General features: G+C 39.9%; 1 protein-coding gene across 2 annotated transcripts; it reads right to left on the bottom strand.

Moving 5' to 3' along the window:
• Window positions 1-84,705: 84,705 nt before the first annotated feature.
• On the bottom strand, window positions 84,706-224,758 carry LOC124776520 (serine/threonine-protein kinase Pak). Of its 2 annotated transcripts, none has more exons than XM_047251548.1 (10): window positions 224,331-224,758; window positions 224,035-224,233; window positions 161,523-161,682; window positions 150,370-150,602; window positions 125,222-125,505; window positions 124,686-124,872; window positions 119,596-119,788; window positions 117,376-117,572; window positions 103,599-103,736; window positions 84,706-85,925 (listed from the first exon to the last, which is right to left on the bottom strand). In XM_047251548.1, the coding sequence occupies exons 1-10, from the start codon at window positions 224,384-224,386 to the stop codon at window positions 85,842-85,844; spliced, it is 1,731 nt and encodes a 576-aa protein (XP_047107504.1). In that variant the 5' UTR covers window positions 224,387-224,758; the 3' UTR covers window positions 84,706-85,841. The 2 variants fall into 2 exon arrangements, with proteins under 2 accessions (XP_047107504.1, XP_047107505.1); XM_047251549.1 differs by having other exon boundaries at window positions 150,370-150,596.
• Between the last annotated feature and the right edge of the window lie 63,600 nt (window positions 224,759-288,358).

Raw genomic sequence — 288,358 nt, 5'->3', positions numbered from 1 at the left:
AATTTTTTAATATTTCTTGTACGTGGGGACCAACGATCCTTATATAATTCGAAAGGTACTTTGCCGTAAATGTGTAAGAAAAAAAAGAAAATGTGTGTATGTAGCCGTTAAGTGTGCTTAAACGAAGTGGAAGTATTCACATTCATAACACTGATGTTTCATTGTCTATCACGGATTGATATCTCCAATATCTGAATATCGAAAATTGAAGAGTTACCAACATCTGCGCTGCGCACTGATCAGGTGCTATGGCAGAAATGACACACGAAAGTAACAACATTTCGTCAAATCCCTTTCTAGGGGCTTTTATGTGTACATGGTTTATTTGCAGTAAAACATGCATACCAAGCAGCTACAATGCGATAACTGCTAGGTCGATAATGTTGTCAGCAGTGAAAATCAACATGTAGAAACGAAGTCTGTAAATATTGTTGTATATTGGCATCGTTATTTCGCTTAGTTTTCTGCCGTTACCAGAAAATCTGAAATAAGTCCCTAATTTTTAATTTCTTCATTTTGAATAACTGCGACTTCCGTCTTCCCATATTATGCGGAAACTATATTTATTTTAGGCTATGCCCAGAAGGAGAACGCTAACGGGTCGTAGTGGAAGACGCAGAGCTACACATAGACAATTTCTGCGTAGAGAAAGTAACAGTAGTATGGATATTCATAATGATAATTCACCTGTTGTACTTAACTATCATAATACAAATATACAAAAAAAGTTTTGCATCACCCCGGTTCGCCGGCCAAGGCAGCCGAGCAGTTCTAGGCGCTACAGTCTGGAACCGCGCGGCCGCTACGGTCGTAGGTTCGAATCCTGCCTCGGGCATGGATGTGTGTGATGTCCTTAGGTTAGTTAGGTTTAAGTAGTTCTAAGTTCTAGGGGATTGATGCTCTCAGAAGTCCCATAGTGCTCAGAGCCATTTGAACCATTTTTCAGCCCGGTTCCCAGAGATCCTGATGATAGACGTTGACTATGGATATTGTATCACAGACACAGTCCCTTTGACTGTTCAGCGATGTCACTAAATCCGCCCAAAGATGTGAACAACCATGCATGAGCAGCGCCTGTAGTCGGAGGGGGTCCGACAGCCGATCGATTCCAGTCATTCCACCAGGAAGAAAATACACGGCTCGTGTTGTCTGTAGTTCAACCATGCCTAGACGTTCAATACCGTGGTTTGATCGCGTCCACGTCGTTACTTTGTGCCAGGAAGGGCTCTCAACAAGGCAAGTGTCCAGGCGCGTCTCGGAGTGAACCAAAGTGATGTTGTTCGGATATGGAAGAGATACAGAGAGACAGGAACGGTTGATGACATGCCTCGCTCAGGCCGCCCAAGGGCTACTACTGCAGCCGATGACCGCTACCTAAACATTATGGCTAGGAGGAACCCTAACAGTAACGCCACCATATTGAATAATGCTTTTCGTGCAGCAACAGAACGTCGTGTTACGACTCAAACTGTGCTAAATAAGCTGCGTGGTTCGCAACTTCACTCCCGACGTCCACGTCGAGGTCCACCTTTGCAACCACGACACCAGGCAGCGCGGTACTGATGGGCCCAACAACATGCCGAATGGATCGCTCAGGATTGGCATCACGTTCTCTTCACCGATGAATGTAGCATATCCCTTCAACCGGACAATCGCCGGAGACGTGTTTGGAGGCAACACGGTCAGGCTGAACGCCTGAGACACGCTGTCCAGCGAGTGCAGCAAGGTGGAGGTTCCCTGCTGTTTTCGGGTGGCATTATATGGGACCGACGTATGCCGCTGGTGGTCATGGAAGGCGCCGTAACGGCTGTACGATACGTTAATGCCATCCTCCGACTGATAGTACAACCGTACCGGCAGCATAATGTCGAGGCATTCGACTTCGTGGACGACAATTCGCGCCCCTATCGTGCACATCTTGTGAATGACTTCCTTCGGGATAACGACATCGCTCGATTAGAGTGGCCAGCATGTTCTCCAGATATGAACCCTATCGAACATGCCTGGGATAGATTGAAAAGGGCTGTTTATGGACGACGTGACCCACCAGCCACCCTGAGGGATGGATCTACGCCGCAACGCTGTTGAGGAGTGGGACAATCTGGACCAACAGTGCCTTGATGAACTTGTGGACAGTATGTCACGACGAATACAGGCATGCATCAATGCAAGAGGATGTGGCACCGGGTATTAGAGATACTTGAGTGTAAAGCAATTTGGACCAGCACCTCTGAAGGTCTTGCTTTATGGTGGTACAACATGCAATGTGTGGTTTTCATGAATAATAAAAAGGGCGGAAATGATGTTTATGTTGATCTCTACTCCAATTTTCTGTGCAGGTTCTAGAACTCTAGGAATCGAGGTGATCCAAAACTTTTTTTGATGTGTGTATTAGTACGTTAGCAACGAAAACTGAAGTACTAGTTTCTAAAATTAATTGTACAAGGAGACCAATGAAGACACATAGTTCCAACGGAACTTTGTCGTACACGTACACAAAAAAAAGTCATGTGTATACACAGCAATCAGAGAGCTAAAATGAAGTGAAAAGGTTATCTTTGTCTCTGACATTGCTACCAACTTCCACTACGCTAACTATTATATGCTATGGCAGAAACGACACACGGAAGTAACAACGTTTCGTGAAGTTGCATTCTAGGGATGTTCTTTTTTAAATGTTTCAGATAGTGCACTTGCAGTAATACACGCAAACCGGACAGCTACAGTGCCGCAACTGCTACGACAGTGGAAAACGAAAGGTATAACGAAGCCTTCGAGAACAGAAAACATTGTTTATTGGAGTCGTTTTTCACTTGATTTGGTCTAAAAATCGACAGTACTAATATTGTGTTTGTTTGCCGCCGTCACCACAAAATGTAGAGCTTACCTTCTTTCAGTATCTTTATTTTGAGTCGCTACAGCGTCACGTATAATAAGGAAACTATATTTGTTTTAGGCTATGCCTCGAAGGAGAATGTTAACGGGTCGGACTGAAAGAAGAACTAGAGAGACACAATTTTTTCACAGAGAAAGAAACAGGAATAATGTAGATGTTGATGACGATAATTCTGTTGTCACTCTGAACTACTGTATACACAAAAGCGCCAAAGAAACGGGCATAGGCATGCGTATTCAAATACAGAGGTATGTAAACAGGCAGAATATGGCGCTGCGGTCGGCAACGCCTATATAAGACGATAAGTGAGTGGTGCTGTTGTTAGATCGGTTACTGCTCCTACAAGGCAGGTTATCAAGATTTAAGTGAGTGTGAACGTGGTATTTCAGTCGGCGCACGAGCGATGAGACACAGCATCTCCGAGGTAGCTCTGAAGTGGGGCTTTTCCCGTACGACTATTTCTACCGTGAATATCAGGAATCCGGTAAAACATCAAATCTCTAACATCACTGCGACAGGAAAAAGAGCCTGCAAGAACGGGACCAACGATGACTTCAGAGAATCGTTCAACGTGACAGAAGTGCAACTCTTACGCAAATTGCTGTAGATTTCAGTGCTGGGCCATCAACAAGTGTCAGCGTGTGAACCATTCAACGAAACATCATAGATATGGGCTTTCGGAGCCAAAGGCTCACTCGTGCACCATTGATGACTGCACGAAACAAAGCTTTACGCCTCGCCTGGGTCGGTCTACACTGGCATTGGGCTGTTGACGACTGGAAACATGTTGCCTGGTCAGATGAGTCTCGTTTCAAATTGTATCGCGCGGATAGACGTGTATGGGTATGGAGAAAACCTGATGAATCCGTGTACCCTGCACGTCAGCAGAGGACACTCCAAGCTGGTGGATGCTCCTTAATGGTGTGGGCCGAGTGCAATTGGAGTGACATAGGACTCCTGGTACGTCTAGATACGACTCTGACAGGGGATATGTACGTAAGCGTCCTGTCTGATAACCTGCATCCATTCGTGTCCACTGTGCATTCCGACGGAACTGGGCAATTCCAGCAGGACAATGCGACACTCTACACGTCCAAAATTGCTACAGAGTGGCTCCAGGAACATTCTTCTGAGTGTAAACACTTCCGCTGGCCACCAAACTCCACTGACATGAACATTATTGAGCATATCTGGGATGCTTTGCAATGTGCTGTTCAGAAGAGATCTCTTCACCCTAGTACTCTTACGGATTTATGGACAGCCCTGCCGGATTCATGGTGCCAATTCCTTACCGCACTACCTCGACATTATTCGAGTCCAAGGCACTTGTGGCGTGCTCGCGGGAGCCCTACACGATATTAGGCAGATATACCAGTTTCTTTGGCTCTTCAGTGTACATTTAAATGTGCATTGAACATAATTATAAATGATTTTGAGAAATTTAATTGTGGTTTGGTGAGTTTACAGGCCTTTTTCGCATGGTGACTTTACGCGATCAACTGCATTCACATTGTGTTGTCATAAGGTTAAAGTTAATTTGCAGCCAGTAACACAAAATTTATTTTTCAACGCAGTGTATCAAAAACTCCCTTCAAATGACTGAACAATTACAGAGAAATAAAAGAATTATTTCAAGAAGACACGTGGCTGCAATCCAGTATTTACCACGGATCAGTTCTGCGGCTAAAATTTCAGACACTGTAAGATACGAGTACATGACATTTGCCATGACAGATCAGGTCCACTGATGCAATTGATCGAATTTCGACCACAGGCGATATTAGTTGTTATTACTACATGTGATGTTTAGAGTCAGAATACAAACAGTACTCGTAAGGGATTAATTTATGAAAGGCACATAATCGGGAATGAATTTGACTTCTGAGGCGAAGGAAGTACTTTCCACCTTGTATCGCCCTTCGTTTCCTCCTGTATCGTCAGAAGGTCCTTACTTGGAAATGTCACAAGCAAGGAATTTGATAAAAATCGCAATTTTGCGCTTTATGAAGATTGATACTGTACCAGCGCCATTTCCCGCGCCCTATGGTACAGGTAATCTGTAGTACATCACTAGGTGAAGAGGATGGCGGAGGAAGGCCACGTCAACCGTCGTCGTTGCCCTCAACCTCCACGGGCTACCTCGGAGGATCAAGACAACAGAATACGCCACTGCTGTGATGAAGACCCCCTTCAGGACTAGCACAGAAATTACGATCATCCTTCAGATAAGTTTTATCAGGTCGACCATTCGTCGTCGTCTCAACGAGATAAGAAGATATGGACGAACATCAGCGGTTAAGGAAATGTTGAAGTAGGAACATACGGCTGCCAGATTAAACCGTTTCCGTATTGCGACAGATTATATTTACGATCGAGCAGGTGTTTTCCACTGCACCAAATACTTCAGTCCATGTTATCGATCTAGTGGAGCGAGATTCTATAGCAAATATTCCCATTAGAGGCAAAAGTGTGGCAGAACTGCTGTCACAATTTGGGGATGGATATCAGCCAGTGGTTGAGGTGTTCTGTGGCAACTGGACCATCCGTTTTTTAATCTTTACTACTGTGAAATACTGGAAAACGGAATGTTTCCTTCCGTTCGTCTGAGATTTTCGGGAGGCAGAATAATCTTCCAACATGACCTACCCCTATTCACACAGCGGACCTTGCAAAACATTGGTTTCAAATTAATGGAGAAGTAGAGCTGTTGGTCCGGCCTCTCACAGGTGCTGATCATAGAACACGTGTGGGCAGAGATGGAAAAAAATTATTAGGTGTAGAAGACCCTCACCGACAACCAAGCCAGCGCTGTCCGAAGCAGTTCATGAAGCATGAGAAGAGTTGTCACAGTATAACAGATTCATCCACAAACTTGTAGCCTCAATTCTCCGACGGCTAAAATCAGTTGTAGAGGAGGACGGAAACTGGACACTGCACTGAATTATGTGTTGTTAGAGAGAAAATTTTGTGTATGAAAAATGAACTCATGTCAGATGCCGCACAACGTTAATGCCAATGAGGGCATCAAACAGAAAGTATTTAGTTTTTTTTTACTCGAAAAAAACTATCATATTACTCTGGTTTCTTTTTTCAGAAGCAGGCAGAACGCCGATACCGACGAAAGGCAAGGAGATATCATTTTCTTTTAACACTAAGCGGAAATCACGATAAATAAGAGAAAAAGTCGTTCAGAACCGACGGTGTAGACGTAGTCGAGCGTTTGAGTCCACTTCATCCTCAGTTTTATACTTATGAATTCTGTAAAATTATGAACACTTAATAGCTCTCGTTGTCCTCCTAAAGTAATAGCTCTTGCCATGAATTAAAATCCGTGGAAGAGACTTGATTCAGACTCCCTAACTGAAGATAATAAACTGACTACCTTAACCATTACACATCTCTACCAATCACGGGCGTTGCACCTACGGAATGGTATGATATGGTCTGTGATGTCACACATTTTCATGAAAAAGAAGTGATACACCAAATGAAAGCGACGCAATGCATCTTCGGTGGAAATGCAGACAGTCCATCTGACTTTTATTTCCATTATCGGAGTTATGAAAAATATAAGCAAACTGAAAGTGACACAGCAGATATCCTGCTAAGTTTCATCAGATCTACTTGTTTTGGAGATGCCGTGTGTGTGATACCGTGGGGCCTCAATATCTGTTAACGCAAGTGTCATAAAATTTCAACACAGAGATAGCAAAGTTACTCATGTGGTAATATCTCATCCAGGAGCACATATTCTATCACCATAACTGAAATGTATCAGAAAATGCGGTTGAATTACGTACTTATCATATATATCGTAAGGCGAAAGTGTGATGTAAGGATAGAAAGCTCAGTGTTTGAGTCACAGTTCAGGGAGTTGGTACCATATCTGCACCTAATTCCCGTGAATTCCCGTGATGGGGACGACGAGCTCTGACGCCACGTTCAGTCACGTCCCAGATGTTCAAATGCTTCAAATGGCTCTGAGCAGTATGGAACTTAACATCGGTGGTCATCAGTCCCCTAGAACTTAGAACTACTTAAACCTAACTAACCTAAGGACATCACACACATCCATGCCCGAGGCAGGATTCGAACCTGCGACCGTAGCAGTCGCGCGGTTCCGGACAGAAGCGCCTAGAACCGCTCGGCCACCGCGGCCGGCGTCCCAGATGTGTTCGATTGGGTTCAGATATGCCGAGATGAGGGGCCAACACATCAACTGGTAGTCGCCAGTATGTTCCTCGAACCACTCCATGACCCTCCTGGCCTTGTAACAGGGCGCGTTACATTGTTCAAAAATGACACTGCCGACGGGAAACATGATCGTCATGAAGAAGTGTACGTGGTCTGCAACGAGTGTACGACCATCTGTGGCCGTCTTGGTGCCTCGCGCGACCTCCACTGGACCCATGGATGTCCACAGGAACGTTTTCCAGAGCATAATGAAGTCGCCGCCGGCTTGTTTCCGTCCCACAGTACAGGTGTCAAGGAGCTGTTCCCCTGGAAGACGACGGACTCGTGCGCATCCGTCGGCACGATCAAGAAGGTATCGGGATTCATCACGTCCCATTTCAGTACCAGTTGCCGATGTCGTGATGGTAACATTGGCACATGCATGGGTCGTCAGCTGCAGAGGCCTATCGGTGGGAGTGTTCGTTCCACTGTGTGTTCACACATACTTCTAGTCTGCCCGGCATTAAAGTCTGATCTTAGTTACGCCACAGTTCGCCGCCTGTCCTGTTTTACCAGTCTGACCAGTCTACGGCGTCCGACCTTGTGATGAGGATTGCCCGCCCAACCAGACGACGACCGGACGTGGTTTCATCTTGGTTCGCCACATGCTAAGGAAACTCACCACAGAACTCCTCGAACGCTCGACAAATCGCGCAGTTTTCGAAATCCTCGGCCGAGCCTCTGGATCATCACAATCCGCTCTCGGTCAAACTTTGATATATCGGGCGCCTTCCCCATTCTGCACACGAACAGGACCTCAAGTGCTACTATATGCACCGTGTGTTTGTGTCTGATTAGCAGTCATTCCTCGTAGGTGATGCTGCTATCGCCTGGACGGATTTAGATCGATAAGTAGGTCGGTGGTCATAATGTTCTGACTGATTACTGTAAAAACACCTCAATTTGAGGTTGAACTCAGCCTTGTTAACCGTTTTGTAATTTTAGCAGTACCATACCCTTAGATATTAAACTCGATTTCGACTAATGACTTCCACAGCTACAGGAACACATCACCTGATACCTCTTAGTTAGGCAAACTGTAATGCAGTGCCATCGACCTGGCTCAGAAAGTAAAGACTTCGTTTTTAAACCTTTTCCTACCTGGACAATAAGTTCTTCTTATTCGGTAACTTTGTGAAAGTTGCTTCTTAAGATGTTTTACGACTAAACTAAATTCCTTCACCTACGACTAAGTTAAAACAACAGCAGTAAACAGCGGTTTGTGAGGCGATAACTGGCCGCATTTTGAACTGAAACCTCCCTTGTTGGTAGATCATGTGACTTTTAGTTGTTACAAAATCAAGTGAAACTATCAATGAAGTTGGTAGTATGAGCTCACTGTTGTTGTCCGTATGACGTTACAGTACCCGTGGCGGCTAAGTGAATCACAGCCAGTTTACGTCAGGATTATACGGCACTATTAAATTCTGCAATTCGTATGCACTGCTTGCACACGAAATTACTGTTGCAGTATGGTTACAGAGGCCAATAAGTCATATGCATCCAGAATGAGATTTTCACTCTGCAGCGGAGTGTGCGCTGATATGAAACTTCCTGGCAGATTAAAACTATGTGCCCGACCGAGACTCGAACTCGGGACCTTTGCCTTTCGCGGGCAAGTGCTCTACCAACTGAGCTACCGAAGCACGACTCACGCCCGGTACCCACAGCTTTACTTCTGCCAGTACCTCGTCTCCTACCTTCCAAACTTTACAGAAGCTCTCCTGCGAACCTTGCAGAACTAGCACTCCTGAAAGAAAGGATACTGCGGAGACATGGCTTAGCCACAGCCGGGGGGATGTTTCCAGAATGAGATTTTCACTCTGCAGCGGAGTGTGCGCTGATATGAAACTTCCTGGCAGAGCACTTGCCCGCGAAAGGCAAAGGTCCCGAGTTCGAGTCTCGGTCGGGCACACAGTTTTAATCTGCCAGGAAGTTTCAAGTCATATGCATATTTTTCGGTGAGAAAGAGCTGTGGTAAATAGTCTTCGCTACGTCGGTTTACTGGAACTGGTATTCCACAGAGTTAGAATTTCTGGTTGGCGACTAAGTGTAAGGCCTCTGAGTCGTACGTCACTTTTGCAACATTGAAATATTTTTCTACATTGTGGAAGTGGATACAACAGTTAGAGTAATTCCGCGAAAATGTGAACTTTATTTTATTTAATGAGCCAATGATCGCTTCAGGTCACAGGGCTCTTATTTTCATTGATCTTGTGACGTTGAAAAATTTGGTGCCGGACTGGGATTCGATTTCGGATCTCCTCTTTCGTGGTATCTGACCCATACGGAATAATGTGGTTCGATCTTTTCATTGTTTTCCTCAAGAGAGCAAACTCATCTAGGTCTCCACGAAAGGCATATGTGTGGGTTCCATTCCCGGCCAGCATAAAAATGTTCATGGTTTCATTTGAAGCCCTAGCATATGCACAGCGAACTATTAATGATAAATAATTTTCATTTTCAATGTCTCTTCGTGTGTCGTCAACAACAGCGATAGGTGCCGTTGTTTCTAGTCATACGCGCACACATCTCACTACTGATGAGTAAACAATTCATGGACAGGAAATGGCGGCGGTAAGTCAGCCAAAACAATTGTATCCACATTTCATATTCAGACATCTTACTACCACTGAAAAAATTCGATATGTAATATCTGATTTTACTTATTTAACAACCTGATTACGTGCTGGGTTCGCGTCCCCATCACAAAATTTAACATGTGCAAAAGTTGTTACTTGTAATTATATTCAACGTTTTCCTTCGTTAGTTATTAGGGAGATAAGGGTCTTGACAGGATTCCAGACAGTGCAAAAGAATTTTCAAGTTCAGATTTGCTAACTGATACTGGTGAAAACTTTGAAATTTCAAGATTCTTTATGCCTAGTCATCAATGACGAACGTTGCTGTGCTGGAGTCTCGGTCAGGCACAAAAGCTTGCTTCGCTACAACGGCTATAGGTGCTTAGTTTCAATCCAGATCCAGAACAAGAAAGTTCGTCGTTTAAAGTTCAGACATGTGGACACATAATTGCTCACTCACGAGTATAGAGAAATTACAGGTGATTCGATGTCAATTTTGAAGTTTCCAAAGAGCACTTGCCGCTTTTAACTGGTTAGTTCAACATCCAGTTTATGACAAATCGCTCGTATCAGAAACGACGTTTCACAGATGTGGGAATCACTTACTGTAATAAAATTGAGGACTTTCTCATCTCTAATGACACGTTTCCTAATATTTGCAACATCGTGGGTTTGACTTATATGTGGACTGATTACCTTAAGAAACAGTATTGTCTAGACGTCTCTTGTTGTACCCGTTTTGTATAGTCAACTGACTGTAATGCAAAGAGCTTAGCCGGCCGGAGTGGCCGAGCGGTTCTAAGCGCTGCAGTCTGGAACCGCGCGCCCGCTACGGTCGCAGGTTCGAATCCTGCCTCGGGTATGGGTGTGTGTGTTGTCTTTAGGTTAGTTAGGTTTAAGTAGTTCTAAGTTCTAGGGGACTCATGACCTCAGTAGTTAAGTCCCATAGTGCTCTGAGTCATTTGAACCATTTTGCAAAGAGCTTAGAGGATCTGCAAGACAGCTACGTTATGTGGGCTGCATGCAAATCAGCCGAAACGCGATTCAGGTCGTTACATACTTTAGGGGATGACAGTACATAGTTTCTAAACGTAATATTTCTTTTACGGTGTTAAAGCTTCAACATAAAATTATACCTGTTAATAAGTGCATCATGAGAGAATTTTAAATTTTTAAATTCGATCAATAAGTACATGAAATATTGTAAATCAAATTTTTGTTGACCTGGATGCCGTTAGCTAGGCAACCTGAAACCGAGACTGTACAGCATAAGCTTTGAACCAGGTTAGCTTTTTAGTACTATAAATAGTACATACAAGTCTAACTTTTCACTTAACCCACTTCTGAGTACCCGGGAAGAGCTGAAACATAACCATTAGCCCAGTCCAATCTTCATAACCACAGTATCAGTAAAGTATCTCTCTTTCTTCATCACATGATTGGCAACAATCTAGTACTTTCAGTTAATCTAATGCGAAATGGTAAACCTATGTTAACATCCAAAAACAAAAACGAATGAACAAGAAATGAGACCATTCCAGAGCAAAATGAAAAAGTTGGTAGCCAGGCACACAAATGTCGTTAATCAAGATACAGTTTTCTTTTTGTTATGCTGGTACATATTGCATAATAATGTAAAAGAAGCTGCTAGAAGTGAGGTCAGTTCTTCTCCGTATTCGATATACAGGATGTATCATAACTATTAACAAAAACTGACGCAGTTGAAAATGTGCGATAATAGAACCAAAAACATTCTAGTAAACATGGGCCCGCATGTGTTTAAGAGCTGCCACTGACGAAAGAATGAAATATTGATCTAATTAGTACAAACGTGTTTGAAATGTATGCCTTCCTCTTAATATTGACCTAATTAGTACAAACGTGTTTGAAATGTATATCTTCCTCTCAAGTCCTTATCTAAGTGACTTTAAATTTCTCCCACAGCTGTAATATATTGCTCCTTCCTTGGTTGCGTTACATTTCTTTCAACTTATTTTCGTGGTTTTATGCAGCGTTTTTATCTTTACTTTCTCTGCAGGTATCTTTCCTATCGATTAGACACTCACTCGAGCAGTTTTGTCTCTGCTGCCGTCTCACTTTCAGTTGTCTTGAAATAAATGAAAAATGCAGATACAGATGTAACTTATCTTTTCCTGGCGGACGCAGAAGGACATACGTTCAGATTTTTGTAACAGATTTGCTTAAATAAATAATGAGTTTCAAAACATTTTGGTGTGGATTACTTTAACTGGTAACCTCATCCACTGATTTTATCTTTATGTTGTCATAAAGACAGGAGTAAGACAGGGATGTAGTCTTTCGCCCCTACTGTTCAATCTATACATCGAAGAAGCAATGACAGAAAGAAAAGAAAGGTTCAGAAGTAGAATTAAAATTCAAGGTGAAAGGATTTTAATGACAAGATTCGCTGATGACATTGATATCCTCAGGAAAGTGAAGAAGAATTACCTGTTCTGCTGAATGGAATGAACAATATAAAGAGTGCAGAATATGGACTGGGCGTAAATAGAAGAAAGACGAAAGTAATGAGAAATAGCGGAAATGAGAACAGCGAGAGACTTGATCATCATCAAGCTTGATGATCACGAAGTAGATGGAGTTAAGGAGGTCTATTACCATGGGCAGCAAAATAACCAATGATGGGCGGAGCACGGCGGACATCAAAATCCGATTAACACTGGCAAAAACGGCACTCCTGACCAAATGAAGTCTACTAGTATCTAATATGGGACTTAATCTGAGGAATAAATTGCTGAGAATGTATGTTGGGAGCACAGCATAGTGTGGTAGTGAAATATGGACTGCGGGAAAATCAGAGCAGAAGAGAATGGAATCATCTGTGATGTGGGACTACAGACGAATGTTGAAACTTAGTTGTACTTATACGGTAAGGAATGAGGAGCTTCTACACAGAATCGGTGAGGAAAGGAATATGTGGAAAACACTGAAAAGAAGAAGGGACAGGATGACATGACATGTGTTAAGGTATCAGTGATTAACTTGCATCTTACTAGAAGGTAAAAACCGTAGAGGAAGACAGAGACTGGAATGTGTCCAACAAATAACTGAGGACGTAGGTTGCAAGTGCTATTCCGAAAAAAATGGTTCAAATGTCTCTAAACACTACAGGACTTAACTTCTGAGGTCATCAGTCCCCTAGAACTTAGAACTACTTAAACCTAACTAACCTAAGGACATCACACATATCCATGCCCGAGGCAGGATTCGGACCTGCGACCGTAGCACTATGTTCGATACCTCATCCAGAAACGCACCCTCTCGAAACCAGGACAGCAAGCTACACCGCGATGCAGCGCGCCTCTCTTGCAGAGTCTGCCACTTGAGTTTGCTAAACATCTCCGTAACGCTATCACGCTTACCAAATAACCCTGTGACGAAACGCGTCGCTCTTCTTTGGATCTTCTCTATCTCCTCTGTCAACCCGACCTGGTACGGATCCCACACTAATGAGCAATACTCAAGTATAGGTCGAACGAGTGTTTTGTAAGCCACCTTCTTTGTTGATGGACTACATTTTCTAAGGACTCTCCCAATGAATCTCACTTCAAATCGTTCCGTACGCATACTCCCAGATATTTTACAGAAGTAACTGCTACGAGTGTTTGTTCCGCTATCATATAGTCATACAATAAAGGATCCTTCTTTCTATGTATTCGCAATACATTACATTTGTCTATGTTAAGGGTCAGTTGCTACTCCCTGCACCAAGTGCCTATCCGCTGTAGATCTTCCTGCATTTCGCTGCAATTTTCTGATGCTGCAACTTCTCAGTATACTATAGCATCATCCGCGAAAAGCCGCATGGAACTTCCGACACTATCTGCTTGGTCTTATATATATTGTGAAAAGCAATGGTCCCATAACACTCCCCTGTGGCACGCCAGATGTTACTAAATGTCGAGTTACATCAGCCGCGAAGTGTGCCAGTACAACACCATGAATCTACCACATTCCCCTATTATGAGACATGGCTGAAATTCGAGCCCAATTGGATGAGGACTTTATCGGAAAGTTTCCATTTCAAATATGTTTGCACTACCTACGACAATATTTCATGCTGAGCTCAGTGGTGGCAAGGTAACCACACAAACACAATTATCCAGCACACAGCTTGCATGTGGATCCATGTTTACTTCAACCTTTATGCATATAAACATTTTCGATACCGTGTATGCTTTCGTATGATACACTCTGTAGGGTCTAAAGTACACCCTCCCGGATCCTACAGTGTTTCCTGTATCGAGAGACTTCACTTGAAGGCACAATCGAGAGTAACAGCTTCATTGTGATCTTCGATGCAGTAATATTAAAGGCGTAATTTGGCATATTAGCCTTCATTCTACAATCTTCTGGTGTTGGTGCCATAACGGTCAACGAGCAAATAGACAAATTACATTACACTTACAGACGTTACGTAAGATCAAAGCTTTTTAGGTTGTTTTCACATATCAGAAGGTAAGATTTTGTTGTTGTATGTACTGAACGCTACTCGCATAGCTGTCATTCTTTCTTGACTTCGTTATGATTCTGTTTTTCAGAAAAGTGCAATTCCGTTCTAATTTTCCGTGTTGTTCTCTTTTCACAGCAGCCTTGTAACATTGCCACAGAATCGCCGTAGATCTTTCCGATCCCAAACTACCTTCCATCTTAGAAATTTGTCTAGCATGTGGACAAAAAATTTCTCATGAGATTTTCAGTTTTTCCTTCCATGTTAAGCAGGTATCCTTATATTTCAAGTCATTTTTTTCGCGAGTTCCATATCTTTGTTTGTCAGTCAAATTACATTCCAGAGACGCTTGCACGCGTAGTTCAAACATTGCTGCAGTAATTTTCGTTCTACTCGCTGACTACTATAAAATATAAAAGACATAAACGCCATTTAAAGACACCCCCTTCTCTCGATAGATTTTGCTTAGGCATTACTTTAGCATTAAATCTTATTGATTCGATCAGATAAAATAAGTCTTGAGAATTGCTTCATGGCAAATGTTTAATTCATCACTGTGCACGTAGCTATGCAGAATGCAGCCTTAGGTAACGTAAGTTTGCAGTAAACAAAAACCATAGATAATTGTGAATTATTTGAGAAAGGAAAATAATTATAATTTAAAGCAGTTATTAACTTAAGATACAAAGTGCAAGTTTTCGTAACTGTCCCTGAGGAGCTAGAATTTCAGAGTTGATATTCAGACTACTTAATTTTGTTGTTCGATGAACCTGCTGGAATCGTCAGTTTTAAAGATTCAATTTAAAGCTACAGTAAACAGAAAGTTTATACAATGTCAACAGCCACCAGATAAAAGATAGGTGTTATTATCATACATGTCAGCACTCGAAACTGAAGTACAATCAACGCTACTTTTGTAGTAGTCATACATTTATAATAATTCCTGGCAAGCACTATTAAACAGATACATTTCTCTACCTTCCTCAGCTTTTCTTTGAACGCCAGTGATTAAAGTTCCCATTATATTCTGGATTAGATAAGCTCTTGTAACTGTACTCCTATTAAGGGTACCGATATCCGGAACAAAAGCGATAAACCATTGTCTGCACTTTTCTTTGGGGCAATTTCCATTGATGCTTCCAAAGGGCTTGTTGTTCCCTCAATAATACCATGTCGTAGTTGTTGGTTAAAAAATTCTTCCACTGGTTGTGGGTGATGTGGTATATGACACTGCTAATGATACAATGCTTGTTCCTTACTAGCTGGGATTATATGCTGTGTCTCTGGGTAAGACCCACGAGAATTAAATAGATCCTCATATTCTAACTATTGTCGATTGTTATCTTTTCTGCTCTTCCCAAGTGCACTATCCTCTCCCGTAATGCACTTAAACTGACGGCTTCCTTTAGTTTAGTGTACACTGTCGCACAAATTGATCCTTGTAGCAATGCAGAAATATCGCTAGTTTACCCCACATGGAACGACGTCCCATCAAAGTCTACCATGCAGTGATCAAGGCCAATTCTAGAGTGATATTCAAGCAAGAAATCTAACCCTAAGATTGTGCAATAATCATTGCTTGTATGAGGCAAAACTTCCACACAAACCCGGAAATTTTTTGGTATAATCCGAAAATTCAAGTCCCCTGAACCCAGAAAATGCACATCGTTTCGACCACATTGTGATGGGCCCAGACTCCTATTCCCTATGAGGTCCAAACTTGCCACGGATATCTGTGGACCAGTGTCCAATAAAAACTTTTGTTTCCTACTACTCGCTAAGTTTTCTGGGCCAATTTCCGCCACTGCGCGCGTTTCAGCTGTGTTTGTATTTAATGGACACGACGCAAAGTGGTTCAGGGGTCCCAAAGCCATTTTACCATGAGCTGCTAGCCCTACCCCGCCTTCCACCTGCCATGACCTCTGTTACACTTTTGGCTGAAATCCCGAACTGGATGCCCTATTCGCCTTCATTTCTCGCAATGCAGTTCACAACATTCAAACCATGTGGGATCCAGTCGTCTACACATACAACTCCTGCAGCAAACATTCCCTTTTTATTCCAAACCCAGGTCACCATTTCGTTGATGGGAGGTTCCTCAGAAAACCCGAAAATAACAGCAAAAAATTGCTCAAATTTTAACAATATATTCTCTATGCATTTATTTAGAAGTGACATCTTCCAGTTTTCAAACATCTTTAGCTGTTATGGAGAAGCACCCCAAAATCGTGGCTTTTGGGTACCAAAACCGTGCCGCAAATTCTAAGACGACTATCACACCAAATGGCTGAAATGTTTCCGATATACTCCTAAGATCTCGATCCCCTACAACCTTGAAAATTTATTGATATCCTTATCCGTTTCCGAGATGTAGAGGTTCAGATTTACCCTGCTTGTACACGTAAAATAAGCACGGAAAATCCGGTATGAGCCGTAAACGTAGTTTATAAAGTGACGTAGCACAACCATCTGGGGAACCCCATTTTGTAGTACTGAAACACATCTAAAATTTCTGTGCACATAAAATCCAATTTGAGCTGTAAAATTGCTTTTGCGTTATTTAAATTTCACTTGAATTATCCATCAAAATTTTACTGGTGCAGCAGGAAAAAAAAGGTAACTAGCAGAAAAATACTCCTATCGGAGCACAAGAAAGACAAATATTTTCTTGTTCAAAACACTCTAACTGAAAAATTGGGGGGTGGGGGCAGCTGTCTCATTCTACCTTCCATAACCTACTTTAAAATTTATCCCAAAAATTTTGGCATGTAAACATATTCGTGCTTTTTTATGCTGGAAGAGAAGGAGACAGAGTCAGTGGGAAGGAGACGGAAAAGTAATAAATTCTGGATGTAGTAGTGGTTGTGGTATAGAAAGAGTGAAGGAAACAATACCAGGGTGTGAGACAGAGAGGGACACAGTGGCAGTGGAACACAGTTCACAGTGACAGAACAGTGCTAGGAAAAAGAGTGAAAGAGACAGTGCCAGTGGCAGAGGAACAAAGAGGAGGAGACAGTGGAAGCAGATGAGAGCAAGTGATAATGAGACAGAGTGTCTATGACAGTGGCAGGAAGAGAGAGATAGTAACAGTGAGAAAGACAGCAGCAATGGAGAGGAATTAATGAGATAGTGGCAGTAAAAGAGAGCAAGAGGGAGAGAGTGAGTGGTAGTTAGAGGAGACATTAGTAGTAGGATAGACCGAATTGAAATGTGGCTGTGAGACAGGATATAGTTATGCTTAGAGAGACACAAAAATATAATGACAATGAGTTGAGCTGAATGAGTGAGAGAGATTAGGCAAGTGAGAGTGGATGGGTATGAGAGACTTACAGCGACAGACCAGTGGTGGGTGTGAGCGAGTTACATTTAGGGGAGCTTGTGGGCTTGAGAGGTGAAATGCACGTTAGAAAGAGAACGAATTTTCGAGAGAATTTTTAAAGGTGCTGAGGAGGGTGGAATGAGGTACCTGGTACCCCACTTTTTAACCAGAGTCTTTTATAAAGGGTCACATTCGCCTTTTTGTGCTACTATAGGAGCATTTTTCCGTTGGTTTTTAACGTGAACGAATACACTCTTGAGCAACATTGTTGCGTTTTCCGTAGGGGCACGTGCATTCCTCGCTCTTGCTTTCATTAAAGGAGTGAACTGTTGTGTCGTAAAAAGACATTAAACACAAACGATGAAAAAATGAAGTAGTCTTAAAAAGATATCATCCTTGCAAAATCAAACGTAGTACAGTAATTATATAACGACAAATGCAGTATTCAATTTACGTTTCTATAGCTAGAATACTCGAAATTTTAGTACTCAGCAGTTCATAAGGAAAGAAAGGTTGCATGTCAACGAACTCCGTCATAAGCTACAAAAAAATGAAATGAAGCTACCGATCGACTGAGTGATAAAACTACTACTTGTCTATGCGGTCCCATTAAAATGAGTAGTCACCGTGAGGTGCCGTCAAGGTAACGTTGCCTTTCTAGGTAGGGCTGCCATAGGTCCGGTGTTCCCTGGATCTGTCCTAGTTTTGAGGGAGTCCGGTAACGACCTGGAATGGTTTTTGTAGAACTTTCTGGCGTAAACCCGGATCTTCTTTATATATGGAGAAATTAGATTGACTGGATATAAATAGATTTAAGTAAATCTTCGTTAAAATTCACCAAATAAGGACTGACGAGTAGAGGGTTTGTTTCGTTTTATACAGGACCACTATAAATGATTCATTCGTTTTCTGAGTTCTACAGGGTGAGTCACGAGGTTTTCCCCCGGTTTCTGGAGGTTATTCCTTAGATTATTTGGAACAAAAAATGTAAATATAGTAATGTGATCAGATTCATAATTAAGGAGCTACAACAGAGTTCCGAAACATGCCACGGTGCATGGAGCGCTACACTTGTGTTCACAGGACACACCATCAGGCTTACGTAGACAAGTGCAACGAGTGGCACGTTTACATAACAACCACGTGGTTTTTACTGCAGTCACTGTTAACAGTTATTGTCTCCTGTATACATTACATTTTGCGATACCATACATGTTTTCATCGCAGGAGTATAGAGAGATGGTATACATTTTGGGCTTCTGTCATGGTAATGCGAAAGCTGCTGTTGCCAAATAACACCGTCGGTATCCTGATCGTAGGATTCAGAGTGCCAAAACATTTAGTGGAACATATCGAACATTGCTAGAAACTGGTACTCTTCCCAGTATTCGTATTCACTCTGAAAGAGATCGTGACGTTCAAGAAGAGGGAAACATTCTTAATTCAGTAGAGCGCAGACCTCGTTCAAGCACAAGACGCCTAGCTACCCGATTGAACGTTTCACAATCTAAGGTATGTAGGATTCTTTTCATGTGCAGAAAGTTCACCATTTAGAGCCACAAGATTGTCCCAACCGTTTCCACTCTTGTAACTTTTGTTAAATGGAAATCGGCAGCTCTGTCTCTTCATAATGTTCAGTGGTGAAGCAACCTTTACAAGAGATGGCATCAACAACATGCATAACATGCATATCTGGGCACACGAAAATCCCCATGCCAAAGTAGTATCTCAATTTCAACGAAGATTCAGTGTCAATATCTGGTGTGGTGTTGTGTGTGACCAGTTACTGGGGCCGTTTATTCTCCAGGGAATTCTAAATGGTCAGATGTACGGTAACTTTTTGCGAGGAGACTTACAACAGCTTCTTGAAGACGTTCCTCCGGAAACAAGACGCCACATGTATGTCCAACATGACGGGGCAGCTGCACACTTCCATCATGTGGGAACAGCTTATCTTAATCCTATCCTACACTGCATGAATTTATTTTTAGTTATTAAATTGTGGTAAAATAATTATTTCAGTAATTTTGAGCAAAAAAATGAATTATAACTTTTAATATTCCTTAAATTTTCATCCTTTATTGCATTATGGGTACAAAACGAAAAATGTGCGGAAACGCTACATCATTCAGTGAGACTAATATTTGATATTGTGCAAAAAATGCTACATCATGCAGTGTGACATGAAATGTGTTAGATAAGCACCATTTAACAATTTGTACAATCAATATTTCATAGCTTCTAAGACGTAATTCAGCACAATATAGAAAAATAGTCGTATTTTTGCAAAACTGTCAGTCACCATGAAATATTTAGAAACAAACACTGTAAAAAATGACCTTTATTCAATGTGATAAATTTTGAAGCAGCAGTGTTCTTCTTCACACACAGAGATACTCCACACTTTTCACACTGGACTACCGTAAATGCCTTGCAGCTGGCACGCTTACAACATCGACCCATTTCCATCACTTTTGGCCATTGATCAACACCATCTCTCCGTACATCAATTGTTGGCTGAGCTGCAACACGAGTCCTTTTCACTTCATTCTGAGGACTGGATGTTGGTATGCCTTGCTTTCCTTGTGTTCCTCCTACTTAGCAGAGACTTCACCCAACGTCTATGCGAAATTCAGACAATTTCATTGTTTTTAAACCCGCGTTTTGCTTTGAAACAAGCTTGTAGAGAATCCGGGTATTGATGGTATCAACATCTATTAGTTGATAATATAGTCTAAAGCACCATTTTTGGCTCCTCATTACAATTTTGTAGTGTCCAAGTAGACTGTCATGAAGGTCCACACCCCCCATATGTTTGTTACATTCCTGTATCACATAAGGAACACTTATCACTTCCCTCTGTTTCTTCTTGCGATTTTACCTTTCGGCTACACATCTCGGTAGTTCCCCTGCATATGTTGACATTAATGTTGCACATTTATTGTCTTTCCATACTACAGAGGATACATATGTTCCACTTATGTGTGTCACATACTCCACAGATGTTCCCCTTGACTCCTTTCGCAAATCAACATCCATAGGAAGTTTACAGTCTGGAATTCAGGTTCTCCTAACAGTTCCCAGAGACAAAATTCCTTGAGAAGCCAAGTATGTCATTAGAGGTAAAGATGTGTAGTAGTTGTCAAAGTACAACTTATGACCCACATGCTTTGGAATAGATCGTGCTAATCTGACAACCACATTGTTACTGGCACCCAAATCCGGTTCATTTCGCAAGCGATGTGCTGGAAGATTTTCCTGCCCACTGTAAATTTCAAAATCATAAGCCAGATATACCACACAACATGAAAATTTTGTAGCCCCATTTGTGTGGCTTATCAGGCATGTATTGCTTTACATGGTGCCTTGATTTTGTTGCACACATCTGCTCATCTGCTGCAATATTCTCTTCAAGTGGTATTGTGAAAAACTGCTTCTTTAGTGACTATGACTGGACGAATTTTATATAGCTTATCACAATTTGGCAGATCATAAGGAATTTCCTTGGTGTTGTCATTGAAATGCCAAAACTGCCTCAATTTCTCAAATTTATTCACTGACATTGTTTCATGTATCACAGATAACCCCACGGCTGGGTTCCAATACAGCCTAGCGTTTCTTGCAGGCATGACTGATGATAAGATACAGATTCCTATGAATTTTGAAAGACCTTCAGAGTTCGTATTATAAGGCTTTGTTGGATCTTTTTGAACACTGTATAATATTGTTTGTTCCGCAATGTGATTCAGTAACCCATCTGTAAACATATATTTCAAGAATTGAAATGGTGTTTGCAAAGCACAAACTTCATCTGATAGATGTAGGTTCTCCTTGAATATTTTTTTATCAGCTGGAAAATCAAAACTACCCAGCTTCCATGTTACATGATCTCTTCTCAGCTTTTTCCTTGATGACTCAGATTTATCATTCATATTAGGCATATGAGGCAAGGAATTTGGCGCTGGAACTACGGAGATGTGTGAAGTTTCATTATTACAGTTGTCAGATTCAGAGTCTGTTGGACAATACTCCTCAATATTATAAATAATTGTGTCTATGTTTACAATTGGGTCAGCAATTCAGTCATCAGATAAGAAATCATCTTCACTTCCAAAACGCATCTCAAGGATAGCAAGAATATCATCCTCCTCTTCCTTTTCCGACCTTTGTCGTCAATGAATTGTACGTCCATACCTCTAAAATAGAAATAATTTACATCAATTACTACTTCCATTAGCAACGAAAACTTTTATTTAGCTTCAAATAGCGATTTTCTATGTAAGAAACAACTACAAATAAATGAATCTGGCAATTACTGTACAGAGTAAAAAATACCTTTGTTGCATGTTGTAGCAAAAACGCTACACTTACATTTTGTCGTATTTTCCCCACTTGAACCAAAAGAAAACACTGATTCAACATTGATATCTATAATTCCAAACCTTTTCTGTAGAAAAATGATTTTTGAAGACTTCAAAATTCCGTATTTGCTTCGTAAATGTAGACACTAATTCATTATCAGTAGACAGCTGCCATTACAGACCACAGAACACGTTTGTCAAAGATACAACAAACAATACAACGGAGATTTAAGAGATTTGAGAAACAACAATGTTACACATAAGCTCACAGAACTCAAGGAGACACTCTGACATAAGCGCTGCTGCCATCTGTTAGAATTCTACAGATTTACAGGCAAATAACTTACATGTAGCAAAAGTGCTACATTATGCAGTGTAGGGTTATCGGCAATTCCCACATCGATGGATAGGCCGCGGGGGCTCTATCAACTGGCCTGCCAGATCCCCAGATTTGACACCCCTAGATTACTGCATCTGGGGGTGGATGAAAGACATCGTGTACGAAGTTAAGGGGGAAACATGAGAAGAATTGATGCAACGCATTTTTGATGCCGCAATGTCAATAAGGAACGAGCATGTGAAGTTACGAAATGCTACTCGCGCGGTTCACTCCCGTGCGAATCTTTGCCTTCAAATGCAGGGAGGAAATTTTGAACCCTTGCTTTAAACCCACTCTGAATGCAAGAGACTGCTACAAAATTGTTAAAATTAATTATTACGTGCATTTTTATGGTTAAATCCTACAATAAAAGTCTTTTTTCTGGCATTGTCCTGAGTTTTTCAATTACTGTAGCTCCTTAATTATGGATCTGATCCCATTAGTTTATTTACTTTTTGTTCCAAATAGCCTCAGTAGTATCCTCCAGAAACCGGGAGAAATCCTTGTGACTCATTATGTATTTCTTACAAAGTATTGCGTGTACAATGTTACCGACTCGTGAGATCACACGGTTTCCAAACAATTCTCGCACATATGCCATTGATTGCCGTGCGGTGTGTGATGTCGCTCCGTCCTGTTGAAACCGAGCTTCTTAAACGTCTGGAAAGTTGTTCAATGCAGGTGTAACGAAAGTTCGTAACATCTCCACGTAACGACCGGCATTGACAATTATGGTGTTCATTTGCGAAAAAATACGGTCCGATAATCCCATGCGTAGAAACACCACACCATATTGTCACTTTACTAGCGTGTAACGGGGGCTCTGAACGTCATTAGGATTTGTGTTTGCCCAGTAACAGCAGCTCTGTTTATTCACATAACCTGAGAGATGAAAATGTGCCTCATCTGATACCCACGACTTGTTTAGAAATTCATGGGTATTGTTTATTTTTGTTATCATTTGTTGAAAGAATCCAAAGCGTAACCGGTAATCGTTGTCCTTCAATTGTTGCGCCATCTGTGGTTTGTAAAGATGAAATTTTAAATCAAAATGAAAAATTCTGCGAACACTCTCTCGGAACTTTCCAACCGCTGCTACTTGCTTACGAATTGAACGCCGTGGGCTCCCCCTAAGACGGACTCGCGCACAACATCAATGTTCCCTGGAGAACGCACACTTCTTGGTCATCCTGTTGGTTTCTTCTTGAGGGTAGCTCCAATCTCTTCAAAGTTTTTAATCCGACATTTTACCGCGCGTTTCGACGGAACGGCATCAAGATGACCTGTTGTTGTTGTTGTGGTCTTCAGTCCTGAGACTGGTTTGATGCAGCTCTCCATGCTACTCTACCCTGTGCAAGCTTCTTCATCTCCCAGTACCTACTGCAACCTACATACTTCTTTATCTGCTTAGTGTATTGATCTCTTGGTCTCCCTCTACGATTTTTACCCTCCACGCTACCCTCCAATGCTAAATTTGTGATTCCTTGATGCCTCAAAACATGTCCTACCTACCGATCCCTTCTTCTAGTCAAGTTGTGGCACAAACTTCTCTTCTCCCCAATCCTATTCAATAGCTCCTCATTAGTTATGTGATCTTCCCACCTTATCTTCAGCATTCTTCTGTAGCACCACATTTCGAAAGCTTCTATTCTCTTCTTGTCCAAACTGGTTATCGTCCATGTTTCACTTCCATACATGGCTACACTCCATACAAATACTTTCAGAAACGGCTTCCTGACAATTAAATCTATACTCGATGTTAACAAATTTCTCTTCTTCAGAAACGATTTCCTTGCCATTGCCAGTCTACATTTTATATCCTCTCTACTTCGACCATCATCAGTTATTTTACTCCCTAAATAGCAAAACTCCTTTATTACTTTAAGTGTCTCATTTCCTAATCTAATCCCCTCAGCATCACCCGATTTAATTTGACTACATTCCATTATCCTCGCTTTGCTTTTGTTGATGTTCATCTTATATCCTCCTTTCAAGACACTGTCCATTCCGTTCAACTGCTCTTCCAAGTCCTTTGCTGTCTCTGACAGAATTACAATGTCATTGGTGAACCTCAAAGTTTTTATTTCTTCTCCATGGATTTTAATACCTACTCCGAATTTTTCTTTTGTTTCCTTCACTGCTTGCTCAATATACAGATTGAATAACACCGGGGAGAGGCTACAACCCTGTCTCACTCCTTTCCCAACCACTGCTTCCCTTTCATGCCTCTCGACTCTTATAACTGCCATCTGGTTTCTGTACAAATTGTAAATAGCCTTTCACTCCCCGTATTTTACCCCTGCCACCTTCAGAATTTGAAAGAGAGTATTCCAGTTAACGTTGTCAAAAGCTTTCTCTAAGTCTACAAATGCAAGAAACGTAGGTTTTCCATTTCTTAAACTTTCTTCTAAGGTAAGTCGTAAGGTTAGTATTGCCTCACGTGTTCCAACATTTCTACGGAATCCTCTTCCATTTCCATAATATTGTCCTCAAGTACATCGCCCTTGTATAAACCCTCTATATACTACTTCCACCTTTCTGCCTTCCCTTCTTTGCTTAGAACTGGGTTGCCATCTGAGCTCTTGATATTCATACAAGTGGTTCTCTTCTCTCCAAAGGTCTCTCTAATTTTCCTGTAGGCAGTATCTATCTTACCCCTAGTGAGACAAGCCTCTACATCCCTACATTTGTCCTCTAGACATCCCTGCTTAGCCATTTTCCACTTCCTGTCGCTCTCATTTTTGAGACGTTTGTATTCCTTTTTGCCTGCTTCATTTACTGCATTTTTATATTTTCTCCTTTCATCAATTAAATTCAATATTTCTTCTGTTACCCAAGGATTTCTATTAGCCCTCGTCTTTTTACCTACTTGATCCTCTGCTGCCTTCACTACTTCATCCCTCAGAGCTACCCATTCTTCTTCTACTGTATTTCTTTCCCCCATTCCTGTCAATTGTTTCCTTATGCTCTCCCTGAAACTCTGTACAACCTCTGGTTCTTTCAGTTTATCCAGGTCCCATCTCCTTAAATTCCCGCCTTTTTGCAGTTTCTTCAGTTTTATTCTACAGTTCATAACCAATAGATTGTGGTCAGAGTCCACATCTGCCCCTGGAAATGTCTTACAATTTAAAACCTGGTTCCTAAATCTCTATCTTACCATTATATAATCTATCTGATGCCTTTTAGTATCTCCAGGATTCTTCCAGGTATACAACCTTCTTTCATGATTCTTGAACCAAGTGTTAGCTATGATTAAGTTATGCTCTGTGCAAAATTCTACAAGGCGGCTTCCTCTTTCATTTCTTCCCACCAATCCATATTCACCTACTATGTTTCCTTCTATCCCTTTTCCTACTGACGAATTCCAGTCACCCATGACTATTAAATTTTCGTCTCGCTTCACTACCTGAATAATTTCTTTTATCTCGTCATACATTTCATCAATTTCTTCATCATCTGCAGAGCTAGTTGGCATATAAACTTGTACTACTGTAGTAGGCATGGGCTTTGTGTCTATCTTGGCCACAATAATGCGTTCACTATGCTGTTTGTAGTAGCTAACCCGCATTCCTATTTTTTTTATTCATTATTAAACCTACTCCTGCATTACCCCTATTTGATTTTGTATTTATAACCCTGTAATCACCTGACCAAAAGTCTTGTTCCTCCTGCCACCGAACTTCACTAATTCCCACTATATCTAACTTTAACCTATCCATTTCCCTTTTTAAATTTTCTAACCTACCTGCCCAATTAAGGGATCTGACATTCCACGCTCCGATCCGTAGAATGCCAGTTTTCTTTCTCCTGATAACGACGTCCTCTTGAGTAGTCCCCGCCCGGAGATCCGAATGGGGGACTATTTTACCTCCGGAATATTTTACCCAAGAGGACGCCATCATCATTTAATCATACAGTAAAGCTGCATGTCCTCGGGAAAAATTACGGCTGTAGTTTCCCCTTGCTTTCAGCCGTTCGCAGTATCAGCACAGCAAGGCCGTTTTGGTTGATGTTACAAGGCCATATCAGTCAATCATCCAGACTGTTGCCCCTGCAACTACTGAAAAGGCTGCTGCCCCTCTTCAGGAACCACATGTTTGTCTGGCCTCTCAACAGATACCCCTCCGTTGTGGTTGCACCTACAGTTCGGCCATCTGTATCGCTGAGGCACGCAAGCCTCCCCACCAACGGCAAGGTTTGGCTAACGCATGCTGCGTCCGTTCCAATAATCCATGATTATTGAAATGGCGGACTGCTTACTCGCTGTCACAAACTTGCAATGCTGCCACCTACCCATGGCTGCCACTACTCATTTCAGATATTCCCGTTATTCTGTGTCACCCTGTACTACATCTGATTCAGAATCTCACAAAATAGGTTTTTCTATCATACCTATAACATATACTGATATCTGGTCTAATTTACTATACAGTGAGTAAATTGGCATATCTGTGGAGTGTGCTACCACCTAGAGGGATTTATGCCGAGCGAACGTGATAATAGTATGCTACAGTGTGCTATCAACTGCTGGCATTGACGTAAACTTGTAGTTGAGTGGTAAAGGCTAACAGTGCACGTCGTGAACCGCACACATTGTTTATCAAATCCATATGTATTTGACCCATACGGCAATTACATCACGCCAGTTGTGGATGCGCAGACGCTCCTTAAAATGTGCATAAGTGAAGGTGTGTGTGGGACCTTGATGTCAAGTTTCACCGAGACTGGAGTAGCAATGTAGCACAGTGCGGCAGATTTAGGGCCGAGTATTTCAGATTACCGCATCTACGTTGCGTTTAACAGCACTCAAAGATAAATAACCAATAAATATGCAAGGTGTCAAAAGTTAGGATGTTCACGTGCTCTTGTCCTCTTACACAAGAGCCGCCACTGGTAGTCACAACCATTCTATAATTTCGTTCAGGCTATCATATTATACAGGGTGAAAAAAATTAGCGCACTCGGACTTCGTAGCGCGATTCCTCACATAATATACAAAAATCTCTGTCACAAAATTTCGTCCTGCGCGTACTTTCGGCACTAAAGGGACGTTAAAAGTCATCAATATGGCAACACTGTAATCGCATGTATGATAACTACCTCTATCAGCATACAGGAGTAATGCTATGCGGTTGGTTCAGTGGGTAGCTTTCTGGGTTAGTGTGCATGTAAGAAGGGCAGATCGTCTTCTAAACTGGAGGTATGTAAACTGACCTCGTCATCTGACATAAATTAATTAGAAACCTTCCAAAATAATGAATCAGAACTTCGATGACTATTATATGAAACAAGAATTACCATGAATTCAGTTTATTCTGTTAAACTTACTCGTAAAAGGCTTGACAAGTAACATTAATATCAAAGTAAAACCATGGCACATCTGACAAAAGGATCTGTGGTAAGTTTCTATTAATTGCGTAAATGAAACAACTGCAGCTGTGAAGTTGCAACGTGATGGTCGTAATGTCAGTATAAATCACAAATAGTATTAAAGAAGGGAATGTGTTGCATCTGTGTCCAGAGTTCAAAGCAAACTGATCATTTGAATCTGAATGCAAGTTTCTAACTGAAGCTTGAAATTATAGAAACTATAAAAATGACTTTACTGTGACCACATATCATCTTGTGGTCGTGGCTTGATCTCGCCATATCAAACTGTAGGTGGAGGCTGAAGCAGCGGCAGAATCAGTCGTTGATGGCGCACCCATGACAATCGTCTGCAGCTAAGTCAAATCAGACCGAAAACTTTCTAAGCCCGTCAGCTCATTAGCACTGTAATATAGGCTCCTGGATATCAAGCGATGAAGGGAGGTTCTCAGCGATCAAGACTTGAGGACTCCCAGTGAAGAAGTAATTTTGTATCGAATGCTTACTCAAAGGAAAACTCGTGTTTCTGCATTTTGCACTATTTACTCTGTTCGATTGTCTAGGCTACAGACCTTCAAAGTGTCGACGAATAAAAATATTCCTGAGAAAATGCTGGTCCCCTTCCCTAACTTTTTTCGGGTGGTTAACCAGTCATGCATGTCTAACCATTTAGCGAAGGAAGGCGTCGTCTCACACTCTTCCTACCTCTTCCTTTGGCCAGTGAGGTGAGTCCACATCGACACAGTTGAGTTTCTCTCATAAGCTACAGTTTATTTACATTAGCCAATTCTTGTGTGCATGAACATTTAGTTTTTGTGAAGTCAACGTTCAGTGGCATCTCATGCTTTCAAGGGCACCCCACACTATGGGTTCATTTTCTATAAGTTACCTCAAGCGATCGAACGAAACACAGCTTTCTACGTTTTGTGTGCAGTAATACATTCCTGGACGTCGCTAAAAACAGAGCTCCTTCTCTTTCCATTTATGGGCCCTGAAACAGTCGCTACTTCGGGCTTTACGTCAGATGAGATCGTATCTTTGTTGCCTGCTGTGGGTCCGATACTTAGGCACGATACTAAAAAAGAGAGTCTGGTGGACTGCATGGCACTGACCTGCAGCCTTCCCACCAAGTCCTTCAGAAAACTGCTTTGAGGGTAGTTCCTCTGTTTGCCAAATGACTCTGCTGCTCGCCTAGCACTGTCACCTCATCCAAATGTGCTTTCAACGTCCTCGTACATAAAGCATGCAAATTCGAGTAAAATGTCCATTACGACAACTGATCGCCGACAGTCACTAGCACTTTCGATGCCGATTAATTAAATAGTGTATATACGTATTCTGATTGTATATACCTTACAGAACAGTTTTGGAAAAAAAAACAGTCACTTAGCATGCGGTATAAATCTTTGATATGGTGCCTCATGAATCACCGAACTCTTGATTATGGAAGCACTCACCATACGAACACCAACAATTTGCCCACATTCTAATTCACTAGGCTCATAATGCACACTGCATAATGCAACTACACACAACATTGTCCTGACAGCCACTGACACTTGCAACGCACTGAAGACACTGGGCAATTGCCGTTCGTCATGAAGTAGAACAGTGTAGGTTTGGCTAGCATGTCCAAGCATGCATTTTTCGCAGTGTTTACATAATTTCGTCCAACCCCTGTACATGCTGTCGACGATAACTTAGCCGATAAAAATAAGCCCCTCACGAGTTAAAAAATACCAACGAATTTAAATGAAACAAACTTGTGCTGCACTGTAGTATTGAGGTATTACATCTGCGGCACGGACTTGTGGACTGTGCATATGGCGGGCATGGCAGCGGCGGCGGCGGCGGCGGCGGCGGCGGCGCGGTGCATGTGATCATCAATGTCGGCGCTTCTCATCGTTTTCACTAAAGAAGTAGGGAAAATTTGTGTATAGGAGAGAGTGTAAGCTTGCTTGCTCCTGCTTTTAAAATAAAGGGCTACTATCAACGATTCATTGGTTCTTAAAGCTGTGTATTTTCCCGAGTACTCGTATTATGTGATTGACACATGAATAGAAGCGTAAACTCACCAAGTTAGCATTTTGCACTTTACAGCTGTTCTGAGTGGCGCCAGTGCTTTTTGTAGCGCCTATAATACCTAGGACCGTAGTGTCCAGACAGGCAAAGCCCAGTATACAGGTTTTAATCACTCGTCACATTGTATCTAAGTCATGTTATGAACAGCTTACTATGTGTAAATTCCCGAATGAGATTTTCCCTCTGCAGCGGAGTGTGCGCTGATATGAAACTTCCTGGCAGGTTGAAACTGTGTGCTGGACGGAGACTCGAGCTCGGGACCTTTGCCTTTCGAGGGCAAGTGCTCTACCAACTGAGCTACCCAAGCACGACTTACGCCCCGTCCTCGCAGCTTTACTTCCGCCAGTACCTCGTCTCCTACCTTCCGGAAGTAAAGCTGCGAGGACGGGGCGTTAAGTCGTGCCTGGGTAGCTCAGTTGGTTAGCCAGCACGGTAGCTCAGCGTGTTCGGTCAGAGGGTTAGCTGCCCTCTGTAATAAAAAAAACTGAGTGAATGGATCAACAACGAACTTCAACAAGTCTCATGAAACGTCCGCCCCAAACAAATAAATAATTTTAAAAAAAGTTGGTAGAGCACTTGTCCGCGAAAGACAAAGGTCCCGAGTTCGAGTATCGGTCCAGCACACGGTTTTAATCTGCCAGGAAGTTTTGTGTGTAAATTCCTGACTTCCATATATAAATAAGGTTGAATTATAATATTTAGTTTTGTATGGCGCTAATATGGATAATGCTTTTGCTTCAGATGTTTTTACTCTGTAATTTACGTACTTTATAGCAGGTATAGTATGTATAGTATGCATAGCATGTATAGTATGTTAAGTAAGTGTTTGCGAAAGTATGCTTTGCATGAGTATTTGATTAGCAGTAATAGTAAAGTTGTATTGTAGTATCAATGAGTGGTTATACGGTGGGACTGTGTGTGCACTGCTTGGACAGCGCTATCTAGTGGCCGGTTGTGAACCAGTAGAATCGGAACAGGTAAACCTGCGCGGAACAGGGCATCAGTCATGTACCAGATAGTTTTATCTTGTGGCTTCGGTTTTACATATACACTCCTGGAAATTGAAATCAGAACACCGTGAATTCATTGTCCCAGGAAGGGGAAACTTTATTGACACATTCCTGGGGTCAGATACATCACATGATCACACTGACAGAACCACAGGCACATAGACACAGGCAACAGAGCATGCACAATGTCGGCACTAGTACAGTGTATATCCACCTTTCGCAGCAATGCAGGCTGCTATTCTCCCATGGACACGATCGTAGAGATGCTGGATGTAGTCCTGTGGAACGGCTTGCCATGCCATTTCCACCTGGCGCCTCAGTTGGACCAGCGTTCGTGCTGGACGTGCAGACCGCGTGAGACGACGCTTCATCCAGTCCCAAACATGCTCAATGGGGGACAGATCCGGAGATCTTGCTGGCCAGGGTAGTTGACTTACACCTTCTAGAGCACGTTGGGTGGCACGGGATACATGCGGACGTGCATTGTCCTGTTGGAACAGCAAGTTCCCTTGACGGTCTAGGAATGGTAGAACGATGGGTTCGATGACGGTTTGGATGTACCGTGCACTATTCAGTGTCCCCTCGACGATCACCAGTGGTGTACGGCCAGTGTAGGAGATCGCTCCCCACACCATGATGTCGGGTGTTGGCCCTGTGTGCCTCGGTCGTATGCAGTCCTGATTGTGGCGCTCACCTGCACGGCGCCAAACACGCATACGACCATCATTGGCACCAAGGCAGAAGCGACTCTCATCGTTGAAGACGACACGTCTCCATTCGTCCCTCCATTCACGACTGTCGCGACACCACTGGAGGCGGGCTGCACGAAGTTGGGGCGTGAGCGGAAGACGGCCTAACGGTGTGCGGGACCGTAGCCCAGCTTCATGGAGACGGTTGCGAATGGTCCTCGCCGATACCCCAGGAGCAACAGTGTCCCTAATTTGCTGGGAAGTGGCGGTGCGGTCCCCTACGGCACTGCGTAGGATCCTACGGTCTTGGCGTGCATCCGTGCGTCGCTGCGGTCCGGTCCCAGGTAGAGGGGCACGTGCACCTTCCGCCGACCACTGGCGACAACATCGATGTACTGTGGAGACCTCACGCCCCACGTGTTGAGCAATTCGGCGGTACGTCCACCCGGCCTCCCGCATGCCCACTGTACGCCCTCGCTCAAAGTCCGTCAACTGCACATACGGTTCACGTCCACGCTGTCGCGGCATGCTACCAGTGTTAAAGACTGCGCTGGAGCTCCGTATGCCACGGCAAACTGGCTGACACTGACGGCGGCGGTGCACAAATGCTGCGCAGCTAGCGCCATTCGACGGCCAACACCGCGGTTCCTGGTGTGTCCGCTGTGCCGTGCGTGTGATTATTGCTTGTACAGCCCTCTCGCAGTGTCCGGAGCAAGTATGGTGGGTCTGACACACCGGTGTCAATGTGTTCTTTTTTCCATTTCCAGGAGTGTATGATGGAAAAGAATGGCCATGAGAGCAGTCGTTTTCTATTTTTTGTGACAATGATTTCACATCAGCTGGTGTGCCTCATGTATTGTTACAACCAAATGATTTACAAACGTTAATCTACATTCAGGTATGTGGTACTGTACTATATGGTGTAACTCGTGTAAGCCCTCCCTCACACCTGTCATGTTTTATCTTCACGGATCCGATGATGGCACCTTTAGTGTGTTGAAACCGGTTATCCAGTAAACAGAATGAAAGCGATCTTGGCTTTTGAGATATTTTTGCAACAGAGTGATCGCCCCACTACGCACTATGCGTTCACAGCATATTTAATGTACATTGTTATTTATTTTCTTTATTATTCAAGTACATTGTTTACAATGTACGACAGTGGTGTAGAAGAAGTCGAGACGAATAATTTGATGTAGGACAAGTGGGCTATCAACTCAGGAAAGTACCTCAAATTGGCTTACAAAATGTATCGTTTGAGATCATTATTTGGTCGCTCTCCTTATGTAAGTCATAAGTCCTAAATAAAGAATAACAGGACCTTTTTATAGGAAATTTAATGTAGTTTAATTTGCGACACATTTTCGCTACAGGGCGCGGATTTCGAGTAACTTTAAGTGTATTCCATCTCAATAACACTTTGGAATAGGGCATACATCCACACTTAGTTCTCTGCTTCAAATGATCATTCCTCCTGAGACAACCTGTATACATTGACTATCACACATGTCAAAATAATCATGTGTTACACATGCTGTTATTTTTATAAAAAGCTGAACTTGAATGGAGAGGTATTTAGTCAGGAAAGCATGCTGTAAGCTGTATGACTGTGCCAAAGCACAGAGAACAAATTGACACTTGAAGTCACTGTGTGATATGCTCCGCGCGAGCTCATCTGTGAACATGGTGCGGAGCAGCGAGCTACCTTGCAGTCTGATCCGTTAACAGTGCTGGAGAGAACAGAGCTAGTGAGCTACATTGAGATCTGACCCCTGAGAGTGGTGGGGAGCAGTGAGCTAGTCAGCTACTTTATTATCCAATCCCTGAGAGTGGTGGAGAGTAGTGAAGTAGTGGATGGCTTATGTCTGATTGATGAGTGTGGTGGGAGCGCCGAACTTTTGGGAGGAGAGAACTGCCTGGGTCGCCTTGCGATACTCTCCTACAAGGCGATGGCTGAACACCGAAGCTTATAAGGTTGCTGATAACGCATTCAGAGTTCAACGCTGAGACATAAGATAAGAAGTATCAACTAACTCAAAAGTATGTAAACGCTTATTTATCTTCCGTATTTACAGGTTTTCTTTTCAAATGAAGCGTAGAAACATGATGCTGGAAGTGATTTCTACGTTAATGTGCCGTTCTAGAGCGCACCCCTCATTAGCCTCAGTAGCTGCGTGATTAGCGTGGTGGGTTGCCGAATGAAAGGACCCGAGTGTGATGCGCAGCTGAGTTGGAAATTCTTTTTTCCACTCGGGGACTGAGTGTTGGGCTGCACTTACTTCCGTACCGTCATAACTGGAATTACTATTCAGGTGGCTGAAGAAAAAAAAACTGGAACCTTCACATTTCTGTTGTTTTCGTGGACGAGTAAAGCTTCACGAACTAACGAGGTATGCAAATCCACATGTGCACATGGTCTACGGCACATTTTTTGTATCTTTCCTGCCCAATATTTCAACTGCGTGACTCACAGTCTCTTTCAGGTGCTGTGTGACATTGATTCCAGAGTGCAACGAGTCCAGTATTTGTGCCTATGTTGTGCTAGGCGCTCCCTCTGCGGTTAGCGCCGCGCCTGGCGGTCTGTCAGTGGCATGCGCCGCACTGTCCGTGAGGCGTGTGAACGCGCAACTGCTGCGACGCCGCCTGCAGCCCGCCTGCGACGAGCTAGGAGCATGGGCCGCCAAATGGTGGCTCAAATTCAACGCAGGCAAAAAGCCAGGCGCTGATTTTCAGGCGGAAGAAGGTGCCAGTGGACGTAAGGCTGGTGCAGATCACGGGTGGCCCCATACCTTCGTCACGTACTGGTCGATAACTCGGCGTTACCCTCGACAGGCGCCTGACATGGGAGGCGCATATTCGGGAGGTGCGGGCAAAGACGCTGTCCAGGATGCCCTTGCTGTACCCGCTGCTGAACCCAGAGTCGACACTACCTCCAGACTGCGGCAGAATACTCTAACACTAATCAGGCCAGTGTTGGAGTACGCTGCCGTTGTCTGGAGAAACGCAGCCGACACCTCAGTGAAGATGTTCCAGACTGTGCAGAACAAAGCCCTCAGGCTCGCACTGCACCCCCAACGAGGGAATTGCACGAACTTGCCGGAATACCGCGACTCGAACAGCGCTTCCGACAAGCAGTGGCAAGTTTTTACGCGGCAACGAGTGAAGCCGACAAACTCGTCAGGGGACTTGGAAATCAAATCCACTGGCGACCGACCACACGCTGGCCGGACCTGCTGCGCACCAGCAGCAAAAGAAGAAGACATCACTAGTGACAACCAGACGACAATTCAAGAAAGAGATGGAAGAAGAACACATAAGAAGCTGTAGGAACAGCAGTGTAGGCTGCTTAACCTACGTATCAACTAGGCAAGAAGCCTAATAGAAGTCACGGCAGCTCCGACCAATAGCAGTGGCTGTAGCGTTTTCTTCTAACCATGGCTGTTCCTAACGCTGTGCGCGTACTTTGTGGTTATTGTCCGTTGTCAGTACTGCTGAATTAAGTTCTGAATGACGTCCAAGTCGTGCTAGATGTTTCATCTTCCGGTTGTAGTCATTTCAGTCCTCCTGTGAATTAGGACTTTCTGTTACATGGTGTGCCGTGTTAGGCGTCCCGTCCGAAGTTCTTGCCTCCCAGGAGCGGCTGCAGTGTTATTTTCAGGCCGGTGGTGTTTAAATTGCCGCTCGAGACGCGGAAGAACGTCCTCAGATATTGTGTCTGTTGTCCGATATACTATTTCACGTGCGTCCTTTTGTTACATGAACTAATTTTATCTCCATACATGTGTCCCCCGGTGTCTTGATGGTGCCTCCGTTTCGCCTTCAGAAGATCGAGTGCCGGGTTTCAAGCCGAGATCAGCAGGAAACCGGTGTTCCGACCAACAAGATTCTCCGCGACCTTAATCTCAATAGATCCTTTGAGTCCGCTGGCCCAGTATCTCGATGTTGTGTAAATATCTTGGCTTTAGTATGCTTCGTAGAATGATTGAATATATTCAGGTCGCGGAGAATATGGTTAACCGGGAGACCTGTTTCCAGCTGAGCTCGGCTTGGAACCCGGCACTCGATCTTCTGAAGGCACAACGGAGGCAACATCAAGACACCAAGGAACACAAATATGAAGATGGAATTAGAGATAGTAGCCCAATTTATGTAATAAAAGACGCATGTGATATGGTACCTCAGACAGCAGACGATATCTGAGGACGTTTTTCGAATATCTAAAGGCAATTTGAACACCATCGGCCTGAAAATAACACTGCAGCCGCCCCATGGGGCGAGGACTTCGGATGGAACGCCTAAGACGGCACACCACGGTAACAGAACGTCCTAATTCATAGAAGGACTTTGTGGGGCGGCTGGTAGAAAATTTACTGTTGTATAAACGTTTGAATGTAGAAACACTTCCCGGACGATGCACCATATGTGGGGCGGCGGCAGGAATTTATTTTGTTATTTAAATGTTCCTATTATTTATGCTGTTGTTTTGCCGTTCTCAACACTGGCTCTCTAACTACAATATTGGCAACCAGAAAGTGATTAGCAAAACGTGAAGCCTGTAATTAGAATTCCTAGTGCCCACTTCATTTGAGAAATACACTTATAGCTACAACTTATAGCTCTGAGAAATTAGGAGATTGTCTGGGATTCATAATCAAAAACGATTTTGATTAAAAATAGTTCAGTATATTCTGAAAGTCACAGATGAAAAAAAAGAAGAATCCACACAATCTGACTAACAGAGCAGTTCAGAGTCTAATGCGCTGATGCAACTATAATTGTCCAAATTAAATGTTTAAATGAATGCTCGCCATAATTTGATGATAATGTTCATCAAACGCCACGCTAAATAATGGTAGAATGTCTGTCCCGCAGCGGCACGTGAAAATACGACATACGCAAACTGAAGATAGATTATTAAAGTCATCCCAGAATTAACATTTCACTCGAAAATGATTTCATTGTTACGCGTATCCCGAGTAACTTAATACCGCATCCGAGGCTGTTTATAGCAATGATACCGACGTGGCGCGACTCCCGACACAGATGGTGTGCTATTCAGTGTCTGGAGAGAACTGGGGCCTTTCTTCCTCGCGCAGCGTTCTTATATATATAAAGCCGCGGTGCGGACGGCTAAGGGAACGCCTGATCAAATCGGCTCTCCCGACTAGCCACTGGGCTAGTATTGCACCACATTAAGTTACCGAATAAATCATAGCTTCTTTTGCTGATAGCAGATGAAGCTCTCAACTTAAATGTGCATTCAGCACACAGGTAAGTAATCATAATAAAAGTTTGACGTGGCTAAGTTAAATATTTTGGGCGAGAGAATTAATTTAATTACACTGCACGCAGTAGACGAGCTCTGAACTTGCCCTTTGGAGATACGCTATCGCTATAGTTTTATAGTTATTCAAATGAAACTTCTCACATCTTTATGGTTATAGCGGATCTCCATTCTACTTAAATATAAACATCCTAGCCTTATTTATTAGCCTACTTAATCTATCTTGCTTCCTTAATTTTTAAGACAAAAACCAGAAAATTATGAATTTCAACTAAAATCTTAATTTGTGAGATCCAAAAGACTGTTTCTATTAAATAATTATGAAAAAGGAATCTAAATATAAATTTTTAAGTCTCTAGCTCTTTTCTGTTGCGCCGATGATTTTTACAGAAAAACGTCCAAATTTCGAAAATGGTTAAAGTTATTGAACTGACATTCAACACATGTTGATTTAGTGCTACTCCTGACATGCTAGAACCGTTTCAGGTTATTTACTTGATTTTTAAAGTATTGCACAACATTTATGATGCAGAGTTAGGCTGGCACACAATGGAAAGACTGATGTGAATTTATTACAGCGTGAGTAGGCTGCTTCCCTACATCACCCTCTACTTAAATTTTTTGTTTTTGAATGTTAATGACCGAGAAAAAAAATTTAATTACAAAAAGGGAAGCAAGAGTACAGCTCAACTCCCTATGAAAAATTAAAATTGAAATGTAAACATATAGAAATATTAAAAGAAAACTGATTACCTACTTCATTATTTAACTTACTGGCATGTTCACTGCCTCTCAAGCAACATTATCACTCAAATTTTAAGCAAAATCAATGAAACGCTTTGGCATACATATTGCCTTAGACAAACAAACACATAAAAATATGTAAAATTATGAAAATCTTAAATCCATTAAATATATTTTTACATACACAAATTCAAAGAAAATAACACTGTTATTCAAGTTACATAAACAGATGATTATATCTTAGCAGTCTTTTCTAAACCTGAAAGAAAATTTCACAAATCATTTTTACACACGTAGTTGTAGCCGCTTTGGCTGGTGTTCTACACTTCCATTCACAATGGTAGAGGAGGGGAAGTTGCTATGGTGTGCGTCCTTCACGTTCACTCTAAATTACATGGGGAAAGGAGAGGGGTCTCTGTGAGTTGTGTCCAAGTCACTCCACGCTTTCACGCAGCTACCAGGCTGCCATTATCTCTGGTTTGTCCTGTAGAACAAACAAAAAGAGTGCCTCAGACTCTGTTCACTTAATATCTAAGGGTGGGTCACAATGAAATGGGGATATACACATTTTATCCTTCAATATTTTACTGGAACAAAGTTAACAGAACTTTTTCAATGTTACTCTCATGGTTACTTAATTGTCATAAAATCGGTAAACAAATGGCTCAAAACGCCGTTAGTCACATACAAGAGAAAATTTATGCCCAAGGCATACAATCATGAATCCTATGAAATCTCAATTTACTATTTCCGGGCCAAAATACTGAACCAATGCTCGGTACATTCTTGATACATTTGTATTTTCTTTACATAGCTGACTCATCATGGATTACCTTATTCTTAGAGATGGTATGAGTATATTTGATTAGTAGTTGTCTTCTCAGCTTCTTTGTACATGTGAGTAACTTGTGGTAATAGTACAGTTCTGAGTGTTCAAAACACACTACGTTTAGTTGACTACTAAATCCTCTTATTGGTCCTCTGCTACTATGTCAGTTACACATCTGCAATTATGTACTTACTTCATCGAAGTGTATTTATGCTGAGCTACAAATAAAGTTTCATGTCTGCCATTATGTTACTCAATTAAGTTGCTAGTGTATGTACTTATTTAACACTCACTCTATTAACATTTAAAGCATAGGACAGCACATTTATTTCATATCTATAGTGTATTGCAGCTGATCAGTTTGCTCACTTGGCAATCCATTTCCACTCGATCGGACGCTGAAACCACAGGTAGTCTCTCTCGACCTACCACTAAAATGCATCAAGTAATTATGGACGAGCGTAATGCTAAATTCCTTAAACCTATAGGACACCATGAGCTACTCTGTCTCATCTAACATAAGGGTACCTATGGCCGCATTCACGCCTCCAACTCATAACCTCAATACGTGTAGGTGTGTCCTGTCACACACTACACCAAATAACGGCCAGCTCCAACCTTATAAATACTTCAGGACGTGTCCTTCACGTCTCAACCACAAACACTGCTCAATTCTATTACACTGCCATTCCTTGCTACACAAGGTGAGTTTATTCTTACAAATTATCTGCATATTTTTCATAACACTAAGCAGTCTCTTTTACTATTAATTAGTTAGCTCTACAGCATACAATAGGTTTCACTGCCACTTCAGATCCTGCTTGAACACGAATTTGTACATCTTTTTAAAATATTATTGTGGGACCATTTCCAATAAAACAACAACTTTGTACTTATAATATTACCAGGGTTCTATACATAATTGTTACTCAAATACATTTGTATCTTAATTACGTCATACTTCTCTGTTGTTTATGACACAGTTGGGTTTGTCACAGTAGGTTTTCTTTTTCACTGATCGGTGGATAGAATGGTTACAGAACTCATGGCTTGATAGCCATGACGGAAAACTTTTGTATTGCAAAGTAAGGAGCCGAAATTTTTGTAGATAGGAAAGATGAAGAATGAGTGAGACCTGAAATGGGAAAGAGGATCTCACACAGCTGGGACTGCACAGCTGCCACACTGTGTAGAGGTTACAGAACAACCTCCTCCCTACAGAATTTGTTAGTTTCAGAAAAGTTAATGTGTTTGAGAGTAAGAGCCGAAATTTTTAGGTGGATAGGAAAGTTGAGAAGTGAGTGAGACCTGAAAAGGAAAGAAGATCTCACACAGCTGGGACTGCACAGCTGCCACACTGTGTAGAGGTTACAGAACAACCTCCTCCCCACAGAATTCATTCATAACCTTTGACCACGCCAGGTCGATTTGAAAATACCTTATGATGCCTTTTTAGAACCTGTCTCAGTTCTTCCTTCTGATTAGCTGAAATTTTATCGATTTCCTGCAATTTAGCTTCTATTTTGTCCAAAATAATTGCTTCTTCTTCTTCTACTACTTCTTCTTCTTCTGTGTTTAGCTTACTTTTACTAAGATTAACACTTTCGTCCCAATATCTCCTAATTTTCAGAACTCGTATAGGCAGCTCCCAAGTTTCATCATTAGTTACTACATGTTTATCACTAAAAGGTATTGTAATTACTCTGGTTATTGGCAAGGCCATTTTTAACTGGCTTCTTTCAAAGTCAACAACACTCTGATATTTTGACAAGAAATCTATGCCAATTAAAACCTCAATACTGAGATTATTTACAATTAAACATGGATGATCAATTAAATTACCATTAATGTTAAAGGGCAGCAAAGCTTCTTGCTTTACCGTTTTTGACACCTTGCCAGTAGCACCAATTATTCTTAGTCCCGATACCATCATTACTGTAAGCTTGTCTTTACCAGGTAATGCATCAAAGAAGGACTGAGATATCGCACTCACCTCACTTCCACTGTCCAAGAGACAACGTACATTGATACCCAACATATTCACTATTATTATAGGGTGGCTTATTCTAGGTTGTACAGGTGGTTCCTCAAATTCATCCAATAGTTCCTTTTCGATTTGTCTCCAACTAAAGTGATCGACATCTGTCTTCATTACATTTAGGTCAAAGTGTGTAGGGGTTTCCTGAATTACATTTTCAGCTGCCTTTTCCAGTAGGTCTATTAATTTCAAATCGAAACACTGCACGACTTCATTACACTTAGTTTGCTGAACATGACCCAAATTACTGTAGTCTGAGCGATTCTGCGCCTCCAGACCGGGCATAACACTAGTTACAGCTAAACCACTTTCACTATTATCGTCGGGTTCCTTCTCAAGTGACAACTGGTCACAGCTACTGGGTTCATCGACCCCCAACAGGCTACCCTCTACATTCTCACTTACCTCCTGTCCTAAATCTATTAGTACAGTATCAACATCCTGCACAGGCACTTTAGATAAGAGCACATCATCCTCATCGTAAATATAATCACGAATTTCTTCTGCTTTTTCACCTGACATTTCAGTATTTTGTAGCTCTTCCCTACCATTACACTGCTGGGCCTTCTCTTTCTCTTCCCACTTAGAAAGCGTCTCTAACACGGTATCTATCAAATACTGTGAGTGATCTAATATTTCTGCTGTATTCTTAGATGCTACCGACCCTTCATCCACATGTTCAGTCTGAGTATTCTGATCTGTCTTACCAATTCCCGTAACTACTGGCTTAGGAAAAGTAGCCGCCTGGTGAGCGCCAGTGTCCTCATAGACGGGAACTAGTTTTCCTGCCTCGGCCTACTACTGTTTCCTTTATTTCCATTATAGTTAACTGGCACGGCATTGCTTTCCGTACTGTTGTTTACCTGCATAATTTTGTTTGGAACAAAATTACTATCATTTGGATGCCATTGTTGGTTCTGATAATTATTTCTCCAATTCCTACCTCTCTTAGGATGGCGAACACCTACTGTTCTGATGTTTACATTGCCATTCTGCTCGTTCTTAAAATTACTACTAGTGTTATTAGCATTTCTGTTGTTACGTGCTTGCTCCTCATTGGCAGCAACACGTTCTGCACGTTCCAGATATTCAATGAAACGATCCAGATTGTCTCTAGGGGCAGATATAATTCTAGTTTGCCAATACCATGGCAGTTTGGCTTCAAGACCTAGTATTATCATTTCAGGTTTTAGCTTTTCGGCCAAATGTGACAAACGTGAGATCCATGACCTAGCAAACTCTTTAATAGATTCCTTGCCTGCATTGAAGCGTTTTCCACTCCAAAATTCTCTCAACACTTCATTTTGCTTATTACTAGACCAATACTCATTAATGAAAGCTGTTTTAAACTCCGCCAATGTTTTACACTTCAACATCACATCAGCTGACCAACGCATGGCGTCACCTGCTAAATGGCTTCTAATAAATGAGATTTTCTCTCGTTCAGACCAAGTTGGTGTAATCACATCTTCAAAATCGTTCCAGAAATCTAGCGGGTGGATATTTTTATCTGGATCGGACCGCAAGAACTGCCGACACCCGATAAAAGCGGCGTTTGCAGCTACAACTTGTTGTATACTACCATTACCAGAAGTTACTGAAGCTACCTTACTCTCAATGTTAGCAATGTTAGTACTAATATTTTCTACTCTCATTTAAACATTATCTACTCTTTACACAAAATGAGTAGTATCAGTTTCGATTGCATTTACTTCTGCTTGACATATGTTTACTTTTATATTAACATCTTTAAATCCATCTGAGCACAGTTCAGATTCCGCCTCGATCTTTTCTGTTAACTTGTGCTCCAGCTTCGCATCTTTCATTTGGAAGTCTCTGCGAACCTCAGCAACTTCGGATTTTACTGTTTTGTACATTTCAGAAAATTGTTGAGCAACCTTTTTCTTAATATCCTCATGATTGTAATCAATTTTATAATTCAAACTGTCCAGATCCTCTTTCAACGTATTGCAACCAGCCTTGAAGGTATCGTCCATTACCTCCAATCGTTTATTAAAATTAGTTTGGCTGGCCACAATCTCATATTTTAATTCAGCATTATGGGTTTCTAATTTATTGTCCATTTCCCCAAATCGTTTATTAAAATTGGTTTGACTGGCCACAATCTCATACTTTAATTCAGCATTACTGGCTGACAATTTTGCATTACTGGCAGCTATTGCTTGTAATATAACATTTAAATCAACAGCCCCAGTATCTTTGGGTTGCTCACTAGCTGGTATCTTTTCACACTCAGGTGACGAAAAACTAGCTCCAACACCAGAATCATCAAAACTAAATGAAACTTCAGATTGATCAGTCATATCTAAATTCTCCTGTTTAAACTCTACCACCTCTGATGGCTGTTTCGTTTTTAACTCATCAGATAAACTATCATCCAATAAATTAACAATTTCTGATTTCTGCCTTACTACAGGGGTCTCTATTATTGAATCATTGCCCCTTTTCACACTACTGTCAGGAGACAATACTTCATATTTCACTTTAATATTACTATTTTCATGCATATTTACACTTGAACCATTGTCTGGATTTACAGTTCCCTCAACAGACATAGGTTCTGATTTAGGTTTAACCTCAGTTTCTTTTGGCGGTTCCATCGCCGACAGTCTTTTAGTGCAGGTTAGTAAAATTTTTAACAGCTTTTCACTTAACTTAGTTCCTTCTGCACGACATATGGCGTTGCCGGCGCGGCGTACCAGGATTACTGATGCGACGCAGCGCACTGAATTGCAGACGGCACTCCGACGGCAGTTGTGTGTTTGCGTGGCCCGCAACTGCAGGCGCGGCTCCGGCTGCTCCGGCGGATGACTGCGATGAGGCGAAACTGGCTTCTTGTGATGCCGGCAGCGCCGCTAGACTCAGTGCCAGCTCCGTCAATTCAGATGCGTTGTTAATCCAATTGCGTCATCCACATGCACACGTAACACTTTCACTGTTCTATTACTCAGCTGCGTGTCGCATTTCACTCGCGAATCCGAATATTTAAAATCACTTTCACATTTACTCAGTTTCTTTCCCGGCCAATGCACCATATGTGGGGCGGCTGGCAGAAAATTTACTGTTGTATAAACGTTTGAATGTAGAAACACTTCCCGGCCGATGCACCATATGTGGGTAGGCGGCAGGAATTTATTTTGTTATTTAAATGTTCCTATTATTTATGCTGTTGTTTTGCCGTTCTCAACACTGGCTCTCTAACTACAATATTGGCAATCAGAAAGTGATTAGCAAAACGTGAAGCCTGTAATTAGAATTCCTAGTGCCCACTTCATCTGAGAAATACACTTATAGCTACAACTTATAGCTCTGAGAAATTAGGAGATTGTCTGGGATTCATAATCAAAAACGATTTTGATTAAAAATAGTTCAGTATATTCTGAAAGTCACAGATGAAAAAAAAGAAGAATCCACACAATCTGACTAACAGAGCAGTTCAGAGTCTAATGCGCTGATGCAACTATAATTGTCCAAATTAAATGTTTAAATGAATGCTCGCCATAATTTGATGATAATGTTCATCAAACGCCACGCTAAATAATGGTAGAATGTCTGTCCCGCAGCGGCACGTGAAAATACGACATACGCAAACTGAAGATAGATTATTAAAGTCATCCCAGAATTAACATTTCACTCGAAATTGATTTCATTGTTACGCGTATCCCGAGTAACTTAATACCGCATCCGAGGCTGTTTATAGCAATGATACCGACGTGGCGCGACTCCCGACACAGATGGTGTGCTATTCAGTGTCTGGAGAGAACTGGGGCCTTTCTTCCTCGCGCAGCGTTCTTATATATACACTCCTGGAAATGGAAAAAAGAACACATTGACACCGGTGTGTCAGACCCACCATACTTGCTCTGGACACTGCGAGAGGGCTGTACAAGCAATGATCACACGCACGGCACAGCGGACACACCAGGAACCGCGGTGTTGGCCGTCAAATGGCGCTAGCTGCGCAGCATTTGTGCACCGCCGCCGTCAGTGTCAGCCAGTTTGCCGTGGCATACGGAGCTCCATCACAGTCTTTAACACTGGTAGCATGCCGCGACAGCGTGGACGTGAACCGTATGTGCAGTTGACGGACTTTGAGCGAGGGCATATAGTGGGCATGCGGGAGGCCGGGTGGACGTACCGCCGAATTGCTCAACACGTGGGGTGTGAGGTCTCCACAGTACATCGATGTTGTCGCCAGTGGTCGGCGGAAGGTGCACGTGCCCGTCGACCTGGGACCGGACCGTAGCGACGCACGGATGCACGCCAAGACCGTAGGATCCTACGCAGTGCCGTAGGGGACCGCACCGCCACTTCCCAGCAAATTAGGGACACTGTTGCTCCTGGGGTATCGGCGAGGACCATTCGCAACCGTCTCCATGAAGCTGGGCTACGGTCCCGCACACCGTTAGGCCGTCTTCCGCTCACGCCCCAACATCGTGCAGCCCGCCTCCAGTGGTGTCGCGACAGGCGTGAATGGAGGGACGAATGGAGACGTGTCGTCTTCAGCGATGAGAGTCGCTTCTGCCTTGGTGCCAATGATGGTCGTATGCGTGTTTGGCGCCGTGCAGGTGAGCGCCACAATCAGGACTGCATACGGCCGAGGCACACAGGGCCAACACCCGGCATCATGGTGTGGGGAGCGATCTCCTACACTGGCCGTACACCACTGGTGATCGTCGAGGGGACACTGAATAGTGCACGGTACATCCAAACCGTCATCGAACCCATCGTTCTACCATTCCTAGACCGGCAAGGGAACTTGCTGTTCCAACAGGACAATGCACGTCCGCATGTATCCCGTGCCACCAACGTGCTCTAGAAGGTGTAAGTCAACTACCCTGGCCAGCAAGATCTCCGGATCTGTCCCCCATTGAGCATGTTTGGGACTGGATGAAGCGTCGTCTCACGCGGTCTGCACGTCCAGCACGAACGCTGGTCCAACTGAGGCGCCAGGTGGAAATGGCATGGCAAGCCGTTCCACAGGACTACATCCAGCATCTCTACGATCGTCTCCATGGGAGAATAGCAGCCTGCATTGCTGCGAAAGGTGGATATACACTGTACTAGTGCCGACATTGTGCATGCTCTGTTGCCTGTGTCTATGTGCCTGTGGTTCTGTCAGTGTGATCATGTGATGTATCTGACCCCAGGAATGTGTCAATAAAGTTTCCCCTTCCTGGGACAATGAATTCACGGTGTTCTTATTTCAATTTCCAGGAGTGTATAAAGCCGCGGTGCGGACGGCTAAGGGAACGCCTGATCAAATCGGCTCTCCCGACTAGCCACTGGGCTAGTATTGCACCACATTAAGTTACCGAATAAATCATAGCTTCTTTTGCTGATAGCAGATGAAGCTCTCAACTTAAATGTGCATTCAGCACACAGGTAAGTAATCATAATAAAAGTTTGACGTGGCTAAGTTAAATATTTTGGGCGAGAGAATTAATTTAATTACACTGCACGCAGTAGACGAGCTCTGAACTTGCCCTTTGGAGATACACTATCGCTATAGTTTTATAGTTATTCAAATGAAACTTCTCACATCTTTATGGTTATAGCGGATCTCCATTCTACTTAAATATAAACATCCTAGCCTTATTTATTAGCCTACTTAATCTATCTTGCTTCCTTAATTTTTAAGACAAAAACCAGAAAATTATGAATTTCAACTAAAATCTTAATTTGTGAGATCCAAAAGACTGTTTCTATTAAATAATTATGAAAAAGGAATCTAAATATAAATTTTTAAGTCTCTAGCTCTTTTCTGTTGCGCCGATGATTTTTACAGAGAAACGTCCAAATTTCGAAAATGGTTAAAGTTATTGAACTGACATTCAACACATGTTGATTTAGTACTACTCCTGATATGCTAGAACCGTTTCGGGTTATTTACTTGATTTTTAAAGTATTGCACAACATTTATGACGTCAGAGTTAGGCTGGCACACAATGGAAAGACTGATGTGAATTTATTACGGCGTGAGTAGGCTGCTTCCCTACAACTTAAATGACGACAATCGGAAGATAAAACGTCTAGCACGGCCTGGACGTCATTCGGAGCTTAATTCAGCAATATTGACAGCGGCGTTTGGAACAGCTCCACAGACAGAGCGCCGGACGCGACGCGGACCGCAGAGAGAGCGCCTAGCGTAACATAGGCATAAATACCGGACTCATTCAACACTGGGATCGTCGAGTTGTGGCAGCCGGAGCGCACGGGTAAGCGTAGCGCGCGACGCCCTGCTATTGTGTTAGCTATCGCAAAGACAGGCCAACCCAAGGCGGAGGAGTGGCCATATACATAAAAAGAGGGATCCCCACCACCAAGTATTCTTACCAGCTACCAATAAAATCGAAGCAGTGGCGGTGGAAGTAACAACTGCCACCAGACCCCTAACAATTGTTGCAGTCTACCGACCCCCACATGACCAGATAGATGAGGAAGACACAGCTGCTCTAGGGCATATTGAAGGCAAACTCGCAATAGGGGGAGACTTCAATGCCAAACACCCTGACTGGAATTCTAGAGTAACCTCCAGAGCAGGCGCCAAACTGCAACAACTAGCGCGCACCCACCACTTCGAAACATGGGGTCCAGTCGAGCCCACACATTTTCCGACAAACAGAAGCAGGCCCGATGTGTTAGACATAGCTCTCACTGGGAGGATCACAGGATTTGTGGCCGCAAGGACAATCAACAGAATGTCCTCCGACCACAACCCAGTGATTCTAGAAGTTGATGTGGGAGAATGGGTAGCACTCCCACGGTACCAGACGTCTTACAAACGCACAGACTGGGAGCGATAACAAGAAACTGTCGCCTCTGATATCGCTCGCGCTCCGCCACCTACTGCCGAAACAGTAGAACAAGCGCTACAAGGCTTGACAGGCACCATCTTGCAGGCAGCGGAAGAGGCCACCCCTCCACAAAGGGATGGCGCTCCACCGCAAATACAGCTCCCGGAACACTTTCTAGCTCAAATCCGACATAAGAACAGAGTGGCAAAAGAGTGGAAGATCACCAGAAATCAGGCCACCAGGAGGCTGCTCAATCGTCTACAGAGAGAACTGAAGGTAGCGCTCAATGAGCACAGAAACCAGCAATGGCAAAACCGCCTCACAGCTCTCAAAGTAGACGATCATAGACTATGGCAAGCAACCAAACAGTTCACAAAAAGACGCGCTAGGATGCCGCCACTGCACGGCGAGTGGGCACTGGTCTACAGCCATGCTGGGAAGGCCAACGCCCTCGCCGACTCCTTCGAGAAGCAGTTTCAAACGGCAGAACCCCAGGATGAAGAGCATGAAGAGGTAGTCAGTCGTCAGCTGGCTGTCTTCCTCAATGCTGAGGAGGACCCCGAGGACGAACCCATACTTTTTGCCCCAGAGGACGTGGCAAGAGTAATCAGGTCCCTCCCTACACAAAAGGCGCCAGGGTACGATAGTGTTACAAACCAGTTAGTCAAAAAACTCCCACATACAGCGATCACACACCTCGCGAACGTCCTCAACGAGATTACTCGTTCCCGTGAGTTCCCAGCTTGCTGGAAACATGCGGAAGTGGTCGCGATACACAAACCAGGGAAAGAACCTCTATTTCCGCAGCACTACAGGCCGATTAGGCTTTTGCCAACTCTCAGCAAAATCTATGAGCGCCTCCTGCTAAGACCCGTACAAGAACATATTACCAGAGAGCAAATTCTGCCGGATTTCCAATTTGGGTTCCGGCAGAACCACTTTGCCCCACAACAGGTCATGAGAATGGTTGAAGCAGCCACAGAGGGTTTCAACCACAGAGGTTACTGCGGGATAGTGCTACTAGACGTAGCCAAAGCCTTTGATTCAGTATGGCATAGAGGGCTACTCCTCAAGTTGTACACACAAGGGTTTCCCGGGAGCATAGTTCAGCTGATCAAGAGCTATCTCACGAATAGGACTTTCTCCGTCAAAGTAGAAACTGCCACCTCCACCAGAAGGCGTATTCGTGCTGGGGTGCCACAGGGATCAGTCCTGGGGCCCGTATTGTACAGTTTGCACACTGCGGACACTCCAACGGCTCCCCTGGTGCACACCGCACAGTACGCGGACGACACAGCCTTCTACACAAGAAATGCAAACAAGGACCTGGCCATTTGTAGGCTACAAAGGGTTTTAGACGACACAGAAACCTGGGCCCGTCGCTGGCGCATCACCATCAACTCTGAGAAGACACAGGCAATGCTGATTACCCGCAGGCTCGGAAGGCCCGAACCTCCTCAACGTCCCCCCCTCCACCTTCACCTAAATGGAACCCAACTCCCCCGGCGCAGAACCGCCAAGTACCTTGGCGTAACCTTGGACTCTCGTCTTACGTGGAAACCCCACATAGACAAGGTCCACAGGAAGGTCTGCACCAGAATGTCCAGCTCCCTTCCCTGCCCAGTAGCAGTAAATCTGTACCAGGCCCTGATCCGGCCAGTAATGGAGTATGCGTGCCCTGTCTGGGGATACGTGGCAAAGCAGCACCTGGACAAACTCCAGAGGCTGCAGAACCATGCCCTCAGAAGGGCACTGCATCTACCTCTTGGATTCCCCACAGACGACCTGCACGCCGCAGCCGAAATCCCACTCCTGAGAGAGCGTTTCCATGATCTGGCAAGGGCCTTCTATGAGGGTTCTTCCAGATCCAGAAATGCACTCATCCACTCCCTAGGTCGGTATGACACGTCCCGCGATAAGCACAAGCGCCCTATGACGATCTTCGATGATTAAGTCGAAGAGAAAATCCCAATACCCAATCCCTAATCCTGTTCCTTCCCATATAACACCAATCATCTCGCCTACCTCAGGCAAGTACCAGACACATTCACAACAATCATCTCAGACACCAAAAAACTATAGAAAAATCACACACACACACACGTACACAGGGGAGTAAAAGCCGAAAGACTACAAACTCCCCCTCATACTTCCCCAAAGAGGGGAAAGTAATAGATGAAAGCAGCAGCTGCTATTGTGGGAGAGTTGGCTGCGGAGACAGTACTGCGTGCGGGGTGGCAAATTATCGTTCTACTGTTTTAACAGCAAGAAAAGCAAGTTGTCGTAACCCCAGCGCGCGGTATGGGAAGCAAGTTAAATATCTCTCAAATTCTGCAATTAACTTGTCTCTGGGTCAAAGGATGCAGTAACTTTTTTTATTGCCGTTGAACTACAGCTACCTGAGAAGACAGTAGCGGATTGGAAAGTTTCTGCGAGAAGTATGTATTGAGATGTGTGTCAAACAAAAGTGAGAAACTTGGTGGGTATGGAGTCATTGTCGAGATCGACGAAGCTTTACTTGAGAGAATAAAATGTCAGAGGTGCAGGAAAGAGAGAGAGAGAGAGAGAGAGAGAGAGAGAGAGAGAGAGAGAGAGAGAAGGTGGGTTTTCAGAGGAATCGAAAGAGGAACCCACAAGTGTTTCTTCTAAAACATACGAGCAGCGGTGCTGTTCGGTGACATAAAGAGTACATCTTTCCACGGACGACTGTCATTTCCGAGTGTTTGTACGATGAAGGATTGAAGTATTTTATTGTAAACCATAAAGTGACATTTAAGGATCCCGAAATGGTTACACACAACAGTAGTATCGAACGCACCTAGAATGCCACGAGGCAATCTCTCCACGGCACCAGTCAGTGCAAAAAACTTTTTGACAGTTACTTGTTTGAAAATGTGTGGTGCTGAAGGTACTCTCAAAATCAGGATTTATTTATGAATTTTATGAAGAGTTCAGCAACAGTGTGCAAGCTCTTGTGTGATTTGGTGGAATTAAAAAAAAATCAAGGTTTTATTTTTATGTTTTTCTGGAATTCCTTCGCTGTTCCTATATTTTAATTTTCTTGGAGATGTAGTTCGTCTACATAAGTAAATAATAGGATTTTTTTGCCATACACGTATCCCTTCCTTTTATTTACGAAGTGTCATGTGTGACTTGTGATACATGGCGTTTCTTAAATACAAAGAAGCGAAACATGTATTCGATAAAAATAAGATCTTGTTTTGTTCCACAGACACGTCAGATCTCCAAGATTATGGTGATACCACTTGTGATAAATCGTTTATTTCGTGTTTTGTGTATTAATGTTCCTCTGTGAAACGCACTACTTACACGTACAATGCTAAGGATGTTGTGAAAAATGCAATATTTGTTTCTCCCCCGTTTGAAACCAGTACATCGTTCTTATTGGCTACACAAATCAGCTCTTCCGCCATCTTCCATTCCCGTCACCGCTTGCATCAGGCGTTTGCAATATAGCACTGACTGCTCTTTTTAAAGTTTCAATATAATTCAAGCCACTATTAATGCTGTCGTGGGAAGAATTTCGACTACAGCTGTTATTGACACAGGTGTTGCCGTAAATGTGATGTCAGCAAGTCTTGTACTAGATGCAGGGGCAGTTAATCAAATCAGTGTTGCAGTTCGTACTAGATTAGAAATTTTAGAAAAACGACTACAAAAATTTCATGGTGTAAGTTCCTTAGCCACTCCTACTTGGAAAGAACATATTGATTCTCTAGAGAGGACATTACAGAAGTTTTCGAACGCAGGAGTCACAGCAAATCTCCAAAAATCAAATTTTGGGAAAGAAGAGCTCCTATTTCTGGGTCATGTTTCTTCGGCAGGTATAGCCCGTGCGATTTCTTCGGCAGGTATAGCACCACATCCTGATAAGTTTAGTGCAATGGGGAATTTTCTTATTCCAAGAGCTAGAAAGCAGCATAACGCACTCTAGAATTACGTTAATTTTTAGACATTTTCTGTCTGATCAACTTCTCATTAAGTTTATTAAAAACAAAAGTGCACTATGGAGTTGGTCAAAGAACTATCAAGAGGACTTTGATGCAGTCAAACATATTCTAGCGAATTCTGCCATTTTACATCACTCTGACACGTCAAAAGATTTCTGTATTGCCACTGATGCCTCTTACTCAGAATTGCAGGCATGTCTGTTTCAGTTTTGTGAGGAAAATGGTAAATATTATGTCCATGTAAGAAGTTTTCCTGTTCATACACTTCCTGAAAGTGAATGAGCCGCTCTGCTGGAAACTCTGTCCATAGTCTGGGCATTTAAAAAAATTAGTTACTATGTTTATGGCAAACACATTAAAATTTTCTGTTGTCATCAAGTTAAGTTTTCTAGTGACGGGTAAAGTGCTACACGCACACCTGACACATTGGTCCTTATTCACGCAGAAAAAGATTTTGAAGTAGTATATGTTTGTGGACAATGTGATAGGAGATGCTTTCTGTCCATTACCAAGGGATCTACCAGTATTTTCAGAACTTATAGTACAAACCTCAGATTATTGAGTGTTACTGATAAAAAAGACAGCAATTATAGAAAATATTTCTTGTACATGTGTAAGAATATGGCAGCTTTACAGTTGTTGAACATCACTGGAAGAAAGTTAAATTACTTCACCGAATCCCACTGAAAAACTAACCCACCATTACAGAATACATAATGTATTGTTCTAGAGGTGAAATGAGCAGTCCAACACTTTGTGTCTATGCATTCTCACTGCACACCAAGATGTTTTGATTTGGTATACACAGGCCCTTATATAGGACTCGTGATGCCCAGAAGCATAGCTGTATTTACCTGTAAAAATACGTCATTGGCAGCAGAACCTTTGCTGAATCTGTCTAGGATACTAGGAATAATGGGGCCCACAGAGGATATGCAGTTCAAACACTTTACTTTCACTTTGATTGCTGAATGAACTACTGCTTATGGCCAGATTATCATCTATTACAATTTATGTACAGATAAACAGCTAGCCAACATACTACACTTGATTGATGTCCTAGAATGTGATTGAACGAGTGCAGTAACGTAACACTGAAATGACACTAAAGTTCATGTGTGGAAAATAAATCATTAACACATTCACTAATTGCACTGTCCATCAAAGTGGACACTCATATCTAAACAAACATGTGATGCACAGTAAGCATAATTTGGAAATAACGCTGCTAATATTGTTCCTATTATCACAGAGAGCACTACTGGTAACGCCTCTGATACTCATTAGATATTCGCGTCCAATCAGTAATTTAAAACAATCACTAAGTTACAGAATGACCTCCCGGATGCGAAATTATTGGGAATTATGCTAACTTGTCTGCAATACATTCCCGAATTGGACAAAGATCTTGTACTTTCTCAATCTTCTGCAGACTGACTAAAATGTCTTCCAGCAGCCACTCTTCAAACTTGCCGTAATTAACTGGAGTGAGCTGTTGTTGTTTGCCCTTTTTTGGGGGGGGGGGGGGTAGTAGGCAGGGGAGGAGAGGAGCGAGAAACCCACCTGATTTGTTACAGTCCCTGGGCAAAAAATCTCTTGATACAGTGTCATACAATAAATACAAACACTATAATTGTAATTTTATTAAAATTAAAAACAGAAACAATACAAACAACTTACATTGCATTTAGAAAGATACCGAGGTCTAAACACTGATTAGTTATATAACAAGGAGTTTTTCTACTTGTCCTGTCATTTGCAAACAAGTTTATGATTTCTTCATAGCCTAATTTCACTGTCAAGTCTGATTCCATAGCAAGGAAACCAAGATAACTAGGATTATACTGTCTTTGTGATGTCCATAAATAATTATTTATGCATCTTATACTTGAAAATTACCTTTCTGTTGAGCAATTCGAAGTAGGAGTACCCAAGTACATTTGAAGGGCTAAGTTTAAATTTGCATAAACATTCTGTAAATTGCTACCTTCTAGTACCTTGGACAGTTCTGAAAAAGAATATGATTCATTTTGATTCTTTACATCAGAGGTTAGTGTAAACATTCAAGTATAAATGCTGGGTCCTGTAGATCCAAACTATTAACTTTCTGAAGCCTGGATGAATCTTCCAAGATTTCAAGTGGATTTAGATTTTTAGGATCTGAGAAAAACTTACATGGTTTACCGTATTTACTCGAATCTAAGCCACACTCGAATCTAAGCCGCATCTGAAAAATGAGACTCGAAATCAAGGAAAAAAAGAAATTTCCCGAATCTAAGCCGCACCTGAAATTTGAGACTCGAAATTCAAGGGAGAGAAAAGTTTTACGCCACACCTCAAATCGAAACAAAGTTGGTCCATTGTAATATGAGACACAATTTAGGTCGAATGAATGACGATACAGCTACAGTCGTAAGCTTAGCAGTTAAGCTTTACCAGGTAGCCATTGCTATGCGTCAGGCCCATATTTATACGGGTACCCTTCCTTTTTCATGTGCTTCGTCTGGTTTGAATCGATTGCTTATTTTTCTTTGATCTGATAAGTGCTGTTCTCTTTGTTATAGGTGTTTACGTCACTAGCTGAAAATGCGTTATTGTACTGTGTCATGCATTGTTTGTCGCATTCTGATACTGTGTGTGTACGACCTGTCGGCGCTAGCCACAGGGCTTCTTTTGTGCGCGTTCCCTCCGCTTACGACAAAAAAAAAAAAAAAAAAAAAAAAAAAAAAAAAAAAAAAAAAAAAAAAAAAAAAAAAGAGATGAATTGTCTCATTAGCGAAACAATGGCAAGAGACTGCTATTTGTAGTTACTTACACTGCTGCTTTCTTTGATAATGATCAACAAGAACCAAATAATAGACGGCGTATGATAGATGTTCTGAACGAGAGTTTAGCTAAAATTTTTCGCCGTTTGAAAATCTTTGCAGACGCCTCTTTTGTACATTACATTCTGCACAGAAATTAGAGTCATCTTAGATTTATAAATCTAGTCAATTGCCGTGCTTCATTTCTGACAGCATCACTATCAGGCTTAAGAATAATACGAATATAAACATCAAATGATACGTATATTCTTCCGTGTTTGCTGTTGCCTCACACTAGTTTCGTAGTTTATTAGGCAGACAGTATTTAAATGAAATAGCAGCAAACACGAAAGAATACATGGCAAAATGTTTTGTATTCGTATTATTCTTAGGTGAAGAGAATACTGCATGTGATTCTCAATTCATAAAAGTTCCTATTAGCAACCATCTCTTCTCACAGGCAGGAAAAAATTCAGAACGTAGAGTTGGCCAAATGACAAACATCCCAAACAGTCTTGCCAGTCGGATTTTCATAGTACATTGAAATGCTGCTACATTCGAAGATGAACAATACGGAATTTGTATTTACTTCGTTAGATAATGTATGAAAATGCAGTGTTCGAAACTCGGGGCGGAGAAAAAAAGGTCGTCTTCCACCTTTTTTTAAATTTATTTACTGACTCAGAGGTTTTGGCGCCAGTATTTTTCTTTGTGCCTGCAAAACATGCCTGTCTAGCGCTACATATATTCGACAGCAGAAGTTAGTTGTGGCGGCACCTACCAACATTTTTCAGAACTTCCGCTTACTTTGCACTCGATTCTAAGCCGCAGGCGGTTTTTTGGATTACAAAAACCGGAAAAAAAGTGCGGCTTAGATACGAGTAAATACGGTATTTAAATCCTGTAAGGAGACATTCTTTTTCAGTTCTCAGATAATTTATGCAGAAAGAAAGGAAAAGATATCTCCAGCTCATCTGATTCACTGCTTTCTTCAATATCAGAATCAAATTCATCAAAGACTGTCCTGCTTTTCTTATTGCATTTCTTATTCTGAACTTCACTTTGTTGAATTTTAGCAATATTAGAGAGATATTCATTTTTTTCTGACCTAGACTCTTCAGAGCTTCATATCCCATTTTCATTTCTTCCAAGAAATCAACTAAGGAACTGTAAAACTTTAGAACAGTGGCTATGTCCATGTCTGCTGCTTGCAATTGCTTACTGATAACACAATATTTCAAGAGTTGAACCCCAAATTACAGTTATAAAAGACGTTTCAAAACCACACAATTTCTTCATTATGCCTCTAGCTTCAAATTTCCACAAAGACTTTTCACTTTCATTCTTAATGACTAACAACAGTGATTCAACAATTGCCTTGTCATCTTTGTTCAAGCTCATGCAAGCTGCTTCTCTAATACATCACCAGGTTGTAGAGAGGGATTTAGCACTTAAATTGCCTTTACTGAAAAGTTTGCTTAAATGATTCCATATCACTGACTAGAATCACTGAAAAATTAAACATTTCCTACATTCATATAAAAAAAAAAAAAAAACAGAACACCTTGAATGACTAGAGATAGTGCATTCATATTCACAGGACATGTACATTAGCATGTTCTGCAGAAATGATTAGCATTTCAGTCACCACAGTTTACCATGAGTCCAGCCTTCTAGTAGGCATAAGGTTTGCCATCGGCCCTGACAACTTGTTCCACGCGTGATTTTATCGATGCATATGAGGCACAAATGGAGTCCTGTGGTATAGCCATCCATGCTGCATTCATCTCGTTCCAAAGTTCATCTTTGGTGGCTGGCATTGGATCACAGCACTGCACCCATCATTTAACCATATCCAACACATTTTCGACAGGGGACAGGAGTTTATTTGGCAGGCCAGGACAGAAGGCTGGCATCCTACGAAACCAAGAAGGCACGAGTTGATGCAGCAACATGTGGTTGTGCATTGTCTTGCTGAGAAACAGTGTCTGTGGTGTTATGCAGAAAGGGTATGGCTACAGGTTGCAGGATGTCATTCATGTAGGTCACACTTGGTACAATGCCCTGGACACGCAACAACTATTATTTTCTGTTGTATCCAATAGCACCCTGTACTATAAGGCCTTGAATTGATGCTGTATGTCTTGTGAGAATGCAGTCACTTGTTATGTCACCCCCACGGTCTGCAACAAACCAAAATGCGGCATCAATTTCAAACAAACAGAACTTGGATTCTCCTGAAAACACTATCTGATGCCATTCTCGTCCCCAGTGACATTGTTCCCTACACTATTGCCATCTAGCATGTCTCTGCTCATTTTTCAAAACTAGGCAGAGTAGTGGATAGCATGCATGTAACCCACACTCTAATAAACAGCAGTGGACTGTCACCATTGATAGTGAATTATGTGTACACTGTTGCGCTAGAGCCAAGGAGGACACAGATCTGTCCTGCAATGCCATTCGGATGAGGTGTCAGGTCTTGTTGGGTGGTCAGCTGGGTGGAGCGACCTGGCCCTATCATCATATTCTATGGCCTTCTGTGAACCATTCTGCACACACCTGTTGCACTGCCAAAACACTTTGTCCTCCATGGATGCATCACATTGAATCAGCAATGACAGAATAATATTAAGCTCCAATAATTCCTGCCACTATTTATTCATCTATTCTCTCAACCATGATTTTGATTACTTCCTCATACGTAGCAAGAGACAGGTATTTTGTTTTTCCATTCCCAGAATCCTTGTATTGTGACATGTGGCTAGAAGAAATGGCTCAACATCAGCAGTTAGTTCCACTTGTATTAAAAAGTTACCATTAAAAATACTTCCAAGTACTTCATCACCACCAATAACTCTTTGTAACACATTATGCCAGTACTGCACTTCATTTTCAAGTTGCGTGAACAATTTTCCAGCTGCCTTGACCAGAGCCCAGCTTCTGTTTTTAAAACTATAAACACAATCTCAGTACCTCGAACAGTTTTCTTGAGCTGCAGTTACTTCTAAATGCTCCCAGTCTGAGAAACCATGAAGTCCTACGAAGTGTGATGTTCTACCACAGTACATGGTACACAAAATAATGTCCTCCGACTTTCTGAATACAATAAATATTTTCACTTTTGTGTTTTTTCTTCATCTTTGGTGGACTTGTTTTGTCTTGACCTTCTGCAGTTTCATTTTAGAAGTGTTTCTTCCCTACCTGAATTCTCTGGGCATTTTTGAAAACATGTCAAGGTGCAGAACTTTCTTCAATGCTTCTTCTTCTCTCTTTTTTTTTATTTATTTTATTTTGCCAGCAATTGATACTGAGCCCCACTTATTCACTTTCTTCCAGTCCTTTTTTTCAGTGATTATCAAAATATTACAAAGTAGCATCCATTAATGATGGCTAGGAATCATATTTGAAGTGACTTGCCATTTGAATTAACTAACTAAAGCAAGTTATATTCAGTTATCTGCAAGAAAATCATACAGAATGCATCTGCTACTGTCTGCTATTACAGGCGTGTGATATAAATTAGTTAAAAAAAAAGTGATGGTAACATAATTCATTGTTTGACTCACGACTTCCATCATTCGAAGGATGAGTCTTTACGGACCTGAAGCAGGCATTTGGATCAGATCTCCTCCATAACAGTTTCAGCTGCATGAGCATATTCGCAGTTCACTACCAACATCCGGCACTTCGCCAGCATCGATAACATTGTGGCAGATCGCCCTCAGGCTTTCCGAAAGCAGGCCTCTGACAGCATTCACGGTGTCACATGCCCTGGCATACTCACATCTCTAGCTCTGATGAAACATTATGTCTGCTCAGGCATTGCACGAATGGAGCAACTGGGCCCGAACCAGTATTCAGTGCTGGTGTGCCAAGGTCAGCCGGTATGTAAATGCACCCACTGCCGCCTTTTCTTCCATACAACACCAATTCACACATATACGTGTTGACATCGGTCCACAACCTTCCTCCAATGGCTGTCGATAATTTCTGACAGTTAGTGACTGATTTCTGCACTGGCCACAGACAACCCCGAACACTGGAACTTCAGCTGAAACCATTGCTGATGCCTTTATTCAGACCTGCGTGTCCAGTTTTGTATGCCACCACCACAGCACTTCAGCTCATGGGTGCCAATTCAGCTCTGCACTTTCCAGTGCTTCGGCAGACAACTGTGACTCTAGTACCCATTTTTCTACCAGCTATCACCATGCTGCTAATGACATGGTATAACAATTCCATCACACACTTGGCGCCGTCCTACCCTGGCACTTCTGGGTCTGCATATTGCACACAAAGCTGACCTGGAAACTTCTGCCACTGAGCTAGTATATGGACAACCACTTGTTGCCCTCGAGGCTTTCTGGAAGCAGCCCCTCTTCCTCTTGACAGCATCGTCTCAGGCATCAAGCAAAAGCTCCAAAATTTCATGGCTCAGCTGTAACCCATGCCTTTGCAGTATTATGGTGAGCACCACAGTTTCATTCACTATGACCTCTCAGCATATACCAACAACATACTTCAGGTGGGTGCGCACCAGCTGCCACTTCGTACTTCAGGTGGGTGCGCACCAGCTGCCACTTCGCCCACAGTACTCAGGCCCACTTGGTGTTGCAATGTGGGGACAAGACGATCTCCATTTCTTTGAACTGCCTCCATGGACAAGATCAAGCCAGTCTATGTCGTGGAGTTATCCCTGGCTAATGAGGACAGCACCATTAACATGGATTCTCTCTCACCTACTGCAGGCCCCAATCTCAATGCAGAAGATGATGGCATGTCCAATGCTGCTTCCAATAAGCCACCATCCAGTACTACATCTGATGTCGCTCCCAACCCGCCATGAGTCTACTAACTGACCAACTAGTCTCCCAGGCTGGGACTGCAATGCTGCCAGCACTCTGCCCTTCACCCAGCCTCTGGCCACAGGTGCCCAACACGAAGCCTCTACTGCAGTTGCCACCAGTGCACATGCCTTTGAAGCAGTGACACTATTTTTATGTGTGCCCAGTGATGCGAACAGCAGCTGCCCATATCCAGTTTCTGCTCTTTTCAGGAGGGTGTATCTTCACTATGACACTACTCAAAGACTAAAATTATTGCCACAGTTTCCTTTCTGTTGGCCTCCATTTGTGCCATCTCCTGTTTCCTTTTTCTTATATAAGATATCTTTGTTAAAATGATGTTGTACACAAAGCGTTTATTCAATTTACCAACAACTGACAAGTTATGATTGATGGAGATTTTGCAAATAATAGTCGTGTAACATCTTTACTCTCTCATTTACATTCATTGATAATATTACAATATTTAAAGCATCACATTAATTATTACTTCTTAGGTATGTACAGGGTATATTATTTATTTAAATTCAAGTGGGGAACATTTTGGTAAAAGAAGTAAAACTACAAATACTGGTAGTGTAGCTAATAGTTTAGAGAACGGGGTGTAATGTTAGGAATATCACTCCTATTCACCATGGCAGCGATGTGACTGGTCCATTGCCTCACCCACCCTCTTCCTGCTCATACAATAATTTAATAACTTATAGCCAGTTATTGGTAAATTGATTATTGAGCAAGTGACTAGTGAAATATTGTGTGTGTTTCTCTCTAGCTGAAAGGAGCTTCACTGGCTGCTGATGTTTGGCGAGCACAGCATGTCTTCTTCTTTCAGTGGAGGCAAATGAATACTGTTCTCCATTTTGAGAGGAACCACCACCAAGAGAGTAGGAGGTGCTTAAAACTGGCTGAGGATAACTGTTGGGCATCATCTTGATAACAGCTCAGCAGTGCTTTCCACCAACACACATCAGCGAATTAGATAGCATCCTACTGAGATACTTTAAATTGTAGTGGTCTCATGGTTCCACACTAAGGCTTTTTCTTTCCCTGATACACATTATTTGGTTACAACTGTAGCATTGACATTAATATAATTACACATACTTGCTTCGAGAGCTTAACAATACAGAAAATTGTGTTTTCCAGAGATGGTTCATAACTAAATCCGCAAAAAAACAGTATCGCCTAAGCATTCCACTTTCAGTAATTTCTGTGTTGTTGCATAAAGGTGTGGCCTACAAAACAGTATTTCTGATGCAGCTGTCCAATTGCAGAAAATACTTTAATTACATTCCTATGAATATGAGTACACAAAAAACTAAGTCCCCCTTATTGAATTATGCAAGTATTACCTTTGTTTTCAACATTTATATTGAGGAACTATATCTCTGAATTGCCTTCACAATTTATACCATTCCACATTCAGACATTCATGAATTTAAGGTAGTATTGGTGTCTCTTCATATGTCTAACATTGTATTGGAGTGTCTCCCTTAAATATAGTTGTCATAAATTGGATTCCGATACACTGTATAACAGTGTATTCCAGGACAACTGCAAAATATTACTGGAGATGATAATGCTAAATGTGTGGACCTAATTTTCAATCAGTATGTTTTACTATAAGCAGTTTTCTGGAGTAAGTTACCTCAGTGCAAATGTTAGCAACTGTTGTATCTGCATACAACTATCATACTACTTGTATTTAATGAAACTGATTTATAAGATGCTTCCCACATACACAAGTATGCACATGCTAATTGTGTACGATACGAATAGATTTTAATTCCACAGCTTTTGTGGAATAATACTGATCGTTCAGTCCCTTTGTTTGCCTCCACTAACTGCAGCAGACAATGTGCTGCATTCACCAGACACTGGCAAACAGTGATGCTCCTCTTTCAGCTAGCATACCATCACATCTTCCATGCCCTGGTTTTGAGCTGCCTTTTCTCAGAGGACTTCACACTTTTACAGGAAAGTCCGATTCCAGATGCTCTGTTTGTCCTTCCTGTATCAGCACTGGATTAATAAGCGAGTGTTCACCAGTTCAATGTAATTACAACCAAGCACCATAAAACTATTTTACCAGTTTCAAGCCAAGTCATCTGGCATTCCTTTACTGCTAAGCATGCCCAAAAAAAAATTCTTTTCTGACTGTGCTACTCTCCTTCACTGAAAGAAGAGTCCATTTTTCCTTCCTTTTCTCGCACTTTTTAACTTGCTGATAGGTGCAAGTATGAACACTAACCAGTGAACCTCTGTTCTTCCCTGAAGTAACAGGCTTCCTACATAGTGATTCCAATTTAATATTCTCTTCATGTTTTGAAACTACGAGATTTGAACACTGTCCCAATGATATATTTCATGGCGGTTTTATTTAGTGTTCACTCATATATGTTACCATAGCACGAGTTGCAATTACCAGATATTATCTCATCAAGCATTTGTAGTGGTTCACCTACTTTGTTTCTTCGTTGATCATTTGTTGTCCTTGGTATCAACGTACTGGCTGAAAAACTAGGGGTGTCTACTGTCTACTGTAAATGATGTAGCCAACATATGCACAGTTGCATTTCACAGTCTTTTACTTTCACTTTTCACAACCCCCTGATAATACACAGTTATTTGTCCAGTGCACTATTGTCCTAACTTCCCATAAGCCTCATTAATAGTTAGCAGGCAAACATCCACTTACTGCTACAACAGTTTCCTGTTGAACATCAACGAGCAGTAAAAACATAACCACGTAATTCACAGTTCTTTTGGGATAATCAGATACATATGGAACAGACATTGTCATTGCTTTAACACAGGGCCTATTGGCATAAAATTATTTCACTGTTAAGTTGATGCAGTGTTGTTGTTCTAACCAACACAGGTTCCTCATCTGAAACTTGGATTTGGACTGACTGTCTCAGGACCAAAAATAGGTACTGGAACTACACAGTGCTCGAAGTTAAATTTACAGAAATTATAATAAAAACGTAGCTCATTAAATTAACTGAATACAGCAAAAAATTTGTTCTTTTTAACAGTTTCTTCTTCTACAAGGGTTAAACCAAATTATTTGTTTAAATCATAAAATTAACATATAAAGTTATGCAAACAATACTTTTAACAAAACTGTTAATTACTTTAGAATTAATTAAGTGCTGGCTTTGGTAACATGTTTTCAAATAGAGTCAAATAGATCCTTTAGGAATACTTAAAACTTGTTCCTCCAAATGTTTATAATTAGTACAGAATGTAAATTTGTTTATAAGTCAACAATAGAATTTAAGTTACGAAACAATTACTGATTTTGCCCTATAATGATACTAACCAGTAATAGTCAAAATAAATTAAAAATCAATTACATACATAAAGCTAAACACATAATTAGATCTGGTGTATATTCTTTAAAACTGAGGGCCAACTTTTCTATTTTATGAACATGCAGATTATAATCACTTATGCTAATGGTAATTAGTTAAAGGTGAAGAACCGAATATCCCAGTTTGCTTCGTCACACATTCTAATTTGTCGCTAACATCTACCTTGTTTCTGAACAGCAATTCCAAGATTGAAGACTTAACTCCAGGAATTAAATTCATTTCTCTTGTGAACTTCCTATTTCGTTGTTGTATCTAAATCTATGGAATAAAGTTGAGATCACTTTCGTCAAAACCAACCTTAAGTTTCATTTCTACACTCACGAGATCATTTCATCTAGCTTCCATGTTCCTTTCAGTGTTTTATTGTTATGTTATTTTTTTGTACTTTAAATTTGTTTGATTGATTGATTGATTTCTTTATTAATCCATGTAACAATTTACAATGTGTGGATTTCGTCAGCAAAATCATATACAATATACCTACAATTATACACATAAAATTTGTATTTACACACATTTTTGAGGTATCTTAAATTAGTTTTATATCCTTGTGTAATTTGTAATTTTCTTATAGTACTGTAAAATTTTTGATTTCCTCATGTATTACAATGCAGGCTACTTTAATTACACTACATGTTTTAATTCAGATAGTCCATTGCTGCGTAATAACTTTTGTTTGATAAAAAAAATTTATTTTTGTTTTGAACTGTCAGATTGTGTCAATATCTTTTATTTTTTGGGGTAATTTATTATATAATTTAACAGCATTGTACAACAAGCTCTGCTGAGTTTTAACTTTATTTTTCCTCTCTAGATGCAGATTGTATTGGTTTCTAGTTTCATAGCTGTGTACTAAAGAATTTTTCATATAGCAGTCAATATTTTTTTTAACATACATAACACTTTGAAAAATGTATTCACAGGGGACAGTTAGGATTTCCAGCTTTTGGAAATGTTCAAGGCAGTGAGCCCTACTGCCACTCTTGGTTATTACACGAATTGCTCTTTTCTGTAATTTGAAAACAATTTGAATATTTTTACTGTTGACTGGCTGGCTCTGAGCACTATGGGACTTAACATCTATGGTCATCAGTCCCCTAGAACTTAGAACTACTTAAACCTAACTAACCTAAGGACATCACACAACACCCAGCCATCACTACTCTTGACTCCCCAAAATATTATTCCATAGGTAATAACAGAGTGGATATAAGAAAAATACACAGATCTGACACATGTAGTATCACAAACTGCAGTCAGAATTCTCAGAGCATAGCATGCTGTAGCGATTCAGTTACTAAGTATTTTAATATGTTCTTCCCACTTTAACTGACTGTCAACATGCATACCAAGAAATTTTGTGTAGTCTACACATTCTATAGTTTCATTGTTTAACTTAAAGTTGTTATAGTGTGGTTTTTTGCAGACATAGAAGTCAACAGCATTTGTTTTTTTTAAGATTTAGTGTTAGTTTATTATTGGATGCCCACTCACGTACACTGTTTAGTGTTTGTTTGGCTTTTTCTTTTAGTGGATCTGGTGATTTGTCACTGATTAGAACATTTGAGTCATCTGCAAACAATATTGTTTTTCCATGCTTGATGCTCTGTGGGAAGTCGTTTATGTAAATGAGGAATAGTACTGGGCCAAAGACACTACCCTTTAGGTCTGAAGTATACTTTACAATATAGTTTGAGCAACTTGAAATATGTGAGATTTCAGTTATCTGTCTTCTATTTTTTAGATATGACTGGAACCATTTGTTCACAAGTCCCCTTATTCCAAGTTCATCTAACTTATTTAACAATATGTTGTGGTCTACTGTATCAAACGCTTTAGTTAGATCAAGAAATATACCTGTTGTGTAGTTCCCTTTATCTAATGCTTCTAGAATGTGTTTTGTGAGGTGTGCTGTTGCTGATTCTGTGCTTTTCCCTGATCGAAATCCAAACTGGTCAACAGACAGTAAGTTGTATTTATTTAAATAATTCATTAGCCTATCTTTCATAATAGTTTCTAATATTTTTGCAAAGCATGATAGTAGAGAAATTGGCCTATAATTTTCAATTATTCCTGCATCACCTTTTTTGAAGAGAGGTAGTGATTTCGCATATTTTAAATAGTCTGGAAAGTAGCCCTGCTTGAAAGATTGATTTATAATATCAACTAAAAGTGGAAGTAGGCTCTTGATACAGTCCTTAATTATAAAAATGGGGACTTCATCCAGACCAGCTGAGTTTTTGTTTCTCAGCTTGCTGACTGCTTTATAGACTTCTTCCTGTGTTGTAGGGAATAACACCATTGAGTGTGATACACCATTATTTGGCTTTTTGACCTGAGGGGCTGTTAGAAAATTTTCCTGTAATTTTATTCCTATGCTACTAAAATAATCATTTATATAGTTTGCCAAATATATTGGGTCTTTTATTAGGGTCCTTTCCTCTTTGATTTTCAAGTTTGACAGATTCATTTTCCTGGTACCAGTTTCCTGCTTCACAATCTTCCATACTGCCTTATTTTTGTTTTCAGCGTAGTGCACTATTTTGGAGTTATGAGCTCTCTTTGCTGCAAGAAATATTTTCCTATATGTTTTCCTATATATTTTATAAAAGAGTGAGAAAGCAGGATTAGTTTGGCTGTGTTTAATGGAGCTCAGGTACTTCAGTGTTTCAGATGCTTTTTTGATCCCTTTTGTGACCCACTTGCTTTTTCCTGCTGTTGATAATGGACATAATACTTTAGAAAATGTTTCTTCAAAATTTAATTTAAACAATGTCATGACATTTTTGAATTTTTCATTTGCACCTACTTCTGAGTATACCGAGTCCCATGTTTGTCCTGCTATCTGTTTGGCAAACTCATGTCTATTTTTTTAAGAAAAAATTCATCTGTAAATATGCATTTTCTTTGTTTCTTCTGGAGCCACTTTTATATTAATGATTTGAGCTGAGTGATCAGATAATCCTAGCTCTGCTACCACCACCTCACAGCTATCTTTGCCTAAATCTGTTAATACCTGATCAACAGCTGTCTTTGAGTATTTTGTTATTCTGGTTGCACTGTTAACCATTGGAACTAAATTGAAACTTTGAGCAAGACTTTGTAATGAGTCCCATGTAGAATCAGGATTCAGTTTATCAACATTTAGGTCTCCACATATGAGAATGTGGTTCTTTGGAGTGGATATCTTGTTAAGAACATGATTAAGTTTGGAGAAAAAGATATTGAAGTCTCCACTAGGAGATCTGTATATACATAAGATAATCAAATTCCTACACCTGTATTGGTCCCTGATTTCAACTGCTGCCAGTTCAAAATGTTGCTCTTCACTGATTACACATAAATCGCTTCTGGTCTTATACTGATAATTTTGTTTTACATAAATACAACACCCTCCACACTTCATAGAAGTCCTAATGTATGCACACGCTAAATTATAAGACTGCAAGACTAACTGATTAATTTCAGCCTCATTGCACCAATGCTGTGAGACAAACAACTGAGCACTCTGTGGGCTCCAGCTCCACTTCTAGCTGTTGGGTCTTATTTGCTAGGGAACACATATTTTGGTGAACAACTGTTAAGCAATTTTTTCCAGCACTATTTGCATTCCCACTTTTTTTCGTTTTAATGTCGTTCTGTTTTGGTTCAACTGCTTCCTTATTATGATTACACTCACGTTTTTTGTTTGCATATGGTATTCTTGGATAGTCACCCCCTGCAGACCGTATTAGTTTCCCTAATTTTTTTTTTTTTAATTTTACATAAATCCAGGAGCATTTTACAGAAAGTCATTGCACCTAGTCTGTTTAGGTGCAGGCCATCCCTAACCAGACATTTGTCGTCGAGAAATTTATTTGGGTCAACAAATACAACACCAAGTTCGTCGCACTGTTTCCTAGTGCCAGTGTTTATTTTGTTTGTATACGCGTTACTCACCGATCTTCTTTGTAGAGTTCCGTTGATAACAATTCTGGAGCTTGTAAACAAACCTTTGGCTGACCGAATTACATTACGAATATCATTTATGATTTCTTCTTGTCTGCTGCTTCTAATAGTTTGTCCCTACGTGAATTATCACGCCTTTAAAATTTGTGTTGGAATCATTGATGTTTTGGTTGGATTTTTCCGTGTTCCTAATGTTGTTGAAATCTTTCACAATCTGCTGTGGTCGGATTCCAGGGCGAACATCGACTTTACAGTTCGGAACCACTACATTTTTTAACATGGAATCGCCGATGACAAAGAAATCACTTTTGTCGATCTGTTTTGCTGCATTTCTTTAACATTTGTCTTTTTTCTTACACGTCACAGTTTTCCACTTATATTTGCTTACAGATTTACCGCACGAATCGTTTTTCGCCACTGTTTTCACTGGGATTTGCGTATGCGCGTTTACATAGGTTTGTTTACTTCCCAATAACGGAATTTGCACGCGGGAGTTTCTTGAATTTCCACATGTTTCGCTTTCTGCCACTGTTTTTGCCGGAATATGCACTTGTAAGTTTTCACGGTTTTGTTTTTTGCTCGCGAACGGAGTTTGCACAAAAGAGTCCTCACATTTGTTTGTTTTGTTCTGTAACGGGTTTCCACATACGCAGCTTGCCGATTCACTTTTTACCTTTGCGTTTTCTTCTTTCAGAGACTAAATCTCTTTTTTGAGAGTTCCGATATCACTTTGTAGCACTTTAATTATTTCTTCTTTTGACTTTATGGTACTTACAAGTTCTGATGTTTCCCACTGCAAACAGTCGGTGCATGTCCACGGAACTTCGTCACTAATGAATTTCAGGTTCACTTTTGCGCACTTCTCATGAAGCCAAAAATTGCACTTTACGCATAAGATTCCTTTTATCACACGTTTTCTGCATTGCTTACATGTAGAACCGCTGATTTTTTCCTTTTTGGTAGAGACAGACGTGTCGTTACACTTTTCATTCGGCGCCGTCTTAGCCATGTTTGGAAACATGCATGCAGTGCTTAGGACATGGAACTAGTTTCCGTATTGCTAGTCACGAAAAATAACAGAATTGCTGCTCAATAAATATTTGTCAGAACACGCCATACTCTGAATGGCGCTGGTACACACACATCTGATTACAAGTCAAATGAATGAAATATACAAGAAAGGTCACCCATTCCTGAGGGTCATTACAGGCCTCCTATAAGGCAAGAGCTCTAGATAATCATCACATTTTTTCGATCATAAAATTCAGTGCAAAATCCACTTTCATCCAAAAATAATTCAGTAGTATTGGAAACACATTTATTATTAATTTTAATTCATTTCTCAATCAGCAAGGCTAAACTTTACGGACAATTACACCAGTTACCAAATGTACCTTTCGTGTTTCATCAAGATACAATGCAAAAGCTGTAAGGAGACTGTGTCCACTTGCATCATTATGTTTTTTTCAGCATAACTGAGTTAACCCTTTGAGTACCAGTGGTTTCTGCTTGCAACCACCATTTTATTAATTTTTTTTAATCCTACCAGTGCCTTTCACATTAAACTCTCAATGCTGTTGCAAGCCAGAAACCTCTAGTGGTACTTAAGGTACTTCTAGGAATATAGCGCATTGTAGCAGTCACAGTGTTCAATGCAACAGTCGACATGGAGATTGTACTACGTGATGGTAGGACATTGTAACATCTTTTAGTTTTTAAAGTGATCATACTGAGATCACTAACAATTAACATAAAAATATCTTAAGTTGTTGTTGTTGTGGTCTTCAGTCCTGAGACTGGTTTGATGCAGCTCTCCATGCTACTCTATCCTGTGCAAGCTTTTTCATCTCCCAGTACCTACTGCAACCTACATCCTTCTGAATCTGCTTAGGGTATTCATCTCTTGGTCTCCCCCTACGATTTTTACCCTCCACACTGACCTCCAATACTAAATTGGTGATCCCTTGATGCCTCAGAACATGTCCTACCAACCGATCCCTTCTTCTGGTCAAGTTGTGCCACAAACTTCTCTTCTCCCCAATCCTATTCAATACTTCCTCATTAGGTATGTGATCTACCCATCTAATCTTCAGCATTCTTCTGTAGCACCACATTTCGAAAGCTTCTATTCTCTTCTTGTCCAAATTATTTATCGTCCATGTTTCACTTCCATACATGGCTACACTCCATACGAATACTTTCAGAAATGACTTCCTGACACTTAAATCAATACTGGATGTTAACAAATTTCTCTTCTTCAGAAACGCTTTCCTTGCCATTGCCAGCCTACATTTTATATCCTCTCTACTTCGACCATCATCAGTTATTTTGCTCCCTAAATAGCAAAACTCCTTTACTACTTTAAGTGCCTCATTTCCTAATCCAATTCCCTCAGCATCACCCGACTTAATTAGACTACATTCCATTATCCTCGTTTTGCTTTTGTTGATTTTCATCTTATATCCTCCCTTCAAGACACCATCCATTCCGTTCAACTGCTCTTCCAAGTCCTTTGCTGTCTCTGACAGAATTACAATGTCATCGGCGAACCTCAAAGTTTTTATTTCTTCTCCATGGATTTTAATACCTACTTCGAATTTTTCTTTTGTTTCCTTTACTGCTTGCTCAATATACAGATTGAATAACATCGGGGAGAGGCTACAACCCTGTCTCACTCCTTTCCCAACCACTGCTTCCCTTTCATGCCCCTCAACTCTTATAACTGCCATCTGGTTTCTGTACAAATTGTAAATAGCCTTTCGCTCCCTGTATTTTACCCCCGCCACCTTTAGAATTTGAAAGAGAGTATTCCAGTCAACATTGTCAAAAGCTTTCTCTAAGTCTACAAATGCTAGAAACGTAGGTTTGCCTTTCCTTAATCTTTCTTCTAAGATAAGTCGTAAGGTCAGTATTGCCTCACGTGTTCCAGTGTTTCTACGGAATCCAAACTGATCTTCCCCAAGGTTGGCTTCTACTAGTTTTTCCATTCGTCTGTAAAAAATTCGTGTTAGTATTTTGCAGCTGTGACTTATTAAGCTGATAGTTCGGTAATTTTCACATCTATCAACACCTGCTTTCTTTGGGATTGGAATTATTATATTCTTCTTGAAGTCTGTGGGTATTTCGCCTGTTTCATACATCTTGCTCACCAGATGGTAGAGTTTTGTCAGGACTGGCTCTCCCACGGCCGTCAGTAGTTCCAATGGAATATTGTCTACTCCGGGGGCCTTGTTTCGACTCAGGTCTTTCAGTGCTCTGTCAAACTCTTCACGCAGTATCGTATCTCCCATTTCATCATCTACATCCTCTTCCATTTCCATAATATTGTCCTCAAGTACATCGCCCTTGTATAGACCCTCTATATACTCCTTCCACCTTTCTGCTTTCCCTTCTTTGCTTAGAACTGGGTTTCCATCTGAGCTCTTGATATTCATACAAGTCGTTCTCTTATCTCCAAAGGTCTCTTTAATTTTCCTGTAGGCGGTATCTATCTTACCCCTAGTGAGATAGGCCTCTACATCCTTACATTTGTCCTCTAGCCGTCCCTGATTAGCCGTTTTGCACTTCCTGTCGATCTCATTTTTGAGACGTTGGTATTCCTTTTTGCCTGTTTCACTTATTGCATTTTTATATTTTCTCCTTTCATCAATTAAATTCAATATTTCTTCCATTACCCAAGGATTTCTACTAGCCCTCGTCTTTTTACCTACTTGATCCTCTGCTGCCTTCACTACTTCATCCCTCAAAGCTACCCATTCTTCTTCTACTGTATTTATTTCCCCCATTCCTGTCAATTGCTCCCTTATGCTCTCCCTGAATCTCTGTACAACCTCTGGTTCTTTTAGTTTAACCAGGTCCCATCTCCTTCAATTCCCACCTTTTTGCAATTTCTTCAGTTTTAATCTACAGGTCATAACCAATAGATTGTGGTCAGAGTCCACATCTGCCCCTGGAAATGTCTTACAATTTAAAACCTGGTTCCTAAATCTCTGTCTTACCATTATATAATCTATCTGATATCTTTTAGTATCTCCAGGGTTCTTCCATGTATACAACCTTCTTTCATGGTTCTTAAACCAAGTGTTAGTTATGATTATGTTGTGCTCTGTGCAAAATTCTACCAGGCGGCTTCCTCTTTCATTTCTGTCCCCCAATCCATATTCACCTACTATGTTTCCTTCTCTCCCTTTTCCTACACTCGAATTCCAGTCACCCATGACTATTAAATTTTTGTCTCCCTTCACAATCTGAATAATTTCTTTTATTTCATCATACATTTCTTCCATTTCTTCGTCATCTGCAGAGCTAGTTGGCATATAAACTTGTACTACTGTAGTAGGTGCGGGCTTCGTATCTATCTTGGCCACAATAATGCGTTCACTATGCTGTTTGTAGTAGCTTACCCGCATTCCTATTTTCCTATTCATTATTAAACCTACTCCTGCATTACCCCTATTTGATTTTGTGTTTATAACCCTGTAGTCACCTGACCAGAAGTCTTGTTCCTCCTGCCACCGAACTTCACTAATTCCCACTATATCTAACTTCAACCTATCCATTTCCCTTTTTAAATTTTCTAACCTACCTGCCCGATTAAGGGATCTGACATTCCACGCTCCGATCCGTAGAACGCCAGTTTTCTTTCTCCTGATAACGACATCCTCTTGAGTAGTCCCCGCCCGGAGATCCGAAAGGGGGACTATTTTACCTCCGGAATATTTTACCCAAGAGGACGCCATCATCATGTAATCATACAGTAAAGCTGCATGCCCTCGGGAAAAATTACGGCTGTAGTTTCCCCTTGCTTTCAGCCGTTCGCAGTACCAGCACAGCAAGGCCGTTTTGGTTATTGTTACAAGGCCAGATCAGTCAATCATCCAGACTGTTGCCCTTGCAACTACTGAAAAGGCTGCTGCCCCTCTTCAGGAACCACACGTTTGTCTGGACTCTCAACAGATACCCCTCCATTGCGGTTGCACCTACGGTACGGCTATCTGTATCGCTGAGGCACGCAAGCCTCCCCACCAACGGCAAGGTCCATGGTTTATGGGGGGGGGAGGATCTTAAGTTAATATAACATATATTTGGGTTTGTACTACTGCTGTTACAAATAGTTTCAAAACAAAACCACTGGAGCTGTATGTATTTTTTTATATAAAAATTACATTTTAGGCCCGTTTTTGCTTGTTATTTACGATGCTTATTTGGTTTTTGGCATTATGAGTTTATAGCAGTGTTGAGATGCAGGACTGAGTCTAGGAAAAATGCAAAATTGCTTTAAAATATATCTCACGTAATGATGAGTTGTTGAAAATTACATGTCCAAGGCTTCCAAATTTAAAACGATTGTTTACTTTGCGCTAATTTCTTCTTGTACTCGTTGCTTTAGTTTGATGATAAAGGTCAATTTTGTTAAAAATTTATTTATTTATTGCAGTGTTGGAGCTTAAAATGTTATACATCATACCTGAAAATACATGAAGATTCATTATTTAAGTTTTTAAAAGACCTCATTTTCATCACTGATTTTAGAAAGAAAGTATTTTCGCCACTGCAATTTCTGGCTTGGCTATTGGAAAGTGATATGCTGCCAATGACTGCACTTTCCCACTTATCAAACTTTACAAATTCTCCAACGTTTACATGTCATCATGATACCTGAGACTTATAACAATGTTAAATACACTCCTGGAAATGGAAAAAAGAACACATTGACACCGGTGTGTCAGACCCACCATACTTGCTCCGGACACTGCGAGAGGGCTGTACAAGCAATGATCACACGCACGGCACAGCGGACACACCAGGAACCGCGGTGTTGGCTGTCGAATGGCGCTAGCTGCGCAGCATTTGTGCACCGCCGCCGTCAGTGTCAGCCAGTTTGCCGTGGCATACGGAGCTCCATCGCAGTCTTTAACACTGGTAGCATGCCGCGACAGCGTGGACGTGAACCGTATGTGCAGTTGACGGACTTTGAGCGACGGCGTATAGTGGGCATGCGGGAGGCCGGGTGGACGTACCGCCGAATTGCTCAACACGTGGGGCGTGAGGTCTCCACAGTACATCGATGTTGTCGCCAGTGGTCGGCGGAAGGTGCACGTGCCCGTCGACCTGGGACCGGACCGCAGCGATGCACGGATGCACGCCAAGACCGTAGGATCCTACGCAGTGCCGTAGGGGACCGCACCGCCACTTCCCAGCAAATTAGGGACACTGTTGCTCCTGGGGTATCGGCGAGGACCATTCGCAACCGTCTCCATGAAGCTGGGCTACGGTCCCGCACATCGTTAGGCCGTCTTCCGCTCACGCCCCAACATCGTGCAGCCCGCCTCCAGTGGTGTCGCGACAGGCGTGAATGGAGGGGCGAATGGAGACGTGTCGTCTTCAGTGATGAGAGTCGCTTCTGCCTTGGTGCCAATGATGGTCGTATGCGTGTTTGGCGTCGTGCAGGTGAGCGCCACAATCAGGACTGCATACGACCGAGGCACACAGGGCCAACACCCGGCATCATGGCGTGGGGAGCGATCTCCTACACTGGCCGTACACCACTGGTGATCGTCGAGGGGACACTGAATAGTGCACGGTACATCCAAACCGTCATCGAACCCATCGTTCTACCATTCCTAGACCGGCAAGGGAACTTGCTGTTCCAACAGGACAATGCACGTCCGCATGTATCCCATGCCACCCAACGTGCTCTAGAAGGTGTAAGTCAACTAACCTGGCCAGCAAGATCTCCGGATCTGTCCCCCATTGAGCATGTTTGGGACTGGATGAAGCGTCGTCTCACGCGGTCTGCACGTCCAGCACGAACGCTGGTCCAACTGAGGCGCCAGGTGGAAATGGCATGGCAAGCCGTTCCACAGGACTACATCCAGCATCTCTACGATCGTCTCAATGGGAGAATAGCAGCCTGCATTGCTGCGAAAGGTGGATATACACTGTACTAGTGCCGACATTGTGCATGCTCTGTTGCCTGTGTCTATGTGCCTGTGGTTCTGTCAGTGTGATCATGTGATGTATCTGACCCCAGGAATGTGTCAATAAAGTTTCCCCTTCCTGGGACAATGAATTCACGGTGTTCTTATTTCAATTTCCAGGAGTGTATTTAGCATAAATCCCAATAAATCATTGTTTTTGATGCTGTTTAAGCTAAATACTAAACTCCCTAACTGGTATATTTCTTGCATGAGTGTAGTCCCTTGCCACCAACAGCCTCCCTGATCACACCCCATTTCAGATTACCATTTAGGAAGACAGACTGAGGGTGATGCACACATATAGAAAATTAAAATGTGTTGAACTACTTGCTCACATCACAGGTGCCTTTACTGCTGCAATGACTTCTGAGGGACAACATGCCATCTTTCATGAGCTATAAAAAGGAAAAAAGTGAAATGTTTAAAAAATCTTCTGTAGCATGTTTTTAGACTATTTGTGTTATCATTGTTGCCATTCTCAGAACTCTGCATGCTTTGGGAAATTTTGTCACTTGACTGTTTTGTCACTTGACTGTTTTGTCACTTGACTGTTTTGTCACTTGACTGTTTTGTCACTTGACTGTTTTGTCACTTGACTGTTTTGTCACTTGACTGTTTTGTCACTTGACTGTTTTGTCACTTGACTGTTTTGTCACTTGACTGTTTTGTCACTTGACTGTTTTGTCACTTGACTGTTTTGTCACTTGACTGTTTTGTCACTTGACTGTTTTGTCACTTGACTGTTTTGTCACTTGACTGTTTTGTCACTTGACTGTTAATTAGAGAACAAATAGTGAATAGTGATTTGTTAACACTTCCATCCAAGCAGTTAATGTGCTCTACCTCAAAGAGTTTTCAAGATTTCATATCAATTTTCATCACAAAGAGGATCGGTGTCAACTTTCAAGTCATCATATACCACTCAGGCCTTCTCATGCACCCACAACAGTTGTGGAAGAGAATATTGTTTTACCCTGACTTCCGAATCTCCTTCAGGAAAGCTCCAGAGATGGAAAAGGAAGCCAGTACTGTTGAAAATGAGAACAGAGTGTCACTGAGAACCATGCGACACGTTTAACAAGAGGTACAGCTGATGAGCAGCAAGATGTAATATTTCATACAAAATGTCAAAGAGTTAACATAACTAAAGTCAAGAAACCATTATGTGAAATGTGGTGCGGTATGGACAATATGAAATCAACTGTAACGTGTTCTAGGAAATACACTGAACCTAAACTTGTAGTTTCAGATGCATGCACACTACCTACTAAACCATACAGTATCACAAACTGGAGCTTATTCTGTGGGTGTTAAGTCACATACGAATTCAGTTCACATCTGCACATGTCATAAGAGCTGAAGTTGTTATACATATATTCTCTATTAGTAAGAAAAAGGAAAGAACCCCAAAGCATAAAAGACTTGTTTTTGTTATGTATTCACAAATTAGCAAGGACTTCATTGTCCTATGGTGCATGATGAAATACCTTGAACTTAAGATGTGAGAAGGAAAACAAGTAGAAACAGTAAGGAGGAGGGGCAGTGTTAACAATTAGATAAGAGAATGTAAAGCATTAAACAAAAAAGTGTGCATACATTATACAGGTAAATAAAGTTTACCAGTGCAATAAATAATAATCTAATCTGCATGTAATGGAAATACTTAACCCAGAACCACTCAGTAATATTAATTGAAATATATTTTCCAGTATATTTTTCTTAAGATATTGAAAGAAACCAAAAATTATCAACAATCGAAGAGACTGTATTATGCTTATGATGATTTCATGTACGCTGAAGATGTCACGACAAACAACAAAAAATTCTTATATTCAGTCACATGACACGTACCTGCAGAAATCAGCTCTTTATTTCAGTTTATACACTTACTAAGCCCTTGTCTCCATGGCTAAAATCATTATTAGACACAAATTTTACTCAATGAACTCTCTACAACAAGAATTACCTGCTGTCTTAAGGCACAGATGTCTACAACATTCATTTCAAAATTAAAGAATAATTTTAAGACTTTTAAGATAGTCAGATACTATTGTGTATTATTGCTTCAAACATTCTTAGAAGTACTGTAGTAATTGCGAATCAGCAAAACAGGAGATGAATATTTGTGCCAAAATAAAACTCCGATTTATATTTTTGTTCTATTTAAATATGCAATGTGTCTTTTTTTCATTATAACAATACATACCTTTCATCATATAAATTGTTTTGAAGTTTTATTTTATTTCCAACCATGAACAAAATATTAAACAAGAAAATTAAGTCCAGTGTGATATTCAAAGAAAGAAGTGAGCATTCTTTAGTGGAAGGTCAGTAGCAATTAAAAAAAGAAAATATATCTAAATTGCTCTTTCAGCATTCACCACTTTTACTTACACAATGTGCTTACAAAAACAAGAACATAATAACTCATCAAATTTTCTAACAAATGTGAAATCAATCATGCTCTTCACTCACACATAAATAAAACATTATCCACACCACCTGTGAGGCATGTTAATTGATAGCAAACATGTGCAATATGCACATGAGCAACTGAATAATATGTTCTTAGTATGCATAATGTAAATAAATGTATTAACATACCTTCTTTTGTCAAGTAAGTTACAATGTGACAAAACCAACAGACTCAACTTCAAAAATACTCAAAATCTGAAGCAAATATAGCATGTACACACAAAAAGATTATGAACCTATGACAAAACCTTATTTTGAAATAATTGATCATAAATTGAAAAGTCTGACAACAAACAGAAATACGGTGATATAATAAAAAATAGCACTATGAATTCCGTAAGTATGTAATACCATATATTTAATTCAAATAAAATTTTTATAAAATGAGGCCTTAAAACTTTGGTCAGGCACTGAATGCAATTAACAATTTAAAATATTGCTGTCTATGTACAGATTGACGGTTGTCTTTATAAAGTGTTTTCAGTAGACAATTTATCGATTATTCTGCTGACAATTCTGATTTTTTGTAATTCACTGTAAACTGTATTAAGTAAACTAATCTATTATCATTAAATTCTTCTATTAGGGAATTTCTTATCTTATTAGAGGCACAAAACTATACTGAATCTGACCAAGTAATGACACTGGCCAGGACTGCAATGTTACATGAGACAAATGTTACATACTGCAATTATAGACTTCCAGATGATAAACAAGTAACCAAATTATTTTTAATATTTGTATTTCAGACCTCTCCTCAAAATAATTTCCAAATAATACAACTGCATTATTCTAAAAAGAAAATCCTTATTGTCATTTTAGATGTTTGTAATCCCATTAACACAGTGCTTTTACATTAAGGACTGGTAGAAATTTACCTTGCTGCTTACTTTCAATATTTGCAGTCTCTACCTCTTAACTTAACATGGAAACATTCCACAAAAACTGACACTTAATAAGGAATATGCTGCAAGATCATTCAGTTATGAACTTGAGTACCTCTGTCAGCCCCTTCTACTTGGTGAGATTACCACAGTTCGTGACTACTAAAATATCTTTATAATCAGTATGCCTCAAATCAACAGATGAGTTAATGTTCATTTGCTTCCTGCACAACCTAACATCTTATCATGTAACAAAGTTCCCCAAGGCTTCACACAAGCAGTGTGAGCAATTCGACACATGCAATATTCTGCTAATCATAAATCAATCTCAACAGCAAGCACATTAGAGGTTTTTTCTGGCTATGGTTGTACAGTTTTTGGGGTTATGCAGCAGCTGTGTTTTGCTCCTTAGGAAATAATTATAATAAATTTCCAAATCAGGGCATCAGTTTCAATGGTCCTACAGTGGCAACTGCCTGGATGTCTGCTGTAACCTTTCCTAAAATAGTATAATGAGGTTAACAAATTGTGCTTGTGTTGAGCAAAAGCCTCATACATCAACTGAACAATAATTATGTGAGATAAATGAAAGCAGGCTATATTTATTATTTGGAAAATTAGCTGGTAATACACAACACAAACAGTGTTATCACAGCTTGCATTTCAAGAGCAGTTAACCACAGTTTACAGATGACAGGGAAAGCAAGAATTTTCAACCAACAGGTACTTTATGTTATTGCTTGTGGCTTAACCCAAAGATTGTTGTTTATGACTACGATTCCAAAACTTCCTTCAGCATAGCTTACAAAAATATTTCAACATTAACTTCACCACTGCTTGACAGGAAGTGTTAAATGTTTAGCACACAGGTTGTTACACAAAGCAAATGAACACAAGTAAATCACCTTAAGAAAGACTGTGTTTCACACAAGGTTAAAAAATATAATGGCACATCATCATATATAAAAGTAGATTTTTCTACTATATATTTCAATAGGTAATAACCAATTATTGAACTTTATGTTCATATAGATTTCTGAAGTCTAATTTTAATATCGCTCACATGAATACAATGCTTTATCGAATCAGAGCAGTGCATTCACATAGAAAGACAAAAATAAAGTACGGAAGAATTTCAAAGAAGGAAGTGGAAAGACTATTCTGTCAAATGACAAATGGAACCATGAAACAGTTAATGACAGCACAATGATGCAAATAATACAATTTCCAAAGTTTTTAAGAATAGTAAATTTTTCATCACACAGATAAATGCTGCACAAACTGCTGAGGAAGATCAGGTTCAATCCATTGCTGAAAATAATTCACCCACAGCCTATTGTTTGTTATAAAGGGATATTTCACTTTGGCAAAACATAAGTTTTTTGAAACATTACATCATATAGCAGTCTGGGCCTCATTGCGTGTCTTCTGAGCCATCCCTACACACTCTTCCAATTCACACAATTGTCCATTCTAATGCATATGCTGCAGCAGAGAAAAAATTAACTTATACTATGTTTATTAAACTTATGCTTGTTAGATGACATTTTCAGCTTGACGGACTGTATACTGCAATAATCATTCATACAAGTTGAAGATCAAGGCTGAATTAAGGCTCATACATTGATCTGCCTTTGCAACTAGTGTTGTTCTGGCTGAGGAAGGTTTAGAATGAAACAGAGTGAGCCACCACTAAGTTGAAGGTTTGAGTCAGCCTGCAGCACACACTTGGTTGTTCAATTGGAAGAGCACTGCCTATCAAAGGTCAGTATTAAGACAACCACCCTGATCCATCAGTTTCCTCTCCCCCAAATCAACCAGCCAACTTGTACAAATTACCTCTATACATTCCACTGTTATTGTAACATTTCAAGGCCCAAGGGAGTTCACCACAAGAACTTACAAGGGTACTCGAGATGTAGGAAGTGTCAGCTAGGAGGTTTAAAGAATGGTAATCGTATCCCAGTTTTTGTTAACTATCCTTACACTTCATTACCCCACGCTTACAACATAATTTACATTATCCATCTCCCTTCAGACTGCACACTCGTTATATCTTACCCCTTGGGCCCCTAACCATGCATACATAAACTGCTTACAATATGGTGTTAGACACCTCAATTCACTACTCATTCCCTGTATTTTTGGCAACTTTAAAGCCAAATATTTGTTCCTATTATCTTCACTTTTCATCTGATCAATCAGATTTACATAACCTGATAAAATCATGAATACTTACACTTTCACTGCATTATCATTACGCATCATAGTTCCAGTTACCAAAGAGGATGGAAATTTTCCTGTATTGATTATTATTAAAGGTACAATGTGTCAATGTAAAACGGTGTGTGCACATCATGAAATACACGTTGTTTGCAAATATCAAGATATATTCTATCTAGTTACCAAAATGTTGATGAAGTTACTATCTTTAGTACTCTTAAGATAATAATATTGATTCTTTACAGTGTACATCAGTACAGTTCTGTGTAAGAAGCAGCTTATTACCTTCTAAATTGATATATTCATCGCATCCCGGCCATGTCATTAAACACACCACCCTTAACAATCAAGACATAAGAATTAAGCTTTTAACCAACAATGTGCATGCCTCCAAGCACAGCCTGACATAGTGCACAGATCACGGATTAGAGCACTACTAAATTACTTTACTTTACATACAACATATTACACTTATTCTCTCACTGTAAATGAAATACTTATATCACTAGTGATACCAGTTAAGAATGAAAGGAAGAAGAGCAACGCCTTTGTAAATAATAATACTGAATAAAATTCACATACCAGTTTCAAAGATTAAATTGTTGGTATCAAATTCACCACAATAGAGCTGACTATTAATACTGGAAGTCACTGTTCGTGTTAAACTATAGATTACTTCACATATGCATCTGACACTCAATTTACATTTATTTCATGCAAAGTCAACAACTCCCAATATAGAAGCAATATTTTACACAAATGAGTTTATAAAATTGCTGAAAATATTCTCCAAAATTACTGACAATGTAGATATTCATAAAATTACATTACATTACATTTTCATATAATAATGTTATGTTGTCTACTGGAACTTTAGAGGACTGTGCAAATATAACAATTTATGTTAAGGCCTAATACCGTTAAACTTACACCACTACATAACTAAAGTGTTAGGAGGCAACATACTTTCAACAGGAAATTTCCAGCTTTATTTATTATATTATACACAGAACCGCTATTTGCTTTCAAAGTGGAGCAGGGCTTTTTGAGATAAATAAATCGTCAAAAGCTCCATAACAAAAAATGTGTATGCAAATCTTCCTTTAACACGACATGTAGGGAAGTACAAGTCTAAAAAGGGAATGGACGGTTGTTATGACAGTTCAGAGAAGGTATTTAAAGTAAAAATAGTTAACAGAATATGAATGTATTTTATGATGTGACATGCAACTAATTAGAGAGAGAGAGAGAGAGAGAGAGAGAGAGAGAGAGAGAGAGAGAGAGAGAGAGAGAATAAAGGAGGGGAGGGGAAGGGGACAGCCTCCTCGCAAGCCATCCGAGTGTAATGGTACTGTTCTCACAAAACAACAGATTACCATCATTTCTTTCATATCCAAGGTGGTCTTGTGCAGAAATATTAGCATCTTTAGCATATCAGATACTACTATCATAATATTACACTAAACAAGAAAGTAATTACAGTGGACTTATTTCACTTTTGAAAGGCACTTGCTGACATCAGACACTCAGCACTTCAAGTTATTAAGACTGGATGCTCAAATAGTGGATGGAGAAAAATGAATACTAAAAGCAATAAAAAATAAAAATGGGAAACTGCAGTTTCAATAACAGTTCTTGGCTACTGACGATAGCCAATTAACACATGAAAGAATTTAGATAAGGTGAATGGCAGTAAGGTAAAAGAAGAAAAAACAGCTAAGGCCATCAGACTGGTTCACAGTTTAATATACAACCAGGATAGTTAATGATAAACTGGCAGAGAGGATTGACATCATTAATCAAAAATACAAATGTATGCCTGTGCCTCCTGCAGCATTTCGGCATTTCAAATTTATGAATATTTAATACAACACTGTAAACCATGTTTTGATGCAAAATAAGAAATCTGATCAAGCAAAATAACAGATCATCATCATCTTGTGGCAATGAATAGATCACAATTCTGACATGTTCCACACCCACAAGAATCATCTCATTTTTTGGGTCTATGGAACGAAAACTGAATCTATTCTAAAATGATGAAACTATGCGACAGGACTTCACAAAGAAACTATTTGACAGAACTTCACAAAGAAACAATAAATCTCATGGACTCAAAGAGAGCTAAGTTGGTAAGTTTGTGTTGCAGAATTTACCTGCACAAACACAAATGTATAGACCAAAAGTCAAAATTTTCAATTAACATAAAGGGCCATGCTCCATGAATCTGAACAAGCATCACAGAAAACCTCATAAGGTCCAATTTATGCAATTACTGAGTTATCTATTACGTATCACGGTAGAATCCTGAGTGAAGTATCTACCACAGCTCATATTTCTAACAGTGCATAACACAAACATGAACTGAAGAGAGAGGAATAAAAATAGAAATAGGGTGAATATCAGTTTTAATAAAAGCTTTTAAACAAGGAAAAGGTTTCAATACGACTATGAACACTATACCACTCATAAACACACACTGTATTGTTTATTGCACCTGAAGTTTCGGATATGGATAAGACAGCAACAATAATTTTAAACTAAGACAGTGTTAAGACTCAATAGGATAAACTGGAATCAGCACCAGACAGTGTTTTGTCTGCCAGTATAAGATCTAATAAGAATATTATAGCAAATGGAATTGGGGAAAAAATATGCATTCAGAGTACACTGAAAGGATTGAAGAGTGAATGAGTTTGATAGCTGCACCGTGTCACTTCCTTTCCGTAAGGACATCATTGTTCATGTGGAAAGTAAAGGAAACTAGATGTACAATGACCTGTTTTGGTTATAATAATCACTTAATTTGCAGTTCACTTGCTTTTTATTGAAAGGCTGCATAACATTTCAGACGAGCACCAGAGAATTTATACTATCACATAATCAATTGCAACCTACATTCTCTATAGTGATGATTCTGAAAAACTGACTGTCAAATCGATCTCTCAACATCACTCAGATTTCCCCACAGTTCTTGCTGTAAGTTGTGCTACCAGTCATGAAAATCAATGTATAAACATCATCACTTCAAAAGAAGACAATTATTGAAAAAAAGCACCAAGTGGATTACACTAAATCTATTTAAACAATTTCTCATTTTTGGACAATCGGATTCTCTGTTGAGAAAATTCAGCACGTAAGAAAGAGATACAGCACTTGTGGGGAAAGAAGAAACAAGGTCACATGGGTTAATTTCCGTCTCATTTTAAGTACCTTACAGTTTTCTTTCTGATGTGGTGTGATTCTGTCTAGCATTTTCCCTTTGTGTTTTCTTGTATACAGAGTCTAATCCAGTCATATATTTCCCAGCAATTAGCTGTGGCATCCATGATCAGAGCTCTCTGTATGAAGAAAATTTGAATAAAAACAGGAGAGGTTTCATTTTGTGAGTTTCAAGTTACTCACCCTCCTTTGATTAAAATTACACCTTTTCCAGATAATCCATACACTAGTATTTCATTGAAACAGGTCCCACAGAGAAATCCAGCATCTGTTAGCCCCTTGTGATCTGTGGTGTAATGGGAGAGGCTATGAATTTGCTTTATCTATACATTTACATGAAATCAATTCATTTTTATGAATACTTTTATTTGTTGTCCTTGCTTAGATGAAGCAGAAAGCATTAATGATAATGTTTGTCATGGAGACAACACAATCTTAAGTTGGACTTACTGAAATCAAGAAAACAGAACTATCTTCCTCTGTTATTATTTGAGATTTTCATACCACAATTACTGGTAGTCTGGCAAAACTATGCAGAAATAAACTGTTGTCACTTTAAAAAAATGTCACAATTGACATTTGCGACTGACATCTTAAATTTTAGGTGCCAAAACTAAATGCTCACTCGTTGACTCAAATCACGGGCTACTAATTTTCATTTGAACAATGTAATTCCATTTTCAGAAAACAGTTAAAAAATAAAAGACCTTTTTCTTCTTTCTGCAAGCATCTAGTGACTACTGAGTTAATCAGGATACTTTTTTTCACACTTCATACAATGAAACGTAAGCACAAATGCAAGTAAAATGACAACTGATTCACAACAATGCAATATAATTGTGTCACGTAAGGAAGCACTGAACAATGTTGTATTGTTAGCAACATTATTAGGAGAATGATTACACAAAAAGCGACCACAGCACAGCCAGTAGGATTATTACCATTGTTTTGTTAATGTGTTATAGAAGACCAATCCAGGAAGCACGCCTTCCACAGGATTTGATTGAAAATTTTATTGACTACTGAGTAAAACTCCATGATTCCTGCTGTGTGTTCTTATGGATTGTGCATCCATGGAATTAAAGCATTTAGATAAACAGGAAAACAATTATTTTCTGAAAATATATTGTACAAATGTTTTCTTTTTATGACTACTTTGAGAAAAAGCTACTTAATTCCAAAGCTAAAGCAGTTATTCATCTCCCACTTACTCCATCCAATATGTTCTATGCTTCAGTTCACATTTCTTAAGTTCTGTGTTCTTCTGTAATATTGTATTGCTGTATATGAAGGTTAACACATCCATAAAGACATTTTTGATACCCTTACACATGGTATGAATTTACAATAAAATGGAACTTGAGAAAGATGTAAGATGTTGGTAGACCCCTACATCACGAACACGACTGGGGGTAGGTAAGGGTATTAAATAATTAAATTAATTTCTTTGATATAGAATGAATAGCGGCAATCTTTTGATCAACTTTTGTTTACAGACACAAATGTTTTCTTCAAAAAATGTATGAACAAGAGCTTGCTCACAGTACGAAGTTACATCTATGACATTCTTCTCAATATAATATCACGCTGATTAAGGTACTTTTGAAACCTGTTAACAAAGCAGACTGTCACGTGAATGTTAATCCATGCTACGAGGGTGAGGTTGAATTTGGATTTCATTCAAATTCTCAACACCAGAGTACAATCACAGTAGTGAATGTACATAAATTATTTACACATACCACAAACATTCAAGACATTCAGCACCAACAGCCTTGTGGCTACACTGTTAAACACCCTGTCACCTAAAAGTCAATTTGACAAAAAACGGAACAACAACAAATCAGAAGATCTACTTTATGTCACCAAATAAAATTTCAACAAATTCAAAACAGAGGAAGATTATCTTTTGGTGACATCTTCCACAAGCCAACACATATCTGCATACTGCTGAAGCAACTGCTATTCCTGAACATTTAGGCATGTGCAATTTCTACATTCAAACGGGCCACCGAGTGACTTCTACCTTTTTCTGGATGAAAAGTGTTTGTAACTTCAGCTCAAATGAGAAACTGCAGAACATATCATCAGAAGGCAAGAGACATGACAGCAAGCATCTTTGTAGAGGGTAGTAAGGGAAAACAAGTTCACTAATACAAGTGTCTAACACCACAGTAATTACATTCAGAATTTGGTTTGGAAGTACTTTTCCTACTGTATATGAACTCTGGTTGATAAACTCCTTTTTTTTAAATTTCTGCCTTTCAAGTGATTAGAGAGAGAGAGAGAGAGAGAGAGAGAGAGAGAGAGAGAGAGAGAGAGAGAGCAGCAGCAGCACAACATGTTGATAATCAACTTTTCTTGATTATAATTACTTTCTGAATACTTTCTATATTTGTAATAAGCATATCTCATCTTTAAAGTCTTAAGTGAGTTGAAGGTAGTCACTTTATCACTAAATGATATTCTGAAAGTAGAACAGCAGTACTGTGCATGCAAATGCTAGGCACGGGAACTACGGAGCAACCATTAAATTACAGGCCATGAAATTCTGTTTATTTTTTGTTGTGAATATTCTCTAACACATCAAACAGAGTAGCAAGTCAGCAGGAACAGTGTGCACTCTTGGTCATCCAATGTATCCAGAGACAACACACACTGCACAATCAAACTGCTGACTTAGAGACACTGTAAGGAAATCACAAATGTCAATATCACATTCTTAGCTGTTCCTATCATGTTTATTACATGATCTTTTTCTGGAGCAAAACATTTCACATTATATTATCATTCTGTCTAAACAGCTTAAAAATTATAATCACAAGAGGACAAAATATAAAAATATTTTGCATTTATTGCTGTTTGCAAAAAATAGTCCCAAATTGTTCACATATTTTTGAATGCAATGGCAATTATCTTCTACTCACATTCTCAAAATTATAAAATTCTGTACTAGCATCAGAATTCAGCTGATGATAATGACTAGGGCACATTTTCAGTCATTGTGTTGCATCCCTAAGCTGTTCACCAAAAAGCACGGAATGACTATTTTCCGTTATTTTTACCAAAATCTGTATACAAATTGAAGTGTGTGATGGAGATATGACTGTCCAGAAACATTTAAAACCATAATAAAATGAACTTCCTATAACGTTATCATAAAATTATGTAACACTACTAGCTTTCAGGGATGCCTTTCCTACACAGTTAATATAATACTGGTTTTTAGTATTACTGCAAAATTACAATCTAAAATAGTCAAGGAAATAAGAACTTATCTTTAAAAGTAAAGAAAAAAAGGCAGTGAATACGAAACTTAACACATCTACATCTCAAATATGGTTACTGACATGTTAATGGTACTCTTAAAATAGCAGCTCTCTCATTTCACACATTAAAATATTGATTACAGAATGTAGTGCACCTCCGAAACATTCCAATCAAAGATTTACCCAGTGTGAACAAGATGTTAACTGGGTCAGAAGCCTTACTGTTTCAGAAAACACCTTGCATATGACCATTAATAAATCTAAATGCACCTCTTTGGTTGGAAGAAAAATAAGAACACATCTGACACCCGTGATCTGTGCTCCACAATTTAGTTACTCACACAACTACAGCACTGTCCATTCTCTCTCAACAGCATCACAGCATAAAAATGTGGCCTAGATGCAAAGCTATTTAAATATGTAAAATAACTGCATTTAGCTGCACAGACCCATGATCAGCTTTTGCATCGAGGGTCACATTCATTTTTCTCTGTGGACTATATACCTCACAGCACTGGGTTCTCCAAAAAATATTCACAACAAAACTTAACACTAAGTGAAAAATGTCCTTGTCACCCAGCACAAAAAGCCAGGTACACAGAATTGCAAGAATTGTTCCCAGTGGCACAACACACAATCGACTGCTTCTACTTAAAGCTCTGTGGTCGCTGCATGTCAAAAGTCAAGTTCCATCATACGGCTGTGTTCCTGGTCTACAGCTCTAATGATTCCTGGCTGCATCTTTTGCAGCCATTATGAGAGGTGTCAGACTTGCTAGCGGCCGGGCAATTTTCAGGAAAGGATGCTGTGAATAAGAACAAATACTATATCAATTAATACCCTCCTCTGTAACTAGATCTAAGATATTCTGAAAAGAGCTACCAAAATAAACATCAGCCACGTTTTATTTACAACACAATAAACTGTTACTTATGTGCATTGTTCTATTCACTACTGCTAGGTGTGTCCACAAAGTAAAGCAATCATATAAGAGGAGAATGGTATCACTACGAACTAGACCTCTTTGGCACATAAACACTGATCAGCCAAAACATTATGCCCACTGCCCACGGTGACGTTGCATGCTGCCTGATGCTGTTGCGGGCACCGACTCTTTGGTGAACACGACCAAATTCACTATCATAGTGTGCCAGCTGGATCAGAAATATGCACCAGAGATTGAAGATGTAATCACCACTCCACCTACAGCCGACACATATGAGAAGTTAAAAACGGAACTGGCAAGACAGGTTTCACTTCAGAGAAAGAGCACCTCAGACAAGTCTTAATCCAAGAAGATATTGGCAACGGAAGACCCTCACAATATTTTAACACCTGCAGAATAAGGTGGATACAAGAACTGCTTCTGACAGTCTTTTGCACACTCTGTGAATTAATCACTTGCCACACCAAGTGAAATCCATTATTGCGTCACAAACTGGCATGCTCTTAGACGCTGTAGCAGAGTTAGCTGACAAAATATTTGATGCTATAACGCCTATGTCAATAAGTACAGTGGCGGCAGCATGCAATATAGCTTGTCATCGCACATGGTATCACAGGCCAATTATGACATGCTGTCCACCAAAATGGATTTACTGAACAAGAAGATGGAAGAATAATTGTTCTGTCATGAACGCAGCAGAGATAGGGACCATTATCACGAGTGACTGATAAGCCACTTGTCTACCACTTGCTCAATGCCAGATACTGAGAAGCCCACAGTTTGCTGGTCTCTCGGGAGATTTAAGGACCAGACAAGCAAGTGTAGAATGCCCTGCACACATGCAAATGCCAGAAGCAACCCGATTTAGGCACATCGACCAATTGCCAGAAATTGCCCCAACACCTATTCATCAGTGATCATAACTCTGGGCAGAAATATCTTGTAGATACTGGATCAACTTATGTGTTTTCCTGCACACAATGTTGCACAGCAAGTGGCTGTGCACCCCCTTCCATTGGACTGCTGCTAACAATTCAACTACACTGACGTATGGAATGCTACGAAACAGCCTGGACCTCAGACTACAATGCAACTTTACGCAGCATTTCACAGTTGCAGATGTGCATTTTTTTTTTTTTTTTTTTTTTCACATTTTCAACTGCTTCCCAGCATAAAAAATACATGGCTACTCAACAGTGTCACATGATTTCCAGCTGCAGGTTTTTGTTGAGATGTGGCAGAGCATATGGCTAAACTCTTACAAGACAGCAGCAAATACAGTGACGTATTGAAGATACTCCCACCACAGACCTCTGGGAGCAATGAAGGAGATATCCCATGACACTGCATCACATACAGACTGCAGAAGTCCCATTAGTCTTCTGCCAACGTCGGCACTTGGCACCAGATCGACTTGCCTTAGTGAAAGCAGAATTTGACACTATGACTCATGAAGGCATGATATGACTGCTGAATAGCTCCTGATAATCCCTACTACACTTGGTGCCAAAAAAGAACAGCGCATGGTGCCCTTGTGGTGATTATCGGGTCCTAAACACTTTTCTTTTCTCCGAGAATGGTACGGCGCGTTATCAAGAACAATAACTGCATTTTCCTGAAGCCGAGGAAGAACATCTTGAAGCCACTTCTCGAAGGATTCGGCGCACATCTCCTCATGATAATCTCCACTTTTCTTGGATTCGAAAGTCCACAAACATCCTTCAATGAACCCTGCTTTGCTGCCAATGTTTGGGATAATAAGACGTTCTTTACCTGATGGGCACTTGCTTCCGGTGGATAATCCGGACAGAAACGCTTGTTTTGTGTCATCTACCCAGACGTAACTTCGGGTATGTCCTGCGTTCACCCACGTCTCGTCCAAACAGTAAATGGGTCTGCCTTCATCTCTCAACCGTTTAATGGTTCGAAGATAACGCTGCCTCCATAAAATGATGTCATCCCTGTCTATTAGCATCGTAATTTTCCTTTCTTGGGAGACGTCAAAGATTGTGTGGCCTTGTACTCACTTATCACACGATACACTGAAGAATGTCCAACACCTGTAGCTGCAGCTGTTTTCGAAACAATGTCACTCATCGACTGCTCTGGATGTAACAGTTCCGTTTTATACACATTAAGCACCATGTGCTTCTCAGAAGAACTTAATGATTTCTTCTTTGCTCGCTTCTTTGGTGGACTCAGAACTGACACGTCGACCTTGCTCGCTGAATCGGTGGATGACATAATGAGGACAGCCGTATGTGATGTTAATGAAATAAGTGAATATATAAAATAAGAAACCATGCGATGCTATTGGATAAACAGTCAATGCTCAGCTTAACTACAAACACATATACTTACTCTAATAATCAACAACTAGTCTTTCAAGCGTCTTTACAGATGAACTTAAGATATCCTGAAATCGCTGCTGTACAACACCCACTTACGAGCTCACACCTGCAACTGAGACGCCCACACTGACTGAGCGCTGCACCTGCGAACTGCACAATGCACCGCTCATAAAGGACGAACGGTTGCACCCATCGCATTCGAACAAACTAAAAAATTAAATTCAAACCTTTCTGAAACTTTTCTCGCTTACACTCCCACAAAAAAATTTAAAGGGGAAAAGTTTGTCGCTTACTATATTTCGGATGATGATTTGGTACAAGTTCTGCATCAGACGTGAGATTTTAATTTATTACTTCGCTATTACTGACTCTATTGGGCAGAAAATTTGCAGACGTCATCAACATATAGTACTGAAGGCAATTATAAAATTATTTTGGTGTGCGACACACAGTTGAGGAGATATGGTGTGATAAATATAGAGTAAGCGAAAAAACAACTTTTCCGAAAGCTTAAATTTTTCTCTTTTTCAGTGACAATAAATTTTAATGTAATGTAAAAAAAAAGGTGTCGGAAGGTAGTTCTCGGATCACTTTACCATGTTCAGGTGCCAAATTATAAAAAACACGACTTTGATTTTTTAATGTCTGACGCCCCTACCTTGTATACCCCCCGATGGCAGCGCTGTGGTCATGCGCCTTGCCGTGTTTACACTACGTCTCTTGTTTCGGTGAATGGAGTATAGAACTGTCTCTGATCATTACCCCATAGCATTAGTTCAGCACTATAATAATGTGCTTAGTGGCGTGAATTCATTCAGTGTTTTAGATGTTCCAAAGTAATATATGCAGATTCCGATGGTGGCAGCAAATACACAAGACACCTGGTGACAGTTGGTGTCATTCCTTTTGGCCTTTTTGAGAGTCAGTTCATGATGTTTGGCCTCCGAAATGCAGTGTGAACATTGACCAAGTTTCATCGACTCTGTCCTATGAGGGCTGACCTTTTACTTCGATTACTTCTATGCCATTCTCGTTTTTTCTGCCCCTCCAGAGCAACACCAGCAGCATCTTACTCAACTCTACAGAAAACTGCAAAAATGTGGTGTCATTCTAAATATGACCAAGTCTGTCTATGGTCACACAAGTTGATTTTTTGAGCCACAGGATCAAGACGCTGGGCAGCTACCCTTGTCGGAGAAAGTTGAAGCCATCCTGCAGATGTCCCTGTCGAAGATCTACCAGGAACTGCATCATTTCCTCAGCATCCTCAATTTCTATCACCGACATTTACCTCATGAGGCTGAGTTGCATGTGCCATTAAAACTTTGAGTCCCAAGCCTGAGTGCAGCTCGTGTGACAGGCACGCTGTGGGCATCCCACGCCCGAGTTCCGCTAGTCTTCCTCCATTTGCTTTGTTTTCATTGCCCTAACGTCTAATATTCAGGCTTGGCGTGCTATGATCTGCCCACTGCACGGTGCTGCCATCGTGTGGATATTTCTGAAACTATTTCGGCATTGTCAAGGGCAATCCTCAGTTGTTCAAAACCACTGTACTGTCGCGTGACACCATAGTTTTAGTGTATTTCTTGTTGCACTTGCATTGTGTTTTGCAATAAATATGTTGAAGTTTTTGACTAAAACTGCGATTGAGAAGCTTTTGAACGAGACATTTTAAGATTCCAGTTCCGAAGGGGATGTTTCTGAAAGTGAATACAGTGATTTTGCTTCTAAAGCAGACTTAGGTACAAAACAACATTATTTTCCTTTCCATTGTTATATATTGTTCTGTGTAATAAGTCTACCATTTAGGTTACATGTCCATTGTGTTTTCAGATGAAATTTCGCCTCCGTCGGTATATAATGTACTGCCTAATACTGAAGGCAGTACTTCAAATGTTGTGCCATCTACAGGATCACCACGCAAGAGGAGGCGTTCTAGTGTTCCAAAATCTTCAGGTGCGGAATTAGGGTGGGCTACATTAGACGTGCAACCTTCATTGCCTGAATTCAAAGAGGAAAGTGGATGTGTAGCAGAAGTGGATGACAGCAGCAGTCCTTTCGATATTTTTTTCAATTTTTATTCCTGAATCAATGGTAAAACACATCAAGTCAGAAACTAACAGGTTTGTGAAATCTATTGCAGATAAAATGAGAAGATCAGGCAAAATGAAACTCAATAGCATGTGGAGCTCATGGACTGGGGTACAGCTTCATGAAATGTAATTGTTCTTTGCTGTCATAATCGACATGTGCCTGGTGAATAAAAATAGACTGCGTGATTACTGGTCCACGCCTTTTCCAGGTTCAGTTCTAGTTAGAAATAGATTTTTTGCTATTCTCTCTTGTCTACATGTAAATGACAATGCCTCATACATTCCAAGAAACGAACCTGGCCATGATCCCAATCACAGAATCAGACCATTCCTGATTCATTTACTCACACAGTTGCCAGCATCGTTTTCACCTGAGGAGAACCTCACTATGGATGAAGGTGTCTGTGGATTCAGAGGAAGAGTTATTTTTCGTGTCTATATAAAAAACAAACCTGACAAGTATGGTATCAAACTGTTTACCTTGTATGATGCAAAGACATGATATGTTTTACGCACTGAAGTTTACACAGGTAAAGGGCAGGAAGACAATTCTGTCACTGCCCTTTTTCAGCGACTTCTGTCTCGCTACCTCAAAAAGGGACATACTGTTTATATGGACAGATATTACACTTCACCTGCTGTTTTTGATTTCCTGTGGGAGAATAAGACTAAGGCTGTGTAGTCAGCAAAAACTGAAAAAGGGTGACTGTATATTTATGAGGAAGGAACATTTGTTGTGCCTGAAATGGAGGGACACAAGAGATGTTCTGTGTTTGTCAAGTCTTCACAAGATGACCAAAACAGAAGTAGAAGTGCGTAGCAAGATGGGGCTGACAAAGAAAATGAAACCTGATGCCATTGTAGACTACAATCTCAACAAGATAGGTGTAGACAGAAGTGACCAACTTATATCTTACTACCCTTTCAAGAGAAGGCAAATGAAATGGTGAAGAAATTGTTTTTCCATCTTTTTATAATGGCAGCAGTGAATGCTTCCATCTTTCACTGTAAAACAAGAAACACTCAGAACAAAGGCTGCCATTTGGCAAATTTTCTTCTGCAATTAGGTGAAGAATTTTCAAAGACAAATGCTGTACATCAACATACTGCTACTCCCCAAAATGCGTGTAGCAGCAGACTTCTAGGAAGGCATTTTGCAGACAGGATTCCTTCCACTGTAAGGGCGGCACATCCCACAAGAGCGCAAAATTTGTGCAGAAAAAACAAATCTGTCCAATGGAAAGTCTTCAAGAAAAGAAACAGTATGCTGGTGCCCTAACTGTAAAATTCCGCTGTACATGCCAGAGTGTTTCAACTTGTACCATACAAGGGCAAATTATTGTTAAATGTACAGATAGATAAGAATCTGTACAGAATTTTTTTCCACTAAATATATACTGAAATGTAAAAAAAAAAATTGTGTCCTAAACTTGTATTTAAATGAGCTTTATTTTACAAATGGATCAAATAGGAACCTTTCCCTCTAAAAAGAAAAAAAAAATAGTTCCATATCTTTAAATAAGGTTTGAAGAATGAAATGGTAATTAATTAAAGAGATGCCAAAAATGCCCGGGATTCTGTTATATGCATGCTCCAAAGGGTTCTGGATTCGAAGTGTTAACAACAGCACTCACTGGCCTGAAGAAGGGAAACTCACCAGTTTCATGGATGGATGAAATGATCTCAGCTCTCGAAGAAGCCAAGCACAGTGTAGTGGATGGACATTACTCGTACAACAAGAATCGAGCGCACCATTAGCATTGGTAGTTGATGCGAGTCAGATGGCAATCGATGCAGCACTGCTACAATTTCATGATGGAACATGGCAGCTGTTAGCATTCTTCTTCCACAAGCTGTGTCCAACTCAAAAGAAATGGAGTGTCTACAATAGACAGCTTTCAGCAATGTACAAAGCCTTTAAATATTCCCAATCTCAACTGGAGGCCAGTTAATTCATCATCTTTACCTACCAAAAACCACTCGCATTTGCCTTCTGACAAAATAACAAATTGTTCACCTTGGCAACACAAGCAGTTAGTCTTCATTTCTCAGTTCAGTGCATACAGACAGCAAATACTGGAATTGACAATATAGTGGCCGATTGCCTCTCCTACATCAGCAGCATCACTTGTTTGATGGATTTCACAGAACTTGTGGTGACACAACAATCAGACAGGGAGCTGCATGACCTGCTTGAAGACTCTGAATCACAGCTCAAAATTCAGGCAGTAGAGATTCCCGACACCAATGCGAAGTTGTACTGTGATGTGTCTAATCGCAATAATTGGAAACACTGTCCTTTCCTTTTGATAATATACATAACCTGTGCCACTCAGTTTGCACACATTCATATTGATGTGGTCAACCCCTTACCTTCACCCAACGGCCAGTGTTATTTATTAAGAATGACAGAATGTTTCACCTGCTAGCCAGAGGCCACACCAGTAGACAAAAGCCACACCAGTGGAGAACATCTTGGCAGAGATCTTGGCTTCTGCCTTTGTTTCTACATGGGTGTTACGTTTTGGCTACCCTTCACAGTTCATGATGCAGTGTGGAAGCCAGTTTGATTCTGACCTGTTCACACAGCTGACTAAATTCTGTGGCACTGTGCGCCACAGAATAATGAGCTATCATCCTGCTAGCAATGGGATGATAGAATTCTGGCAATGATTGCTGAAAGCAGCCCTGATATGCCGTGACAAGTTGAACCACAGCCTTACCAATGGCTTTGCTCGGTCTGGGAAACACTTACAATCTGGATTTGGATGCTTCAGCTGCCAAACTTCTGTACATTGAAATGTGATCCATGGTCCTTGAAACTATCCAACTTGACAAATGGTGATTTTGCAAGGTATGTCCACAAAGTAAGTTCCGTTTGGTTATATAAAACAAACATGTACAGATACAGAAAAAAATATTTATTGTACAAAAATCTGCAACTGTTAAACTACTTTTCTACATAGCTTCCAAAATTTTGTAGGCACTTGTCATAGTATTTTTGTATGCCTTCTTCATAGTAGGTTGCCGCCTGTGTATTCAACCACGTAGTAACATGTTCTTTCAGCTCATCACCATCGTTGAAGTGTTGACCACCAAGGACAGATTTTAGGTGTAAGAAGACATGAAAGTCACTAGGAGTGAGGTCCGGGCTGTACGGAGGATGATCAAATGCATCCCAGTGAAATTCCGGTAAGAGTTTGCAATTTCTTAATGGTCTCACAGTAACCATGTGCATTGATTGTTTGGCTTCGTGGTATGAAATCAATCATCAAAATGTCTTTTCTGTCCCAAAAAACAGTGCACATGACTTTTCGAGGTGTCAACATTTGCTTAGGCTTAACCTTCATTGGGGATGAAGTGTGCCTCCATTCCATTGATTGACGTTTTGTTTCAGGGATGTCATACGACACCCAAGTTTCATCCCCCGTGACTACCCGAGAAAGAAGACCATCACCTTCTTCATTATAGTTTGTCAAAAACTGAAGTGCACAGCCCATCCATTGTTTTTTGTGTTGTTCAGTAAAAATTTTGGGTACCCAACGTGAGCAAAGTTTTCGGAATTTCAGTTTTTCAGTAACAATTTCATGAATTAGTGATCATGAGATTTGCGGAACTTCAATAGCAAGGGCACTAAGTGTAAACTTACAGTTGTGCTTAATCTTCTCTTGAATTGTGTGAACCAGTTCATCAGTAACCACAGATGGGCGTCCACTTCGTTCTTCATCTTGTACTCGATCACGTCCTTCATTGAACAGTCCGACCCATCTTCTAACCATTGAATCACTCATAGCATTTTGTCCGTAAACATCGCAGATTTGGCGATGAATTTCCTTTTGTTTAACTTTCTTTGCATTTAGAAAACGAATCACAGATCTGATTTCACATGCAGCGGAATTTTCAATTACAGCTGACATTATAAACAAGGACTACAAAGCACCTGTAGGCAGCAGCAATCTCAAAATGGTATACATGTCTTCTCCTTGAGTCAGAGTAACTGCCACGCATGCTCGAAACTGTGATCGTAGCGCTGCCGTGGATAGAAATAGAAACAAGACTTACTTTGTGGACGACCCTCGTATTTGTCAGCTGAGAGAACACATCTATCACATCCTTTCCAGACAAACACCCAGACATAGCACCAATCCTACATATGTACACTGAGACCTTCACAAGTGCACACACACAATTCTATGCTCTGAAGGTGTGAAACCCCCCTTACAACCACCTTACCGCATAAAGTGGTACTATGAGAAGATTGTATGCTTGACTTTATCGTTAATGCAAAACCACTCCTTTCTCACTGGACAATGTGAAACGGACATACCTCTGTCCAGAAAAATGGCTGACAAGGACAACACAGCACAATCCCGACCCAGTTTCAACTGCTTCATCACCGCCGGCTCTTCTAACAGTCAATGAGAAGAAGCCATTAGGAGACACAACATACTCAAGTTGATGGGTCCATTTACCTACAAGGGTTTTAGACACTGCTCTGTGATTCAGGTTGAGGCTGATAAGCAGACAGAAGTGACACGACAGTGCAGTGCATGTTGTGTTGTTTTAGCACGTAATTTTGAAACACTGGTGCTTCTGCAGCAGCCTCCAGAGGCACTGTATTCTATAACACTTGCGTGCTTACTCTTAGAATAGTTTCTCATTCTGTTGTTAATTACTTACAGAGGTACTTTTTGACTATTGAACATTCTAGCTCTCAGGTTGGTTCTACTGGTATTCATCGTTAACTAACGCCCTGCACAACACAATAAAGTGTTTATTGATTCTGACATGAAGAGTCTCTTTTGCTACACTGGCGGCTAATAGCATGCATCAGTAATTTGTTTGGACACCCACAGACACAAGGTCACTCCACCAATCTTTTAACTGGTAGTATCTACCAACTACTGTACAGTTATTTTGTTAAGCTCCTATGGTATTAGAATTTTAGTTTGTGTATTTCGTGTCATCAAGAACACTTTTCTGATTGTTCATCTTTTATGTATTATGCATACTTTGAAAGTGAGAAGGATATATCAAGTGTGTCCTCCAATCTAAGTGTGTGTGAAATCTGATCCGCGGGAAGTTTCAAAGGATGAGGACTTGTTTTAATATGTAGTTATGCCTGCCAGAGTAGCTTTTCTACAGAATTATCCCTCACAATTGTTGAGTGTTTCATTTTGCTACTTTGTACTGAATAGGAAACCCATGTTTCCACAGAATCTATTCAGCTTGACAACATTCTCAACATTCCACATAGCTAACTGTAACTGAAATTCTCCTCTGAAGTTAAAGCCAGTCTTTCTCCTGTTATGAAACATCTATTTTCACTATCTACAAAGTGATACTGATAAAGACTGAAAATATTGAGCTTAATTTTGATTTCTACATTCTCTCTGACTTCTGAATTGATGATTCTGTCCTCCCTCACTAGCTAAATAGTATAATCCAAGTTGTAATATTTTTAAGTACTTGTACTTATTTATATCAAAACCTTCTCATTTGCTGTGCATCTATTGTGTTTTCAATGCTGATGACAAGTTCCAAAGACGATGGCCAACATCTTTCGAATATCGTATTTGTTGCAACTTCACCCAGAAAATTATTGAGTCCCTGAGTAGCACTTAAACTGATGCAGTGAAGCTGAAGAGTTTGTGATTCATATGCAAAATTAACATTAGAGATTGATGACCAAAATTGATGTTCCTTTTTCTTAACAAACAGAGAACACTATGCAGTACTTCAACGTCATTATTGTATTGCGTGCTCCTTCTGTGACGTAGCACTTCCCCCTTTCCTCATACACTCCACAGGAGTATAGTGCATGCTAAATGTCTTGGCCACTAGATAAGCATTCCACTGGGGATCCGTGGGGAGAGCGACAGTGGTGGGGGATCACTCAGAGCACTGTAGGGGAAACGCTAGGTGCTGAAGGGAAGTATCATTCTAAACTGAAGCCTCCACTCACATTTTTGGTAAATATTAAGCATGGCCCCTCTACATCCACACTTGCATGGTGACCATTCAAAGAGATTGCCACCTCTTCTCTGGTTAATATCTACAAAGAATTCCACTGAAAATAGAGAGATTTATTTTTGCTTGGTTTGTTAACCATTTAGAACTTCCAGAGATGAGTCACGAATGGGGAATTTTGAGTAAAACCTACACATTTCTCTTGTTGCCATGTTAAAATTTTCTTATTTTGCCAAAACTCAGTGGAGTTTAGACAGTCTCACCTCACTAACATGTTACGCAGACACAACTGTGACAAAATTCTGAAACTGTGGTTTATTATGATTATTAAGTGACGAACTGAGGAAAGGTAAGGTCAGCCTCTTAGGAAAAAGCACATCCTCAGTACAAAATAAACAGGTAATGATTTCACTTAGGTTGTTCCAAACCCACAGCATTTCTCGTTTCACCAGTTATTGATGGCTCTGAACAATTACGGTCTTTCATCGAATAAGTTTGTAGTTACTGCAATAACACAATAGACAACGAAGTTTTCCACAATAACCCTATGGCAAAATCCTCTCCTCTTTGTGTGCTATCATTTAACAAAATCTCATTTCGATATGTCGAAGCATTTATAAAATCTGAGGAATGTTGTGCATATTTCACCATGGATTTTTCACTGGCATGGTGCGACCGTAAATGAGTGTGATATGTCAGGTCAATTTTCTTGAGACTGGTGACTGTTGGAGACCTCCAAGCAAGTCTAAAGAAAAATTCAATATGTAAGCTAAATTTCATACATAGCAACATATTATGCAATATATACCAGACACAAAATCATAGCAAGCCCTATTTTTACTTATCAACATTTTTGAATTTTGTGCAGTGTTTTACTTCCACGTACATGTCACAATAACTAGTGCCGTTAACAGAATGACAGGAACATTGTAATGAGCCTGACGTATAAAGCTACAAGTAAAGCAAAAATGAATTTTTTTCTACCCAATAGCCTCCGTAAAATCATTTGAGAAAGAGTGCAGGGTGTACAAGTCGATTCTGCCTCAATGACTGGCCAAAAGGTAGCAAACACTTGGCGACCTGCCCTTCTGGGGGAAAAAAAAAACTTGCCCAGCTCTAGTAACCTCCCCTTCTGAAAAAACGAATGACCTTGCTCACTTCTTTGGATGAAAACTGGTCACTGCACATCGACCACCGTATCTTGTGCAACCGGTACGCCACTTTATCCACTTTACCCCTCTCCTCCTGCCTCCTGTGGAGCCTCGGCTCACCGCTACGAGGAATCTTCTCTCCCTTCTCCCTCACCTCGGCAGCCATTATAATTTTGTGACATATGATGAGCTACAACTGCTGCACCCAATCTTAAGAAATTTGAGGCTTCGGCACAGGCATTTTAGCCTAGAAATGTCATTCTGAATAGTTCTAAAGATCCTCAAACCAAGACACTTCTCAGTTGCCCAGCTACAGCAGCGCACAACATGTTTAGTGGGTATGCGTATTTGAAAAACATATTGAGAAGGAGCTGAAGGAGCATAACAAAGTTGATGTAATCAAGGTTGTTTAGGGCCAAGCAAAGTGAATATGAAACATTTGCCAAAGTGAATATGAAACATTTGCCAAACATTGCTTGGATTTATTGTGGACAACAACAAACAATGCTGACAGTGAGAGAATTCTGTATCAATATTATATGGTTGTAACCGACAGGTGGTGTTACCCTGAAGAAAGTACTGCAGAAACTGTACTCTCCTTCCTTCTGAGTAACAAAATTTGGTGTAACTGTACCAATAATGAAACTATTGCTGAAATTTGCACGCTTTTGAGCAATAAAAATACATATTTAAAAAATTCTGTTGGAAAGTACCAGTTTTCTTTCATTCCTCCAGCACACTGATGACACGGTAGTATTAAATGAAACATTTGCTAAGAATAGGATGTAACAGTGCGTAATCAGATTATTATATCCATCGCATCACCGCCAGAAAAATAGACACTAATTTGGCCAAAAATAGATGCTAATTTGTGAAAAAATATACGGTTTTTCATCAAAAATAGATGCTACAAATTCTGGTCCCTACACAAAGCAATTAATGGGTTCAGTTTGCTGTATTTAGTGAATCAAGTTTTAATGACCACTAACAAGATTTAAACCACTGTTGTGGAATTTCACCACACAAATTAGGCTTTTGCCTGTGGGATCTAAGTAGCTTAATTGATATTTGCTGTCCCAAACATAATTTTTATATAATGAAGATCATTCCTATCTGATGACTTTAATAGAAAGTTACTAAATTGCTAAGAAGGATAAGGGCTACTACCTTCACCTCTCACTTCTATCCTCAACAACTGCATACAGCCAATGTCTGGCCAGTAACATATGGGCTGATCGGGCCTTTGATATTCCTAGCCTTAAGCTCCCTAGTGCTTCAACACCCCTTCTCCCTCTCTCCACTATGTTTGGGCCTTACAGAAGAGGGAGCAATATTCATCTCACCTAACCAGTCTGATTGATATATAATTCTTTTTAAGTTTAATTTTAATTTTTCATTCTAACCATTTCCTCTGATATTCACGTACATATTGTTATCTATGTGTTGAGTAGGAGCATTGCTCAGCAAATTTTGGTCATTCCTGTGAAATGAGATTTGCAGACAAGATGCCCACTATGCACCTGCTGAGGGCAGTGAGCAATGAGCATGGGAGAGAAGTCACATGTTAATTGCTTGCTGTCATTTGGAGCATTCGATCCATACTGGATGTGCTCTGTGGCACCAGCTTCCAACTAGCAATGTCATGAATCCTCTCCTACACATCTTTTTCTCAGACTCTGTTCCAACACCAAAATTTTCATCATGTTATGACTGCACGACTGGCTAAAGGTCTCACAGGCTAATCTAGGTACATGTGTGTATCCTGTACACAGAATACGGTGAATTTATTAACTTTTAACCAACTCTTTCACTGAAAAAAATTCCGCCAACCTGACCAGCACCGTGTGTGCCTGTACACTGATAATGGAGGGAATAGTTTTTTTTGTGTGTGTGTGTGTGGGGGGGGGGGGGGGGGGGGGAGGGGGGGGGACAAGCTTTCACTTTTGGGAACCATAAGTCTAGTGAAGATCTGCATCAAACTAGGCTTTGGACTAAACACTATAAAAACATAAAAATGGCTCAAAATGAAACTATACAACACAAACATTATACACAAGCTGAAGGCGAAAAACTCAGTGACAACTGCTACTGAAGTTAATAAGTCCGTCAAGAAGGCTAGGAGAACAACCTGCAAGAATGAGCATTTATGCTGTTGTTAGTGTCCCACCTAGATAATGACTGGCAATCATTCAGTTCCAGTGTGATGGACATAGCAAAATCGTGGGAAAAGTTTAAACTGATTGTAAATTGTGCTCTGGAGAAGTATGTGCCAAGTAAATGGATTAAGGATGGAAAAGATTCACCATGACTTAACAACAAAATCTGGAAAATGCTGGGGAAGCAGAGACTGTCACAATCTACGTTCAAAAGAGCATGCGCAAATGACATACAAAAACTTCCAGCATCATACCTTAGCAAAATATTTTGCCAAAAACCTGAGAAAATTCTGGTCCTATACATAAAACTGCTGCATGGGTCGAAGACTTCTATCCAGTTACACACTGACCAATCTGGTATGGCAATAGAAGACAGCAAAAGGAAATCTGAACTTTTAAATTGTGCATTTATGGAGTCATCTAAGCAAGAGGATGACCACCACCCAAACTCTCATAAGAAGGACATAGTAATACACATCCCTGGTGTAGAGAAGCAACTGAAAGAGTTGAAGACAAGTATGTTCTCAAGTCCAGATGGAGTCCCCATTTGGTTTTACAGAGAGTACGCTTTGGCATTGGGTCCTTATTTAGCTTCCATTTTTTCCAAATCTCTCATCTAGAACAAAGTCCCAAGCAACTGGAAAAAGTGCAGGTGATTCCTTTACATAAGAAGGGTAAGAGAATGGGCCTCCAAAATTACAGATAGGAAAGCATCTGTCCACAGATCAGCATGGATTTAGAAAGCATTGCCTGTATGAGACTCAATTTGTCCTTTTGTCACATGATACCCTATGAGTCATAGATGAAGGGCAACAGACAGATTCCATATACCTTGATTTTCAAAACCGGTTCAACAAGGCACCCGATTACAGACTATTCGTGAAGGTTCCTGCATATGAAATAGATTCCCAGATATGCGAGTGGTTTGAAGACTTCATAAGTAACAGAACCCAGAACATTATCCTGTTAGTGAGTGTTCATCAGTGACAAGGTTATCATCAGGAATGCCCCACAGAAGTGTGATAAACATAAAAATCTGACGGACAGGATGGGCAACAATCTGTGGCTGTTTGCTGATGATGCTGGAGTGTATGGGAGTGTGTTGTTGTTGAGTTACTATAAGAAGATACAAGACGACTTGCACAAAATTTCTAGTTACTTTGATGAATGGCAGATAGCTCCAAATGTAGAAAATTATAATGCAGGTGAGTTGGAAACACAGTCTCATAATGTTCGAATATAGCATTAGTGATGATCAGCTTAAAACAGTCACATCAATTAAATATCCAGGCACAACATAGCACAGAAATATAAAAAGCAATGAGCACGAACAGACACTAATAGGAAAGGCAAATAGTCCACTTTGGTTTACTGCGAAAATTTTAGAGGAGTGCACCTCATCTATATAAAAAAAAAAAGAACATTTACAACAGAAGTGCAACCCTTTCTTGAGTACTGCTCTAGGGTCTGGGATCCCAACCAGGCTGAATCAAAGGAAGACAGTGAAACAATTCACAATCATGCTGCTAAATTAGTTACTGGTAGGTTCGATCAACACACAGGTATTATGGAGATTTTCCATAAACTCAAATGAGAAACACTGGAGGGAAGACTATGTTCTTTTCATGAAAGACTACTGAAAAAGTTTTGTGAGCCAGCGACTCTACTGCAGTCAACATATATTACCTGCAAAGACCAGGAAAGAAATTCAGAGATATCAGGACTTTCACAAAGGCATATTTTTCCTTTGCTCCATTTGCCAGTGGAATAGGAAAGGAAATAACTCATAGTGGTACTAGGTACCCTCAGCCAAGCACCATACAGTGGCTTGCACAGTATTATGCAGATGTATGAGGGCAAGTCAAAAATTATTTACACTTTTGCCATAATGTTTGTTACATTGCGCACCTCGTCTTCTGTCCTTGCACATGTCATTGTTATACTGTTATGGTAATGCTGTGACAGTTTGATCTTATTTCCGCTATTGTTCTTCCTTCTGCTGCAGACATAACATGGCAGCTCCATTAGAAGTGTGCACCAAAGAGGAACAATGGGCAGTGATCCGATTTCTTTGGTCGGATGGTGTCAAAGGGGCAGATATTCATCACAATATGGGAGAAGTGCATTATCAAGTAAGATTGTTTTTATGGATTGAGAAGTTTGAAAGTGGTCGAACAAGTTTAACACACAAAGAGGAAGCAGGACGGCCATCAACGTCCACTACAGATGATAACATTCCGTAAGCTTGAGAAATGGTTCTGGCGAACGGGCAAATCACTGTTGATGATTTAGCATCTGCTTTGAATATCAGCCATGGCTCCACCCATCACATCATCCACGATGAGCTCGGTTTCCATAAGGTCTGTGCACGGTGGGTACAAAGAAAGCTTACTGACAACCATAACCTCACCCATGTTAGGGTCTGTCAACGCTTACTCACTCACTTCAACAACAAAGGTGATGCATTTTTAAGCAGAATTGTCATTGGAGATGAAGCACGGGTGCATCACTACGAGCCTGAGTCAAAGCCCAGAGTATGCAGTGGAAACACCCCGAATCACCAATGAGGGAAACATTCAAGATGGGGCCATCCACAGGAAAGGTTATGTTAACTGTGTTTTGGAACTCACAGGGGCCCATACTTGCAGAGTTTGTGGAAAAGGAAATGACTATCAATAATGCAGGGCATAGTGAATTGTTGGAAAATAAGCCGAGGCCAACAATTAACACCAAATACCGAGGTTTGCTGTCGAAGAAGGTGTTACTGCATGACAATGAACAGCCACACATGCGTCACACTATCGAAACCATCAACGAGATGAAATTTCAGGCATTGGAATACCCCCCCCCCCCCCCCCCCCCCCCCCCCCCCCCCCCCTACAGCCCACATCTTGCTCCATGTGACTTTCACTTGTTTGGGGCCACTCAAGGATGCTTTGTGTGGTCGCAGATTTGCCTCAGATGTGGACGTGCAAAATGTGGTGCAAAAATGGCTTCATGACCAACCGAAAACCTTTTATTTGGAAGGAATAAGTATGCTCCTTGACCTTTGCGCCAAGTGCATTGAGAAGGAGGGAGATTACGTAGAAAAATGATGTGCAATGTATACCTGTAGCTTCATGTTAATAAACGGTAGAGCAAAAAGTGTAAATAATTTTTGACTTGCCCTCACAGAAGGCTTTAACTGGGTAACTGAGAGGTACTACTGGGAATAAGTAGGACTCTCTAAAGATTAAGACATAGAGAAATAGCCTTTCAAGACTGAATACAAATTCATAACAAGATGCGACCAGCAGATGAATACAGAATTGCTGAGTATGAAGTTTTGTCTAAACATCATATGCTTTGTCCTCTCAACAGACACTAATTTATCCTGTTATGTCATTTTTTTTTTCAATTTCTTCCTCCCCTTTCTTCATTGTGCCTTTGCAATCCTCAATTTCCCTTCAGCATCATTTCTTGCTGCTTTTCATGTTTCATTTAGTATTTATATAATTTCATATCCTCTAATCTCAGAGTCTCATTTGAATCCTTGTCTGATGCTAGCATTTTAGTAATTTTATAACCACTTTGCTTTGTTGTATAGAAAAATGAAATAAAAATAAAATATCTATGATTAAAAGTCATATTTTGTTTCGGTAAAAATACTAATGAATAAAGTTTCTGATTTGTAACTAAAATTACATATTGTACACAATATCATTCGAGGTGCCACGGCCATCATTAGTTTATTTTCAAAGATGCAGAAATGCATATATAAAATATTGGAACTTATTACCTGATGCTTACAAAAGAAAAAATATTGTCATACCTTCAATAATTCTGAGGCCGCTGCCCTTTTCTCTACCTCCACTTCAAGACATTGATCTAGAAAGTCCTGAAATATCTGAGAGAGTTTTTCTTTCTCCTTTATCTCAGGTTTTCCATTTGTTGCTATAAGATACAAGGCCTGAAAGTTGATCAACAATTTTAGAAACCAAGAACTGATACACCATTATGTTTTTTTCTAAGTGTACATTAAGACCATCTTATGTTGGAAAGATTTCAAAGACTTTCCTTCCAATGTTTCATTCTGCATCTCAAGCATGAGTTGCATTACTGTTACTTAAAATTGAACTGTTGGCTTCCAATTCTTATACTAAGTATGTTTCAAAGCATACAACACACATACTGCTGCACCAACACATCACACAACAACGAGTTCAGTTTTCTGGACATTTAACAGCATTAAAATTAGTCATATCACATACAAAGGATAAACACTTTCACACTAATGTGTACTCTATATATTTCCGAACATTTACAATGGCACTTCAGCTACCACACTCTGATCTAGTAATTTACCCTAATGCAATCACTGAAGATCTTACCTTTTATCTTGTGCTCACCATTATTTTCTAATAGAAGTTCTTTAATTCTGACAACATACATTTATTGATTATTTTTTATTTGTATATTGGCTGGTACAGACATCTGGTCTGTTTCCTGTGTACTACAGTAAGATGATGTATTTTTGCTCGAACAACATGAGGACAGCATCCAGCTATGCTATGTGTTAGTACTTTCACACACTATACACGTGTAAGTTGAAGAACAAAACAATGAGCTAGCAAGTGAACAAAACATTTTGTCATATATATATCAGGCGAACCCTGCCATGGAGGTGCTTCCTACAACCAACAGAGTGAGCATAAAAGGGGTCAAATTGTGGCCTTCCAAGTGGTGGGATGGGCCTTTCAAAGAATTGTCACCCAGGTGCTGTGTTGGTTGTGCAATGATGCTGGTATCAGCGCTAACGTGAACATTCTCACATCCATGAACAAGGTTCTGGAAAGCCCACCAGGATCACTGTAAGGGTGGCAGTGGCAGATCGTACAGCTATCACAGAACAGGTAAGAGGGCTTGTGAGCCCAGATTTATCAACAAGAGTTGTTGCGAATCAGTTATTACCAGTGGGACAACAGTCAGGTACACCTCTAGCAAGTCTTTCACTCATGCTACAGCATCGACGTGCAAGGCTTGACTGCTGTGATCAGAAAATCACTTGAAAGATGGAATTCCATACTGTGGTCTTCAGCGATGAAAGCAGCTTCTGCCTGCATGCAGGTGTTAGTCACTTGTACATAGACCACCTGGTGAGTGCTGTCTCGTATGTGCATTCACCCAAGACATACAGGCCCCAACCCAGGCATTATGGTCTGGGATGAGACAAGCTACAACACTCATTCACCTTTGTTGTTTCCAGAGGGGACACAAACCAGAGCATGGTTCATGCAAAATGTTGGACCTGTTCCTGCAACGGGAAGTGATGTGTTGTTCCAACACGATAACGCTTGCACGCATTCTGCCTGAGAAACTCATCAGGCTCAGCAAGATGTGCAGGAACTTCCCTAGCCAGCAATATCTCCAGACTTGTCTCCAACTGAGCATGTGTGGGATATAATGGGACAAGAAGTGACTCATGTGATTTGTCAAACAACAGCTCTTACAGAACTAGGTGAACAGGTGGAGCAGGCATGGCATAATGCATCCCAGGACAGTATCTGTCATCTGTACAATTGACTGGATGCCAGAGTCATTGCCTACACTGCCACTTGTGGAGGCTACACCACATAATACTAGCGTGTTTCAGCATGGGTCAGTACCTGGTAGCTCAGAACCGCTCGTGCTATTGATCTATAAATGTAATCATTTCACGTAATCCATATGCACTGTTGCAATAATAAATCTTTAATGTATTGTAAGCCTCTAAAAGGGTGTGCCAATTTTTATTCGGCAGTGTATATTGGTACATATGATGACCGTTTCAACTTCGAAGAAAATACCCCTGTGCAAAATAATATACAGACATAAGAAACTGCGAAAAATTTTTTGTAACAATGGGTAAAAACCAGTAACTTCCATTGCCAATCCAAAAAAGCTGTGTACCCAAAAACTCGATCTCTCAAGAATGCCATAATAGCTGTTATAGCTACACTTTCTACAACTTGTTAAATGAAGTATGTAATTTGTTTATGTATTGTAATTTAAAGTAAATATACAACAACATTGTTGTTGTTGTTGTGGTCTTCAGTCTTGAGACTGGTTTGATCCAGTTCTCCATGCTACTCTATCCTGTGCAAGCTTCTTCATCTCCCAGTACTCACTGCAACCTACATCCTTCTGAATCTGCTTAGTGTATTCATCTCTTGGCCTCCCTCTACGATTTTTACCCTCCACGCTGCCCTCCAATGCTAAATTTGTGATCCCTTGATGCCTCAAAACATGTCCTACCAACCGATCCCTTCTTCTAGTCAAGTTGTGCCACAAACTTCTCTTCTCCCCAATCCTATTCAACACCTCAACACCTCCTCATTAGTTACGTGATCTACCCACCTTATCTTCAGCATTCTTCTGTAGCACCACATTTCGAAAGCTTCTATTCTCTTCCTGTCCAAACTGGTTATCGTCCATGTTTCACTTCCATACATGGCTACACTCCATACAAATACTTTCAGAAACGACTTCCTGACACTTAAATCTATACTCGATGTTAACAAATTTCTCTTCTTCAGAAACGATTTCCTTGCCATTGCCAGTCTACATTTTATATCCTCTCTACTTCGACCATCATCAGTTATGTTACTCCCTAAATAGCAAAACTCCTTTACTACTTTAAGTGTCTCATTTCCTAATCTAATCCCCTCAGCATCACCCGACTTAATTAGACTACATTCCATTATCCTCGTTTTGCTTTTGTTGATTTTCATCTTATATCCTCCCTTCAAGACACCATCCATTCCGTTCAACTGCTCTTCCAAGTCCTTTGCTGTCTCTGACAGAATTACAATGTCATCGGCGAACCTCAAAGTTTTTATTTCTTCTCCATGGATTTTAATACCTACTTCGAATTTTTCTTTTGTTTCCTTTACTGCTTGCTCAATATACAGATTGAATAACATCGGGGAGAGGCTACAACCCTGTCTCACTCCTTTCCCAACCACTGCTTCCCTTTCATGCCCCTCGACTCTTATAACTGCCATCTGGTTTCTGTACAAATTGTAAATAGCCTTTCGCTCCCTGTATTTTACCCCTGCCACCTTCAGAATTTGAAAGAGAGTATTCCAGTTAACGTTGTCAAAAGCTTTCTCTAAGTCTACAAATGCTAGAAACGTAGGTTTGCCTTTTCTTAATCTTTCTTCTAAGATAATTCGTAAGGTTAGTATTGCCTCATGTGTTCCAACATTTCTATGGAATCCAAACTGATCTTCCCCGAGGTCCGCTTCTACCAGTTTTTCCATTCGTCTGTAAAGAATTCGCGTTAGTATTTTGCAGCTGTGACTTATTAAACTGATAGTTCAGTAATTTTCACACCTGTCAACACCTGCTTTCTTTGGGATTGGAATTATTATATTCTTCTTGAAGTCTGTGGGTATTTCGCCTGTCTCATACATCTTGCTCACCAGATGGTAGAGTTTTGTCAGGACTGGCTCTCCCAAGGCCATCAGTAGTTCTAATGGAATGTTGTCTACTCCCAGGGCCTTGTTTCGACTCAGGTCTTTCAGTGCTCTGTCAAACTCTTCACGCAGTATCTTATCTCCCATTTCATCTTCATCTACATCCTCTTCCATTTCCATAATAGTGTCCTCAAGTACATCGCCCTTGTATAAACCCTCTATATATTCCTTCCACCTTTCTGCCTTCCCTTCTTTGCTTAGAACTGGGTTGCCATCTGAGCTCTTGATATTCATACAAGTGGTTCTCTTCTCTCCAAAGGTCTCTTTAATTTTCCTGTAGGCAGTATCTATCTTACCCCTAGTGAGACAAGCCTCTACATGCTTACATTTGTCCTCTAGCCATCCCTGCTTAGCCATTTTGCACTTCCTGTCGATCTCATTTTTGAGACGTTTGTATTCCTTGTTGCCTGCTTCATTTACTGCATTTTTATATTTTCTCCTTTCATCAATTAAATTCAATATTTCTTCTGTTACCCAAGGATTTCTATTAGCCCTCGTCTTTTTACCTACTTGATCCTCTGCTGCCTTCACTACTTCATCCCTCAGAGCTACCCATTCTTCTTCTACTGTATTTCTTTCCCCCATTCCTGTCAATTGTTCCCTTATGTTTTCCCTGAAACTCTGTACAACCTCTGGTTCTTTCAGTTTATCCAGGTCCCATCTCCTTAAATTCCCACCTTTTTGCAATTTCTTCAGTTTTAATCTACAGGTCATAACCAATAGATTGTGGTCAGAGTCCACATCTGCCCCTGGAAATGTCTTACAATTTAAAACCTGGTTCCTAAATCTCTGTCTTACCATTATATAATCTATCTGATACCTTTTAGTATCTCCAGGATTCTTCCAGGTATACAACCTTCTTTCATGATTCTTGAACCAAGTGTTAGCTATGATTAAGTTAAAGTTATGCTCTGTGCAAAATTCTACAAGGCGGCTTCCTCTTTCATTTCTTCTCCCCAATCCATATTCACCTACTATGTTTCCTTCTCTCCCTTTTCCTACTGACGAATTCCAGTCACCCATGACTATTAAATTTTCGTCTCCCTTCACTAGCTGAATAATTTCTTTTATCTCGTCATACATTTCATCAATTTCTTCATCATCTGCAGAGCTAGTTGGCATATAAACTTGTACTACTGTAGTAGGCATGGGCTTTGTGTCTATCTTGGCCACAATAATGCGTTCACTATGCTGTTTGTAGTAGCTAACCCGCACTCCTATTTTTTTATTCATTATTAAACCTACTCCTGCATTACCCCTATTTGATTTTGTATTTATAACCCTGTAATCACCTGACCAAAGGTCTTGTTCCTCCTGCCACCAAACTTCACTAATTCCCACTATATCTAACTGTAACCTATCCATTTCCCTTTTTAAATTTTCTAACCTACCTGCCCGATTAAGGGATCTGACATTCCACGCTCCGATCCGTAGAACGCCAGTTTTCTTTCTCCTGATAACGACGCCCTCTTGAGTAGTCCCCGCCCGGAGATCCGAATGGGGGACTATTTTACCTCCGGAATATTTTACCCAAGAGGACGCCATCATCATTTAATCATACAGTAAAGCTGCATTACTGAAATGCTGGTTGCCTCACAAATTGAGTAGGTGGTGATGCCTGACCTTAGAGAGGCACAATTCACTCTCATACAAATCATAGATTTAAAGCTGTTATACAATGCATGTTTTCAAAGTTTTGCAACGTAGCAGTGTGGCACACAGTAAAACTATTTTGTCTTTGTGGAATCTACAGATAAAAACTAAGCAACTGTTAAGTGCAAGTTTTTGTTTACTACTAATATAATAGAAAATCACCATACAATTCCAGAAGCAATACTATTGAGATGGGTAGATTTACAGAATGACAGGTGCTCCAGGATTTCACAATGTCGCAATCTTCAGCAAACGTAGCAGAAGATGTTTGATGATGATGGTTTGGTTTGTGGGGCTCAACTGTGCGGTTATTAGCGCCCATAAAAATTCTGAACCTTTGCTCAGTCCAAACTCATCACTTTCATGAAAGATAATGAAATGATGGGGACAACACAAACACCCAGTCATCTCGAGGCAGGTCAAAGCCACTGACCCTGCCGGGAATCGAACCCGGGACCCCGTGCTCGGGAAGCGAGAACGTGACCGCGAGACCACGAGCTGTGGACTAGAACATGTTTGAGTTGCAGCAAAATAAACAGAGGTGCATTGTCCAGAGTCTGATCAACATTGTGTATAAGTGTTTCTGTAAAGCAGTGAATAGTGACATGGACTGTAATTTCCTTTTATAAATGACATGAAAACTGTCAGACATTACAGACAATGTTTACTGAGTATTGTTCCAAAATGACTAATAATAGTGAAAATCTGAGAGTAACTGAGTAAAGAGGACTAGCTGTTAGGAAATTAACTGGTATAAAAACAACTAATGATTCTGAATTTCCAATAACACACTTCTGGAAATGTGCAAATACGGTAACCCTTTACTGAGCTCAACAATGAAGGTGTCAATTGTAATGCCCAGGCAAGGTTCTACAGTAAACAGGAATGACACACTGTTGTAATTAATGATGGAAATGCATAAACTGTTCAAAGAAGCTGAGGAGGAACTTCAAGAATCTTTCAAGGAACCACTGAACACAGCATCAACTTCATTACACATGAGTTCTTGAATGAATCATTTCAATTAATTACTTCCAATAAAGCAAACTAAATTGTGATCAGAGTTTCTGTGCAAGCATGATGTGGTACAAAAAAGTAAAAGTCAAATTGCAGCTTTCCAATCATCAGCTACAACCTCGCAAAGCAACTGAGAACATCAATGTTCAAGTAAAAACACACAGTGTTGAATTTGTTACTGTCAAAGATGATTGCATGTAAATCAGATGCACCTCAATTAAACTGGTCAACTATATTTTCTGGAAATCACAAAAGAACTGCTATTAAGAATGTTTCTTGTTCATTAGAAACCATCTAAAATGTAGTGTGTGTGTGTGGAGGTAGATTCTGCCTGAAAAATAAATCTCATGAACTCTGATTTACAGTTCCAAATACAGTAATGGATAATGGAATGAACATCCAAAAATTTCAGGGGTTTGGACCAAGTAAGGGAAACCATCCAGCAACATTGATCAAGTACTTTTGAAATACTTTGCCCGAACTGTGCCTAGAGTGGTAAGAGATTGTTTATACGAGCTACGTTACGACAGCATGTTTATATGGAAATATGCATAGTGTAACATTTTTCCTGTTGCAGGGAATTTGAAATTTTATAAATAATTACAAGGTGCATCTGAAAAGTATGGTCATATGCTAGCTAAAAAGCACACGCACACATGCAGGGAGACATGTCACCTAGTGCCACCATCATGCAGATAACTGAAGTGAAGTAGCGTGCACACTCAAACGAAATCAGGTTGAGAAAATGGCTCAAATGGCTCTGAGCACTATGGGATTTAACATTGGTGGTCATCAGTCCCCTAGTACTTAGAACTACTTAAACCTAACTAACCTACGGACATCACACACATCCATTCCCGAGGCAGGATTCAAACCTGCGACCGTAGCGGTCGTGCGGTTCCAGACTGTAGCGCCTAGAACCGCTCGGCTACCCCAGCCGGCAGGTTGAGAACTCTTCACTGTAAAATCTAGTGCAAAATGAAGAGTGCCATTTCATTATGAATTTGTGATGTGAGAAAATAAGTTACGAAAGACTCAAATTATTTTAATGAATAGTTGCATGAGAAAAATCATGTAGTGGAGAACATGCGCATATCCCAAAACAATGGCTGCAGGGATTTGTGTCATCTGCACAAAATGTTATGTTGATTAAAGCTAGAACACCATTATTGTACAGAGAAGACATTATGCCACAAAGAAAACATGATGTCACATAGCTCACTGAATCACATCTGGTACCGCTGAGTCACACACACGCCACAGTGCACATCACATCACATCACTTGGTACACCACGTCAGTGGCTATAGACAAACTTCCTAAGTACCTTTATGTTGAGTTAAAGCTAATTTCTCCCACATAGTCAATGGCAATAATATAACAATAAGCTCATCACCTTCGATTGGGTCATTGAGACAATTTGTGGATGGTGACGCCATTTCTGGTGTAATTAAGTAGTGTGAGGAAGGGTGGTCTCACTACTCAGGACTATTTGCACGATTAGTACAAGGTGCAATTGAAAAATTTGGTGAATGATCTCGGGAAAGAAAGGAAACAAGAGTTGCAGTGTGTATTTACTGATCTTCAAAGTAATCACCATTAGCTACAACACACATCTGACAGCTGTAAAGCTGTTGGAAACTGTAAGCAAATGCTTCTTGTGGAAATGCTCAAAGCACGGTGAGCAAGCATTGCTGGATAGACACAACATCTGCGAAGTGTAAGCCTTTCAGGGCTAGGCTAAGGTGGGAAAAGAAAAAGTAGTTTGGCAGTGCCAAATTTGGAGAACAAGAAGGGCATTGAAGAACAGTCACATAGAGTTCAGTGATAAAGTTGAGCACGTGGACTGCAATGTGCTGACAGGCATTGTCATGGAGGAAATTCAACTGCCCACAAAGGTGAAGTTCTGGGCAAACCCACCAGTTCTTGCTATATATATATATAAATAAAAAAAAATAAATAAAAAATCAACATCATGTTAAGCTTGGATTTAGTAATCTGATATTTTTGGGAGGCAGGGAAGATGAACACTGCGCCACTGATTGTTGCTTGGTCTGACGAGAGTATTGGTAGCACCAGATCTCAGATCCTGTAGAAGTAGTTTCCAAAAACTGCAGATTCCAGTCAGACATATCAATGAAATCCGAAGACGTTTGTATGTGGGTTAGCTTCTGCTCATCATTCAGCCTGTGTGACTGAAACTGGTCACAAATTTTTGCCTTTTCAGATGTTCATGAACAGTAGTACTTATGCTGTCTTTGCTTATCTTCTACTCTCCTGCTCAGTTTCAGTGACAGCTGCCGATGTCTGTAAACACCTGCCACACTCATTCGGTGTTGTCTGGGATTGTGCTTGTTGACAGTTGACACAAACATGACTTACCCTTGACACGTACCATTCCATCTCCAAAGTGTTTAAACCATTTACACACACCTCTTTTACTCACTGCTTCAGCACCGTACACTTACCAGTTACTTGTGGTTACTCCCCAGTTACTCTTCACACAGTGCCAGGTCGGGCGAGTAAGGTACGTGGGGCAGTGGCATCATGCCATTTTTAGCCAAAAACTGTTAGCAGAGATGGCTATGTGTGCAGGCGCATTGTTGTGGTTGAAGAACCAGTGTAGTCGAAGTTGACGCAAGGGGGGCCATTAAGCAGTTCAGTGACATACATTGCTGTTCAGTGTTTACCTCAGATGTCAACTCATATTGTTTGGCACCAACACTAAGTGCTATAACAATGATGACAATCTTAACATAAATCTTTCAGACATGCTGAAGAATACAATATAGCACCATCTCAATGTGTGGCGAATTCAAAAATAAGAAACTGTTCTAATATGCCAATGCTAACAATTCCTGTAGATCCAAAAAAGGAAGAATATTTTTACGTCTACATTCAATGATGTGGAAAATATAATTGTAAGAAGTTTCAAGGATCAAAGACGAAACATTGCTTTAAGCAGAAACATACTGCAAGAGAAGACTCATGAAACTGCTCTGAAGATTGGCACTGAAAATTTTAGTGCATCAAACAGCTGGTTGAATAGTTTTGAAAAACATCATTTCAAAGTTCAAGTGGAGAAAGTGAATCTTTGGTCAAGGAAAGTGGAAACTATTGGAAGAAAATCACACTTCCATGAATGGATACGAGATTATGAGCCCAGATACATGTTCAACGCTGACAAAACTGACAACTTTTATAGTTGACTTCCTGCATAAATATTATTCTGTTAACGGAGAGAGATTCATGGAGGTAAAGAAGTTAAGAAAACATCATGATGCTGTTATGTGCAAATAGAAATGGAAGTGACTTCCATTATTAATTCCCAGGTGTTTCCCAAACACAAAAACGCTATTTTGTACTTATGAGTACAGCAGTGTTGGAAGCGTTTACAACTTTTTCGGGTGTTTAGATGCCAAGAAGGGTACAGCAGGAAGGAACATTGTATTTATTATAAACCTATGCTTTGTACATCCCCAGCAAACATACTTTCTGTGGAAGCAGATTAGCAGTTGTGTACAAGTCAGTTTCATTCTTTGACAGGAAGGAAGTGATGAGACTCACCATTCTACAGGCTATGCATATGTTTGTTGCTACCAGGAACTCTGTAACACAACCAACTGTGCTGAACTGTTGAGAACTACATTGTTCCAGAAGCAGAACAGAATAAAATAAAAAATTAAAAAAAAAACTAATATTTCTGTAAGTGCAACATTCCAGGACATTGCTTGTTGTGATGACAATGTCCTGACTTCCATACTGAGATTGATATGCTTATGAAGGAACACTAGTAAGAACTGGTGGTGGTGGTGGTGGTGGTGGTGGTGGTGGTGGTGGTGGTGGTGATTATGATGATGAGTCACTTCCAGTTTGTATCAACCATCTGGAGTGACACGTTCTTTCCTACAATATGCTGGAAGAGCAAAAGAATGAAGACTTCTTGATTTTTTAAAAGATGAAGGATGTTTTCTGTGGGAAGTGTAATTATTATATATTTAGTGCATTTAAATTTTTAGCACAGGACATGGGTATTTTTGTAAAAACATGCTTGAATTATGATTCTGACTCACTCCTTCCATGTACTTGGGCAAAACTCCCATTTAAGGAAAATATATTTTGGTATCCAGAGATTCATTAAAAGGGATTTAACTGTACATTTCATCAATTTTTACAGAACACATCCTTAACAAAAAAAAAAAAAAAAAAAAACCTTAAGAACTGTTGTTTCTTTTGTCTTTCCAGCATATTAGTGACAGAAACTGTCACTCCAGCTAGCTGATATTAATCTAAGGAAAGACAGAAAACAGCTGCTAGTGGACACTGGAATAAATCAATGAGGAAAGTTAAAATTTGGTGTTGGACTGGACCACTTCTCTTGAGTGGTTGTCTTAACTGTTTCTACAATCTGCATGGTCCCTGGCCGATAAGTTCCCAACTTATCCTGACACTACCGACTAAGCCTCTATTCTCACAGCATTCACTGATTCCCATATGAGTTCAACCACACATGTGCATCTGCACAGAAGGGATATTGAAGTAACTGAGCCCAATATATGGCGTCTGTTTTTTCACACATGTCAGGAAGAACTCATACCGTTTTTAATCCTGCAGCCTTATATGAATATAAATTGAAAGGAAGACAGACAGTGGCTGCTAGGAGGTATTGAAATAAATCAATGAGGAAATAAATGAAAAGAACATGTTTGATTTTATTCTACTGTATTACTTTTATTGTGTTAACTGATCTTTGGCTCACGAGGCCATCGTCAGACATTTACTGAGGAAAACTGGAAATTTGTGACTGACCGAGACTCGAAACCAGACTTACCACTTCTCATGAGCGGTTGCCTTACCCAAAGTAAGTTCCTGATAACAATTCCTTGCACAGCAGTGGCAAAACTTCATGCAACAGACTCTTCCTCCTCTATTGTCGTCAGCTCCTATCTCACTGTGTGCCTTCACAAGCACTTCACACTTCTCACTGATGACACTCATCTCAGGTGTGGAAGTCAGGACATCGTAATCACAAGCGATAACTCCTGGAATGATCCATTTTCAAGAACAACTGTGATTCTCCTCCATTCTCTCCGTGTTTCATCATCATCTTCAATCGCAACTGATGTACCATAACCAGTCGTCATGAAACAATTTAACAAAGTTTTTTGTGTTACACAATTCCAGGCAGTAGTAACATTTACACGTAGCCCTTACCAGAAAGGACTGATAAGAGAGACACAGATGATCCAACAAAAGCGGCGTGTTTCTTCAAGGGATCATTTAGTTCTGCAAGGACGATACCCAGATGCTCAACAAATCCCAGTGACAGACACTACAAGAGAGGTGTTGGACATCATGGAGAGGTTCAATATTGGAATTTCGATGGAGTGCTTTCTGGGAAGAGGCTGACAACATATTACTTTGTTCCACAAACATTTCACGAAATGACCATGACGAGAAAATTCAAGAAATTAGAGCTCATACAGAGGCCTACCAACTATCATTCTTCCCACACACCATTCATGAGTGGAACAGAGATGAGAGGATTAGTTAATCATACCAGAAGTACCCTACAGCACACACCATCACGTGCCTTGCGCTGTATTGATGTCGGTGTAGATGTTAAGCATTGAGGCTCATCAGTTTCTTCCTCTCAATAAACAAAATTTACTTCTGCACAACTGCTTATTTCCATTTGGTTTTAACAGAGTGTATTATGTCCACATCCAGAGGCTGCGAATGGCTTGTGCAGTTCAGAGGAAGATCTATCACCCGACACAACATCTGGAGAATCTACCTTTCTCTTTCAATCCAGTCACTGTAGTCGATTTTCTTGAAGCAGAGGTCCTGCTAATCAGGGCCTCTGATATCCCGTGTGCATCCACAGAAAAGCTTGACTACTTCACATTCTGCAGCTGCTATTGGAGCAAAAGAAGACAACTTCTACTCGTATCACGAAAATGCACGCCCACTACTTTCTCTTTACACACCTATACTTCCACGAATGTCTGCACAGATGATTAGAGTGACTCGTAAATTAGAGTAGAACAGAACTCTACATACAAGACATGCCTTGAAGGCTCAACATGACATTCCAGATTACAATATATTTCATTTGTCACGAAACCATCTTGTCTTTTGTTTTCATTCTTGGGGAGTGTGATTGATCTTTGACAGTCAAGCCACTGCCAAGCTGCAATGCCAAAACATAAAAGGCCCTGCCCACAGCAGGTGAAGCCAAGTCGTCACACCTTGCAATTTTCTTGTACTCTACACCTCCTGTTTAATGTCTGCACGTACGAAAACGAACACCTGCACACAGTAAATGTTCCACGACTTACTGCTTACTTAATATTATTCTGTCACTATCATCTTTCTTTGTAGTTTACAAAGACTGAAATGTCATTTGTTTATACAGCATGTAACACTTCAACAGTCTCACTTCATCCACTTACAGTCTGAAATTATAAATTATGACTTTTTAAAAATAAGCCAACCAGCCATTCAACACACTGAAATTTTCAAAACCTTTCCTCAGGGTAATTTCATGAGCCTTCTCTTGCATCATGTTTCCACTTATAGGAATGCTGACACTTCTCATTCCATTAAAACATTTTAAAATAATATTTTCCAAATCATTGAATGTCGACATGCAAATGTTCTTCCTGTTGGATCTGACAAACCTCTAGTTTTGACATTTAACAACACTTCCTTGTTTCTGAGTAAGCTGCACAATAAAGACAGAACCAAATCGTAGATCTTCACCATGTTGTAAATTTTTTTGTTATGACTGTCTTTGCCATTGTGGATGATGGTAAGCTTTCACTGAATTGCAAGCTTGCTGTGTTTGCAGGGCGCAGCTCTGTACAGGTGAAGCTGACAAAATTGTTGGTACAGGACTATATTTCTCAGGTCACACTTCTTACACTCTGCGACTTCTATGCCAGATCAAGTGCCCAATGTTGCAAGCTACACAGGGCTGTACACACTCGTTTTCTGATTCATTAAACTACAATAAAAGTATGCGTCATCTGAAAGAATAGATTACCATTTGCTGCCATCACAATGCACAAGGTATGAACTGCATGAAACTGAAATAAACTGGAAATTCACTTTGATATATTAGGAACTGCGTAAAACGTGGCTTTTAATTTGCAGAATGATTTGTGTTTATTCCTTAAAAGTAGACTTCTTCTTTAAACAGGGAGGAATAACATTGTTCTCAAGGAAGTTTCACGGGGACCAATGGAAATATTCATTAAACCCAAGATTTCTTTTAAAGCGGTTTGTCAATTCAGAGTTTCAGTGCAACAGTTAGACTGCATATATTACAGAAATTAACTCTGAAACACAAAAGATAATTCTTGATAGTACAGTTATCTTTGCTTAAATTTGACAAGCAAAATACATAAAATATACATACCCGGAGAGGGTTCTCATTTAAATATGGAGGTTCACCTTCTATCATCTCAATAGCCATAATTCCAAGAGACCAAATGTCAACTTTGGGCCCATATTGCTTCCTAGTTACAACTTCTGGAGCCATCCAGTATGGCGTCCCTACCATAGTTGTACGTTTCGACTGCTCTGGTGAAATTTGAGCACAAAATCCGAAGTCAGCTGTTGAAAACATAAAAATGTTTTTTAGTACATGTAATACATGAAATAAGTGAGATTACCATCAGAATTAAAGATCATAAACTCTGTCCAACAAAATTGCAAGCAGAGTTCTAACAACAAAGAAAAACTTCATATAGTAGCTTGTCCACTTACACACAAAATAAAACCATTCAGCAAATGTCACAAAATACATGATAATGCACAACCTCTTATTTCAGACAAGTCAAGATTCAAAAACAGCATGTTGTTGGTGAGAAATTGATTTTATAGACATGTATTGTTATTTAGGGATATTAAAGTGCAGAACTCTAGTTACCTGAAGATGGGTTATTTGACCTGGAAGAAGTTAAAATAAGATTGTGCACATAAAGAAATTAAAGAGGATGTAATGACCCTAGACCATTATAGCATTAGAAGTCACCATAGACTCTTCAGATTCAAAGTGAAAATATACATACAAAGCTAGAAATAACAGAACCATCAGGTAAGAAACCAGAAATGGTGAACAAAGATAATTTATTTGTGGATGAAAAATATGTTACATTACGATCCTACTTTAGCAACTTAGACAATGCAGTTATGCATAGACAAAATTGGCAGTTTTTTAACTTAATATAAATAGTAGAAGTTGCAGGAAGTTCACAGGAACAAAAAGAGGAAAAAATCTCACATGGAATGTGGCAAGCAATTAGAGCTATTAAAGGCACAGTAAGTGTTTCAAAGCAAATTGTAATAGGTAAATGATAAAATATGTTGGATTGGGGGGAGAGGTGTGCTAGGTTAGTCTGTGCAGTTGTGCAAAGCCACTATGCCAGGGTGGCATAGTGGTTAGCACATCTGCCTAGTGAGAGGGAGACCCAGGTTCGAATCACAACTTTGGTACAAATTTTCATTCACTGCTTCAATCAGCAAGATACTTCACAATTTTATATTTTCTACCACACATTTTGAAATATTATACCACCATCAATAGGTAGACGCATGTGAATTAATATGGCATGGATGTATTGTAAGCATGACTTTTGGGTAATCTGTGGCACTGCCTTTCAGCAGTCACAGGCTCATTTTCCAGTTGCATTTATATAATATACTATACACTGCAATTTGTATTTTCACACTGTATGTTTAGAATATAGCACATTCAGTTCAACAGCAGAACGAAACCACCAACACAACAATCACTTGACACAGAGAATTGGATAAAAGCCAAGTAGAGCCATCTCAATGCGTCACTGTCTTTAACTATACGTATCTATGTTGTTCCCACATATCTCACACGTAAGTCTCTTGTTATATCTTGGAGTCCATCTAAAAATTTCCTTACTTGATCTACTATCCACTATATTAGATCTACTATCTACTATATATGCTCTGCCTGCCTCCACTTCAATTTTGTTGGAGTATTAACATCTTCCACTAGTCCGTTCCCTGATCAATTCATTCATCTGCCTGTTTCTTATAGTAACTACATGCATCCATTCATTGTTAACGGTTTTTTCTATGTCTCAAGTCCTCCAAGTTAACTGGTGGGGAAATACAAAGATATCATGATGAATTATATAAGTAAACATGGGTGAAAAAACTATGCATTCTGGGACTAGCCACAGGTTGAACAAATTTTGTATTCCATCCTGCATTTGGCAATGGTATATTCCACCTTATAGGCATCTGTAAATAAATAGATTTTTTTGTCATCTTAATAAAGGTCAACATGTTAATCATTACGTGAGATGAAGAATCATTTTCTGTGTATAAAACTTCTTTTTTAATTTATTTGTGACCTCAGTTATAAATTGTAGTGCTATTTTGACAATCCAAATCAGCAGAAAACTTTCTAAGATGTATCAAGTTTTTACTTGGATCTGAAGAAGGCTAGTGAGTAACCTAGACAAAACTGGTAACTCTAAAATTTTCTGTTGCAATTAACACCATGAATAAATTTTATATACAAGTGAAATCACTGTTATTAAAAAATACAAAATACTTACACATATAAACAATTACTGAGTTACAAAATACTTACTCAGTTTAACACTGCCATCCAGACCTAACAATATATTGTCTGATTTAATATCACGGTGTATGACCTGATTACTGTGCAGAAACTCTAAGGCTTGAAGAACTTCCCTGCAGACAGATGCAATCTGTCCTTCATCCATACAAGTTTCTGTAACCACGTCTGTCAATGAGCCGCCTGGCAGGTATTCCATCACCACCTGTAATAAAATGACAAATAGGAAATAGAAATCACACTCTTTGCATTACAGAAACTTTTTTTTAAATAGCTTACATTCTGAGCCCTCTACATATTCCACCTGCCCACTGCATCTACCTCTCCACCCTCCTCTGTCCATCTTCTCCATCCCTCTTTCTGTACATCTCTCCACCCTCTCTCAATCCATACCTCCTCACCCTTTCTCTGCCCATCTCCCCTACACCATCTCTCAGTCCATCTTCTCCCCCATACTCACTCTGTCCGCCTCACCACCCCTCCTTCCACCCCCCTCTCTCCCCCTCCTTCCACCCCCCTCTCTCCCCCTCCTTCCACCCCCCTCTCTCCCCCTCCTTCCATGCCCCCCTCTCTCTCTCCTTCCACCCCTCCTCTCTCTCTCTCTCTCTCCCTCTCCTTCCACCCCTCCTCTCTCTCTCTCTCCCCCTCTCCTTCCACCCCTCCTCTCTCTCTCTCTCCCCCCTCCCCTCCTCTCTCTCCCCCCCCCACCTCCCACCCTCTTTATCTTCACCACCACCTCTCCCCATTTCTCTGTCCATCACCTCCTCCTCCTCCTCCTCCTCTTGCTCTCCATCATCTCCTCCCCATCTATCTACTCCCCTCCCTTTCTCTGTCCACCTCATCAACTCACTCTCATCATTTCTTTTTTCCCTCTCTGCTCAGCCATGCCCATCCACACAACCCCTGCAATACATACCAATACTATCCCAAGCATTTCTGTAATGCAGGGCAGCCTACATGTCAGAGGTAGGGACGGACAGACACACACACACACACACACACACACACAAAAGTTACAGATCAAAGTAAAATACATACAATTTAAGAAGTAGGAAAAATTAATTATTTGCTACATTAATCAAAATACAATTTAATATATTGTTTCATACAGATTGGCAGCTCTAATTTTTCTTCTGTGATGATCTCTTCCACCCACAAAATCTCATGAACATACTGATGAACACGCTGTGACAATAGCACTGTGCCTTTTATTAATGTGACTAAGCAGGTGTAGATCTTATTTTCTTATCCATGCAGACCTCTAACAACAGTTTATTTTTTCTCTTTTCTGTCATGCTTCTTTAATTTGAACTGTCTTATTGCTAAATTGATGCACCCATGGTCTAGGGGTGACATCTTTAATTAGTAATCAAAATATCATCGGTCCCGGTTCAAAAACCCGCCACTGCTTAAATTTTGATTAATAATTAGCAACAGCAGCCGAAGACATACAGCATAAGAAGCTACCATCATTCTGCCAACTGCCTTATCAAAGAGGGCGGATGAGAAGACAGAGGTTCAGAGCACCCTCTTGTCCTTTGTGTGGGAAACTGCCCCTCAAGGCGGAAGAATCAGCAATGATGAATGGCGTGAGGATGCAGAATGGAAACCACTGCATTAAAGACACATAACGTGTATCCACAGGACATATGGCATGTAATTGAAGATGAGTCATGATTATCTTTCCATTGGGAGGAGACTGCCAAGGGGGAGGTGACCATGACAAAAAGACTGAGTAACCAATGAAAGTATAACATTCTATGGGTCAGAAGCTTGAAAATGGTAGGGAAATTAGAAAATCTGAAAAGGGAAGTGCAAAGGCTCAATCTAGATATAGTAGGGGTCAGTGAAGTGAAATGGAAAAAAGGCAGAGATTTCTGGTCAGATGAGTATAAGGAAATATTAACAGCAGCAGAAAATGGTATAACAGGAGTAGGATACATTATGAATAGGAAGGTAGGGCAGAGAGCATGTTACTGTGAACGGTTCAGTGATAGGGCTGTTCTTATCAGAATCGACAGCAAACCAACAGTTATACATGCTGATGTTGCAAGCTGAAGATGAAGAGAGAGAGAAAATGTATGAAGACATTGAAAGGGTAATACAGTACGTAAACAGAAATGAAAATTTAATAGTCATGGGGAACTGGAATGCTTTTGTGAGGGAAGGAATAGAAGAAATGGTTGCAGGAGAATATGGGCTTGGGCGAGGAATGAGAGGAGAAAGACTAATTGAGTTCTGTAATGAATTTCAGCTAGTAATAGGTAAGACTCTGTTCAAGAATCACATGAGGAGGAGGTATACTTGGAAAGGCCAGCTGATATTAGAAGATTTCAGATAGATTACAACATGGTCAGACAGAGATTCCAAAATCAGATACTGGATTGTAAGGCATACCCAGGGGAGCAGATATAGACAGATCACACTGTCATAGTGATGAAGAGTAGGTTGAAGTTTGAGAGATTAATCAGGAAGAATTAATACACAAGGATATGAGATACAGAAGTACTAAGGAAGGATGAGATACAGCTTTTAAGTTCTCTAAGGCTACAGATACAGCAATAAGAACACCTCAGTAGACAGTAAAAGTGAAGATGAATGGACATTTCTAAAAAGGGCAGTCACAGAAATTGGAAAGAAAAACATAGGTACAAGGCGGTAACTGCGAAGAAACCATACATAACACAAGAAATACTTCAGGCGATCAATGAAAGTAAAGTTCAAAAATGTTCAGTGCTCAGGGAAATTCAAGAATACAGAAATACAAGTCACTGAAGAATGAGATAAATAGGAAGTACCGGAAAGCAAAGATTAAATGGCTGCACGAAAAATCTGAAGAAATCAAAAAAGAAATGATTGCTGAAAGGACTGACTCAGCATACTGGAAAGTCAAAATAACCTTCGATGATATTAAAAGCAATGGTGGCAACATTAAGAGAGTAACGAGAATTCCACTGTTAAATGCAGATGAGAGAGCGAATAGGTGGAAAGAGCACATTGAAGGCCTCTATGAGGGGGAAGATTTGTCTGATGTGATAAAAGAAGGACCAGGAGTCAATTTAGAAGAGATAGGGGATTCAATATTAGAATCAAAATTTAAGAGAGCTTTAGAAAAAATGGCTCTGAGCACTATGGGGCTTAACATCTGTGGTCATCAGTCCCCTAGAACTTAGAACTACTTAAACCTAACTAACCTAAGGACATCACACACATCCATGCCCGAGGCAGGATTCGAACCTGCGACCGTAGCAGTCGCGCGGTTCCGGACTGAGCGCCTAGAACCACTAGACCACCGCGGCCGGCGAGAGAGCTTTAGAGGATTTAAAATTAAATAAGGCAAAAGGGATGGATAACATTCCATCAAAATTTCTAAAATCACTGGGGGAAGTGGCAACAAAACGACTATTCACACTGGTGTGTAGAATGGCGATATACAATCTGCTTTTCGAAAAATATCTTCCACACAATTCCAAAGATTGCAAGAGTTGAAAAGTGTAAGAATTATCGCACAATCAGGTTAACAGCTCATAAATCCAAGTTGCTGACGAGAATAATATAGAAAAGAATGGGAAAGAAAATTGAAGAAGTGTAAGATGATGATCAGTTTGGCTTCAGGAAAGGTAAAAGCACCAGAGAGGCAATTCTGACATTGCAATTGATAATGAAAGAAAGACTAAAGAAAAATCAAGACACATTCATAGGTTTTTTTTGACCTTGAAAAAGAGTTTGACAATGTAAAATGGTGCAAGATGTTCGAAATTCTGATAAAAATAGGTGTAAGCTACAGAGATACAAGAGCCAATAGGGAATAATAATAGTGGACAACCAAGAACAAAGTGCTCAGATTAAAAAGGTTATAAGACAGGGATGTAGTCTTTTGCCCCTACTGTTCAATCCGTACATTGAAGATGCAATGATGGAAATCAAAGAAAAGTTCAGGAGTGGAATTAAAATTCTAGGTGAAAGGATATCAATGATACAATTCACTAGTGACATTGCTCCCCTGAATGAAAGTAAAGAAGAATTAAATGATGTGATGAATGGATTGAACAGTCTTATGTGTATGGAATATGGACTGAAAGTAAATCGAAGAAAGACGAAAGTAATGAGAAGTAGCAGAAATGAGTACAGCGAGAAAATTAACATTAGGATCAATTGTCATGAAGTAGATTAAGTTAAGGAATTCTGCTACCTAGGCAGCAAAATAACCAATGACTGATGGAGCAAGGAGGACATCAAAAGTAGACTAGCACAGGCAAAAAGGGCATTCCTGGTCAATATAAGCCTACTAGTATCAAACACTGTCCTTACTTTGAGGAAGAAATTTCTGAGAATGTACATTTGGAGCACAGCATTGTATAGTAGTGAAAAATGGACTGTGGGAAACCTGGAACAGAAGAGAACCAAAGCATTTGAGATGTGGTGCTACAGATGAATGTTGAAAATTAGGTGGACTGATATGGTGAGGAATGAGGTGGTTCTGTGCAGAATTGGAGAGAAAAGGAATATGCAGAAAACACTGGCAAGAATAACGGACAGGATGATAGGACATCTGTTGAGACATCAGGGAATGACTTCCATGGTACTAGAAGGGACTGCAGAGAGCAAAAACTGTAGGAGAAGACAGACTGGAATACATCTAGCAAGTAACTGAGTTTGTAGGTTGCAGGTGCTACTCTGAACAGTTGGAACAGGAGAGGAATTCATGGCAGGCAGCTTCAAACCATTCAGAAGGCTGGTGACTTAAAAATAAATAAATAAATAAATAAATAAACTGACAAAAGCAGATGATGCCTGATGCTGATAATATGGTTAACAGAAAATCTGCCAAATCAATCATGAAATACTTGTTGTGCTCCCCAGATCTTACTTCAAAGTGCTATAGACTGATATTCAAAGAAAGGCAAAAAAGAACTAAATAAGCAAATGCGATGGGACAAACCTATAATGAATGGCACATTTTCAACAATTTTTCAAATTGTACCAATATCAATCCAAGATATCTTTTGAATTCTTACTTAGCTACAGCATCAAAAAATCTCTCTTCTTTTTGTCTCAGTCACTGAAATCCAAGTGCAGATCACAATTACAATCAAACTCACCCAAAGCTCTTCCCCAACTAGATAACTGTCCAGGTAATTAACAACATTGGGATGTTTGTTTTCTCGCATCACCAATATTTCATTAATGATAAGCTCTTTCTTGGGTTGTTGTGATAGGTTCATCTGCTTGATAGCTACTTCCATCCCCGTGGAAGTCTCAATAGCAGTGTACACCGTCCCTGATGCACTAAAATGAGTGTGGTAATCAGCAAATGTTCAAGCTACATTAAATGTTGTAAGAAAAAATAGATCTGTGATTAAGTAAAGGTAAGAAATCACTTAAACTTCAGGTAAAGACAAAACTCTGAGATATCTAAAATACGAGAGAAAAAAGAAACACAGAATTTCATTTATTATAAACATTTATGTGAGTAAATGTATAATTCTAACATCATTTACCAAATCTTAAGCAAATTTTATGGCAGTTTAGAATTATTTAAACTGTAGCAGATATGTATTCCTGCACAAAATCTGAAAAAAAAAAAATCTGTTTAAATAACTTGTCTGTGTACAGCATTTACAATGAAATTACTTACCCTTGCCCAATCTTCTCCATTTTTGTATATTTCCTATTGGGATCACCAACACTGACTATAGTTCTCAGTTTTTCAAGTATTTCTTCATCACTCATTTTTTTCTTACGCGCTTTATCACTAGGTGTCCTTGCATCTACACCAGCACCTACACTGACGTTATTATTCCTATTCTTGTCCAGTGTGCCATTTGTTGTGCGCGGTGCAGCAGCCACCGATGTGGTTGTAGTCGCTGTTGTTGTAGCTGCTGGGGCTGTTGTTGTTTCCTCTTCTATTGGTTTAGTGTACTGAAATTGCAAACAGTTAACTCGGTAGTATACAGCATAGCATAAATATGTACATCAGACAGTTCTAATCACACTTAAGGGATAATATGTTTATTATCTCTTATGTGACTGGCACACCTCAGAGACTAGATGGTGACAGCTCATAACTGCCCACTGGTCCACAATGATGAAAGTAAGGCAACCAAATCTAAAACTGCACTCATTTCTAACAATAATTTCAATTGTTAAGTTTTAATACCTTATTCTTTATCAGAACCTTAATATCTGTTAGAAACGTAACACTATAGAAAACTTATTTCAACCAAACAATAATCTGCAGCACAGTCGTACACACACTGATTCAGCACATTATGAACTGAAAGTAAAGAACTCAGATCCACTTTTCTAAGTACAAGTAAATTTCAAACACACTGTGATAGCACACATATCCACACTACTAGAGGCAGGAACAGAAATCTTTCTGCTGAGTTTACTGTAATTTTCAGTGTTATTTACTAGAACTACTACTTATGCATCTCATTCTCCAATGGTGCTCTCATTCTCGTAAGCATTTATCAATTTTTGCCAAGATCAGAAATAGGCGGTATGACAAAAATAGATAGTGAAAGCAGTAAAGCTAACAATTTACTGTATAGTTAATGTGCTGAGACACTGATAAGCAGATACACTAGACTGCGGGTGCAAACAGGCCTTTCTATTACCACACCCAGAATGAGAGAAAAACCGTTTTACTGCAATGTGTGTTATATATACATTATTTAAACACCACATTAACATAAAGAATGGACTGTGATAGAAGTTAGGAGTAACAGATCTTCCCTTGATTAGACAGGAAGTTGGATCCGATAAATTTTCAAAAAATAATATATGACATTTTTCTCAATTTTCTTGTCTTGGAGCATAAATAAATAAAAAAAAATGCATTTCATTACATGAATGCCATAGATAGATAGTAGAACTGCTTTGGCAGGAAGTATTATATATAAATCACAGTGAGAGAATCTTACTTACCTGAAGATCGATAGTGACTAGGTAAAACTGCCATTGCAGCAACCAGGCAATTTACAGACTTTACAGAAAAGATCAAGATATTGGCAGAGCAGGTTAAACAGTGATTCAAAAAGTTAGGGTCCGTGACTTATGAACAAAACCATTTGACAGAGGAAATAAATTCCATTTCCACAAAATTAAAGGCAGAGCAATAATATACAGTCCAGAAAATAAGTTCTGTTTCTGCAGCCACCATGAGAGAGGTACACTATGAATAGAGTGATAGGACAAAAATTCGGTATCTTGAGGGGGAGAGAAGCTGCTGAAATTTAACAATGGTGATAAGAACAAAATAGGGAACTGTGGACAATCATTCAAAAGAAGTAAACCAAAAAACAGATAGACAAAGTATAATCAAAATGTATTTCTGAACTAAAAACTGAGTATAGTGTGGAAATGTCTGAGCTATGCAGCATCAGTGACACTTGCAGTCGGACTCACAGTTGGCTAATTTGAGCTGTGAGCACGAACTCACAATGTGAAACGAAGTTTAAGAGTCAATCTGAAGAAACTTCTGCCACTACTGAGGACCTAGAAATGAAATGATAAGATTTAAGAATTGTGCAATTCAGAGTCAATGACTTTTTAAGCAAATGCAGCAGCTTGCCATACATCTTTTAGCTCCTCTTGTTGTAAAACACTATGCTTAAAATTCACATTTAGGTTATGAAATTGTCACCTATCTGCATGCAGAGATTGGTAGGCTAAAGAATGAAATAAACCAAACTGCTACCAAGCCACAAATGCAATATTGTATAGTAACAAGGCCTGAGCAGCTGGCACCTGTGTTTGTAGTGGAGGACAGCAGGCCAAGGCATCATCATAAAGTATCTTAAGAACAACACAGCAGGACACACAACCAGTTGTGTTTTTAGAATCATTCTGAGGTATCCTTCCCAATAGCTGGAATAACATTCAAAGATCCCCTTTCTAGCTAGCCATGTGCAGAGAGTGGTTCCAGTCTGTAGGCTATTGAAGCTGCAGAAAGTCATTTACACTACACTGACCTCATGCAGTGGTTTCTGGTGAAGTATTCATTGCAAGGGGTCTCAGATACATCTTCACACTGGAGTTCCAAATCAAGAACCTTACAATAGCAGATACAGTATGACAGTCTGCATAGATGTTTTGAGAAGTATTTGAACAAAATCGAATACGGAGACAGAATAATAGCTCAGGCAGACTACTAAGAATTTTAACACAAACTGCTGACTGACATTAAGGAGATAAGGTTGGCCCTTCCTGACTCCAATGTGAAACAATTACTAATCATGCTGGACTATTCTGATTTAATGCAAGGACACCAAGTGCAGGAGCAGCACATCCAGTTTGACAATGGGAACCATGGCCAGTTGTAAAGCGGCAGAGTGGCATAGGAAAGTGTCTATGATGCATGGCATGGAGGGGCTGCAAATTACAATCAGAAAGACCAACATAAGGGTGCTGCAACTATGATCAAGGCAACAGCTCGACACAGCAAATCAGAAGGGAGCAACAATATGGTTCTGGATACAAAGGACCCATGAAAGAATGACCAAACAGCCATGAACAGGCAAATGAGCAAACGTGACATTCAAATTTGTTATGAGGGTACGAGATGTTCCAGATATTTTGTAACCAAAGTTTGGAAATAAATAATTTTGTTGAGTCAAACTGAAATCTCATACTACTTTTGAATATTAATAAACAAGCTTTCTTAGTGGAATTATATGCATTTTTGTTATGCAGGATAATTGATCAGGATATAAAGTTTTAATTATTATATAAGAAGATTTATTACAGGACAAGTCCTGTTCTGTGTATTTTATTATTAGCACGAGATATTCAGCCTGGTCTCTGTGCCATTCCAAGGGAGTTGAAGACATACATCGAGTCTTTACGGGCAAAGTAGTCAGAGGTAGCAACGAGTCTTCTGTGCCGGCCAGGCATACCAATGACCGTAAGTTTATATCAATAATGTATATACGTATGGTTTAAAAAAAATGCTTGTTATTTGCTACCCAGAGCATCTCCTGTAATACGATACTTATAATATGTGTTGAATTTAAAGGTGCAACAAAAGCCTTAAAAGATCGGAGTTGCCAAGTCCTGGGTTTTATTAAGTTATTCTACAGATAAGAAGAATATTTAACAAGCTGGGGGTTTGCAGACTATTCCAAGCTGAAGATCACAATGAGGCAACTTAAAATATAAACAAATCCTTGCAGAGGGAACCATACAACTAGCTGATATAGAAATTAGGGTTTCATCCACTGAACACTTGGTTCAATACTATAACGGAAAATTAATGAAAAGGTTGTTTCTCTGAAAAGAAGCTCAATGAAGAGCTAAAACAGCTGGAAATCCCAAGATACACAGAATTCTAGCTATTGTGTGGTGTATAAAGCCATTACACATTTAAAGAAGGCAACTGATATGAAGCTGGTAGAAGATATCAGTCAGCACACTCAATTCTGGGACAATTTAATGAATTTATTGAAACAATATACCAATGTATTAGAAAAAAAGACAGGGCTTGATTAACATATTTCCATTCAAACTATGTGGGAAAACAGAAGAGCCTTTTTGTGGAGTCTTATCATATGCAGTTGTTCAGGAGAGCTGTGATGGAAAGAGAGATTAACAAATGGCAAAAGAAGAAGAAAAGTCGCAATGTTATAGACTGCTCTTCCTTTGTTTCCATCATAATTTATTTAGATTTACTTAGATTTAATAAGTCTCCAGTATATGCTTCACATCATAGGCAATTTTGTGTAATCTGTTAGAGGGTTTACATTTAACTGGGTTGATTAGACAGCATACAGTTAGGATTCCTGGTTATGGTTGGCACACACATAATATGTATGGTTTGCTGTTTCACCTTTCTACTTGTGCAGGGTACCATCAACTTGCACTGTAATCTTTTAGCATGGATTTTGTATTAATTTTGGCAGACTGGAAAATCAATCTTCTTACATTATCATATTCGCAGGACAGAAGCACAGTTTCAGATTAGTTATTGGCGAGTTGTGAAATAAGCTCAGGACTGTGTTTTCTTTCTTTCCCCTTGCTATTGGTGATAAGTTGACAAATTTATGCAAACAGGAACAGAGATGTGAATGCAAGGAGCATACAATACTATTTGTATTAAGGTCTGCAAAAGAATTCTCCATCCCTATACTGCAACAGGAAATTAGTAGCTAGTGCTTACCAAACACTGTAATAGTGTTTTGTAGATATACAGCCACCATACCAACAAGTTATGCAAGAACACGAAACACAAGGAGAAGAAGGGAAAGAGAAGGTGTATGATGCTATTTCACTAGTGCATTGTAGTTTAAGTGGATGCATAGCCCACAACACAATACAATACAAATCAGAATACGAAAACAAAAGCAACTGGCAACACCAGTTCAATGTGGCATGTGTGTCACTTTCAACCACAATAATTCGGTCAGAAAAATTCAACAGCACTTTATGTGCAAAGAACAATTATATTCCAATCTGTAGGGATTACAAGAAAAATGACTGCAAGATAGTTCAAAGCCAGACATCGCAATTGTTACACTGTGTTTACACAAAGAACATGTGATGCTGTGATGTAGCCACAGCACACTGTTTGTAAAGACTTACATGGTGCAAAATAGTGCTTGTTCTTTTATCTCTCATCCCCATGGATCAAATTAATTAGGCCATGTTATGGGTATATTGTGCATTTTCTTTCTTCTCGGTTGGCTGATTAGTGTCACCAAATCATCAGCGTGTGCGAAAATCCTATATGTAAGTAGGCATCCCATATATAAGTAGACATCCTATATGCAAGAAGACATCCTATATTTAGTATAGTATTTAAAGTACATATACTAAATCTAAATTATATGGAGTGTAGTAAGTAGAATCATGTACGTAGAATCCGGATCTGGGCACAATGGCCAGAGACAGTGGTTTTTTTTGTGTGTGTGTGTGTGTGTGTGTGTGTGTGTGTGTGTGTGTGTGTGTGTGTGTGTATTTCATTGTGCCTCTCTGTGACTCAAAGTCTGCTCTACATGGTGAGTAGCAATTAATTATTTTCATAAGGTTATAATTAACCCTATATGTACTTTATTGCAGAAAGTTATGCTATTGATCCCTATTAAAGGCTTCTGAACTGTTCTGTTCAGAGAAAGATAAGACTTTGGTTAAAACCTATTTGAAACAAACCTTGTACCAAATGTGTTGACAGAAAGTTTTCCCAGCCATGGCTTTTGTGGAGCTTCTCATGGGCTAGCATGCAAATTTAAGGCAAGGAATATTCATACCATGAACCACGGCTGAAGCAACACCACCTAAATACACAGGCCTACACACAGCGACCATTTTGGAGCATGACTTCACTAGCTAAGGACCGTTTGTTACATGAAGTTTCAGGTCACGAGTGTGTTGTGTGGAAAATGTGTGCCACTTGAAATTTGTTTATTTCATACAGTATACATCCGTAGTTCTTGTTTAAAGCCTGGGACAGAAGTGCTGTGTTCCCTATTGCCAAGGAAATTGTAAATCACAAGAAGAAATTAAAGTGTACATGTTCCAATTTTCCAGATGCAAGAAGCTGAGAAATCACTGACTCACTGCAATACCCAGAAAGGATTTTGTGCCTGCACACCATTTAAGTAAACGATGATAAATTTGTGGTTTGCCATTTGTTGCCACTGCACCACATTTGTCAGTTTTTTAAAGCAGTTCTGTATAGAGTGCCAAGGCCACTCGCTTCTTAATTCAACACCATAGTTGACAAGATCAGTACAAAGCTGGCTGTAGAATGTTTGTCCTGAACATAACTGTTTTGACAAAGGATAGTAATACTGTCTTTGGTATGCTGTTACAGATTTGTCGCAAACATTTCCTAATGGAAAGTATTGTTTGAACAACATGCTACCATTATGATAAAACAGGGCACATTTTAACTGTCAATCTCAAATGACAGAGGATAAAAGAAGGATGAGTTCCATTAATATTTTCTGGTTGAACAGCCATCATCACAACTGGCTTTCTGGGAATGAACTGACAAAAAGTGAATGTGTCTGGAAGCAGTACAACTTCAGCAAGCCATGAAGAGAAGTCAAATGTTTTTTATTCCAGTCTCTGATCACAATATCAATTCCTTAGACGATGACTGGTTACAGTCCGTAATGACCATCCTCAGATCTGCAATATACAAAATATATACACCTAGTGAGCAGTGTGTGTGTCAACATAATACAGCAATATGTATCACAGTATACTACCAAACAACCAGGAAAATGTACAGATAAAATAAGGCAAAACGTAACTTTTTTTTACACAATGTCCTAAAGTGATAAGGCCATAATGGCATCGTCGGAACATATAATGAGCACTGCATCGTCACATATATCTAAAATAAGGTGTAGATTAGGCCACATTGTCCACACAGTCATTATTCCAACTGGCTACTGAAGTACAGTAGCTACCAGAAATCTGTTTGCCTACATCATCCCTAGATGTTGCTACTGTGGACTTAGATGTACTCATCATTTATGCAAAAAAATATAATCTGCCTCACGTATTTATACCTAGCCTTACTTGATGATTTATGTCAAGAACAGTAGGCATTTGCCTTACTTCCATACATTAGCCGCTCTAATTCTGTAACTGATTATGCCTTACCTATTCATGGAATGTATAACCAGACTATACAATTTTATTTATTGACTGTTAATATGTTGTTTAAACGTTTTCTGTGGGAGACATATCACATTGTATGTAAAGCCCTCTAGTGGTTAAGTTCTTACGATCAGTGCGTGCCTACATCCCGGTGGCCGACCCAACAGAGGGTGCTGAACATTGATCTTTTTTCAGCTGTCATATAGACATTTTATCTTTCATAGGCAATTTATAGGTTGCTACAGGCTATGTATTACGTATATTAATTGTTGACTGTAAATTCAGCATAAAAAGGGTCGGTCTTGTTCTCTTCGTATATTTCCTTTTAATAATTTTAAATGGGTAACTGTATTCATCTTTTAATGTATCTCAATTGGTTTCTATGATAGTTATCAATTTTAAAAGTCTGCTACATGTATTTTACCTAATGTGTTTTTATCAGATTATATTTTTTGTGGAAATGATGACTACATCTATGCCCACAGTCACGACATCTAGGGAGGATGTAGGCAAATCAGATTTCTGGTAGCTACTGTACTTCAGTAGCAAGTTGCCAGTTGCCTATTCTACACCTTATTTTAGATATATGTGAGGATGCTGTGCTGATTATTTTATATGTTTCGATGATGCCATTATGGCCTTATCACTTTAGGACATGGTGAAAAAAGGTATGTTTTACCTTATTTTATCTGTACATTTTCCTGGTCGTATGATAGTATATTGTGATACGTATTGCTGTATTATGTTGAAAGACACACTGCTCACTAGGTGTATATATTTTGTATATTGTAGATCTGAGGATAGTCATTACAGACTGAAATTGGTCATCATCTAAAGAATTAATATTGTGATCAAAGACTGGAATAAAAAACATTTGACAGCATTGGATCACTGTACAAGCGATTCTGTTGCAGTTGGTGAAAATGAAGGGAAGTGTGAAATCAACTGAACAATATTAAAGTGAAAATAAAATTTCAAGTATATTTCAGTTACTAGGAGAGCATAAAGTCGACTTGTCTTCATTCTGGACCATCTCCAGCAAGACAGACTGTCTACTTTTTGTTACATAGATGCACCACCAGGATCTGTACATCTGTTGGTTATTCTGTAGTTATTAATGGAAAGTTGGAAGTTCGTGTTTTTTACAAGGAAACTTTCGTAGATAATGTGTCGAACTTATATAAGTTTCCTATGAATGTAAACTGCTTACATTATACTGAAGGTATACTTAAGTGTGTTGAAACCACACATCTCCAGATTTTTTTAAAAAAAACAGCACTTATAACAGTTAATGCAAGATATTTTAGATATGCTTGACTCTGATGATAAAAGGTTTTTTTCCAGTTAGTAAGTAATGTCCCAAATACATCTTGTGGTGAGTAGCAGGCACAGACTAAGATATAAACCAGAGGAATTGTTGTTTTTCTCTCTTGTGCAAGTTATTTTACTAGCTGCTTACAGGTTCGCAATGGAATCTGGAAATCTGTTAACGCCCCATCCCAGCACAATTTCTCTTCATCTGCTTCTTCCAGTAATGCTGCAACAGAAGTAACTGCTTTGTATGGTTTGTGAGCTCCTTCAATGATGCTATCATTGCTTTTCTTCTTGTCTTCTCCTACATCCATTCTAAAAATTATTTTTGCCTGTAAACATTTGCTATAAAACATTTCCTTTGAGCTGGGAACTGTGGTGCTTTGAAGTGATCATGTAATTGGCATAAAACATATTTAATTTTTTCAGTTCACTAGTATACCACATTTTTTCTTTCACTAGTTTTACCTATGTTATGACATGTTTGCAGGACATTTTTGGTCTACTGTGGATAGATGGTCAAATTTGGTTTAATGGTATGAAATAACACATGAAATTCACCAGTTGCTACCAATTCCTGTAATAAAGGCTGCCATTCAACTGCAAACAGTGGTGGTTGAAAAGCACTTAATGTTCTCTATAGGCCTGTCTCTATAGGCCCCCTGTCTCAGCAGCTGTTGTGGCTGAGCACCTGAAGGATAATTTGGAAAATATTTCGAGTAGATTTCCCCACCATGTTATAGTTCCGGGTGGAGATTTTAATTTGCCGGATATAGACTGGGAGACTCAAACGTTCATAACGGGTGGCAGGGACAAAGAATCCAGTGAAATTTTTTAAAGTGCTTTATCTGAAAACTACCTTAAGCAGTTAAACAGAGAACTGACTCGTGGCAATAACATATTAGACCTTCTGGTGACAAACAGACCCGAAATATTTGAAACAGTTAACGCAGAACAGGGAATCAGTGATCATAAAGCGGTTACGGCATCGATGATTTCAGCCGTAAATAGAAATATTAAAAAAGGTAGGAAGATTTCTCTGTTTAGCAAAAATGACAAAAAGCAGATTAAAGAGTACCTGACTGCTCAACACAAAAGTATAGTCTCAAGTACAGATAGTGTTGAGGATCAGTGGACAAAGTTCAAAACCATCCTACAATATGCGTTAGATGAGTATGTGTGAAGCAAGATCGTAAGAGATGGAAAAGAGCCACCGTGGTACAACAACCGAGTTAGAAAACTGCTGCGGAAGCAAAGGGAACTTCACAGCAAACACAAACATAGCCAAAGCCTTGCAGACGAACAAAAATTACGCGAAGCGAAATGTAGTGTGAGGAGGGCTATGCGAGAGGCAGTCAATGAATTCGAAAGTAAAGTTCTATGTACTGACTTGGCAGATGTCAAAACAGTAGGTGGATCAAAACAAAATGTCCAGACACTCTGTGACCAAAATGGTACTGAAACAGAGGATGACAGACTAAAGGCCAAAATACTAAATGTCTTTTTCCAAAGCTGTTTCACAGAGGACAACTGCACTGTAGTTCCTTCCCTAGATTGTCGTACAGATGACAAAATGGTAGATATTGAAATAGACGACAGAGGGATAGAGAAACAATTAAAATTGCTCAAAAGAGTTCAGGCCGCTGGACCTGATGGGATACCAGTTCGATTTTACACAGAATACGCGAAGGAACTTGCCCCCCTTCTTGCAGCAGTGTACCGTAGGTCTCTAGAAGAGCGTAGCATTCCAAAGGATTGGAAAAGAGCACAGGTCATCCCCGTTTTCAAGAAGGGACGTCGAACAGATGTGCAGAACTATTATGTTCGAGTATAATGACTTTTCTGGAGACTAGAAATCTACTCTGTAGGAATCAGCATGGGTTTCGAAAAAGACGGTCGTGTGAAACCCAGCTCGCGCTATTCGTTCACGAGACTCAGAGGGCCGTAGACATGGGTTCACAGGTAGATGCCGTGTTTCTTGACTTCCGCAAGGCATTCGATACAGTTCCCCACAGTCGTTTAATGAACAAAGTAAGAGCATATGGACCATCAGACCAATTGTGTGACTGGATTGAAGAGTTCCTAGATAACGGAACGCAGCATGTCATTCTCAATGGAGATAAGTCTTCCGAAGTAAGAGTGATTTCAGGTGTGCTGCAGGGGAGTGTCATAGGACCATTGCTATTCACAATATACATAAATGACCTTATGGATGACATCAGAAGTTCACTGAGGCTTTTTGCAAAGTAAGAGTGATTTCAGGTGTGCTGCAGGGGAGTGTCATAGGACCATTGCTATTCACAAGAGTGATTTCAGGTGTGCTGCAGGGGAGTGTCATAGGACCATTGCTATTCACAAGAGTGATTTCAGGTGTGCTGCAGGGCAGTGTCATAGGACCATTGCTATTCACAATATACATAAATGACCTTGTGGATGACATCGGAAGTTCACTGAGGCTTTTTGCAGATGATGATGTGGTGTATCGAGAGGTTGTAACAACGGAAAATTGTACTGAAATGCAGGAGGATCTGCAGCGAATTGACGCATGGTGCAGGGAATGGCAATTGAATCTCAATGTAGATAAGTGTAATGTGCTGCAAATACATAGAAAGATAGATCCCTTATCATTTAGCTACAAAATAGCAGGTCAGCAACTGGAAGCAGTTAATTCCATAAATTATCTGGGAGTACGCATTAGGAGTGATTTAAAATGGAATGATCATATAAAGTTGATTGTCGGTAAAGCAGATGCCAGACTGAGATTCATTGGAAGAATCCTAAGGAAGTGCAATCTGAAAACAAAGGAAGTAGGTTACAGTACGCTTGTTCGCCCACTGCTTGAATACTGCTCAGCAGTGTGGGATCCGTACCAGATAGGGTTGATAGAAGAGATACAACGGAGAGCAGCGCGCTTCGTTACAGGATCATTCAGTAATCGCAAAAGCGTTACGGAGATGATAGATAAACTCCAGTGGAAGACTCTGCAGGAGAGACACTCAGTAGCTCGGTACGGGCTTTATTAAAGTTTCGAGAACATACCTTCACCGAAGAGTCAAGCAGTATATTGCTCCCTCCTACGTATATCTCGCGAAGAGACCATGAGGATAAAATCAGAGAGATTAGAGCCCACACAGAAACATACCGACAATCCTTCTCTCCACACACAATACGAGACTGAAATAGAAGGGAGAACCGATAGAGGTACTCAGGGTACCCTCTGCCACACACCGTCAGGTGGCTTGCGGAGTATGGATGTAGATGTAGATGTAGAATGTTTCCTTATTCATGAACCTTTCCGTGAATACCTAATTATAATGCCAGGAAATAACTGGCTGATTATTAATTCCTTCTATAGTAAATTCACGTAACCAGTGTGAGTTCACTGGGTCAAATGCAGCTGCTACAAATCTTGCTGTGATGAGAACAGATTGGGGGTGGAACAGTTAGATTTTCTATGTGGTTTTTGTTGTTTATCGTCTTCATTGAATGATACATCATGTTCCATAAATCTCATTCTGCTGAACAAGTCAAGATATAAATTAACAGCCAGGAGGTGGCACTGTAGGTAATTCATGTGACATATATAAATAATATGTTATGGCACGAGAAAAGTAGTTGGTTTGGGAAAAAAGTCACAGCATTCCTTTTGCAATATGCAGCTGCTGTTTTTATCTACTACATTATGCTAAGCATTTATGTAACCTTACTGATTTTTGAGGTCATCATCTGTCTACATTCTGCAATAAACTGGTTGCTATGAGCAATAGTGTGAACTGGAAGTCACATACCCGAGTCCAAAGATTTTAATAAAATATGGGAGTGGCTAGTAAGGTACTCATACTCTTTTAGTTTCTTTTCAGTATCTTGGGATTTCCAATTTTCTGCCTGTTGTCTTCCAGTGTCATGTTAGATTTTTTAGTAAAAGTATCTCTGGAAAGTTTTTAAGGCAAAGTGGATTCATATTATTGTAAGAATATATTTTCGGAGAGACATTTAATTCTCATATCCGGTGTGTCTCCGGCAAATTCCTCCCATTGATCATATATAAAACGATCTCTGAAAGGTGGAGCTGAGTCAGCATTTATGATTGTGCGTAACTGTACTTTCTGTCTTCTTTAACTAAGCATGACTGAGGAGAATGGTTTATTGTTGCCCTTTGACCATCATAGTCAGATAAACCATTTACTGTGGATTCCCATATGCTTCATGAAAGACATTTGGAATTAATGCAGCAGAGATTGATAATTTATTCTACATCCTCTTTTAGTTGGGGATATTACTATGGCGAAGAAATCAAAGTTGGACGACAATGTCCTCAACCAGTACTTTCATTGCAATCAGTATTATACAAGATGAAATTAATATTGAAATAAGCACATACAATGACTTCCTAGTTGTTTCTACTAAGTATTATTAGCACCACCCTAATTACCTGGTGAAGTGTAAAAAGAAGTTCTGTTTTATTCCACTTTTTATGTATGTAGCCATTGCTCCTTTCCTTGCAGTATGCCTACAGTAATTTGATACTGTCTACTACCCTTTCAAGTGCATCTGTTCAATTTCTGTGACTTCTAATGATGTTTTGTGGTACATATTACAGCTACAGAACTAGCTTTTGATTTTTCAGTTACTTTTAGTTATATGAGAAGTTCTTCTTTATTATGTATCATGCTTGTTGGGTTTTCATGAAAAAGTCCAAAATTATATCGATAAAGTGTTCCACAAAGTAAAGAATGAGCACAGCATAGTTTTACTTAAGTAAAGCTTGTATTATAGTCTGCGCACAATTTCCTTCACTGATACACTGAAAGAGCTTTGTTCTACAGTGAGATAACCATCTCAATATCTTGTGCTGTATTGCTATATGTGTTATGTATCTATCTGACTTCGTGTAATGGTTTACTGATTCAGATTGTCATACAACTTTTCTGTGCTGAAGGGTAAATTTTAATTCTCCCTATGGTTTCTAATATTTAGTATTCCTTACATTCTTACCGGATTTTTGGGTTTCTAGGATTTTTACTTCAAGGAGCTACAGGATTATTTTGCAATTATACAAATATCTACAGAATCATTTGGTCATTTATACGAATATAGCTATTTCTGATATAATTTTGGACTTAAATAATCGATGAAATTAGTTTTAGTGAAGTCATTGTTTAACAGACTATGCAATGCAGGAGAAAAATTATGAGACACTTAGTTTATGATTAAATTGGTAGCACCCTCTGACAGAGTATTCAGTGAAGGATATGAAAGCCACAAATTTTTTTTTTTTTGTGTTTAAGGTTCTTGTGAGCCTGGAAAATTACAGAAATAAAAGATCTTTGTCATGTTTTTTTTATTTAGTGAACACTGTCTCAGGAGATGCCCCACTTCATCGAATGATGTGGGTTTTGTGTGCAGTCAGCACATTTTTAAGGTTAAGGGGAGACAAAAATTTACTAAAATAATGCAGAAAATAAATTTTTATATTCTGAAGGAACTGTGTTGCTTGATTTCAAAAGGTTATTGTTGTTTATTGTTGTATATGACTGATATTTTACTGAAAGAAAAGTTAAGTCCCTGAAGTGAAAGAGTAAACACAGTACACTGACAAAACAACTGAACATGCTCACAAATCATGGACCAGATTTTTTACATTACTTTATGTAATGGCGTAAATTTCCTCAGTTTAATTACACAGCTACATAGTGTAAGGAAGCATGGAAAAACCAAAGCAGTTTCACTTCAAACCCTTTAAGTTTTTATACTGTAGCTGCATCATGTGTCACAGCACAGTTCTGATACAGACTGTTATCTATGTGTGACATCACCAGGGAGTGCACAGACCTGTTGTCTGGGTGGCATTGGGTGAAGGCAATCATGACAAGAAAGTAGCAACGTTTCCAAAAATTAGAAGAATAAAAAGATTCACCAGTACCTGTGTGTTCACCACTTTCTGGCCAGACACATATTCCTTTTGCTTATATATTATCTTACTGTATGTGCAACATCCTAATACCTTGTATATATACATATACATTGATTTTTTGTGGTTTTAGGGCGCAAAACTTCTATGGTCATTAGCGCCCAGCCCGTGACATAGAAAACAGGAAAAAAACGAAATTTAAAATCAGCAGCAATGGGAACAAAATCATAAAATTTGAGTAACTAAAGGCAGAAGGAATGCTTAAAAATCCACTATAGAAAGGGGTTGGTTGTCCCCCAAAAAAAAGCTTCAAATGACTGACGTCATTTCACTGTCACTAATAAACTGTAGAACGCGGTCAGCTGAGCGCGTGTCATCTGCTAAAATCGACGATAGATCAGGCGATAGCTGTAGACGGGAGCGTAACGGATTAAAATAGGGGCATTCAATTAAAAGGTGTCTGACCGTCCACAGCTGAGAGCAGTGGGGACAGAGTGGGGGAGGATCACCGCTTAAAAGATGTCGATGACTAAAAAGACAGTGCCCTATCCGGAGTCGAGCTAAAATTACCTCCTCCCGACGACGCGTTCGGGAGGAAGAGGTCCAAGCGCAAGGAAGGGCTTTCACTTCCCGCAATTTATTGTGGGGGAGTGTTGACCAATGCGCATGCCATAAATGAGCAGCTTGGCGACATAAAACGCTCCGTAGATCGGTAAACGGAAGAGACTGAATAGCTGGCCGAGGAAGAGAGACTGCAGCCTTGGCCGCTATATCGGCCGCCTCATTTCCACAGATACCAGCGTGTCCCGGGAGCCAGAGGAACGCCACTGAGACGCCCCCCAGGTGGAGCGAGCGCAGACAGTCCTGAATCCGGTGGATCAGAGGGTGAACAGGGTAAAGAGCTTGGAGACTTAGGAGAGAGCTGAGAGAATCTGAGCAGATTACGTACTGTATCCGCTGATGGCGGCGGATGTAGTGGACAGCCTGGAGAACAGCGTAAAGCTCCGCAGTATAAACCGAACACTGGTCGGGAAGCCGAAAGTGATTTGGGGTGTCGCCAACAATATAGGCACTCCCTACACCTAACGATGTTTTCGAGCCATCGGTGTAAATAAATGTGGCTTCCGTCATTTGTGCACATAGAGCAGCAAATGCCCGACGGTAAACAAGTGTAGGGGTACCATCCTTGGGAAATTGACATAGGTCTCTGAGCAAGTTGATCCGGGGACGGAGCCAAGGCGGTGCTGTACCCCAAGTTGTCAAGAAGGTTTTAGGAAAGTGGAAGGAAGGGAATGGAGCAGTTGACGGAAGCGGACTCCCGGGGGTAGTAGGGAGGAGGAGCGGCCTGCATACCAGACATCAAAGGAGGCGTCGAAAAAAAGGTCATGCGCTGGATTAGCAGGCATGGAAGACAGATGGCTAGCATAACGACTCAGAAGGACTGCCCGCCGATTGGACAGCGGAGGTTCAGCAGTCTCAGCATAAAGGCTTTCCACAGGGCTGGTGTAAAAAACTCCAGATACTAAACGTAATCCACGGTGGTGGATAGAGTCGAGACGCCGAAGAATAGACGGCCGAGCAGAGGAGTAGACTATGCTTCCATAATCCAATTTCGAGCGCACTAAGGCGCGATAGAGGCGGAGAAGGACCACTCGGTCCGCTCCCCAAGAGGTACCATTCAGGACACGGAGGGCGTTAAGCGAACGCAGACAGCGAGCCGAAAGATAGGAAACGTGGGAGGACCAGCACAGTTTTCTGTCGAATATAAGACCCAAGAATTTAGCGACGTCGGAAAACGGAAGGTTGACAGGACCTAGATGTAAGGAGGGCGGAAGAAACTCCTTACGTCGCCAAAAATTTACACAAACGGTCTTACTGGGTGAGAAACGGAAGCCGGTTTCGATGCTCCACGAGTGGAGGCGATCGAGACATCCTTGAAGACGTCTTTCAAGAAGGCTGGTCCGTTGAGAGCTGTAGTAGATCGCAAAATCGTCCACAAAGAGGGAGCCCGAGACATCAGGAAGGAGACAATCCATAATTGGATTAATGGCGATGGCAAACAGTACAACACTCAGCACGGAGCCCTGGGGTACCCCGTTTTCTTGGGAGAAAGTACGGGAGAGAGTAGTGTTCACCCGCACCCTAAATGTGCGCTCTGCCATAAATTCGCGAAGAAAAAGGGGCAGCCGGCCTCGAAAGCCCCAAGAGAACAGTGTGCGGAGAATGCCTGTCCTCCAACAGGTATCGTATGCTCTCTCCAGATCAAAAAATATTGCTACCGTTTGGCGTTTCCGGAGAAAATTGTTCATGATATAAGTGGAGAGAGCAACAAGATGGTCAACGGCAGAACGATGCTTTCGGAATCCGCATTGGGCTGGTGTTAAAAGACTGTGGGACTCCAGCCACCAAGCTAAACGGTAATTCACCATACGCTCCAAAACCTTACAGACACTACTCGTGAGAGAAATGGGGCGATAGCTAGAGGGGAGATGTTTGTCCTTTCCAGGTTTCGGAACGGGAACGACAATAGCTTCCCGCCATCGCCTGGGAAAGGTACTGTCGGTCCAAATTCGATTATAAAGGCGAAGGAGGTAACGCAGGCTATGGGTTGATAAATGCAGCAACATTTGGACATGGATACCATCCGGTCCTGGGGCGGAGGAGCGAGAAGAAGAGAGTGCATGTTGGAGTTCGCGCATGGAGAAAACAGTATTGTAGCTTTCGCGATTGTGAGAGGAGAAAGCAAGATGTCGCACTTCCGCTGCACGTTTCTTCGGGAGAAACGCTGGCGGGTAATTTGAAGAGCTCGAAATCTCAGCAAAGTGCTGGCCCAATGAGTTAGAAATTGCGACGGGGTCCACTAAGGTATCATGCGCGACAGTGAGCCCAGAGACCGGGGAGAAACTAGGCGCGCCTGAGAACCGTCGAAGCCGACTCCAAACTTCCGAGGAGGGAGTGAAGGCGTTAAATGAGCTAATAAAGTATTTCCAGCTTGCCGTCTTGCTATCGCGGATGATGCGACGGCATCGCGCACGGAGCTGCTTATATCGGATACAGTTGGCCAAAGTTGGATGGTGACGGAAAATGCGAAGAGCACGTCGCCGCTCACGTATTGCGTCACGGCATGCCTCGTTCCACCAAGGAACTGGAGGGCGCCGGGGCAATTCGGAGGTGCGTGGTATTGAACGTTCTGCAGCTGTGAGAATAACGTCGGTAAAATGTGTGACCTCATCGTCGACGCTGGGAAAGCGACGGTCATCGAATGTCGCTAGAGACGAAAAAAGTGTCCAATCGGCTTGGGCAAACTTCCAGCGACGCGAGCGCATATATGGCAGTTGAGGCTGCAGTCGAAGAACACATGGAAAGTGGTCACTCGAGTGTGTATCATCAAGGGCGAACCATTCGAAGCGCCGAGCTAGCGGAACAGTACCGACCGCAAGGTCCAAATGAGATAAATTTGCCGTGGAGGCAGACAAATATGTGGGGACCCAGTGTTGAGGCAGACTAGATCCGCTTGGTGGAAGACGTCTAGCAATAGTGAGCCACGTGGACAAGGATGTGGAGATCCCCAAAGCGGGTGGTGGGCATTGAAGTCCCCGACCAGCAAATAGGGGGGTGGAAGCTGATCAAGAAGATGAAGGAGATCAGCTCGTGCCATTGGTGTAGACGATGGAATGTATACCGTACAAAGAGAGAACGTGTATCCAGAAAGGGAAAGACGGACGGCGACAGCTTGGAAGGAAGTGTTTAAGGGGATTGGGTGATAATGGAGAGTATCATGGAGCAGAATCATGAGTCCTCCATGGGCTGGAGTGCCTTCAACAGAGGGGAGGTCATATCGGACGGACTGAAAATGAGGGAGAACAAAGCGGTCATGGGGACGCAGCTTTGTTTCCTGAAGACAGAAGATGACCGGCGAGTAGGATCGTAAGAGGATCGACAATTCCTCCCGATTGGCGCGAATGCCGCGGATATTCCAGTGGATAATGGACATAGGGTGAACAGAAAATGGAGGAACGTGACCAAGGGTGCTGTCAACTCAACGACTGCTCAGAGCTTGCGACCGACAGCATGGAATGGCATGCAGTCGAAGGCAGAAGATCCTGATCCATAGGTTGGTCAGGAGCAGCTCCTGCCACCAACGATCGGCCAGTTGACCGGCCACCAGCAGTGCGCCTCGGCGACACAGAAGATGGCCGAGGGCGATTTCCGCCAGGTGGTGCTGTAGATGGGACACGCCTTGGCGGAGAAGGAGAGGAACTGTGTTTCTTCGTAGCCTTCTTAGAAGTATGATGTTTAGATGAAGGAGGAACCGATGGTTGTGAAGTTGCGGTACGTAAAAACTCTTCACGAGAATGCTCTTTTTTCGAAGACTTGGCGTCTGACTTTTGGGCTCGAGATTTAACAGAACCCGATGAAGGGTGAGCCATAGAGTGGGCAGGCGAAAGGGGTGAGGTTGAACGGGCGATCTTTGCGCTGGCCGATCTGACGACCGTGGTACTAAAGGTGAAGTCGCAAGTCTGCGTGGCCGCCTCCTTTGTTGGTCGAGGAGAAGCAAGGACAGCGCTGTATTTACCTTTCTGAGGCACGGTGGGCTGTCGACTGGCGAGTAACTTTCGAGCAGCAAAGGTCGACACCTTTTCCTTCACTCTTATTTCCTGGATGAGCTTTTCATCCTTAAAAACGGGGCAATCTCGAGAGGAGGCAGCGTGGTCACCCATACAGTTGATGCAGCGAGGGGATGGAGGTGGACAAGCACCCTCATGGGCATCCTTGCCACAAGTAACACATTTGGCCGGATTGGAACAGGACTGGCTGGTATGATTGAACCGCTGACATCGATAGCAACGCGTAGGGTTTGGGACATAAGGGCGAACGGAAATTATCTCATAGCCTGCTTTGATTTTTGATGGGAGTTGAACTTTGTCAAATGTCAAGAAGACAGTGCGGGTTGGAATGATGTTCGAATCAACCCTTTTCATAACCCGGTGAACAGCTGTGACGCCCTGGTCAGACAGGTAATGCTGAATTTCTTCGTCAGACAATCCATCGAGGGAGCGCGTATAAACGACTCCACGCGAGGAATTTAAGGTACGGTGCGGTTCCACCCGGACAGGGAAGGTGTGGAGCAGAGAAGTACGCAGCAATTTTTGAGCCTGGAGGGCACTGTGTGTTTCTAACAACAGGGTGCCGTTCCGTAATCTGGAACAAGACTTTACAGGACCCGCAATTGCGTCGACACCTTTCTGTATAATGAAAGGGTTGACCGTGGAAAAGTCGTGACCTTCGTCAGACCGAGAAACAACAAGGAACTGTGGCAACGATGGAAGAACAGTCTGTGGCTGAGACTCAGTGAACTTACGTTTGTGAGCAGACATAGTGGAAGGTGAGGAAACCATTGCGGAAGAATCCCCCATGATTACCGGCGTCTCCGATGGCGCGCTCCTCCCTTGTGGGGGCCCTCGCCGAGGGCACACCCGCCTTAGGTGATTGTTCACACCTCAGGTCACACCTCCCGACAAACGGACGGAGGGACCAATCGGCACTTTCGGAAGGTATCAGCTCGGGTAATCACCCCTCCCTGGGCCTGGCCGTTACCAGGGGGTACGTACGTGTCCTACCTGTCTACCCGGGGCGGGGAATTACGCGTTACCCCGTCACCGGCTACGCATGGAAGTGCGTGGGTCGGCCTTCAGACACGCACAGGGAGGAAAGAAGAGAAAGGGAAAGGAAAGAAGAGAAAGGGAAAGGAAAGAAGAGGGGGTCTCAAACGCCGTAGCGGAGAAAAGGGCAAGGAAAAGAGGGAAGGAAAAGAGAAGGACAGAGGAAGGACGAGGACTGGCAAGTGTAAGAGCAAGGAATTTGAAACAGTTTCGAGCGTCCGTCTCCGGACATAGGCACAAACCATACTCCCAGAGGGGGAGAAAGGAAGGAAAGAGACAGAGGAGAGGGGGGGGGGGCGAAGATGGGGGACGGGGAGGGATGCGGAAAGGGAAGGGAAGGTATGCAGCCCGGAAAAGGAAGGAGGGCCACATTAGCTCAGGGTCCCATGCTCGCTACGCACGTGTCCACAAAAGAGTTGTGGACCCCCTGGGGGGCTATATACATTGATGTAACTTCTTTATATCACTTGAAAAAAATTGTTTAAAGTTAGAAGCTGCTTTCACCATATCAATTTGGACACATTTTTTGTGATTTCAAATCAAAGAATTTTTATACATGGCTCTGTATAAACTGAATGAGAGCACTGTGCTTTGTGAAATCGCGTAGTTCATGGCAACTTTCCGGTGGCACTTTGTTACACCATTGATTGCATTCACTGAGGATACACCAGTTAAACATTACTATGGTATTAATGTTAATCACTGGCAGTACTCTTATACAACGATCAATGGGTAGTGTTGGTCAATTTTTATCCAGTTTGAAAGCAACAGAAATAAGTGGTCATTTCGCAGTAATCTTGGTGAGCAGATGAGTCTCAAAAGAAATAACATGTTTTGTTTCAACACATGGGGGGGGAAGAACAAAGAACACCACACACAACCTAACAGCATAATATAGTGCGACTCAAAAAATGTTTACAAACTGACGTGGCACAATGGGCTTACAACAAGGATGAGTAACATCATACGAACAGGGGTTCGCAAATGCCACGAGAGAGAGCTACAGTCACAATAGAAAGGTGCTCTCATTGTTTTGAGAGCATTCACGAACTCACTGAACAATAATTTGAGTTTGGGCAGCATGATGTGTGAAATTTCAAACTTTTATTAAATTCCTACTCTACAAGTGTAAAATATTCATTTACTATCTACTAAAACACTATTTAGGTGCTCAATAGAAAAGAGATTCAATTACATACATCACATTGTTTATGTCTGACACTTGAGTACAAATAAATTTTTGTACACAGACTGAATCATGCAGTCTCGTATGATCAATCATATACATTTAAAAATAAAGATGATGTGACTTACCGAACGAAAGCGCTGGCAGGTCGATAGACACAAACATACACACAAAATTCTAGCTTTCGCAACAAACGGTTGCTTTGTCAGGAAAGAGGGAAGGAGAGGGAAAGACGAAAGGAAGTGGGTTTTAAGGGAGAGGGTAAGGAGTCATTCCAATCCCGGGAGTGGAAAGACTTACCTTAGGGGGAAAAAAGGATGGGTATACACTCGCGCGCACACACACACACACACACACACACACACACACACACACACACACACACACACACATCCATGCACACATATACAGACACAAGCAGACATATTTAAAGACAAAGTGTTTGGGCAGAGATGTCAGTCGAAGCGGAAGTGCAGAGGCAAAGATGATGTTGAATGACAGGTGAGGTACGAGTGGCGGCAACTTGAAACTAGCGGAGATTGAGGCCTGGTGGGTAACGGGAAGAGAGGATATATTGAAGAGCAAGTTCCCATCTCCGGAGTTCGGATAGTTTGGTGTTGGTGGGAAGTATCCAGATAATCCGGATGGTGTAACACTGTGCCAAGATGTGCTGGCCGTGCATCAAGGCATGTTTAGCCACAGGGTGATCCTCATTACCAACAAACACTGTCTGCCTGTGTCCATTCATGCGAATGGACAGTTTGTTGCTGGTCATTCCCACATAGAATGCATCACAGTGTAGGCAGGTCAGTTGGTAAATCACGTGGGTGCTCTCACATGTGGCTCCGCCTTTGATCGTGTACACCTTCCGGGTTACAGGACTGGAGTAGGTGGTGGTGGAAGGGTGCATGGGACAGGTTTTACACCGGGGGCGGTTACAAGGACAAGAGCCAGAGGGTAGGGAAGGTGGTTTGGGGATTTCATAGGGATGAATTAACAGGTTACGAAGGTTAGGTGGACGGCGGAAAGACACTCTTGGTAGAGTGGGGAGGATTTCATGAAGGATGGATCTCATTTCAGGGCAGCATTTGAGGAAGTCGTATCCCTGCTGGAGAGCCACATTCAGAGTCTGGTCCAGTCCTGGAAAGTATCCTGTCACAAGTGGGGCACTTTTGTGGTTCTTCTGTGGGGGATTCTGGGTTTGAGGGGATGAGGAAGTGGCTCTGGTTATTTGCTTCTGTACCAGGTCGGGAGGGTAGTTGCGGGATGTGAAAGCTGTTGTCAGGTTGTTGGCGTAATGGTTCAGGGATTCCGGACTGGAGCAGATTCGTTTGCCACGAAGACCTAGGCTGTAGAGAAGGGACCGTTTGATGTGGAATGGGTGGCAGCTGTCATAATGGAGGTACTGTTGCTTGTTGGTGGGTTTGATGTGGACGGACGTGTGAAGCTGGCCATTGGACAGATGGAGGTCAACGTCAAGGAAAGTGGCATGGGATTTGGAGTTAAATAAAAAACAAAAGAAAGGAAATAACAATAATAAGACAATTTTTAGTACATAGAATACAGATACCAAAACATCAACTAAATAAACAAATAACTTAAACTCATGGGACTCACTAGAATCCAGTGTCGGTGTTCAAACTTGCCCATTAATTTTTCAATGCAAGTTTAAAGCAGGATTAGGATGAGGATAAATGTCTCAGCACCAGTTAGATGTGAAAAGTTATGTTATATTATACTTGCATAGTAATATTTGGATTTGTTACTGCCCTTTGAACTCCTACAAGAATAGGCATGACTTAACAGCTCGAGTTGCCTGAAGTGAGGAACCAAAAGGTATCAAACCTCCACTGCAAGCCACTGTTCACAATGAGGCAGACATCTTTGAATTATTGTCTTGGGAGTAAAAATAAGGAGTGAGAAATAAAATCTATTGTTACATCAAACAGATCTATTGAACCTGACATAAGATTTAATCACACATCCAGATCATCCCTATCCCTTCACTGCCTAGAAAAACCTACAACAGAGATTTCAGTCAATTGACGGTAAAAATTAAAATATGACTTATAAAAATGGTGTGATGTCAAGAGTGTCTGCTCAAAGTTCAGTTTCTGAACTCTGGAGGAGTAGCTGATGCTTTCATTAGGTCACATTACGTTTACAGCAACTATTAAGGCAGTGGAAGGCAGAAATTCTCACACTTTAGTTTACATCTACATCTGCATTTTGTAAGCCACAAAAGGGTGTGTGGAGGAGGATACATAGCTTAGCAAGATAGTCAGACATATTTCCATATTAATGCTCCAGAGGAGAAGTCCAATGTTTCTATCATTTTAACATTTCATTTGATGCTTTGTTAGAAAACCATCATGGTGTTCACCTCAAATGGTTTATGCAAACCAAGAAAAACTTACATCTACAGGGTGGTGCACAAAATGTGTTACCAATTGTTTCTTTCACAATTTACGACATACATTAGATATCCTGCTGGGATCTCTACAGCAGTACCAGCAGAGCTTGGAAAAACAAACGAGTTACGAAATGATGTGTAATTCACAATACTGCCGCTAGGAGACTAGTAAGCAGCAATGGCTGACAATGCAAGACTGACGACACAGCAACGATCGGCAATTGTGTTACTTTTTCATTAAATGAAAAGCCTTGTTGTGACTCTGAGGCATTTTTGACAACAGTTTAACACACGATGGGTCCCTTCCAAGAAGACCATCCACAGGTTGTACGATAAATTTGTACAGGAAGGAACAGTATTCGAAGCGAAGCGACCTCGGCCTAAGCCTGTTTGTTTGCCGGAGAATATTGAAGCGGTACGAGTTGCTGTACAGAGAAGTCCCGGGGAATCGTGTAGAAAGGCAGCAGTGCAACTGGGACTATCCAGACGCTCCGTTCAACGCATTCTTAAAAGTGACCTCCATATCTATCCATACAAGATGACCTGTGCACAGAAGCTCACTGAAAAACACAAGCAGCAGAGACTACTGTTTGCTCAGTGAGCGGAGGATAGGGAAGAAACTCTCAATAATGTTTGGTTTTCAGACGAGGCGCATTTTCATTTAGACGGTGTGGTTAACAAACAAAATGTACGCTTTTGGGCCACTGAAAACCCACAAGCGCTTCATGAACGACAACATTAAGCTCCGAGGATTACAGCGTGGGCAGCAATTTCCAGTCACGGACTTATTCGACCCTTTTTCTTTGAAGAAACTGTGAACAGCGAGCGTTATTTGTGCATGCTTCACAATAGCTTCATTCCACAGCTTCTTATACTACCTTGCCCTTCAACACGCAGTGGTTCATGCAAGATGGAGCAAGGCCACATACTGCAAACACTGTGTTGGAGATTTTACACAAGCATTTCGACATGCGGATCATTTCACTCAGGTTTCCAGGTTGCTTCAGTGACGGACAAAATTGGCCCTCCAATAGTCCAGACCTCAATCCATGTGACTTTTTTCTTTGGGGGTACCTAAAGAAAAAAATTTTCCCGAAACGGCCACATGATTTAATGGAGCTCAGAAGACTTATCCTTCAAGCTTGCAGTGAAATTACGGAAGACATGTGCCGTAGGGTAATCACTAACTTCAGCGTTCATTTGAAAGAAGTTAGGAAATGAAATGGTGGACATACTGAGCATGTGCTGAGTTAGAACAAATCTCCATGGACAGTTGTTCATTGTAGTATATGTTCCTTTCAGACTGTATTGATAATAAAGTTTATATTCAAAAACAAAATGGTAACACATTTCGTGTGCCACCCTGTAGATAACCACTCATCCCAAACATTAGACTAGTCACTATGCCGCAGGGACAAGAATAACCATGATGTAAAAGCAATTGTTCAAAAACAATGCAAAGAGAATACTGGGAAGGGTGGGCCACATCTTCGAAATCATTCTTCTCTAGTACTAGATGAAGCAACATTTGATACAGACAGATATCAGTTTTATCACCGTGTGTTGATGCATATAATTGTAACTGCCTAATTTACAAAAAGTTTAGTCCAAGATGATCTCCCCCTGACCACCTCTTTATCAAATTCTTTCAATCAAACTCAGAGATTCAATGTGCAAGTCTCATACTTACTATAGATTTTGTACGTTCTGGCCGAGCAGCAACAGGTGGAGGTGGGGGTTCTTCATCCACCTCACTGCTGGTTGGGGCCGAAGTGACATTTCCTCCTCCCTCTGTATCTGGTGTTGTTGACGAAGGGCTGCTACTAGAGGGCTGGCTGAGGCTATGCTGGCTATGACTTGACCCAGATTGCGTTGTCACTTGCCGCAAACTGGGTCTTGGGGATGGGGCTAATTCAGCTGTTGCTGTCAAAAGTCACACTCTCACTATCTCGACTACACAAAAAGAGGCAGTTCTTTTTGCAGTTATTCCTTACACAGAATGTCACATTTTTATATGAATGAAGTTACACATTATGTAAAACATGTAAAAAAAGCAATGCACATTTATAATACAGCGAAGCATGACCTAAAATAACAACAGGATAACACAAATGATGTGATGCATCAACACATCAATTAAAAATGATGACATTAATCATTAAGGAAAAGCACGGAAAAAAATGAATGGTGCATATTTTCAAATGCCTCTTTAAAAAGTACAGGATTGCAAACAGCGTAACTAGAAAGATCTAATGCTTCTTAAATTAATGAAAATCCACAAGAAAATAAAATTCACCTGCTCTCAGAATTGTTAATTACCTCAAAAATTGAAGACAACCATACTTTTCATGTAGACAGTCATTTATATGTGATTTTTATGTTTTCAACAACAGCTAAAATGCTAGAAATATTAATAACTATCAAATAATATAATAGAGGGAAACATTCCACGTGGGAAAAATATATATAAAAAACAAAGATGCTGTGATTTACCAAACAAGAAAGCACTGGTAGATAGACACAATAAAACACACACACACACACACACACACACACACACACACACACACACACACACTCTTCAAGCTTTCGCAACCCAAGGTTGCTTCATCAGAAAAGAGGGAAGGAGAGAGAAAGACGAAATGATGTGGGTTTTAAGGGTGAGGGTAAGGAGTCATTCCAATCTCCTTACCCTCTCCCTTAAAACCCACGTCCTTTCGTCGTTCCCTCTCCTTCCCTCTTTCCTGATGAAGCAACCTTGGGTTGCGAAAGCTTGAAATTTGTGTGTGTGTGTGTTTGTGTGGTTTTTTATTGTGTCTATCTACCACCACTTTCTCGTTTGGTAAGTCACAGCATCTTTGTTTTTTTTTTTATATATAACTATCAATAAGATATAAACTGATAATGCTTAATGCAGATGAGATTCCTTTTTTACTAGAACTAAAGCCCAACAGAAAACAAGAATGCTGATACTGGTTCTTGAACAGATGAGGTAAAAGACTTCTTCTACAGAACATAGTGAGGAAAGGGAAGATTTACAATTGTCATCCCACACATATGCTTATATTTGACATTCACCCCTCTCCCCGAACTATGAGCAATCCACTTCCTGCAACATTGTTTTACATGACAAAGCAGTCAACATTTTGTGTGTGTGTGTGTGTGTGTGTGTGTGTGTGTGTGTGTGTGTGTGTGTGTACGTGCGCGCGTGGGCATGGGTGTGTGACTTGCTCTCATATGTTCCATCCCGTGTTTCACAATTGTTTCTGTTTCCCACCAAGAGAGATAAACATGATTATGAAGTGTCCCTTAATATCCTCCTGCACAAGATATCTCAAGTCAAATACATACATAGAGAAAGAGACGAAACAAGTCTCATATCCGGTATGTTACTCTGAAACCTAAAAAGCAGGTACAGATAAATCAGTTGTCATACTAAACACAACAGAATATTAAAAAAAGACTTTTCTCAGTCTGAAGAAACAAAATAAGGAGAAAATAAAAATATGAAAGACAAAAGATATGACATCATGAATAATAAGGAAGGTATAGTTGAAACAATCAAATAACTGAACAACAGAACACTGATTAATGAGAGTAAGGAAATTGTCATGAAAGATCAAGGATGCTTAACAGCAGTAGCCTACAAGGCTGTGGCTCTGTGACAGACTTGTGAAACATCAGATCCACTAATCTGTCTAGCTGTGATATGTGACATTACAGCAGACTTGGGAAATGAAAGAAAACCAAGATAAATCATTTGGTAGTATTTTGAACTCAGTCATTCTATGAAGTATAATGATGCCAAGATTTTAACACAAGCATCAAGACACTGGGACAGCGTCATCAAAGAATCTATTGAAATTAATATCGAGGAGTATCTTATTAGCCGTAACATCCGTTTCCAGCTGAGCTCAGCTTGGAACCCAACACTTTATCTTCTGAAGATGCAATGGAGGCAACATCAAGGCCCCAAGGGACACAAGTATGAAGATGGAATTAGTACATGTAACAAAGGACACATGTGAAATGGTACCTCAGATAACAGACACAATTCCTGAGGACATTCTTCCGAGTCTCGAGCGATAATTTGAAAACCACAGGCCTGAAAATAGCACTGCAGCTTCTCCTGGTGGGCATGGACTTTGGACACAACGCCTGACATTGTAAGAGAATGTCCTAGATCATAGGAGGACTTAAATGATGACAATCACAAAATAAAACATTTAGCACGGCTTGGATGTCATTCAGAACTTAATACAGCAAGATTGACAATGGATAATAACCACAAAGTACACAAGCAGTGTGCAGAACAGCCACGGCTGGAAGAAAATGCTACAGTCACTGCTACTGGGTGGCGCACACCACAGACAGAGCGCCTGATGCAGCTCGAACAGAGGGAGCACCTAGCGCAACATACGCATATATACCAGACTCGTTCCACACTGGAATCAGCATCAGACAGCACCTGAAGAAGACTGCAAGTCTCGCAGTTGAAATATCATGCAGGAAAGATGCGAATAACTGGCAGCATTCCAATTATTCAACATGACAATGCCTTGCCGGGAAAGCATGAAGAATTACATTAGAAGACTCTATGGGGAGGAAATGTATGTGAATATCAGAAAGTTGGATACACTTCGACAAAGATAGGGGAGACTTCTCAGTCCCTTTCTGTTTCCTGCTGTGATGCCGAAAAGAGAACGTGGTTCTCGTGTTTGCTAGAATTAAACAATCATGGCAATTCCAGTGTGGCCAACAGAATTAAACATCAAGTGAGATTAGCATTGTTCAGGGTGAAAGTATGTGACATGTGCCACCAACTTGATGTGAGACATGTGCCACCAACTTGATGTGATACCCAGAGTGTTGCTGTCTCTACATCTTTTTATGGTAAATTCCCTAACCAGACAAGACAGGGAGCGAGTTAATGGCATCTGCTGGTTCCTAGAGAGGGCACAAGGAAAACATCAGCAATTAGTCATGTTTTGAATATCGTAACGACAAGATGCAGCAGAACGAGGACACTTGCACAGTTGTCAAACTGAGCAAGAAAGATCTCAATGTGACCACCTAGAAGGTATGAGTAAAGGTGTTTACTTTGCAGTTACCCCCAGAAAGCTTCCTGTTGTGGACTGTCAGTGCAGTGGAGCAGGTGGTTCTGAAACTTCCTGCCAGTGAGGCTTAAGAAATTTGACAAGAGACATGTCGGGTGATCACTAAAACCAAGCTGCCCCAATCAAACACCTCCTGTGACAAGAGGTTGGCCCTCAAACGACTCCGGGAAGATGACATCATTCTGGTGTTACCGGCCAATAAGGGGAATGCTACCTTTATCCTACAGAAGGCAGATTATGACAGTAAGGTGCGGCAACTTCAGGGCGACCCGATATGCAGACCAGTAGAAAGGGACCCCACAGATAAGGTGTGGATAGGAAGACCAGTGCTATTCTAAAGAAAACTGGCCTTCCAGAAAATATCGTTAAGCAGCTAAGAGCTAAAGCACCAGTATCACCCAGACTTTATGGCCTGCTTGCCTGCCTGCACAAGGAAGGGGGTTTCTCTACATCCAATAGTCAGCAACAATGGTGCAGCCTCCTAACTCACTTCTCAACACCTTGGGAAGATGCTCTCGCTATATGTGGGGAAGTGTGTCCATCACATTTCACAACTCAGAGGATATCCTACAACTCTTCAGGCAGCTACAGATCATGGACTCTAACATTATGGTCAGTTTCGATGTGGCCTCCCTGCTCATCCCCATACCACTGAATATTCACTTGAGCTGATTGGAGGAAAGTTCAACAGTGCTCTCCTGGACTCATTCAGGCACATACTGACCTAAATGTATTTCCTTTATGAGGGTCAATTCTATGATCAAACGGAAGGGGTGGCAATGGGTAGCCCTCTCTCACCAGTGGTGGCTAATCTCTTTATTGAAAGATGTGAAGAGGAGGCACTTATTACGTCAGTTTCTGATCAACTGAAACACTTTTTTTGGTATGTGGATGACACCTTTGTCATATGGCCCCATGGGAGAGAAAAGCTCTATGTTTTCTTGGACCATCTAATCTCATACCACCTTACCATTAAATTCACCATGGAACTGGAGTCGGATTGACTACTCCCTTTCCTAGTTGTGCTAGTTAAGAGGAAGGCAGTTGGTACCTTCCATCACAATGTGTACAGCAAACCACTCACACCAACTTGTACCTGCTAGCCAGCAGTTGCCACCAGCTGTCACAGAAAAATGGTGTACTCAGAACTCTGGTCCACCGGGCACAAACTCTGTCAGATCCCAATAATTTGGCAATGGAGACAGAACATCTATAATCTGTGTTCTACAAAAATAGATATCCTTCTCAAAATGTTCAAAACGCACTGCGTCCTGTTTCCCTGCCAGATATTTCTGAAGAGGTACAAGAGGAAACACAGAGGGTTGCATATTTGTCACATGTCGGGCTGACATCTGCCAAAAATCAGCAGAATTTTCCTAAAACATAACATCAGAAACATGTTCCATCCACCCACCACAGTTAAGGCTCTGCTACGGAGCACGAAGGATGATCTGCGTCTACAGAGACTAGGTGTTTAGCATGTTCTTTGTGAATGTGGTATGGCATGCATCGGCCAGATGACCACAACTGTTGATATCAGATGCAAAGAGCACCAAAGGGACACCAGACAGACAGGCAACCAATCCAGCAACTGCTAAGTATTGAGTTCTAAACAATCACTCTACGAAATCTAATAAGGCCAAGATTTTAACACAAACGCTAAGATACTGGGACAGCTTCATCAAAGAATCTATTAACATTAAGGTTGCGGAGAATCTTATTAACCGTGACATCAGTTTCCAACTGAGCTCGGCTTGGAACCTGGCTCTTCTGAAGATGCAACTGAGGCAACATCATGACCGCAAGGGACACACATATGAACATGGAGTTGAAGATAACAGGACAGTACATGTAACAAAGGACGCAGGTGAAATGGTACCTCAGACAACAGACAGCATACCTGAGGACATTCTCCAGAGTCTCAAGCGGCAATTTTAACACCATCGGCCTGAAAACAACACTGTGGCTGCTTGTGGCAGGCAAAGACTTCAGGTGTCCTAGATCACAGGAGGACTTTGATGATCACAATCTGAAGATAAAAAGTCTAGCACAGCTTGAACATCATTCAGAACTTAATACAGCAAGGTTGACAATGGATAATAACCACAAAGTATGCACAGAGTGTGCGGAATAGCCGCATCTAGAAGGAAATGCTACAGTCGCTGCTATTGGTCGGCACGTACCACAGACAGAGCACCTGATGCGGTTCGGAGTGCAGAGGGAGCACTTACAACAACACAGGCATAAATACCAGACTTGCTTCACACTGGAATCAGTATCAGACAGCACCTGAAGAAGACTGCGAGCCACAGAATGGAAATATCATGCAGGAAAGATGTGAATAACCAGCAAAAACCTGATTATTGAACGTGACAACACCTTGCCAGGAAAGCATGAAGAATTACAAGTGGAAAGACATTAATGTTACAGTTTCGCAGACATTATAATCATAATTAAATCCTGCATAGCATGTAACAGATAGCAATGTTGACTTCTGAATGACTGTTCAGAACATTCAAGCAGACAGAAACACTCCTTAGAAGATGACACTGCAATGTGAATGTGTTAATGAATTACAGAAACTGATACAACACAGACTGATATGAGTAAACAATGTTGGTGTATGAGGTGTGATCATAAAGAAACAGGAAACTTTATTTATTGGTCATAAACTTTGTCACTTTCAAAGTAATCCCTGAAACTTAACTAAACTAAACTCTGCCCGGACACACCATGAAGGCCCAATGGTACTTAACAGCCGCTGTGTCATCCTCAGCCACAGGTGTCACTGGATGCTGATATTGAGGGGCATGTGGTCAGCACATCACTCTCGCAGACGTATGTCAGTTTACGAGACCAGAGTCACTACTACTAAATCAAGTAGCTCTTCAGTTCTCCTCACAATGGCTGAGTGCACCCCTCTTGCCAACAGCACTCAGCCCGACAATGCTTAACTTTGGTGATCTGATGGGAACCCGTGTTGCCCCACAGCAACAGGGCTGTTGGCTTTCAAAGTAATCTGTATTAGATATAATACACTTGTGCCAGCATTTTCTTTTATCTTGGAAGCACTTCTGGAACTCACTTTTCATTATGGTGTTTGGCTCCTTCAGCAATTCTGTTGTTATCTCATCAATGGTGGCAAAACAACATCCTTTCATGGTTCTCTCTGGTCTCGGGAATAAAAAGACATCACAGGGGGTCACATCTGGAAAATACAGTAGCTAAGGCAACACAAAAGTTTTGTTTTTTGCCAAAAATTCACTGAACAAGCAGAGGTGTGAATGGGAGAATTATCGTGATGCAATTTCCACAAGTGGTTCTGCCACAATTCTGGTCCTTTTCTTTGGATTGCTTCACACAAACAGTGCACAACTTCCAGGTAGTATTCCTTATTGACCATATGACCATATGACCAAATGGTATGAACTCATTATGCGCTATCCCCCTGTAATCGAAGGAAACGTAAGCAACCTTGTCAAATTTTTTCAGTCTTTGCTCTTCAGGCAGTTTCCAGTGGGCGATTGGGCCTTGATTTTGACATCATACTCATATACCCATGTTTGTCACCTGTTACACTTCCTTTAGAAGTTTCATTGCTGACTTCATTCAACAACTGCTGAATGATGTCTTTGCAATGTTGTTTTTGGTTGAACTTCATCAATTTCAGACCAAACTTTGCTGTCACGCATTTCATTTCCAAAACATCCAAAAAAAATTTGCTTGGCATGAGCCAAAGGATATACCAACACTACCTGCAACCTCTCTGATGGTGATTCAGTGATTTTACAGAACCTTTTTGTCTTCAGTAATTGATGTCCTGGGTGTCCATGGTGTTTTGTTGTCTTCAATGTCTTCTCAATCCTCTTTGAAACATTCATACCACTCATAAACTCTTGTCTTACTTACAATAGACTCACCAAAAGCCATAGTCAACAGTTTGGAGCAGTGCTACACTTTATTCCATTTTTCAACAAAATTTAATGTAACTTCTTTGTTCCATCTTTTCCGGAAGTAAAAATTCGCCAAGCTGGAAAATGTATATAACCTTTTCGACTGTCAACAATTAACAAAGTATTCAAAAGTGCTGGAAATGCAAACATACATCAGGAACATGTGTACCAACAAGATAAAAAAATAAATACATTTAAAAATCGGATGTATAAAGCTTGTGAAATTAAGGGATTCCAATTAATTTTTTATCATACCTCATCATCCTCTGTGGATTATAACAACACACAATATTTCTGAATATTCACAGCTGAAGTCATGAAGACATTAAAGCTACCCGTACGAAAGAAGATGCAAACACATTCAGGGCGGTAAACACTGAATTTAATATGTGAAGAACTGTGTTGTTGGAGAAAAACACTTTTCCACTCCTCAGACCACACTACAGCCCAAAAGGTCAATATGTATTCCCTTAAGACATCCACTAGTTATAGCCCACCTTGCTGCTATTTCAACTTCTGATCTAGATATGTAAAGTTATCAAAGGTGAAATAATACAGTAAAAACAATAGTGAGTACAGAATAAGGACAGTGTTTTAAATGTACAATTACCCATAAACCGCTTGGATGGAGTTTAGAAAACCGTATTTCCCTCTTTTCACCTGTAGGAGGAATTATGGCACATCAAATATCAATCAATACCAATTTACTCAATGCACAAATAATACGCAACTAACAGAAAATTATAAAGATTCAAAAATATATAATTGTAAGAAATTTCTACTTACTGAGAAAAATGTGCAAATACAGTCAATTTCAACCCAAAGTATGTATTCTGACTACTGAAATTAATCCATTTAAATAAAAAAAAGAGAGAGTAGTAGAGAGAACTGCGGAAAGTAAGACAATGGGAAAAGTTGCTAAGAATCAGAAGTTGAGAAACATCTACCTAACAAGTACGCAAGCAAATCAAGCAAACATACTCAACACTTGAAATCCAGAATCTTGATAAATTAACGACTCTTAAAGACACAATGTCTAATGAGGTTGTGAGAAAAGGGAAAGATAGTCGATACTAGATAGAGTAATGTCAAAGATGATAATGATGAACATCAAAACCAGCAAGTAGAAAGATAAAATGTGGCTAAGGAAATGAAAATAAGGAGAGTAATAATAGGCGGAAAAAATCTGGTTGAAAAAAATCTCGTAAAGTGCCAGTAGAACTCGTGCACCGAATGTTCTGTACAAATTGAATTATGTATATCGATTGTTCACTCATACTGGGAATCAATAATTTCACCAATTTTTGCCTGTTATTGATATCGATACTGACAAGGTATCAAAATTGGACGTACATGGCCACATCTTTTGATTGCAGTGACATAGAAACTTAAATACTTTACACCGCGAAGGGTCCGTGGCCCTTAGTACGCAACACAAATTTCAGCTTGGTATGTCTACACCTGCCTGAGAAAAAATGGTCTTAAAAGGTGGACAGACGGACAGATAGCAGATGACATTTTTTTTCTTTTTAGACAGTTACAAATTAACAATTTCCAGAGTTTTTCCATTACTTTTACTGTCAAAGTATTGTTTGCCAAATTTCATGATTCTAGGTCACTGGCAAGTAACCTATAGATTTTGATGATTGAGTTTGCTAATATAAAAATATGTTACACAAATGGCCATATCTTTTGACTGCACTAACTTAGAAGTTCTAACTTTTTACATCGCCAAGGCACCTTAGACCGTAGTATGTGGCATAAATTTCAACATAATATGTCCACCTGCTCCTGAGAAAAAGACAGACAGGCAGGCAGGCAATGAAGTGATCCTATAGGGGTCCAGTTTGGGGATGGGAAAAACTTACAGGTTAAAACCGATGCCGGTATTTTCCGGTATTTATTTGGTTTTGGGTGTAAAAGGTGCTTTTTTATAATTTTTTACTAATAAATGATTAAAAAACTGAAATATCAATTGGTCATGGCAGCAGTGCTAAAATTTTTCACTTTTAAACAAACTTTTTTTAAAAAAGACGTAATTTTTATTTGTTAACATTTGCACTTGCTTGAAATATTGTTTTATCATAGAAAATGGGACAAGTGAACAGCAGCATTTTAATAGCAATGTCGATTTAAATGAGCAACTAAATGTGGCATAAGAACTGGTTCAGCATTGCTGAAACAATGATGTCTCTCCTTTCATGTGTTGCGGCTTACTGTATGCGTGTATAAGCAATGTGCAAGATGTGTCCCCGACTACTCTATACGGTAGTCTCTCACTGTCATTGCCAGTCTTCAGTTGTATCGCAGAATGACACCAACCCTAACTGGGAATATTTTTACAAAGTGATGTAGCAATGAAGTACAATGCTAAATTAGTTTTAATAGAATAAAGATTTGTCTGCCCTTTCCACTAATTAATTGCAGAGGAAGGAAATCAATTAACTTAAAACTTGACAACAATTCACTCATAATATACAATAAAAATAGCTGATATGCTGTCTGTGTCTACATAATATGTCTTTATATGCTTGTAGCCCTCAAAAATGGATGAATGAACATGACAAACAAGCTTCTTTAACCTCAGTTTTCACCCTTTTGCACTAACTATTCAAAATGTCCAAATAGTGGTATGATCCCAATTACATGATTTTTAAGCAGAGGTTCAAAAAATTAGAATCAATAGAAGAATAGTGGTGATCTTTTGTAGTATTCAACCATTTACCACTTTTCAAGGAAAGCAGTGAATGTGGACAGATCAACTTTTCTTTTATTTGCCTATTTAATTTAATACTTTTATTCTGTATCTTGAAACTGAAAGTCAGAATGGTCAACCATTGTTCAATTTCTTCATTTATTACAGAAGTACTAGGAATCAAAAATCCAAAAATCAGTTATTTCAGAAATTGGTTATTTTGAGTGGCTTTATTAGTCTGGTTAAATTGGCATTGAAAAAACTGATATAACTGAAAACTGGTTGTTTCTGTGATATCTGTCATCCCTAGTTCAGTTTTTACTGAAAGAGGTGCAGAATGCCAAAAATAATAAGATACATAAGGGAGAAACAAAAACATATGAGACATTATACAAAAAAGAAAGAAGAAAATACAACAGAAGAAATTAGCAACAAAACTCATGGGAAACTTCTGAAGCTGGAGGAGAGCATTAAGATTACCACCATCTAGCTCTCTATATGATCAATGAACACACACAAGCTTACATATTGGTAGTACTTTATGGTCAAAAATAGTCAGCAATTTGAATAGTGAGCAATGTTGGTCACTTTATCCCCTCAGCCACTTTGGGACTACCAACATTTTCCACTTTCCACAGCTGTGTTACCTTTCAGACTAGCCAATTCATTTAATTTTATTAACTATGAAATATTTTAATTCTCATTTTCTGCTCACCAGTCTATGCCTTTCCCTCTAATTTATACTGTGTTTTGTGCAGTATTTCATGTAATGTTTGGAGTGCCTTGGTGTCTTATGTTTCACAGTTAATGAGTTTTTTTCATTCTCCACTTTCATAATTTCCTGATGACAGATTAGCTTCAAAAGTTTGAAACTTGTAATCCTTTTTGTGTGACTGACAGCTATAACTGACAGTTATCTCATAAGATAATTACTTATTTTTACTGTGTTCGTAACAACTAGTTATGAATAGCTTGAGTTTGGAAATCCAATCTTCTCCACCAGTGATCACAATGGTAAGTCTACTTATTCAGATACTCAAACAAAATAACACAGTCATCACTTTTACATGGTACTCACCAACCATTTTAGTTGTTGTCATGTACTTTGAACCCTTGGTTTCTTTGCTTGAGTTATCAAACCAGTTGAGGACATCTAACACAGCTTGTGGGTTGCTCTTCTGCTCCTGTTTGCTGATGTTTGAACTCATCAGTAACCTTGCCCATGCTTCTGGCATACCCTGTTAAGATTTTAAAACACAAATTAACAGGGAATATAATTCATTAAGCAAACAAAACAAGTTAAACAATTCTGACAAAAAATGTCAAGCTGATAAACTGAAATTACACTACACCCCTCTGCAAAAAAAGGAGTAATTACATAGACAAATACAGTTTCACTTTGTGTCTCCAAAAACATTCTGAAAAATGCCACTAAGATCTGGAATATCACAACTTATCCAAAATATCTAAATGGAATGCATCAAATAGTGACAAGTGTTTCTGAAGCCTATACACTGAAAATTTTGTCATTACCAAATATCATTTATTTACTAATACAGCACAGAGTTCAGTTGACCTAGTTGTTTGAAATGGTGCAGTGACTATTATCAAATGTTTCACTCACATTACCTGACACTTACCAAAAATGATGTACATAATTACATTATTACCCAAATAATATTATCCAATACCACTAATTTACTCAGTCCAAAAACATACTCCATTAACTTTACCTGATATTTTAGGATAGTTGCAAATGCTACGTGCCATTGTGGAACTACACTAAATTAATTCAAATCTACCCAACAAAGTTTGTAACTAGTTATTGTTACAGCTTTATTTTACTCTTAGACAAAGAATGAAAACAATCTGTGCCTCATTATCAAAACCAGAATACAAAGTACCGAACACATTACAAATTACAGTTTCCTGCTAATTACAAACAGAATAAGACCAAACAGGTACCTGAAGAGGTTTTTAAGTATTTCATCTAGCATTACCAGACAACAGAACACGAGGGCACAAATTGTACTAAAAGACAGGATTAAAGTGGTACAGGTAGACTAACAAGAACTTCCAAACCAATCCATGGTTCAATAGCACATTCATGGTTCACATGTAACAGGAGAACCATGTCAAAAATGTGATATATATATCTCAATATGCAGAGATTTTTTTTCAGTAGCACTGGGCACTAATTTAAGAAACTGATTAAAAACTTTAATGCAGCCATAGTGGCTCAAAAACTGAGTCAATGGAAGGTAAATGTAATGTTAAATAACATGTTATTGATTGTTTAGAATAGTGTTTTTATTAACTGTTAGTGTTCATGTCATGGTGCAGATTTATCATTAAGACTAAAACATCTTAATAATGTAACTTCTCTATTACTTCAAAACAACTGATATCTATGCATGTGGAAGAATGAAGTCAGTTAAAAATATTTTAAAGTTAACAGCATTGTATCACAACTGATGCACTAATTAGGATGCTGTGCTTCAACATATACAATGATAGACAATGAAAGCACTAAATTCTAAACAGACTCAATGGAGCTTATCTTTACCTTTACATTTAACTGCCAACTTCTTTAAAATTACAAATATGTGGGTACAAAATTTAGCTGGCTTACAGTCATGATTTTCCCATAATCATTAGAGGCTGAAGTTTACTGTACCCTTGTCATGTATAAATGAGCAAATGTGTCCATAATTTTATTGTAAAGATTATGATTTTTAACTACCATAGATATGGATCGTTTCTATGTATATGATATTCAGTGTCAGTTCAAATATTGGTTTTTATTTGTTTGAGGCACTCTTTGGGTGGCATGTGGCCTTTTCAGTTCACCAGCAGACGTCTGCATATCACAGCAGGTGCTGCAAGGAGCTACCAACAATACTGCAAAAACTGCCAAGGAGAGTCTCAGAATTCACCGGAGTACAGAAAAAATATGAAAACTCTGAGATCATGCTCTTCTAAAAAAGATTACAACAAAATCTAAATCTAGTTATTTGCACCTGTAATGTCAACAATATGGCATGTGAAAGACATTTGCAATTTGTGTTTATTTTTTTAGTGAAGTCAACAGTTCCCTCATAAATCTAAGTTAATACAAATAGTAATGATACAGCTGATACCTGCTGCTTCTGAGATACTTAAATTGAAATGCATATAAAGTTAATATCTGATAAAAATAAAGAAAGGATCTTTAAAGATAGAAAAAAGGTCCATAAAGCACAACCACTGAATTCTTCCCTTGGATATAACATACAGTACCTGTCCTTCAACTTAATTATTTACACATTATAACTGTACTGTTCAATTATTACCTTAAACTTAACATGCAGATCCAATTCTTCCATTGCAAAAATCACTTCAGTACCATTAACAGCCATTCCTACCGTAAACTTCCCTGTCTTTACTTGCACAGAGTTTAAATCTTCTCAGTAGGTTTATCTGCCCTTATCTCTTGTCAGTTCTTAGAAACCAAATACAACACTGCTACTCTTTTATCAACAGCAGAGACATCAGTGATATTATGACAGAGCCAACTGTGTAGTAAATGAGCAAAATAGCAGCATAAATTAACAGTCATCGAGCTGTAAAGATGACAATTTTGACTCCAGACAGTCTTTAAAAAGCTATTGCAAAAACATATTTTCAAAGGTAGCTGCCACTAAGACATATGCCTACAATTCTACCCAAAACAAAAACTTGTAGTATTTCTGTTGAAATTCTAACTTTATTCAGTCCTCGTAACATTTTGGCCATAAAGCTGGAATTCAAGATCTCATCCTACTCTCACACGCCAGAGAAATGAATATTTTTTTAAAGTAAATGGGTAAACAATGTTTCTTAAAAACTGGATTAAGAAGTTAGGTGTCCCTACTGAAAATAATTACAAAAAACCATAACAGCAAATCCCCATTCACCCATATCTCTCTCTCTCTCTCACACACACACACACACACACACACACACACAGAGAGAGAAAGAGAGAGAGAGAGAGAAGAAAAAGTATTTCAGAAAGTCGTACAGCCTAAATTTCACGTGAACAATGGTTTCTTTTATATGAGCTGCAATAAACAGCATCTTAGTTTCCACTGCCTTAGAATGTTTCATTTTTTATAACAATCAATTTAATTAAATTTGGTGGCATTTTAAACAATACAATATGGATATGAGGGAATCAGTCACAAACTATAACTGAACACATGAACTGTCATTTGTTGCAAAGCAGCAAATGGAAATCCATAATAAGCAAGCACGGTTACACTTGAAAAGTTATTACTAGTGTCACAAAATATTAGCATATACATTCTATGTCCTAGCTCAGCCTAGCCAGCAGTTGTTACAGTGTATTAACATCTGTTTCTTGTTTCACTTACAAAACAGTGTCCTTAACAAGGTAAGAGACAATACATTGAAAAAAAACTTTTCTGCAAACTGAGAAATAATATATAACAAAGTATAGATAGAAGTGTTAGAATGTCTTTCTTGAAAGTATGTGTGTAGACTAAAGTCTTACAATGAAGTGAACCACGCATACGTACAAGAAGAGAGCAAAAGCTTTGGAAATGTGGTGCTACAAAAGAATACCAAATATCAAAAAGATATATGTGATATCAAATGTAGAAGTAATGAATCTAACTGGGAAGAAAAGAGCTTTAAAGTACAACTTAAAACAAGGGAAAATTGGTTGGAAACATCCTGATATAGTGTGAAATAATTAATTTGGTAATGGAGGGAAGTGGACAGGATAAAAATAGTAGAGGGAGACCAATGCTCAACTATAGAAGGCAGGTGCAAGTGGATGTAGGTTGTAACAGTTATGCTCAGATGACAGTAATACACAGGATAAACTAAAGTGGAGAGCTGCATTAGATTAGTCTTCAGACTGAAGATAACAACAACAATACATCCAAATTACCATTAATCATGTTCATTAATGAGAAAGATTTGGGCAAAGTGACAATACACAGGTCACACTTTTGATTGGTTTGTCAGAATTTTTTTCACTTAATTTAGTCAGAACTATTTAATACCTGCTTGTAGAGAATCTACTTTGTAGACACAGAAAACAAACACAAATGTAGTGAAGCATAGCAGGAGTGAGAAGAATCCGAATTTAAGCAGTAAGGGAAGTGGTGAAACAACTCTGCTATATACAGAGAAACCTAACAGAATATGAGCCAAGCAAGGAACATGCAGACAAGGTTGATACATGGGAAGAAATGTTTCTTCAACAACAGAAATCTATTAGTGACAATACCTAGTAATGAGGGAGGAATTTCTAAAACTGTACACTGAGAGTACAGCAATGTAAGCAAGTGAAACTTGCACAGCATAAAAATTGGAAAAGAAGTCAATACTTACCTTTTAACACATGATGCTAAAATATTTTTGCTTTTTATCAATTATTTGATAGATAACTAACAAATTGAGTATTTATTTACTTCCATTAGTGGGGCATGTGCTGAAAATTCCAGGTCAATTTGGTCTGAAGAACTGTTGACTGACAAAACACGTTAAACAACTTAACGAACACAGTGAATAAAATCCTCTGATGATTTGATGTCAATGCCAAAGAATAAAAGACAATGTCATGGTTTATTACATTTAGGGACATTCCAAATGAGTTAAGACAAAATTTCCACTTGATCTCATCAATGTTACTTTGCATCAAATGTTGATAAATGAAATACAATTTGTACAAACACAAAAAGGTCCAATAGTATTTGAATCCAAAGTGGGATACCACTGCACTCTGTATCATTCCCCATTATATATGCAAGCACAGTAAAAAATAACTACATGAAATGAACACAGGAAACCTACTGTAAGCAGAGCAACTGCAGAGGAAACTACATATGAGACCTTTACGCAACCTAAGCTAGAAGGATGTTGAAGTATATGTGACTCTCACCACCAGCAAATTAAAGAAAGATATTGAAGCAATTCAGATGTTTGACGATATTGTTGGAACCCACTGATTCAGTCTGGACACACACAGAATTTGATATGAGATCATTGAAATAACATTAAATTCCTCTTATAAAAAGACAGATAGATAAATTTTGGGAAACATTTTTTGAGAGGCTATAAAAACTTTACATTGTGCAATAAGTCAGAATTTACTACATAAAAGTAGACTTGCAGAAAAACTGTTCAGAACTCACACCAAATGGAATAAAACACAAATTGCTGCATTTATTAGATGCTTGGGGATGTAGAACTACTGGGTCTAAGCCCCCCCCCCCCCCAATAATATTGCTGCCCTACCTCAGCAAGAAGAAGTGTATCTTTGCCAGATCAGTTCTCTCTAGTACGTAATCTACGCTAAACGCATTGTTTATATGCTGCGAGACTAAAAGTATTGATAGTAAATGACGGGAGTGTGAGTTATTATTTATCATCCTAATTATCATGCCTGCTTCCCACTACCTACAGGTGTAAATTGTATGCAGAAACACTGGTATTGAATAAAGACAAAATAAATGGAGAATGTCACCAAAATACCCAGATTACTTTTACATCAGAATAAACGACAGAAGTGTTTAGTTCCTAGGAAACAGGAGTGTGGTAGATAGTGACTACGGACTGTTCATGAATACAGTGGAGGAGTGCAAGTGAGTTATGATCAATTTTTTCTTAGTGGAAATTTCCCTCTTCCTTCATAGTCTCTTAACGCTAATGATCTAGAAGGCTATGAATGGTCAGATTAATATAATGTACTTTGACTTCCGATGCTTTCAAAACAGTACATAACTGTCACCTTATTTACAAAAAGAATGGTTGTGGAATACCAGACCAGGTATATGACTTATATGAAGATTTTCTTCAGAAAACATTTCACAGATTATAGTTCTTGATGATTAAACATAATCAGAAGCAGCAGTAGCATTAGTTGTAACCCACGAAATGCAATAGAATCTTTAGTCATTCACTACCCACAATACTACACAAACAGCTCAAGATACCAAAGCAACATTTTCAGTATGTGGCTTACTTTTTATGCAGCACTTGATGAACTGAAATAAGGAGACTTTGTCATTTGGTGCAGTCTACTGTAGATAAACACAGCCTAATGCAGCTGGTACTGTGCTGTGTTGTGCTGTGAGTTTTCAGCATCAAATTTAACATGTTTTAGCTATTTTTTTTTTTTCTTCAAATATCTTGTTTCAGTAGCTTGAACCTTTTACAAATTAATCTGTCTGTGATTGATATCTGTGATACACTGTACAAAAAAGGTCTGTTAGGCAATTTAGGTATCTCCCAACTGTCTATAGTGAGGTTACGTTTGCAGAAAATTTCTGAGGAGTGCAGAAAGACCTGAAGAGGATCCATACTTCATGTAAGAAGTAGTAGTTAAGTGTCAACTTAACAAAATTTAATTTCATGTTGATAAACAGGTGAAAACCTGATATTGTTGGATTATACTAAAACCAATAAACCACTGGAAAGCCACCAAATTATGCGCAGCTGGGATGATTTCAGTTAGATTACACACTTAAAACTTGAGAAAGTAAAACATCATTTAGAAACCTCTTCATGGTCCAGAAATGAATCAAATCGTGGAACACATTGCCAAAGGTGCATAATGAATGGGATAAAATAAGAATCAATGCAGAATTACATTATATTTACCTCAATTATCTATATATGGAAAACTTACTTTCCCTATAAACAACTGACATATCATCCATACACATTCACTCATTCACACAGTATTTTTGCATATATGGCCTACAACTATACCAAATCAACACTTCATCTAGACTAAAAATAGAATTTCTATGTGCCAGACAGAGTATGTGTTGTTTATCTTTTCTTTACACACACAAGCAAATGTTTGGAGCTTACACGTAATGCCGCCCATTTTCAACCACCATGACATACTCCAATAGGAACAAAAACTCCCTTTGCCTTGAGCTAGTTCTACACCCTGATGTTTGAAACATAGCTGACATGTTACTCTATCACCAATACACAATGGACATGAAGAAGGGGCCAAGCTGCCGCTGAGGTCTGGTCGTCTCCCTGGGTAAGATGCGCAACTGGCCATGAAGCACTTTCCACCCACAGGTGACCGACCTTCCGGGGCATACTTCACCCCCTCCCACACTGCATGTCAGAAAATCAAAAGTTCTCAGCACCCAACGATCATTATCTTTACTGTAAGGAGTCTGGGAGTGTTGCTGACTCAAACACAGAGTCAAACTGTAGATAAGAAGATGTATGTAGTTTTGCCAGGTGAAGGGCCACTTGCCACAAGTGGTTTTTTTAATGTTTTTTTTTTAATGTCTGCATGCAGTACACTACAGTTAGAAGTGTGGGAATGATCGTCGACCCAGACACACACTGTTAAGATGCAATGAAAGGAGATGTTAGCAGGTGGAGGGGCGGAGGTAACAGATGAGTCAACAAGACACAGGACATCCATTCTCAAATGGCAACATGTAGTATGTCCAGTGAAGGAATTTCATCTACAATGAAGTTTGCATGTGGTGCTCCTTTCCTTGGATGACAATTTAGGGCGACAAAATTTTTAACAAGCATGTTGAACAGCAAAATGAATATGGGGTAGCCAATCACAAATATGACCACAGTCGCGGAGACAATTCTTGAGACCACAAATAGCTCATCCTGGAGAAACAGCTGTCATCAAGACGGTGAAGGGGATTTTTCCTGGTTGGCGTCTGAGCATCAGCTGTCTCTGCATCACTGGACATGCATCACTGGACATCCACCACTGGCAACTACCAAAGACATTTGCATCGTCCGCCACACTCGTGCTACTATAACACTGGAAATGTCAGCACTGACACCAGCACATCTTCCTGCTGCCTTCACAATATTACATTATTAGACTTACGGATGGAATACATGAGTGTATGTTGTATATTGTCTGAATATGGCTCTCATTTGAAGTATCGTTTGAACTGTCACACTATTTGTTTGATATTTTGTGTCATTTGTGTCTTCTTGGCATTGCATATCAGCACTGTGTTGATCTTGTTTGGTCTTGGGGAGGAATAGGCTAAGTGTATTGTTTAGTTCAACAGAGAGAGAGAGAGAGAGAGAGAGAGAGAGAGAGAGAGAGAGAGAGAGAGAGAGAGAGAGAATAAAAATTGACAAGTGAATTTCGTCGATGTTTCTTGAAGTCAGTAATAAATAACGACAAGTTCAGGTGAGGTGAGTCAATGGTTAAAAGTTAGTTGTACGGAGGGGGTGTTATAAGGAAACCTGAAAGACAGACAGAGTATCATAAGAGTAGAGAGGTAAATAGAGCATTCTGATAGGGAATGAAATGTTAATGAAGTTGTATGCAATGTTAGAGAATGGTGCAGTTCATAGAGAGCCACAACTCACAATAAATGGCTATGAACTCCGTGCAGGTGGAGAGGCTTGCGTATCCACGGGAAGCTGAGGGCTATGCCAAAGGCGGAGGACCTACTGCCGGAAAGGCCTCAGCCGATGGATCAGACTAAGAGTGTCCCACAATGTCCCATCTTCCCTATCTACTCCTAGACCTACCCCATTCCCTGACCCAACCCAAGGTGTGATGTGATCCGTGCTGAGGGGTATGTGGCACATGGGAAGATGTGTCGCAAACGGAGCCTCAGGGATACCGGGCGGCCTCCCTGAGTAATTAGCCTTACACCGCAAGGGGTATTTGTGGTGTGGACCTTCTAGATCCACAAATTTCATGGGACCAACATGGTCACGACTACAGAAAAAGAAACTGAGGGAAACCTCAGGTACCAAACAACGGGGACTGAACCGATGGAAGGCTCTTCCACTACTGAATCAGGGTCTAGACCTGAGCCAGAAGTGGGAACTGTAACCGAGAAGCTAGACCAGATTAAGATCAAAGGCTTGTCTGGGGCCCAAAGGAGTAAGCTACTCAGGGAACAGAGGGAAAAGGAAGGAAAAGAATGGCTTCCTAAACACAAGTGGAGGGAGTAAAGGGACTGTCTCAGGTTGAAGGGGACACGCAGACCCCCACAATGTTAAACACAGGTAGTAAGCGGATAAGAGAGGAATCAAAGACTCCCTCCTCCCTGGATAAGCGAGTCCAAAAAAAAACCAAGGCAAGAAATAGGGAAACAGACCTATAGTACTGCAGTCTCAGTTTTTAGGATGTCAGTTATCCAGGAAGGTTATCCACTGGTGGCCATTACCTCACAGCAGGAGGAACTAGTAAAGATGGCCCTCTTTGAAAAGATTGGGGGGGGGGGGGGGGGGGGGGCCCTGGCCCAGGTCCCAACTTCAGGAGGGTCTATCTAGATCATGGTGCACTCATTTTTGTCTGTGAGGGGATGCACACAGTAGAATGGCTCTAGGCCAAGGTGCCCATGATATCCCCGTGGGAAGATGCGAAGCTGCTGGTCAAGATGGCAGCGGAGCTTCTTAAGACCGCAAAGATATCATTATGGGTACCCAAGACCCTTAAGGAAATCTCTCCCAAGACTCTGTTAGGGAAAATAAGGGCACAGAACCCAAAAGTCCCAACAGAAGATTGGAGAGTGATTAACCAGAAGGTTGATCCGGAAGGACGAATCCTGGTGGTGGAGGTTGGTGAAAAGTCCCTGAAGGCGATGCAGGAGCAGGACCTGAAACTGTTTTTAGGGTTCTCGCAGGTCACCATCAGGGTTCTCAAAGATGGCAGTAAGACAGAGCCTGGAGCTGCCGCAGATTAATCTGCCACACAGTAAAGGGGCCTCTGCTACCCTGAGCCGCTGCCTGGGGAGACAGGAAGTGGACGTGGCCCTGATACAAGAACCCTATTTATACAAAGGGGGTGTATGGGGCCTCGGAGGCACTGGAGGTAAGTTTATTTATGCTAGAAATCTAAGAAACTCCAGAACATGCATCTATGTTAGAAACGGCATTTCTTTCATGCCAATAATGATTTCCGCTCTAGGGACTTAGTGACCATCAAAATGCAGCAATGTGAGGAAGGTATCACGAGGGAAAATGTCTTGGCCTCAGCATACCTTATTTACGAAGACAGTTCTCCCCCTCCCTTGGAGGTGAGGAGAGGAGAGTGGTAGAGACTTGCCATCGGCAAGGTGACCAACTGCTGGTGTGGTGCGACGCCAATGCCCACAGCCTAGTGTGGGGCAGCAAAGACACCTCTTAGCTAACAATTTAGAGGTCCTGAATAGGGGCAATGAACCTACATTCAGGAATAGCAGAAGGGGAGAAGTAATTGACATAACATTTGGTTCCATGACGATGGGTAGCTATGTCAAACAATGGCATGTGGTGTTGGAGCTATCCTCATCAGACCACATGTACATTAAATTCAAGGTTGAAATGGGAATCAGACAGACCATGACTTACAGAAATCCCAGGAAAACAGACTGGGAGACATATGGGAGGGACCTTGACTTAGGCTTATCAGAAATTAAAACCACGATAAGGAAGCCAGTAGAATTTGAGGAAGTAGCAGAGGATGTTACCTCTGCCTTAGTGACCTCATATCAGGACAACTGCACAATCACCAGGAAGTGCACAAATAGGAGTGTTCCTTGGTGGAACAACAAATTGGAAACACAAAGAAAACAGGTACGGAGACTGTTTAATATTGCGAGACGTAAAGGACAATGGGCTAAATATCATGAGGCCCTTGTCAGTTACAATCATGCAATAAGACAAGCAAAGGAGGCATCCTGGAAGGCATTCTGTGACGAAGTAGAAGGCACGGCTGCACAAGCCAGACTTCACAAGATTCTCACTAGAGTACCAACTAATCCAGGAGGTACGTTGAGGAAGGAGGATGGGGAATATACAAAGACAGCACATGAGACGTTGGAATTGCTCCTCAAAACTCACTTTCCTCAGTATGATCTGCTGGATAACACAGACCAGTATGTGCCCCCAGAGAGACAACAGTTCTCAGACACTCTAAGAGAGGACTGGGAATCAGCCAAGGACTGTGTGAACTTCAATAAAATCCAGTGGGCAGTGGTAACATTCCAGCTGTTCCAGTCACCTGGCCCAGATGGAATTTTTCCAGCTCTCCTGCAACAGGCAGGTGGAAAGCTTATAAGAATCCTATGCAGGCTATTTAGGGTTAGCTTAGCAGTAGGAATCATTCCCAATGTTTGGAGGGCAGTGAAGGTTGTCTTCATTCCAAAGCCAGGGAGAATTGATCATACCAAGGCCGAGGATATGAGACCAACCAGTCTGTCCTCCTCCATTCTCAGAACATTTGAAAAACTGGTTAATGTATACTGTGGTGTCACCGCCAGACACCACACTTGCTAGGTGGTAGATTAAATCGGCCGCGGTCCATTTAGTACATGTCGGACCCGCGTGTCGCCACTGTGTGATCGCAGACCTAGCGCCACCACAAGGCAGGTCTCGTGATACGTACAAGCACTCGCCCCAGTTGTACGGACGACCTAGCTAGCGACTAGATGTACGAAGCCTTTCTCTCTCATTAGCCGAGAGAGAGAATAGCCTTCAGCTAAGTTAATGGCTACGAACTAGCAAGGCACCATTAGCCTTACAGTGATTGTAATTAAAGTCTCCTGTGTATAGTCAAGAGCGATGTACCACAATGATTGATTAAAGATAAGTATTAATCCAGCTACGTACTTTTCTTCATAGCATTAATTACGTAGCCTGTTCCAGTACTTCACGCCCGTCTGCGTTAGTCTAGCGTGCATTTTCAGCCATCTCGAACTACAAGGTGTTGGCCCAGCTGCCGACACATCATATACATTGGGGAGAGAAGGCTAAGTAGGGTCCCTCTACACCTGAACCAACACGCATACCAACCAGGTAAATCATGTGAGACAGCTCTCCACTAACGCGTCGGGAAGGTGGAAAAAGCACTTCACTTCCAAGAAATAGCCCTCTGCATCTTCCTGGATATCAAGGGGGCCTTTAGTAACATGACCTTCGATTCCATGGTAATGGCAGCAGAGGTGCATGACCTGGGGACCACTATATGTAGGTGGACCAGAGCCATGCTTAGTGGAAGGAAGGTAGAGGCCACCATGATGAATGAAAAGATAGTAATTAAGAGCACTAGAGGCTTCCCACAAGGAGGAGTTTTGTCTCCTCTATTGTGGAATCTAGTGGTGAACGAACTCATTGAGGAACTAAATTCAAATGCCTCTGAGCACTATGGGACTTAACATCTATGGTCATCAGTCCCCTAGAACTTAGAACTACTTAAACCTAACTAACCTAAGGACAGCACACAACACCCAGTCATCACGAGGCAGAGGAAATCACTGACCCCGCCAGGAATCGAACCCGGGAACCCGGGCGCGGGAAGCGAGGAACTAAATTCCAGACAATGCTTCTGCCAAGGATATGCAGATGACCTTGCATAGTAATACTTGGCAAATTCACTGACACAGTCAGGAATAAGGCACAAGGAGGGTTGGACATTGTGCAAAAATGGTGCATTAAACAGGATCTGTGAGTTAATCCTAAGAAGACTGTTGTGGTGCCATTTACGAAGAGACATATTCAGCATGCAAGTTGGAATCTAAAGCTCTTCGATGAAACTCTACCTGTGAAGGGGACAGTGAAATATCTAGTGGTAACCTTCGATGAGAAGCTAACTTGCACCCCTCATATTAAGAGTATGTGCTCCAAGGCAAAAAGTACTTTAGTGAGTACTAGGAGGGCTTGTGGCAAAAACTGGGGCCTAAGCCCCTGGGGTATGCACTGGATATACAACACAGTGGTTACACCTAGGATTTCCTATGGGGCTGTAGTGTGGTGGAAGAAGGTAGAACAGTGGGTTGCTGCTAAAGAGCTTGCTAAGGTGCAGAGATTGGTCTGCTTAGCCATAATAGGTGGAATTAGCAGCACACCAACCGCTGGAATGGAAGCCATGCTAGATATGCCTCCACTTCACCTTCGGGTTCAGATGGAGGCAGCAGCTGGGGCATACAGACTTAAAACTGGCCAAAACTGGGTCTCATTCGGATATCCAGAATCACACACTAACATAGTAAGGTAAATATAGGTATGGCTGGGGAAATGCCCACCAACTATATAATAAATCCGAACTGCTTCGACAAGCCTTACAACATAATAATTGGAAGTAGGGAGCAGTGGGAGAAAACAGTTTGACACCATACGGGGGACACTGTTTGGTTCACCGATGGGTCAAAAACAGATCAAGGCGTACGGAATTCAGCCAAGACTGGAGAGCAGCATCTCTCTAGGGAAACTGGCCTCTGTATTCCAAGCCAAAATTGCTGCAATCAGGGCATTTGTGGAGGAGAATATGAGTACGTGCTACAATGACCGTAGCATCTACAACTATTCAGACAGCCAGGCAACCCTGAAATCATTGGCAGCTCCTGCAACAAGATCTAAGATTGTTGCAGAATGCCACAGGGCTCTGGTGGAGCTAGGGAGAAGTGATAGGATAAACCTTGTGTGGGATCTGTGGCAATAAACAAGCTGACAGATTGGCTAGGATGGGGGCAACAACTCCATTTATTGGACCGGAACCTGTCTTGACAATCACCAAGGCTATGATCAAATTAGAACTACGGAACTGGCTTAGGAAACAGCACGTAGGATATTGGACCAAGGTTCATAAACAAAGAGATGGTAAGGTAATGATGGCCAAGCCATGTTTTAAAAGAAGCTCTGTAATCCTGGGATTGAACAGGAAAGAGATCAAACTCATGACTGGACTGATGACCGGCCATGGGAACTTCAAAAAACACCTACACACAATGGGTATAATGGAAGAGGACCCTAAATGTAGGATCTATGATGAGGGTGAAGAAATTGCATCACACCTAATCTTTGAATGCATGTCATTGGAGAGTAAAAGATACACAATCTTTGGGACAACTAGACCTGAAGATATTGTGTCTAACAAAAAACTGGTAGAGGGACTCCTTGCACTATTTAAGGGCACTGGTTGGCTTTACTAGATATACAGGGAGCAATACTGCACAATAAACCTAGTTTCGGTGCGGGCGGTAGCGGGATAGACCTAAGCTGTTTTAGCTCTCCTGTTAAAATCAATCAATCAATCAATGGCTATGAAATTTTCACAGATGCAAAATGCTCTTTCTAATAATTTCAAACAAATCCACGATGAGCCTAATCACAAATCTTGGAAGAAAATACTTTGAAGATGCGACAGATAAAGTGTACTAAAATTCCACACATGAAATGAATGATGCAAAGGAAGAGCAGCAAACAGAAGAGCAAATAATGTGCAACACCTGCGAGGTGGTGACAATGTTGCTGTACATCAGGGAATTAATTTGTCAGCAAAAAAAACAGTTTTGCCACAATCCAAAGCTGCAGAGGGAGATAGCATGAGCCATACTAGAGTATGCATCAGTCCTGGCTCACCAGTAATTGACAGTAGTGAGATGCTCAGTCTGAGAGTGTGTGGTTTCACAATGTCCCATGTTTTGACGCAATAGCAGAATGCACTATTTTACACAGCACTGGAGAATTCATTCCTCACAAATTTTAGAACACCGAGCTAAAAAATTTGTTAACAATCAAATGGAAAATGGAGTCTGATATAGGTGTGATGTCTGACAGTTTGTATTATTTTTGTATTACCTTAAAGATTGAGAAGTGTGGAGTATGCCAGATAAATAGTGATTAGATTAAAAATGGATGACAAAAGTTGAAATTGGGGACCAATTTAAGTAATAAGATGGGAATAACGTTAAGGACAGGTATTAATTCATACAGGTCAGCAGTAGATATATGCGAGATGAGCAATGTTTATGAAATTTATTTGTGAGTTATATATTATGACTGGCATTTAAAATACAATTTAAAGGTAAAGACTGAGATAATTTAGTAAAATGACAGCAACCACAGTATGAAATTTTCATAGCTGTAACCCATCTGGCCATGGGAGCAGCATATTATTACAATTATTAATTTTGTTGAGGAAATATTGAAGATGATGGAGAAAGAGATGTAAGAGGAACATGCTTTGGAAGAGAATCATCATAGTCAATATTTAATTATGGTACCTGATTTATTGAGTGTGTTTTTGAGGGGAACAAAGTTCTGCAAGGAAGAAGTTATGGAATATTGTTAAAAGTTATTAACAGACCAGTAGGCATTGGCATTATGCACCAGGGAAGAACTCAGTAGTGAACCCTTGGCCAGGCTGGATATGATTTTTAAGAGATTTCCCATATCCTAGTAGGTGAACGCTGGGCTGTTAGCCAAGTATCGCCTAAATTACTTGACCCACATGGACTTTTAAAACTTTTTCTGATTTTCATACGAATAATGCTACACAACAACAGTTGGGGTCCACACATTCCGTCCCTGGTGAGTAATGGGGGAGCGATAAGAAGGGCATCCAGTCACCAGTTAAATTAATATGCCGAATCAGTTGCTGACCATGCCAACCCTGCAATGATGCAGGACAAAGAAAAAGAAGAATTCTGTAGTGAGAATGTACCGAGTTACTGAGCACTGGAAGGTGAGTCAAGGAAAAACTCTGAAAGAGAGCAGCACAAATTCATTTGAGTGATAGAAGAGGTCAGTATCTGAAAGAATATACCATTCCTGAGAAGTATATCAAAGTCTCGACAAACAGTACTGTAATGATGGAACAGACAGAGAGAAACTATTTATGAACCATGACAGAAGGATGATGACACTGCAAATGAAAAGCTGGAAATGTCGTGAAATGGACTGATAATGCTCGTGAGCAAACACTCAGAAATGGAATATACAAAAAGCAAGGTTCAATCTGATATAAATGTCAGAGAGAGAGAGAGAGAGAGAGAGAGAGAGAGAGAGAGATGATGAAAAACTGCAAACTAGCTGATGCACATAAACATTTGTGGCTAATATTCTAATGTTCTTGTAGGTAGCACTCCTAAACCTTTTATATAGGATGCAAATGCTGCTCTCAAGTGCAATTTAATATATTAGGTGTGTGAAAAAAGTAATGAGACTGATTTTTATCTGCCAAAGCTTTTATTTTTTCAAACAACAATATCTGCCCCTTCAAAGAAGTTCCCTTCAGCAGGTATGCACCAGTGGAGCCATCATTCCCATTATAGGTAGCAGCTACTCCTGTCAACCACCGTGCCGTAACTCTTCTTAGAGGGAAAAATTAATACACATTTTCTTAGTGTGTTTGGCATGGAACAACAAGTCACTTCATAACAGACATGGTACACACAGATACTGCCTTTTCAGATCACCAATTTTAGCAGTGGCTGGACACGAAACACTCATGATCTAAAGTCTACTGACACTTAGGCCCTATAAGCTTCATACCACACAGAACCAGGGGAGCCTTCATTCAGGGTGTTCTGGACAAACTATACAAACAATGCCCAGATACATCATGGAAGAGTTCTGTATCATCGTGACAAAGATTAGATATTACTTTTAGGTATTAAGTAAATGCAATACCTGATGATTCTAATATCAATGAATCACAACTGCAATCTGTCAACTCATGCTAATTCCTGGCTGTAACAATAGGAATCAATGGCATCAAGAGCAGGTGAGAGGGCAAAAGAGTTCAGGAGACAGAAGCAGACCGAGCCCTGTAGCCTACAAAGACAGTTGGTATAAACGGTCTAATGGACGAAAACCATGAGTAAAAATCACCCGGTCCTATTTGATGGGAGTTGGAACGTCAGACCTGTACCAGTCACCCATAAAAAATTTCAAGGAAAAATTTCCCATTAAAATAGCCTCAGATGAACAGGTTGGTCTTTCTCAAAAAATAAATTTGGCATGGACAAGGATAATGAATATCAGTGCATGGAACACCCAGAGGATTGTCACTTAAACTGAGGAAGTATTTCATGAAAGGAGGAAATATAATATGGATGTAGAAGCCCTAACTGAAACAATGAGAAAGGGCAAAAGTACTGAATAATGGAATAGTTACATCCATACCTACAGTGGAGTATCTAAAGAGGAGAGAGCCAGAAGTGAGGTTTCCAGTACTATTAGGAAAAAACTATGAGAAAGATATAAAATCCAGGAATCAAATTAGTGAAAACATCCTGCACTTGCAAATGAAATTATTAAGCCACTCAGTTGCTATCAAGGCAGTGTATGAACCAAATGACGATGTCAAGATGGAGGGGAAAAAATTATGAGGAACTGACAGAATCACTGGGGAAAATGGTAAAGAAAAAAAATCTAGTTACTGGGGACTCAAATGTACATATTGGGTGGAGAACTAATGTCCCCACTGTTGGACAGTATAGGAAAAATGTATTAAATGACAGTGGTGATAGGCTGATGGACTTATGTCAGCAAAATGCTTTGAAGATAATGAATGGATGGTTTAGGAATAAGTCAATACACCAATATAAATGGGAACAACTGACTCTTATGCCGGCCAGTGTGGCCGAGTGGTTCTAGGCGCTTCAGTCTGGAACCGCGCGACCGCTATGGTTGCAGGTTCGAATCCTGCCTCGGGCATGGATGTGTGTGATGTCCTTAGGTTAGTTGGGTTTAAGTAGTTCTAAGTTTTAGGGGACTGATGACCTCAGATGTTAAGTCCCATAGTTCTCAGAGCCATTTGAACCATTGACTCTTATGTTAAGGTCAATTACTGACTATGAAATAACATGCCAGGAAACAAGACTGTTCATCAAGGACACGAATTTCACAGTGCCCCAAATGTGGATCAGACCATTACTTAGGTTTCAAGAATATACTATCCCTTTAGACAGAAGGAAGTAGTACGTGAATAGTTGCCAAATGTGAAGTCATCGGAGGTCTGGTATAATCTGTTAGTTTGCAAGAGGATTCAATATGCTTCCTCTATTAAGTTAGACTGATGGCCAAGGCATCATGTATCAAGGATGATATTGCAGAGAATATTAATCAGTCTGTTAAAGCAAGGATACCATAAGGTGGTCTTTGAACCTTTGGGGGACAAAACCAAATTGGGAAAAGAAAGATGGAATCCATGGTGGAATGAGGAAGAAGAGAAACTGGTGAAGATGAAAAAGAAAGCCTATAATAAGTAGCTGAGCAATGAGCTTGATGAAGACTGTCAAATGCATGGAGCTAAACGAAAGAAGCACAAAGCGCCATTACTGAAGCAAAGTATCAGACATGGCAGAAAGCCTGAGAAAATACAGAACAAAGTTTCTGTGATACTACAGCAAGCGGAGTGTAGAAGATACTGAAGTTGATGAGAGTTGAAAATAAAGATATAGTGCTGGGATTACTCTAATAAGGTTGGATTAATGGTTAAATTATTACCAAGCCCTACTCATGGAGAAGAGAAAGAAATTTTAAATTTGACAGAAGAAGATGAATATCCATGTGAGTGATAGGCAACCTTGCAAGAAATTTGTAGAGCTATGAAGCATATGAGAAATGGGAAGTCACTAAGTTCGGGTGGAATAAACATAAAATTAATAAAGGCAGCTTCCTTGATTGTGTACAATATCTTGGCCTAATTGTATAGTAAACATTTGGGAGGGGACCAGGTACCAAAGGAATGGAAAAAAGTCCATTATTACTTCAGTCTATAAGAAGTGGGGTAGAGGCAGGACAGTGGAAATAACTGGTGTGTAAGTGTGATGCCATCACTAGCAAGGTTACATGGAAGAATCTTAAATGAAAAATGGAGATGAAGACTTTAATGTCTGAAGAACAGAATGGTTTTAGACCAGGGCACTTCTGAGTTGATGGAATATACACATTATAGAATCTAATAGAGAGGGGAACCACCAAAGGCATAGAGACCCATCCCTGTGGAGGATGAGATCTTTTACACATTTCTCTTTGTTGAGAACCAGGTCATCATAGCAGAAGCCAAGGACGATGCTGAGTACGTACTTTGGAAGTTAAAGGAGAACTATGAGAGATTAGGTCTCACGACAAGCATGACAAAAATTTAATATCTGAAGGTTGACAACAATACCTTAAAGGATCTGGAGGTTGGAGTCAATAAGATCACGTGATCTAACTAGTAAGTATCCGAGGGTTATGCCATTATCGAATGGAAAAAAAAGAGCAGATGACTTAAATAATAAACTAGGGCAAGGCAGGAACTTGGTTCTTTGGAATAACAAAACAACAAAAAGGACCAAACAGGTGATATATCCTTCAGTTGTTACAAACATCACTATGTGTGGAGCAGAAACTTGGGTAATCAACAAGCATCAGAGAAACAAGTTGCTTGCTTTAGAAATAGACTTTTGAAGATAATGTTGGGGCATCACCAAGCTGAACTGTGTACCAAATAACAATTTAAGAGAGGCTATGGGTATCAATAAACCAATAATAGGGTCATCATAGAGATAAACATCTTATATACATCTGTAAAGGATGGATGATGGTCAATGGCAAAAGGAAGTGCAGCAATGGACGTCAGTAGAAAGAAGGAAGTATGGATGATGTGGGAGGAGCTGGAGTCTAGAGGTCCGTCCAGGACATGATGGATACCAAAGGACTACAATATGGAGACTGGCATGATTGGAAGAAGTGGAGAACAGGAAATGAGAAGCAATTCCAGCTGCAAAATATTCACAAGATGACGATTTTAAATACTGTGTGGGCCTGTTTTCAACATTCTTGTTGTTAACAATTCCCACAGTTCTGAGAACTTTAAAAAAGAATATGACCTTTCATTCTGAATGCTAAAACACTTCTGAACAATAACAGAACAACTGTTTGGTTAAGTGCACGCATATATCAATGCACAAACATGTCCATAGGGAAGACTGGCACTAGTGTGGACATGGGGTAAGAGTGAACATAATAATTTTAATGAAATAGTCCTTGAAATATTTGTACATTCATGTTGGTAGTTCCTCAGGATGCAGCAAACAGTTACACAAAACTTGGCACTAGTAGGGTTATTGTTGCAGGCAAGAGAAGTTCAAATAAAATACAGTCCATTCGTCTATGGTTTTTTGTGCTGAGCATATTGGAAAATTAGTCCAAAAAATTGGTACTGAAAATATTCTAAGTTGTGGTTTATGAATCTATAAACAGCGACCTATTTTTTTCTTGTGTAACATTTCATTTAAGTACAATACATTCCTTACACTTTGGTCTCGTTTTCAAAGTGGCCCCATGGGGCACATGTGGACAGTTGAAGAGGGTAAATGTGGACAACGTGCACTGTTGCTCCAGTAGTGATTTAGAACAAGACCAACTTTCAGTTTCACAATTTTACTTTTGTAAATGAATTTAAGTGATCTATCTATATTGTAGAGGGTGAGGGCACATATCTGCAATACTAACAGGGCTAATATTGATAAAGAAGAATTTCAATGAGTGGCGAAAAAGGTTTTGTTCAAAACAAGGAGAATTCAATAAATTACAGAGAAAATTGGGTTTAAGGCGCCTATGCTGCATAAACACACCACCACAGCTAAGAAATATTCAGCTGAAATCATTCAGATTTGTCCAGGTGAGTTTTTCAGGATGCACATCCCATTTCCTTTACCCAAAAAAATATCATTTCTGGGTTCAAGGCACCTGGATTGTGGCCACTTAATAGGTTGCCATTCATATACATGTCTGAAGCACAGGCACCATTCTTGATCACTCAGCCATAAATATACCTGATGAAATGAAATACATTCTGACATTGGCCACAACTGGGCACTGAAATGAGTGCCAGACCAGGACTCCAATGCATATTTCCCACTTTATGTGAGCAGTCACCTTAACCGTTTTTACTATCTGAGCGTGGTTTCTGTCTAGTCCAAATTCCCAACGTGTTATGCACTACTACTTACGCAATGCTCCCTATCCAATACATTCCTTGCTGGATGCGTAATGCTGGATTCCTGCAAGAATTTAAGAATTTAGGATGCGGCAAGCAATGAGTATGGTGGACAGGGGCTGCTACATAAGTAGTAGGCAACAAGTTCGGTATTTGGGTCTGACAGACAGCGTGCTTGGATAGCCAAACCGGCTATGGCAACTGCTCGCATAAAGAGGGAAGTCTAGCCTCAAGTCCTGGTCTGACACAGGTTTTCACTTGGTGCCATTGAATCCATTTCAATGCCCAATTGCAACTGATGTCAGAATTTATTTCATTTCATCGGTCTGTCATTCACTGAATAAGATTTCAGGCCATCAGAGGTAACTGAGCAGTCGACAGCCTCTACAAGGTGTGATAAAGCTGCTTCTGTGCAACCTGCAACTTTGTGTGATGCTTCCTCTTCCAATTCAGGTGCAGACATAACTGAAATGCCAACATCTGAAGATTGTAGAACCTTCTCAAAAGATGTCAGGGGAAAATCAAAATGGAGGCAAAAGAAATCTGCAATGTACACTAGCACTCAAGCCAAAAACGAACTGGAAGCAATGGTATGTAATATGAGACCAGCTTTAAAGAGATATTTTTCCAGAGCAAGAAGGGACTGAGAATTTTGCAAAAAAATAGTACCGATGATGACACAGACAGTGGATCAGAAACCATTCCAAACAGTGTGCTGGGCTCTGGGGATGAGGGATGTCATGAAAGAGAAGATGATGAATCACAAACATTAAAAAAGTTGACAGATGACAAAGTGAGGTCTAGTGATTTTGTTTTGGTTCATTTCACTACAGAGAAGACTTAAATATTATGTTGGTCAAGTTAGGGATTCAGTTGGGAAAGGTGAAGCCTATGTTTCATTTCTGCAAAAGAAAAACTCAGGGTTTGTGCTTCCTTTTCTTTCGGATGAGTCATTAGTGGAGAGCTCAGATATTACTTGTCTCCTGCATTCTGCAAAAGTAACTGGGACAAAAAGGCAACAGCGGATGCCGTATTTAATGTTAATTTTGAAATTTTTGTTACAAACATTTTTGGGTTAATTTATATCTATATATGAAATTTAATAAGGAATAAATAAAACGTTTTTTGGGGGAAATTTGGCCTTATTTATAAGAAGAACATGCTATTCAGTTTTACCCCATGCAAAGGGTTCAAAATATTGAAGATATAAACAAGAGCACCTGTATGATAGTTTTTAGGGGGTGGAGGGAGGGAGGCCAAGACCTTGTCCAGTGGAATATTTTAATATTTTGGAAGACAAATGCTGAGTTGTACGCAGTCATAAAAAGGACCAGCTCCATCCCTGTTAAAAACCTATGCAATACCAATTTTTCCATCATTATCTTGAAAGAAAAACAGCTGACTACACTGTAACTTAAGACCTAGGAGTGCCCATGGCCCCACTTTCCCCTGGTTATGGGCACCCGTGGATACAAGGACTGCTTTAATGCTTCTCTTGATGTGGAAACTGGTTAGTCCAAAGATATTAAATTCCAAAAATCTGCCTCAAATAGTTTTAAGATGAAATAGTAAATATAAAAAGTGTCTCCACTAGCCCCACCGTATCCTACATATGATTCGTCAAATACACAGTGCAATTCCACCAATCTGCTTTGGCCTATGACGTCCTGTGTAATGTCACAAATTTAATATGAAGAATGTAAGCAGCCTGTTATTAAATGTTGTCTTTGAGTGTCTTCATAACTAATGTAATCTATAATGTTTGTAAACTAGGCTGTTTATTTCAAATACACTGTGATATTCAAGGGTGTGTTTATGGTGGGAACTGAAGAGCACAGCTTGAATTGATGACAGAGAATCTATTAGAGATTATATTTTTATTTTTTTCTCTGTCACGATTTCTGGGTGTATGGTTAAGCAGGAATATAAGAGCATAACTGAAATTGTTGTGAGTGAATCACAATTAATTGGCCATTTTCGTAATGTGCAATTTTGTTGAGGGTGAGGTTAGTCAAGAACTGCAGTGCAGAGCTCATACGTTTTTTTTCTTTTTTTTTCTAGTGAGACGATATTAATGCGTTGCGTGTATTAAATTCTTTAAGGGGTCATATTATTGTTACCGGTGGCTCACTCAAAGGGTGTCTGTGTTATCAGTTTCTGGCCTGTTAATTTACGTTCGTAATGTGATTCCCATTTTTAAATTCTTTCGGTTTGTTCAAGAGGAATTTGTGTGTGTTATTTTTCATTAAATAATCGTTTTGTGGGGGTGTGGCCGGTATCGCTGTCTTCAGCATGTTATTTTAAATTGTGGTTAACTACAGCCAAACTTCCACATTTTGAAATAAATAATCCGCACTGGCTGTAAAATAATTTTTATTAAATGTCACGACCGATTTCGCGCCACTAGAAGACACATTCTCAGATGATAAGGATTCTTTTTAACAGTTCAACATCAAGTTGTAAAAAATTGCGCGCTAAATGCTTCACGAGCGGGAACGTGGTTGAGCGGCAGCAGGCAGGGCAGTACTTTTAACAAAGGGTATTCTACAATCAGCTACTTATTTCAATATCATTGTCATCGTTTGAGCTACGAAGGTCAAGTGATAAATTTGATCCCAATTGTGTGTTTTTTGTATTTTTTGTTCGGTTTATTCTGAAGGAATTTGTTTGCATTATTTTCCGATTATGTGGTTGTTTTGTATGGGGATGTCTCATATCGCAGTCTTCATTTGAGCTATAGAGGTCAAGAGAAAAACCCTATTCCAACTGCGTGTTTTTTCACTTTTTCCTTCGGTTTGTTTTAAAGGTATTCCTTTGTTAATTTCTGGAGGCTGTCTGGTATCGCTGTCTTCGTTTGAGCTACATAGAATATTTTTGTCCGTTTTATCCTAGAACAATTCGCATGTGCGATATTTCGATTCCTGGTTGGTTTGGAAGTATCTTGGCTTTACTGACCTACTTTTAGTTTGTCCATAGCCAAACCCTCCTCATTCTCGCGGCAGTCCGCTTAATTTCATTTTATTTGCTGATTGAAATAGTTCGTAGGTTTTTTGCGTTCGTTTTCGACCGTGGCCGCCATTTTGATTGATGTAATCTGTCTGTTATTGAATGTTATCTCTGGTTGTCTTACAAGGGAAACTCCCCATCGCACCCCTAACAGATTTAGTGGTAAGATAGCCCACTGGATATGGTTCAAATGGCTCTGAGCACTATGGGACTCAACTGCTGAACTACTTAAACCTAACTAACCTAAGGACATCACACACATCCATGCCCGAGGCAGGATTCGAACCTGCGACCGTAGCGGTCGTGCGGTTCCAGACTGTAGCGCTTTTAACAACTCGGCCACTCCGGCCGGCCCCACTGGATATCCTGTCAAAAACTGAACACAGATCAAGCATGAAAACAGAAAAGAATGTGTGCTGAACGCTGAAAAAATCGAAATAAAAACACCTTACGGTCTAAGTTCAAGAACTGCAATATGAGCGAACTGGAAGAGCAACAGTATCGTGGTTATGTGGTCACGGTGTTGGGCTGTAAAGTGGGAGATCCGTGTTCAGATCTCCCTCATGCCTTTTTTTTTCCTACAAAATTATGAACTGTCCGTCCAGTCACTGACTTGTCTGTTCTCCTTCTGAAGTCTTGTCAATTGTCACCACTGATTAAATAAAATGAGTCATATGGTAAGAATATCCTACCGTCGCAATTAAACGTGATGAATGGTGGGAGCAGGCGAGATGCCGCGTACACCTCTCATTGAAATGAAAACAACAAATGAACGGGTGTGAACTATGTTACAACAAAGGAATTCAAGAGTCAAAATTTCCAAAATGGAACAGAAGAGTCGTAACACGCCGGTACTTGTATAGAAAAAACACGACGTACATTGGCCTACGTCTGAAGGTCCCTTCCTTACACCTCGTTGTTGCAAACAGGCGTTACGCCACGACACAAGTCACAAATTTGAATACAGCAAACAAACGCGACAGTGACTGTACAAACTGTACATAATTTTGTGAAAAAAAATGAGGCAAAAGAGAGATTTGAACACGGTTCTCCCCCTCCAACACCGTGACCACACAACCGCGATGCCGTGGCAATTCAAATTTGCTCGCTGTTGCACATCTTGAGCTTGGACCATTCGCTGCTTCTATGCTTCTGCTTTTTTCACAGATCAATACATCTTCTTCCTCTTTTCCTGCTTGATCTGTGTTCAGTTTTTGCCGGGCTATCCACCCGATCATCTTACCACTAAATCCGTGAGGGGGGGGGGGGGGGGGGGGTGGCGGCGATGGGGAGTTTCCCTCGTTAGTAACTCGTATAAACTATGCTCTTCACGAGAAACCAGACATCATCATCATCATCATCATCATCATCATCATCATCATGGGTCAAAGGAGACAGGTGGGATTGGAACTTGCTCTACTCTCTATATGGTTGTCGACTGGTGGGTGTACAAGGTGATGGAAGGGATAAGAAAGGCCAAACAAGAATCTGAGAGTAACCACATGGCTTGAACTTGGTGTTGCTGTAAACTCGTGTTTTTTCGTAGAACTTTGGTACTCCATTTTTTCTTTCCCCGGGGTCCCTAACAATCCTTTGAAGTTAGTTTTCATGTAAATACCAAACTGAACTTCATGAGAACTTAAAACGCCAGGGAACCATAACGTCGTCGTTTGCATGGATATATCTATAATAATCCTGAGAATAAATGTATTGCGGCTAGCGTCAGACTACAGTCTGTGCGCTAAGAACAGACGTTTTGCCATTATTCTGCATGAGACTTATCTGGTAGGCTTCGTGACTAGAACGTATTGTTTTTAACTGCTGACATCCGTAGCGATCAAACAGTTATTATATTACAAATGATTTATTTAATCGTGGTCCTTACTACACATTAACTATCACATATGAACATAAACGTCACTTAAGTGCACGTCCGTAAAACGTTACGCACTTGTGTCATTTCTACCGTAGAAAGTGATTGGTTATGGCGGGTAAGCCGTGTGTGTGTGTGTGAGAGAGAGAGAGAGAGAGAGAGGGAGGGAGGGAGGGAGGGGGGGGGGGATTACTTCCTCCTCTTCATTCTCGTCGTCTCGCAGCATGAAAATGCGTGCTTGACGTGCACTGGCCTTTCTTCAGAGGCTCAGAAAAACTTTTTTTTTCATTGGCAGCAGACGCATAAAATAAGGGCTGAAAAACCTGTTTCCTGTTCGCTTTCATTATTTGGACACACTGTTTATTATTTGAACACACTGAACTAACCGCAAAACAAACTTTTGAATTTCACTGAAAATGGTGATGAAACCTTTCTGGCGTGACTGATTTGCTACTGCGAACTTTAGATACCCACAAGTCGAGTGTAAATAATACTGACCATGTCCCACAAGATCGCTTTCTTTGACTGCAGTTGTAAACAGAATTCTTCAGAGCAGAGATGCTATCAACAGCTATTTCAAAAGTATTAATGACTGTCCAAATTTTTTGAAGACAGTTTTTCTGACTGAAAACCCTGAGAAAGCCATCATGCCAGAAATAAACCTCCGATGTTGGAAATCTGTTGGATGCAGTTAACAGAACACATGACGGTTTCGATCTGAGTGTCTTGGACACCTTTAAGCAAATACGTCTTTAACTGATAGGCTTAAATAGTGCGATTACCGCCAGTAATCGATATGGCTGCATAGCTGGTTTTTCCTTTGAGAATTAAATAGACCTTAAAGACTTTGACACTGCCGTGGGAATTCTTAACTCGAGAGATTACGTTTGTACAGATAGCTTGTATGAAGAATTCTCTGAATTCAAGACCAACTTACTAGAAAACTTGAACAAGTTCTGTAGTGATGTAACAGAGTGGTTCGTTTCTTTTCAGCTGTATCAGAACATAAAGAGCCAAATATTTATAAGCTAGGGGAAGGGGAGGAGGGATCTTGTTCAGAATACCAGGATTTAATGCTTTTAAGGAAAGGATGTTCTCATTGATTTTAACTAATGGAATGAGAGAAGAAATAGATATAATACGGAACTGATCGGGGCAAAGCTACAAAGCATGGTAAGTTTTGACACTTGTACAGAATGTTTTGAATACGTAAAACAAGATCTTACATTATTGAAAGATGCGAAAATATCTACAAAAAGTTAAATGAATTTGCATAAATGTTTATCGCATTTTATAACGTACTCATTTTTATCTCTGGAAACAGCTAGAAAATTCGAAAATACTCCGATTCTTTTGCTCTCCAAAAACTGTGTAGCTTCGAAAAGTGCTTCGTTTTTTCGCTCAATAATTCTGACAACCCTAACTGAAATGCAGTAAGCTGAAAACCCAACGAAGATCCGCGCGCTTGTGTATACAACTGCTGTCCAGTCAAAATACTATCACACCGAGTGTATGCGCTCCTTCACAGTGCCCATTATCACTTCCGCACAACTAAAAGTTGCATGTATTATCCTGTCTTGAAGCATCATGTGAAGTTAAGGTCGAGAGAGAGAGAGAGAGAGAGAGAGAGAGAGAGAGAGAGAGTCGCAGCCGTTTCCGGCATTGTAGCCGGCGTCAGCTCCCGGCCGGCTTTATCTCGAGCAGGTTGGCACGTGAGTCACAGCGAGCCGCGACCGGTTATGCTGTGGTGTCGAGTAGCCTGGCTGCGGTGCGTCATGCGGTTCGTAGCCCACGTCGCATGCCTCAGTCTGCGCGGCTTTTCTCACGCCTGCTGAGACTGAGCTACGGCCGCGGACTAGTCTCTCAACTCAAAACTACCTACTTCCAATACATCTACTCCAAACAGAGCTGTCACTTTATTATCGATCAACATTTTACACACTTGTCGATAAAAGGTCGATTCACACTGGACTTTACAGCTAACGCCACTGCCACCGTCAAATGTTTGTGTCTTCACACTACACGGGACATCAGCACCTCATTTCGCTTACCCAGTACCGAACGGTAAAAGCGATGTAAATTATCGGAATATACAGTCAGAATTAAGGAACTAGTAATCGTAAAGTTTGGTAAAGGACAAAGCTAAACTCAAAGAACCTCCCTGACAGAGTGGTAAACTGATGAAAAGTAAAACAACAGGGAAAGTGTCGTCAAAAACATTTAAAAACATGGACATTTATTTGCTGAAGAAAAGACATATATATACGAACACATCAAATGATATTTACAAAACAATACGTAGACCCCTTTCTGCTGTATCCAAGGTGTTTTCATTCTTTCTAAGTACCAAATAAAGTCAAAAACAGCTGTAATATTTTCCTTCAATACAGCCAACTTTTCACTATTAAAAAATGTGTTGTTCTTGTGGTCCTCAGCCCAAAGACTCGTTGATGCAGCTCTCCATGCTATTCTATACTATGCTGTTAAAATGTTATTTAGAGAAAACTGTTTCATGCACAATGTAGGCTTTACCTAGGTACTGTAAAACACAGATCATTTTACGCTGTGACGTATTTGGCCTCTTTCGTAGAATAACGCTCAGAAGAAATATCCAAGTCCTCGAAAAAATTACTGTGATGTGTCACGAAAACAACGATTAAGACGCCGAAGCACAAAATCCACTAAAATACAATGAGTGTGCGGCCGGAATAGGTTCACTTACAACGTTAGCAGAAGACGCCATGTCAAAGCTTTCTTCCCGAAACCCCGTCCCGTCTCCCTCTTTTCGACTGATTGTGTGTGAATAATCCCACTTGAAACATACTGTGGAATTTTGGATGTGCCATTCCGTTTTTAAGTGTAAGCCGATCCTAACGCTAACATTGTACGTAGAAACGCCCACAGTGATTGTCCTCTTCCTTCAGAAATACATGATGAGGTGATAAGGAATTACATTTACGCCCCTCTCACCTGCATTTTTCATTGTTGATTCAAAAATTGAATTGGGAGAAAGACTGATAGAATTCAACAAAAAAATGGCCATTTCTTATTTGTTGTACGAGAATAAAGTGTGAACTCCAACAAAAAGGGAAAACTGGAGCGCGAAAGAGAGATTCGTAAAATGGAATGCTGATAACACAAGAAAAGGGGGAAAAGAAACACAAAAATACGGGAGGGGCTACAAACACAAATTCTTATTTCTGTAATACGCAAGTGGTCGAATGCGTGCCTAGGAGTCTCGATTGAAAGATCTGCAACATCAACCAAAGTAGTTTGCAACAGACTGCACAGCTTAAAGCACGCAAAAATATTAACCTGTATAGCATGTGTACGTGCATCAAAATAGTCGCTGCAGATTTCTACATTTTGTAATACAACTTCCCTACATTCACCACACAATTTTATTTATAAAGAAAATACCATTAAATATGTACTGAACGTATATGTCGCATTTGTGGCGGTATCGATCGCCGACATCAATACCGTATACACTTACAAAATCGGTATTACAAACTGTGAACGAGTGTCTCTTTTTGTATTGATTATTGTCTTTGTATTTCTGTATCGTTATTGTCTTGCTGTATACTCTTAAAGGAAGTTTTTGTATCTGATTGTGCGTGGATTTGTGTGAATAAAATAGTACGATTCGTGGCAAAAGTACCCGCATGTTATTCGGAGCTTACAGCGTAGGTGACTGTCTTCAAAAAGTTGAAATTCAGTACTAGCATTAAGAATCTAACAAAGTATAGTTCGTTGTAAAAAGTACTACAGCGGCGGGTTTTCTACCTTATCAATGTCTTAACCCATTATCTACCAGTGATCTATTTTTAGACTTGTTTTCCATTACTGATAATCGGATAACTTACATTGAATTCTAAATATTATATCATAAACCTGCATTACGGACAGTAATTGTCCTTTTATGTCAGTGAGCATAAAAACAATGAGATTTTTTGGTATTTTAAAACGAGTGCCACAAATGCAGCACGTTACTTTTTCATATCCTCTATGTTTACCAACAAATTCTTACTTAGGGTCTGTTGATACTGTTTGTGCAAGTCTGCCACTGTCTAGATTGTTGTTTAATATCTATTTTTAGATCACTGGGTACGGTTGCTATTCGTCCCACAATGTATCAGGACCGTCACCGTTTCGACTTTATTATCTCGACAAGACCCAATTTTGTTCCGATTTTGTAAGTACTGTTAAGAGCTATACTCAAGAATTGAAGTAACGCCAACATGTAACACCAACATGCAAATCTAGCCTCATAGTATTATTTATGTCAACGAGTTTATATTGACAAGGTCGTCTCACAGATGGCGTTGCTTGTTTCGTAACCTGTATCGACGATGGAAGCATCTTCGAGGTCTAGCATCATCATTCGAGAAAATACCAAACGTCTCCAGTAGTACGGGACTGGAACTATTTAAGAAGCAACACTTAGAAGAATCAGGCAGTTCCCATTAAAATATCGATCTGATAAGACGATTCTTTATGAACGTAATACGAACAACGAATGCATGTTAGTAATGTTTGAAGTGCTTACTGTGGGGTCTATGGGGCGTGGAGTGTATAGTGAAGTGTACTTCAATTACTGAAGTGTTGTTATCGACTATTTACCGTCTAATAAACTTATATAGCTCACGAAAATGCCTAACGTTGGAACAAGAAAGTGTCACTTTTCAGGTGATTACACAGAAGAGTGGTCTTTTGTCAAGAAGTGACGTGCTGATGAGGAAGAGTTGGGTGAGATTTGTAGCTGTTTCATCTCAGTAACATATGGAAGCAAAGCATATGTGAGGCATCACATTTCTACTAAGAATCATACAAATAGATTCGCCGGTCGCATCGAAATTAAAGCCTGTTTCTACATTCATGATTAAAGAAGATATCAAGGGAAAATTGCTCTTTGCTGCTGCACAACTAACAGCCACTTATAAAGTTGCCAAGCACCATCAATCTTTCATTTCTCTTGACTCCTGACCCCAAACTCGTCGCAAAGCAGTCTACAGATAGGAAAGCTACTGCGATTGTTGAAAATATTCTCGCAGCGTACTAAAGCAATTATTTTAAGGTATAGGTCCCAACATTTTGAACCACAGGGCTGAAAATATGGTTCCCGTAGTTGTTCAATATTTTACTGAAAGTGACGGAATCCAACAGAAGTTGTTGAAGTTTGATTATAACATAACATTGTAGACAATTGCAAAGTTTTGTCTAGACATTATAAGACAACTGCAAATTCTATTAGAAAAAATAATCGCTCTTTATGGAGACAATACCAACCTCAGGGGGCTTCATCGATGAGGCCAGCAGAATGTTTTTCATCAAATTAAAGTTGAACAAGGAGAAAATGAATAAGGAATTGGATGCACCACACATATTCTCCACAATACTACATCAAGTGCTGCTGGAGTCTTAACTATCGACAGTGAAATAATCATCATGAAAATATTTAATTATTTTTCAATGTACACGGTAAGGACAGAGAAGCTGAAACGGTTCCACTTATACGTTGATGACATATTCAGACTATTCTATCTCACTCAAAGACATGATGGCTGATTTGGAGTCTATTAAAACAATTTATTGATGCCAAAGACAGGGCACCTAATATAATTTCAGATTTTTTCAGTAGTCCGATCACTGAAATTTATTTCTGTTTCGGCAGTCAAACTTGGCTCTGTTTGAAAAAAATATAAAAAGCGTGGAGGAGAATGAAGTCTCAATAACTGAAATAAGAAATATATTAATCAACACTCAAAAATGTCTGAGTGGAAGAAAGACTGCAAATTTTATTGGGATACAAACCAAGATGAAGCTGAAAAAAATTAATGAATGATAACCCTAACGAAGAAATACATAATTTGAGGAGTGGACAATGGCTTTTTTTTTCATAGCATTGTTGTTGTTGTTGTGGTCGTGGTGGTGGTGGTCTTCAACCCAGAGACTGGTTTGATGCAGCTCTCCATGGTACTCTGTCCTGTGCAAGCTTCTTCATCTCCAAGTTCAAATGGCTCTGAGCACTATGGGACTTTAACTTCTGAGGTCATCAGTCCCCTAGAACTTAGAACTACTTAAACCTAACCAACCTAAGGACATCACACACATCCATGCCCGAGGCATGATTCGAACCTGCGGTCGCACGGTTCCAGACTGTAGCGCCTAGAACCACTGAGCCGGCTATCGCCAAGAACCTACTACAACCTACATCCTTCTGAATCTGCTTAGCGTACTCATCTATTGGTCTCCCTCTACGATTTTTACCCTCCAATACTAAATTGCTGATATCTTGATGCCTCAGAACATGTCCCACCAACTGATCCCCCCTCCTAGTCAAGTTCTGCCACAACTTTCTCTTCTCCCAAATTCTATTCAGTACTTCATCTTCAGCATTCTTCTGTAGCACCACATTTTGAAAGCTTCTATTCTCTTCTTGTCTAAACTATGTAGCGTCCATGTTTCACTTCCATATAGCGCTACACTCCATACAAATACTTTCAGAAAAGACTTCCTAAATCTACACTCGATGTTAACAAATTTCTTCAGAAACGCTTTCCTGGCCACTGCCAGTCTACAATTAATATCCTCTACTTCGACGATCATCAATTATTTCGCTAACTGATCTTCCCTAAGCTTGGCTTCTACCAGTTTTTCCATTTGTCTGTAAGGAATCTGTGTTAGTATTTTGCAGCTGTGACTTATTAAACTGAAAGTTTTGTAATTTTCACACCTGTCAACACCTACTTTCTTTGGAATTGGAATGGTTATATTCTTCTTGAAGTCTGATGGTATTTTGCCTGTCTCACAAATCTTGCTCATCAGGTGGAAGAGTTTTGTCATGGCTGGCTCTCCCAAGGCTGTCAGTAGCTCTAACAGAATGTTGTCTACTCCCGGGGCCTTGTTTTGACTTAGGTCTTTCAGTATTCTGTCAAACTCTTCATGCAATATCATTTTCCCCATTTCATCTCCATCTACGTTCTCTTCCATTTCCATAATATTGCCCTCAAGTATACTGCCCTTGTATAAAGCCTCTATATCCTCCTTCCATCTATCTAATTTCCCTTCTTTGCTTTGAACTGGTTTTCCATCTGAAGCTCTTGATATTCACACATGTAGTTCTCTTTTCTCCAAAGGTCTCTCTAATTTTCCTGTAGACGGCATATATGCCTCTCTCTAGCCATCTCTGCTTAGCCATTTTGCAATTCCCGTTGATCTACTTTTGAGATATTTTTATTCCTTTTTACCTGCTTCATTTACTGCATTTTTGTATTTTCTCCTTTCATCAATTAATTTCAATATTTCTTCTGTTACCCAAGGATTTCTACTAGCCCTCGTCTTTTTACCTACTTGATCCTCTGCTGCCTTTCTATTTCATCTCTCAAAGCTACCCATTCTTCATCTACTGTATTTCTTTCCCCCATTCTTGTCAATCGTTCCTTAATGCTCTCCCTGAAACTGTGTACAACCTCGTTTAGTCAGTTTATCCAGGCCCATCTCCTTAAATTCCGACCTTTTCGCAGTCTCTCCACTTTTAATCTACAGTTCATAACCAACAGATCGTGATCAGAGTCCACAGCTGCCCCTGGAAATGTCTTGTAATTTAAAACCCGGTTCCTAAATCTCAGTCTTACTATTACATAATCTGTCTGAAACCTTCCTCTCCAGGCCTCTTCCACGTATATAGCCTTCTTTCACGATTCTTAAACCAAGTGTTGGCTATGATTAAGTTATGCTCTGTGCAAAATTCTACCAGTTGGCTTCCTCTTTCATTCCTTACTCCCATTCCATATTCACCCACTATTTTTCCTTCTCTTCCTTTTCCTACAATCAAATTCCAGTCCCCCATGACTATTAAATTTTCGTCTCCCTTTAGTATCTGACTAATTTCTTTTATCTCATCGTACATTTCTTCAATCTCTTCGTTATCTGAGCTAGTTGGCATATAAACTTTTATTACTGTGGTAGGCGGGGACTTCGTGTCTATCTTGCGTACAATAATGCGTTCACTATTTTGTTCATAGTAGCTTACCCGTGTTCCTATTTTTTATACATTAAACCTACTCCTGCATTACCCCTATTTGATTTTGTATTTACAACCCTGTATTCATCTGACCAGAAATCTTGTTCCTCCTGCCGCCGAACTTCACTAATTCCCACTATATCTAACTTTAACCTATCCATTACCCTTTTTGAATTTTCTAACCTACCTGCCCGATCAAGGGATCTGACATTTCATGCTCCAATCTGTAGAACACCAGTTTTCTTTCTCCTGATAACGACGTCCTCCTGAGTGGTCCCCGCCTGGAGATCCGAATGGGGGTCTATTTTATCTCCGGAATATTTTGCCCAAGAGAACACCATCATCATTTAACCATATGGTAAAGCTGCATGCCCTCAGTAAAAATTACAGCTGTAGTATCCCCTTGCTTTCAGCCATTCACAGTACCATCACAGCAAGGCCGTTTTGGGTAATGTTACAAGGTCAGATCAGTCAATCATCCAGACTGTTGCCCCTGCAACTAGTGTAAAGGCTGCTGCCTCTCCTCAGGAACCACATATTTGTCTGGCCTCTCAACAGATACCCCTCCGTTGTGGCTGCACCTGCGGTATGGCTATCTGTTTGCTGAGGCATGCACGCCTCCCCACAAACGGCAAGGTCCATGCATAGTTCATGAGGGAAAAGGGGGGGGGGGGGGTATTCACAGTATTACTTGGATAAATGGGCTATTTCTTTTAATAAATATCAGGTATTTGATTGGATTACGTTATCTGCAACCCTAGATTGGGCGGCGATCAAAAACACTATAATATACCTGACTAAAAATGATGTGAAGATTTTAGGCGATATTGTTTTAAAGAATGTACGTATCTGAAAAACTTTTTAGAAATTAAGTGTGACATGGAAGAATCGCTGTCTAAAGATTCCATGGAAGAAAGGTGGACTTACTTTCTTCAGGAAACAGAAATCAACCTTACTGTGCCAGATTAACTGCAAGCTGACTTGCAAAGAGTTTTATAACTGTGTAAAACAGAAAAAAGTCTTGCTGAAAAAGGTGAAATCTTCTGAAAAATATGGTGTACCAATTATTTCTGCTGCAAGAAGTTCCATTAATTGTGTTCTAAATAAAAAGTAATTAGATTAAATTTTTTGCTTCATTTCTACATATCCTATCTCAAAGTGTCTTGATGAGGTCCCAGCTAGATATGGCATCCCTATCACTGGGAGGAGACAGACAGTACCGACTGCTGACACAGCTGTAATAAAAGTAAGCAATACAATTGTAATACTTCAGTTTTTGAGTGTTTATTTAGTATAGTACAATAAATCAGAGAAAACGCAAGCGAGCTATGATATAGGATTCCAAGACATTACAATAGCTACAGTTGTAGACATCATAAATAATGTTTAAATAATTTATGGTAATGTAGCTGGGTGACATTGTCGACAACCGCTGATATTTCAACAGCAGCACACCCTGCCATTTTCAAGGCAAAACTGCAGCAAATAAGCGCTGTGCAATCGAATTTAAAACCTCGGTTTCACAGAAACTCCATGAACATAAAACACACACAGTAAGCACTAGCTCCATCACAAACCAAAGGCAACCGATGTCCTGAAGTTACTGACAGTGAAACCAGCGGCTGAAGTTCGCAGAAACTCTGTCCCCCTCTTTTTTGCCAAGTACGAGAGCAGGTTTCCATGCAAAATTCAATCAAAAACCACAATCTCTGTTTATGTTACTTGCTAATTTAATTTCAACAGCTTCATTAGTAACACTACCCCAGTTAAGTGGAAGTGCATGCCAGAATCTCTGTGTTGCTACATTCCACAAGATGACCGGTGTCAAGACAATGTTCTGCAATGGCGGATTCACTCCGCTGTTGTAAGCGAGTGTGACACTTATGCTCAGTACACCGGTCCTCCACAGTCCTGATATTGTGACCAATACATGACATCCCACAACTACAAGGAATACGGTGACACCCGCCTACCACAAACCAAGATCATCCTCCACAGAACCTAAAAGGGCCCTGATCTCAGATGGTGGTCAAAAACACACACTTCACATCGCATTTCCGCAAAATAGGACCAATCCTGTTTAAAATGCTCCCTGCGCAAGGCAAAAAGGCCGTAGACTTTGGTGCCACCTAGGTATTATCACCACTCAGCCGGTGCACAGTTAGTCAATAGCACAACGCACATCTAATCTGTCTTATGATCATTCTGACGAAAGGTGACTTCGAGATGGGCTACCTCAGGAGACAAACTATCAGGGTCCGAGATGACATAGGCATTACGAATACGAAGTATCCCTTCACATTGAGCCGGATGGTGACAGCTGTCAGACTGCAGATACAAATCAGTGTGAGTAGACTTCCTATAAGCAGCAGTCTCAACATACCATTCACCACCTCCTGACCAACACATCAAGGAAGGGAAGACAGCCATCTTTTTCCACATTCATTATGAAAGAATATTGGAGTGAAATGAATTCAGGTGTTCTAAAAAATTGCTCAAAACATCACTGCATTGAGGCCAAAGAACAAAAGTGTCGCCTAAATACCATAAAAAACACGTAGGTTTCAAAGCTGCAGGCTGCCAGCCATGTTCTTCAAGATCTTCCACAAACAAATTGGCAATAATAGGTGATAACGAGCTCCTTATCGCAACTCCATGTTTCTCCTCATAGTACTGGTCATGGAATAAAAAGTAAAAAGTAAGTGGAAGTCAACACATATATAAATGGGTTCGTTAAATCAGCACCAAACCTAACCTCAATCAACCGTAAGGAATCAGACAGAGGAACACGAGCGAAGAGAGAGACCACATCAAACTTACTGGAATATCGGAGTCATTAAAACGCATTCCCTCTAATCGATGCAAAAAATCCTCTGAGTTCTTAATGTGATGCTCACATCAACCTGCAACAGGGTATCAAGATGTTTTTCTACACGATGTGCGGGAAACAAATGTTAAAATCGGATGAAGAGGAACCCCTTCCTTGTGGACTTTAGGGTGGCTATATAACCTACAGGTAACAGCACAATAAGAACTGATACACTTCATAGTTTCCTGCGATCAGGAACTTATATTCCAGAGGCCATTAGTCTTTCCCTCAACACTTTTTATCCTTTTATGGGGTCAGAACCGATCCTGCGATACATTGACAGTGAACAGGACGTAATCTCGCCTGTTCAAAACAAAGGTGGCATTGCCCATGTTCGTGGTAAAACAACAATATCCAGATCAACTATAAGTGAACGTAAAGCAGGCCTCTCAGCTGCTGTGGTTATTAGTGCTGGGTGGACGTACCCATTCAACACACACAATGCCTCCTTCCTCTGAATCATCAGGAGGTAGTTTGAAAGCAGCATGTTCAATAGAGCTAATAAAATCAACCACTGACGAACACCTGGGAATCAGTGCAAAACTTAAACCTTTCTCTAGCACAGATAAAGCTGTGTCGTCAAAAGCTTCCCTTGTGAGATTTATCATAGAAAGACGGGAAATACTATTGGACCCCGAGACTCAGAAATATTCAAACTTTGCCAAATGCCAGGCAGTTACAGGTTGAAATTCACAGTCAGACTGTTACAATGAAGCACCATTCAGCCAACCCCAAGGAAAAACTGCAATTGTAGAAGCAATAATTTAATGAAACCAAAACAGCTCCTTGGAAACAAAATCCAACTGTCCATGAGTGTAATGGTTCCTTTTGCAAACAAGTGCTTGGCCAGCATGTTGCTTGATGTGATTGATGGCAGGAGAATTAGTATGATACACAACTTCCAGCAAACACTGGAAAAATATTTTGATCACACCTCAGTAAATATGATAACGCAATCTTATCCTGCTGCTGCGAAGTTTATCCAATCTCCGCAAACTACGATACATTTCCTCCCCTACAGTTACACAATGTGAGGCATTCCGTTTCTCCTGATGTATCGCACGCACGCACACACACACACACACACACACACACACACACACACACACAAAATAACCTGGCTCCATTCCCGAAGTTATTTGAACATTGTTTACGCCAAGAGAAACTAAGGTCTCACATTATAAATAATGACTGACTGAGGAAGGCAATAAAAAATGCTGATGTTGTTGCTCCTTTGGATACTGATGCTTTGACAGATGAAGATGAGGCAGATGACGGTGCAACAGATACGGTGAATGTTCTGGATGTTCCTGGATCGGAGAAAGTTTAGCTTCAAAGTACTGAAAATAAGTATTTGGGGACTGCAGATAATGAAGTAATGGCTGCTGAAGACAGAATAAACTCAAGAAAACAGAAGAAACTTTGCAGCCAACTGCCGACTTACAGCAAAATGAAGCCAATATATACTGCAATGCCTAAATAGGATGTTTCAGCTGATGTAGCTCTGGAACAAATGAAAAACAAAATAAAGGATCTCATGCCATTTGAAGTTAGAGAAAGTATCTTGATTTTCAATAATGCATTTGATTATATCGTGAGAGAATGAATGCTATATGCAAGTTGTTCTAGGAATGTATACTGTTTGACATGGAAGAACTGAAATTATTCCTATTCCTAGGCTTATTACTTTTGTAAGGGTACTACAGACTTCCACCATAAACTTATTATTGATCTGAAGACTATGAGTTAGGACTGGAAATCGTCACAAAAGTTATGCTGCGAAACAGATATTAGAAGAAACAAGCTCAAGACAACAAACATGACAGAAGGTTCAAGGTTAGCTACTAATTAAGACGCGTCCTAGCAGTTTGGTGTCTTTTTGGAAAACTTGAGTGTCGATGAAATGATTGTGAAGTATTATGGCCATCATACACTAAAACAGTTAATTCGAGGCAAACCATTTCAATTTGGCTACGAAATATAGGCTCTGTGTGCTTCTAATGGATACTGTTTCAATTTTGCTTTGTATTGTGGCAAAGGAGTGACAAATAAAAATACAGACCTTGGTGTTCGATCTAAAGTATCGCTAAATATACTTGAGTTTATTGAAGATCCTCAGGATCATACTATTTACTTCAACAACAATTTCACTTGTCGAGATCTCTTTCTGCATCAGTGAAACACTTTATTCAAGGCAGCAGGTACAGCGCGAGAAAACAGAAATAAAAATTGCCCTCTTCAAGAAACAAAGGAATTGAAATGGTGGTGATGTTTGGTTTGTGGGGTGCTCAACTGTGCGGTCATCAGCGCCCATACAAAGTCCCAATTTTTACACAGCCCAATTTTTTTATACAGTCCAATCTAGACACTGTCACGAATGATGATGATGAGGATGAAATAATGAGGACAACATAAACACCCAGTCCCCGGGGAGAGAAATTGAAGCAATTGAAAAAATTGCCTTATGACACTTATGACTTTGCATTTGATATAAGTGATGGAATCCTGTTTGTCAAATGGAATGATAATAAATATCTCTTTATTGGCACCAATTTTGATACTGTGGAACCATTTACTACTGCAAATAGTTTGAACAGAATAGCTAAGCAGAAAACCAACATTCAACAGCCACAGCTTGTAAAGAATTACAATATAAATGTGAGAGGAGTAGCCCATTGTGACTAGCTTGTTGGGTAATATGCCACTTCTTTATGCAGCAAGAAATGGTACTGAGCTTTCTTTACAAGAATAATTGATATGGCTGTTGTAAACAGCTGGATCATGTACCACATAGTGCATGGAGTAAGATTTCTGGATGTATTGGAGTTCCGGGGCAGTGTCTTGCTATCCAGTACCTGAAAATGGATACCAATCACAGAGTGGGACATCCCACACACCCATTCTCCTCCCCAGGACCAGTCCCACTGTATCACATACATTATGTGGAAGAAAGAAAGATTAGGGTTTAACAATCTACTGAGAACAAGGTCGTTATGAAACAGAGCAGAAGCTCAGATTCAAAAACAAATTGTCATTGCCCTTTTGACAGGAACCAGTCCTGCAATTGCCAGAGAGTTGGGAAACCACAAAAAACACCTAAGTCTGGATGGTGGGCTGGATATTTGTAACACAGGCCTTCCGAATGCACGTCTAGTATTTTAACAACCCCATCATCTCATTCTGCATCTCACCACAGACTTCAGGAGGAATAAAGAGGACGTGCTAACTCATTGCCCTGAAATGATTATTTGTCAAGAGCAACTGGGTGATTCAAGCACAAGAGCGCTGCCAAAAAACCAAAGCTGTGAGATCCTTCAGCATAGGAACCTAGGGTGATAAACAATACTACAGAATCAGTCAAAAAAGAATTTTGCGAGCTATCACTTTCATGGATGAGTAACATTTATGTATGATCCTTCCCGAGAATGCCTTGTATTTTACTAAAATGTCTCCAATTAAGTCACAAAACTGGCCCAATATTATATTTGTAGGTGAAAGCGCTGTATTGAATGAAACATCATTGGGAAGCTGAGGGACACAGCATTAATCTTGGTTCCATTAACTGTTGTCTTCTGGACGATATGGATAAACAGTGAAACTGAGATTTTCCAGAGCAAATATTCAAACTTGAGGTTCAAACAATGGAAAATCCAGGACCAAATAACAACATATTATGAAAAGGATAGAGTGCTACTCACCATACGGTGGATATGCTGAGCCACAGACAGATGCAACAATAAGACTGCTAAACAAGTAAGCTTTCGGCCAAAAAGTCTTCTTCTGAATGAGGCAACATATGTGCACATGACCACTGTCTCTGACTGCTGAGGCCAGTCTGGTCTTGGAGCTAAAAACATTGGTTATTTGTATCTGATTTGTGTTTACATGAATGTGCAAGTATGTTGTCTAATTCAGAAGAAGGCCTTTTGGCCAAAAGCTTACTTGTTTAGTAGTCTTTTCGTTGCACCTGTCTGCAAATCAACATCTCCACTATACAGTGAGTGTCAAACTTCACCTAGTGCAAGACTCAGTATATGCAGAAACACATGAGTCATCTAATGCATCTACAGATAAAATTTTGTGCAAAAGTAAATGAAGCTTTAGCACAGTGAATTATTTCCTCTGCAAAAAGTCACAGTTACATTCCCATGACACATTGCCCAACTACATAGTATACAGAATATTAACTTTTTCCTGCAGGGAAAAAGCTCCATGATTGATCATCCATGGCACAAAATCATTTTCTCATTAGCTCACAGTGTCATCTGTAACTCAGTAACAATGAATTAAAGACCTGGATCAAAGCAGCCTGACAGGTGATAATACAGACTTATTAAATGATTTAATTTCCTAACTTAACAAGATGTAGTGTCGCAACTCTCTCTCTCTCTCTCTCTCTCTCTCTCTCTCTCTCGCACACACACACACACACACACACACACACACACACACAAAATCACAATGACGATCGGCTGTCACACAATCTTCAAAGTAAATATTTACAACACTATACATGCAGTATTATTGCAAGCAAAGATGGAAGCATGTACCTCATTGATAACTACAGCATTGCTTGTACAAACATTAACTAAAGAAACACATTCAAAAGAAGGAAATTCATTCAAAATTAAATTACTTACTTTCAATGGCAGCTTGAAACAAAAAAACAAAACAAACAATCGGTCTCTGTACCAAAATAGAAAAAGCAAAACTTATTTGTATGGTTATTTACTGAATATTTTATAAGAATTTAACACTGCAACAATTGTCAAAACAAAAAAGAAAACCTAAACTTTCATCCTTTGAACTGGCAGATAAAGCAGTAGAAATGCAGTGATTTAAGCAGCAACTGTGCGCAAAATGCGACCAACATGGAGCAGAGAACTGGGTAATACAAAATTAGTGAACCAAAATGATAGTGTTTCAATTATTTGTAAAAACTGCCTTAATTACGATATGTAACTACATAAACTCTCAGACTGAACGAGTTTATATCAACAAGGATAGCAATGTTTTATGAGCATGCAGACTTAATAGCTGTTCAAAAGCTTTAAGTCATAATACTAGGTACAAACACACTAATGTAATTGTCTAATTTCATAAAAGATACTATTATTATCTAGTTTCAAGACTCAGGAATTACAGAAAAAAAACAATAGTGTTTCCATGACTGATTTTGGCTTTTCCATTCATAATACTCTCAAAAGCTAGTTTTAAAATTAGCTGGACATTGTTTTCACAACAGAGCAAAAAGAGATAAATTCTTTTTTCTATCTTCCTCACAAAAGGCAGATTTAAACACTGAGTAGGACCCACACAGTGACTGAGCATAATTCAACACCTTACAAAAAAGAATTTACACAGGTTACTAAACATGGCTTGTAATACAATTAGTCACTATTGATGGCATTCTTTTTCAACGTTGAAATAAAATATCTGAAATTACCTAAACCAGCTAGCGGAGACAAACAAGCCAGAGTTCCAAGAATAAACAACAGTGGTTAGAGACTGACTGAGGCAGGGGAGGGGAGGAGGGTTGTGACATTTCTATCTCAAATTACAACTGTTCTCCCCACAACCATTTTCTTCCAAATACACACTGTTCCAGGAATTAGGAATACTTGGAACAGTGAACTGAAAGTGCCTTTCAGTACAGTATGTCATATTGGGTATTAATGATAATAAAACTTCATGCTGCACTAGCACCAAGATGTGGACAAGGCTCTTCTAACTGAACCATCCATGCATGCTGCAGAGATTATATGTACTCCATCCTTTTCATTGCAAAAGTCTGCCAAGGCTCTTGTGTGAACTCAGTTGAACCAGAAAATTTGCGACAGAATGAAAATTTTCACTCTGCAGCAGAGTGTGAGTGATATGAAACTTCCTGGCAGATTTAAATTGTGTGCCAGACTGAGACTCAAACTCAGGACCTTCGCCTTCTGTGAGCAAGTGATCCACTGACAGCTACCCAAGCACGACTATGACCCATCCTCGCAGCCTGGGTAGCTCAGCTTAAATCTCAGACAGTCATACAGTTTTAATCTGCCAGGAAGTTTCGTATCAGTACACACTTTGCTGCAGAGCGAAAAATTTCATTCAAGAAACATCCACCAGGATGTGACTCTGCAATATCCTTTCTTCCAGGAGTGCTAGTCCTGCAAATTTTGCAAGAGAACGTTTGTAAAGTGGGGAAGGTAGGAAATGAGGCACTGGCCGAAATAAAGTTGTGACGATGGGTTGTGATTCGTGCTTGTGTAGATAAGTTGGCAGAGCACCTATCCACGAAACGGAAAGGTCCTGAGTTCGAGTCTCAGTCTGGCACACAGTTTTAATCTGCCAGGAAGTTTCAACTTTGCGGCGGTGCATACTGTCAAAGTTTATTACAATAACAGAAATTCCTGACTCAAACACAGAAAAAATTAGCAGATTCTATTTCATGGAACTTCTTGGCTATCCTGGTTTCTTTTATTCATTTCACATTAGCATACCATCTTAATCTAGATTGGTGGAGACTTACCAGTACACCGAGTTTTACACTTACATTCATTCTGTTCCCTTCAATCCATTTTTGTTCACCTCAGCATAGATCTAACAAAATTCATTTCAGCAGCTTGGATTCTCTCTCTCTCTCTCTGTGTGTGTGTGTGTGTGTGTGTGTGTGTGTGTGTGTGTGTCAGAGCATAAGTCTCCAATGTTTAGGTCAAAATGAGAACATTGAATGTATTTAAGTAGGTTACTTTTGCCTTGTACAGCATCTGGTTCTGACAAAGACAGCATCTTAGCTGACTGTAAAACTACGCAGCTTTGTGTGTATGGTTTAGAACTACACTTCGAGTTACAGTTTTTACAATGTAACACACTGTCCAAATATGGGAAATATTGAACATTCACCAGGGGTCTTTCATTCGGTTGTAGCTCACACCATCCTCCTCATGCTTATTATCATGGCTACAGAGAGACAAACATCAGAATTTAACATCTTGTCGACAGTGAGGCCGTTAGCAATTATGGGAGGAGGGGAGGGGGAAATCGGCCATACCCTTTTAAATGGGACCATCCTGGCACTTTTATGTGGTAATTTAGGGAAATCACAGAAAGCCTAAATCTGGATGGCTAGATGGGGATCTGAAATGTCATCCTCCTGAAAGCAGGTCCTGTGTCCTCACCACTGTGCCCCCTTGCTTGGTATCATGGCTACAGTCTTTGATTCACTGACAGACCAAACTTTGTGAAGTTACTCATAGATATATTCAGTTTTGTGTATTTCATTTGTGTCTCTCCTTATCACGTCACCCTATGTGATCACTGCTTTCAATGCAAGCACAAACTTGTTTTTTATCTTTTCCATGATATTGCCCATCAGCCATCACAATGACGACGAGCAGTGGAGTTAAGGCACTATCTTGCTGGACTCCACGTTTGGTCTCAAACCATTTGCTCTCTGTTTCCTACTCAAACACAGTTGCCACAAGTAAAGCCATCATCACTTTCTCTGTCAGTACATTTCTTCGCTTTAGGCATTCCCAGATTTTGGCTCTCAGTACACAGTCACAGGCATGGGCTTAGGGGAAAAACTAGTGTCTTGCTTTTATCCCCTTCCAAATATTTTCTCAGAAGTGTTCTTGTTATAAAGCTCAGATCAATTGTACTCCTGTTTTTCCTGAACCCATACTGCTGTTCTTCCAGGAGAGGTTCAGTTATCCTTTGAAGTCTCTTTTCTATGACCTCAGAAATTTTTTGACACCATATTTCTTTATGTATATGTACACTGAGGTGAAAAGTCATGGGATACCTCCTAATATTGTGACAGACCTCCTCTTGCCTGGCATAGTGTAGCAGCTTGATGTGGCGTGGACTCAACAAGTCGTTGGAAGCCCCTGCAGAAATATTGAGCCATGGTGTGTCTATAGCTATCCACAATTTCAAAAGTTTTGACAATGCAGAATTTTGTGCACAAACTGACATTTCAATTAAGTCTCATAGATGTGCAATGGGATTCAGTTGGGTAATCTGGATGGCCAAATCATTTGCTAAAACTGTCCAGAATGTTTTTCAAACCAATCATGAATGACTATGGCTTTGTGACACTGTGCATTGTCATCCATAAAAATTTCATAATTTTCTGCAACCACAAAGTCCACGAATGGCTGCAGATGGTCTCCCAAGTAGCCGATCACAACCATTTCCAGTGAATGGTCAGTTCAGCTGAACTAGATAACCAAGTCCATTCCAAGTAAACACAGCCCGCACTGTTACTGGGTCACCAAGCTTGCACAGTGCCTTGCTGACAGTGTGGATCCATGACTTCGTGGGGGCTGTGCCACACTAAAGCCCCACCAACTGATACAAGCTCAGGAGAGGCACTGCAGGCATGCTGTTAGCAAAGGCACTTGCGTTGATTATCATTTGCCATACGAGAGAGAGAGAGAGAGAGAGAGAGAGAGAGACAGAGAGAGAGAGAGAGAGAGAGAGAGAGAGAGAGAGAGAGAGAGAGAGAGAGAGAGAGGAGGGGGGGGGGGGGGGGGGGAATCATCATGAAATTCCAAATATCTAGGCATACAGGAAGGTGATTTTGACTTTCAAAAAATGCATTAATCCTGTGACTTTGTTAATCCCAGGTCATCTGAGGAGAAATCAGTGTTCATGTTGTTTATTGTTCTTCTTGCCAAGTGTAGCCCTGTTACAATGGATTGTTGTCTACAGGGACTCCCACATATATTAGCAGCCACCAACCCTATACTTATCCTTCAGCCAGGGCATATCAACAGATAATTTACTCATTTGATTTACAGAGGGCAACTGTTACACTCAAAACTGGACTGACCGTCCATGGTGTTGATTGTTTCATGTATCATTACATTATATTACATTATCTCTACTGTGAAGATTCAGTTGCAGAATATGGGTGTTACATATGGAAAAGGCTATAAAAGAGGAGTCAACAGGCAATGGTCCCCAACTCTCTTACTTACTTGTATCACCAATAAATGTCAAAAGGCTTTTCTACAGAAAAACCTTGGAACAGCTGCCTCAACACATATCTACCATTATACATTTGGGAAGCTAGTCAAACACTGTAGAAGTGAGGGGAAAAAAGGCAACAAAAGAAGAAATCAGCAATAAAAACGTTAGGAGACAAAGATGAGTTGCTTTGATAGGAGAATAACAAGAGAAATCACATGGAAGGAATTTAATAAAGGAAACCATAAAAATACAATACAAAAAAGGAAGAAGACTAAGAATTAACATCTCCTTGACGGGAAGGTCATTAAAGACAAGCTCAGGCCGGAAAAGGATAGCACAGGAAATCTCACTTTCCTTTGAAAGGAACCAACCTGGAACTCACCTTCAGCGATTTAGGGAAATCGCACAACATCTAAATTTGGATAGCCAGATGGGGATTTGAACCATCACACACTCAAATACAAATCTAATGTCTTATCACTCAGCAACCTCAATTAGTAGCAAAATAAATGGAAAAAGAGAAAACATAAAATGACACCTACAAAATCGTTTATGTCCTTGGGAGGGAGGGTGGGTTGGAGACATTTTGAGTACACTATACATTAGCGTCAAAGTTAAAATATATTCTGTGAAACAGTATTCCACTTATTATCCAACGATATATACGTCATACCAAAGGCAGTGTCTGTAACCAGAATGGCGGAATTGGAAAAGAGAAATTTTTATGCATTTGAGTACACTGTCTTATGTAGTACACAAGTGTTTATCATTATCACACATTGCACAAACCACGAGGTCATCAGGAAACTACGTGAAGTAGCTCAGGAATAGAAGATCCTGGGATTCAAGGAAAGCTACTATATTTCTAAGTGGCTCCAGAGGTGTTTTGTGCAACATAAAGCTTTGTTATGTATAGCAGAGCTGCCACCATATGCCACCTTTTTCTCAGGTTCATCATACGTAAAAGATTTATTACAAGGGTATAGGCTGATGAAGAGAGGAGGAGGAGGAGGAGGAGGAGGAGGAAGAGGAGGAGGAGGAGGAGGAAGTTAGTGTTGAACGTCCCGTCGAGAACGAGGTCATTAGAGACGGAGCACAAACTCGAATTAGGGAAGGATGGGGAAGGAAATTGGCCATGCCCTTTCAAAGGAACCATCCCGGCATTTGCCTGAAGTGATCTGGGGAAATCACGGGAAACCTAAATCAGGATGGCCGGACGCGGGATTGAACCGTCGTCTTCCAGAATGCGAGTCCAGTGTGCTAACCACTGCGCCACCTCGCTCGGTGCTGATTAAGAGAAAAAATTATAATGGCTTCAGAGGCATGAGCTTAATTGGGACCTCAATAATGCCTTCTCTCGATACTGAACAGTGTTGCACAAACAAATTACTAGAGAGCAGTAAAGTTACAGAATGACGGGCAATGGTCACAGACTGAGAAGAGAGAGGAAAGAGGAGAGGGACTGGTAGTTCTCAGGAAATCTGCTTCGATAAGAATGTGGTCAAATAGTTTTCTACTGCATACAAAAGTTAGATTTCTTCAGCTGTCTTATTGGAGAGATAAAGAACCTAAAAAAATGCAGGTGCATGGAAGCTCCAACAAACTTTGAAAGCACTTTTTCATGGGGTTCTGAGCAAGATTAAGTTTAAAAGAACATGTTATTCCAAATTCTAACTTCAGGAAATTCCTCAGCAAGCTTGAAAAAAACATTAATTGCAATTCTTATTCAAAATAACAACACAGTAGTATTTCGAGTCTTCTGCAAGACTTTCTGGCACTTTCTCTTGGAAAAAGAAAAGTAGAATATCTCCCTTGCTCTTTCAATTTGCTTACCACTGAAGTTCCACACAAGAACCAACGAAAACACAACAGTGATAGATATTTACACTGATGTCTCACTAGTAGATTCGTTCAATGCAAAAGAGTTACTTACGGATTAGCAGATCACAAGTCACTGATCTGAGCACAGGACAGTATTAAGACCGATATGAAGAACACACATTTATAGCCAACTATCCCACTGCATCAAAATCAGTTGCAAAATCCCTGAAAAAACCATTAACAGCACATGTGCACAGTGCGTGTAGCAAAAGCGATAAATATAATACATTCCCAGCAATGTTTATAATATTTTATGAGGGTTCATTTCCACTAAGGTACATGTAGAAGAAAGGAGGCAGCAAGATAGTGTAAACTATCATGTAACAGGAAACAAACATGCATCTAGCTGATGCCAAGTAAACTGGGGTGCTCCATAGGTTCCACAACTGGACTACATCTCCCTTTCAAGTACATAAATACCTTGTCATCAAGTTTACTCGACAATTCCAAAACTTCAAGAATGAAACTATCTCTCTGCAAACGAAACTTACAGGCAGATGGAGACTGTGATACTGGATTCATTTTAATTTGCCAATAAGTTTCCAAACTGTACATACTCTGTAGCTGAGATTCATTTTGGGAACAATTCCCATGTCTGAAGCCTCCAATTTCTCTGCAATATGCTTTATTCCAGGTGTGCTAGTTGCACAAGAATGCTGGAGAACTTCTGCAAAGTTTGGAAAGTAGTAGTAAAGCCATGAGATCTCATCATAAGCCACACTTGGATAGGTCATTCCGTGGAAAGTACTGACTGTGAAACGTGCCGATCAGGGTTTCCGACCCATACTGATATACAGTTTTGATCTGCCAAAAGGTACTACGAAAGAGAGAGTCATATATTTAAATAAAGTCAAAGTCTAGTTGACAAACAAAAGCTGAATGAAGCAAAAATGACTAAGGATAAAAATGCAAGAAGCATTTGATGAACTAAAAGGTAAAATACTGCCAATCCCTCTGACTAAAAATCCTAAGAATTTTTGCTCCTGATCATCATTGTGGCTTTTGTGAAGGTAAAAGCAGATAACGGAGCCTGATAAGGGATGCGATTGATTCATTAGATTTGTTGAAATGGAAAAAGCAGTCGGTAGTGTAAAATGGTGCAAAGTTTTTAACATTCTGAGAAATATGTGAGTAATCTTTAGGGAAAGATAGGTAATACACAATATTTACAAGGACAACATGAGATTTGCTGGTGACACTATAACCCTCAGTGGAAGTGAAGAAGTAGTACAGGCCATGTTGAAGGGAATGAACATGTCTAATGAATATACAATATGAATATAGAGTGTACCCATGAAAGACTGAAGTAATGAGGAGAAACAGAAATGAGATTAGTGATAAACTTACTAGTTAGTTACATGTTCGATAGACCATCTGAACAATTCTTTTCATGCAGAATGAGTCAGTTTACAGGATTTGTATACATGATTAGTGTTAACATTATGAATATAGTTTTCAGTCTTGCTCATGCAATTACACTTAAAAATCAGTTTTTTGACAGGTCTCGAGTTTTATATAGAAATTTGTACATAGAATAGAAAGAATAGTCCTGGAGAAATGATTTTAGGTTAGATTTAAAACTTGCGTTGATATTGTCATATATTTTATGTTATTGGTCAAATGATCAAAACTTTTTTTGTTGCTGCGTATCTAAGTCTTTTCTGAGAAACTGATCATGTTCTAGATATTGACACCACCATTCTTCTCAAATTGTGATGGATTATTTATGAAGAATTTCATTAACGAATACATGTAATGTGACATGCAGTTACAATGCCAAAATTGAACTCTGCAAAACTTCCTTTGTGATTTCTCTCCAATCATGACAATTTTCTACCCCTTCAACAGTGTATTATTTAGCATAACATTCTGCATTTGGGTTGTTAAGTAGGATTCTACCAAGTTGTGTATAAAGCCATCAGTTCCATAAAACGTGGGTTTTTCTGAGAGTGTAACATGATCTACAACAATCAAATACCCTGGAAAGTTCACAAAAAATACCAACTGGCAATATTTTATTATTTAAGGCTTATAATATCAGATGAGTAAATGTATAAACAGCATTCTTAAAATTGGTGACTTCAAAGTACTTTATGTTCAGGAATTCTGCCACCTTTGAAGCAAAACAACACATTATGGAAGAAGTAAAGGTGGCATTCTGTGAGGACAAATAAAGATAAAGAGGGCATTCTTGTTCAAAAGTAGTCTACTAGTACCCAGGGTAGCACTTATTTTGAGGGAAAAAAATCTGAGAATACACATTTGGAGATTGTGTGGTAGTGGATCACAGATCATGGGAAAACTGTATAAGAATCAAATTTTGAGATATGGTGCTACATTTTGCACATTAGGTGGACTGGTAAGGAATGAAGAGGTTCCTGACAGAATTGCTGGAGAAAGGAACATACACAAAACACCGAAAAGATGGAGGGACTAGATGATAGGACATGTTAAGATATCAGGGAATAATTCCCATGATACTAAAGCGAGCTGGAAAGGATGAAAACTAGAGGGGAAGACAGGGGTTGGAACACATACAACAAATAATAATAGAACATACTTACCATATGTTCCATTCCGTTACTGAATGGTATTTTGTCAGGGTATTGTTTAATAAGTTGAGTGTGTTAGGAAGGTTACACTATAAAACAGACACAGTGCATCACAGAGAGGTTTTCTGTTGATGTTTCAAGAGCATATGTTCAAAGAAAGTGGGCAACATATTACTTCATCCCATATACATCCCACAGAATGACCACAATGAGAAAAATCACAGAAATTAAAGCTAATACAGAGATCTATCAACAGTCACTCTCGCCACATACCATTTGAATGAAACATGGGAGGAGGACAAGATAGTCTTCCATTTGCGGGGTACAGCTATAGACAAAGCAAATAATGTTAGTAGAAGGCAGTTACAGTAAAGCAAAAGACATTCATTTCCTCTCCCACAGTTCTCTTAGGAGTGACTTAATATTTCCTATAATTAGCACTATTAGACAAACACTTTAAAGTGGCAGCTTTGAGTGGTACAAAGCAGCCTGGATTATCTCGTTTATGAGGGTGCCAGCCTCTGCAAGCGACTGTGTGATAGCCATTATCAAATTAATTCTGTCTTCACTTTGCTTTGGGCTGTGCTTTGCTTGTTATTTTCTTCTCTTATTTTGAAATGAGTCGAGATACTAATCTTGGTACATCACCATGTTCAAGTGTGACTCACACTACATCAGAAGGGCTTGTCAGTTCTCCTTTTGCACAAAGACAGAAAAAGGGTGTAGGCTGCCAGCCCTATGAGAAAAAGATGGGGCATGTTGCTTCACACCTCTCCTCTACCCTCTGACTGTCTGAGTTTTCATTAGTTTACACTTATGACTAACTGCCATGTTGTAGTATCTACTCTATATGACTGGCAGACAACACTTTACTGCAATTCTGAATTCCTTTAACTCCCATATAATTGGGCCGACAAAAAGGAACACATTTCTTCCATCTGACCACTTCCAAGATAAGTAAAGAAAATAGGTGACGACAAACAGTTATGTTGCTGAAAAAAAAATTATTATCTATACACAACCAAAAAGTAGCCAATTGTCTCCTTCATATCACAGTCATTACTCAACATACAGTTATACCATTTTAGATAGAGTTACACAGTATAATGCAGCACACACCACTCCTCCTGCCAGCCATACACCTCAATCTGCCAATGTACTCAAATATGTGTTCAAAGATGAAGATTATCTTTACAACTAAACTAAGTGTTCTATAATGATGATGAGTCCCATACTTCTTTAAAGAGCGTAGGGGAGCAACGCAGTAGGCCCGCACCGCCTTACTAGGCAAGGTCCTAGTGGAGGTGGTTTGCCATTGCCTACCTCCGACACGTGTTCTATAGAAATCTGTGCTCCTAATATGCATTGTCTAAGGCCTTTAGAAAAATGAGCATTGTTGGTTGGGGTGTGTGTGCAAAGTTATCTGTGACCTTTTAGATGTGGTAGACAACAAGCAGTAATGTATATGTCATGTCCCCCTGAACCATTATTGATTTCTGTGTGTTCTATAGAAATCAATAATGGTTCAGGGGGACATGACATATAAATTACTGCTTGTTGTCTACCACATCTAAAAGGTCACAGATAACTTTGCACACACACCCCAACCAACAATGCTCATTTTTCTAAAGGCCTTAGACAATGCATATTAGGAGCACAGGGCATTTTTTCAGAAAAGATTAATACAGCCACAATGTTACTACAAAAAGGGAGTAGTAATGAGAAATATTTGTACTTCAGGCACATTTCAAAGAGGGGCTACTGGACAGTTTGAATTCAACCTGCACATTAACAACTCTGTCAAACATCATTTGTGTAACATTAAAAAAATTAATAAACAATGCAATTTTTCCATCCTGGTGTCTGTCTTAAGTACAATGTTATAACATCCTAAAGTGCCTAGAGATATCAATACTAATACCAAATACAGTATAGCAAAGTGCATAGTAGACCAGATGGTTCATTACTATTGGGTTAGGAATACGTGAACTCAAATAGCAACAGTACACTACAAATAGAAAATGACAACCGAAAAATAAATCCATAGCAACCAGAATACAACACGTAAAACAAAAACATTACGAACTTATGCTCCAACCTGATATATGAACTATAACTAAAATAGTAAACTGCCTAACTCTGTTACACCTATCAAAAGGCTTGGAACACTGATATGTGACTTCTTTGTGAAACAAGCCACAAAGAAAACTGCACAGTAGGGTATTTCAAATAGCTGAACAGCTGATGGGGACACGAGGGGGGGGGGGGGGGGGATGCAGATTTAAAATTCTGTTGTGATAAGATCATGAGAGATGGAGCTCAAGGCAATAAGAGAAAAAGATAGAGAAGTACATCAGCCATGGTCCTTTCAAGTGGACCATCGTGACATTCATCTTTAGTGATTTAGGGAAGCCATAGAAAACCTACTGATAAATATAGATGTTTGGACAGGGACATAAACCGAAGAATTATGTACATGTGTAGAATCTTTATCTCCCTAACAAAAGGGATTACGAAAAATCAAGTAAAATAACTGCACAATTTGTGAATTTTTTAAAAAATTGTACTGTTTAAGGTATACAGTAGGGGAAGGCTATAGCAAATAGAACACACATTACTTGATAAATTACTCTGAGGTGGGGGAAAATTGACATCAGAAATGGGTCCATAAATACACTACCTTCTCCAGCATATGAACAGTGCAATGAGTTGAATAATGAAACAAAGAAATAAAAGCATTTTCAGATGCATGTAATCATCAGTATACCCACATTTCTTTCCTTCTCTATGTGTCATACTGAGGTTGCCAAATAATAATTTACAGACATCACCATGTACTGTGTGGTGACCCACTGAGTAATGAAATGGATGGAGGTAACGGACAGAACTACAGGAACATCATAATCCAAGGAAACTAAATACTTTTAAAGAGTTCTTGAGAGATACAAATACTAAAAAACAAGAATTTCGGTAAAAGAAGATTTTTTAAAGTCATATATGAAATCACACAACAATTAACTTTACACACACACAACTTTAGCAGTTGGTGATCAGTGACAACTTAGTACTGACTATCAACTTGGAAACCAGTTCCTGTGAAACTACTCAATATCTGATTACACAAAAACAAACATGCCAAATTTAAAAAAAAAAAACCTTATAGAATTCTCAGGTGTCCAGCCTGACACCCACAAATTTCATAAATTAGAAACACACCTGGAAGACATCAGATTGGACTCATGCCCAAGATGCTGGAGTTGGTGGTCGCGCGCGCGCGCTGTGTGTGTGTGTGTGTGTTTTTTTTTTTTTTTTTTTTTTTTACTGATGAAGTCTCTGGCCAAAAGTGTCTAATTGTGCCTGTGTGCAAGTCGATGTGTCTTATTTACGGCAAGTAGTAATCTGTCTTTTCCTACATTGTTGATATTCCTGCCTTGAGTTTCCATTGTTTGAGAGTACATATTAAAACAAACTTGTACTTGGGGTTACAGAATATATTTTATCCTCATTTTTCTGATTTCTGACATTCAATATACTACACCATACAATCTGGTTAATACATATAATTCATCTTCGTTTTGCAAGAGGTTAATGAGATTAAATTGGACAGAACTGTTTGGAGAAGTGTGTCAAGCCCACAAGAGCTTTCAAGTAATGGAGTATTAAGTACAAAGAACCAGCATAAGGCTCAGGAAAAATGAAAATTAAGACCTTATTCGATTAAAATGCTACATTAGGTGGTACCTATTCTCAACACTAGGAACCATTTGACACATGATTATTCAGACAATTTCTTATGTCTTGCTGAACTTATACCGCACAACAACATAACTGGCAGCTAGTTCCAGTAAACTGTCGATTTACTTACACAACACCTTGCATTAATTTGAGGGGTCTTGTTACGATGCCAATTTTGTTTCAAGTCTATAGTACTCTGCCTTTTTTCCACAGACTCCCACTAGCTTGGATTAATTTTGCTAAACCAGATTTCCTCTTTGTTTATTTTTATTCATGTCAAGTAGGTAGCAATTTTTTAAAATATGAATGACCTGGAAGCTAAACTTAATTCATTTTTATCTATTGGAGGGTTTCTTCCAAAAAAATCAAGCAACTCATTGAAGGCACTATAAACCGGAAGGAAGATTATGGTTTAACATCCAGACAATGAAGAGCTCATTAGAAATAAATTATCAGCTTGGACTGGACAAAGATGGGGTAGAAACTGCACAGATTAATGGGGTGGGGCCACCTTATGTCACTATGAAAATAAAAAGTTGTGGGACTATCTGTGCAGAGATGTCAAACCAACACAATGTACTAAAGTTAATATTCGCTAACTTTTAGGTGTTTTTATTACGAAAAGCGAAAGGGCAGGAAATGGTGAAAAATAAAGGATAAGATGAACAGTATCTTCAGGAATGGAGACGTCAACCCAATCGTCGATTATAAACGATTTAGCAGTAAAGAAGACCACTCACTGAATAACAGAAGCACTGAGTCACCAATAGGCACACACAAAAAAGAACACAAACTTGCTACCTTTCAGAATACATCCTTCATTGAACTAGAATGTGCGCATGTGCGCGCACGCACACACACACACACACACACACACACACACACACACACACACAACCTGTGGAGCTCCCTGTATTGGGTAGTTACTAGGGGCTCAGACAGAAGCAGCATACCTGCTGGCTATGAATGCAGGAAGGAGGGATGAGACATGCACGGGCTAGGCAAGTGATGCACAGGTGTGCTGGAGCTTGTGGAGTGCTGTGCATGATGTACATGACATGCAATGGGATGTGGTAATTGGACAGAGGAAGAGGAATCTGTTGTATAGAGGATGTGGAGACAATGAGTTAATGGACACTGAGACCAGTAGGTTTATGGGAGAGAAGAATGTGTTGCAAAGATAATTCCCATCTGCATAGTTCAAAAGCTGGCCATGAGAGGAAGGATCCATGGCCTACACTCTGTAGCAGCCCTTGAAATCGAGAATGTTGTGACACTGGGTCGTCAAATTTGTTCTTGGCCACAGTTTGGCAGAGCACACTCATTCGACTGACAGCTGTTGGTTGTCATATCAACATAAAAAGATGTGCTGCGATTGCAGCAGAGACAATACAGTAGGGCCTTGATAATCCTGATGTTCTGTGGTCTGTCAATACTGGATTATCAAATATGTCAGATTATCAAGGTCATTTTTAGAAATCTGGTTTTTAAAAAAAAAAAAAAAAAAAAAAATCAGTATTTGCAGAACCTAGTTTTAATGTTGAAAAACAAGTAATAGTTATTTACTAAGTAGAACAGGACAAAAAAAAGAGTATAAAAAATTACACCCATGTATTACTTTTCTGCAAAAAAAACAATTCAATTAATCTAGCTCTGTACTGCTATACCCAAACAATTTGATGCTCAAAGTTTCAGAAAAGTTTGATATACACAAATAATATTTTGTACACCATTTACAAAATGAAAAAAGCACCACTGGTTTGAAAAGATCAAGAACAAGGTAATGAACAAAAATTGTTACTAATGAATTGGTGCAATTAAAACAGAATCACTGGCAGAGATATCTCACATTATCTAGGGCATGGAACATGTCAGATATGTATCACCAATGATGGTATAGCTGAAATTTTCTTCTGAGTCCTCTGGAACATTGCAGGAATGTTGACTTGTTTCTTGAATTGAGCACTATTTTGAAGAAAAGAGTCATATGATGGGCCAATTCATAACTACAGAAGAATTCAATTGTCAGCTACTCTCGGTGAATTTCACAAAATTTTTTAAGGCTCCCGAAGGATTTGAGCTGATGGCTCTCATTCTGTTTCTAGTGCCCCCCGTGGGTTGAAAACACTTTGCAGAATCACATGGTCAGTTATCTCTTCTTCAATAGCTAAATTTTTGTCAATGTCGATCCATTCATCAATTTCTTCTGTTGAAAACACACTCAACTGATTGGTGGACGCATAATTTATCATTTATAGTATTTAAGAGCCAACAGTTGTCGACTCATCCTCATTATTTACGATGCTTCCCCATCTTGGCTTCTGCAAACAGTTTAGGCCATAGTTTTTTTCCAGACACTGCGTAAAATTGCAATTTTCACTTGTCTTTGGTGTTAATATTTTGTTGGAACTACGACACTGGAATCTGAGCTTAGCAGCTTTTGCACAAACATTTCTCTGTACCAGCATTTGAGATTTTGTATGACACCTTGCTCCATGCCGGATTATCGGGCCTGTCAGTTTGCCGAGTGTCACATTATCACGGTCTTACCATATATGCCATCACTGCTTTCACAGGTAGAACTACCTCTGATAGGGTAGGATATGCCTGTAACAGAAAATGAGTAGGAAGTATTGGGTGGGTGGATTGGGAATAGCCGGCCGCGGTGGCCAAGCGGTTGTAGGTGCTTCAGTCGGGAACCGCGCGACTGTTGCGGTCGCAGGTTCGAATCCTGCCTCGGGCATGGATGTGTGTGATGTCATTAGGTTAGTTAGGTATAAGTAGTTCTATGTTCTAGGGGACTGATGACCTCAGATGTTAAGTCCCATAGTGCTCAGAGCCATTTGAACCATTTTTTTGATTGGGAATGTCTTGCACCAGGGTCTCCCACAGAGATGAACTCGGTGACATGGAGTTGGGAGTAGGAGTGGTATGTTGCATAGATTGGGTGGGCATTGGAATACTACTTCATGAGAGGTGGCAAGATCTTTGGTGGGATGACCCTCATTTCTGAGCATGACAATTCTTGGAGGTGGTAGGAGAGTTAAAGGTCTATGAGGATATGGCATGGAAAATACCTTCCTGTGAAGGCCCTCATGCCTCGGAAAACCTTACTGGGTGAGGAAGTTCCCATCATCGCAGATTCGCCATGCACAGCTGGGCAGGCTATATGGGAGTGTATTTATGTTATGTATCAGGGAATTGTACTGGATTAAAAGAATTATCTAAAGTGTTCTTCCATACAGAACCATTCAAGTAAGTTTCTAATCAATGAATAATATCCTCAAGTAATGTCATGAAATGAGAAAAACAATACCAAAGGTATCCCACATTAACCAATCTTTTCCATCCAACTCCCATAGCATCAGTTTTGGAACCCTCTCCTTTTCATCTGCCAAAACTCTTACCCCCAAGCCTCACCTCACTGTACACTAGGGCCTATGGATCCTGCCAATAACATAAACTACACTCCCATCCAATGTCAAAACATGTCATTGATACAAGAGTTACCTATCAGGATAAACACTTCTGAATCCTTTCTCATTTCATTTTCCTATAAAACACAGACTTTAAAACAACTTTTATTTCTCTTCAACACCTTCTGCCTTTCTTGTTTCCTGTCTTTTCCATTTTCCAGCAAAAGTTCTGAATGTTCCTTCTGGATTTGGGTTTCAAATATTTTGGTATCTATATTTCATATTTCTTTTTTTATTTTTTTACTGTTTTTCTCTCAATTCCCTCATTACCACCTTATTTACATTTACTAAACTGTTGTACACCTAAAGCACAGAGTATCAATAAGTAACTTCTTCAGCTCTGACCTATGAATCAGAGGTGCCTGGTTCATGTCCTGATGAGAAGTTCCATTGCCAGTATTTTGCCAGCAAAGAGGGAGAGGGATAAAATTCTTGAGAACCGGGCTTCCAGGTAAGTCATTAAATTCCATACATTTGTATCATATACCATGGAGAGAGGGAACGTGACTTTCTTGTTGGTGAGATGTCTGTTACATGGGAATTTTTTCCTTATTCAGTTAGAAAGTATTTAAGTTACTGCTTTCACTCTCTTAAAATTACCCAAAATCTGAAATTTTTTATGACACTCAAACTCTGCCCATCACTCTGAAAAGTTCCTTTGGGTGTAATTATTTGCATGTGTAAAGGAAAACTTGCTCTTCAAGAACAACTTTACTTTTTATTTGATTAATTTATCAGTTCCCACTGGATCCTGCGAGCCAAAACTACTTAATCAGTTTACAGGTGGCTGGAAGCCTATAGAAAATGGAACCTACTGAATACTTTTGTATTCAACACTTTAGGAAGTGTTATCTAAGCTAAAATTATTTTTTATCTATGCTCACTGGATGAATGCTGCAGTTTCTTTCAAATGAAGCAATACTGTCAACCACAAAACCAATGATGGGGTGTAAGTGCAGGGATGGCAGAGTTAGAATTCTGGTTCAAATAACTATTATCTTTCATTTTCCTTAGGAAAACTGGGAATTTTAAGTAATTAAAAAAAAAGTTCCTACTAGATTTAAAAATTTATTAAAATAATACTACATGCTCCAGAATTTCTCTATCCTCACTAAAACAACAATTGAGTTTCAAAGAATATTGTCAATTACATGTTAGGAAAAGAAAAGAGAAGATATTTGCTAAAACTAGGGTACAGTTATGTTTGGTTCTCTCCAGTTTCTGCAAATTAATTTGGGTCTAGTGCAGCAGGGGATACAACCCATCGGCTTTGGACAAGGACGTCACAAGCCGCCAGAGAGCAGTTTACCATTTTCGCTTTTGCTGTTATGTTTCAGTTTAGTTTTTTTACTGATTGCTTAATAAAGTGGATCTGTTTATTCTATCTCGTGATTTTTTTTTTTAAGTCAAAAAACACTTATCAGCCACTGAAGGGAGCTACAACACTAAGAAGAATCGCTTCTCGATTGGCCACTTGTGACGTCATTGTCCAAAGCCGACGGGTTGTATCCCCTGCTGCACTAGTCCCATTAATTTTTAAAAAAATCCCAATGCGGCCTTAAACAAGGGCTACATGTTTGTTTCATATTCCATGTCAAGCTTAAGCACAATTTTTCCAACAAGTTAACTACAAATGAGATGTTATATGACAGCAACAGAAATGTGAAACACCTTCACAGATAAATTTCCGGACACAAGGGAAGGTTACTACTGTTGGTCTCACAGGAGAGATCTCAGAATTCCAGGAACACTGCTGTTATTGTTATAATGCTTCACAAATAAATTAGTAATTCAAGCAGTAGTTGAGAATTTCTGCAGAAGAAATCAAATACTTAATCTAATCCAATTTAAGAAGGGACCATCCAACTACTGTTGCTTATTAAATGTACTTAGATGAAACAGTAAAACATTCCATCAATTTACCACTTTGGTAGACTAATTATGAAAGCACACATTATAAAATTCTGTCTGCCACCAATTTTGGAAACACATCACTTATTTTATATGATAATTCAGGCCTTCATGACAAATTTAACTGATGATAAATCTTTTCAGGTTATCTCAAGTTAAAATGCAACGCATCGTGGAAAAAGTAAAAATAAAACAGTGACTGGTAACAGTAAACTTGTTGTTTCATTTAAAATGCAATATTAAAGAAATCCTATGAGAAGTAAGCCAGTAAAACTCTGACACACAACAAAAACATTATGTCCTATACAGAAAAAATTCTATAACATTGAAAAGTCTTATACCAGTAATATATTTGTTGCTAAGCAAAACGTTTCTTCTGAGTAAAAAAATATTAGTTGAATAATGTTTACCCATTAACTGAGAATAAAAAGAGGAAAACAGCTGATGTATAAAATAAAACATTCAACTGAAAGCCCTTTTCCCAGAAACAAATCTACAAACTTGATAAGGAATCAGTGACATGTCCTGCACTTTCCTTTACTGTAGTCTGCCTTTAAAAACGTATTTGATACTCACCAGTTTACAGATAATGTAGGGTTCTATCTGCTAATGATCTGCATATTACCATCTGTCCAACCAACACGGGTAAATGATAAAAATAAACTGATTTCACCACACCAGCTGTCTTGTGAGATTAGAAATGAACAGGGAACTCAGTTCTACACCCACTCAACATTCTAGAGGACTCAAAAGTGTTCACAATACTGTTTCACAAGGAAACGCCAATAAAAACTGAAAATGCCTCTGAAACATCTAAACATGTCATTCACTGTATATGCTACACACAAATATCATATTCACCACCTGTCTCTATTAACAGTGTAAGAAAATACCAACAGATGCTTCTTTTAAATTTCGATACATTCTCAATTAAGCAGACAAGTAATCAAATAGCATAAATACTCCACATATTATTTTACTGTAATTTGTAGCAGCTCTAGCTAATCCATGTTATAATGATAAAAAAAGCTAACTCCTCTTCAGAGCAAAATTCTCTTTTTCATTCTTTCTACCCTCCTAAGAGTTTCAAGAACAGCATGCAGTGACACATAAAATGACTAAATGAAGTTGTATTAGTCGAGAGAGCCTTGAGATTGTACAAATTACCTACTTACTGCCAATATTTCAATAGGCTCAGAGATGATGTTGCTCTACAGAAACTAAACTGTGGAACTGGTTTCCATGAATTACGTTCAGTATTGTATATGGCAGCCGCACACTATCCACTTCCCAGAAAGATCCCCCTGAGTTTTCAGGTTTGATCTCATAGCTCATCTTTCATTATGTCAGAATAAAAAAAATTCTTAATTATGGATAAGTATCTAGTTATACCTCTATCATAAAAAAGCAGATGGGACTCAAAGGGGGAGAAAAATACAGAGCTATATGCTCAGAAACTCCACTTACGTTCTTACTGATAGTGAAAGTCACAGTCAGTCAGGGCCTTAATTTTTTGATACAGCTGTAGGAACAAAAATTATCTCAGAGGAAATGATCATCTTAAATCAATTCAGACTCCTGAATGTCACACTGTTGCTGTTACCGTCACATGAGACAAAACAAGAAAACTTACTAAACAGAGCTTGGCAGCTATAAACCAATATCTACACTAAAAGACGGTAGACTGTCACTAACAGAAATTTAACTGCACTATTCAATTTACACTAATAAATGGCAGATAACCTAAATCATCAGGTAATCTACCTTCCAACTTTTAGTCTTAAATCTCCCCCCCCCCCCCCCCATACACACACTGCTCCTTTCCATTTTCATGTACAAGGGGCAGTTAAATGAAAAATGAGACAGCTGGGAAAAAGTAAGTACACTGTTTAATATTTCAAAAGTAACTGCTATAACTGTTAAAACATTTTATGCAATTTATTGCCAAGGTTGTTTGGATCATATTGCAGAAGATTCACTGGGAAACCCTTACACATCCTCCATACAATCCCAGTCTATCCCCATGCAATATCCATATTTTTGGAGCCCTGAAGGAAGACATTTGTGTGTATCGACTGGATTCAGATGAAGAAGAATATGCCTGAGTACAATCACGGTTCCCTAGGCAATTGCAAAACCTTGGCTGTCTTGTTTCACAGCAGGCTAAATGTATTAACGGATATCATAATTACTTTTGAAATAATGAACACTTTACTTTTTTTTCCTTCACCTGTCTGGTTTTCATTTGAATGTCCCCTATATTAACACATTCATGAATCTAGTACGTCCAGATTTATTATGCAATGTATATATCAGTGGCACACAAATTTTACACAACACACAGTGTCAATCTATTTAGTTATTTTTCCCGCACAACAGTATACAAAGTAGGATAGGATTAGGTGAGCTCAAGGCAGAAAGCCATAAATGGCTTTACCAACTTAGGAATACCATGGAAAACCAAAGTCACAATGACTGGAAAGGATAGAACACCACCTCTCGAGTGCAGGTCCAGAAATCTACAATTAGGCCTAAGTTAGAGTTAATCATATTTGTGATTAAACTTTTCTATTTGTGTGTAAACAGTAGACTTGTGAATTTTTTTTTTGTCCTCCTTACTGCACATAAGTTGTCTTCTTGCATTGTAATGGAACCTGCTTAATACATTATATAAGTTACAATCACCATTTACAGTCAAGATTCTCTCCTCTCTGCGTTTATCAAACATATTAGTTCTCTTCAGAATCCAATCTTATGACACAATCGGAATAAGAAAGACAACAATGAAAACTGACAGCAATAAGTGTGTTCAAACGTCGGATGGCAAATTCTGCAACAGAATGTTATGGCCAAACTACAGGCCATGTCATACCAAGTATGCCAAAAATCAGTATTTTCTGCAGATAGTACCATAGTGGAAGGATGAGAATTAGAATGAAAGTAACTAATGTGTTTAGAAAGACAGTATTTACTGCCAATGTTTTTACTGGTATGGTGATTATATACAGATGATGTACTTCCTGACAACTGCTATACTCTAAACAAAAGCTATTCTTCTATACACGGTGCCATTTGTCACAAAATGACTTTAGTGAAATGTTCACTTTTTTTGTCAGCCTCCATACAAGAAAAATGGATTGCATATGTCAAAGCAACTAAAAAGTGGACCCCCTCCCGTTATCTACTACAGTGATGATTCCATTTGCTTTAATCATATCATATTACTTAGAAATGGGCAACAATAATAACTGACAAACTGTGTATAAGCCGGCCCACTGCCACCAGTGGCAGATATGTCTTTGAAACAGTGAGAGTAAAGCCTTCAGTAAAATATACTGGACTCAAACATACTCGTTCCATCGACAAACAATAATTCACTTCAATTGTCGAAGTAAACAAACACACAAAAATTAACTTACTAGCTATATACCAGCTCACTGACAGTCTCTTCATCTAACTAAGCAATACTTGCCAGCACCTAAAGTGCAATTGTATGGCAACTGTCAACATCGAAAGCACTACAGATATCACGAAATTACAGAATAAACATTCCAAATCTAAAGTTTATGCTAAACTTACCGTAAACTCGCCTGTAACTGCATCAAATCCAACATGCACTGTATGTTCAAAGTTCGTTGGGTATGAGATATTAGGTTTCTCGTTTTCCTTAGCTTTTTGCTTGATCTTTCCTTTCAACATTTTTTTCTTCCTGTCTTCAGAGTCTGGTTCTTTCGGAAGGGGTCGCATATCTACCGGTAAATTCGGAGTGGAATCGCCCCTAAAAATACCATAAGAAATCATCGTGTACTTGTCAATTGCTGTATTAATGATCTCATCTACACATTGACTGACATTTCTCTACATAAATAACTCACCTATTGCTTGTCAGTCTAACAGGAGGTGCTGGTGGCTTATCCTCGTCGTCTGACATTTTACCAGTTTAATTATCAGTGAGTCAAAATCAGTTTCCCCCAGGCTAAAGACCGCCACTTCTAGAGTCCGTGCAAGATGCTATAGATTCACTGTGTCGTTTGGAAGACTGCAAAAAACACAGTCACCTTATATCATCCGTTATTGCACTCAATCACAAGTGAACTGAACACCACAGATGAATATTTTGGATAGGAATTGACGTGCGCGAGCAGTCAGCATGGTTACAGAGCCTCCGCCTCGAACACTTAATCAGTGAATGTCACGAAGGTAATGTCCGAGGTAAACACCAACTCCCAAGTTCCACCCACACAAACACCATGCGTCAGATGTCAGTTATTTCACTTGTTCCCACACAATCCTTGCAGCCGCCATCACCCTACCCCCTTCAAAACAAAGATGCTGTAGATCGAAGTGCTGACAAGACGTACCTTTGCTCACTTCAAGTCTACCAACTAAATTCGGTCGTGACAAAATCACGTTTCTACGTTCACATTTACAATGGACTTCAAGAAGATGGTTATTAGTAGCTTTCCGAAAGCAATCAAACGCCATGATTTTTTTCTTAACACAGAACAGTCAATCATATAGAGCTAAAAACCGATTTATCAGCAAACGATACAATGCAGTTTGATGTTTTAGTCTTGGATGACTTTCATTAATGCTTCTATTACGTGACAAATACTGTACGATTGTGAGGTTATCCGTCGATGAATAAATAAATAAACAAGTGAAACGTACTACTATACAATGCAAGCACTACGCTTTTCTTCGATTGATTGCTTGTTCATTGACACATTAGGGAATTTAAGAACCACTAGAAAAGTGACAACCTGTCAATTTCTTAAGTTATACAAGCTGCGACGTGGTCGCGAATTGAACAGTGACCCGAAAGTTGAGTGAATTTCCTTCACTTCGCATCTATGGTCACAAATTTTTATCTCATCAGACATCTTCAGATCTGTTTTATAAAAACATTTCCTAATATGCTTCTGTGACTCCAGTGTAGTATTAGGACATGTTTTTTATAAAACAGATCTGAAGATGGTCATTATAGACCGAAACTGTAGTCTAATGACATAAAAATTTACGACCATAGGGGCGAAGTAAAGGAAATTTATTAAGTAATAAACAGTCACCAACAATATTTCCATGATAATTAAGATTTTTAAGCCTATCCTGTGTGAATTATAAAATATTTATTGTTCGTTTAGTAACCTAGGTATGTTTCAGTACTTACATTCCATCTTCTGCAAATATTAATTTACTTGAATATTTTCACCTTCTCCAAGGCAAGAAAATCTGAAGATGTGTAGGTTCCCTACATGACGTTGTTTTTATATATTTTGAGTATGGTACTTGCTCTGTACTTATCTCAAAGTTATGCCATTTAGCGAACCGAACGTAAAAATGTTGTTTGGAAGCTGCTAATTATTGCTTTCGAGAATGTTTATCTTTTTCCCGAAGCCATATAATAACTTCTATACAGGACAGCCAGCACGGAATGACATTGTGAAGTCGTAGATGTATCACTTTTATCATTTGTTTGCCATAGTTTCTTACCAGTATTCCATTTAATTTGTGTAGTTTATTACACCTTCTACAGTGTGTGTTGGTTTTGAGAACTGTGGCTGTCCATATATACAAAATCTGATATGGTATCTATACTAATATTATATTATTGAGTTGCTGGTAGTTAGTTTGTTAGCTACTTCCATTTTTCATGTATCATTTTGCACAATTAATCATAATGCTGTTGAACAATTCATTTCACATTCTATCACAAATTAATTTCTGAATATGGTTGCACGCTGAGCATTTGTAAGTGTCTGAAGTGCAGATATGAGTTATAATCCCTACCCAGCATTTTAAACATGACAATAATAGAAATTCTTCTGCAGAATTGCAGGTGGTGTTAAAGAGGACCTTTTTCAGTTGTTTCCGAGTTTTACTTTTCTGTCAGATATTTTATATCACTGGGTAAGTGATCAAAAATTTCTGTTGCTGCGTTGTGCACCCCTTTTTGTGCTAAAGACAAGTCATTGTTCCTTTTGCATAGCAGTGGATTATTTACAACAAACTTCATAAGGGAAAGTATACTGTGAAGCAGTAGTCAGAATGCCCAACTCCTTAAATAGATACAAAATGAGATTTTCACTCTGCAGCAGAGTGTGCGCTGATATGAAACTTCCTGGCAGATTAAAACTGTGTGCCGGACTGAGACTCGAACTTGGGATCTTTGCCTTTCCCGGGCAAGTGGTAGAGCACTTGCCTGCAAAACGCAAAGGTTCCGAGTTCGAGTGTCAGTCCGGCACACAGTTTTAATCTGCCAGGAAGTTTCCTTGAACAGATGTCTATAAAATGATCGTGGGTAAGCCCCACATATTATTCATAGAACACATATTTGAGCAATTAAGACTTTCTTTTTTGGACATGAGTTACCCCTGAATTATTCCATATGTCATTATCGAATTAAAATACATAAAGTTTGTCAACTTATTGATTTGTCTTTCCCCAAGGTTTTCAACGATTCTAAGTGCAAATGTGGCTGCACTAAGTTGTTTTAGGATTTCCAAAATGTGCTTTTCCCAGTTTAAATTCTCATCAATATGGACATCTAAAATTTTTGAAGTTTCCACCCTATTTATTGCTTCCCCACCACCTGTTACACTTATCATTACTGTAGTATTCCTTGATGTGTGGAACTGGATACATCGTGTCTTTTAAAATTGAGGGTGAGATCATTTGTAGAAAAACAGTCAATGATACTTTTAAGAACTCTGTTCACCATTTCTTTTATTTCTGTATGTGTGCTTGGATTAATAACAATACTAGTGTAAAAAGGACTATTTCTGCTTGTTGTATCTTAGACAGAAGATCGTTTTCAGATAAAAAGAACAATAGTGGACCTAAGAATGAGCCTTGGGGAACCCCATACTTGATTTCTCCCCTGTCAGCATTACACCCCCAGACTATATTGGCTGAATTACTAAGTACAACCTTCTTCATTTACATTAATTTCAGCTCTATTATGGGTAGACAGGACAAAAGGTGAAGGGGACATATATGATGATTTGTCGAAGTCTTTATTAGCATTTTCGGTAACATGATATGTTTTGTAGGCTATGATGTCTCTGTCGACGAAGCTTTCCAATCCAGACACGTTTGGGACACCACTCCCACCACGTACAACTGCTACTGTTAACCAGCCATTACCATGCGAAAATGTGTCATTCAAATCAATGCTGAAATTCAGTCTGCACCCACAAAACACAGAAGGCCCATCTAGCAATGCGTGTGCGGCAACAGATTTAATTGTATTCTTCTTCTTGTCGGCGGTGGAGACGTCGTTCAAAACAGACTGTATATAAGACTATTGAAGATGTTGAAATGTCAACGACCGCCGCCGACAAGAAGAAGAATACAATTAAATCTGTTGCCGCACACGCATTGCTAGATGGACCTTCTGTGTTTTGTGGGTGCAGATTGAATTTCAGCATTGATTTGAATGACACATTTTCGCATGGTAATGGCTGGTTAACAGTAGCAGTTGTACGTGGTGGGAGTGGTGTCCCAAACGTGTCTGGATTGGAAAGCTTCGTCGACAGAGGCATCATAGCCTACAAAACATATCATGTTACCGAAAATGCTAATAAAGACTTCGGCAAATCATCATATATGTCCCCTTCACCTTTTGTCCTGTATACTCGTAAGAGAGCTAAAATTAATGTAAATGAAAGTGTATTTATTTGGTGTAAAGGAAAAGGTGTTTGTGAATACATTAAATTCGTTGGAGATTGTACACTGTATTTTCATAAATAAAGTTATTGATTGAGGTGACACATCAGATATGACATTATACATTGGTTGGCTTTACCAACAGTCCCACATACATTCAATTTATTTGGGGGAGTACTGTGATTCATGTAGTCAAATGCATAAGATAGGTCGCAGAAAATATCAAATAGTGCTATTTTATTATATAATGCTTGTAAAATTTGTTGAATAAAAATGTAAATGGTATTCCCAGTAGAGCAAATCTTCTGAAACCTAAATAATGATTTGCTGACGATATTAGTGTTGCTAACGTGAGATACCATTATGGAAGACATCACCTTCTCAAAAATTCTGGAAAATGATGTAGGCAGGGAATGGGTTGGTAATTATTGAACATCTCTGTTATCACCTTTCTTAAAGAGTGGTTTAACAACGACATATTTCAGTCTCTCTGGGAAAATGCCTTGAATTTGTGGTGCGTTACATATTTCAAGTAAGAAATGGGAACAAATCTTTAGTACTCTATCGGAAACACCATCAAAACCAGATGACCTTTTATTTTTGAGGGAATATATAATTTTGTGGATTTCAAAAGGAGATGATGGTGATACATCCATACTGCTGTGATTTTTCTCTTGACCTGTTGTTCCTATACTTTGAACTATATTAAGAAAGTATTATTAAATACATTTGCTACCTGTGACTTATTATTTATAGCCCTTCCATTCAGCTCAACAGTGACATTATCCTTTGCTGTGGCTGGTTGTCCTGAGTCTTGTTTCACTACATTCCATGTAGCCTTAACCCTCCGGCAGGCGTGCCTATGTATAACATGAGCCAGCACAAATAACAATGTCTTACAACATTCCATTTTTGCTTCTACAATTTCGAACCTGTAGCTGTTCCTTCATTATTGCTTCAGCTAATGCAGTGATAAGTTGCGTTGTTATATATCCAGCTGAGCAGCCATAATATCAAATGAACAGCAAGGTATGTAAGAAAAAATCTACGATCTATGTATGAAAATGACCCAGTTTCTGATCTAGGAGCACAATCCCGCATTGAGGCAGTTCTATATGAGGTAATTAGCCATCTAGTAAGTCCTTGGGTGGAATATGATCCAACTGCACAGTTTAATGCTTCGAATGGGTCATTACTGTGGAGTGACACACATAAGCAGCAACAGAGTGATGTAATGAAAGTTTATTTTATTATTGTTTAGTTAAACAGTGATTTAGCTCATTTCATGTAAGTATAGTTTTTTGCAGTGAAATTAAACTAAAGTGAAATTGCGATTTTGCTCTTACATAGTAATCTTGGTAACATAAAGATACTTATTTTTTACATACGTACAAAGTATGCTGCATGCCTGCTCGTGATATAAAAAACAGTGCACATGTTAAAAGTTTATAACTGTTGGCAGATTAACAGGTTTCTGATGCTACATACATATTACTTTACTTTTTAATACCCTATGCGATTCTGGATATGGATCATAATATATGCAAAAACAGTTCCCAAGTTTTCTATATACACATATATTTTACCATAAAGACTGATACACATGAACACTGCATGAAGTACAAAGGCAGACTGAATTAAACGTGGCGGCTCGTCAGAGCAGTTAATGCGCCACACAGTTCCCCCACCACAGTACGGAGTATGGCCTATGAGCCCTGAGGAGGGTGGGGGGGATGGGGGTCATGTGGGTGTCGGCATCGGTGTGAGTGGTGCGAGGTGGCAGGCACATGACCAGAAGCTCCATCTTCAACGGGTCAGAGTGCGAAGGAGTGGCGGGGAGCCGCCAGTCCAATCGTAATTCGCAACCCAGAGGGGCGGGGACTGATGTGTTGGCCACCTCGGGAGTAGCAGTATGGGAGAGGCGCCAGTGCGTGAGGATGCCTTCCCGAATGCATACTGAGCTGACCGAAGAAATGAAAGCCCGAACAAATGATGGGTCGCACTCTTGTGGGAGGCAAAAGCTGTGTATTGACATTGAGTTCCTTGGTGAGGGTCAGGTTTGTGCTGTTGGTGAGCAGTACAAGCATACAGTCATCTAACACCATAATCGATATGTCATCAACGCGGTCAGGTGGTATGTTGCAGCGCAAAATGAAGGACGGGGCATCCACGTCTCTAGTACCTGAATTGTCTTCAAAACCTGTGAATGGGGATGATGATGACATGCCTGAGGAACCCGCGAACAGTGGTGGTGACTTATTGGACGGAGAAAACCCAACCATAGGTTGAAAGGGCTTGTTAGTGGGTTTGTCAAAAGAACATGTGCTCGGGCAGTCCAACTGGGACGGCAGAGCTGTGTCAGAGTCTACGAAGGAAGGCTTGAACCTGTGTAGAGAAACGGTTTGCAGGCGATCTTTTATCATAATGTCAAACGTCGTCTCGCCCCTCCGGAGTACTTCAAAGGGGCTGAGGTAAGGGGGTTGTAAGGGTTGTCTGACAGAGTCATCCCTGAGCATGACGTGTGAGCAAGTGCTGAATGCGGTTGGCACATAAGTGTCAGGTGGGGAATGGCTGACAGGTGGGTGTAGCCGGATGTTTCTAAAGTGTGAATGCATCCTTCCGATAAAGTCTGGGAAGCGGGGGGAATCCCCGGGATCTTGGGGGAGGATTAATTCCCCAGTTAAAACCGGGTTTTCGTCGAAAACGAATTCGGAAATCGTCCCATGTAAATCTGGTTTAAATGTAGAACGTTGGTCCAGCAACACCCAAGGAAATGCCTTGGACCAGAGACAGTCATGGCTCCTGAGTGCAGTTTTAAGGGTGTGGTGCCATCGTTCCACCAACCCGTTGCTTTGCGGGTGGTAGGATGTTGTATGGATGTTTTTAATACCGCAAAGATTACAGAGAATCGTAAAAAGTGCAGATTCGAACTGTCGACCCTGGTCAGTTGCGATGGTGGATGGGCAGCCGAACCTAGTGATCCACAAAGAAACGAATCCTTTGGCCACAGTTTCTGCTGTGATTATGGGTAAGGGGATGGCTTCCACCCAACGAGACATTTGGTCTATTGTGGACAGGATATACTTGTGGCCCTCCGAAGGAGGCAGGGGACCGATAAGGTCGATATGTACATGACAGAAACGTCCCTTAGGGATGTCAAACTTGCCGAGTGGTGGATAGGTGTGACGTCCTATTTTGTTTCGTTCACAGGAAAGCAGCTGCGTGCCCATGTTTGACAGTCCTGTTTCACATCTTTCCACACAAAACGCTCGGTGACGAGGCGAATGGTGGCTCGGACGCCCGGGTGGGCGAGATTATGCAAGGCGTCGAAAACCTGTCGGCACAGTGTGGGTGGGAGCAAAGGCTGCAGAATGCCCATAGAAGAGTCACACCACACTTCGTCCGAAATGCCCGGGAACGAGCGAAGACTGCAGGTCTGTGAGCAGACCCTGAGTGTCCTCGTCCGAAGTCTGTAGAGCGGTGAGGTCGGATAAATCGACGATACTTGAAATGGCATTGATCCACGAGAGGAAATCAGCAGGGATGTTCTCCGTGCCTTTGATGTAGCATACGTCTGTAGTGAACTGAGAGACCAGGTCGAAGTGACAGAAGCGTCGGGGGGGAGGATCCTACGTCCACCAGCAGTTTGTGATCAGTAAGAACGAAGAAAGAATGGCCTTCGATGTCAGTGAGGAAATGTTTGATGGCCTCGTACATCACCAGGAGCTCTCTATCAAAAGTTGAATATTTCTTCTGTGCTGTAGACATTTTTTTGGAGAAGAAACGAAGTGGTGAAACTGTGTCGCCTATGCTCTGTTGTAATACTGCCCTGACAGCGACGTCATTGGCGTCTGTAGTGATGAACAAATCAGTAGACAGATCAGGGTAGGCAAGTATGACTGCGTGAGCTAAAGCTGTTTTAAGAGCCCTGAAAGCCTCTAGCACTGGTTCAGTCCAACGGACTCGTTTAACGCCTGAAGTTTGTTTGCCGGAGAGCGAGTCCATCAGCGGGGCCTGCACGGCAGTGGCAGAATATAGATGACGGCAGTAGTAATTTACAGTACCTAGGAAACGTCTGAGTTCTTTGTGCATAGCTGGGGGTGGCAATGACGTGATAGCCTGCACGCAGGATTTGGGGGGCTGTATTCCATCTGCGGAGACAGTGTAACCCAGAAATGTCACATAAGACTGACGTAATTTGAATTTTCCTTGTTGACCTCGACATCGTTGGATGCCAAAGTCTGGAGGACCTGGGATAAATTATCTTCGTGGCCTTCAGTTGATTTGCTGAAAATGAGTATGTCATCCAGGTATGCAAAGCAGAACTCGAATCATCATAAGATTGAGTCAATGAAAGGTTGGCACGTTTGTGCCACATTCTTTAAACCGAATGGCATGAAGTTGTACTGGAACAAACCGAGCGGCGTGATGATCGCAGTCTTTGGAATGTCTTCCAGCGCTATGGGAATCTGGTGATAAGCATGTTTGCAGTCAATCACACTGAAGATTGTGGCACCCATAACATATGAGTGAAATCGTTTATGTTGGGCACGGGGTAATTTTCCATGACAGTGCGAGCTTTTAAACGTCTGTAATCACCACACATTCGAAAAGAACCATTGTGTTTGGTCATGAGTTGAATTGGTGAAGACCAACTGCTGTCTGATGGCTGTAGGATGGCTGCCTCCAGAATTTCATTAATTTGCTGCCGGGCCACATACAACTTAATGGGGTTGAGGTGTCTAACCTTGTGTCTAATAGGTGGGATGGCAGTGGTAATTATCTTGTGTGTCGTTCCGTCAGTGACAGAAGAGACTGAGAACAGTACATGAGGCTGAGTAACATTCTGACATGGAGTTTTGGGGCGAGTGGGGCGCGATGAGGTGTAGCCATTAGCACAAGTGGGAAAAGGCAGGTCGAAAGTCACATGCCTATTACACGAGCGCGGCGTGCGCTTGTTTGTAGAGGTCAGCTGCACACGGAGCACGGAGCGGAGTGGGGCGCACAGCGACTGTCTGTTGTTAACTTTGCCTTGGGCAACCGGAGCAGGCGAGAGAGGCGCTGACGTAGTGCGAGGGAAAGCGATGGACACCGAGTTGCTTGGCTGACGTGTGTGAGAGGGGGAATGTTTATCGACAAGCGGGGCGGCTGCCTGCGTAGTGGGTGTGGTCGTGCTGTGCAAGCGACTGTTATTACAGACACTATTTGAAACACAAAGCACTGCATATAGTGGGTGCTTGGGCAGTGTGGAGGTCACTGAACGCAAATCATCACACGCAATGAATGTTTTTGAACTAACCTGATGAGTGTTTGGACTGATGCTTGGCTATAAAGTTCAATCCGGTTAAGGAACTGCAGACAGCAGTTTCAACAGCGAGGTGCGGGCCGCAGCGAGCTCATTGTAAGTGTGAGCAATGCGTTCTTTCAGCTCGTCACTCTCCCAGCAGAGGTGCACCACTGAGTCGTATTCTGAAAGTAGGTTAATGACGCAGGTCACATTCTAGGCCACGAGGGTGGAACACTCACGAACTAAATCCCATGTTGCGGCAGAAACGGAATGAGGAGAATGGGTGCCGGAGCATGGTATCTGAGTGGTAGACAGATGGTGTAACACTGAACACTGGACTACATTTGGGGAGAGCTTGTAATGGGACAAAAAATCCATACCAAAAATTAGTTCCTCGATGTCAACGATGTAGAAGGTCCACGAGAAATGCGGAGAAGGGGATAGGTCCATCATCACTTTCACAGAACTGACAGTTTGTAATGTTGATGCATTGACAGCTCGTAGGATAGACTTTGTCAGTGAAAAGTCAGTAGGAGCCAACGATCGAGGTATGATAGACACGTCAGCGCCAGTGTCAATTAGGTAGACAAACTGTGATGAAATGTCTGTCATGTATAAATGACCGCTCGAGCGAGGGAACGAGTGGATGGATTCCAATATTAGGGGATGCCTGTGAAGTTCCCCACAGGACTCTGCATCACTTGGTTACTGTGGTCAGCGTTTGGATGTTGGCAAGGTAACCTGCACTTCTTGCCCTCAGCCCCAAAAATCTTGTGGTACCAACAGTACGAATGAGCCGGATGTGGCGGTGGCAGTGACTATGACAGCAGGGGAGGCTTGTCCTTGTTGATCTGTTCTGGGACATAAACCGGGACGTATGGAGTGTGGACGATTCTTCAGTGCTCAGAAAGAGAAGAGGGCGAATGAGTACTGCCTGGTGGCGTAGAAGGTGTGGAAGTGGAACGGGCCCTGCCCCTGCTTGCAGACAGCCAGTAAACAGGAGGAGTAGTGTCACACAGTGATGGTGGATGAGCTCGGTGTTTCTGGCACAGGAGCGCATACAGCTGCAATGTGTAGGCGAGAACTGATAGACTCAAAAGAGAGCGGCAGTAGGTGTACCTGTAGGTCAGTAGGTAACTTGGCAGACCACACCGCCCATAGGGTGACATCCGGCATCATGTGTTCATTCACGAGTAACCTAAGGCAGCGCCAAAGTTGTGATGGAGTGCGGTCCCCCAGGTGCTCCTCATACAGAATCTTGATTATCAATTCCTGTGGCAAGCAGGCAAGTCAGTCCAATATTGTTTTCTTGGCGAACTCGTACTTTGGTGGTAGTGGAGGCGAAAGTAGGAGATCACAAATTAAATCCGCGTGGTCGTGAAAGTGTGTGACCAAACATAGGAACTTGGAGTTGTCATCAGTCACTTAATGCAGCTCGAAGAGGTGCTCCACCAGTGCGAACCGTGAAACTGGATTGTCCTCTTATGGAGGAGGTAGCTTGGGTAGGCGGTGTGGAGGTGGAGATGAAGGTGGCTTCGGCATGCCTTGGAAGGCCTACGGTCCCACTACACAAGAGTTCATGCTGGGATCCAGCATCACCAGAGCGGAAATGTTACTAACACATACGTTCGGAACAACAGCTGATTGCAATGTCTCTGAAGACACACGGAAACACGATGCAGCAGGCACGGTTGGAACCGTGGAAGTGAACAGGCAAGCGGCGCGTAATGAGGGCTCGTAAACTGGACCGGAAAATGCAGTAATAGCGCTGACATTGTCCAACTCGGAAATGACGCAGAAAGCCAGTGCTGCAGATGCAGATGGTAATGCAGAAGGAGTGAGCGGTTGTATGGTCAGAATCAAGGCCCCCCGTGGGTGAGGGAGTGGGAGTTAGGGGGGTGGTGGCCTGGAGCTTAAAGTGCCAACAATGAGAGTTTTTGTGCACACTGGCCACACACCCTTTGTGGTAGGGCCATAAAACACTGGTGAAACCTGTTGGCGGTCACACTATCATAGTACAACATTGCTGGGTGAAGAGGCTATGTTGAGTGCATTCGTACCCGTGTGGCCGCAAAACTCGGCCACTGATCTGGTGGTTTGTTCTGGCAAACTGGATGCATAAAAATGTCTCTTACTGATTTTTGAGGGAGGCGAGGCTGGCGTAGCTTGGTAATAGTTGACTGCACGTGTGTTTTGCACAAATGGCAGCGTTGCACACAGCACTACTGTAACCGACGTCCTGGCGCATAGAAGATCAAAGCACGTGTGTGAATTTCAGTCCCTTTGAACTTCATATGAGCAATCGATTGTCACACTATTTAGTAGATCGTTCACTTCCCTTTTCACCTGTTGTTGTGCGTAATCTGGCAAAACAAAACCTGAGTCCATTGTCTGAGGTAACTGCATAATGCTCAGTCATTGTGGAGTTGCTAAAGTAGAGGTTATCCTCATCGAAGATCGTAGATCATTGTCCGTTAGCTGCGAAATAGCTGACGAGGTAGGGTTGTGTTGGCCTGGTTGTAAGTGCTGGGCCTCCAAATCTTTGTAAAGAATGTTCGGTGATGTAGCCATGGCATCATACGTGAAACCTGTTGATTCTATACGACCAGTGTGGAAGTCACAGAAGATGTAGAACTTTTTGTCCGGGGTCACAAATATGGGATTCTGGATATGGTTCAAAATATACATAATAAACAGTTCCCAAGTTTTCTATACACACATATATTTTATCATAAAGACTGATACACATGAACACTGCATGAAGTACAAAGACTCAATTAAACATGAAGGATAGTCAGAGCAGTTAATGTTCCAAAGATCATAATTAGTAATTCTGAGCATTTTTTATTTGCAACTGCTACTGGATGTCTACTTATTCATCCCAACAGATACAATTCCCCTTTGCTTTCACAATGTACTTTAATTCCTCTAATGGCCCATAGTTTTTTACATGGCTGTTCAATGTCCTGGCTTATTAGTTATGCAGAAAGTTATTTTCAGTTAATGATATGAATTTATCATGGAATAGATTAAATTTTATATCAGAATTTGGTTGACTATAAATTTCATCCCAGGTCATCTCTTGTGAACTATTCTTAAAAACATTTGTCCTGGAGTCCTTAATTATTCCAACTAATTTCCACTGAGGAGTACCCATACTGCAAGGCACTATGTAATTTACCCTAACTAAGTGTGCATCATGGTCAGAGGAAGCATTTGTTACTGGGTAAACACTCAGTTTCTTGCTTTGAGCTTCACCAAAGAAAATATTATCAATTAAGGTCCTACTGCCTTTATCTGTCCATGTTGGAAAGTTAATTACTGAGATCGAATTGTAGGATCCAAATAAGATTTCCAGATCATTTTTTCCGTCAGAATCCTTTAGAAAATCTGCACAGTCACCACAGATGGTTAACTACTTGCAGCCATCTGACAAATAGCACATTAAGAAATCCAGATTTATCATAAACAGTCCAAAATTTTCCACTGGTGATCTGTACATATTTACAATTAAAAGTGACTGAAGTTTTACCTTGTGAAAGAGTTTTCCAATTACAATGATTGTCTAAGTTTTGCTTTCCAAAATTCATACTGTATTACATTTAATGACAATGTTTTGAATGTCTTAAAAACCCTGGAGTGGGTGTGCTCATTTTCATAACATGAGCAGGCACACAGTGTTCTTTGCACACATGTAAAGAATAGCTGTCATTATGTTACTGAGGTAAACATGTATGAGCAAAATCTCACATTAATCACAATTTAATTAAAGAATGATAAAATATCTTTACATTATATGAGCTAAATAACTTTTTAATTAATCAGTGTTAAAAGAAATTTTCATTGCACTGGTATCACTTTGTTGGGGCATACAAGTAGTACCCCACAATAATGACCCACTCAAAGCATTAAACAGCATAGTTGCATCAGTTCCCAGCCAAACACTTATTCAGTTACTAATTATCTCATAGAAACTGATAATTAATAATTATCAGGACACTCTCTTAATTGTTTTAACTTTGAAGCCATACTGTGTGAGATACAGTAAAATCTCATTGTATAATTAATGAATATGTTTCTCATCTTGCATTTTATTATGTAATAAGAAGAACACAGCCACAGTCCTTGATGTACTTTCACTCAGGATGCGCACAATTTCAGAGATCATGGATGCATACAGTTCACAGGCCTGCTTATAGAGGCCACCTGGGTCAACCTCCTGGTGCACTCTCGTAAGCAGCCAAAGAAACAGTATTATTTGAGCGATCGTAAATGAATGCTCAGCCTATTCTGTAACCTGTATTACTGGAGTCTATTCAACGCGTTCAGTACTATGAGCAGCCTGTACTTCACTGTGTCTTAGGTGGATCTACAAAGTATTATGTTCCATAAATTGTGTTTGTTCTTACTGTAATAAACTTGGTGACAAGTGAGGGTTAATTTTCTCTGTGTGTTATTGTCAGGGCTAAGTCAGCAGACAAATGACTCAATAGAAGAAATACTCCAACATTTCATTGCCCAGTAGCAAGGTTTAGCAGAACAGTTCCCCACAGTCATATAATGAACAAAGTAAGAGCATATGGACTATCAGACCAGTTATGTGATTGGATTGAAGAGTTCCTAGATAACAGAATGCAGCATGTCATTGTCAATGGAGAGAAGTCTTCTGAAGTAAGAGTGATTTCAGGTGTGCCGCAGGGGAGTGTTGTAGGACCGTTGCTATTCACAGTATACATAAATGACCTTGTGGATAACATCGGAAGTTCACTGAGGCTTTTTGCGGATGATGCTGTGGTATATCGAGAGGTTGTAACAATGGAAAGTTGTACTGAAATGCAGGAGGATCTGCAGCGAATTGACGCATGGTGCAGGGAATGGCAATTGAATCTCAATGTAGACAAGTGCAATGTGCTGTGAATACATAGAAAGATAGATCCCTTATCATTTAGCTACAATATAGCAGGTCAGCAACTGGAAGCATTAGTTAATTCCATAAATTATCTGGGAGTACGCATTAGGAGTGATTTAAAATGGAATGATCATATAAAGTTAATCATCGGTAAAGCAGATGCCACACTGAGATTCATTGGAAGAATCCTAAGGAAATGTAATCCGAAAACAAAGGAAGTAGGTTACAGTACACTTGTTCACCCACTGCTTGAATACTGCTCACCAGTGTGGGATCCATACCAGATAGGGTTGATTGAAGAGATAGAGAATATTCAATGGAGAGCAACGCGCTTCATTACAGGATCATTTAGTAATTGCAAAAGCGTTACGGAGATGATAGATAAGCTCCGGTGGAAGACTTTGCAGGAGAGATGCTCAGTAGCTCGGTATGTGCTTTTGTTGAAGTTTTGAGAACATACTTTCACCAAGGAGTCAAGCAGTATATTGCTCCCTCCTACGTATATCTCGCGAAGAGACCATGAGGATACAATCAGAGAGATTAGAGCTCACACAGAAGCATACCGACAATCCTTCTTTCCACGAACTATACGAGACTGGATTAGAAGGGAGAACCGATAGAGGTACTCAAGGTACCCTCCGCCACACACCGTCAGGTGGCTTGCGGAGTATGGATGTAGATGTAGAACAATGGTAGGCTCTCACCACCACTCTCTATCAAGTAGCATCTGCATGTTTGCAGCAGGTTACTTTTCAGACAGTGCAACCATTGCCCTCTGTGGCATATGAAGAATTGGCTGAAGATTGGGACTCCTACTAGACATGGCTATGCCAACATTTCCAGGTTTCTTTCGTGGGAGATGCAAACCTGTGTAGGGCTTTCTTTCTTTCCTGGCTTTCATCATACGTGCATCCACAGGTGCCAACTCTGTGGGGCCTGAGGGGGCCCGAGCCCCCGCAAAAATTCATTTGTGGGGGAAGGAGCCCCCCCCCCCCCACCCCTGCAATAATTTAATAAAATTATTAGTTATATTATGCTTGATAAAATCACAAAATTATGTTGGAATTTTTTATTTTCCTTGTTTGATGATAGTTACCTTTTAAAATACATACAGTAATGAGTTAAAACAAATAATTATTATGGTGGTAAGCAGGTTAACTGAAAATGAGTGGTGTGAATCATGATAGTGTTATGGTGCTGTGGGCACACTTAGAGTTTTTCCTGGTGCGTGAACCTCCAGTTAAAGTCTGGCGCCAGCAGGCCAGCACTGCTGCTGTGGTGACATCAAAAGGACTGGAGCAGAAGTGCCTGAAACCCTCCACCTCACATCGCCTCAATGCTTCGAGACATTACAATGCCATGGCTTTATAAAGCCCACCCAGCTGTCGCATTCATTCAGTGTGGAAAGTTTCGTTCAGCGCACGCTGCAGACATGTTTAGTGTTCCGACATTAGTGTCTAGTGGACTATTTTATATGACTATATTTTATTCATTATGTTTACTCTCTTAGTGTATTGTGAATTAAGTTTGCAATGGATAAATTTGTTACCAAAAAGGCACACTTGGTAGTTGGTGATACTGTAAGTCAACCTCCAACATTTATTGTGTCGTCAATTGCTTCATTGTCTTCAGGCAAGAACTGTTCACAACTTAAACCTGGACAATTTGGTAAGGGAAGATCATTTCAGAAGTCTTGGTTGATCAAATATACATGGCTATAATATGAAGCATCTACCAAAAAAGTTTTTTGCAAAACCTGCAAAGAGACAGATGCTAAAAATCTATTACAATTTTCTTCAAAACAAAGAAGATGCATTTACTTCCGTAGGGTTTTCTAACTGGAAAAAGGCTTTGAAAAAATTCTGTCTTCATGAAACTACGTTTACGCATAAAGAAGGTGTTCTGAAACTAAAATCTAACACTAACCAAAGTGTGGCCTCCAAATTTAATGAACAGTTAGAAAGTGATATGAAGAAAGGCTGTTTAGCTCTTGAGACAGTTTTTACTACCATGCAATTTCTATGCCAACAAGGACTGGCAATTATTGGGCATGAAGACGTAATGATAAAACAGAACATTGTAAACCTCTGTTTATTAAATTTCAGTGTCTTACAGTAGTAAACTTATTCATCTACAATGTTTTAATGTACATTAGAAACAATGTGTCTAATTTTGTGTTGAGAAGTGATATTCATAGCCATAATAATAGAAACAGAACATCTGTAGACGTACCATATCATAGATTATCAAAATCGCATAACTCTTACCTAGTTCTTGGACTAAGGATGTTTAATAGACTAAGTGCTGACTTTAAAGAACTGCCTGTAAATATCTTTAAAGCTAAATTATACAAGCTACTAGTGAACAATCCGTTTTACACCATTGATGAATTCTTTGAAGATGAAAATACTTTATTCTAACATGTACCTATTTTATGTAAACCAATTTATATCGATATAGTAGTTTATGTAGAAATATATGCTCTTGACTTTGTCTGTTGCTGTAATCAGCTGAACGACAATAAAATTGTTATTATTATTATTATTATTATTATTATTATTATTATTATTACTCAAATTTTTTTCAACTGTTGGAATTCCGAAAGAATGACATACCTGAGTTTAAAGATTGGTTAGGGCATTCGGGGTATAAGTGGATATCCCACAATATTCAAAACAAGATCATTGATCTACTAGAAAAGTCTGTGTTGAGAAAGGTATGAGTTTCAATCAAAAGACTGAACATTTTTCTATTATGGCTGATGAAACAAGTGATTCTTTGGTTCACGAACAAGTGTCATTTTGTATTCGCACTGTCAATGATTCCTTAATCATCAATGAAGACTTTATTGGCTTATAAAAGACCCCAACACTGAATCACAAACTCTGTTTAGTATTTTAAAAGACGTTTTTGCTCATCTTTATTTGTCAATGGATAACTTAAGAGCACAGTGCTATGATGGTGCCTCGAATATGAGAAGTAAGTTCAAAGGAATAAAGAAGTTAGTTTTGGATATACAACCAGAAGCATGCTATGTGCACTACACTGCTCACAGTTTAGACTTGGCAGTTGTAGACAATCTCCACCATCTTAAATCTATGAGGGATATTATGGCTTTAGCCAAGAACTTAATAAACACCATAAGGGAATCCAACAAAAGGATGGGACTTTTCAGAAGCATATGCTGTGAGAGCACCAGCAACCAAGCTGGTCTACGACCCCTTTGCCCAACTCAATTGACTATGTGAGCTTCTAGTATCTTGAGAATATTTAAAAACTTTGAAGAACTTCTAGAGTTTTTTGAAACATTTTCTGCAGAGGACAAAACAGAGGCAGGTTACAAATGTGCAAGCTACCTTGAGTCAATGTTACAACTCAAGACATTTCTTTTTACGTCTTTACCAGGTAGAGGATGTCAATGGAAAAATTCAATGCCCTTATCTAAGTGTTGCTGAACTGGAAAAAATATATAAGGGCTTGATTTATATATTGAATGGAAGGCGTGATAGTTTTGAATGCTTTTGGGAATTGTGTTTAAAAGAAAACCTTCACAAGTTGATGATCCTTCACTTCCTTGGAATCGAAGTATACCAAAGAAGTATGAAAACAGTTACAGCAGCTGACAGCACACTTTCAAAACCCCCAAAGGAATACTACAAATCTATTTACATTGAAGTTTGTGAAATGGACCAATCTAGCATTACTGAGCAGTTTGCTTCAAGATGCTTAAGGATGTGGTCAGAATAGCACAAGCCATAGGGGATCAGAGAGCTGCATGGGAGGAGTTATCATAAGTTTCTCATCAACCCTGCTAGGCATGCTGCAAGTGTTCAGGATGGTGCAGAAGCCATTGTTGCAGTACAACCTTCAATTCAATGTCACAAGGGGCAGTGCTGGTTCAGCCACAGCAGTAACAGGCCGCATCACAGCAGCACACACCTTTGCTCGTACTGCTTCATTCCACATAAGCATGCTGTGTGCCCTAGGCATAGGCCTGTTTGCAACAAGTGTCAAAAGAAAGGCCATATTTCTTCATTGTGTAACTCTTTTCAAGTGTGGTGGACACAGTAGTACCAATGGATGTAAACTGTATCTCTACAATGACTGTTTCCCCAAACAAATTGTTTATTAACTTGCGTGTGTTCAATATACCACTAAAATGCAAGTGGACACAGTAGCTGCAGTGACTTTAATAAATGCATAAATGCTCATGGACTTGGGCTCCTCTCCCCTCACACAGGTTTCACAGAAGTTTGGCTGCAGTAAACAGGAGATTCTGATCTTACAAATCTGTTGTTTGCCCTCACACCTCCCTTGTTGTGGATCATTCTATTGCATCAGACCATTTCAGGTCAGATGTGTTTAATGTTATCAATTTCTCCATTGACAATGAGGTAAATTTAGTGTCAGAGCAAGTTCTGTATCAGCAACTGGAGTGCCTCTGCTCTGAGTTTTCATCACTGTTTTGCCCTGGGCTTGGTTATGCTACTGGTTTTCAGATCCACATTACTATGAAAAAGGGCCTTCATTTCTTTTGGGTGCAGAAGATGCCTCTCATGTTGCATGACTCTATCAAGGCCTAATTAGACTGTCTGACATCACTCAATGTCATTTGGTCTATTTCTTCCAATGAATGGGCTACACCACTGGTCATCATTAAGAACCTGATAGATATGCTTCACCTCTGTAGTGACTTTGGTGTCACAATTAATGTACAGTCCATGATAGAAACATGCCCTTTGCCTCCCCACCCCCCCTCCCCCATCAAGTTGCAAGTTGCTAGCAAAGTTGTTATGCAGACACTACTTTTTTGAGATTGATTTGTAGGGAGCACACCTCCAGCTACCCTTGGGTGAGACCACTAGGTGCCTTCTCATTGTCAATACGTTTCGGCCTCTACCAATGTCAACACTTGCCTTTTGGTATCACTAGCACACCAGCAATTTTCCAGCATTTTTTAGAAAAACTGACAGCCTCTGCGCCTGGCTGTATCAGTTACCTCAATAATATCACTGTTTCAGGTTCTTCCACCAATGACCATCTTAGCAATCTCCAATAATTGATTTCTGTTTTGTAGTTTGCAGGTGTCAAGTGCAGCCTTAGTAAATCTCAATTTTTCCAGCCATCAATTGAGTATCTAGGTTTTCAGGTTTCCCACAGGGGGGTCGAGCCATAGCGTCACCATGTTGACGCAATTGTGGCTTTGCAGTGGCTGACCCCTCATTAAGGAGCTGCAGGCATGTATAGGTAAAGGTGTGTACTATCATCAGTTTTTACCAGATGCATCCACTGTTGCTCAGCCCCTGCATGCAGTTTTGCATAAAAATGTGCCCTTTTCTGGTCTCCAGTTTGTGACTGAACATTTGCTTTGAATAAATTAAACTTCCATCTGCTCCATGTCTAGCTACTCTTCAGCCAGGTCAGTATCTCATGTTGGCTACAGATGGATATTATGCCACACCGGCCTGTCATCACTTCTGCCCCTACTCGCCAGTGCCTGCCCACCACATGCTGCAGCAGCTGACATTGTTGGACAATGAAATAGACATCAGCACCGTCTTCAGTGTTTTCCATGACTAGTTACCTCAAAGCCTTGTGAGATCAGTGCTTTTCTTTTTTTCATGCTACCAATGCTTTTTTCGGTACCAGTGCATTTTTTTTGTATCATGCATTTTTCCTGTATCTACTGCTTTTATGCATGTAAGTCATTTTCTCACCCCTAGAATGGAGGAGTGATATACTTTCACTCAGAATGCACATGATTTCAGGGAATACATATCAATGGTGAGCCACCAAAGAAACAGTATCATTTAAGCAATCGCAAATGAGTGCTCGGTTTAGTCTGTAACCTGAATTACTGTTTTCCTTTCAATGTGTTTTATGCTATGTGTAGCCTGTAGTTCATTATATCTTATGTTGGCTCTATAAAGAACTATGCTCCATAAATCATGTTTGTTCTTGCTATAACAGTCACTGACCCATTACTGTGTGGCAACTATTATGCCCAGGTCATTAGCCCCTGTTCAAGACACTTCAGTGCTGGGGTCCAGCCATCTCTGCATCTGGCAAGATGGGCCAGTAATGTGAGACATCCCTTGATACAGCAACAGCAGTGGTGTTACTTGGTCTGCACTACTGCTGTTGGGGCCAGGATGGGAGGACAACACTCAGGGACATGTCATGTCAGTTTATTTTCCTTGGTTACCAAGGATCAATGCCAGCACCATCAAAGAGTGAACAAATGTAAATAAACAGTGAGAAAGGATTTCTTGTATTCATGATCTGCCTTCTTCTGCACCACCCACAACCATCTGTGATAGAGCAATACTGCCTACATCAGGCCATCCTAGCCACCCTATTATATTTGGTGTCTGAAGAACTACTGAAGATGAAGATGGACAACCAGTCAAAGCCAGTAGTCAGTTCCATGGTTCTGCAACATGGGCTTTCTGAACAGAATTTGAGTAAATGCCAGCTTTAAAGTTTTCATGGTCCCGTGTGGTTGTTTTTCCTATCCTTTCTTCTTCCTTATTATTTATGGTAAACCATGCATTTCTGATGGTAGTAAGTGAGCAAAATGTCTAAACAGATTCTGTCTCAGGATGTGATTCAATATCTGCTGGATCAAGTAACTCAGTTACAGGCAGAAATAGAAAACTAAGAGAACAAACAGTCACATCCCTGTGTACTGTCCTTGAAACTAACACCACTTCATTGGTAATCCCACCTTTGAGTAAATCCAGGGAAGCTATGTTTGTATTCTGTGATAATTTGGATACAGCTGCCAGGTTGGTAAATTGGAAAGATAAGCAATTTATGTGTAGCTAGACTGAAACTAGTAGGTAATTATATGGCTTATTTAATGTGTGACAAGGGATTAAGAGCTGTACAGTCATTTGACAACTTAAGAGAAGGACCAGCAGAAATATATATGATGACAAATACAGAAAGGATCCGCAGTTATCAGTTTATGGAGATATTTCAGAAACACGGAGAATCAGTAGAGAGTTTTGTTGACTGCATTTGGAAAATTAATTTTAATACATATGAACTAACTGAGAATGACAATGCAAATAAGGCCATATTACAGGGAGCTGAACAGAGAGCACTTATTCATTTTTGTAGAGTTTACCCCTGGAAATGTCAAGTGTTGTATACATGGAATTCTTAAATCCTGAAATCATTGAAGTGATTATGAAAAGGCAACTAAGTGAATATTTTGAGAACGGTTGCCTCTTAAGTCTGGTCCAACAAGGATTTTGTGAAGGTTGAAGCAGTGCAGGATATTGTTTTATCTGTCTTATAGGGATCTGAACATAAGCAATAATCATGAACTGCATTGGTTGATCCAACTAAGGCCTTTCACACAATATCACATAATATTCCTGTGAATAAAGTTAAGCAGTGTAGGATAATTGATAAGAGATTGGCATTACTAAAATCACACTTGTCCAGCAGGAAGCAAATGGTCTTAAGAGATTTAATTAATCCATCAGGCTTTTGGAACATCGTAAGACTAAAGCCTCAGGGATCATTGCTTGGACCATTTTTGTTCATTGTTTATGTTAATTATCTGCCTAGCCTGCTGCCTTTCAAACCTATAATGTATGCAAATGGTACCATATTTATTACTTCCCGTGATGACAGAAATACTATGGATGAAATGAATAAACTTGCAATGGACAAGGCATCTTGCTAGTTTAAAGCAAATGAATTAAAATTAAACAAGAGCAAAACTGAGAATATAGTTTTCTTCCTAAAACATAATGACTGCCATGGCAAAGACTGTCAAATTACTGGGTCCCCACTTCAATGCAAAATTGAACTAGACCACACAAGCCTGTGTTAATGCAAAACAGCTACTCCTTGCCTACTATGCCTTTTCCTACACACACATAAACTATGGAATAATGATGTAGAGTAACTCTGCTGGAGCCAGAAGAATCTTTCTTTGGCAAAAAAAACCTATTAGATGCATGTATGGACTCCATGCAAAATTCAATTCAATTCAATTCAATTTATTAGCGTCCTTGTAGTACATCATCGAAATGATATAGGACTTGTCAATAAACATTACAATTTAAAATACATATACATGAAAATTTGTAATTGAATTTACTTGTCACTTAGACATTACAATTTTAATAGAACTTTTAGAACATTAACATAAAAATATACAAGTAGGATAACAACGTACAAAAAAAAAAAAAAAAAAAAAAAAATTCCTCGTGTTCTTTTAAGAAACATATGCTTTCATATATGTATAAAGATGGTAGTGTCATGTTCTTTAATTCTTTGAAAGCTTGCCTACAAGAGTCTCTATATCCTATACCTTTCATTATTCTGACTGCCTTCTTTTGTAGTCTAAATGAGTGTGTTGTTAGACTGATGTTCCCCCAAAACTGTACGCCGTATCTTAATAAACTGTGCATGAATGAGAAATAAACACATAACACTGTTTTAATATTACATGAGCTTTTAAGCATTCTAAGTATATAACATGTTTGACTTAATTTTTTGTTAAATGATATTACATGCTTTTCCCATCTTAAGTGTTCATCAAACCATACTCCCAAGAATTTAGTGTATGATGCTTGTTCAATCTTACATTTACCCAGTTCTACTGTAAGGTTAGTTTTTATTTTATTTGTAATATGTCTGAAGTTGATCCACGTTGTTTTTTTGGCATTCACAATGAGTCTGTTTTCATTAAACCATCTGTCTGCTTCGTCTGTTGCTAATGTGACTTTTTCCTGTAAGTCAGCTTCACTATTTGCTTTAACAAACAAACTTGTATCATCAGCAAACAGTACTGCCTCTGCTTCAGATAGTTGACTTGGTAGGTCATTGATAAATATTAAAAACAGTAATGGCCCTAATACAGATCCCTGGGGTACTCCATACAAAACTCTCTCGAATCTTGATGAATGACATCAAAGGCCTTTGATAAGTCTAAAAACAATCCACAATTTAATTCCTTTCTGTTTATGGAATTTAGAACAAGTTGCAAAAAATTGAAGATCGCTGTTTCAGTTGATTTATTTTTACAGAAACCGCTTTGAGCATTAACCAATATTCTATTCTTAATAAGAAATTTGTATAGTCTCTGATACATTATCCTTTCTATTATTTTTGAGAAACCTGACAACATTGATAAAGGCCTAAAGTTACTAACATCATATTTATCACCATTCTTGTAAAGTGGCTTTATAGTAGACATTTTAAGTTTTGATGGGAACACCCCTGTCTTAAAAGATTCATTTATAATTTCAGTGAGATGCGAGGCTATGTTTCTTGCACTTTGCTTAATGACTTTGTCAGGAATCCCATCACACCCACATGACATTTTATTTTTTAACTTATTTATAGCATTTAGTACCTCTGAATCAGTTACTGGATGAAGGAACATTGTCGTGTCATTCATGGGGATTTTTTCATTGCTATTGGAACTGCATTTAGTTTTAATTAAATTTATGGCTATATTTGTGAAACGTTCATTAAAAATGTTGGCAGTCTGAAGTTGGTCCTTAACAGTTTTACCCCCACTTTTAATGACAAAGCTGTTATCTTTTCTTTTGTGTCTACCTATATTTTTATTTATTACCTCCCAAGTTGACTTCATTTTGTTGTTACCTTTCTCAATATAGGTATCATTATCAAGCTTCTTAGCTGTAATTATTACTTTCTTGTACAGGCTTCTATAACATTTCACATGTGCTTTCAGTACTACATTCTTCCTGGCTGATTTATTTAACTTTCTGAGAGTGTCTGATGACTTTCTAATCCCCTGTGTAACCCATGTTTTGGTTTTATGTTTAGTTTTGACTCTTTTTATAGGAAAGGCAACATCGAAGCAGTGTTTGTAGCTTTCAAGAAATGAGTCAAACTTTCTGTTGACATCACCGCTTGATTCACTACCCCAGTTGTTATTTTCCAGAATGTAATTAAAAATTCTTATGCTGTCATCATTTATAAATCTCCTTTCTCTGTAATTGTTATTGATAACAGGGTCCTTGTAAGATGTGACATTTAAACTCAATTTGATACCCTTGTGATCCGAGAAACCAGTGTCAATTACTTCAGTGTTATATTCACACTTGTCCTTGTTTATAAATACTTGATCTATTATAGTTTCAGACATATTTCCGCATCTGGTAACTTCATTTACAGTTGCCATCATATTATGACACAAAAACAGATTGCACAGTTGCTGTTGTTTACTACAATCATTCTTAAAGTTAACATTAAAATCACCAAGAACAATTACATTATGTTTAAGTTCATTCACATTGTTAACAAAATAATGACTGTTCCAAGTATGTATATATTTCATACTACTATGCACACCAAAAAGAACTGGGATAGCATGATAAAAGATCAAATGTTCACTCTTACAGCTCTAGGAACAGGAGCTCTTTGAAAATTCCCTGGACAAGATTTACAAAATTTAAGAAACTTCTCTGCACACAGGAAGGTCTCCTTTAACAAATTACCAAGTGGGATGAGGCAGTCAAATAATAATAAATTCAGGAATATTATAGAATCCTGGTTAAAAGAAGCAGCTTTCTACACTGTTGATGAATTTGTAAACCGTGATGTAAGTGATCTATTAATAATTACAAAAATTGTTGCTATATTTACTATCTTTCAGTTTAATGATAAACAAACAACTACCATTATTATTGGTCTTTAGAGTGTGTATAGAAAAACTTTATATAGATAGTGAAACTAAATTTAACCTAGTCTAATTACAAAATCGTACAATTACGTACTGTGCAATACAACCTGTTTTTCAGAGCACATAACTTACATATACATAATTGTGGATGGTGCCTTATGCAGTGTGAAAGTTTTTGATTGGCTAGTGAGTAAATGAATAAAGACTTTGAATGAAGTAGCAGACACTGTTGTGGCATTAGCCAAAATTGATGATTCCACCAAACCATAGAAAAAGAAAGTAATGTGTTTTAAATGTGGGTATCCAGGTTATATTAAGTGTAATTGTAGGTAATAACAGTGTCAAGCATGTAAACAGTTTGGGCACTCCAAATGGAATTGTACACATAAAAGTTCACAGAAACATGGACAGTGGTCACAGACAGGACCTTGTGAACCTCTGTTATACAAGAGCAGGAGGTGTTGTTCCCACTTTGCAAGTAAGGATTAGCATGGGATATCTCTCTGTGAAATATGTGGCAGACGTTTTTCTGACCAGCTATATGAAAGGAAAATTGGACAAATTAGTGTTAGGTATAGGGTGCAAATATCTGTGACAAGTAAGCATATAGTTGGTGAATTAAAAGAGAGTGTGCCGTACTGAATGTTAAGAGACAGAGGCAGAGGTGGGGGTGATGTTAATTTGTTTTATTTGACAATAGTTGGATTCTGAGAGGGGGGAAGGGGGAACAACTTTTGAGTTAGTGTAGGAGTTCTCCTTGTAGTTTTCAAGCTGTTATGAAGTTATACTTGGTTTAGATTTCCTGGTTGCACATCATGCCAAAGTTGACTTAAACAGCAAATAGCATCTCAGTTTTATGGCTGGAAAACCAACACTCTCACAAGGATTACCCCTAGCCTGTGGGTGGCCACCTAACCTGAATACAAGGTCCCTTAAAATCAACTCATGGGATATCATACCAGAAGAAAATTACTTTGAGTAAACATAGTAGCTGCACTGCTGATTAACACTTTGTGTATGGTTGAGCCCTTGTCTCATAATGAAGAGTTAAATAAAGCACATAGTTAGTCCTACATACAGGAAGTTGACAGAACCTGAGTTGTGCATGTCAGCAGAAATAACTTCGGTTCCCAAGAAGTAAAGCTATTGGATAATACTCTAATGTTGTTGTTGTGATCTTCAGTCCTGAGACTGGTTTGATGCAGCTCTCCATGCTACTATATCCTGTGCAAGCTTCTTCATCTTCCAGTACCTACTGCAGCCTACACCCTTCTGAATCTGCTGAGTCTCCCTCTACAATTTTTACCCTCCACGCTGCCCTCCAGTACCAAATTGGTGATCCCTTGATGCCTCAGAACATGTCCTACCAACTGATCCCTTCTTCTGGTCAAGTTGTGCCACAAACCCCTCTTCTCCCCAATTCTATTCAATACCTCCTCATTAGTTATGTGATCTACCCATCTAATCTTCAGCATTCTTATGTAGCACCACATTTTGAAAGCTTCTATTCTCTTCTTGTCTAAACTATTTATAGTCCATGTTTCACTTCCATACATGGCTACATTCCATACAAATACTTTCAGAAACGACTTCCTGACACTAAAGTCAATACTCGAAGTTACCAAATTTCTCTTCTTCAGAAATGCTTTCCTTGCCATTGCTAGTCTACATTTTATATCCTTTCTACTTCGACCATCATCAATTATTTTGCTCCCCAAATAGCAAAGCTCCTTTACTACTTTAAGTGTCTCATTTCCTAATCTAATTCCCTCAGCATCACCTGATTTAATTCGACTACATTCCATTATCCTCGTTTTGCTTTTGTTGATGTTCATCTTATACCCTCCTTTCAAGACACTGTCCATTCCGTTCAACTGCTCTTCCAAGTCCTTTGCTGTCTGTGACAGAATTACAATGTCATTGGCAAACCTCAAACAGCTAGCTTAAAAGTACTAGATGAAGATGAATTAAATAGAGGTTTCATATCAGTCTATATGACACTCATACAGTCTGTCAGTTTAACAGCACTGAAGAGGAACGTGTCACATTTAGAGGGATAGGATGAGCAGGATGTGGAGAGACTGTTGGAAGAACATGCTGAGTTATTTGATTCCCCAGGACCTGCTGCACCACTAACTCAACATCATACTTCCATGGGGAATGAACTACCCGTCTATAAAAAAACTGACAGAGTCCTTCACTATTTACAACTATAATGGATGAGTTTATAAATCAACTACACCATGATAGGATCACATATGAGAGTAACAACCCCTAGACCACACCAATTGTGCTTGTGCCAAAAACATCATCAAATGGCAGTAAAGCATGTAGGTTTTGTTGTGATCAAACCAGAGTACAGTTACAGATGCCTACCCTATACCTAATATAATAGAGACCTTAGATAATATTGGCGAATCTCATTATTTTCCAACTGTTGCTGTTGTGGTCTTCAGTCCTGAGACTGGTTTGCTGCAGCTCTCCGTGCTACTCTATCCTGTGCAAGCTTCTTCATCTCCCAGTATCTACTGCAACCTACATCCTTCTGAATCTGCTTAGTGTAGTCATCTCTTGGTCTCCCTCTACGATTTTTACCCTCCACCCTGCCCTCCAATACTAAATTGGTGATCTCTTGACGCCTCAGAACATGTCCTACCAACCGATCCCTTCTTCTGGTCAAGTTGTGCCACAAACTTCTCTTCTCCCCAATCCTATTCAATACTTCCTCATTAGTTATGTGATCTATCCATCTAATCTTCAGCATTCTTCTGTAGCATCACATTTTGAAAGCTTCTATTCTCTTCTTGTCCGAACTATTTATCGTCCATGTTTCACTTCCATACATGGCTACACTCCATACAAATACTTTCAGAAATGACTTCCTGACACTTAAATCTATACTCGATGTTAACTAATTTCTCTTCTTCAGAAATGATTTCCTTGCCATTGCCAGTCTACATTTTATATCCTCTCTACTTTGACCATCATCAGTTATTTTGCTCCCCAAATAGCAAAACTCCTTTACTACTTTAAGTGTCTCATTTCCTAATTTAATTCCCTCAGCATCACCCGACTTAATTCGACTACATTCCATTATCCTTGTTTTGCTTTTGTTGATGTTCATCTTATATCCTCCTTTCAAGACACTATCCATTCCGTTCAACTGCTCTTCCAAGTCCTTTGCTGTCTCTGACAGAATTACAATGTCATCAGCGAACCTCAAAGTTTTTATTTCTTCTCCATGGATTTTAATACCTACTCCGAATTTTTCTTTCGTTTCCTTCACTGCTTGCTCAATATACAGATTGAATAACATCGGGGAGAGACTACAACCCTGTCTCACTCCCTTCCCAACCACTGCTTCCCTTTCATGTCCCTCAACTCTTATAACTGCCATCTGGTTTCTGTACAAATTGTAAATAGCCTTTCGCTCCCTGTATTTTACCCCTGTCACCTTCAGAATTTGAAAGAGAGTATTCCTGTCAACATTGTCAAAAGCTTTCTCTAAGTCTACAAATGCTAGGAACGTAGGTTTGCCCTTCCTTAATCTAGCTTCTAAGATAAGTTGTAGGTTCAGTATTGCCTCATGTGTTCCAACATTTCTACGGAATCCAAACTGATCTTCCCCGAGGTCGGCTTCTACTAGTTTTTCCATTCGTCTGTAAAGAATTCGCGTTTATTATTTTCCAACTATTGACATACAAAGTGGGTGCCATCAGTTACAGATAGCTCTGGAACATCATCCAAAGACCACATTCACAGTTCTGGCATATCTTTATCATTGTATGCCATTTAGACCTTGAATACTCTTGTCTCCAGTTGCGATTGTGTACTGGTCAGGAACTGACTGTTTGGGCTTGCATGGAATCGAAGGATCTGTCATCATATTAATGTATCATGACATAACTGTTGAGGAGCCCCCAATGGCCTTGTGCGAGCAGTAGCTGGTTGAGCAGCTTGGCATACCCATTTCCTGTAGCTGGGGTCACCTTTGTGTCGTATGCAGCAAAGTGACACTGAAATCCAGTGGTGGACATCTTGGTGACAGTGTCCAGTAGCTGAACATTGGTAATGTTGGGCATCAGACAGTAATGCACCAAGGAATCTGCACTGATGATAGACTCTGTCACATCTGCAATTATGAAGTTCCATACCAAAGCATGCCTCAGTCCCAGGTCCAGCTCCAAATGCTGCATTCAGTACATCATGATAGCAGAGCTGTTAGCTACTAACAGTCAAACTGTGGTGAACAGATGGTACTTGTGTGACTTGTCACACAGCAGAATATTGAGATCAGATACTGTATCTATCAAAAACTTCTGCCCCAACTTGTGATCCATTATGCATGGGCATGCAGAAGGACAACCTGTTTCTACTACCTCTGTCTGATGTTTATGGCTGACATATGTGCATGGAAAATTATGTTTGTGTGCCTGGTCTCCAAACTGCTGGTGATGTCAACATATGCTTGCTTACTGTGAGTCGCCAGAGGAGGGTGCACTTGATGAAGAGCAACTCTGCAATCTCTGTTGGGACTGTCCTCTAATGTTACGGCTGATGAGCAGAACCAAGCATACCTGAACTATATTTCTCAAGTGAAGAAGGTATTGTCACAGTATCTTGTTTCCAGTGTCCTCTTGTGTTAGTAATTATCATACTCTGTTGTCTTGTGATGCCAATACCTGCCTTATTAATTTTGTCTTGAGTTTCAGGTATACTCATGTGTGGGGTGGTGAAGTTATAATATCTTGTACTTTGGCAGCACAACACTGAACCAGTTGACTAACTACTAAAACAAACTTTGTGGAATCAGCTATCACACCACACAAAGAAAGATTGCCTGAATCTGCACAAACCAAAGCACAGGACTGTGAGGCCAGAGCAGTGGTAGCCATATTACCAGTCTTGAGACTGCAAGTACGTCTGTCTCTGACATGTTTCTGTTGTTCAATGTGATGTTCTTCAGACTTTTAAATCATATTCTTGACCATAAATCACACTGGGTTACCACTGTCACAAGTCTTGTTGTGCACAAGGCTTAATTTCATGTTCCTATTGTGGAGGAATTGCTTTCCGATGGGCCTATATTCAGTGCACTTTATTTCTGTAATTAGAATGCATCCACGTTACAGGAATCACAAGGAAACATGAAAATACAATTAACATAAACTGGAGGAAATAATTCATTGACAGATGCTAAGAGCAAGAATCTCAGAAAGTAGTCAGCAATGGAACAGTCTAAAATATATAACTCAAAACTATGGAACGTCTGTGTGCCATGCAAGGAATAACCACATGTCAGTGCTCCTAGCAGCCAGCACACAAACTCAGTCAAAGCGTAGTAAGCAATGAGGTGATCATGCAATGATAGCTGCACAACCACCTGTCACCTCATAGTCTTAGCTAGTTCCCATAGAAAATTTATTCCAAAATTCTCTGCAATTGCAAGATCCCTCACACAGTTGTTGAAGAAAGTCCAGTCTCTGGATTGCAAAACAGCATTTGTAAGGTTGAAATATTTATTGATCACTGCTCTAGTTCTCACTTTTCCAGATTACCAAAAGTTGTTCATCCCGTCATTTGACACCACTAATTTTGCCTTGGGTTGAACTTTATGTCAAGAGGTAGTCAGATGAAAACAGCCAGTAGCATACGCATCAAGACAACTCAATAAGTTAGAGAAAAACATTCAACTACAGAAAAGGAAATGCTAACACTGGTATGTAAAGTCACTTATTTCCACTGTTATTTGTACAGATGACACTCTAAGGTAATGACTGGTTACACACCATTGAAATGGCTAATGAGACTTAAATATCCCACAAGTCATTTAACTAAATGAGCATTATGACTGAGTGTATTCAGTCTTGAAGTAGTAGGGGAAAGTCACGTCATAGTCTGGTAAAATGGCATACCTGTATTTCTTGTTACTGCTACAACAGACAGCACTTTATGGCACAAGGCTACTTTCTTGGGTTGGCAAAACAGTTAAACCAGAAATGGCAAGGCCATTTGCTTAGACACTTATATATTATGAAAAGAATCCATAGACATCAGGTTTTAGAAGTTGTGACAATTGTTCTTCTGTGGCATACTACACCTGGATCATTTGATTTAGAATTTTGTTTACACAAAATCTAAGTAAATGCTTATTTTGCAAACATTTTAAGCATATTTCTAGGTATGTAGGTTGATCTGTTTATGAGTAGTGTCCTGGTACACAGAATGCTGTAACTGTGAATAACAAGACATACAATGAGAAGTGTAATCTTAACCTCCCACACATCACTATTAAAATTTTCTATCTTTGCACAAATTTTGAAAGCTTCAAGAGGTGTAAGATACACAAAAGAAAAACTTTTTACTTATCTTCATTATGTTGTCACTGTTGTTGTTGTTGCTGTTGGCTCCAAGTCTTGTTGTGTCTAGGGTAAATTCTTGAGGCTGTAGTTTTTATAATGTTTTGAGTTCTTGTTGAAGTAAATAACTGATGAAGATTTGCCTGTTGCTGTAAATATCTTTTTATTTTATTCCAATATAGAAGGGGTGGGGTGGGGGAATGACATAGGTATGTCATTTTACTCACAGTCTCAGTTTGTACTTCCTGTCTTTCCATTTGTTTCTGTTTATGATAACATAACGTGTAGTTCATCATTATTATTGTTATTATTTCAGTAACAGTAGTGAGAAATTATAAGAGTGTTAATAATTGCCTGTCATGGGATTCATAGACCATGTAAGAGACTATTGATGCTGTTAATAACAAGCACATGGGCTGGAAACATGCCTAAAAATGTTTGGTGTTTCTCAAGCTACTTTCAGAAGGAGAGTGCAAGGTAAGAATAAGCAAATTGTAAGAGTTTATAACATGTGTGTTGATACCTAGCAAATGCTTTGAGCAAAGCTATAAATTAAGCTAGTACAAGGCTTTAAAGACCATGAATGATGTATGGAAATTGACATTTCAGTTAGCCAAGATGAATGAAATTCAGAGTGATAATGATGATGATGTTCCTTGCAGATACTGTAATGACTTATTTAATCAGTCTAAAGCAAAACAGACATTGCTCAGATGTGTTAAGTGCCACAATAAATGTGCTGGGTTTTCACAAAGGGAAAATATGTTTACATGTGACATTTGCAAATGAAAGTGAATGTCTATAGAAGATACATGTAAGAGCCAAAGAAACTGGTACACCAACCTGATATCATGTAGGGCCCCTGCGAGCATGCAGAAGAGCTGCAACATGATATTTCATGGACTTCATTAATGCCTGAAGTAGTGCTGGAGGCAATTGACACCATGAATCGTGCAGGGCTGTCCATAAATCAGTAAGTGTGTGATGTAGTGGAGATTTCTTCTGAACAGCATGTTGCAAGACATCCCAGATATGCTCAATAATGTTCATGTCTGGGAGTTTGGTGGCCAGCGGACATGTTTGAACTTAGAAGAGTGTTCCTGGAGCCACCTGTAGCAATTCTGGATGTGTGGGGGTGCGCATTGTCCTGCTGGAATTGCTCAAGTCCATCAGCATACACAATGGACACAAATGGAAACAGGTGATCAGAGAGAATGCTTACATACATGTCACCTGTCAGAGTCATATCTAAAAGTATCAGGGGTCCCACATCACTCCAACTGCACATGCCCCACACCATTACAGAGCCTCCACCAGCTTGAACAGCCTCCTGCTGACATGCAGGGTCCAGGGATTCATGAGGTTGTCCCCACACCCATACACATCCATCCACTCAATTCAATTTGAAATGAGACTCATCTGACCAGGCAACTTGTTTCCATTCATCAACAGTCCAATGTCAGTGTTGATGGACCCAGGCGAGGCATAGAGCTTTGTGTGATGCAGTCATCAAGGGTACACGCATGGGGCCTTCAGCTCCGAAAGCCTATATCAATGATGTTTCATTGAATGTATAGTACACTGACACTTGTTAATGGCCCAGCACCGAAATCTGCAGCAATTTGCACTTCTGACACATTGAACAATTCTCTTCAGTCATCATTGGTCCCATTCTTGGAGGATCTTTTTCAAGCCACAGCAGTGCCAGAGATTTCATGTTTTGCCAGATTCCTGATATTCATGGCACACTCAAGAAAAAGTCGTACAGGAAATCCCACCCAACTGCTACCTTGGAGATGCTGTGTCCCATCACTCATGCTCCAACTATAACACCATGTTCAAACCCACTTAAATCTTGAGAATCTGCCATTGTAGCAGCAGTAACTGATCTAACAACTAGGCCACACACTTGCTGTCTTATGCAGGTGTTGTCAACCATAGTGTCATATTCTGCCTGTTTACATATCTCTGTATTTGAATACGCATGCTTATGTCAGTTTCTTTGGCACTTCAGTGTACAAGAGTGTGTTATTTTGCCCAATGACTCTCATGACATGACATTATGTAAGCTTTCTAATAACACATTGTAATAATGATATGAAGTGTAATATAGTTTTCATTTGTGAATCACTGTGTAGTTAATAGTTTTTAATGTCAGCTTACCAAAAATGAATCATATAATTCAAAAAATGTGCCCTCTGCAGATTTTTTTCCCTTATGGTGTGTCATTTTAGGACACCATCCCCTATACCAACTAGATAAATCAATTGGAAATGAGGAGAGACTCAGTAGCAAACTATGCATGATGGAATGTGCTGGGGCAGATGCAGAAGAATGGCAGGAAGCACAAGGTGCTGTGTGTGTGTTTGGGGTTTATGGGCGCTCACAAGGTGCTGACTCAGACCAGGCAAAACCAGCAGTTGCTGAAGCAACCACAGTTCAGCAGAGAAGATGGGATCCTATTTAGAAAGACAAAATGTGATTTGCACATGGTGGTATCAGCAAAATTATTAAATGAGGTGTTCAAGGAGACTCATAATTCAATTTTAGCTGAATACCATGGCAACCAAGCCTCAGAACATAGTGCTGCACAAACTTGCTGGTAGAAGATATGCAAGGAAGATGTGAAATGTTGTGTCAAGAGTTGTTCCCCGTGCTTGCAGGGAGCAGAATTCAATCATCAAAATTTACATTACAGAGATTACCAGAGGCAGATAAATCATTTCAGATGATTAGCATGGACATACTTGGACCATCTGCTCAAACACTAACAGGGAAACCATTACATTCTAACAATCATCAATCATTTTTACCATTTCATGTCCATGATAGCCATACCTAACTAGCAGGCAGAAACAGGGGCACAAGCAATGGTTAATCAATGGATACTTCAGTTTAGACAGCTGAGGAAGTGAGAATGGACCAAGGAACGAATTTTATGTCAGATTTAATAAATGTATTAAAAAAATTATGACCAGTCCTTAGACTGACAGCCAAATGGACTTATGTAGAGGTTTCACTGGGCAACAGGAAAAACATTGAGTTACCACATTAACAGTCACCACAACAGCTGAGACTCCCCACTATCTTATGTAGTTGTGGTGTTTAACTCAAAAATCTGTGAGTGTACATGCATGTCCCAATAGAAGGTTGTTTCTGGTCAAAAAATGCCATCTCCTTCTGAGTCAAATTATCACCCTCCAGGGGAAGATATATCATCAGTTTGAAATTTTTCAAAAAAGTTATAAAATATATGGTGCCAAGTTAAACCCTTAATGCCTGAATAAATTTCTTCATGGAAGAAAAAAGTAAAAATTTATGTCACTTTAGAAGTACCTGAACCACTCAGGACATGGCAGCACATGTCAGAAGCATTGGTAGCTTCATGTAGAATCTGCACCTAACACAGGCTGTTTCAGCTCGAGAGCTCAGCTGCAAGCAGTTGGGTGTCCATGTGCACTGGAAGGCAGGAGTGAGTTAATAGCTTGTGAACATGTGTGCAGTGTCACAGGTGGACAGCTTACTTGCAGCACTGTGCACAAAACAGGCATTAGGGAGAGGACCATGTACAATGCAATACAGGGTGACTAATTATAATTAACAAAAAACACTAATATAAGTCAAATGTACAAACATTTTATTTAGTTTGAGAAAGACATTTCCGTTTAGCCACAATAAATGAAATACTGGGTGTCAGTCCTTGAGCTACCCCAAGATGCAAAATACTCTTAAGTGTTGGGTTGTGCATCTGGGACCTTTACTTTCCTCAATATAGAAACTATTTATTCACAACCATATGTTGAAAACATAGATATGATGTCTGATGCATTCCTGTGTAATCTGAGAAAGTCTTCTGCTTGAAGATCATGGTACCATCTTACCAACTTCATTATGTTCTAATATTTGTCCTTAGCAGTGTGCTGTTTTGCAAATCTATTAGTTCTAGTTGCATTTCTGAAGGAACAGTACATCTGGCACAACTGAAAATGGAGTTCTAAACAGTTTTAACTCATTTTGTGGGCATCAGATGTCATGAAACCTTGCATCAAAACTCTGACGAGATTGTATGATAATTTGTTGATAATCACCAAAACTTGTTTCTTCAGGCCAATGAAGAAATGAAAAACACTAAAAAAAAATTGTTGCCACTACCAAGTTGCCTTTCAGATAGATGAAGTATGTCCATTAATGCATTAATTTTAATGCACATATCAGCAATTAATGGATACTTTCCTTTAAGTGATGTATTTAAATGCGTTGAAATCTTAGTTAGGAAGGCCAGGCCCACTACCCCTCTCTCATTGCTGAATGATGGTCACTTCTCTCCTTTCATTTCCATAAACAATGCAACTTCTTCCCAAATTGTGAAAAATACATCATGAACTTTGCCTCTGCTATGGCAATGAACTGTGCAGTGATAAAGAATACCACCATAGGCTGTTTCCATGTCATGCAAAAAGCATTTCATCTGGCAGTGGTTGACATGATGTCATCTTACAAAATTTACATACTTTACCAAGACCTTCATGATGTCAGCTCATTTCACACTTTCAGCACAAAGAGCTTCCTGGTGCACAAAACAGTGTATGCTTGATATTTCTTTCCAAAGTTCCATCTTGATTTTGTCCTTCAGACGAGTCATGAAGCCTTGCTGGCTCCCAACCACTGTGGTGAACCTTATGTTGCCACAGAGTAAGGCCCGTCCCATGGCAAGCAGGTGTTTTCTACACACTCACAAACAGCTTCAAATATGTCGTGACCTGTGGTCGCGCAATCCTCCAGTATCATGTCTAGCAGCTCCTCAAAAACCTGTTGTTCCAAATTAGTGCCCCTCACAAATATTATGAGCTGAGCAACATGTGTGACACATGTGGTTTTGGCAAGGGCTAACAAAAAAGCTGTAAAAGTCTGGCACTTCTGCTTCAGTTGATTTTCCAAACCCATGCTCAGATCCAATGAGATAACAATTACTTGAAGTTGCAATCTCCTTCAAATTTCATAATGTCTGTTTCCTCTAAGCATTTTATGAAGGTGAACAGGCATGATTTCTCCAAGGGACCCATTGAGAATGGTGTTCCAGTTTCTGCAATGAAGTGGGTAACTATGTAAGTTGCTTGAAGCACCGCATCAGCTCAACCTCCATTAACATCAGCAATCTACACTAGTTGCATAACACGTATGTAAATCAATACATATAAACAGCACACAGAAGTAGTACACATTCGTTTGTTACATTTATTTTGCATCAGATTTACCAGCTGCTGAACTCCATCCTTCAGTGTGACAGTGAGTTGCTTTCTTGCATTACTGTCCAGCTCATTGTACTGTGTCACATGAAGAGACATGTAGTGACACTGTATATTATACTTCTTCAAGACACTGAGGCAACCCATCTTTCACAACAAACAAAAACCATCCTTACCAACTTTGCAAAAATGGCAACAGGCTGCTTCTAGAACTCATTTTCATCACTTTTTCCACTATGAAGCACACGACATAACCAAGCAACATGCACGTAATGAAGCAGTGTGCATGAGCAGGTAAATGGGCTCTTGTGGGCAGTCTATCCCTAAGTGCCTACTTGCTGGATGAGCCTGTGAGCACCTGTGGATGGCTGTGCCCCATGGGGCTGACTTAGAACAGACTGACCTGTTGGCATCGGTGCTCAAAAACAATTAATCTTACACTTATTAGAATTGCACCAGAATGATGTGAATTCACAGTGCCCGGCATTAAGGAGTTAAAAAAATGGACATTAAGGTCTTGGAACAACATGAATGCTCCCATCATAAGAAAGCAACTTACTAAAGTATCATATCAGAGTGTGGGTGATGCTCACTAACCCTCTTGTCCTGAAGGGAAAGACTAAAAAGGTTGTCACCTTTTACCAAGGACCCTATCAAGTAGTATAGGTAACATAATATGTTAATGTCAAATTTCCAATCTCAACATACACCACAATAGTGCATGTAGGCCATATTCACCAATTTCCATCAGCCCTTCAAAAAGGAGTAAGGGGGTGCCTGGGAAAAAGGAAAAGAAGGATAAGAAGAAACAAAAGAGAAAGGATACTCCTATAGTTATTCTGACTCTTCCCTACACATTTAGGCTGTGAGTGAGGAGGATAAGCTAACAACAGTATTTTCTCTTCCTTTAGGGAATGGTCTAATTTCAACCCAGGATGAGAGGTAGCAGTTCCAGCACCAGGCAACAGTTCAGGATGAAAGGGAAAATAAACATAGGAAGCCTTGTCATAGTAAGCCTACCATGGAAAGACCTAAGTGTATGTCCTCTAAATAGTGGAATATTGTTTGTGTAATAATAAGACATAGCAATGTCAGATCATCAGTGGAACCTAGGGATGGGTTGTAATGTAGGGGTAATGGAAAACAAAATTCAGTATTTACAGGATACCTTCGGCAAACTGAAACTCATGATGAAAAACCAGAGAAGTGTCAATGATACACAAGGAGAATATCAGTTGCTGCAGTCGGCCTTTACATGGTAGCACGGCAACTAAACTGAACTACAGAATTAGGTCCATGAGTCCAATGAAAAAGGGGTTAACTAGATGCAGATGGATGGATCCTGAAAACATTTTTTGGTACGACTAACACAGAGGACTTAGAAAAGATCAGTAAGTCACTACAGCAAGTGCAAGCAAATGTAGAAGATGACTGTGGGCCAGTACACCACACACGTCACCAATATTGAAAAGGCTGTAGTGAATAACACTAAACAGCTATGCATCTTGGCTTCCACACACATAACACACATTCTGACATGGGCACACAATGCCAATCATGACTTGGGCATATTTAGCAATACCACAGACACCTGTCTAATGATTGTGAAGGTCTTTCATACCCTTGCAGGTACCTCCTTCTGGTGGTAAATCACTAGTGATTTGCCAGCAGAAGGAGGTTATTACTCATTGGTCTGAAGATGACCACAACTGTGGTCACTGGAATAAATAAATTGTGATCAAGACTGTTTTTGATAGTAAATAATTGTTCTGTATGACACTGTGTTCTGCTGCTAAAATGTTGTTTTTTGGTATTTGTGCCTTCTTGAGGACCTTGCATGTCCCCCTTCTCACTTGCAGCATCCTTGACAAGGTAAGAATTCCAAATAACAAAATTTCAGTAGCAGAATGCATGGCACTACTGGCTCTATATGATGATAGGGACATAGTGGCCGCAGTAGCAGATAAACTTAATGCAACAGTACTACTAAAATCAGATTGCTGGCAGAAGATTGAAACTTTACTGCAAGGCTCAGCATACAAACAAGCCTGTATGGCTCATGTTGTCTATTTACACTCAGTACTCGTATGATATAGAGCCTTTCTTAGACAAAATAAAAGACATTGCCCGACACTCAGAAAGAAAAAGGCTGCTCATTCTAACAGATATCAATGCAAAATCCCCCTTGTGGAACTCAGATACAACTGACGACAGAGGGCATCTAGTACCTGATGTGATAAATGAATGCAACCTCTTCATACTGAATAGGGAGGGTCAACCACCTACCTACCACAGAGACGCTGGTGGTGTAAGTAACATAGACCTTTCTCTAGGGAACACAAAATCTCTTCCACTAGTCAATACATGGAGGGTATTAGATAGTGCCACACACAGCAACCACAACATAATCATCATAACTACGGACAGATATATCAATACACATAACGTGGACCATGAGCAGCAGCATTTACTCATAGGAAGAGCCGACTGGCAAAACGTTTGAGGTATTGTTGAGGCATCTTCATTACACACTGTTCAAGGCAGTATAGATTATAAAACGCATGTACTGACAGATTTCCTACAAAGAACACAGGAAGCAGCTAAACCAAGGGCAAAAACTGGGCGGGGACAGAAACAACCGTGGTCAACAGAACTGGCTACACTACAGAAGGATTCACAGGACTAAAGAAAGTACTACCAACAAGCAAAGACGCTCCTGAAAGACAGATAAGACTTGATCTGTATTGTGATGGTAAACAGAAATAACAAGAATAACTAATGACAACAAGGCAAGACTACTGGACCAATTATGTGAAAACCTAGCTACAGAACAACATCTGGAGACAACCATTCAAGATCAGAACGAGTTACGACACTGACAGTTCTGTCAACGCTAAAACAAGCTGACAGCACAATGACCAGAGGATAGAGAAGCACAGCAGAATATCTTCTGAACAGGCTCCTCCCAAATGACGACCCCACACAAGGCATGCGACACCACACTGATCTAAGAGAGAGCAAGAGGCAACCATACATGTGACAGTGTAACCATGCCATTCACACAAGAAGAAGTTGCAATGGCAATCAGCAGGCTTGAAAACCAAACAGCACCTGGCCCAGACAAAATACTTTCTGAAACATTAAAACAAACTGTAGTGTTGGCAGAAGCGCCAACACTGTGTTGCTAGAGGAGGCCAAAATGCACGCGTTTAATTACACGCTGACTGGCGTGAGGTCTGGAACAGGACAATATCTTGAGAATTGCAAATAAAGTAAGTAGTTGATATAATACTTAACTTTAATCCACAATTGTAGAACATCTCTCTTGATGAGACATGTTTCACATAATAAATATCAACTGAATACGGCGCCTTGCTAGGTCGTAGCAAATGTAGCTGAAGGCTATGCTAACTATCGTCTCGGCAAATGAGAACGTATTTGTCAGTGAACCATTGCTATGAACGTCGGCTGTACAACTGGGGCGAGTGCTGGTACGTCTCTCTAGACCTGCCGTGTGGTGGCGCTCGGTCTGCTATCACTGACAGTGGCGACACGCGGGTCCGACGTACACTAATGGACCGCGGCCGATTTAAAGGCTACCACCTAGCAAGTGTGATGTCTGGCGGTGACACCACACAAACAGTAACACAAATCACATCTTTTCTTACTAGCGTATTCAATGAGGCACTACTAACAGGCAGAGTTCCAAACCTCTGGAAAACTGCTAATTTAGTAATAATCAGGGAATCACAAGACAAAGAGCCAATAGACCCCAAAACGTACTGACCGATCTGTCTTTTAGACACTCTCGGCAAAGTACAGGAAAGGCTCTTGTGTGACTGTTTACAATCACACAGACATCTCCTCGGCCTAATGCCCCATCAATTCAGCTTCAGGGAAGGTAGATCAATAGAAGACACTATCAACCAAGCACTGACAGTTACAAATAGCATCAGTGACAAATACATGGCCGCCATACTAATCGACATAGCTTTTGACAACTTGTGGTGGCCGTCCCTCTTCGCCAGGTTAAGGAAAATGAGGCTGTCGGCTTCCCTTTACAATAGCCTCCTCAACTACTGCAGAGGCAGAGTGGAGGGCTGGTACACAGAAGGTTGTCAAGAGAATAACAAAGGGATGTCCACAGGGCTTGATCTGTGGACCAATATTCTGGGATATCGCAATCGAGCCCTTGCTGAACATCCTGGACAGTGATGACAGTGTAAAAGGTGTGGTGGCTTATGCAGATGGCCTGCTTGTAGTGGTGTCAGCCAACTCAAGAGCAGCACTAGAGACAAAAGGCATGCAACTGCTTCAGAAAATTAACAGTTGGTGCAAAGAAATTAAATTAAAAATACCTCCCAAGAAAACTGTATATTTACTGTTCAGAGGAACACTACAGAGGAATCCAATTCTAAAATTAGACAATACAAACATACAGAGGAACCAAGCCACACATTATTTCAGACTGCATTTTGACAAAAAACAGACATTCAACCATCACATAAATTGACAATTGACAAAGCCTCCAAAATTATGCATGAACTAGCAAGCCTAAACACAACTCAGTACAAGTTACCTATTAAGATGATGGACCTACCACATTGTGATATTTGAATTCATTGCATGCTTTGCTGCAAGTGCCTGGGCTCACAGACTGAACATACAGACTAACAAGATGATTGTAAGATGAGGTCAAGGTAATGTACTCCCGAGAATGAGCGGAGCCTTCAACACCACATCATTAGAGGCACTTTGTGTTGTGATGGAGGCCTGCCCTATAGCCAATACATTATAGAGCTGCACTTTTGCACTTTATTGGCTTAAGAGGGGCAGGCTCGATAAAGTCACCAAAATTATGGGAACCAATGTTATGAACAAAACAAAAATGAAACAATGGTGGACTGAAACATGACACAGAGAGTGGGATGCATCTGACAATGGTCGCCCAATACAATCTTTCTTTCCTGATGTACACAAAAGACTTCAACTCAAACATGTTAACCCAAGCTGGGGGATGGTGCATTTCCTGACAGCACACGGGCCATATCAAGTACATTTAAACCATATGGGACAAACTAACAATGAGAAACTGGAACACCAGAACAAGTCACAATGCTGTGCAACATGCTAGAACAAGTGAGACCTATACAGAATGATAATGATATCGCCAGAATAATGTGTAATTCCGATGACTGGAACACAATAAATAGTGTAGCAGATATTGCATTGAACACTCTGCACGAAGAATACAGGCACCAAAAGCCATATGGAAGGAGGTGTAGACAAGCACAAACAACACATCAAACCACATGGGAGGACAGATTCTGAATCCAAAGAAGGAACACTAAATGAACATGACTCAGAAGGGAACAACATGTAGGGGACCAAATCCAACAATGCATGACACTGCATGCCACAACAGTCACAAACAACACAACAATCATAAAACTAAACACACCAGCACCACATACTAAGACTGTAGTAATAAGGTAATGTTGCTTGGGAGGAGAAGGCTCGAAGAACTTATATTCAAAGGCTTCTCCTCCCCAATCACATACTGCATTATGTTTACAGTATACTGCACACAAGCAGTAATGTGTTGCTCATCTTATTGTGTGCAGACAGAACTATATTCTCTTCTCTATTCAAAGCTACAATCAATGAATTTTACATATGAGTAATGTATTAAGCAATTTAAGGAATAATGCATTTCTACTAGAAAATTACAAACATAAGTGTATTTCTCATGTAAAGCTAAAATTCATGTATTCCATGTATGAAGTGCTCAATCAGTATTTGATCTGTATAATCTGTGTAAACTTACATTAGCACAAACCATTTCATATGAGAATAGCTCGAGGTTGTACTGAAACCTTCTCATCTGAAATATGTAGAAATAGACCATTATCAACCAACATGCTACTTAGACTATATTACACATCCAAATACAGCATATCACTTCCCTCTACAAACTGCAAATTGTTTTCACCACACTCATTGTATTACTTTTTTTTTAACATTTGCATTATATAAATTATATTCTCATCAACTAGGTAGTAATAAATTATGTGGAATCATTTTAACAATTGTTAAGCCTTCAATTCACTGTGACCTCAAAGAAATCTTTCTATATTATATTCTTTATATTATTAAAAAGAAGCATTAACAACTGTATACCAATAAGATTGTAACAATGAGAAGTCTTTGCTGATAGATTCAGAAGCATCTGACCTACCCCACATTTCAAGGCAGTGAGTTACTCTGTACTGTTAATGAAATAAATAATTACAAACAAGTGTGGAAGGATGCAAAAGTTCTGTGACACAAAAGACGACTGATCTACTCAACAATCCAGGGCTGGATAGGAACACCATCGTGAAGTTTTACACAGGACACCGGCACCACCATGACTATATTGCTTCCAAAAATACACAGGGATGGAGTTCCATTGTGTCCTGTACTAAACACCGTAAACTTGCTGACATACAGGATAGCAAAACATCTGATACAGTGGCTAAACTGTGTTGTAGATCACTGCCCACGCCACATCAAGAGCTCCACAGAATTTGTGAAGGTACCCCAAGGATTATGCTCGGGTGAGAAGGCCCTGCTCGTCAGCTTTGATGTCATGTCAATGTTTATCTCGATGGCACTGGAGGATTCCTTAGTTCTACTTGAGGAACGCTTTGATGAGGACACATTCATACTCTTTTGACATTTACTAACCACCACTTATTTCAAATGTGGTGGGAAATAATATAAGCAAGGTAATGGGGCTCCCATGGGTTCTCTCTTAGCTCCAGGTATGGCTAATCTATACATGGAGCACTTCAAAGATGTAGCATTAAATACCACCCGACTAAAACCATAGGCATTCTACAGATATGTAGATGAGACAAAATGGCAGAGGAAACCTACAGAAGTTCCTACATCATCTCCATGGAATACACAACAGCATCATCCTCACCATGGAGAAAGAAGAGAGTGGAAGCCTATCCTTCTTGGGCATGTTGATCAAGAGAAGTTTGGGTGACATATTGTGACAGTCAGTCTACAGGAACAATACGCGCATGGAACTTAATCTTAATGCATGGAGAAGCCCCCGTCCAGTGTAACATATCTCAGTACTAACCATCTTAGTACCTAGAGTCAGCTTAATCTGCAACAGGATGAGCTTAGCAAATGTGTTGCAGTATCTTTGGAATAGTTGTGCAAAAATGATTACAATGAGATGAAAATAAGATGTGCCTAAAAAGCAGACAAGAGAAGGGAAGGCAAGCCAGAAGAAGAAGAAGAAGAAGCCAAATGTGTGGCATTTCTGTCATATTCAGGGCCACCAACATCTGAGATTATCAGACTAATGGAGAAACATCAAATAAATACCATTTTCCATGCAACTTGGAAAATTAAGGACAGCCAGGTGTTTACTGTATTGCACATAGAAGTGGATTGCAGCACATCAGACAGACACAGCAATGAATCTCACAGTGCCATATGGAAAACATAAGAAATGTTTAACTAACACAGACAGACAGGTCCATGGTGGCAGAGTATAGCATCAGTAAGGAACACACCTTTGATTCTGAACAAATGAAGAAGATATGTAGCACCAAAGGCTAGAGACACAGTAAAAATATGTCTGCACAGCAGCCTTATAAACCAGGATAGTGGATTTCAACTCAGCACGGCATGGGATTCTCAAATTGTGAAAATGTGGCAGGAACAGTCCATTCTGAGAATGGACAGACACCAGGACTTGATGCCTGCACCAGGACTGCACTGTGTTCCCCCACCATTAGCCATTCTGTGTTCCTCCATCACGAGTGAGGCAGCCTCTTGTGGAAATGAGTGATTGTCCCAGACAAAGAAGAGGTCAGTGGTCCAGATCTGCAGATCACAGCATCCTGACATTCACCTGAAGGTAATGGGTATGAAATTCATTGAAATGGTGCAACAAGAAGACACCACTCAGCTGATCACCTGAGAAGATTTTATCAATAACAGTAATATTAAAATTCAAAGATAATCAAACCAATCAGAATAACTATGTGTAAGAAACAAACCTTCCTATGTAAAAGACTGAGAAGTGGACTGTTTTGAAAAGATATTTGTGTTTAAGCTGGTGTGTGACATGAAAGAGCATGATTGTATTTTGTGCCTATGATAAGTAATATAAATACGATAGTTATTATATTAACAGAATTTTCCATCAGTTAATGGTAGAACAACATTATAATAAATGACAAGCACCAGTTTGCTTTTGTTCTGCAATATTACTTTTATTGTGTTAACCGGTTTTCAGCTTACAAGGCCATCTTCAAACATTTACTGAGTATTGTCACCCAAGAAGTTACAATCGACAAACATTGTAACTTCTTTGGTGACAATACTCAGTAAATATCTGAAGATGGCCTTGTACACTGAAAACTGGTTAACACAATAAAAATAATAATGTAGAACAAAAGCTAGATAGTTATTGTGTACCAAATAGTGTGTTTGATCATCATTAGTTCCAATCCACTAATACCTGAAACTGTAGGGATTATGAAGCAGATGAAGTGATGCAACTCTGCTACATTCGAGGCAAAATAATACATCATGGCCAAATATGCCTTAATTTGAGGAAGAAATTTCTAAGAATGTATCTCTGAAGCACAGCATTGTATATAGATGAAGCATGGACAGAGGATAACCTGAAAAAGAAGGGAATGGAAATGTTTGAGATGTGGATGTAAGAAGAAGGATGTAAAAGGTAAATGAACTGATAAGATGAGAAATGAGGAGGTTCTCCACAGAATCAGTAAGGGAAGGAATATGTGTAAAACACTGATGTAGAGAATGGATAGGATGATATATGATGTTTTAGAATGACTCAGTCACAATGTTTATAAGGAAATTACAGCAATAATGCTAAAAAGAAGTTTATAAATCAGGCAGTACTAATGGAAAATTTAGCTCCTTCTTAAAAATATTCCTACAGCAATAGGGATCTTGCTTTCCCCTAAAACAAATAAGGGGAAAAATGGACAAAAACAAGGATGAGGGTGGACAACTCCTGAGATTAAAGTACCTTGTGCTAGGAAGAGAGATTTCAATGAAATTCAGAGAACACGCAGTACACAAGATTTAAAACTACCAGCACTGTCAAACCCTCTAGTTTCTCATCCAAAAAAGCAAAATTCATGTACAACGCTCAAAAAATAGAACACTGCAAGAATAAGGCAAAAATTGTTTGGAATATAACTGAAAATGAAACAAACAAATAAATATAGCACCCACAAAGTTTCTCAGCTAAACAAAATAATATACTCTTTGTATATTCTGTGACCATACTAAAGCCATTGATAGTGTGGAACATGAAATTATTTAACTTCACAAACTAAACTGTTATGGAATCAACAGCATCCCTCTTACATAGATGGAATCTTACCTTCATATCAGAAATCAGAGGGTCTCATTAACAGATTACATGAAATTAACCTCAGAGTGAGGGAACACGGCAGTTGGACGGCCACAAGGATCGGCCAACTCTCGTCTCTAAACTATGTTAATGGTCTTTTAATTTTTTCAAGGCACAATGTAAAATATACATTACACAAAAGATTTTTGAGTTTTTAATCAATTTCCTTAACACAGCACAATTTTTCTCATAATATGAAACCAGTCCTTCTCCTCTGTTTGGCCTAGCACTTGAAATTTTGATTCCTTTTGTAACCCGTGTAATTTCTTTATGTCTTACTTGTGTCATACCCTTTATTTAGGGGGGAGAGATGGAGATTTGTTAATAATTGATAGAAACTCGTCTATAAACACATTAAATTTGGAACTGACATCTGCTTAAATAAAAATGCCTATTGGATTTCAGTTTTGACAGCACTTGATCACAACAGTCAAATTAGGTATTTTGTGTGTGATAAATTTATTAAAAGTGCATAACAATGTTTCATTTTGACAGTATATTAATTCTGTAAATATTAGCAGTTCCACCTTACTGTAATGTCTTCCCCCATTTTTCCAGCTTACTGTAATGTATTCACCCATTTTTACAATCTCCTGACAAATGATCATGGTAATAAGTATTATATTCATATGTTTTATGTTTCTTATGTTATAGTTTCTGACATGCTCCAAACCCATGAGAATCATTTCTTTTTTGGATCTACAGAACAAAACCTGAATCTAATCTAAATTAATCTAAATCAAATATAGTCACATTCCTCCAATCACTTTTCTGTAAGGCTGCTCTCAAAATGTCTGTTGTCTCTTCATTAACTGCTCTGTATTCCATTATGCTACTTCATTGTAATCAGGTTAGTTATTTAGTTTGGATAGAGGGCATTCACTACTTGATACTGATTGCTTGTTCACCTATAAAAATATTGTCTATTAGTGTAGATCTACTCTTTTCATTTACAATTCTGCTGGGAAGTTAAAGAGCAGAGCTCAAGCTGTAAGTGTTAAGTACTATTTCAAATTCATTTTGTATCTCTACACTGATCAGCCAGACCATTATGACCACCTACCTAATAGCTTGTATGTCAACAACAGTGATGATGTGTCATGGCATGGAGGCAATGAGGCCTTGGTAGATCACATCCCAGATGTGTTCAGCCAGGTTCAGATCTGGGAAGTTGGGGGGGCCAGCACATAATCAAGAATTGTTAACTTTTCTGTAGCTCTTGTCTCCTTTAAATGAGGATGAGGATAATTATTTGACTAAGAACATAAAGTACACGTTGTCACTGTTTACTCATGTATTAAACCACATGTTCTATTTTATTCTACACAACACACAGTCTACATAACACAAAAAGCCATCACATTTTTGTTCCGCTTAATACTTCAACTTGGCGCGAACTCCCCTCCAAAGAGCACCCATACAAGACGACAAAACAGAAGGTACAAGCCCTCTGGAAATGGCGCTGTATTCAAACTGACGTCTCACTGAATTAGATCAACTGAATTACAACACTTCCCCTCGGTGAGCAACAAAAGAGTGCAGTTTAGTAAGTAGTCTCATCCTGTTACACTCCGGTATCAAAAAATTCACCATTTCTGATATTGAACATAAGGATACAACTTCCAATATTACACATAGGGACACAGATGAGACATTATAATTAAGAACACAAATGAAACAATAAAACCATCACAAATTCCAGTACCAAACATAGGAACACAAATGAGACACTGAAGTTAAGATCACAAATAAGACAATAATACATCACAAATTCCAATAGTAAACAATACTCATTTTAATCCTGACATGTCTATGAATTTCTCAGTTTTAATGCTGCTTAGTCCTTTAGTTAAAATGTCAGCTGCATTGTCATTAGTTGACACATACTTAAACTTAAAAAAACCATCCAAGACAGTTTGTCTGACTTTATGGTAGTGGACCCTGAAATTCTTGGTTCTCTCTGATACACCTTTCTTTTTGGTGATTTCAATTGCACCTGTGTTGTCAGCATTGACCTGCAGGGGAAGTCTAACAATTCAGAACACTTTAGCTCCTTTAAAAAAATCAATAAACCATTCTACCTCCTTACATGTCTCAAACATGGCAATGTACTCAGCTTCAACTGTGGAAGTTGCCACAATTTATTGTTTTGTACTTTTCCAGCTGATTGCTGCTCCAGCTAACAAAATTGTGTAGCCTGACACAGATTTACTATCACCTGGGTCATTTGCCCAATCAGCATCACTGAATGCAGTAGTTTCACAGCAATCAGCATGGAAACACAAACTCAATTCTTTAGTTTGCTGCAGGTACCAAAATACTCTTTTTACCCTGGCCCAATGAGAAATACAAGGTTTAGAATTGAACTGACTCAATCTCTCTGCAATAAAAGCGATATCAGGTCACGTACATGTAGATATGTACAGCAAGCAACCTACTGCCTTTTGGTACAATTTCTGGTCAATTGGCCTGTCATTATCATCTTCACTAAAACAGTTGTCGTTACATGGTGTAGATATGCCCTTGCAGTCATGCATTTTAAATTATTTTAGCATCTGTTGAATGTAACCCGTCTGATTTAATTTCACCTGCCCTTGAGATTGTTCTATTTCAAGACCCAAAATCAACAAGCTGTCACTCATTTCTTTAATGATAATATGAGATTTCAAACACTTAATAATGTCATAATCATTTCTTCTTCACCAATTGCAACTACATCATCAACATTCGATGAGAATACCCACTTACTTCTTATAACATGGTCAGCTTTTGATCGGTCAACAAGTTGCCATGTGTTGTGAAGTTTTAGGCTACTCACCTCCGACTCCATGGCTTTATACCATTTGTCCCTGTGAATTGAAGCTAAGGCTTCTTCTACTGATGTTGGATCAGATGGATTCACCTGACACAAAGCAGCAAACAAACTTGCAGAGAGACACAAACCACACATTTTTGGTTTCACTAGGCATGAAGACCATCATAACCCTACTTCACTATGTGCACTTGAGATTCTGTTTTGCAACACTGTATCACATTCATCACACACATAACTATCTTCACTGCCAGGAACTACATTGTCTTCTGTGTCATACCTCTCTTCTTCTCCACCACTGGATTGGCCCCCATCTCCTCGAACAACTATTGATTCGACTGGATCTTCTGTTACTGGTCCTGCATTCCTCAGCGGTGTGTTTTCTTCATCTGTTGATGGATCCGGGAAACCCAATCGCACAATACTGGTGTCGTCTGCTGTCACTGCATTGCTTTGTTGCTCAGCTGTTGTCATCTGCCTCAGGTTTACTTCCCCTGGAAGAGACATTTCTTTGTGTACTGTAGCCTTCAGTGGGAATATTCTTTCATCAAAGATGACATCTCTTCTCAAAAGTATTTTTCTCTGTCCAAGGCTCCACAGACGATATCCTTTAGATCCTGCCTCCACTCCAAGGTAAACACATTCTTATGCCTGTTCTCCTAGTTTGTCAGATGTCAATGTGCTTGTCCAAGCTCTGCAGCCAAACATTCATATTGTTTGGCTGCAGAGCTTGGAAAAGCACATTGACATCTGACAAACTTGGAGAACGGGCATAAGAATGTGTTTACCTTGGAGTGGAGGCAGGATCTAAAGGGTTAGGGCAGTACCTATTTTACACGGTCTATCCGTGTTTGTTCATTGATACAGCATCATGATGCATGGAGTGCCATAGAACCCAGTTTTGGAATGTGTTTTGATCAATTGGATGCAGAAAAAAGGAGGAAAAATGAAATGGCCTTGTCCATCATTTTGATGCTAGCCGAAGACTGCTACCTAGAAACAATTGGTTCTCTGAAATTAGCAAAGGAAGCATGGGAGAAGCTCCAAAGATTAACTGCAACAATGGCCTACTCAACACTATAATCAAGATGAGAGACTTAGTAAATATCAAGAAAGATGATGATATGACTATGGATGAACATGTGATGAAAATCCTTGCTGCCAACAGAGTAGTGAAGCAAGGGGGTTTCAACTTTGATGATAAGACAGTTGCAGGTTTCATGCTTCTCGGACTACCTTTGGAGAAGTATGAAGGCCTCATTAGAAGTCTAGAAAGAGACAAAAACAGATTAACTACAGAAATTGTCATCAACAGATTAGATTTAGAAGAGAAGTGTCTGGAACCAGATATCAAGTGCACTAAGTGCCAAGAAGAAGCCAAAGCATATGCAGCAGTAGGCAGAAGTCAGAAAAACAAGTTTTTCCAAAGCCAGGACAGATACAAGCAAAATCAAAGAGGTGAGAATAACACATCCAACAGAAACAGACTCTGTTTTCCCTGTGGTGAAGCAGACCACATCGCCAGGGAGTGTCCACATTTCCAAGGAAAACAAGCGGGGGCTCCACCAAGCAAACAGAATTATACCAAGAAATCAGCATACGGGGCAAATGGATGCAAGCTCAACAGTTTTAAAAACATTCCAAACAGTGAAGGTCCATCAAGTGCAAAAGAAGATGAAGAAATAGTGGCTATGACAGTGACCAAATGTGGAGAAGGTGCTGATGAAAAGGTGTGGGTTTTGGACTCAGGAGCATCACATCATATGACTAGTCACCAAGAGATACTACAGGACTTAGAGATGGGTATCTTTGGAGAAGTGAAACTGGTTGATGGGAAAGTTACTGAAGTGACTGGTAAGGGGACAGTTATCATGAAAGCAGCAGAAACATGTGGTGGTAAGGCAATCCAATTAACAGAAGTGCTTTTGGTGAAAGAACTGGATGGGAACTTGTTGTCTGTCAAACAGATGGACAAAAAAGGGATGTGTATCAGATTCAAAAATGTGATGGCTTTTTGTGTTATGTAGACTATGTGTTGTGTAGAATAAAATAGAACATGTGGTTTAATACATGAGTAAACAGTGACGACGTGTACTTTATGTTCTTAGTCGAATAATTATCCTCATCCTTATTTAAAGGAGACAAGCGCTATGGAAAAGTTAACAAGAACTCGCCACTGTGTTTCTTGAACCATTCCATCATGCTCCTGGCCTTGTGATATGGCACATTATCTTGCTGAAAAATGACACTGCCATTGGAAAACTTGATCATTATGAAGAGGTGTACACAATCTGCAACCGGTGTACAATACTCCTTGGCAATCTTGGTGCCTTCTGCAAGTTCCACTGGACCCTTGAATGCCCGTGTGAATGTTCCGCAGAGCATAATTGAGCCACTGCCAGCTTGTCTCCATTTCTCAGTACAGGTGTCAAAGAGCTGTTCCCCTATAAGATGATGGATTCTTGCCCTCCCATCAGCATAATGAAAAAAAGTATCAGGGTTCATCAGACCATGCAACACTTTGTCACCACACAAATGTCCAGTGCCGATGGTCATGTGCCCATTTCAATTGTAGTTGTCAACGTTGTGGTGTTAACGTTGGAACATGCATGGATTATTGGCTGCAGAGGCCCATCCTTAAGAGTGTTTTGTACACTTTGCATTCAGACGCACTTGTACTCTGCCCAGCATTGAAGTCTGACGTTAGTTCCAGCACAGTTTGCTGTCTGTCCTGTTTTACCAGTCTTCCCAGCTTACGATGTCTGACATCTGTAATGAAGGATGTCCGCCCAACCCCACAATGTCTGGATTGGTTCTGTCACACGTTGAAGACAGTCACCACAGCCCTCCTTGAACACCTGACAAGTCATGCAGTTTCCATAATGTTCATGCCAAGCCTCCGGGCCATCACAATCTGTCCTCGGTCAAACTCAGACAGATTGCATGCCTTTCCCATTCTACACCTGGACAGCACACTCACTAATACTACTTGCATCATGAGTATGTCTGTTGAGAAAAGTAATATTAAAATCTCCATAGACTACCATTTGCTTCCTTTTGTCTGTTAGGTGGCATAATTATGATTCAAATTTTTCTAAGAATAATCAAAAGTCTCCCATTTGGTATCTCTACATTGTAATAATTATAAATGACATTTATGCTAGTTGTAATTCTAAGTACATACTTATTTTGTTATGATTGGTGAAGTGTCTTAATCAGCCTTCAGTTTTTGTTTACTTCTACCTCTTCATGAAATCCACCAAGTCCTGAATTGTCTGCATTTTTATTATGGCATTTAAATCATGATATACTATACTCTCACTTGGTCATTCTTGATAACTTTATTTATTGCATCTTTTAGTTTCTTACAGAATACTTCTGTGAAACAATATCTGTGCAGTTGCGACGACAATGGGTGTGTGAGCATAAACTGGTGCAGTCAACGTGGGGGCCGAAAACAGATATAGAAGCACCAGAAAATCAGAAATATCTACTTTACCATTGACAAGAGCAACTGGAATTACTACCATTACCACCGACTGCTTCAACAATGACTCCACGATGCAGTTGTGACTCAGTCATAACAAGCGCCAATTGATGTGGGTCTGAAGGAGGACCAGCAATCAGCATGCTGTCTTCTGTTGGTGCTGTTGTCTCTGCGAGGGCTTGCTGATGATGTGGCACTGCCTCTCGAGTTGTCATTAAGTGATGTCGGACACTGTGAAGAAACTAAGGTAGGAAACAGTTCACTTCACTTCCTGTGGCACAGATTTTGGGTTGATACATAAAATCATTTTGATTCATAAAGCAGTTCTTCATAGTGCTTATTTAATCACAGTACTGTGTTCAAGCAAGGCAGATCAGTGGCTCAGGAGTCTCATAAGTAGTTAGTGCTGTAGTAATACTGATTTTAATACTTGTGTTCTGTGTAAAATAACCTATCAAAATGAAGCATACTTATCAGCTGAGGTCCAATCTTGACATCAACAAGTCAGATGTCGAATTTGATGAGGCTCATAGTGATGAGCATTGTATAGAAAATGTAGCTAATCATAATGCCAGGGAGATTGAGAAATCTTAATTGATTAATAGAGATTCGGCTAGTGCAAGAGAGACTAGATCTCAGAATGAACATGATGATCTAGACACTATAGGTCTGCCTAGTGCCAATCAAACTGTGGGTGTAAACACTGAGTCCTCTGCACCAATAAGTATCAAAAGGTTGTTTCAGTTTCTAGTTAAATGTAATAATGAACAAAAGGTTCAAGATAACACTTTAAGTGAACAGAATTTAGAAACAAGGAGATCCATTGGTGGACAAGAATGGAGACATAAAGCTTTATGGGAACAGAAGTCAGAAATAAAGAATTCTATTAGTGAACAAGAACGTAGGGAGAATGCCTTTAAGAAGGAATGCTTGACTTAGTTAATAAGTTTGAAAATGCCCATCGGGAAAGAGATAAGCAATTGTCAGATGCTTTAAATAAGCTATCATTAATTGTAGAAACAATTCAAAGTGTAGCCAATTCCTTGAAACCTTCTGTAGCTAATCTAGAAGAGAAAGTAAATGACATTAATAAAGAGCATGATAAAATGGCCACACAGGTCTAACAGGTTTGTGATCAGGTTAAGAATTTGGAAGTAGGCGGTCAGGAGTATATTGATGACTATCTGACCAAACAAACTAAAAAATTAGAAGATGATATATCTGAGTGGCTGGAAGCAAAATCTGGGGATGTCCAGCCTCAGGTTAATAGCACGATTAATAATGTGATGCAACAATGTAGACTGGATGCACCACAGCGTGATGAATCTGAAACAGTAGCTAAGCTTAAAGAAGAATTCAACCTAATAAAGAAAAAAGATATGTCTGAACTCCCTATGTGGCAAGAAAGTGTCGATAGACAATTAAATGGTGTGAAGATATAATGATAATGAATGTAATAGCGATGATAATGGATGATGATGAACAAAGCTATGTACATCAGGGGGCCACTGTGCCAATAAAGGCTGAACATAGTGTATTTAAATCTAGACAGTTTCAGACGTTTTCTAATCATAAGAATTCCATACACCCCATGGTTTTCATAAAAAGTTTTAAAAATGTATTCCCATGTCCATGGAAGAAACTAGATAAAATTCAGTTCATGGTATCAAAAACGAGTGGTGAAGTATCTTTGTGGATGTCTGAAGCTGCTGAGAAATGTTGATCATGTAAAGAATTTGAAAGACCGTTTGTAGAGAAATATTGGTCACAAAGTAAACAAAATAGACTTAGAAATGAAATTTATAGCCCAGAGTTCTTTAATCCCGAAAAGGGTACACTCAGGAAATATTTTGAAAAATACATTAACAAAACCAGATACTGGGATAATCCTATCAGCCATAGTGAGATCCTTAGAGTACTGACCAGAAAATTGCCCATACATTTAAGAGAAAAGTTGGCAAATGTAATGGCAGATAACTTTCTATCAGTAATTGATTCATTGGATGTCATTATGGAAGATGCAGAAAGCATGGGAAACCAATTTTATTCTAATGAGGGTTGCTGTTCGCAACATGGTAACAGTAAAAATAGCAACAGAAAACCAAAAAATGATGGGAATGGCAACTATGGTAAGAGGAATCACAATGAAATCTACAATGATCATAAAAATAATGATCCGGGAAACTGAAATTATTGGCCTAATAATTCTAATCAAAATAAATATGAGAATAGGAAATATACTTATGAACGTAACAACATAAATTTGCAAAATACATTGAGAGACAGTTCTGAGGTATTTAATAGAAAAGGGAAATATGATGAACAGTAGGAAAGTCATGGGCCAGTCAATGATACATGTGGTAATTGGGGAAATAGCTAGAATGTACAGTGGGGGGCTCCTACGAATGTGATAATGGCAAACAGTCAATATGTACCAACACTGGTGCTCCCTAGACCAGAGTCTACTACTCACAATAATAATGATGAATGGAACGGGCAAGGTTCTGGAGTTCGGGTGGTGGTGCTCGACGAGACGGGTAGCCCTCATCCAAATAATACAACAAACTAGAACCAGCTGCTCTGAGCCTTTCCAGTGTGGCTGGTGGAGAGTTGGGAGGCCCTGACAACATTAATCTGCGTGTTTTAAGGTATAATGACAGAGCAGACATCCAAGTTTAACTGTTAGACAACTCGGGAAAACTATGTAATAGTCCTGTGGAAGTGGTACAAGCTGTTGTTAAGGTCAAAACTATTGACAAAGATATTGAAATTCTGTTAGACACCGGTGCTGCCTTCAGTGTGATGAGTATTGGGTTGTTTAAATATTTAGCCACTAAACAAAAGTTACCTGTATTGCCTGTAACTAACTGCACCCTGTCTGGAGCATTGGGATCACACTCCATTGTCATTAAAGCCCAAGTATTAGTGAATGTAGAAGCACAAGGGGAAATAATAGAATGTACCTTCTTGTTGGCTCCTCATCTCCATTTTCTATGTATTTGGGAGATTGACTTTCTACGTGGACGAGACGTAACACTTGACATCGTGAAAGGAATGTCTATTCTGAACAATCAGGGTAGGGTAGTTAGGTTGCAACTAGTACGGAAACTTGAATATATGCAAAATATATGTAACAGAATAAGAGTTCAGAGTAAAGAAATAAAATTACTTTACTGGAATAATGATTATCACCTATGTTCATTAACTGTGAATTCTGTGTCGGAAATAAAAAAAATTAGTATCTCAAAAAACATTAGAGTCCGAATATTTGTCGGACAAACAGAGATGTAATTTAGCAGCTGTACTTAATGCGTATATTAATGTATATGAATATGTTATGGATGTCTACCCACATCAAACCTACTGTAAATCCTCGTACTCAATGCCTTGGGCGCATAAAGAAAAAGTTGCCAAAGAGATTAAAAAGATGTTGGATTGGGGCATAATTGAACCATATACTTCACCATACAGTAGTCCTTTGCCAGCAGTGGGAAAGGCAGATGGTAGTTTACATCTAGTTTTGGATGTGCATGATATAAATAAAATCATAAAGCCTGTGCGTACAAAACCTGAGAATTTAGAAGGCTTGGTCCAAAGTTTTCATGGGGTACGTTACCTAACCTCACTGGATTTAAAACAAATTGGCAAACAAAACTATCTGAACAATCTAGAAAGTATATGGCTTTCGTACTTGTGGGAGGAAGCTATCAATTCAGGGTTATACCCTTTGGACTAAATGTTAGTGGTGGAGTCTTTATAACAGCTTTAGATATAGTGTTGGGACACGATCTCAGAAAAAAAGGTCACATCATATGTTGATGATTTATTAATAGCCACAATGGCCTAGGAAGAACTTATAGCTATAATGAAGGAAGTATTGGCCCAATTTCATGAATATGGTGTTGCGGTGAATCTAGCTAAGTCTAAGTTTGGTCTTGACAAAATTAAGTTCTTGGGGCGTATAATTTTGCCAGATGGTATCATGCCCAATCCGAAGAAACTTTAAGCCATATGGAGTTGCCCATACCCTCAAACAAAAAAACAATTAAAATTGTTTTTAAGTGTAGCCTCCTTTTTTAGAAAATTTCTACCTAATGGACTGTTGAACAATGATCTTCTTTTACGTTTATTGAAGAAGAACGCGCCATGGAAATGCGACAGACCAGAATTGTAAAGCTTTTGATGAAATTCGACATGCCTTGTTAAATGCTGATTTGTCTCATTCTGATATCAATAAGGACTTTTGTATTATGAGGGATGCATCAATACAGGCATTGGCTCAGTTTTGTTTCAAGTTAAAGAGCCTGATAATTTGGAGGACATTTGTGTAATATCATTTGCAAGTCATACATTGTCCAACTGCAAGAGAGTGTATACGACAACAGAACTTGAAATCATGGCTGTTGTGTGGGCTCTGCACAAATTTAGAAATTTTGTGTATGCTAGAAAAGTAAACATTTACTGTGATCTTTAATGACTTGCAGGACTGTGCACAGCCGATTAGTGCGGTGGGCTTTAATCCTGCAAGAATATCAGATAAGTATTAAGTATATTAAAGTACTAAAGGAAAGAACAATATTGTAGCGGACACATTACATGACTTCTGCGAGGTGCAGATTTAAATTCTCAAGTAATGGAAACCAATCAAAACTTCAGAGTCATGTTTATTTGTAAAGTGCCATTTAGAAAAGAAGTGGAAACAGCTTGGGGGGGGGGGGGGGGGGGAAGAAAAAAAAGGCTTCAGCAACAAGACCCATACTGGAGTAAAATTAGAAATAACTTAATAAATAATGTTTGTGAACCTCAGTTGGCTAATTATAAGTTGAACTTGGATTTTCTATTTCGTAAGCTAAAAGGGGCAAATGAGAGATGGAGAGTTTGCATTCCCGTGAAAATGTTTAGTGAACTTATATGGTACATGCATTACTCTTGGGAACATTTCAGTGCTGATTAGTGCACTGAAAAATTAATATTGCTTTGTCATCAATATGAGAAGGAAGGTATACGATGTGTTGCGTAAATGTAAATTATGTCAAAAAGTCAAACCTATCAACTATTCTACTAAGATCTGGTTAAATCTGATTCTTCCTTCCAAATCTTTGGAATTGGTGTCATGGGATGTGGTGGGACCTCTGCCAACAGCAAAAGGTAGGTTTAAATATGTTGTTGCATTTTATGACTGTTTTTCCAAATATGTTAAAATGTATCCATTGAGGTCAGCGAGTGCAAGGCCGATGTTGACAAAGTTGATTAACGATTCATTCCAAATGTTGGAAAACCTTTGGCATTGCTAACACACAATGTGTCATATTATACCGATAATGTATGGCATGACTGTATGAAGGAATTAGGAATCAAACACATATTCGTATCCAGATATCACGCTGAGGTCTCACCCGTTGAGAGAATTTTTTGTGATTTCGATCGGTTTGTTTGAACTTATCTTGAGAAAAATCATTATCAGTGGATAGAGTAAGTAGGTTTATTTGAAAACACACATAATGAACAGCCTTACTCATCCACAGGTTTTAGTCTGGTAGAAGTTACATTTAACCAAAACCCAAGCAACGAGTGGATCAAACATCTGCCAAGGATAATGGAACTGGATATTGATTGACCAGTTCTTCTCAGCCAGGTTTGATTACCCTTAGCTAAAGCCACTGAATTATGTAAAAAGAAATATTACAAAAAACTAATAAGAGTATGTACTTATGACATCAATGATAAGGTCTTGCTAAGAAAACATACAAAATCATCAGCTATCAAAAGACTGAACAAGAAAAAATGGTTCAAATGGCTCTGAGCGCTATGGGACTTAACATCTGAGGTCGTCAATCCCCTAGACTTAGAACTACTTAATCCTAACTAACCTAAGGACATCACACACATCCATGCCCAAGGCAGGATTCGAACCCTGTGACCATAGCAGTTGTGCGGTTCCGGACTGAAGCTCCCAGAACCACTCAGCCACAGTGGCCGGCACTGAACAAGAAATGGCAACATTTGTATATGGGTCCTTATCAAATTGTAGACATGCCGTGTGCTGGTAGCTATGTGCTACAAGATATTGATAATACTGGCAACAAGAGGGGATTATTTCTGAGACCCAGATTTATGACGATGGTGAATGGATACGAGGGCTGCAGGGCTGTGGACAAAATTTTATCTGCAGCACAGCGATAAAACTTGTATTTTGAACTTACAATTAAATGTAAGGAGATGACAAGCAATAATGTGATGTCATTTCCGAATGATTGTACACCGCAAGTCAAAAGAAGGGGTGGGTGCAACAACGGGCAACAATCTCGCCAAAGCTGATGTCAGCAGCAAACAACTGAAGCAGAGCCTCGATAAGAATACCAAGATTCATCGATTCCAGTCACTTGCTATTTAAGAGGCTGCTCAAAAAACTTCAAATTTGGAGAGTCGTTGTTCAGTGGGTTCAGAAATTTGCTGTTTGGTGGGTTTGGAGATTTGCTGTTTGGAGGGTTCAGAGATCTGCTGCATGTCAATGAAGATTGCAAAATATTTTATGAAATAACCTGATAAACTCTGTACTTCAGAAGTAATGAAATTTTATTTATGATAGGCAGACTTAATCTGCATTAGCATAGCTATGAAATATTTAAGGAATTCTAAAGTATAAAGTGATACATTTAAGGACTTTAAAATATGATGTGCTCTTGCATAGAAAATGACTGAACTTTGTAAAGATCAATGTACCATTTTCCATACTTCATCTAAATTAACCCTGCATGTTGATGCATGAAAAATCTAAAATGTAAGCCCACCTCAAAGCACTCATGAGAAACCCAAAATGAAAAATCTAAGAGGTAACCACACCTCACAGTTCGCATTGGAAAAATCCAAAGAAGGAAACATCACAGCTTCCTTAGTACAGAACCTAAAGAAAGATAGTCATTACCCTATAACCCAAGAAGAAAGCTAAAGTCTTGTCAAATCATAAAAAAGAGATAAATCATGGTTAAAGGGTAGAATGATAACAGATGACATGAGAAAGTAACCTGGTATCATTCTGGGGGGGCTGTGTAACCGCTCTTTAGAGACTGGTTATACATAAACAAGTATTAGATTAAATACTGTAATACGAAATGACCTAAGAGCCAAAAACCAATAGTAGTATTTCGAAGTAATAGTTGGTTAAAATTTTACAAAGAGTAGATATTCGAAATAGAGTAACACAAAGCAGTACAAAGGGAATCCAAGGAAGACATAGCAGAGCTGTGTTTTGTTTTGAATGTAATATATAAACCAATGCACAGCATTGTTAGGTTTTTGTTTTCAGCAGTGGCGAATGTGTTCGCAGTTCTTCTGTGGTAGTCGGAATTTTGGGATTAGAAGCCTAATTAAATTGCATTCTTAGAACTGGATTTGACAATGGAGTGATGGAGAATAGATTATTTTGGGATAAATTGAGAGACGGAGTCAATTAGAGGTGATTGGGTGTATGAACATTGATATTCAAGTGAATGGTGATTGTACATGTTAAACGAAATGCTACGACCATATACTTACGATTGTGAAGAGATTTATTAACAATACAGAAACTTATATGTTGAATTGGGACCTTATTCACTGTATGCGACTTATTAATGAGTATTGGGACCAAAAATAATTTGGACCTTATTACACTAGTATCTTTGCTGCTCATTGTCAAGGTGATTCCACTAATAAACGAGATGCAAAAAATAGTGCCTGTTAAAATACTAAACTTGTGCTGAACAGACATTGAAAGGATTCGAATCCATAATTAATATCAACTCATGACAATTGAGGAGCTTAGACATTGTAAGGCCCAGAGAAATATTTATGATTTATTGGACATTAATAGCAAAGGACAGTATCATGGGAAAGCATATCTTTGCTGATAGGTACATGAAGGAATGTAGTACTGACTGACTATCATACCGAAACAATATACACTAGTATCAGCTCTCCTTTCATTGATCCCCCAGTGCCATCTCTCATTAATTTAAGAACTTAATTGTGTCAATAAAACAGAAATATATGAGACATTCCCAGTGTTTACTAAATTCAATAATCAGCTAGTACATAGACAATAATCTCTGTGAACATTCAAGGGTTATTCAAGGAAGCTGATAAACCTTTTAAAAACATATTTAATAAGATTTAACAAATGCATACAGATTGGTAAAGTAACTAAATCAAATTACTCAAGGAAAGAAATTAGTAAAAATAGACTGGAACTCCAGAGTAATTAAAAAAAAAACTGTCTTTGGATCCGTCGTGGTTGAAAGTGTATGAAATATCTCTGGAAAAATGCAATCAATTTTCAACTGTTAGTTCATTTGACTAGACTCACAACATGATTCAGAAATGTTTTATGTCCAACCCACACTGCAGGGTATGGTACGTAATAAGCCGGGACAATATATACACAAACTTTTGAGATCAGCTCCCCTGCCAGGGGGGAGGGGGGGGGGGGGGGGGAAACAGCGAAGCAACACCTGTGCAGTCGGGATGACAGTGGGTGTGCGGGCATAAAACACAACCTCACCTCTGCTTGAACTGCTTCATCACTACAAAAGAGAAGTCCTCAAAGGTGTTCTTTAAGTTTCTGAAACAGTGAAAATCAGATCAGGCCAAGTCAGGATTGTATGGAGGATAATCTGTGACAGTGAACCCAAGATGTGAGAATGTTGGAGATGTTGTAGCACTTGTGTGTGGTCTGGCATTGTCATGCTGAAGGAGAGGGTGCTCCATGTGTGAATGAACTCTTCAAATTAAAAAGTCAATTATAGCACACTATTTCTCATGCACTAACTCATTTACATTATATACCATCATGTTAAACATTACAATTCAGAGCCCTCTGTTGGCAAAGGGCTGCAAATATATAGACATGAAGAATAAAAATGTGGAATTTTAATAACATGTGTCTTATTGAAAAAGCTTTAAGGGGCTCCGGAACGCCCTATACTTGCAATGTTAAAATAACGCTTATAAATTACATCTTTCCTCACAAAGTATTTGAGGTAGGAAGTTGAACTTTTTACAGATTATTTATTGGAATATGGGCTACAACTTAACACAGGGATTTTACAAAATTTTAGTTCAGTTATTAAAGGTGATTTTTTTGCAATTGTAATGAAAATTCACAACATTTTTTTGCAATTTTTTATTTATATATTCAAAAATATACAGTTTTTTGGAAAAAGGCTGTGTTAAATTATGCAGAAGGTACTGTGTAACATTTACTGAAAGTTTGAAACAAATATGTTTGGAAGATCCTTAGAAAACATGTAATTAGTATGAGAAAATAAAAGTTTTGGTAATCGAGCGACAAAGATTGGATTAACTTTTTAGTGCATTCCAGGTCCATAGGATGGATTATCTTCATCCTCTGCAAACTCCTCCTCCAGCTTCCTCTTGTTCCTCCTCCTGTTTACGCTTGCTTGTATTTCTAGACTCTTTACAGCCCTGTCTGCAGCCCGAAGGCGTTCCTTGTCTAAAGCAAGCATCGCTCGTTGTTGTGTTCGTAGATTTTGCTACGGTTTTCTTCAGTTGCAGTTACTGCAACACTGTTCCAAAAGGTGGTCATGTATGAACACTTATCACATTTCAGTTGTATTTCACTAGCAAGTCCTACGTGCTTTATTATAGAGTGTTCCAGACCAACTTCACTACAATGAATACACCTTACACAGTTTGAAAAAATTCCTTTGAGAACCGACATATCAAATATTTCATTCACATCCGATTCGCCCATAAAACATTCATAGTTTTCACTCATTGAACCAATCTTCTTCTGTGAAGTATTTTCTTTCCCACTTTGACTGCTATGGGCAGGTGTACTTGAGAGGTTAGGTTCACTCACTTGGTTATCGTCTTTATTGTTTACAGTAATAACACATACCTTTGGCTTTCCAACATTTCTCCTTTTCTTAAAAGCCTTCAGAGGATTTCTAATAAACTTTACTTTTACTCATTATTATACTTCAACAAAACAGAGACTCAAGAAACAGAATTAATTACGAATATTTTCGAGATAACGACGGAGTAAATAAACATGAAACAATCGACAATCACACCAGCGATATATATTGAACCATCACAGGTTAGCCACAACACATACTTTATCTCACATCACTAAATTGTACCTGATGAACACGGACGTTAATAATAACACCATTTGACAGCAGTTTAACAGCGCCACAGTGGGGCACGCCCATGTAGAACACATTTGAAAAAAAATTTAAAAATAGTTGTAGTCTTCGGAATTGAATAAATTATATATCTATTAAAAGGTATAGTCTGCAGATTCAGAAAACGCAAAAAAGTAAAAATTGAACTTTTCATGATTTTGAGCCTTTCCGGAGCCCCTTAAGAGTTTTCACGTAAAAAAATTTCAGAAGCATTACTTTTCAGCATGCCTTCATACATATACAACAGTTATGCGAAATATTTAATTTCTTATTGAAACAGGAATACATAATACTTTATTATTCACCGTGTAATTTTCTGATTACTAATGATAATATTATGCTCATAGTTAGTTACCTGGAAATACTTTCTCTAAAAAAAATAATTATGGTTTATCATACATGCAAACCGTGTGGATGGGAAATTTTTGAAGAACTAAAAATTGGTTGTTTCTATACTGTTACATCTCATTTGCAAACCCTTATTTGCCTCTTTTCAATAAGTGTTTTATTTTTTCCTCAAAAACCTCATATTTCATAAGTTATTTGTGTTCATTACTTTTGTGCTCCAAAGTGTTCCATTCTTCAAGTGTAATTATTTCCCAAAGTCAGTGCCATAGTTTTGTATCCATGATTTTTCTATTGCCAAAAATACATATTTTCATTGCAATAATTTGTTAGTCTGTTAATTATTACAGTTAGAAAGTTTCACTTTCTCAAGATTTTTTTAGCAGACTTTGGAATCCCTTTTCATAGTGAGCTGCTCTGCTATAAAACAATAGTAATCATTTTACCATTTCCTAATTATGAAGCTTTTAGTTAAAGGAACTTACACTTCCGCATTCTGTGTCTTCTTCCCTTTTAGTCTTTCAGTTTCTAATGTTAATATCTTTGTCCCTTTTAATTTTCATGTATTAACATCTAACATGCTATCAAGCTTTGTATTTTCCATTTCATGTTTCCTGTATATGCACATGTCACACACAATGCATAGGTCAATCAGCATTTGGTAATCTTAGAGTATAGTAACTACATAGTCAGTCTTCATCTAGTCTTCAAACTGTAACCATCTATGTGAGACAGTTGACACTGAACAGTAAAAGTGAGCACTTCCTGTGTGTTAGTCAGTCAGCATCCAGTAGCCAGAATGTATAAATCTGTAGGAAGTATTGTACTGATAGGTGTATATATGGAATGGTATATGCCGGTACTGAGTAGACAATTCCATACTTAATTTCCAGACTAGCCAATACATTGTGACACTCAAGTCAGAGGTACAGAGAAAACTGGAACCAGAGCCGAAGACATTACTCTTGCCTGCTGCTCAGGGCAGCGATCTCAGCATTTACAGGGATAGATGATAAATAGTTGCTATGTCACCACAGAGTGGAGCATGGGAGAAGGCAAAGAGGCATGTAGTGGTGAAGTACTGGCATTAGGTGGTGATAGTGCTGCAGCCACAGTGATGCCGGAGATGTTGTAGTCTTGGAGGTGCGTAGGGGGATGGAGAGTGTGCCTGTAAAGTGAAGCAGCTGGGGCCAGTGCAACAACATCAGCAAGGTTGACAGCGTAGGCCAACATGGTTGAATGTCAGGTTATGTGGCACTGTTGTCTGCTGATGCCAGAACAACCACAGTGTAGACTTGGGCGTGATGATAAGGGGGCCCTTGATAGGCAAATGGGACTCAATTCCATTGCATCCATGTTAGAGGGTGTAGGAGGGGTATGGGAGTAGTGATGTGTAACTGTGCTGACAACTGATTTCCTGACCTCATAATGCTCAAAGATAAGATTGTCATCAGCAAGTGTC

Source organism: Schistocerca piceifrons, chromosome 2 (assembly GCF_021461385.2).
Source record: "Schistocerca piceifrons isolate TAMUIC-IGC-003096 chromosome 2, iqSchPice1.1, whole genome shotgun sequence".
NCBI classification, from domain to species: domain Eukaryota; kingdom Metazoa; phylum Arthropoda; class Insecta; order Orthoptera; family Acrididae; genus Schistocerca; species Schistocerca piceifrons.
Note: the sequence above shows the minus strand (reverse complement) of the source record. Positions and strands in the feature narration are given on the sequence as shown.

Coding starts and splice junctions, on each gene's coding strand:
- LOC124776520 (XM_047251548.1), bottom strand. CDS start 224,386: ATGTCAGACGACGAGGATAAGCCACCAGCACCTCCTGTTAGACTGACA. Junction 161,683..224,034: donor CAGTTACAGGCGAGTTTACG/GTAAGTTTAGCA, acceptor AAATCTTAACAG/GGTATGCCAGAAGCATGGGC. Junction 125,506..150,369: donor CAGAACGTACAAAATCTATA/GTAAGTATGAGA, acceptor TTGCAATTTCAG/TACACTAAACCAATAGAAGA.